Below are 274329 nucleotides of genomic sequence, written 5' to 3'. Positions count from 1 at the left end.
CATACCACTGCACTCCAGCTTGGGTGACAGAGCTAGACTCTGGTTTTGTTTTGTTTTTTTTTAAAAAAAAAAAAAAAAAAAAGAGGACCTTCAAAATTGCTTCCATCAACAATTACCTTTGCAAACTTCCCATCAGCAGCAATGCTCCTAGCAAGAGCATCTTTTGCAACAATGCTTTTAACATATTTCATTTTGCAACATAGAAACAAATGCAGTTAGGAACAGCATCCTTAACAACAACTTTCTTTACAACAATATTAACACAAGAGTCTTGCAACACCCTTAACAACAAGTTTCCTTTGCAACAGGGCCATAACATCAACACTCTTGGTAATTGCATTGGTACCAAAACTTATTTGTGACAATATCCTGAACATTAATGCCTTTAAGAGAAATGCCCTTAAAAATACCTTTAGCAAGCATTTCCTTAGCAAACACGCTCCTAGCAACAGAGAGTAAGTTTTGTAAGGGCATGTGAATATGAAGGCAGAGACTGGAGTGATGCCAAGAAATGTGAAAGATTTCCAGGAACCATCAGAAGCGAGGAAAAACGCATGGAAAAGATTCGGAGTGCTCAGAAGGAAGCAACCCTACCACCACCTGATCTGGATTTCTAAGCTCCAGAACTGTAAGAGAAATTTCTTTTGTTTTAAGCCACCTCGTTTGTGGTACTTTGATATGGCAGCCCTAGGAAACTAATACAATTCTCTTAACAAAAAGGCAACAATTTCCTTAGCAATAATAAACTTAGAAATAATGCCTTCTCAACAATGACTGCCAACAGTGGCCATAGCAGCCACACCCTCAGCAAAAGCAACTTAGTGCAGATTTCTTAGCAAAGCACGCCAAAACACACTAACAAACATACTAAGAAAACACAAAACACACTGATACTAACAAAGAAAGTGCCTTTCTAAAAACTGCCTAACATCAACAATCTTATCAACACATTTCATAGCAAAAATTTCCTTAGCACCTTTGCCCCTAGCAGTGTTGCCTTTAGCAAGTTTTCGTAGCAGTAGTGACCATCCAACCTTGATTTAGCAAATGCATCCTTAGCAAAAACTTTCTTGCAACACCACCCTTAATACTAACACGTTTAAGAACGATGTCTTTAGCATAAGGGCCCTCCCAACAATATCATTAGCAAAAACTTGGCAAAATGTGCTTAGCAACCGCACTCTTTGAAAAAGTTCCATTAATAGCAACATACTTAATAACAATGTCTTTAGCAACGGTGGTCATAGGAATTGCTCCTTCTGCAAGAGTGGCTACTGTAATTGTGACCAGAGCAATAATGGCCACATCAGCCATGCATTTAGCTACAGTGGCAGTAAGTAACTATGTCCTTGGTGGCAGTATGTGTGGGGAACATTTCTTAGCAACAACACCCTTATCTAAGAGGCCCTAGGAGCAAAATCCATTGCAACACTATATGCAGCAACAATGTCCTTAATTATTAGGTTGATGCAAAGGTAATTGCGATTTTTGCCATTTCAGTGGCAAAAACCGCAATCAACCTTTGTACCAACCTAATACAATTCCCTAGGCGACAATCTTCTTAGGAACAACACCCTTGGCAACAAAGCTCTTAGCAATATCCTTAGAAACATTGTCTTTAGCAACATTTCTTAGCAATGGTGCCCATAGCAACAGTTCCCTAGTAACAGCAACCTTAGGAGAAACTCCCTTTGCAAGAGCACATTTAACATCACTGCCTTTAATGAAAAACACTTAATAAAGAAGTCCTGGCTGGGCGCGCTGGCTCACGCCTGTAATCCCAGCACTTTGGGAGGCCGAGGTGGGCAGATCACGAGGTCAGGAGATCAAGACCATCCTGGCTAACATGGTGAAACCCCGTATCCACTAAAAATACAAAAAATTACCTGGGCGTGGTGGCAGGCGCCTGTAGTCCCAGTACTCGGGAAGCTGAGGCAGGAGAACGGCGTGAACCCGGGAGGCGGAGCTTGCAGTGAGCGGAGATCGCGCCACTGCCCTCCAGCCTGGGCGACAGAGCGAGACTCCATCGATGGCCTGATGGCCTGCAGGTGTCTGTTGGCCTGCTCTTCCGCCAGTGTGCTTTCGATGACCAGCTGCTTGTGTCTTCTTCTGCTGATGTGTTCCTTATGATGTCCAGCTGCTTGCGTCCCTGCCTTGCTAAGGTCTCTGGATTTTATAGGCCCATGATGGGGGCATGGCAGGCCAGGGTGGTCTTGGAAAATGCTACATTTCGGCATGAAAGCAGAAGTGCCTGTCCTCACCTAGGTCCGTGGGGGTGGAGCCCTAGTCAGGGACCACGCCCTCCTCTACCCAGCACTTCCCTTCTCCCCTTCCCTATCATTTAAAGGGACCACGCTCTTCCCTTCCCAGCACTTCCATATCAGTTTGGTACACAAGTAAACTTGTGTCATGGAGGTTTGTTGTACAGATTACTTCATCACCCAGGTATTAAACCTAATGCCCATTTGTTATTTTTCCCGTTCTTCTCTCTCCTCCTACCCTCCACCCTAATGTTTCCCTCTGTGTGTCCATATGCTCTCATTGTTTAGCTCCCACTATAAGTGAGAACATGCTGTATTTGGTTTTCTGTTCCTGTATTAGTTTGCTAAGGATAATGGCCTCCAGCTCCATTAATGTTTGCGCAAAGGACATGATCTTATTCTTTTTTATAGCTGCGTAGTATTCCATGGTGTATATGTACTACATTTTCTATCCAGTCTATCATTGTTGGGCATTTAGGGTGATTCCATGTCCTTGCTGTTATGAATACTGCTGCAGTGAACATACGTGTGTATGTGGCTTTAGAATAGAATGATTTATGTTCTTTTGGGTATATGCCCAGTGATGGGATTGCTGGGCTGAATGACATTTCTGTCTTTAGGTCTTTGAGGAATCATCACACTGTCTTCCAAAATAGTTGAACTAATTTACACTCCCACCAACATTGTATAACTGTTCCTTTTTCTCCACAACTTCACCAGCATCTGTTTTGTTTTGTTTTTTTTTTTGCTTTTTGCTTTTTAATAGTAGCCATTCTGATGAGAACACATGGACACATAGAGGGTAGCAACACACACTGTGGTATCTCAAAGGGTGGAGGGTGGGAGGAGGGAGAAGGTCAGGAAAGATAACTAATGAGTACTAGGCTTAATACCTGGGTGAGGAAATAATCTGTAGAACAACCCCCCATGTCACAGGTTTACCTGTGTAACAAACCTTCACATGTACCCCTGAACTTAAAAGTTAAAAAAACATTACCAATTAAATGAAGAAATTTCAGGTTTTTAAAAAGAAATTGTAACAGTTCTGCTGAACAATGTTTCAGGATATCATTTTCTTTTAGAAAAACATGTATTCTGCTGTTGTTGGGTGGAGTGTTCTATAAATGTTAGGTATAGTTTATAATTTTTATTATTTTAAAAAATCACCATTCTGACTGGTGTGAGATGGTATCTCACTGTGGTTTTGATTTGCATTTCTCTAATGATCACTGATATTGAGCTTTTTTTCATGTGATTGTTGGCCGCATGTATGTCTTCCTTTGAAAAGTATCTGTTCATGTCCTTTTCCCACTTTAATGGGGTTGGTTTTTTCTTGTAAATTAGTTTAAGTTCCTTATAGATGCTGGGTATTGGACCTTTGTCAGATGCATAGTTTGCAAATATTTTCTTGCATTCTGTAGGTTGTCTGTTTACTCTGTTGATAGTTTCTTTTGCTGTGCAGAAGGTCTTCAGTTTAATTAGATCCCATTTGTCAATGTTTGTTTCTGTTACAATTGCTTTTTGTGTCTTTATCATGAAATCTTTGCCTGTGACTGTTCTGAATGGTATTGCCTAGGTTGCCTTCCAGGATTTCTATAGTTTTGGGTTTTACATTTAAGTCTTTAATCCATCTTGAGCTGATTTTTTTATATGGTGTAAGGAAGAAGTTCAATTTCAATCTTCTGTGTATGGCTAGCCAGTTATCCTAGCACCATTTATTGAATAGGGAATATTTTCCCCATTGCTTGCTTTTGTCAGGTTTGTTGAAGATCAGATAGTTGTAGGTGTGTGGTCTTACTTGTGGGTTCTCTATTCTGTTCCATTGGTTTATGTGTCTGTTTTTGTACCAGTACTATGTTGTTTTGGTTACTGTAGCCCTGTAGTATAGCTCAAAGTCGGGTAGTGTGATGCCTCCAGCTTTGTTGTTTTTGCTTAAGATTGCCTTGGCTATTCGTGCTCTTATTTGGTTCCATATGAATATTAAAAGAGTTTTTTTACAGTTCTGTGAAGAATGTCAGTGATAATTTAACAGGCATAGCATTGAATCTGTAAATTGCATTGGGCAGTATGGCCATTTTAACAATATTGACTCTTTTTTCTCTCTCTCTCTCTTTTGAGACGGAGTCTGGCTCTGTCACCAGGTTGGAGTGCAGTGGCACAATCTTGGCTCACTGCAACCTCCGCCTCCCAGATTCAAGTGATTCTCCTGCCTCAGCCTCCTGAGTAGCTGGGACTACAGGCGCACAACACCATGCCCAGCTAATTTTTGTATTTTTAGTAGAGACGGGGTTTCACCATGTTGGCCAGGATGGTCTCAATCTCTTGACCTCATGATCTGCCCACCTCAGCCTCCCAAAGTGCTAGGATTACAGGTGTGAGCCACTGTGCCTGGCCAACAACATTGATTCTTCTTATCCATGGGCATAGAATGTTTTTCCGTTTGTTTGTGCCTTCTCTGATTTATTCGAGCAGTGGTTTGTAGTTCTCCTTGTAGAGACCTTTCACCTCCCTTGTTAGCTGTATTCTTAGGTATTTTATTCTTTTTGTTGCAGTTGTGAATGGGAGTTTCTTCCTGATTTGGCTCTTGGCTTGACTTTTGTTGGTGTATAGGAATGCTAGTAATTTTTGCACATTGATTTTGTATCCCGAGATTTTCCTGAAGTTGCTTATCAGCTTAATAAGCTTTTGGGTTGAGACTATGGGGTTTTCTAGAAATATGATCATGTCATCTGCAAACAGGGATAGTTGACTTCTTCTCTTACTATTTGAAAGTTCTTTATTTCTTTATCTTGCCTGATTGCCCTGGCCAGAACTTCCAATACGATATTTAATAGGAGTAGTGAGAGAGGGCAACCTTGTCTTGTGCCAGTTTCCAAGGGGAATGCTTCCAGCTTTTGCCCATTAAGTATGATATTAGCTGTGGGTTTATCATATATGGTGCTTATTCTTTTGAGGTATGTTTCTTCAATACCTAGTTTATTGAGAGTTTTTAACATGAATGAATGTTGAATTTTATTGAAAGCCTTTTCTGTATCTTTTGAGATAATCATATGGTTTTGGCCTTTAGTTCTGTTTATGTGATGAATAACATTCATTGGTTTGTGTAGGTTGAACCAACCTTGTATCCTGGGGATGAAGTCTACTTGACCGTGGTGGATACACCTTTTGATCTGCTGCTCAATTCAGTTTGCCAGTATTTTGTTGAGGATTTTTGCATCAACATTCATCAAGAATATTGGCCTGAAGTTTTTTTTTGTTGTTGTTGTTGTATATCTGCCAGATTTTGGTATCTGGATGATGCTGGCCTCATAGAAGGAGTTTGGGAGGAATCCCTCCTCCTCAATTTTTTTGAATAGTTTTGGTATGAGTAATACCAGCTCTTCTTTGTACATCTGGTAGGATTCAGCTCTGCATCTGTCTGGTCCTGGGCCTTTTTTGGTTGACAGGCTACTTATTACTGATTCAAGTTTGGAGCTTATTTTTGGTCTGTTCGGGGACTCAATTTCTTCCTGGTTCAGTCTTGGGAGGGTGTATGTGTCCAGGCATTTATCCATTTCTACTAGATTTTCTAGTTTACATGCATAGAGGTGTTCATAATATTCTCTGATAGTTATTTGTATTTCTGTGGGGTCAGTGGTAATATTGCCCTTGTTGTTTCTGATTGTTTATTTGAATCTTCTTTCTTTTCTTTTTTATTAGTCTAGCTAGTGGTCTATTTTAATTTTTTCAGAAAATCATCTCCTGGATTTGTTGATATTTTGAATGTTTCTTCATGTCTCCATCTCCTTCAGTCTGCCTGTGTGCAGTTCTAGTTTCAGTCTGTTTCAGAGCTCCAGCTTGAATACATAAGAAGAAAGAAGAAGACTGAGAAGAAGGAGAAGGAGGGGTGGAAGAGGAGGAATAAGAGAGGAGAACTAAGAAGGAGAGAGAGAGGGAGGGAGGAAGAAGGGAAAGAGGAAGGATGATGAGAGGGAGGGAAGGAAAGAGGAAGGGAAGGAAGGAGGAAATCAAGTTAGGCAAATCACAGCTAGGTCATCCTTCAGGTCCTGAGCTCCATACCAAGTTCAGGGGTACATGTGTAGCTATTGAAATGGGAAAAGTTCCCTTGTCCCTTTTGCAGGGCATGTGATGGAGGTGTGGCTCGCTTCTTCAGTGCTTCAGTGCCCCGCTGGTCAAACCTCTAGGGGAGCATACAGACAGGCTGTGGGGCTTCAACCCCATGGCAATGTCTAGGGGTGAATGTCTACTACTCTTATCCAACTTTCAGAGTCTTCTGTTAGTAACATTATGCATTTTGACCATGATTATCAGTTTAATCAGTAGATAAGGCAGAATGTGTTTACTCGATCTGAACCAAACTGGAACTCTGCAATTGGGATGTGTGCAACTGTGCACCTTCAAAATGTCCATGTTGAAATTTTAGAGCAACTGATTAATATGACCAAAAGTATTTAAGAGAAAAGTTTCAAAACAGTAATTCTAAGTATACCAGCTCTTGTTCTTTTTTATGTTCATGCTTAATATTTTCTTTCTTTCTTTATTTTATTTATTTTTTTGAGACAGAGTCTTGCTCCACCCAGGCTGGAGTGTAGTGGTGCAATTTCAGCTCACTGCAATCTCTGCCTCCTGGGTTCAAGAAATTCTCTACCTCAGCCTCCTGAGTAGCTGGGATTACAGGTGCCTGCCACCACGCGTAGCTAGTTTTTGTATTTTTAGTAAAGATGGGGTTTAGCCATCTTGGCCAAGCTGGTCTTGAACTCTTGACCTCATAATACACCTGCCTTGGCCTCTCAAAGTGCTGGGATTACAGGCGTGAGCCACCATGCCTAGCCATACTTAATATTTTAATTTCAAATTTTATATATGAATGTATGTATGTGTCAGTATATATATTTTATGTACATATTATGTGTGTGTGTGTATATATACACACAGAGAGAGAGGGAGGGAGGATATAAAAATTATATCAAAGAAGAATGTAGTGCTATTTAAACCAAAGAACACACGCACAGCTCTTACTATTATAATCATAGAAAAAAATGAACTGACATTAAAGGGCATTTTAAATGTTCATATATTTTGTCTCTTTTACTCAGCTACTAAAATACTCAAAATGTGGTAAGATTCTCTAATGTTTATATAGTAGAGGTTTTTTGTCTTTGTTTAACTAGTTGAGTTGGATTGCTTATCATACAATTGAGAGCTTCGAATATCAGAACAGTTAGTTACATGCCAAAATTGTTTATGAATGTTCTGTCATGTCAAAGTTGTTCCATTATCATATAGAAGTAAACTCTGATCTGTATAGATACTACCAGATGGGTGTGGTGGCACATGCCTGTAGTCTCAGTTACATGGGAGGCTGAGGTGTAAGGGTCACCTGAGCCTGGGAGGTTGAGGCTGCAGTGAGCTGCGATCACACCACTGTACTCCAGACTGCATGACAGAGTGAGACCCTGTCTCAAATGAAAAATAAAATGATATTACTAGAATATACTTGTCTAAACTTTTACTTTGAGAAAACAAAAAATCAAAAACATTGTTCTCACAGTGTTAACTTTCAAAGAAATGATCTGTAATTTATCTGGTGGAATTCAATTCAGTTATTTTGTTTATAACATTTTTCAAAAGCTGCGGTTTTCCCTGGGTGTGTGTGGGCACTATGCCATTGCGATAACACTCATCTTTTGCAGAGTGCTGAAAGAGTGAGCCAGGACAGCCTTTCGACATTGAACAAGGTAATTCCCAATCTCTTGGTGGGTGAATGGAGGAAGAGTGATATCCTGATTGATGCCTCTACAATTACTTAAAAATATATGGACACTCTAGAAAATTACTCTTTTTTGGACCATCCCCTCAGGTCCCTTAAATATCTGTGTCCCTTTACTGAGCAGCAATTTGGGTCAGAAAAAATGGGCTCTGAGGATGCTCAGAAACAAAAGTGTTTTGGGGAGAAAGATATGGTTCTCAAGGCCTGGAGAGGCAAACCATGTCCAGAAAAGGTCCCTGATGATAGAACTCCCTGAGTATTCTATCCACCAGGCTTCATTTTTTTTTTTTTTTTTTTTTTTTTTTGAGATGGAGTCTGTCTCTGTCGCCCGCTGGCGTGCAATGGCGCGATCTTGGCTCAATGCAACCTCCACCTCCCAGGTTCACGCTATTCTCCTGCCTCAGCCTCCCAAGTAGCTGGGACTACAGGCGCCTGCCACCATGCCCGGCTAATTTTTTTTGTATTTTTAGTAGAGACGGGGTTTCACCGTGTCAGCCAGGTTGGTCTCGATCTCCTGACCTCGTGATCCACCCGCCTCGGCCTCCCAAAGTGCTGGGATTACATGAGCCACCGCGCCCGGCCCCTTGTTTTTCAATCACAAGATATGAGTCATTGCAGGAAACAAATAAAATGGAACCAACACAGAGAAAGGTGGAGATGGAAGAGGTAAGACTAAATTCTAGAGATGCTGCTTATGCCCTAAGGTCTGTCCTTTAGCATTTTGTAACATGAGTTAAAGTACGTTTGAGTTGTGTCTTTGTCATTTGCATCCAACAGAGCCCTGGCTGTGTTCACTGAATGGATCTAGTCTCTGAAAATTCACCGACATTTTTGGCTGGGCGCTGTGGCTCATGCCTGTAATCCCAGCACTTTGGGAGGTTGAGACGGGAAGATTACGAGGTCAAGAGATTAAGACTATCCTGGGCAACATGATGAAACGCTGTCTCTACTAAAAACACAAAAAATTAGCTGGGTGTGGTGGTGCGAGCCTGTAGTCCCAGCTACTCAGGAGGCTGAAGCAAGAGAATTGCTTGAACCCAGGAGGCGGAGGTTGCTGTGAGCCAAGATGTCGTCACTGCTCTCCAGCCTGGCAACAGAGCGTGACTCCGTCTCAAAAAAAGAAAAAAAAATAATTCAGGGATATTTATGTGGTGACCTGTTATTTAATTTTTCAATAATATAAATCTCAGTTTCAATAAAAAGAAATTTTAAACAAACTCATGATTTTCTTTCTCCTGAAAATTATTCCAGAACTTAAAGAAGAAACAAAACAGAGTAAGTACATTAGCTCTATTCAACATACCATCTTGTCTAGTAGTAAACTACTAAAAACAGTCTCCTGAGTGGAAAAAATGTAATTTTTTGTCTATTAAACAAGTAATAGCATCAGTGTTGTCCTGCGTGTTCTCATTATTTTCTCCAAATTGGCTCAATATACTGCTAAGTATTACCATTTATGTTTACTTTGAAGTTCTATATCTTGTCTTTCCTGTTTCATCTGTAAACAGGCAATTATTGCCTCAGTGTGTATTCTGATGCATTTTCTCTCTAAATCTATTGTCCAACATCTTGCATATAAAATCTGGCTTTTCTCTCATATATCAAAATCACAGGTCACATAGTCTCAGTGCCAAGAGTTATAAGAACAACTGCTTTATTTCACTCCCATCTCTGTGAATACAAAACTTCAATCTCTAAAGTATTTTGTATCTATTTATAACACTATGTTCCTGGCTTATTGTTATATTATTTCATTATTAGTTCTTAAAAACTTAACAAGGTGCTGAATAATTTTGTGAAATATTCCATGGAGAACTACCATTAAAATAGTGATTGTTTTAATTATATTTCATCACCTCATTTCACAAGTCATTACAAAACTTCTTGTTTAAAAATGAATATACTTGGGTGGGGCAAATGAATGTACAGTGGCTCACACCTGTAGTCCCAGCACTTTGGGAGGCCGAGGAGGCCAGATCACCTGAGGTCAGGAGTTTGAGACCAGCCTGGTCAACATGGTGAAACCCCGTCTCTACTCAAATTACAAAAATTAGCCGGGCATGGTGGCACACGCCTGTAATCCCAGCTACTCGGGAGGCTGAGGCAGGAGAATGGCTTGAACCCAGGAGATGGAGGTTGCAGTTAGCCGAGATCATGCCACTCCAGCCTGGCCGACAGAGCAAGACTCTGTCTAACAAAAAAAAAAAAAAAAAAAAAAAAAAGGAATGTACTTATCAGTCCAAGGGAAATAACTATTAAATTAGTTACTGCCCAAGTATACGTCTTTTAGTGAACACAAATTGAGAATTTAGCACTGAATCTCAAAAGATTTAGTTTTTATCTAGGTTTTGAAATTTAATTTTGTTTTGTTTTGTTTTTTGTTTTGAGGCCGTGTCGCTCTGTCGCCCAGGCTGGAGTGCAGCGGCGCAATCTCGGCTCACTGCAGGCTCCGCCCCCCGGGTTCACGCCATTCTCTCGCCTCAGCCTCCCGAGTAGCTGGGACTACAGGCACCCAGCTAATTTTTTGTATTTTTTGTAGAGACGGGGTTTCACCGTGTTAGCCAGGGTTTCACCGTGTTAGCCAGGATGGTCTTGATCTCCTGACCTCGTGATCCGCCTGCCTTGGCCTCCCAAAATGCTGGGATTACAGGCGTGAGCCACCGCGCCCAGCCTGAAATTGTATTCTTAAGTCTCAGAAGGCTGAAGCTTTCAAGACAGGAATTCCCGAGTTGAACAGAGAGTGGGCCGGGCGCGGTGGCTAACGCCTGTAATCCCAGCATTTTGGGAGGCCGAGGCAGGTGGATTCCGAGGTCAGAAGATCAAGACCATCCTGGCTAACACAGTGAAACCCCATCTCTACTAAAAATACAAAAAATTCGCCGGGCGTGGGGGCTCACGCCTGTAATCCCAGCTACTTGGGAGGCTGAGGCAGGAGAATGGCGTGAACCCTGGAGGTGGAGGTTGCAGTGAGCCGAGATCAGGTCACTGCACTCCAGACTGGGCGACAGAGCAAGACTGTGTCTCAAAAAAAAAAAAAAAAAAGGCCAGGCGTGGTGGCTCACGCCCGTAATCGCAGCACTTTGGGAGGCTGAGGCGGGTGGATCACGAGGTCAAGAGATCGAGACCATCCTGGCCAACATGGTAAAACCCCGTCTCTATTAAAAATATAAAAATTAGCTGGGCATGGTGGCAGGCGCCTGTAGTCCCAGCTACTCCGGAGGCTGAGGCAGGAGAATCGCTTGAACCCGGGAAGTGGAGGTTGCAGTGAGCTGAGATCATGCCATTGCACTCCGGCCTGGGCAACAGAGTGAGACACCCTCTCAAAAAAGAAAAAACAAAAACAAAAACAAAACAAAAAGATAGTAAACAAGAAAATACTAATGTAGTTGTTAACTTTGAGAAGGCAGTAATTTAAGACATGGATGTGAATGCAGATAATGGAAGTAAGGAGAGATCAGTGTAGGCCACAGTCCTGTGCTGAGTGCTGTCTTTACCTGTCTTGTAGGGATGGCTCAGACAAAGTCTTAACAAACAGGCAAATGACTGATTTATCTTTTTAGATTCTAAAGTTCATAAGAATAATAATGAGCTTTATAGTTGACAATAGCTAACTAAAATTTGGTCTAAGGGGAAAAGAGCGCTCAATGTTAATCAGTCAGTTTAATCTTTCAGTAAATCCTCTCAAAAAGCAAAATTGAATTAGATCATTGTGGTGCACTGATTCTTTTGGTATGTGTGTCCCACCTATAATAAAGTTCTGGGCCAGGCATGGTGGCTCACACCTGTAACCCCAGCACTTTGGGAGGCCGAGGCGGGCGGATGACAAAGTCAGAAGATCGTGACCATCCTGGCTAATGTGGTGAAACCCCGTCTCTACTTAAGAAATACAAAAATTGGCTGGACGTGGTGGCAGGCGTCTGTAGTCCCAGCTACTCAGGAGGCTGAGGTAGGAGAATGGCGGAGCTTTCAGTGAGCCGAGATCAAACCACTGCACTCCAGCCTGGGCGACAGAGCCAGACTCCATCTCAAAAACATAAATAAATAAAATAATAAATAAATAAAGTTATTGGCCAGGAGCGGTGGCTTACACCTGTAATCCCAGCACTTTGGGTGGCCGAGGTGGGTGGGTCACCTGAGGTCAGGAGTTCAAGACCAGCCTGGCCAACATGGTAGAACTTCCCTCTCTACTAAAAATACAAAAATTAGCCAGGCATGGTGGCGCAAACCTGTAATCCCAGCTACTCAGGAGGCTGAGACAGGAGACTCGCTTGAATCCAGGAGGCAGAGGTTGCAGTGAGCCGAGATTGCACCACTGCACTCCAGCCTGGGTGACAGAGTGAGATGCCATCTCAAAAAAAAAAAAAAAAATTTTATCTGAGGACTGACCCCACAATGGTGAGCCCTGCCTGCCATGTTTGTGTTATGGAATCATGTCCCATACTTGACCCTATTCATTTAAAGGTAGAACAACTGACCCAACCACATTTTCTCTTTAAAATGTAGGAATTGGGATTGAGAGATACTGGTCTTTCCCTATGGGTCATTTCAACTTAGAATATTTAAGTTTGGGATCGTTGGTGCTTCCATATTTAACCAGCAGCTTAGAAAAGCAGACATAGTCGATCTGTGGAAAGAAAAGCTGAAGTGATGTGGAGAGAGAAGTTTTGAAAAGCGATAAGAGCACCTGGGAGAGATTTACTTAGAGTAGCTGGAGCTGCTCCTGGAGCTCTTTCCAGACTTTGGTTCTAGCTCTTGAAGCTACCAGGCTTCCAGCCTTTAGAATAATTCCATTTTAACCTCAGAGATTTTGCGCTGGTTCAACACCAAACAAAAGAACACTGAATCAAAGACAGTAATGTGAGTAGAAAATTCTATGAAATAGAAAAGAAACTTAATGATGCGTCATAGGCCATTGATATTCACTTTCCTCCGTCCCATGTATATAGATCACTTCGCCTCTTCCAAAATTCTTATTTCATAATAAAGAGTAACTAGTTATTTAAAAGTTAACCATAGCCTATTTATTGTTTATTAACGAACGTGTTTAAAAGGATCAGGTGCTAAACCTTGGAAGAATATTAAGGCAAGATGTTATGAGATCACAGAAGCTTAGTGCTGAAGGGTCCATGCCTTCACCTGGGTACAGATTCCTCTCTGAGTGCTCATTCACCCACTGTGGTGTGAACCCTGTGTGAAAACTCTTCAGATGCAGACATGAATAAGACAAGGTGTCTGCTCAAAGTCAACTAGAGGAGACAGTAAGCAAATAATTAGAATGTGGAACATGCCATAATCGAAGTGGATGGGTGTCATGGGAGCAGAGGTCATGGGGTATCTAACTTTGCTTTGGAGGTTAAAGTATAGCAGTCATGAAGACTTCAAAGGGGAGGCGGATTTTTATTGGAACTGTTGAGAATAAACAAGGATATACATATTTTCAACTATGGCCTGAGGGTATATGAGCTTTAAGAGCTGAACTGTTGGGGGCATTCCAGACCAAGAGGAAGTCGTGGGCAGAGGCAGGAAGGTGAAAGGAGTATGCTGTTTTTGGGAGAAGCATAGTTAGTGCAGAGGGGCTATGACTCAGGGCACACAGGGTGGCAGAGTGTGTCCGGGAGATGAAACTGGCTTACAGGCAGGAAGTGAGGAACAAAGGACCTTCTAAACTTCTTATGGCATTTAGACTTCTATAGATAACAGAGAATCACTGTATGAATACACTGTCATACATTCTTTGAGAGAAAACACATTCATTTTTGAGAATCCTCATGCCTGAGTTCTTCTTTTTGTTTGTCTGTGGTACAGCTTCCTGCAGCCCCATCCACCAATTACAGACCTATCTTCTTAGTGTAAGTCTAATGTCTCCTCCATGGGAGGGAGCTGTAGAATTTAAAGTTGACCATCCTGCTCATGCCTGAGTTTTCTCTCTCCTGCAACTAATGCCTTCCTCTCTGTCTGAGACCTGGCATGTCAGGGTAGAAGGCCCTTCACCCTCCTTCTCTTGACAAACTCTGATTTATTGACATCTTACTGAATATCCAATGGCTGGAACTGGGCTCAAGCTCTTCAGTGTGGTCTGAAGCTGGGGGCAGGAGAGAGACCTCACTCCCTTCAAACTCACTAAGATATGAGGTGACCTCATTATACCAGCTTTTGTCAAGGCCACAGGGACATAAACTCAGGTCACTTTTGTTTCACAGGCATTATTCTAATATTTGTGTTTTTTTTTTTTTTTTTTTTTGAGACGGAGTCTCACTCTGTCGCCCAGGCTGGAGTGCAGTGGCACGATCTTGGCTCACTGCAGCCCCGCCTCCTGGGTTCAAGCGAATCTTCTCCCTCAGCCTCCCGAGTAGCTGGGAGCACAGGTGCACACCACCACGCCCAGCTAATTTTTGTATTTTTAGTAGAGACAGAGTTTCACCATATTGGCTGGGATGGTCTCGAACTGCTGACCTCGTGATCTGCCCACCTCGACCTCCCAAAGTGCTGAGATTACAGGTGTGAGCCACCATGCCCGGCCTAAATTTGTGTATTTTTAAACTAAAGTGTCAAACTACATTTATCGCCCTCTTCTTAATTTGGAAAAGTGCTTTGTTTCTGTTAAGATTGTTTTAGGTTTTATCTCTTCACCACACACAGGCTGCTCCTTCCAGTTCAGTGTTAGCTGAGGATTTCATTTCAGTCCTCATACAGAGCAGTGATAACAGCTGAATAAACCAGAGCTGAAAGTGGGCCCATGTCCCTCTTTCCTACCTCTCTTTCACACCTGAGTCTGACTGAGTGCAGTATGCAACTTGGATGAGCGTGTGTATGCAAAGTGCACGTCAGCAATGACCATAGCTAGAACAGGATGGAGCTAGCCACCTCTTTATCATCTCCCTGCTCATTCTTTGATGCAGAAAACTAACCTTGTCTCAAGCATGTGTAAATAATTCATGCAAAGTTACAAGACGTGGTTCAAGTCATGTCCCCTCCAACCACATCAGCACCATGAGCAGTCCTTGAGGGTCTTCAGATAATAACAACACTAAGAGTTAGCGTATGTTGAATGCTGTACTATGTCATTCTAAGGGGAGAAGCTATGTAGAACCAAAAGTAAGCACAGGCAGCTTCAAGCAGCACAGAGAAACACAACACAGGAGGTGGCTTATTTGATTGTCATTGAAGTTGTGAAAAAGTGTTAAAAATAATAAATACAATAGTTTAAAAAAGAAACAAGGAAAATATTATATACCATAACAAAGTGGGATGTATTCCAGAATGCAAGCCTAGTTCAACAGTCAAAGATCAGTCCATTATACCAATGGGTTAAAGAAGAAAAATCATGTAATCTTATCAGTTGATGCATAAAAAGAATTTGACAATATCTAACAATCACTCATGATAAAAACTTTCAGCAGGCTGGGTGTGGTGGCTCATGCCTGTAATCCCAGCACTTTGGGAGGCCAAGGCAGGCAGATCACGAGGTTAGGAAATCGAGACCATCCTGGCTAACACAGTGAAACCTCATCTCTACTAAAAATACAAAAAATAAAAAGAAAAAATTAGCCGGGCATGATAGCGCGCACCTATATCCCAGCTACTCAAGAAGCTGAAACAGGAGAATCGCTTGAACCCAGGAAGCGGAGGTTGCAGTGAGCCGAGGTCACACCACTGCACTCCAGCCTGGAGGACAGAGTGAGACTCTGCCTCAAAAAACAAAACAAACAAACAAAACAAAAACTTTCAGCAAACTAGCAATAGAGAGAAACTTCTTCAAATTGATTTTTTAAATCTAAAAAACCCCTCCACTTAACATGATACTCAAGCCTGAAAAGTGAGATACTTTCCCACTAAGAACAGGAACAAAACAAGGATGTCTCCTCTTATCACTCTTATTTAACTTTGTATGGAAAGTCCTAACTAATGCAATGAGACAGAAAAAATAAATAAAAGGTATACAGATAAGAAAGGAAGTGATAACGGGGTGCAGTGGCTCACGTCTGTAATCCCAGCACTTTGGGATATCGAGGGAGGCGGATCACGAGACCAGGAGATCGAGACCATCCTGGCTAACATGGCGAAACCCCGTCTCTACTAAAAATACAAAAAATTAGCCGGGCGTGGTGGCGGGGCGCCTGTAGTCCCAGCTACTCGGGAGACTGAGGCAGGAGAATGGCGTGAATCTGGGAGGCAGAGCTTGCAGTGAGCCGAGATCGCGCCACTGCACTCCAGCCTGGGTGACAGAGCGAGACTCCGTCTCAAAAAAAAAAAAAAAAAAAAAGAAGAAGAAAGGAAGTGATAAAACTGTCTTTGTTCATATATGCCATGAGTGCCTCTGTAGAAAATCTCAAAGAATAAACAAAAAAGTCCTAGAATGAATTCTATGTATATAATCTTTTATAAGTGGTTACAGCAAGGATGAAGGCTACGAAGTTAATTTACAAAAGTCATTTCTTTTTCTATATGCCATCAATGAACAGTTGAAATTTAAAATTAAAAACTCAGTGCCATTTACATTAGCACCAAAAATGAAATACTTAGGTATAAGTCTAACAAAATACGTATAGTATCTATCTGAGGAAAACTATGAAAATCTGATGAACAAAACCACAGAAGATCTAAAAAATCGACTTACTGCATGTTAATGAATAAGAAAATGCAATATTGTTAAGACATCAGTTCTTTCAACTTGATCTACAGATCAGTATTGGGATCAATGCAGTACTTATCAAAATCCAAGCAAGCTACTTTGTGGATATTGACTAGCTGACTCCAAATCTATAGAAAGTCAAGAGATGCAGAAAAGCCAACATAATATTAAAGAAGAACAAAATTAGAGGACTAATGCTTTAATTAATCAAGAGAGTGTGGTATTGGTAAAGAACAGGCAAATAGATCAATGGAATAGAACAGAGAGTACAGATAGAGACCCTCACAAATATAGTCAATAGATCTTTGACAAATAAGCAAAGGTAATTCAATGGGAAAAAGATACGCTTCTTAACAAATGGTGTTAAAACTACTGGACAACCACATGTAAAAAAATGAATCTAGAGACTGACCTTACACTTCTCACAAAAATTAACTCAAAATGGATCATAGACTTAAATTTAAAGTGCAAAACTATAAAACTTCTAAAAGATAGCAGGAGAAAATACAGGTGACCTTGGGTTTGACTACGAGTTTTTAAATACAACCCTATAGCATGACCTATAGAAGAAAAACTTGCTAAGTGGGACTTTATTATAATTAAAAAAATAAAAAAACTTCTACTGCATGGGTGACACTGTTAAAAGAATTAGAAAACAAGTCACAGGGAGGGAGAACATATCTGATAAAGGGCTAGTATTCAAAATATACAGAGAATACTTGAAACTCTACAATAAGAAAACAAATAATCCAACTTAAAAGTGGGCAAAAGGCCGGGCGTGGTGGCTCACACCTGTTATCCCAGCACTTTGGAAGGCAAAGGTGAGAGGATCACAAGGTCAGGAATTCAAGACCAGCCTGACCAACAAGGTGAAACCTCGTCTCTACTGAAAATACAAAAATTAGCTAGGCCTGCTGGCACGTGCCTGTAATCCCAGCTACTGAGGAGGCTGAGGCAGGAGAATTGCTTGAACCTGGGAGGCGGAGGTTGCAGTGAGCCAAGATCACACCACTGCACTCCAGCCTGTGTGACAGAGCAAGACTGCATCTCAAAAAGAAACAAAAAAAAGTAGTTGGAATCATACAGTATGTATGTTGATATTATTTTTCCAGCTATATTATAAACTCCACATGGGGAACGTGTATTCCCTACCTTATATAATGTATAATATATATAATATGTACCTGGTATAATGTATAATATGTACATATTTAATAAACACTCATTATAAATATTCACAAATAAATATACATAATAAATGTTCTCTAATCAACCACATAGAGTTTTTTAAACACCTTTGAATAATGCAATAGGAACAATCTATTAAAATAAAACAGAAAAATATTCAAATTTAAATGAAACAAAGCAACTGCCAAATTATTAAATCCAAGTTCCTTATATTAGGGGTCAAATGCAAATATTCTTATAGCTTTTATTGCACATACATGTTGGCGGTCATGGTCAAAGAAGATACAACTCTCAACTTCAGTAAAATGTATTTCAATATTCAATAAAATTTCAATATTATAAGAAAACCAAAATGTTGTGTTAGTACCAGGACAGTTGCGTGTGTACCTACTTATGATTTCTTTTTCTTTCTTTCTTTCTTTTTTTTCTGAGATGGAGTCTTGCCTTGTTGCCCAGGCTGGAGTGCAGTGGCGCCATCTCAGCTCACTGCAAGCTCCACCTCCCAGGTTCACGCCATTCTCCTGCCTCAGTTTCCAGAGTAGCTGGGACTACAGGCGCCCGCAACCATGCCCGGCTAATTTTTTGTATTTTTTTTTTTTTAGTAGAGACGGGGTTTCACCGTGTTAGCCAAGATGGTCTCGATCTCCTGACCCCATGATCCACCCGCCTCCCAAAGTGCTGGGATTACAGGCGCGAGCCACTGCGCCCGGCCCATACTTGTGATTTCACGTGCACAGTGAGAGTTTGACTCTTTCATCCTCGCCCAAATACTTTTTCATCCCATGACTGTTGGGCTTTTTTTTCCCCTTTCTTTCTTTCTTTAAGATTGCAACTCTATCAATACTGGGATGTCTATCCAAGCTAGCTAAATATGTTGATTAACTTCTCCACTCCCAGCACCTCCTAGAATCCCACTGCAATAACAACAAATAAGAACAAAGGGGCTGGGCGCAGTGGCTCAAGCCTGTAATCCCAGCAGTTTGGGAGGCCGAGGCGAGTGGATCGCTTGAGGCCAGGAGCTCAAGACCAGCCTGGCCAACACGGCAAAACCCCGTCTCTACTGAAAATATAAAAATTAGCACGGCCTGTTGGTGCGCGCCTGTAATCCCAGCTACTCAGGAAGCTGAGGCAGGAGAAGAGCTTGAACCTGGGAGGCGGAGGTTGCAGTGAGCCCAGATATCGCCAATGCACTCCAGCCTGGGCCACAGAGTGAGACTCTGTCTCAAAAAAATTAAAAAGAACAAAATGAACCCATTTACACAAAGACTACAAGGGTGGAGAGACTTGGATAGCATACAGGATATTCACAAGCGATTTTGGAAGAAGAATGGCAGATGAGTGCATTCTGTTATTAAAATCACAGCTCAGAGTCCTCCCAGGAAATGGCTGTGGTGTGTAGGGAGCTGTCTTTCACAGTGATGAAAAGAACTCTAGGTTCAGAGTGGGCAGGTATCTGGAAGAACATTTCTTCCCCAGCATCCCTTTATTTATTGATACATCGATGAGAATAGTACCACAGCCCAATGACATTTATCATTTCAGTTGGCAGTGTCTCTGAGAGCAAGCTGCAAGATTTCCAAGTCTTCAGAGTCTTCTACTGACATTTAGCTTAATCTTGACAAGTATATCTGACTACTGCAGTGTGTTAATGATCAAGGAGTATGTCAAATTATAACATGTCTGCTGCAGGAAATTATGGGGTAATACAGACAGTGTGCACTGGATCAACCATTATCTATGCCTGGTGTTATGACAAAAATTGATTGATTTTGGCATCAAAATTTAAGTGTTCATCTGGTTCAACTTGTTCTTTGTACACCGTCCTTCATTATGACAAGCACATATAGCAAAAATACTGTCTTCAATATGAACTGTTGATTATTGATTAAACAGATCACATTTGGATGGGCTGCAGTTTCTGCATGTCTAATGGATGGGATCCTTCTGAGAATGCTAGAATAGGGAATCATGACACCGAGCCACTTCAGTCATAAGCCTTATTCTTGCACTTTTTTTTCTTGCTGGTAATTTTACATAGCAGCTTGAGAAAGCTACTCTATGCTAGTATAGACTATACACCAATAATTTTGATAATGAGTTCTAGGATGTATTTTTCTTCTTATATATTTTCCTTCCTACCACGATACTAGTAATTTATAAGGGGTCTGTGTAGTTTGAATGTATTTGAATAACTTTAGCTCTACTGTTTGATTTGACCCAAAGAAGCGAAGAGGACGTAAATATTCCCATTTAGAAGCCCAAAGTCAGTGAGATGAAACCCAACATCAAGAAATTGAAGCAAAGTTACTTGTGGATAAAGAAAGCATTTGGTAAGTTGTCTAGAGCATAATAATTAGATTTTCTGGCTTTCAAAAATTTGGATTGCAGTAAGAGGAAACTTCATGCTATTTTTACAATTTTCAGTGCAAAGGGGTATATATCTAGAAACAATAAAGTTGACATATTTGAGTACCTTTTCAAAAAAAGTTAACCATAACCTATTTTTTTTTTATTAAAAGGACCAGGTGCTAAACCTTGGAAGAATATTAAGGCAAGAGTATTAAGGCATTTTAATTCAGCTTAAGTATCATGTTAAGTGGTGAAATTCAGATGTAATAGAATGCATAAAAGTGTTATTCACCAGTGCTTAAGATGGCCCACAGAGGTTGTTCTACCAGGCATATAGAAATCTTTCTCACTATGCCTGTTTGTGAGCAGGATCAGTGGTTTTGCACTGCAAGCACATATTTAATTTTGTCAAATATTTCTGCAACCTACCCTCTACTTAATAGTTTAATCACTGCATCTATACAGTCAATGAGGGCCCATTTTACTTGTGTCTTCCAGAAATATTTTGCATTACCCCAAATGACATCTTCCAGCAGATCTTCCTTAGATATAAAGTTTCCAAAAAACTGGCAAATAAAATTACTATCTTCAGGACTTTTCTGTATTTAAAAATAACAATAAAAAGCTATGAATTTACATAAAATTCAAACCATTGTGTTTATAGCCACAGTCCTCCACACAATTTTCATGAGACCATTGGTAAAATCATATATAAGCAACATTCCTTTATTCCTAGAAAGTGTTTATATTTCAAAAGCACTTTATTTTTCCCCAGATATTCCCCTGAAGAAATTTGGAAAGAAATTGAAATTGCCTGTGGTTGTAGCCAATTCACCTGTAAAGAATATAAAATTCTACCCATGAACTGGTCATCCCAGTGTCACACTTACAAGTCTGAGAAAAGTGCAAGAGGTTATTAGGAAGTATTCCTTCCTTTTTCAATTTTCTCTTTAATTAGAATAATTGGTAAGAACTAGCAGAATTGGCATCATGTTTTTCTTAAATGTTTGGTAGAATTCTTCACTGACGCCATTTAGACCTAGCATTGGAGTCTTTGTGGAAAGGTTTTAAATTACAGCTTCAATTTCTTTAATAGACACCGGGCTATTCTGTCTGTTTCTTTTTGAGTAAGACTAGCTAATTGTGTCTTCAGAGAAATTTGTCCACTTCATCTAAGTTGTCAAATCTGTTGGCACAATGTTGTTCATAATTACCATTTATTATCTCTTTAGCATCTGTTGAATCTGTTGTTATGTTACTTCTCTTATTCCTGATAGGTTGTTTTTGTTTTCTCTCTTTTTTTCCTGATAAGCCTGAAGAGAAGTTTATCAATACTATGGACCTTCTCAAAGAGACAGAGTTTGGTTTCATTTATTTCCTGTAAATGACTTTTCCTGTTTTCTATTACATTCATTTCTACACTGATGCTTTTTACTTCCTTTCTTCTGCTTACTGTTGGTTTTATTTTCTTTTCTAGTTTCTATTTTTCTTTTTTTTTTTTTTGAGATGGAGTTTTGCTCTTGTAGCCCAGGCTGGAGTGCAATGGCAGGATCTCGGCTCACCGCAACCTCCCCCTCCTGGGTTCAAACAATTTTCCTGCCTCAGCCTCCCGAGTAGCTGGGATTACAGGCATGCATCACCACACCTGGCTAATTTTGTATTTTTAGTAGAGACGGGGTTTCTCCATGTTGGTCAGGCTGGTTGAACTTCTGACCTGAGGTGATCTGCCCACCTCAGCCTCCCAAAGTGTTGAGATTACAGGCATGAGCCACCATGCCCAGCCTCATACCTGATTTTATTGTGCTTTGCTTTACTGCACTTCTCAGATACTGCATTTTTTATAAATTGAAGGTATGTGGCAACCCTGCATTGAGCAAGTCTATCAGCACCATTTTCTCCAATAGCATGTGCTCACTTTGTGTCACTGTATCACATCTGGTAACTCTTACAATATTTTAAATTTGTATTATTATGTCTGTTATGTGATCTGTGATCAGTAATCTTTGATGTTACTATTGTAATTGTTTTGGGGTGCCATGACTGTGCCAATATAAGATGACAAACTTGCCAGTAAATGTGTGTATTCTGACTGCTCCACCGACCATCCCCCATCTCTTTTTTCCTCTCTTCAGGCCTCTGTATTCCCTGAAACAGAACAGTATTGAAATTAGGCCAATTAATAATCCTACAATCGCCTCTAAGTGTTCAAATGAAAGGACGAATCACGTATTTCTCACTTTAAGTCAAAAGCTAGAAATGATTGAGCTGAGTGAGGAAGGCATCCTGGAAACCAAGATAGACGGGAAGCTAGGCCTCTTTCACCAAACAGTTGGCCAAGCTGTGCATGCAAAGAGAACATTCCTGGAGGAAATTAAAAGTGCTACTCCAGTAAACACACAAGTGATGAGAAAGTGAAACAGCCTTATTGCTGATATGGAGAAAGTTTGAGTGCTCTGGACAGAAAATCAAACCAGCCACAACATTCCCTTAAACCAAAGCCTAATCCAGAGGAAGGCCCTAACTCTCTTCAGTTCTGTGAAGGCTGAGAGAGGTGAGGAAGCTGAAGAAGAAAAGTTGGAAGGTAGTAGAGGTTGGTTCGTGAGGTTTAAGGAAAGAAGCCATCTCCGTAAATTAGCTTTTAAAACGTTTTTAAGCAGGCAATCTCTGACTTTGCTTCAGTAACATTTCCTTCTGCTCTTTCTCATTTTCCCATTGCTCATGCTTATACCTGCCCGTCTTCCTCTAGTATTAAAGTTTGGATAAATGTTTGATCTTTGAATAATATTTTATATTGTTATATGCCTCTCATTTTATCCTCTGGACAAACTTGAGAGACACTGCAAAAATTTCTTTATATCTTTATAATATAAAGAATTATGGCAAATTTTAAAAGAAGTACCAGCTTTATTGAGGTATAATTTACATATAATAAACTGCACCCTCTCCACTCCCTGCCCTCACTGTCTACCAAAAAATGTCTGATGATATCCTGGCAATCTGACCCTGCCTGGAAAACGCCATAGAGAAAGACAGCAATGTGCTTCCTCACTCTGGAGTTCTATTGGATTTTAATGGCCATAGATGTAGTATGAGCCACACAAACCAGTACTAAAGTAGAGAATTTTTTCCAGAAAAGGTGTGCTAAAAAAGCATGTAAATGAAAGCTTTTATTTGTTTTATTTTCAGCAACCAAGACATAAAGTTATTAGGTAGGCCGTGATACACAAACGCTAACCACTGTACCATCCTTTGATGCTCCTTGCAATGGATTCAATGTTTGTGCCCCCCACACAAATTCATATGTTGAAATCCTAGCCCCCAAAGTGATGAGATTAGAAGGGAGGATTGCTGAGAAGTGGTTCAGTCACGATGGGCCCTCGGAAATGGGATTAGTGCTCTCATCAAAGAGACTAGGAGCACTGGCTTGCCCCTATCACCGCATGAGGACACAGCGAGAAGGCACCCATCTATGAACCAGAAGGCAGGCCTTCACCAGACACTGAATCTGCCAATGCCCTGATCTTGGACTTCCCAGCCTCCAGAACGATAAGAAACACATTTCTGTGGTTTATAAGTCACCCGGTCTATGGTATTTTGTTGTAGCATCCCAAATGGATGAAGACATAGTTCACTGTCAGTTCAATTGACCATGAAGGATTATGGGGCCTGCGTGTCCCTGGCACTGAGATAGGAACTGGGGAGAACACAGAGGGAAATTAATAATACTTCAGCCTGTATTTTAATAACTTAGAGTTTAGTAGAAATAAACTGAAAGGCATAGCAGGGTGAAAAAAAAACTGTAAGTAATGTACTAATATTTGTTGAGCCCCACCATATGCTAGACTCTATTGTCTTACTTATACCTCTCAGCAAACCTATAAGTTAGGTCCTATTAGCTGATTTATAGATGGCAAAATAGGCTCAGTGAGGTCAAGTAACTTGCCCTATGTTATAGAGTTATCAGTGGGAAGGTTGAAAGTGGTCAAGGGCTATTTATAGTCAGGAGAAATTAAGCGAGTTTAGAGTCATTCCTTTTCTGTAGCATTACATTAGTCGTGAAATAAAGCAAAATGTATCAAATTCATATACCATATATAAATATATATTTTATTTTATTATTATTATTTTAAGACAGAGTTTCAGTCTTGTTGCCCAGGCTGGAGTGCAATGGTATGATCTTGGCTCACTGCAACCTCCGCCTCCTGGGTTCAAGTGATTCTCCTGCCTCAGCTTCCCGAGTAGCTGGGATTATAGGCATGGACCAACACACCCGGCTAATTTTGTATTTTTAGTAGAGACATGTTGGTCAGGCTGGTCTCGAACTCCTGACCTCAGGTGATCCACATGCCTCGGCCTCCCAAAGTACTGGGATTACAGGCGTGAGCCACTGCGCCTGGTCCTGTATTTTAGATAAGAAAGACACTTTATCTCCTTCCCATTGGAATACACTTTTGTTGTTCATTTTTTTTAACTTAATTAAACTTGAAAGCCAACTTTTGTCAAAAGAGAAGAAAATAAAGCAATTTTTAAAAAAAATCCAGTATTTAAAATACTTGTCATTTATAATAATATGCATATAACAGAAAAGTAGAAAATAATTCTGCATTTTAAAAGCTTAGCTTCTACATGGCAAGTGTGGGACATAAAGTTGATACTTGACCATTAACAGGATATATTCTAGATTTTCACATTTAATGATAATGGATGTGTGCGTCTCATGGTCAAACTAAAATGATTTATTTTTTACAAATTATCTTTACCATTAGCAAACAAGTCTTACTTTTATTAGTCAATTATAAGTCCACAGAGATATAGGAGCTCAATTTGTTACAGGGAACTTGAGCATTCCACGGATTATCTGAGCTGAATTTGAAGAATGTACTGTGGAGATCTTCTATGTGACATATATAAAGGACGTAGGTCAACTACTGGTTATTATTTAGAAAATACTTTTGGGAAAAAATTATCTTCTGGGGCCAATAATTGAGTTCTATTAAACTACAGAGGTAGATAATTTTGAAATGAGAAATCAAAATATATTTTGATTTTATATTACTCATATTTTCATTTTATTCATAAAGTCTTTTGGAAAAAGACAACAGAAATTGTACTTTGTTGAGAAGACTCCTAGAGCCAAATAGTCACACACTCAGAACACACAGAGACAAGCAAAGATGGTTCCAGCAAGCTCTAAGGACACAGACATGTGAAAGAGGCGCTGAAGACACAAGAGGGCTGATGCATGGTAGATGTCATCCTGATATGGCTGGGCTTCTGGACTCACTGCCTCCTCCTTCTAGAACCCAGCACCTCCAAGGCTGGGAGAAGAGAAGTTTGGGGTCTATGGGAAATGACCTCTGGAAGTGGCTGTGACTGTTTCCAAAGACAAATACAATCTAGATTCTCGAAACAATGCAAATGAACAAAAAATGTGAGTTTAGCAGTTAGTGAAACATTAAGATGAGAACAGGAGTAAACACATTTTTTTCCATAAAAGTAGTGGATGTTAAATAATGAAATACAGTGGTAAAACAATTACAGCCTGGAGGCTTTAAGATGTAAATCAAAAATGGAGACCAGTGGTGTTAATATCATGTGAGACGATTAAATATGAGCTGCTGGTCCAACTGTGTTCTGCAGGAATTCAGGCAGATGGATGAGAGACAGGCTATGAGTAAAGCATTACCACAGCTGGGGGTGCGGTGTATGGAAGCTCATCCTAGCTAGCACTTGGAGAAGAACTCACACATTGCAAACATATCCGGTTAAAAACTGGCATTTGCTGCAACTAAAAAAGGCAAGTGATGGTCTAGGTGAACTGCCTTTTCTTTCTCTCCTTCCAAAGGACAAAATTAATTTTTTTTTTTTTTGAGACGGAGTCTTGCTCTGTCACCCAGACTGGAGTGCAGTGGTGTGATCTCAGCTCACTGCAAGCTCTGCCTCCCAGAGCTTCACACCATTCTCCTGCCTCAGCCTCCCAAGTAGCTGGGACTACAGGTGCCCACCACCACACCTGGCTAATTTTTAGTATTTTTTAGTAGAGACGGGGTTTCACCATGTTAGCCAGGATGGTCTCAATCTCCTGACTTCATGATCTGCCCGCCTTGGCCTCCCAAAGTGCTGGGATTATAGGTGTGAGCCACTGCACCCGGCCCCACAAAATTAAATTCTTAATTAAGGAAACTGTTTCTTTTACATCTATTTTTTCATCCCAAACTCAAATGCCAAATATTTAGCTATTATACATGTTTTCATTTTCTTAGAATACACTCTATCCAGCTTGACATTTCTTTTAAATTTTCGCATTACATAATTAGATTCTTGATCCTCATTTATGTGATGTTTCCATCATGTGCTGGGTTTTATGCTCCAAATACATGTCCTTTCATAACTTTAATGGACACAAATATGCTTTATAAATATTTTAAAATCCATTTTAAGGTAATTTATTGAGTGAAAATTCTGTGCTCGGTATTTTATTGGGGTCAGTGATGGGGTAGGAGAAGGAAAGGACATGGCTTTTGCCCTCCAAGGAAGTTGCGGGGAAACTGTCTCTGATTTCATTATCAAAGCGAGGCCCCTTTCTATTTCTCCATTTCAATACCTTTTCTACTGACTTCAGATCTATCAGATGTTATAATTATTTCCCACTTGTGTTTGTGTAACTGTGTTCTGACTATCCACACATTAGGTGTGGGCTCTGTGAAAGCAGGGACCATATTGATCCTGTTCAATGTCATACCATATCCCTAGCATAGAACTAGTAGAGGCATAACAAAGATCTGTGAAAAAGTAAACGCATGCATAACTCAGTTGATCAATTAATGTACATCACTTGGCAGAAGAATAAAAGGATCACGAGAGCAGATGAAAGAAGACTTTATATTTTGCAGAAGAAAATCTTCTGTGTCTTCAAATGATCACAAATCTAATTAATAAAGTTGATGAGGCTTTCTTCAGAATGGTGCTTGTAGAAAAAGTGAGAGAAAGGCGCAAAACAAGGGAAATAATATGGATATTTAGCATTCTGGATGTTTGCTAAGTGACAATTTAACCACAAGAATACACTTCACAGGCCGGGAGTGGTGGCTCACACCTGTAATCCCAGCACTTTGGGAAGCTGAGGCAGGCGATCACGAGGTCAGGAGATCAAGACCATCCTGGCTAACACGGTGAAACCCCATCTCTACTAAAAATACAAAAACAAAATTAGCTGGGCGTGATGGTGGGCGCCTGTAGTCCTAGCTACTCAGGAGGCTGAGGCAGGAGAATGGCTTGAACCTGGGAGCTTGCAGTGAGCTGAGATCACGCCACTGCACTCCAGCCTGGGCGACAGAGCGAGACTCCATCTCAAAAAAAAAAAAAAGAGTACATTTCACTCCATTGTCGAGAGAGAGAGAGAGAGAGATAAAATACATATTAAATTATATGTGTGTATATATGTATCTTTTAAGACCAATTTTATTGAGATATAATTTATAGACAGTTAAAGTCACTCATGTTGTGTATAATACAATTAGAATTTTGACAAATGTGTACATACAGTTGTATAATTGGTGCCACAATCAAGATATAAAATATTTCCATTACCCGTAAAAAGTTTCCTTAGTCCCTTTTGTGGCCAATGAATCCCCACCTTCCTGCAACCAATGGTTTTCTTTCAGAGACTATGGTTTTTTGTTTTCAAACTTTCTGTGAATAGAATATTACAGTGTGTATTTGATAATTGTTTTCTTTCAATCAGCATGGTGTTTTTAAATTCATCTATGTTATGTATATTACTTCATCCTCTATTTTTGCTTAGTAGTATTCCTTTTCTAGCTAGAAAGTAGTATCAAGATACTAAAATATATTTGTTCATCACTTGTTGGTAGGCAACTATAAATAAATTTATTGCCATAAGTACGTGTATACAAGCTTTCTGTGAGCATATGTTTTCATTTTTCCTGTATAAATTTCTACAAGTGAGATTTTGGGGTCATATGGTAAATCAGTACCAAAGTGTTTTCCAAAGTAATGTATTATTCTTCATTTTCATCAGCAATATGTGGGAGTTCTAGTTGTTCTACATCTTTACCAATATTTGGAATCATCAATCTTCTTAATTTTAGTCATTCTTTTTTTTTTTTTTTTTTTTTTTGAGATGGAGTCTCGCTTTGTCTCCCAGGCTGGAGTGCAATGCCACAATCTTGGCTCATTGCAACCTCTGCCTCTCAGGTTCAAGTGATTCTTCTGCCTCAGCCTCCCAAGTAGCTGGGATTACAGGCGCCTGCTACCACGCCTGGCTAATTTTTGTATTTTTAGTAGAGACAGGGTTTCACCATATTGGCCAGGCTGGTCTTGAACTCCTGACCTCATGATCCGCCCTCCCTGGCCTTCCAAAGTGCTGGGATTACAGGCGTGAGCCACCGCGCCTGGCCTTGATGACGTCTCTCTTTCACTTTTGTTCCTGACAGTCCAGACTGCACAATTTCGGATGTGGGAGACTGGGTGATTTCTTTGATCTTCCCAACCAAATATGACTTACTTAAGGATTTTACCTGTAAAATACATTATTAAAGGTTAAGAGAAGGGTGACAATGGTGGCTTAACTGAATGGTTATGGTTTTTAGTTGTAGTTGCAATCTTATGCTTGTGTGTTTCTTTGATTAGTGTTTGCTTTCTCTATCCTATACTATTAGCTTCATGAGAATAGGAAAATTATTCCTCTTTGAACTCACCATCGTATTCCCAATTCTAGCACAGTGCCTGGGATTTCCTCTGTATGTGTTTTTGAAATGCACCCAATAGATCCACAGACAGATTTTAAAAATATAAACATAGAAACAAATCCTTCTGGTCTTGAAGCTTGAAACTTACATTTGTTTTATCTGAGTTTCTTCCTCAGGAAATGGACTCTCAGCTCTCTCAAAAAGTATCAAAGAGATGAAATTCATCAGACCACTGTGTCGAGACAATGAGATGCCAGATGCCAGACTCCTTATTTGTCATGATTGCTTCCTTAGCCCTCCCTAGTTCCTGTTTTCCTGCTCAGTTACATTTCTTCCTTGCTATATAATCCCCTAATTTCAGCTGGTTGAGGAGATGGATTTTAGACTGATATCCCATATCCTTAGCTGTAGCATGCAATTAAAGCCTTCTTCCTTGGCAATATTCATTGTCTCAGTGATTGGCTTTCTGTGTGGAAGTAACAGAACCTAGATTGAACTCCTGGTATTTCAGTAACATTTTGTGTGTAAGAAAGAGGGTGGAGGAAGGAGAGTAGGGGGAATAGGAAGAGTGTCTTAATATTTTTGTTGCTATAACAGAATACCACATACTGAGTGATTTATAAAGAAAATAAATGTATTTAGCTCTGAGGCCTAGGAATGCCAAGAGCATGATGCTGGCCTCTGGAGAAGGCCTTCTTGCGGCCTAACAACATGGCAGGGGGCATCACATAGTGAGAGAGCAAGAGCAAAAGGGCTTATGATAAGGAACCCACTACTATGCTAGTGACATTAATCCATTCATGAGGGCAGGACTGACATAAATCTATTCATGAGAGAAGAGGGATTAAGTTTCCAATCTACGAACTTTTGGAGGATACATTCAAACCATAGCAGAAAGACAGACAGAGATAGATATGGAAATAGCGAACAAGCACACATCACACATACAAAAACTGCACAATATTTTTGTAAATGAAATGCCTAGAGCCTCTCTCGTATATTGTATTTGTTGATATTTTCTCAATTTAAACTTATCACTCCATAATTTCTCTTTTTCTTCCCCAAAATGATGTACATGTTTCTTCCTTATAACCGTAAAACACAGTAATTGTTTCCTGGAAAATTTTAAATGTCTCACTACAATTCAAGTATCATACTTACTATATGTTTTTTATCTTCTGTATATTTTGAAAATGTAAGAGCATTATTGTCTTATACAAAATAGGTGCTAGCAGAGTGAAGAGACAACTAAAAATAACTCAATAAGAAATGGACAAATGATCCGAATAGACATTTTTCAAAAGAAGACATACAGGCCAACAGGCATATAAAAAATGCTCAGTATTACTAATCATTAGAGAAAGGCAAATTAAAAACACTTTGAGATATCGCCCCATACGTGTTAGGATGGTTATTATAAAAAGACAAAATATAACAAGTGTTGGAGAAGATTTGAAGGAAAGGCATCATGGAAAATAGCATGGAGGTTCCTTCAAAAATTAAAAATGAACTACCATATGAACCAGCAATCCCACTACTGGGTATATATCCAAAGGAAATGAAATCCGTATGTCAAAGAGATATCTGCAACACCATATACATGAAATCTTATTTATATATTAGCCCAAGATGTGGAAACAATGTTGTGTCCATCAATGGATGAATGAATTTTAAAAAGTAGTATATATACACAATGAAATACTATTCAGCCATAAAAAATAATGAAATCTTGTTATTTGTGACAACATGGATGAACCTGGAGGACATTATGTTAAATGAAACAAGCCAGGCACAGAAAGACCATATGATTTCACTTTTATGCCAAATCTGAAAAAGCTAAACTCATAGAAGTAGAGAGTAGACTGATGGTTACCAGGGGCTGGACTTGGGGTGGGGAGTGGGGATGTTTATCAAAGGATTCAAAATTTCATTTAGGAGAGGGGAAATATTCAAGAAGAGATCTACCGCACAACATGGTCACTATAGTTAATAACAAAATATTGTATTTTTGAAAAAAAATGCAAAGAAAAAATAAGTATTAAATAAAAACTGGTTCTTTGAAGCTTTGGCACTGTAATATATGAAGGCCAGAAGCCACATTTATATAGTTCCGTTTCTTGAGCATCCAAGACAATGGATGAGATGACAGTGTTGAGGAGGACAGGTCACTCACTGGGAACACTAGATTCAGCTTCTCCCCCTGCTGTTTGACTCATTCTGCAGAAGGTGAGAATTTATCTGAAGGAGTTTACATATTTTTATGTGACAATGTATTCCTGAGAAGGTACCAAATTATTTCTTCTACATGAAAAATACAGCATGAAACTGATACGAGAGCATATAAATGATGATTTTTTTTAAGTTTCCAGGAACATCACATGTATCATATTACTGAAAAGAAAAAGAGCATTTTATGCCATGAAAAACTTTGGATATCCTTGAATAATGTTGACTAAAAACAGTGAGTTTATTTAGTATTCATTGTGTCTATATTTGGAGTGTATATTTTTAGTATTTGTCATCTTGCTTATCAAACTCCTGAATCTCACTTAAAAAGTATTTTCCAAAGTTTTTGAAATTTCTCCACAAAAGAAGAAAAAAAAAAACAAAAAAGCAAGTGTTGGAAGTCAAATAGGTTTGAGAAATATTATGACACATGTCCTTCTTGCACATCATAAAGCCTCTAACACTTTTCATAGTAAACCAATAAATGAAACTCAGACTTCTTGCTTTGCTTAATCAAAAAATTAAAGTTTTCCAAACTTCTTTGACTACAGAATCTTTTGACAACACAATATTGATCATTGCACACTTTGAGAGATATTACTCTACAAAAGTCACTGCACAGCACCACTAAAATATGGTGACCGATAAAACGGACAAAGGTCATTCAGTGAAAGTTTCAAAGCAAAGAGAATGAATGAATATATATATATATATTACTTTTTGGATTACAGTTTTCAGATTATGTTTGTTTTAAATAAGCCAGTCTGCTTTCATAATAATTATACTTTTAAGCCATTTTCTGATGAGACACTTGTCATCATGAGAACAATGTAGTAAAAGTTTGTTACACTGGGGATTAAGATATTAGAGTTTCCATTCAAGATTCCCTAATACTGGAAGAGGTTCACTTAAATTCCATGATTCTATGAGAGGAGTCAAATCTGAGGTGCAGGCTCTGCACCTTCCCAGGCCTGCGGGGGCTTTGCACCTTCTTGCGGAACAGTTGCCAGCTGCTATCGCTTCACTCTTAGGTCACTGCCTTCAGTCAAGCCTTTTTTTTTTTTTTTTTTTTTAGACAGAGTTTCGCTCTTGTTGTCCAGGCTTGAGTGCAGTGGTGCAGTCTTGGCTCACTGCAACCTTCACCTCCCGGGTTCAAGCAATTCTCCCGTCTCAGCCACCTGAGTAGCTGGGATTACAGGCACCTGCCACCAAGCCCAGCTCATTCTTTTTGTATTTTTAGTAGAGATGGGGTTTCATCATGTTGGCCAGGCTGGTCTTGAACTCCTGACCTTGGGTTATGCACCCACCTTGGCCTCCTAAAGTGTAGGGATTACAGGCATGAGCCACCGTGCCCGGCCCCAAGTCAAGTCTTTTTCACAGCCTTGGTTCACCATAAAACTAAGGTGGACAATTGTCATGGACAGAATTGTGTTGCCTCAAATTTATGTTGAAGTCCTCACCTCTAGTACCTCAGAATGGGGCTGTATTTGGAAAGAGGACCTATAAAGAGGTAATTGAGGTAAAATTAGGTTATATAGGTGGGCCCTCATCAGTAAGGCTGATTTCCTTGTAAGACAAGGAGATGTGGACAGAGACCACACACAGACCATGGGACAATCATGTGAGGACACAGTAAGAAGGTGGCCATTGGCAAGGGAAGGAGAGAGGCCTCAGAAGAGACCAAATGTGCTGATTCCTTGATCTTGAACTTCCAGCCTCCAAAACTGTGAGAAAAGAACTTTTTTATGGCTGCATAGTATTCCATGGTGTATATGTGCCACATTTTCTTAAAAATGATGAGTTCATGTCCTTTGTAGGGACGTGGATGAAATTGGAAATCGTTATTCTCAGTAAACTATCGCAAGAACAAAAAACCAAACACCGCATATTCTCACTCATAGGTGGGAACTGAACAATGAGAACACATGGACACAGGAAGGGGAACATCACACTCTGGGGACTGTTGTGGGGTGGGGGGAGGGGGGAGGGATAGCACTGGGAGATATACCTAATGCTAGATGACGAGTTAGTGGGTGCAGTGCACCAGCATGGCACAGGTATACATATGTAACTAACCTGCACATTGTGCACATGTACCCTAAAACTTAAAGTATAATAATCATAAAGAAAGAAAGAAAGATAAAAAGAAATTTATGTTACTTAAGCCACTCAGTCTGTGGTATTTTGTTATGGCAGCCCTAGTAAACTAATACAAATATTTTTAGGGACAACAAACCATGGACTTTGTTATTCTAGTAAGATGACTTTAGCACTATTACCTACTTCTACCTTGAAGTGGTAAAAAAAAGGCAGTGAGAAGCATTTCCATGGAGTGTATAAATTGTGTCCCGTGAAACAGAATTAGCTAATAACTTTAACACCTGTCAGCTGTATATGATGCTGCGTCTCCAATCTCCATCCGGACAGCAAAGGGGAAGGCATGGACAGGAGACCTGCCTTCAGAAGAGCAGCTGACAAAGGGGCCCACAGCCTGGGGACAGTGACGGCAGTAGCCCCCCGAGGCCTGGGATCCCACAGCACAATTGTGAAGGGAAAGTCTTACTTGCTGGGCCCAGATGTGTAATTTTCTCCCACCACTGTTTTTTTGTGAAAAATTCTTCTGAATACATAATTTTGCCCCTAAATAAACATGGTGTTGGACATTTTTCTGACTAGGAAGTTAGGATATTTGCTTTTCTAGCATCTTTATTAGATGACTTTTTATGTTTGCAAAGTCACTCAGAAAAAACTTCATCCTCCCAACACCTCCCTGGACCACAGTCCCCACAAATGACACTGAACTCACAACATAAAGGAACTCACCACTAGGTAAATAGGTGCTTGACTGTGATTTAACACCTGAATTACTAAAATTGATTGCAATAATTATCCAAAGAAAAACAGCCAAGTGCAGCAGTAACGACAGCCTCTGAACTCTCTCCACATCTTCTTGTGGACAGCCTTTGAGCTCTCTCCATGTCTTCTCTGGGACAGCCTCTGAAATCTCTGCACGTCTTCTTGCCAACAGCCTCTGAGCTGTTTCCATGTCTTCTCCGGGACAGCCTCTGAACTCTCTCCACGTCTTCTCTGGGACAGCCTCTGAGCTCTCCACGTCTTCTCTGGGACAGCCTCTGAGCTCTCTCCACGTCTCCTCCAGGATAGCCTCTGAGCTCCCTCCACATCTTCTCTGGGTCTCCCATGGAGTCTGATCACCTTTCAGTTAAGGCATCTCCTGTGAGCAGCCCAGTTGGCTACTCTGAGTTCTGGGGGTAGTTGTCCTTGGTTTCTCTGAAGTGCCCAGAAACCAACCTTTCTGTTGCCCATCGTAGTGCCTACGTGGCTTAGCTGGAGCCCTACCCTGCTTTTGTTGCCCAACCAATGCCTATGTGACAGAGCTAAATTCCCATTCAGCTTTAACTGCTTAGTTTTAGAAAACAGGATGTCTGGGGTCAGAAGTTCCTTCTTAGGACTAAACTGGCTGAAGCTGGCAAAATCCGCAATGGCAGCTTGACCTCTGAAAAACCTCGAGCTTCATTATGATCCAATTTCCATGCTAAACGACACTCCCACTGGCACCTTGACAGTTGACAATCACCATGACAATGGCCAGAAGAGACCAAAAACAGGCAGAAAAGAGGTGGCTCTTTGATTCCAAAAAAACCTACCTCCCTTCCCAAGAAAAGCTATGAATATTTCTCCCTTTCCTCTGTATACCCAGCCCCTTCATTAAGAATCCTTAGTTCTCAGGCTCTGAGAAGTTGATTTGCAGGCTATGCTCCCACTTCTGCAATTCCATGGCCATTGAAAAAAGCCCACACTGTTTGATACTCACTCTCGGTTTCGTGTATTGGCTTCACACCAAACAAGAAAGAGCCCCTTTTGGGGTAGTCAGGACCCTGATTATATTCCCACATATAAACTGTTCCCACTCACTACTGGCACAGCAGAACACATAAACTGTCAGATGGCTCCATTTCAATGATTTGACTTGTAATTCTCAATTGTTTCTGTTCCTAAGATTTTAGGACTTTCTATTAACTCATAAACAAAATCTTTAAAAAGGTAAGGCAACCTTCAAATCTAAGATGCTCAGCTTTAAACTAGTAAGTTCTTAAGGATGTTTTTTTTCCTCCAAGGAAACAATTCTCCTCTTTGCTGAGCAATAATACAGGTTTTAATAGTAAATAAGTACACAAAGTAAAAGAAACAGACAAAAATGTCTTCATAGCAAGGCTGTTAACAGATTTCTTTCTTTTTTTTTTATTTATTTTTGAGACGGGGTCTCACTCTGTTGCCCAGGCGGGAGTGCAGTGGCACAATCTCAGCTCACTGCAACCTCTGCCTCCTCAGTTCAGGTGATTCTCTTGCCTCAGCCTCCGAAGTTGCTGAGATCACAGGTGCCTGCCATCACGCCCGGCTAATTTTTTTGTATTTTTAGTAGAGACGGGGTTTTGCCATGTTGGCCAGGCTGGTCTCAAACTGCTGACCTCAGGTGATCCGCCCACCTTGGCCTCCCGAAGTGCTGGGATTACAGGCATGAGCCACCGTGCCTGGCCAGATTTCTAATATACGTAAAGAAAAAAGAAAAATTTTCAAATACTTGTTTAGATAAGTACTGATATTTAAAAAAACAACCAAGCCTAAATCTCTAGATTTACAATTTTTAAAAAATAAGAAAAGCAATGTAATTCACAGAATAAAATCTTTTGGAGTAAAGTAATATAACTAACAAATTGGTAACTCTAGGCAAGAAATGACTTGCCCAAGTAACAGACCTGGTAGGTGGAGAGTTCATCTGACTCCAGAAACCACACTCTACAAAATAAACTTATTGACGTGAAGTATGTATATAATCTGTAACTGGTGTGAAACTGTGGCAGAAATACAAAGAGCCGTGGTCTTGCTCATGATGTTCAAAGGCAATATTTGAACTGAGGGATGGCTGTGTGAATTGAAGTGGTCACTGGAGAAACATGGTTGAGATTGTGAACCATGGGGAACAGGGAGTGGTAATTCTGGATTTTCGGCATAGAGGAGAAAGAAAGAACTGCAAACATTATTACAGTGAAGGAGGGTGAGGCCCTCCGAAAACTGATTGCGTTTCACCAGAAACACTGATCCAGTGGGGGCAGCTGAAGCACAAAAATGATTAGAACCGGAGTGATGTCACCCACGTTTCTTTCTTTCTTTTCTTTTTCTTCTTTTTTTTTGAGACAGAGTCTCACAGTCTCGCTCTGTCTCCTAGGCTGGAGTGCAGTGGCACCATCTCGGCTCACTGCAAGCTCCGCCTCCTGGGGTCACGTCATTCTCCTGCCTCAGGCTCCCGAGTAGCTGGGACCACAGGCGCCCGCACCATGTCTGGCTAATTTTTTGTATTTTTAGTAGAGAGGGGGTTTCACCGTGTTAGCCAGGATGGTCTCGATCTCCTGATCTCGTGATCTGCCCGCCTCGACCTCCCAAGGTGCTGAGATTACAGGTGTGAGCCACCGTGCCTGGCCGATGTCACCCACGTTTCTTAGGAAAGATGTTAGCATCCTCTAAATCCTCACCGACTGTGCCTGGCGCAGCATTATTTTGCAGTTTTGTGGGATTTACAGTTGGCATCATTTGCACAGCGGCAGCGTGACGTGGCTGTGGAGAGCACGGAAGCTCTGTCCCCAGGGAAGTGGGCTCTTCTGGTTGCAACATGGTGGAGGCCAGCCCGGCCGCAGGTGAGGGAAGATGCCACAGCAAACCTCTGAGCAACCAAGATGACAAGCACCTGCTTGGAAAAGGTGACAAGCCACAAGGCCATAGGCCCAGTTATAAGGATGAATTGTGTTACACTAATGGTTATAAACCTGACTGACCTCAGAAGGTATATGGAGGGGGCAATTATCAAGCCCCTTGATGGTCTGTGGCTGGATGCACCATACTTTGCCAACGGTGTGAGCATGGCAGAGAATGTAGGTGTGTATATAGGGAAAAACCTCCAGAAAGTTTTTTCTGTGGGAGTTCTTTGTAAAATAATAGCAATGCAACTGGAATTATATTGCAGTCTATAAAGGGAAATCACTCTTAGGGATCAACATTGTAGAAAGACAACTTGTTTTTTGCTTCTTTGCTCAGTGTTAAGAAGTCATCACATCATTGTCACCCTCCCCACATTCTGTTCTGTAGTGCCCGATTTGTTGAAAGCAGTATGAGGCCTGTTTTAAACATAAATCTATTCTAAATCTAAATTTGTAATACATTCTGAATGTCATTTAGACAGTCTTTTGTCTGGAGATTAAAAATTACTTTATTTCTAGCAAAATGCTCTGACGTAAAATATTTTAACAACAAAGAAGATCTGTGTTTGTTGTTTTCTCCATTATCTAATTATTGATATCCATTTCATCTGGGCACATATAAATGGTAAAAATATTTACAAGCTTTGAATTAGGTGAATCTAATTAAAAATAAAATATAGATGTTAATAGAGCCTGGAAATATTGTCAATATCTTTTTAATAGATTGAGCCCCGTTGATTATTTCTTCTGGGGTAAAGGCTCAAATTTATTCTGTGAAATTAGACACACAAATCATCTGAGGCAATATGTGGCAGATGAACATACACTGATTGATGGAAATATTGCTTTAATGCACATTGTTCATTGCAATTTTGCGTAGATTACTGAACTATGAATTACTATTGAGGAACAGCACATTCAACGTGTCATAGCAATCAACTATTTAGTATGGACATTTTCTATGTTTAGACTTTCTGGCCACTCTGAGCAAATTTAAATCAAATGACTGAAGTATAATCACTTATTTTAACTCTGTTAAAACAGTCAACTTGAAAAGTATATTTTTCTGTATGAATTTTTTTTTCTAATTGACTCTATTTTGTTCTAATAACTAAACTTACTTAAGTTGCACTGTTGAAAAAAACTATAGGCCAAGCGCGGTGGCCCATGCCTGTAATCCCAGCACTTTGGGAGGCCGAGGAGAGTGGATCACATGGTCAAGAGATCCAGACCATCCGGGCTAACACAGTGAAACCCTCTCTCTACTAAAAAAAAAAAATACAAAAAAATTAGCCAGTCATGGTTGCTGGCGCCTGTAGTCCCAGCTATTCAGGAGGCTGAGGCAGGAGAACGGTGTGAACCCAGGAGGCTGAGCTTGCAGTGAGCCAAGATCACGCCACTGCACTCCAGCCTGGGTGACAGAGCAAGACTCTGTCTCAAAAAAAAAAAAAAAACCCAACAAAAACAAAACTATATATATATGTATATGTATAATCTGAAGATCCATGTAGATTCCATTACTTTACGATGCAGTGACATTATAAGGAAGTGGAAAAATTAACTTAAAATTTTTTAATTATGATGAATATAGAAAGGGGATTTCTTGTTGAAACAAATAGGCTAAAAGAGCCTTGATGTCAGCCATGCCTCTCTTAGTGAAAAGACTGTGACCCTGTCATCCCGTTGGATAATCTAGTGATATGCTTTAACAGCTATTGTTAAAATAGATTTTACCAAGGCAAGTACAACAGTTTGCTTATGAGCAATGAGAAGTAAGTAGTCTTACCAGAGTGCACCCTTTGGAAAGTGCTGCGTATATAATTAGTGAGGCCATTCATAATTCATTTTTATTATACAAATGCTGATTAAATGTATACCTTCTTCCACTCAAATGTTAACGTGTCCCTTCCTCAATATATTTTATTAGGCTATGTATACATCTCAAGCATAGATTAATGTGTTTTGTAAGATTTCAAAACATTCCTTTTTTAGCCCTGTAATGAATATAAAATGGATCCCTACTGCCCATCTTAGAGAATGCGTGTTTCATAGAACTGTTTAAAAAATAAATCCTTTTAAATTGCCCATCTGCTTAAGCTATGTTTGTGGAACATTAGGACTAAGTCATGTCTGACAAACATGTGTCATACTACTATTTGAGGGCATTACTGCATTTTAAGGAATAAAATAATATTATTAAGAAGTATAATTTTTCCAAGTGATACAATAAGAATATTGCTAGAGATTTGACCTATTTGTGAAAAATCTTTGCATGATTATTAGCTTGCTAAAAATAAAATGAACTCTGCAAACGTGATCCAAGCTGTTCTGTATGAAATTATGTGCTAGTTGCACAGTCCCCTGGGAGACCAGTGTGAGTCCAGATGCCTCTTTGCTGGTTTGTTTCATTTCTGGGGTTCATTTTCTAGAGGTTTTTATCATATTTTCAAAGTACAGAAGTCAGGCATCTCAAATTCAAGTCTTGTCTCCCCCAAACTTTAAAAAATATATGACATTGATATAATTTGGCTGGATAATAACAAACCGAACAAATAAGATATTTTCTTTCATTGAAGGTTGGTAACATTTTCCTCACTTAAAAATTTTTGGTTGGGCACAGTGGCTCATGCCTATAATCTCAGCACTTTGGGAGGCCGAGGCGGGTGGATCACCTGAGGTCAGGAGTTCGAGTCCAGCTGGCCAACATGGTGAAACCCTGTCTCTACTAAAAATACAAAAATTAGCCGGGCATGGTAGTGCACACCTATAATCCCAGCTACTCAGGAGGCTGAAGCAGGAGAATCTCTTGAACTCCGGAGGAGGAGGTTGCAGTGAGCCAAGATTATCCCACTGGACTCCAGCCTGGGTGACAGAGCAAGACTCCATCTCAAAAAATAATTTAAAAAAATGAATTTTCTAAATTGTGGGTCAGAATTCAAGCTAATGGAAACCTGTGGAAGAAAGAATTTTGCAGGTCTGCCTGTGGAATCCATAATTCTTTTCAGAGGCAGCGATATTACAAAAAAAAAAAAAAAAAGTGTGAGGATGTCCCCAAGCAGAAAACCGCCTTCACTGCAATGCTGACAGTATCTGGGTGTCCCAGGGTTCCTGGGGAGTGCAACTGATATCCCGGCTGTGCTGCTACCGTGCTGAGTGGTTTTATATCCACTGAGAAGGACGTGTCAACAGGTGGCTGCTCAGGACCCTAAAGAATGGATGGATGTGAGGTCTCTGTGAAGCCTCTGGGCCAGATCTCTGAGGAGTATCTGTGAGGGGCATGTCACCTATGGTGAGGACGCTGTGTGGGCGCTGCATGGGAGGCCTCGGTGCCAGGCTCCTGGTGAGAACTCTGAGTGAGGTCTCTGTGGAGCCTCAGTGTGAGGTTTCTGCGTGAGTTCTGTGTGGAAAGTCTCTAAGAAATCCGAGTCAGTTTCTGTACGAGGCCTGTGAGGCCACACGAGGTCTCTGTGGGAGGACTCCATGGGGCAGCGAGAGGGCTCTATTGCCTCTTGTGAGGCCTCTGTATGAGGCCTTTGCAGAAGGTCTGTGTGGGAGGTATCTTCTAGAGGTCTCTGTGGGGTCTCTGTGGGAAGTCCCTGTGTGAAATCTCTGTGCTAGGTCTCTGTGTGAGGGACCATGGGACTATATGAAGTCCCCGTGTGAGGACCCTGTGAAAGCCCTACAGAATCTCTGTGTGGAATGTTTGAGGGAATTCTATGTGAGAGGTTTCTGGGCAATGAGTGTGGAGCGACCTGAGGCCTGTGTGAGGAATCTATACAAGGTCTCTGTGGAGAGTGGGAGGTCTCCAGGCAAGGTCTCTGTGTGAGGAGGACTCTGAGAGAGGTCTCTGTGAGGCAGTGGGGGGTGCCGCGTGCCATTTCTGGGGCTGGAGGCCGGAGGTTGCAGTGAGCTGCATGAGTCTCTGCACGAGGTCCCTGTTTTATGACTCTGTGTGAAGTCTCTGAGGTCTTTGTGGGGTCTCTGTGTGAGATCTCTCTGTGAGAACCATGGAAGGTCTCTGACATTTGCGGGAGGTCTCTGTGGGACTGAGTGAAGTCTCTCAGCGTGGCCTCTGTGGGGTTCTCTGTGTGAAGACTCTGGGAATCTCTGTGCTAGGTCTCTGTGGGGCACCATGAGGACTCTGAGAGCTCCGTGGGGTCTCTGTGGAGGCTGCAGTGTGTCTCTCTCTGTGGCAGTGAGAGGTCCCAGTGTGCTCACTCTGTATGAGATGTCTCTGTGAGGTTCCTGTGGGAGGTCTCCATGGGTCTCTTCATTGCTGGCCTCGCTGCATGTCAGGGGAGACTGAGCCGCAGAAGGGCTAAGGGGTTGTTGCTTCCTGTGTTCTTGCTGGTCTCTCAGCGTTGCCTGTGGCGCTTCTCCTGGCCTGAGCCATGGGCTCCACATCCAGCTCCTCCACATCCCAGAACTCGCCTCTTGGTTTCCTGAGGGAACCCAGCAGCAGCCAGGCATGGCCCATCCTCAGTGGTCAGGGTCCCAGCTCTGTGCCATACTCTCCTGAGCTCCCGGAGGACCGGGGCTGCTCTCTGCTCCAGGTCCCAGCTCCTCCTGCTGATCCTGGCTCCGCTGTCACCGCTGGGCCCACCTTGGAGGCTGCTTCAGTTATCCGGGCCCCAGACAGGACCTGGCCCCAAGAGAAGCCACAGGCTGGGGACTGTGCCCACTGCCCCCTGCACCCCGGTGCCAGCCAGTCCCACATGTTGGGGGCAGGGCCATTTCCATTGTCATCTAGATCAGTGGCACTGCCTGGCACTGGCCTCTCCACCATTGAAATGAGGCCCCCGGAACTGGGCCTCTTGCACGCCTGTATGTGGCACAAGGCAAAGAAAACTCCCTCTAGAGACCTGGCTCCCCCTGTCCCTGATTTGTGGAGACCTCCTGCTTTCCCATATGGACAGGGCACAGAGAGGAGGAAAGCTGTGCTGAAAGCAGAGGGAGACAGCAGGGACGGCTCCTGCCCTGCCCATACCCTGCCCATTCTGGACAGGTCACTTCCAGCTCCCTTGTATGTTCAAATCCTGCCTGCCTGCATCTTCCCTTGCTGGTCTCTGGGGCAAGCAAGGATGTCAGGAGCCAGGGGAGATTTGCTGTGTGACCCCAGCTCAGCTGCTGGGCCCTTGTAAGTCACCACCTTTCCCCAGGGAGCAGTCCTGGGGCTACGTGTATATTAAAGGTCACCAGACTCCGACTCATGCCTGGGGTTCTCTAGTCCTTGCTTTTCCACCTATTGTCAACACATCCTTTAAAAAAATTCAATAGGTAGGCCAGGAGCCATGGCTCATGCCTGTAATCCTAGCTCTTTGGGAGTCTGAGGCCGGTAGATCACCTGAGGCGAGGAGTTCGAGACCAGCCTGGCCAACATAGCAAAACCCCGTCTCTACTAAAAATATAAAAATTAGTCAGGCATGGTGGTGGGTGCCTATCATCTCAGCCACTTGGGAGGCTGAGGCAGAAGAATTGCTTGAACCCGGGGGCCGGAGTTTGCAGTGAGCCAAGATTGCACTACTTCCCTCCAGCCTGGGCAAAACAGTGAAACTCTGTCTCAAAAAAAAAAAAAGTTCAGTAGATTATTATGTGCAAGCTTATCGAAGATGTTAAGAAATTCATCTTCCTTATTCACTTTGCCTTCTCACTAATATGGCCCTCTGTGTTGGGGGTAAATGTGGTTTTTCCAGGGGTCTGTGATCTGGGAGCTGGAGCAGAGACAGACCCTGGGGTGTGGCCAGGATGAGACACTAGGCCCCTCTAGGCCTGTCTAAGGGGTTGGAATGTCAGAGTCTCCTGGCTCACGGCACCACTGATGGCTCCCTCACACACACCACTTTGCCTCCTTTTCAATTCTCTGTCTGCATCCCCTGTAGCTCTACAGAGTCCCACCATCAGAAGCCTCTGCACACACAGGCATACCCTACTCCATTCACCCAGAACTACTTCGCTGAAGCTGAGAGACATATAGGTGAGATAGACAAAGGCCAGTGACCCAGGAGCAGGGTCATTCACTCATCTGGGGCAGGGGAGTTCACAGCCCTCAGCAGCCTCCGTGAAGGCTGCCCCCCGACCCCCCAGCCCCCACCTACACATGCACAGAGCTGGAAGGTCTGTCCCCACCGCCACTCCAGAGTGCGAGAAAGGGAGAGGCAGTGGGATGGGGACTCTCTGCTTCGCATGTTGGCTGAGCTAAGAGGGCCCATCTCCATCCCAGCCTTTGTCAGGGAGAGAAGGGGCTTCCCCGGGGCAGACATTATCTATTCTCCACCAGGATACCCAGGGTCAAGACTTCTCCCACTTCTGAACTCAGGGCCCAGCACTCTCCCACCCAAACTTCCACTATTTTGTGACACATGAAGGTACTCGGCTGTGGCACTTCCTGGAGCCTGCATGGAGGTGTTCAGTTCCGTGACATCTCTGCAAAGCTTCTCCCTACAGCTGCATGAAGTTTGAGGTAGAGTAAGTAGTGGAAAGATGGGTTGAACCTTATTTCAGAGTGGGACCTTCATAGGTTTTTCTCATCTTGTTTTTAGAATTTTTTGTTGTTTGTGTAAAGACGGTATTACGGAAACATAAGGTTCAGTGAAGGAACTCAGGATGAAGGTGGGCTTACAGCACCACTGTCAACATCCCTCCATGTCCTGTCGCTTCTGGAAACCAAGCCCACACCAAGCATGGCACAAATAAAAGCCATCGCCCTCTTATGAATAAAAAACCATATATATTGTGGAATATTAAATGTTCTGCATGTACTAACATGAGAGAAAATATTTTTTCTCTAAACAGAGTTAATTTTTTCTTGGGGACTTGTTTTTCTCCAGGGAAGGCTAAAAAAGAATTTGTGACTGACCAAATCAGATACCTTCCCAAAGAAGACAGTGCCTTGGACAGTGGTGATGGTGCCTAGAGGCACCGGATGTCTTCGGCCAGTGCTGAGGGGGACAGAGTGGGGATACAGCTTTCTTGGGGTGCAAGATTTGGGGATGTCGCAGGCCCCATTGCTCATTGTTGCACCACACACTTTTCAAGGGCTGTTGATTTCTGATTCGCCTGTCTCTGTTGGGACAACCCTGGCTCTTGAGAGTGGCTTGTTGACTGCTGGCTGCATAGCTCAGTATTCTGCCGTGTTCTGAGTAGAAGAGGTGCCTGTGGTTGCAGTGAAACCCACAGACTGGGGCTTGAAACTCCTGTTTGTGCTGATTTACCTTCGAGGCATGGCGCGCATGGCCAAGTGACATTTTCTCCTCCAGCACTTGTCCAACTGCCGTCATGAGACCCTGAGCTTCAGCACTGCTGCTGTACACACATGATCTGTTTTTTACTGTTTTTTGGCTCTCAGCAGTGACTGGTGCTGGCTTGCTTTTTTTCTTTGAAAAAATCCACTGAAAAAATTGCTTGACGTTTTCTCCAAAGTGGCTTACTGAAGGAGGCTGTTTCTTTGATGGCCGTAGCTGGACACCTTCATCCTGATGGGTGTCTTCTGTTTTCCTGACTGGGGTAAGTTGAGGAGTCCTCAATCTTTCAAGCCTTTCTTCATGTTTTTCTAAGTTGGGCCTCCTAGCATTCTCACTCTTGTGACTAGGGGGAAACATTGGTCTTTGGCTCTTGCATGAGCCTTGACAGTTTGGGTTTCTGGGCTCCTTGTGCACCAGGTTGCTCCTTCTGGCTGCCATGAGGTCACGTAGCTCCTGGGAAGCCCGCATGTTCCCAGTAGGCATGCTCTGGAGATGGCCCTGGGGCACTTGAGAAGCCAAATTCTCTGAAGCGTGGGGCACAACAGATGCTTGCCCATCTGGAAGTAGCACAACAGTGGCACATACTTGAGGCTGGGTCTCTGACTTTGTGGCCATTCCAGGCTCAAATTCAGTAACAACCTTCTCCATAAGACACAGCTTTCTTGGATCTTGGGAGACAGACACTCTAGGGTGTAGAGAGCTTTTGCTGGTCCCTGGAGCCTCGAAACCATGCACATCCTCACTTGTGGCTTGGAGGTTTGCCAGCATACAGGTTTCCAAGGGGACTCTGCATTGTGGCACTGCCTCCCTTGTCTCTCCAGCCTTTGAAGATTGGGCTCCTAAGCTCCTGCTCTGCTGGGTGCTGCCTGTGAGGCTGTACGTGAGGGGCTTAGATGGCCACCTGCCCTCCTGTCCAGCTGGAGGAGCCTTCAAGGGCCCATGATCATTCCAAGATGGGATTCCTTGCGGTGCCCTCTGGAACTGCTTACATGCAGGTGAGGAGGCCAGAAGACTCTCTGGCATGTGAACAGATGCTTTGGTCAGCACCTGCTTTCTCAGACTTGCCATTGGTGGCTTTCTAAGGAACGTGGCCACCTCAACTTCTGAGCCAGCCCCAGATTCACAGGTGGCTGAGGAGGGACCAGCAAGCTGTGTAAGGGACAAGGATGAAACCTTTTCCATTTTAAAGCACTGAATGGGCTTGAGGACCCTGAGGGGTAGACCCCACCTGTGTTTGGCCCAAAACTTCACAATATGGGCTCCCAACACCTGCTGAGTACACGGCTCGAGGAAGGAAAGCACCTGGGCTGTGTTCACACAGGCTTTCCCACTTTTCGGGGCTGCTAGATTGCTGGTTTTCATGTGGGTGTTGGACACGGGAAGAGCCTGGTTGACAGCAAGCCAGGATTGACGCACACGCATGGGGATCAAGCCCTCATTGGTCTGGCCCAAGTTCCTGCCCATGTGGGCTTTCAGGATGTTTTCTATATGAGTCCTCTCTGTGCATCTTAATAAATCACTTCCCGAGTCACTCCTCAAGGGCTTCCTCAAGTTCCTTTCCGACTCCTCAGAAGTCACCCCCAGAACCTTCTGTGGGAAGCTTTTCATGTCCCTGGATAGATTTTGTGGGGCCTCACCCAGAATTTGCCCCAGATGTGGGCACGGGTCCTTCTCTAGCTGGAACTTCACCTTCTGTGCCTCCTTGCTGCTTTCACCTGTGGACATGGAGGACTGCCAGGGCCTGGGTTTGCCCTTGGCCTGACTTGTCCCTGGTGATTCATCCTGAAGCTGCATCAGATCCAGAGACTCTTGGATCCTTCCCAGGTTGCCCCAGTGTTGGATGATCCACTTTTTTATGTGCTGCTCCAGTTGTCTCCGGAGTTCAGGACTGACTGGAAAGTTCTCAGGCAGAATGGATGTCAAACTTTCCTGGGGAAGGTTAGGAGTGGAGACACTAAAGACGTCCTGAGATTTTTGGACCCTAGAGGGTAAAGCCAACCTATCTTCTACTTGTTTCCTCAACAAAGGCCATTCAGGGTGCTGAGTTTCAGGTAGAGAGAGAGCTTGCACTTTATTCTGCGATGCAGGGCAAGCTACTCCAGTGTTCTTAATCAGGGATGGAAAAGCAGGAGATAGAACTGGGAAAGAGGATTGAAGATGGGCCTGAGCCTCGGCCTGAGCCATAGGTATGGGCCGGAATTGGGGTGTGGATGAAATAAAGGGTTGGCACTCGGGCTCCAGATGGGACAGGGGCTGGGCCTGGAAAAGCAGTGGGGACATTGTAGTCTCCCTTTGAATTGGGCAGACATTGGACATTTCATTGAACAAGAAAGGAGGAGACTGTAAAGTATAAGACCTGTCAGTTACCCAGGCATTAGCCACCAGGGACTCGCTGTGCAGAGAGGGAAGGCCCCAGAAAAGCTGACTATAATTCTTCCAAAAACTTTCCTGCAAGAGCCTAGGATCTGAGAGCTTCTGAGGTCCGGGCAGCTGTTTTGAGTTCTCTCCCACGTTCCAGAAGGGTTTTGGGGTTGTGGTGTCCTGCTCAGCATCCAATGATTTAACCAAATTCCCCAAAGAATTTAAGTGCTTTTCTGGGGTCATTTGATTTGTAAATGATCCAACATTTTCTTTTTCTTCCCAAATGTTGACCTTGGCTGTTTCTGTTACTTGTATCCCTATGATATTCTGGCCATCAGAGCTGAGCAAAAACGGGCTACCATCTTCCATCTGACAGGTCTCTGGTGGGTGGCGGGAAAGATGATCTCGCTGGACTGATGAGTTAAAGGCGCACCAGGTTCTGGTAGTCTCCAGCCACCAGGAGGAGGCAGAAACATGACTGTTTGAGCCACCAAGGCCTGAGATGGCTGGGACAGAAGCCACCAAATCCTCATGTGGAGACAAGCTTTGAGGGACGGTGTGCAGTGGAAGTGCCACTGAGTCACAGTGAGATGGAGTTATCAGTGTGGAGTCCCGTAGGGGAGGAGCAGTGAAGCCTTTCGGAGGAGGTGGAGAGCAGGCCAGAGGATCAGGGGTGTGTGGTGGGTGAGGGAAAAGTGCAGGTGGCTCAGGTGAGGGGTGTTCTAGGGGAAGGGAAGGTTCTGGTGGCTGGGAGGCACTTAGGGAGGAGACTGAGGTGGTCACTGGGCCTGGTGATGGGGTGGAGGCCAGATCCTGAGGATGCTTGGCTTGAGGATCCGGGGAAGCTAACGGGGAGAGAATGGGAGCAGCATCTTCCATAGGCTCATGAGAGGACCGGGAGGCTTCATCAGGTGCTCTTTCACCCACCTCACCTGGGGGGTCTGGACCGGAGAGCTGACCAAAGCCACCTTTGTCAAGGTGTGGCCCCGGGAGGCTGCAGGAGACAGGAGGCACGAGCTGCAGCCAGGAGCCGGTGGGGCTGGAGGGCAGAGTGGGTGCTCGGGCCACAGCCCCTCCACCACCCCACACCCTGACTGCCCAATTCTCCTGCTACCCCTTACCCCAGGGTTTTACTCCCATCCTCTGTCCCCCTGGTCTCCCCATCCCAGGTCAGCTCCAGGCTGCCTGTGGCCCTGGGGTCACTTCCCAGCCCTGGTAGGAAGGATGCAGGGAAGGGGAAGTGCCTCACCTCTGCAGTTGTGAAAGCAGGTCCCAAATCTCCTCCGGGCCTCTCGGGCACTCTCTACCAGCTGGAAATCAGGAGACTGGGTTAGGGCAGTGAGGGAGGGGCCTGGGATCTCACAGGAGGCTGAGTGGCTGTTTCTTTAGGGAGGACCATGGGGAATTAGACCCTGGAACCCACCCATCTGTGTCCAAAGCCACATGACCCCGACGGTAATAGCAAAGCATGGAGGACAAGGCTTTTTCATTCACAAAGGGCTTCCACACATGGACCCCCCCACCCCCACAGTCCTCACAACTGCCCTGTGGGGAGAAAGGACTGGGGTGGTCTCAAAGAGGAATCAGCCTTAGCAGAGTTGAACAGCTGTTCCCAGGGAGCGGGAGGCCCCCTCACCCCCCTCCGCGTCCAGGCAGGCATTGGTCTCCCCAGGACACACACACTGCCCCCTGCTGGGTAACGCCCAGTCCCTGGCCCACCATGGCTTCATTCCGGCATGGAATCTGAGAAGGACCCGGGGTTCTGATTTCCTTCCTAGGAGCCCCCACCTCACGCTTCTTCAACTGACTTCTTCAGAGTCAGTTCCCTCCGGGACAGATGAGATCAAATTAACTCTAGTGTGCTCTGGCAGAGCCTTACCTCTCAGACTGTGGTTTTTCATCCTGCTTCTGGGCCTTCCCCTCCGCCCTACTGGACACTGGGAGACACGATGACGTAGGGAGACAAGATGACGCGGAGAGACAAGATGACAATGGGAGACAAGAAAGGGTGAGAAGCTAGGACCGGCTCTCCCTCTCTGCCCCAGCCCAGCCACAGCATGCTGCACTCAGGAACCGCATGGCTCTCTCTGTCTTGCTCAGGGAGCTCTGTGTGCTTCCTCCCACTCATGCTTAAATGGATGATAAACTGCTTTTCTTCTTAGAAAAACAGCAAGAGAGGGCCGGGCGCGGTGGCTCATGCCTATAATCCAAGCACTTTGGGAGGCCAAGGTGGGTTGATCACCTGAGGTCAGGAGTTTGAGACCAGCCTGGCCATGGTGAAACCCCGTCTCTACTAAAAATACAAAAATTAGGCAGGCATGGTGGTGGGTGCCTGTAATCCCCAGCTATTCAGGACGCTAAGACAGGAGAATCGCTTGAACTCGGGAAGCAGAGGTTGCAGTGAGCCGATATCGCTCCATTTCACTGCAACCTGCACCACAGAGCGAGACTCCATCTCAAAAAATAATAAAATAAAATAAAATAAAAATAAAATAAAATAAAAATAACACACACACACACACACACACACACACACACACACACACAGAGGGATTTTCAATATGAGGTCCACCACGGACGCCTTCAGTCCCTGTTCCTCTGCTCCAGGAACACCCAAGTTCAGGCCCGCAGGCACTGCTCAGCTGTCAGGTAGGATTCTGCTTCCCAGGAGACCAGAGGAGACACCAGGCGCTGGTGGGAGGCCCTTGGGGGCCCAGCACAGGCCCCAGATCACCCCACACAGGGGAGGCTGGGCCCTGAGCCACCTGCCCCAGAAAGGGTCTGATGAGCCGGGGCTCAGGGCCTGGTCTCGGACAGAGACCTCCCCAGTCTCATGACTGGTACTGGTGCTGAGTCCACTGGTTTGATTTTGCCTTGATGCCTCCTGTGCTCCCCCACAGGTGGACTGAGAGCTTGGGATGGAAATTCCAGTACACTATCTACCCCTACCAACCCCTGGCTGCCCTGCCTCTCCCTGGAAGGATGATGTTCTGGTCTCTTCTGAGACTTCCCATCATAGAAGGCTCTCCACTGGATTTGGAAAAGTGGAACTAATAATAAAAAGAAAGGAGAGAATCAAGCTCTGTGGGTCGAGACTGAGGGTTCCTTACCTTTCTCTTCCCAGGCGATGGTGATGGTCGGTCATCACAACGGAGGTAAGATAAGCAGGGGAGTAATAGGAAGAAGAACCCCAGGGCAAACACCAAGGTGAGGAAGATATCCAACACCCATGGTGTGGAGCTGGGGGCGTTTAGCGATGAGGCACTAAGTAATTTTAAAGGAAAGGGAAGATTCTCCATGTGAATAGGCGTGTTGCTTTCAAGCAACTGAGCTCTGGGCAGCCCTGTGGAGACTAGGGACTGGGGCCCAGGCCTGCGTCACAGAGGTGGGGCCTTGATGTCACAAAGGGCTCCTTTGTTGGGGAGGGGCAGTGGGAGGGGGAGGCGCAGAGGGAGGGGGAGGCGCAGCAGGAGGGGGAGGGGGAGGGAGAGGGGCAGGGGAGGGGGAGACTGAAGCACTGCCCCTCCCCACCTCCCAAGCTGGGGATCCCTCCACCATCCCACCTTCTAGATCCCTCCTTCCCACTAAGTTTTGTCAGTGATAGCCAATTTTCTATTCTTTCTCCCTGGAATATAGATATTACCTGGTTCCTTTTATCTGTTGGAGATGGTGGCTTGAGGTTACCTATTTTATAGCCCTTGAAAATCTGAAGTTCTGAAATTTTGGCTATGTACCAGGGATTTTCATTCTCAGAATCTCGTTCATCCTCAACTCCAGCTTTCCCACACTATGTTTTCGTCTTGTATCAATCCAGGGACAAAATGTAAATTTCTTTTACTCTTATTTAGTTTTGCAAATTTTGAATAGTAAGCTTTCAAAAATTATTTCTATCTCACTTTCAATCAAAGGGAACTACCCACATACAATTAAGATTTTTTTTGTCTTTTAAAATTTTATTTATGTACTTATGTATTTATTTTATTTTAACTTTTGGGATACATGTGCAGGACGTGCAGTTTTCTTACATAGGCAAATATGTACCATGGTGATTTGCTGCACCTATCCACCCATCACTTAGGTATTAAACCCAGCACGCATTAGCTATTTTTCCTGATGCTCTCCCTACCACCGGCCCTCCCTCAACAGGTGCCAGGGTGTGTTGTTCCCCTCCCAGTGTCCATATGTTCTCATTGTTCGGCTCCCACTTGTAAGCGAGAACATGTGGTATTTGGTTTTCTGTTCCCGTGTTAGTTTGCTGAGGATAATGGCTTCCAGCTTCATCCATGTCCCTGCAAAGGACTTGATCTCATTCCTTTTTATGGCTGCATAGTATTCCATGGTGTATATGTACCACATTTTATTTATCCAGTCTATCATTGGTGGGCATTGAGTTGATTCCATGTCTTTGCTATTGGGAACAGTGCTGCAATAAACATACACATGCATGTATCTTTGTAATAGAATGATTTATATTCCTTTGGATATGCAATAATGGTATATCTGTCACAGCCTCTGTGCTGCACTGTGGGGAATTCTGCCCAGCGCAAACCACCCAGTCTCCCTAGCACTGGCGGGGGAAAACCACTGGCTAGACCTGCAGTAATGGCGGTCACCCTTCCCCCCAGGAACTTGGTCTTCTTAGGCAGACTCCAGGTGCTGTACTGGCCAGTGGGGATTCCATGCCAGTGGGTCTTAGCTTGTGGGGTTCTGTGGGAGTGGGTCTGCTTGGCTCCCTGGCTTCAGCCCCCATCTCATGGGAGTTGATGAATCTCCTGCTTCACTGGATTTCTGCGAGCCACCAGAGTATGCAGAAACTCCTACAGCTCAGTACCTGCCCAAGTGGCTGCCAGCTGGAGCCCCTGCTATGGGTCTGCACAACTTTGTGCTTGGGACCCAAGGCCCTGGTGGTGTGGACTCACAAAGGGATTACCTGTTCTGGGGTTTGCAAAAATCTGTGGGTAAAGCACAGTTCCCCGGGTGGGTAGCACAATCCCTCACTGCCTCCCTTGGCTGGAGGAGGGAGGTTCCTTTGCCCTGTGCAGTTCTTGGGTGAACTGTCGCCCAACTCTGCTTTTCCTTGCTCTCCATGGGTCACACCAACTGCCTAGTCAGTCCCAATGAGGGAATCTGGATACCTCAGTTAGAAATGCAGAATTCACTCGCTGTTTATGTTTGTCTCAGTGGGGGCTGCAGAGTAGAGCTGTTTCTACTCAACCATCTTGGCCCCTCCCCCCAATTAAAATAATTAATATTCACAATTTGTAATTCTAATTATGAAACAATTATAAGTAGTTAAACCTTCAAGTGGTATTTCTGTAAATGTATAGCATTTACAGTTCTGGACTTGGTAATGCTTAAAGTGCACGATAACCTACATAGGCATACCTCAGAGATACTGTGGGTTTGGTTTCAGGCCACTGTGGAGATGCGCTCTTTAGGGCAGTGCCCAATGGAAGTGCCATTGAGTCACGTTAAGACGGAGTCAGAATGCAGTCCAGCAGTGGGGGAGCAATGAAGGCTTTTGGAGGAGGTGGAGGGCAGGCCAGATAATGGAGGTGGGTATGATGGGTGAGGGGAAAATGCAGGTGGCTTGGGTGAAGGGCGTTCTAGGGGAAGGGAAGATTCTGGTGGCCAGTTCTGCAATAAAACAAATATGGCAATAAGGCAAATCACACAGAATTTTTGGTTTCTCATTGCATATAAAAGTTAGGTCTATACTATACTGTAGTCTATTAAGTGGGCAATACCATTATGTCTAAAAAAGTCAATGTATATACCTTAGTCAAAAATTATTTTACTGTTTAAAAATGCTATCGATCTCCTGAGCCTTCAACATCATGATCTTTTTGCTGGTCAGTGGCCTTGCCTCACTGTTGTGGCTGCTGACTCATCATGGTGGAAGCTGCTGGAGGTGAGGTGGCTGTGGCAATTTCTTAAAATAAGACAACAATGAAGTTTGCTACATCAATTGACTATTTCTTTCGAGATTCCTCTGTAGCATGCAATGCTGTTTGATAGCATTTTACCCACAGTAGAGCTTCCTTCAAATCGGAGACAATCCTCTCAAACCCTGCCACTGCTTTATCCACTAAGTTTATGCAATTTTCTAAATACTCTGTTGTCATTTCAACAAGGTTCACAGCATCTACACCTGGAGTAGTTTCCATCTCAAGAAACCACTTTCTTTGCTCATCCAAGTTCTCATTTGTTAAAATTTTGTCATAAGATTTCAGCAATTCAGCCACATCTTAAGTTCTCTTCACATCTTTTAATCTTAGTTCTCTTGCTATTTCCACCACATCTGCAGTTACTTCTTGCACTGAAGTCTTGAACCCTCAAGGTCATCCGTGAGGATTGGAATCAACTTCCTTCAAATTTCTTTTAATGTTAATATTTTGACCTCCTCTCATGAATCACAAATGTTCTTAATTTTAACCTCCTCCCATGAATTGCAAATGCTTCTAGAATGGTGAAACCTTTCTAGAAGGTTTTCAACTTACTTTGCCCAGATCTATCGAAGGAACTGCTATACATGGTGGCTACAGCCTTATGAAATGTATTTCTCAGATAATCAGCCTTGAAAGTCTAAATTACTCATGGATCCATGGGCTGCAGAATGGGTGTTGTATTAGCAGGCATGCAAACAGCTTTAATTTTCTTGTAGTTCTCCATCAGAGCTCTTGGGTGACCAGGTAAATTGTCAGTGAACAATAATATTTTGAAAGAGATTTTTTTTTAAAGCAGTAGTTCTCAGGTGTGAGCTTAAAATATTCATGTCGTAAACAGATGTGATGTCATTCAGGCTTTGTCCCATTTATAGAGCACAGGCAGAGTAGATGTAGCATAGTTCTTAAGGGCCCTAGAATTTTCAGAATGGTAGATGAGCTTTGGCTTCAGCTTAAGCCCCTAACAAAAGAGTCATCCTGTTCTTTGAAGCATTGAAGTCAGGCATTTATTTTGCTACCTGGCTGTGAAAGTCCTGGATGACATCCTCTTCCAATATAAGGCTGTTTTATCTGCAGTAAAAACCTTTGTTTAGTGTAGCCACCTTTGTTGCTTCTCTTAGCTGATCTTATGGATGACTTGCTGCAGCTTCTACATCAGCACTTGCTGCTTTTCCTTGCACTTTTATCTTATGGAGAAGACTTCTTTCCTTAAACCTCATGAACCAATCTCTGCTAGCTTCAAACTTCTTTTCTGTGGCTTCCCAACCTCTCTCAGCCTTCAGAGAATTAAGAAGAATTAGGTCCTTGCTCTCGATTAGGGTTTGGCTTAAGGAAATGTTGTGGTTGGTTTGATCTTCTATCCAAACCACTCAAACCTTCTCCATATCAGCGATAAGTCTCTTTCACTTTCATACCACTCATGTGTTCATTGGAGTAATACTTTTAATTTCCTTCAAGAACTTTTTCTTTTCATGCAGTTTGGCTAACTGTTAGGTGCAGGAAGCCTAGTTTTTGGCCTGTCTCAGCTTTTAACATGCCTTCCTCACTCACCTTGATCATTTCTCACTTTTGATTTAAAATAAGAGATGTGTGACTCTTACTTTCCCTTGAACACATAGAGGCCTTTGTAGAGTTATTATTTGGCCTAATTTCAATATTACTGTGTCTCAGAAAACAGGGAGACCTGAGGAGTTGGGGAGATGGAGGAAGGGCAGATCGATGGAACCATTCAAACACACATATGTATCAATTAGGCTCATTGTCTTTTGGAGCATGGTTTGTGATGCCCCAAAACAATGACAATAGTAATATCAATGATCACTGATCACAGATTACCGTAACAGATATAATGATAACAAAACATTTGAAATATTGCAAGAATTACAAAAATGTAACACAGAGATACAAAATAAGCACATGCTACCAGAAAAGTGGCACTGGTAGACTTGCTTGATGCAGGGTTGCCATAAACCTTCAACCTGTAAAAAATGCAATATCCGAGAAGCATAATAAAGTGAAGTGCAATAAAACAAGGTAAGCTTGTATATGTATGCATGCACACACCAGTACACATCCACCTATCCACACACAAATCTTTGTACTAATAAATCCTGTATTTTCAGTTCCAACAATACATCATTTGCACCTTAAAAATATCTGTCATCCTTGTAGTATCCTTTTCTGTCTTTGTTATCAGGGTAATGCTGGCCTCATAAAAATGTTTGTGTTCCCTCCTCTTCAACTTTGGGAAGAGGTTGTGAAGAAATGGTATTAATTCTTCTTTAAACATTTGCTAGACTTCTCCACTAAGCTATCTGGTCTTGGATTTTCCTTTTTCAGGAGCTTTTTGACCACTGACTCAATATTTTTACTCATTATTTGTGTTGATTTTCTATTTCTTCATGTTTCAATCTTAGTGGATGTATGTTTCTAGAAATTTCTCTATTTCTGCTAAGTTAAACAATTTGTTGACACATAGTTGTTTAGACTATTATTATCCTTTGTATTTCTATGGTATCAATTTTAATATCTGCTTTTTTGTTCTAACTTTATTTATTTGAGGCTTCTCTCTTTTTTCTCAGCCTAGTGAAAGGTTGGTCAATTTTTATTATTTTTATTTTATTTTTTTGAGACTCAGTCTCGCTCTGTCTCCCAGGCTGGAGTGCAGTGGCGCAATCTCCGCTCACTGCAAGCTCTGCCTCCTGGGTTCATGCCATTCCCCTGCCTCAGCCTCCCAAGTAGCTGGGACTACAGGCGCACGCCGCCTCGCTCTACTAATTTTTTGTATATTTTTTGCCCGCCTCCCAAAGTGCTGGGATTACAGGCATGAGCCACCACACCCAGCCATTATGTTTTCAAAAAATCAGCTTTTCATTTCATTGATATTTTCTATTGTTTTTCTAGTGTATTTCATTTATTTCTGCTATCATCTTTGTTATTTCCTTCCTTCTTCTAATTTTGGGCTTCATTTTTTTCTTTTCTATTTCTTTGAGGTTTATTTTTTATTTGAGATCTTTTTTCTTCATTTAGCACTTAACCTGTATAAACTTCCCTGTTAGAATTGCTTTTGCTTCATCTCATAAGTTTTAGTATGTTGTGCTTTCATTTTAGTTTGTCTCAAGATATTTTATTTCTTTTTTGATGTTTTCTTTGATCTATTGGTTGTTCAGGAGGGTGTTGGTTGATTTCCACATATTTGTCACTTTTCTAAGTTTTCTCCTGTTTTTAATTTTCAGTTTCATGCCACTGTGGTCAAAAAGAATACTTGATAAGATTTCAATCTTCTTAAATTTGCTAAGACTTGTTTTCTGGCCCAATATATGACCTGTGTGGGAGAATGTACTGTGTATGCTCAAGAAGAGTGTGTATTTTGCTGTTTTGGAAAGTAATGTCCTGTATATGTCTGGTCCATTTGATCTATAGTGTAGTTCAAGTCATCTGTTTCCTTATTGATTATCTGTCTGAGTGATCAATCCATTGTTGAAAGTGGGATATGGAAGTCCCCTACTGTTATTGTATTATTGTTGTCACTTCTCTCTTCAGATTTGTTAATATTTGCTTTATATAATTAGGTGCTCCAATGTTGGGAGAATATATATTTGTAGTAATTATATCCTCTTGATGAATTGACCTTTGTATCATTCTATAATGACTTTCTTTCCCTCTTGTTACAGTTTTTGACTTAAAGTCTATTTTGTTGTAAGAATAGCTACTCTTTCTTTTTTTTTGTTCCCTGTCTTTCCTTTCAGTCTATGTGTGTCTCTAAAGGTGAAGTGAATCTCTTATAGGTGGCATATATTTGGTTATTGTTTTACTGTCCATTCAGCCACTTGTGTCTTTTCTAATTTGGTCCACTGATATTTAAAGTAACTATTGATAGGCATTTTGCAGTTTCTTTGTTCTTATATTTCTCTCTTGCTGTGCATGATTTGATTATTTTGATTATTTTCTGTAGTGGTATACTTTGATTCTTTTCTGTGTCTTTGTATTAATTCTTTTTTAAACATGTGGTAAAATTCTCATTTGTGTAACTATTACATGTTTTGTCTTTGTGATTATCCTGAGGCTTACATAAAACATCGTATGCTCTCATGTGCCACATAAGGATGTTTTGGTCAATGATGGGCCACATATACAACGGTGGCCCCGTAAGGTTATAACATTTTTATTGTATCTTTTATATGTTTAGATACATTTGGATACACAAATGCTTATCATTTTATTACAGTTGCCTATAGCATTCAGTATAGTACAATGCTGTACAGATTTGTAGCCTGGAAGCAATAGGTTATACCATATAGCCTGGGTGTGTAGTAGGTGGTATTATCTAATTTTGTGTAAGTATACTCTATGATATTCACACCATGACAAAATTGCATAATGAGGCATTATTCAGAACATATCCACATTAAGAAATGTATGATTATAGTTATAATGGTCTATTTTAAGTTGATAACAACTTAACTTCAAGCATATACAAAACCCTATACTTTACTCCCCTCCACTTTTTATGTTTTTTTGATGTCAGCGTTTATATCTTTGTTTATTTTGTAGTTATATTTATTTGTAATATTTTTTGTCTTTTAACCTTTTAAAAGTTAAAGTGATTATACTCCATCATTACAGTATTAGGAATATTTTGAATTTGACTGTATAGTTACTTTTACTGGTGACTTTTTATAACTACATATGTTTTCATGATGCTAATTAGTCTTATTGCATTTCAGTTTGAAGAACTCCCTTTAGGATTTCTTATAAAACAGATCTAGTGACAATGGACTCCCTTAGATTATTTTGGGGGATTTCTGAAAAAGTCTGTAAGTCCTAGCCAGAGCAATTAGGTAAGAAAAAGAAATAAAAGGCATCCAAATTGGAAAAGAAGTGAAAGTGTCTCTATTTGAAGAAGACATGATCTCATATAGAGAAAACTCTAAAGGCTCCAATTAAAAACTTAAAATTAAGAAACAAGCAAATTTGCAGAACACATAATTAACATTAAAAAAAAACTGTTATGTTTTTATATACTAACAGTTGAGTATCCCAGAAAGAAATTAACAAAACAATCTTGGGCCGGGCACAGTGGCTCATGCCTGTAATCCCAGCACTTTGGGAGTCTGAGGTGGGCAGATCACAAGGTCAAGAGATCGAGACCATCTTGGCTAACATGGAGAAACCCTGTCTCTACTAAAAATACAAAAAATTAGCCGGGCGTGATGGCGGGCACCTGTACTTGGGAGGCTGAGGCAGGAGATTGGCGTGAACCCGGGAGGCAGAGCTTGCAGTGAGCCAAGATCACACCACTGCACTCCAGCCTGGGTGACAGAGTGAGAGTCCGTCTGAAAGAACACAATCTCATTTACAATAACATCAAAAAATTAACTACTTAGGAAGAAATTTAAATAAGACAGTAAAATTTATATATACCAAAAACTATAAAACACTGATGAAAGAATTTGAAGAAGATACATATCCTTATTACTCAGCGTGATCTATAGATATAATGCAACCCCATCAAAATTTCAATGGCATTTTTCAAAGAAATGGAAAAAAGCAGTTCTAAAATTTGTATGCAACCACAAAAGACCCCAAAGAGTCAAAACATCCTTCAGCAGAAAAAACAAAAGTGGAAGCATCACATTACCTTATTCCAAACTAAATTATAAAGCTATAGTAATCAAAATAGTATGCTACTGGCATAAAAACAGACATGTAGGCCAAGGGAACAGAATAGAGAGCACAGAAAGAAATAAATCCATGACTTTACAATCAATTGATCTCTAGCATTGGTGCCAAGACTACACAATGATAAAAGTTTAGTCTCTTTATTAAATGGTGTTGGGAAAACTGGATATCACATGCAGAAGAATGAAACTGAACCCTTATCTCACCCTACGTACAAAAATTGTCTCAAAATGGATGAAAGACCTCATCATAGGACCAATATTGTAAGACTCTTAGACATAAATATCAGAGAAAAGCTCCTTGATACTGGTATTGGTAATAAATTTTCAGATTTGATACCAAAAGTATAGACAACAAAAGCAAAAATAGACAAATGGGAGTAAATCAAACTAAAAGCTTCAGCACAGCAAAGGAGATAACCAATACAATGAAAAGATAACCTAAAGAATGGGAGAAAATATTTACACACTATACATCTGATAAGGAGTTAATATCCAAATAAATTAGGAACTCAGACAATTCCAAAGGATCTTGTATTAGTCTGTTTTCATGATGCTGATAAAGACATACCTGAGACTGGGTAATTTATAAAGAAAAAGGTTTGGCCAGACACGGTGGCTCACGCCTGTAATCCCAGCACTTTGGGAGGCCAAGGCAGGAGGATCATGAGGTCAGGAGATTGAGATCATCCTGGCTAACATGGTGAAATCCTGTCTCTATTGAAAATACAAAAAATTAGCCAGGTGTGGTGGTGGGTGCCTGTATTCCCAGCTACTCGGGAGGCTGAGGCAGGAGAATGGCGTGAACCTTGGAGGTGGAGCTTGCAGTGAGCCTAGATCGTGCCACTGCACTCCAGCCTGGGTGACAGAGCCAGACTCCATCTCCAAAAAAAAGAGGTTTAATGGATTCACAGTTCCACGTAGCTGGAGAGGCCTCACAATCACAGTGGAAGGTGAAAGGCATGTCTTACATGACAGCCAGCAAGACAGGATGAAAGCCAAGCAAAAGGGGAAACCCCTTATAAAGCAATCAGATCTCATGAGACTTATTTACTACCACGAGAACAGTATGGGAGAAACTGCCCCCATGATTTAATTGTCTTCCACCAGGTCCCTCCCACAACGTGTGGGAATTATGGGAACTACAATTCAAGAGGAGATTTGGGTACGGACACAGCCGAATCATATCATTCTGCTCCAGATCCTCCAAAATTTCATGTCTTCACATTTGAAAACAAATTATGCCTTCCCAACAGTCCCTCAACATCTTAACTCATTTCAGTATTAACTCAAAAGTCCACAGTCCAAAGTCTTATCTGAGACAAGGCAAGTCCCTTCCAGCTATGAACTCATAAAGTTAAAAGCAAGTTAGTTACTTTCCAGATACAATGGAGGTACAGGGAGCAAGTAAATATACCTGTTCCAAATGGGTGAATTTGGCCAAAACAAAGGGGCTACAGGCCCCAAGTCCAAAATCCAGCAGGCCTGTCAAATCTTAAAGCTCCAAAATGAACTCCTTTGACTCCATGTCTCACATCCAGGTCACACTTACGCAAGAGGTGGGCTCCCATGGCCTTGGGCAGCTCCACCCCTGTGGCTTTGCAGGACATAGCCCCCCCTCTTGGTTGCTTTCATGGACTGGCATTGTCTGTAGCCTTCCTGTGTTCATGATCAAGCTTTTGGTGGCTGTAACTTTCTCGGGTCTGGAGGACAGTGGTCTTCTTCTCACAGCTCCATTGGCAGTACCCCAGTGGGGACTCTGTGTGGGGGCTTCAACCCCATATTTCCCTTCTGCACTGTCCTAGCAGAGGTTTTCCATTAGGGCACCACACCTGCAGCAAAATTCTGCCTGGACATCTAGGTGTTTCCATACATCCTCTGAAATCTAGGCAGAGGTTCCCAAACCTCAATTCTTGACTTCTGTGCACCCACAGGCTCAACACCATGTGAAACTGCCAAGGTTTGGGGCTTGCACCCCCTGAATCCACAGTCCAAGCTGTACCTTGGACACTTTTAGCCATGGCTAGAGTAGCTGGGATGCAGGGCATCAAGTCACTAGGTGGCAAACAGCAGGGGGCCCCTGAATCCAGCCCAGGAAACCATTTTTTCCTTTTAGGCCTCTTGGCCTGTAATGGGAGGGACTGCTGCAAAGGTCTCTGACATGTCCTGGAGATATTTTCCCCATTGTCTTGGTGATGAACATTTGGGTCCTTGTTGCTTATGCAAATTTCTGCAGCTGGCTTGAATTTCTCCTCAGAAAATTGGTTTTTCTTTTCTATCACATCATTTGGCTGCAAATTTTCCAAAGTTTTATGCTGTTTCCTTTTAAAGCTGAATGCTTTTAACAGCACCCAAGTCACCTCTTGAGTGCTTTGCTGCTTAGAAATTTATTCTGCCAGGTACCCTAAATCATCTCCCTCAAGTTCAAAGTTCCACAGATCTCTAGGGCAGGGGCAAAATGCCGCCAGTCTCTTTGCTAAAACATAGCAAGATTTTCCTTGACTCCAGTTCCCAACAAGTTCCTCATCTCCATCTGAGACAACCTCAGCCTGAATTGCACTGTCCATATCATTATTAGCATTTTGGTCAAAGCTAGTCAACAAATCTCTAGGGAGTTCCAAACTTTTTCACATTTTTCTGTCTTTTTCTGAGCCCTCCAAACTGTTCCAACCTCTGTCTGTTACCCAGTTCCAAAGTTGGTTACACATTTTTGGATATCTTTACAACAGCACCCCACTCTACCAGTACCGATTTACTGTATTCATCTGTTTGCATACTGCTGATAAAGGCATAGCAAAGACTGTGTGATTAATAAAGAAAAAGAGGTTTAATGGACTCACAGTTCCATGAGGCTGGGGAGGCCTTACTTATGGTGGGAGGCTAAAGGCACATATTACACAGCAGCAGGCAAGACAGAATGAAAGCCAAGTGAAAAAGGAAATCCCTTATAAAACAATCAGATCTTGTGAGGCTTATTTACTACCACAAAAACAGTATGGGGAAACTGCTTCCATGATTCAACTGTCTCCTACTGGGTCCCTCCCATAACACGTGGGAATTATGGGAGCTACAATTCAAGATGAGATTTGGGTGGGAACACAGCCAAAGCGTATCACACCTGAAGAGATACATTTCTAAAAGACATATGATTGACAATAGGTATATACCAAGAAAAAGATGTTTGCCATCACTAATCATCAGGAAAATGCACAATGAGATATCACTTCACATCTATTAGGATGGCTATTATAACAATAAAAAAGTAACAAATGTTGCTGAGGATATTGAGAAAAAGAAACCCTTGTGCTTAGTTGATAGTTGATGGGAATGTAAATTGGTACAGCCATTAGAGACAACAGTATGGAGTTTCCTCAAAAAATTAAAAATGGAACTCCCATATAATCCAGCAATCCCCATCTAGGTATGTATCCAAAGTAAAGAAAATCACTATCTCAAAGAGATATGTATACTTACATGTTCATTGCAGTGTTATGTACACAGCCAAGATATGGAAACTACCTGTGTCCATTGACAGATGAATTGATGTTTTAAATGTATTTTACACACACACACACACACACACACACACACACACACACACACACACACGTAATGGAATATCATTTAGCCTTTAAAAATGAGGAAATACTGCCATTTGTAACAAGATGGATAAATCTGGAGTTTATTATGGTAAGTAAAATAAGCCAGGAACCGATGCAAAAAAATCCTGCATGATTTCACTTATATGCATACTAAGAAAATGTCAAACTCATGGTAACAGAGTAAAATAGTGCTTACTAGGGCCTGGGATTTGGGAGAAAAGAAAAAATGTTTGTCAGAAGGTACAAACTTTCAGTTATAAGATGAATAAGTTCTGGAGATCTAATGTACAGCATAGTGACTAAAGTCAATAATAATGTATACTTGAAATTTGCTGAAAGAGTAGATCTCAAGTGTTCTCCACCACACAAACACAAAGGTAACCAGGTGAGGTGATGAATATGTTAGCTTGACTGTGGTAATCATCACTTCACAATGTATATGTATATCAAAATATCACACTGCATACCTTAACTATATACAATTTTTCTATGTTAATCAATAAAACTGGCAAAAATATCTTTTACATGTTGCCTTGACTCCATTTCTTATTTTGTCAAAATAGATAGTCCTCACTGTTTGCATAAGTTTAGAAACTTGTGCTACATCCAGAAGTCAGGAGTGCAGTAGGGTGAACTAAGTTACTAACTCTTTAGGAACCTTAGGGTGTGAGGTGGGACTGGAGTTCAAGGTCTAGGAGCTCAGTCTGGTCTTGAGCAGCTTCTTTTTTGTTTTGTTTTGTTTTGTTTCGAGACTGGGTCTCACATTCTTGCCCAGGCTGGAGTGCAGTGGCAAAATCTGGGCTCTCTGCAACCTCCGCCTCCCGGGCTCAAGCAATCCTCTCACCTCAGCCTCCCATGTAACGGGAACCACAGGCATGTGCCACTATGGCTAGCGAATTTTTTTGTATTTTTGGTAGAGATGGGGTTTCCTTTGCTGCCCAGGCTGGTCCTGAACTCCTGAGCTCAGGTGATCCACCCACCTTGGCCTCCCATAGTGCTGGGATTACAGGTATGAGCCACCATGCCTGGCCATGAGCAGCCTCTTCTGATATCCCTAGTGTGTTCTGTACACATTTTCTTTGTCTGAATGCGCCTTTCCTTTCTCTCTATTGGTCTACAGATTTTTTCCTTCTTTAGGATATTATTAACTTGAATTCAAATTTTTATCAAAAATTGGACCTAGCTCTTTTTATTCATATTTTCCTGCTATATTTTTTACACTAATTTATTTTCGATAGGTTTTATTGAGTGTTTTTTTGACACTTAAAAATTTTACCTGACAATCTTAACCTTTGATTTGTGTAATTATTGTTCCATTATGACTTATTTCTGTCATCTCATTTTATGATTTTTCATACTTTCTTTACTGTTTATTTTTTCCTATTTGTACCTTTCACTCTATAGATCAAATCTTTTTCCATTTGTTTGAAATCTGGAAATTTTGAACATTGTAATGGTGGTTATGTCATTACTTATGTTAATTTTCTCAATTTCCTCCACGTGTCAAAATTAATATCATCTCAGCAAACCAAATAAGTACTCTAGCCTCCTCTTGCCACCTCTGGTTTGCTTTCTCTGTTACGACAGCACTTTGTCTAAGGGGGTACTTTCTGAAGTTTACTCGGGGTTGTTTTCAATATGTTATGTTTTCATGTATTTTTTAGGGTATGATAAACACCACTACCATTGATTCTGGAACCCGCAATTCTAACACCACGGTGTATTTCTCTTCTTAGTGGAGTATGTCCTCTAAGCATTTTCAAAGGGATTTATTTGAAATAAAACTTTTGAGGCCTTACTTTTTAATGTCTTTTTCTGGGCTTTCATATTTAAAAGATTGTGGCTGCAAATAATTCAAGGATTAAAATTGGTTTCCTTCTAATCCTTGAAAAATATTACTTCTTTTTATTCTTGTCTCCAGCATTGCTGTTGGAAAGGCTGACACCAATCAAAACCAATTTTTCCCTAAAGGATGATCTGTCTTCTCATCATTTTGACAGGATGTAACAAAACAAAGTAGTCTTCAACGTTCTGAGTATAAATCATTTTGCAATTATAAACTTAACATAAATATTAATGCAATACAAAAAGAATTAAAACCTTCTTGAGACATGCAAGTGCACAGGAAAATTAACTATCATGCACTCATTCAGGAAGAAAAGGTGCAAAAGAAATTTAATGAAAGAGATGGTCGTTAGTTGCAAGTGTGGTTGAATGTAGGGATGCGATGCTGACACGTGGCAGCAGGCCTGGCAGGCTGTCTGTCCCAATTCAACTACTTCAGAAAGAGAAGAATATTAACTAGGCTATCTTGGTGATATGCTGAAAAAAGTACTGTGTTTCCTTTTTAATCATTCAAAGCAAAGGTAGTAAAATTCCTGGGAAATAAGAAATAATGCATCATAAATGTATAAAAGTTGAGGAAAATACTATATTTTTATGAATTTAAAATGCCAGCTATTGTAGATTGTTATGTCTTTTCAGAAGTGCTTTAAAATTGATGGCACATAGTGAAAAAATGACATAATTTCAAACAATTAATGGAAAAACATTAATCCATCTTCTTGAGTCTTGGAACCAGGTTTCTTTTGGGAGGCTTCGGTGTATCTGTGTATCATTTCATTGCCTTCACACAAATCAAATCACGCCACCTGCGACTGTGGTTTGAAAAAAAAAAGAAAACATAATAATGATGCTGTCAATTCACTTGAGATTCCATGATCAAAATTAACCTACGAACAAAGCACAGACTTTATTATAATTACAAAATAGGATGTAATTTACATAAAATGTGAAAATGTAAGAATAGAACCATATTTGATACAAGTCGAAAGCTATGACAGGGACTGTTGGAGGGTAGGGAAGTTGTACACTAATCCCCACATCCTACTGAGCCAATCAGTGGTGTTCAAATTGGATGGACCATATATTATTTAAACAGTATATTATTTAAGGAAATAATTAAGCGCTGTAAGTATATTATTTAGAGAAAGCAAATTTTTAAAAAATCCCATAAAATTATATATTAAAGACTAAATTGGAAATATATTTTTAGAAGAAGAAAGTAGGGTAAATGAGCTATATTCTCTACCGTTCATAAAAAGTCAAGGGATATTACTTAAAATTGTTAAAACAAAATTAGGTGATTGTATAATATTATTTACAGTTCAAGAGAATAGCATATAGTAAAAAAAGAAAATGATAAACCTTGCCTAACTCTGAAAAACAGGACTAAGATCTGTGGAAGGAAAAAAAAAAGTTTCTGGTTTTCACTGGTTTTTTGCCCATCAAACTGTTTGAATGATTTTCAATGCACATGTGTTCGTTTAATTTTAAACTGTTCTTACTTACAGATCCCCTTGAATTACATGTAAAATTAGGTTTCCTTTAGTCAATGGTGTATGAAAAGTAATCAACTCATCTAATTGAAGTTAGACATTAATAAATACTAAATTGGGGAGAACATAAATATACCCATTAAAAACAACCAGAACATAGCACTTGGCTCTATGTTCTGCTTATCTAGGAAGTGGAATTCTTAAAATTAAAACAAAATAATAAGGAGCTTCACATTTTCTTTTTCTTCTTCTTTTTTTTTTGTTTTTGAGATGGAGTCTTGCTCTGTTGCCCAGGCTGGAGTGCAGTGGCATGATCTTGGCTCACTGCAACCTTCGCCTCCCAGGTTCAAGCGATTCTCCTGCCTCAGCCTCCTGAGTAGCTGGGACTACATGTGCGCATCACCACGCCCAGCTAATTTTTGTATTTTTAGTAGAGACGGGGTTTCACCAGATTGGACAGGATGGTCTCGATCTCTTGACCTTGTGATCCACCTGCCTCGGCCTCCCAACGAGCTGGGATTACAGGCATGAGCCATTGCGCTTGGTCGGAGTTTCACATTTTCTAAAAAACGTTAGAAATAAAAATGCAAGTGTTTCACTTAGATAAAGCTCTCATAATCACTGGTAGACTAAAGTCAATTTAGATTACCATTTATATTTTCAAATTTATAATATGACCAATATTGCCATCAAAATGTTCAGGCACAGAATGGTTTAAAGTAGCTGTCTTATTATTTCTCAATATTCTCTTTTCTTCTATGATTGGCATCACCAATCATGGTTGGAGCATCTTTTTTTTATTTTATTTTTTATTTTATTTTATTTATTTATTTTGAGACGGAGTCTCACTCTGTTGCCCAGGCTGGAGTGCAGTGGCGTGATCTCGGCTGACTGCAAGCTCCATCTCCCAGGTTCTTGCCATTCTCCTGCCTCAGCCTCCCGAGTAGCTGGCACTACAGATGCACGCCACCGTGCCCAGCTAATTTTTTGTATTTTTTAGTAGAGACAGAATTTCACCGTGTTAGCCAGGATGGTCTCAATCTCCTGACTTCGTGATCCGCCCGCCTCAGCCTCCCAAAGTGTTGGGATTACAGGCATGACCCACCAAGTGCATCTCTATTCTTATGAGACAATTGTGCCGCCATTGATAATACGCCAAACCTCCTTGATTCTTGCATTTACCACCTTGCCTCTTCCTGAATTGCACAGTGGCGATAAACAATGGCTGAATTTTTTTCTTTTGAGGACTTTGGAGTGCAACAACTATATTTATTCTATGAGAAAGAAATTCATTTTTTCTCTTGAACAAAGAGGAGGGACTGTGAACTTCCCTGAAGCAAAAAGGATTTGCCTAAACACTGTGCTAAGAGACTTGACCAAACATTAGCCTGGCTTCCACTTGGAGTAGTTAACCCCAGGCCCTGTGCTGAGTCTTTGCTCAAGAAAATAATACAATGCTGCCGGGCGCGGTGGCTCACGCCTGTAATCCCAGCACTTTGGGAGGCCGAGGCGGGCGGATCACGAGGTCAGGAGATCGAGACCATCCTGGCTAACACGGTGAAACCCCGTCTCTACTAAAAATACAAAAAAAATTAGCCGGGCGTGGTAGTGGGCGCCTGTAGTCCCAGCTACTTGGGAGGCTGAGGCAGGAGAATGGCGTGAACCCGGGAGGTGGAGCTTGCAGTGAGCCGAGATCGCGCCACTGCACTCCAGCCTGGGCGACAAAGCAAGACTCCGTCTCAAAAAAAAAAAAAAAAAAAAAAGAAAATACAATGCTGCCAAACCACATAATGTATATTGTCGTAACCGATGGTGCCAAATCATTTTCAGTAATTCTCTACTTACCCCCCGCCTTTTTTTTTTTTTTTTTTTTTTTTTGAGACGGAGTCTTGCTCTCTCCCCCAGGCTGGCGTGCAGTGGCGCGATCGCGGCTCACTGCAAGCTCCCCTTCCCAGGTTCACGCCATTCTCCTGCCTCAGCCTCCTGAGTAGCTGGGACTACAGGCGCCCGCCACCATGCCCGGCCAACTTTTTGTGTGTTTTTAGTAGAGACGGGGTTTCACCATGTTAGCCAGGATGGTCTCGATCTCCTGACCTTGTGATCCGCCTGCCTCGGCCTCCCGAAGTGCTGGGACTACAGGCGTGAGCCACCACGCCACGCTCTTATCCCCTTTTATAATTTGCATTTTCACGTAGTCCTCAGTCCCTTTTTTAATTCCCCTCTTTTTACTTTTCCGTAGTTTCTTTTTATTTCCCATTTGTTCTCTTTTTAAAAACATCAGCCTCCTTTGTCCTACTTGGAGTTGAGCTTAGTTTATACTGAAGTCTCTCCCTCCTGCTGAAATAGTCTGAATAAAATAGGTCTCATTGCCTTTAGCAAGTATCCAGCACTGCTGTTTTTCTTTGACAATTTCTAGGGTTGCCTTAGACGAAGTGGGGTGAAAGGGCATTAGAAGGCACAGGCCAAAAGATCAGAACTCTGGACTCTCAGTCCCAAATTCTACTAGTAGAGCTCCTTTTTCATATTCTTCATACACTGGGGGCTTTGCTGAGAGTTTGCTGGACTGAATATAGGAAGAACAACAGACTTCTGAAGTTAGTCACATCTGTCCTTGATTCAATTATACCAACATGAGGATTCTCAAAGTTATGATTTTTTTCCTAAAAATACTTTATTTTCAGGAAATATTTATTTAGCGTTGATGACTTGAGTATTAATCTCAAGGCAAGGAAATGAGGGAAATGACCTCCTGATGTCTTTCCCATGAATCTGTAACTCGGTGGTCAGCTTCTTCCCAAGTTATTTTTCTTCTGCCACCTCAGTGATTTTATTACTTTCACTGCAAGTACTCCCAGCAAGGGAAATCAGTGATCCCAAAGGCACCAGGCTGGAGTTTTCCCACATAAAGAGCACTCTTCAAAGCAGCTCCTTCCTAGAAATTTGTTATGTTTACCTTTGCCATTCATCTATGATTAGCATAGTAATTATTGTTTTTCCTATCTTTTATTTTTCATACTCACTGAAGGCTTAACTTATCAACGATTAAGGCATGTGTTTCTGCTTTGATTCAGTGTCTTCTTAGTATGAGCATGGTGGTATAATTCTCTTGAATCAGTGCTGGGATTTATTTGATTATGAAAATTTATTTTTATTCAAGTATTTAAAATGCACTTTTAATATTAAGTACATTTAATATTACATATGATAGTAACTTGAAGTGTAACTAATATGAACAAATTCCAAAGTACATGAAAATAACTTTTAATCCTGTAAGAATGAGTATTTAATTTATTTCTCTTCACAATATGAAAAGCACATGTGAGATTTTGAAAGACTATTAAAGATGGGGACAAAAGGTTGTTTAAATCCATGCTTAGATGCAACTTTTATGGCTTAAACTACAAAGAATTATCCTTTTATATATTGAATGATTGTACAGTTTTTTTAATACTCTTTTTTGATATGAGTGTGAAATTCTTAAAGAAAATGGCAAACATCACTAACAACCATTACAATTCTAATAGCTAACTTTTCTGAGACATTACTTGGAACCATGCACTGTTTAAAATGCCTCACTTGGCCAGGCTCGGTGGCTCATGTCTGTAATCCCAGCACTTTGGTAGGCCGAAGCGGGTGAATCACGAGGTCAGGAGATCGAGACCATCCTGGACAACATGGTGAAACTCCGTCTCTATTAAAAATACAAAAATTAGCTGGGTGTGGTGGCCTGTGCCTATAATCGCAGCTACTCAGAAGGCTGAGTCAGCAGAATCGCATGAACCAGGGAATTGCAGGTTGCAGTGAGCCAAGATTGCGCCACAGCACTCCAACCTGGTGACAGAGCAAGACTCTGTCTCAAAACAAACAAATAAAAAAACAAAAAACAAAAAAAAGCCTCACTCATCTCACTCATGTAATCATGACAATAACGTTAATTGTATTATCCCTATATTACAGATGACAGCTGCCAAAAATATGCAGAGAGGGGTTAATTAAACTGCATAACATTACTCACAGAATGCATTCTTTTTATTCCATATGTTTTTTGTATTACAGTACTACATACACAGAGGCCTTCCATTGGAAATAACTTATAGGAATTATTGTAGGTCTCTTTGCACTTTCTTCAGCTCTTGGTTTAGGTCTCAAATTGTGAGTGATTTCTCTCTTTAGTGAAGTTGTAATGCAATTCATTACCATAGCAGAAAGCACAGAAAATATTACCTATTTATTAACTGGAAATGCACTTACATGTTGTATTAGTCCATTCTCATGCTGCTATGAAGAAATATCCAAGGCTGGGTAATTTATAAAGAGAAGAGGTTTAATTGATTCACAGTTCCACATGGCTAGGGAAGCCTCAGGAAACTTACAATCATGGCAGAAGGTACCTCTTCACATGGTGGCAGCAGAAAGAATGAGTTTTGAGCAAAGGGGAAGCCCCTTATAAAATGATCAGCTCTCATGAGAACTCACCCACCATCATGAGAACAGCATGGGGACAACTACCCCATGATTCAATTATGTCCACCCGATCCTACCCTTTACACTTGGGGATTATGGGAACTGCAATTCAAGATGCGATTTGGGTGGGGACACAGAGCCAAATCATATCATTCTGTCCCTGGCCCCCCTCCAAGTCTCATGTCCTCACATTTCAAAACTCAATCATACCTTTCCAACAGTTCCCCAGAGTCTTAGATCATTATAGCATTAACCCAAATGTCCAAGTCCAGAGTTTCATCTGAGTCAAGTCCCTTCCACCTATGAGCCTGTAAAATCAAAAGCAAGTTAGTTACTTTGTAGATACAATGGAGGCACAGGCATTGGGTAAATACACCCATTCCAAATGGGAGAAATTGGCCAAAACAAAGGGGCTACAGGCCCTATGCAAGTCTGCAATCCAATAGGGCAGTCATTAAACCTTAAAGTTCCAAAATGTTCTCCTTTGATTCCAGGTCTCACATCCAGGTCACACTGATGCAAGAAGTAAGCTCCCATGGCCATGGGCAGCTCCACCCCTGTGGCTTTGCAGGGTACAACCCCCTCCTGGCTGCTTTCATGGGCTGGCATTGAGTGTCTGTGGCTTTTCCAGGGGCACAGTGAAAGTTGTCAGTGGATCTACCATTCTGGGGTCTGGAGGACAGTGACCCTCTTCTCACAGCTCCACTAGGTAGTACCCCAGTGAGGACTCTGTGTGGGGGCTCCAACCCCACATTTCCCTTCTGTACTGTCCTAGCAGAGGTTCTCCATGAGGGCTTTGCCCCTGCAGCAAACCTCTGCCTGGGTATCCAGGCATTTCCATACATCCTCTGAAATCCAGGTGAAGGTTCCCAAACCTCAATTCTTGACTTCTGTGAACCCACAGGCTCAACACCACATGGAAGCCTCCAAGGCTTGGAGCTTGGACCCTCTGAAGCAATGGCCTGAGCTGTACCTTGGCCCCTTTTAACTGTGGCTGGAGCTGAAGCAGCTGGGAGGCAGGGCACCATGTCTCGAAGTTGCACAGAACAGGGGGTCCTGGGCCCATGAAACCATTTTTCCCACCTAGGTTTCCAGGCCTGTGATGGGAGGGGCTGCCAAGAAGGTCTGACTTGCCCTGGAGACATTTCCCTCATTGTCTTGGTAATTAATATTCCACTCCTTGTTATGCAAGTTTCTGCAGCTGGCTTGAATTTCTCCCAAGAAAATGGGTTTTTCTTTTCTATCGCCTTGTCAGTCTGCAAGTTTTCCAAACTTTTATGCTCTGCTTCCTCTTGAACACTTTGCTGCTTAGAAATATCTTCCACGAGATACCCTAAATCATCTCTCTCAAGTTCAAAGTTCCACAGCTCTCCAGGGCAGGGGCAAAGTGTTGCAGTCTCTTTGCTAAAGCGTAGCAAGAATCACCTTTATCCCAGTTCCCAACAAGTTCCTCATCTCCATCTGAGACCACCTCAGCCTGGACTTCATTTTCCATGTCACTATCAGCATTTTGGTAGAAGCCATTCAAGTCTCTAGGAAGTCCCAAACTTTCCCACATCTTCCTGTCTTCCAAGTCCTCCAAGTCTCTAGGAAGTTCCACACTTTCCCACATTCTTCCGTCTTTTTTTGTTGTTGTTGTTGTTGAGATGGAGTTTCGCTCTTGTTGCCCAGGCTGGAATGCAGTGGTGCAATCTCTGCTCACTGCAACCTCCACTTCCCATGTTCAAGCCATTCTCCTGCCTCAGCCTCCCAAGTAGCTGGGATTACAGGCATGCACCATGATGCCCAGCTAATTTTATATTTTTAGTAGAGATGGGGTTTCACCATGTTGGCCAGGCTGGTCTCAAACTCCTGACCTCAGGTCATCCACCTGCCTCGGTCTCCCAAAGTCCTGGGATTACAGGGATGAGCCACCACACCCAGTCTTTACTGTCTTCTTCTGAACCCTCCAAACTATTCCAACCTCTGCCTGTTGCCCAGTTCCAAAGTCACTTCCACATTTTAGGGTATCCTTATAACAGCACCCTATGTCTGTGGTACCAATTTACTGTATTAGTCTGTTTTCATGCTGTTATGAAGAACTACTCAAGACTGGGTAATTTATAAAGAAAAGAAGTTTAATTGACTCATAGTTTCACATGGCTGGGGATGCCTCAGGAAACTTACAATCATGGCCGAAGGCACCTCTTCACAGGGTGGCAGCAAAAACAATGAGTTTTGAGTGAAGGAAGAAGCCCCTTATAAAACCATCAGATCTTGTGAGAACTCACTATCACGAGAACAGCATGGAGAAAACCACCCCAGTGATTCAATTATGTCCATCTGGTCCCGCCCTTGACACATGAGGATTATGGGAATTACAAGATTACACATTAATCTTAAATTACACATTAATAATGTGTAATGAAACATCCCCTTTTTTAATTTGAGTTCATTTCAATAGATATGGAAATAATAGAAAACGCATCTGACATCAAATTCCTGGGAAGTACAAGCAAAAAAAAAAAACCATATCTTTAAAGGTATTTGAATAAGTAAATGTTGCAGCCAAACCATATCACTTGTTAAAAATGCACGTTAACCATTGAATCGAAGCCATATGTAAGCTTAGATAATTCAATTTCAACCAGATTATTCCTTTTATTCTTTAAATGATGGAGAACATTATAGCCATAGGCTCATGGTGACAATTTTTCCCTTAAATGAATGAAAAGATGAATTTATTTTTCTCAAAGAATTCTGTACCATTATAGGAATAAAAGATCAGCAATTGTAACAGGGAACAGCCAAAAAGCCTGAAATAACATTGCTGTTAAGAATTAGCTGTTACAAAATCGCCCCAAGAAATCTCAGTGCTCCACACACTTCCCATGGTTGAAGGTCATAATTATTATAAAAGTTGAACTATGTTAATTCGGAGATCACTGTCATTATTACTCTCAAGTATCCAAGAGCCATGCATAATCCCAGAACATTGCGTACCTAATCAGGAATGGAGAATTAATGTCCTTTTGAATTTTATACCTCTGGGGCTGCCCATAAAAATCTTAGGATTTTGAGCTCTTTGAGGGTCATGATTTTTACCTCTATTCTCTTTGTGTCCACAAACATCTAAGATATCAGTAATGTTATTCACTAATTTGTTGACAAAAAGGAAATTGAATAAAATTTAAATATATTTACTCTGAAAGTAATAAAATTTAAATATATTTACTCTGAATATATGATCTTTAGACTAAACTAATTTTTCAGTGGTTCGTTCTGCACAATTTTAAATCTTTTTCATAGTAACCTCAGTTTGCGTGACTTTAAATGGGAAAACTCACATTTTAAATGTATAATGAAACATCCTCATTTTTGATTTGAGTTCATTTCAATAGATATGGCAATAATAGAAAATGTCCCTCATGTCAAATTCCTGGGAAGTAGAAGCAAAAAAATACCAGATCTTTAAAGGTATTTGAATAACTAAATGTTGCAGTCTGTACTTTATTAGTTAGCTATGATACAAAAAACAGTGAATGGCAGTTGCTTGTCAATTTTGTGATTTATTCAGAAACATACATCTCTGAATACACTTACAGTTTTATACAGCAGTGCAAAATGTCAAAAGCACTGATGTTGCTCAAAGGAAATGTTAAAGAGCTAACTAAGGCTCACTCCAAATTCCTTCACAAACCTGTCCAATCCTGTGTCGAGTGGGCTTCACATCGCAGCCTGCATCCTGACAGGCCCTGTGAGACCCATCCCGCTTCATGGAACGTGAGTCAGCAGCTCAGAGAAGGACAAGGACATCTACATAACTGGCTTGAAATATTCAACTTTTCAAAATTTTATATTTTTATACATATAAATATATATTCTTAAAATGCATTTTTGTTTTTCTATCCAAACAGAAGTGCAATAATTCTTTAAAAATATTTCTAAACAGACCGGGGCAGTGGCTCACACCTGTAATCCCAGCACTTTGGGAGGCCGAGGCAGGCAGATCACGAGGTCAGGAGATTGAGACCATCCTGGCTAACACGGTGAAACCCCGTCTCTACTAAAAATACAAAAAATTAGCCAGGCATTGTGGTGGGCACCTGTAGTCCCAGCCACTCCGGAGGCTGAGGCAGAAGAATGGCGTGAACCTGGGAGGCGGAGCTTTCAGTGAGCTGAGATCTCGCCACTGCACGCCAGCCTGGGTGACAGAGCGAGACTCTGTCTCAAAAAAGAAAAAAAAAATTTGTAAACAAATGATGATGAAAATAAGAAACTGAATACAATTACGAACAATGAATTTAATCATTAGTTTCTTCTGCTTTATACTATATGTGAATTTGGTCTAGAAAATACAACATAAAAGGAAATAAGTAAAAACCAAACGTTGAGCATTACTAAGGTAAAAATGTTGAATGGAATACTTTATTATTTATTTATGTATTTATGTATTTATTTGTTTGTTTATTGAGACATGGTTTTACCCTGTTGCCCAGGCTGGAGTGCAGTGGCATGACCATGGCTCACTACCGTCTTGAACTTTCATGCTCAAGCTATCCTCTGACCTTAGCCTCCTGAGTAGGTGGAGCTACAGGTGCGTGCCACCATGCCTGGCTAATTAAAAATAATTTTTTTTTTTTTGTAGAAACAGGCTCTCATTCTATAGCCAGGGCTGGTCTCAAACTCCTGGGCTTAAGGGAGCCTCCTATCTTCATCTCCCAAATTACTGGGATTATAGATGTGAGTCATCAGGTGTCACCTGAATGATAAATTTTAATGATGTACCTAGCACATGAGTTTCAAAGTTTTCACTCTCCAAGAATTTTCATAAGGTCAGTTGAATTATTAATAGCATGTTTTACAGTTATAGAATTAATGCATAAATGCAGTAAAACAAAACAAAACAAAATGTGAAACTATAGAATTGTATGAAATAAAAAATAAGAATATTTCTTCTTCTGTCTCTATACATTTTCCATCTTTACCATGTTCAACATATCTTTATTACTATTATGAAAAATTTAAAGAATATACAAAAGGAAATAAATAGCATAATGAATGAACAGTATAAGTAACTCATTGACCTAATACCCAGCTTCAGTTTTAGACAGTCCTGATTCCTCTGATCCCACTTCCCTGACATAGATTAATTGAAGAGCATTTCTGGCATCCTATCATTTCATCCATGAATATTTTAGTATCCACCTCCAAAGGGTAAGGATCCCCTTTTTAAAATAATACATCTAAAAAATTAGCCAGAATTACTTACTTTTAACCAAAATCCAGTCGCTGTTCCAATTTCCCTGATTGTCTTACTTTTTTTTTTTTTTTTTTGAGATAGAGTCTCACCCTGTCACCCAGGCTGGAGTGCAGTGGCAAGATCTCGGCTCACTGCAACCCCCGCCTCCTGGGTTCAAGCGATTCTTCTGCCTCAGCTTCCCAATTAGCTGGGATTACAGGTGCCCACCACCATGCCTGGTTAATTTTTTGTATTTTTAGTAGAGACGGGGTTTCACCATATTGGCATGTTGGTCAGGCTTGTCGCCCAGGATTGATCTCCTGACCTCAAGTGATCCACCCACCTCGGCCTCCCAAAGTGTTGGGATTACAGGTGTGAGCCACGCTGCCTGGCCAGTCTTACATATTTTTTCACACCATTTTTCTTTTTTTAAAAGAGCAGAATCCTTGTACGGATATTACGATGAATTGCAGAGTCTCTAAAGCATTCTTCATTCTTATTCTTCCCCTTCCATCTTTTTTTTCCATGCAATTCATTAAAGAAACTAGGACGGAGTCCACAGTGTAGATTTTTATCATTGTGTCGTCACTGTGGTGTCATTTAACACACTACTCTGACCTCAGTATTTTCTGTGAAACCCACATGTCAGGGGTGTTGGGCAGATTTGTTTGCTTCTGGGTTTGTGTTTCCAACACTCAGGCTCAGGACCTGGTAACAATCCCCTATAGCAGTTCGTAACCATTTGCTTGATTTTGACTGAACACCAGAGGGCAGTGCAGGTGGACACCAAGAGCATTGCTGTCAACACACAGAGGCCTGTGGGCACAGGGGTCCTGCACTGCGAGGCCAAAGCTCCCTTCTCTGCTCCCAAGGAATCCCTTTCCCTCCTCTGAAGGACAGCCACATACTCTAGGTCCTAACCTCTGGAGTGCACTAATGACCAAGAGGTGCATGAGCACCAAATGTGAGAGGACAGGAGTCTGAAACCCAGCACAGGAGTCTTCTCAGAACCTTAGGACATTCCTACTGTTGTGAGGGTAGGAGAAGAATGCCTAGCTAAGGAAACAAGTGTTTAGTGTCCAATGTGAGTAAGTGCCATGGGGAAGAATAAAGCAGGGAAGGGCAAGAAGATGCCCAGGGTGGACAAAGAAGCTCTCACTGATAAAGAGACATTAGAACACACATCTGAAGGTGGCAAGATAGTCAGCCTTTCAGATATCTGGAGCAAACTTGTTGCACTAAGAGGAAAAAGCAGGTGCAAAGGCCCTGGGGCAGGAACATGCTAGTTGTGTTTGAGGGGGGCAGCAAGCTGTTGTAACTGGAACAGAGAGAGAAGGGGGAAGATGGTAGTGAATGAAATCTGAAAAGGAACGGATTATGTACGATTTTTAGGCCATTATAAGGACTTTGGCTTTTACTCCTGTGAATCAGAAAGCTACGTGACTGGGGTGGGGTAGTGCTTTACTCAGAGGAGTGGCGCTCTCTGATAATTTTTAAAGGATCACTCTGGTTGCTGAGTTACAAATACATAGAATGTGTCAGCTGGGAGATCAATGGGGAGGTGATTGCAATCATCTAGGGTGGCTGCTACAATCTATGTTAGAAACTTGCATGGTTCATGCCTTTTATTCTAGGTAAGTTCATCAGCATTTGCTTTTCAGATACTTAATGAATCTTTCAGTCTATTTAGAGAATAAGGCATGTGTTGAAATGATCAGTACACAGTATTAGAAAATGGAAAGCCATGAGTATAATAACAGAGACGCCTTTAGGGGCAAAGTGAGGTCAGGAGAGGAAGGAACTGCAGCCAGCTTGGCAGGTGAGCATGGCATAGGACAGGACTTTCTTGAGATGGTCACAAATACAGTTTTATCAGTTTTCCTTGTGATGGTCACAAATACAGTCTTATCAGTTTTCACAAATAAAACCTTACAAATGTTCACTAATAAAACGCTACAACATATCGTATACCATATGCCAATTTAAGATAGGTTTTACTCCAATGAGTTAGGTTATCTGTAAATAACACATGGTCAAATCCCATATGTGTGTGTAGCAAATACTTTCTCAGTGTCCTGTTGTTTTTAATCCAGCATGTTCCACCAGCCTGGCCTAGGCTAGGGCTGGCACCTAGATAGTCATTAGGGTAAGTGTGTGTTTGTTTTGGGGTGTGTGTGTGTGTCTGTGTGTGTAAGACTCATTGGCTCTACTCCCAGCCCCCTCTATCAAAATTTCTGGAGGTGGGAATCAAGTGTGATACTGATTTGGAAACCACCAATTCAGTTCACAGTCTTCTAGTCCAGTCTATAACAGCTGCCTTCATGACAAACTGAATGTTGAAAGCTGTGGAAGGTGCTGGTAAATAAAAATAGAGGTGGAGGGAAAGCCATTTCAGACAAGGGATAGAGCACTAAAAAACATAGGAGTCAGACCGGATTGGTTTTGCAGTGACTTCTGATGGCCTTTGCAAGTGTTCAATGACTGGATTTGCCTGGAATGTGGGGTTCAGGGTCCTTGGAAGAGAGTAGGTAGAAATAAGGTTTTGGAGCGTGTGAAATTAGATTGTGGAGGGCCTCACATGTTGAGCAAAGGACACTAAAGTTTATTTTCTAGGTAATAGGGAGCCAATCAAAATTTTTAAAATGAATGATGACACCACAGAACTATGGTTCAAGAACCCCACACATCTGACAGTCGTGTGTAATAATAACTGTTGTGTTATGAGTCCAGAGATGAGAAAGCTTTCTGCATTCATTCAGGAGAGAGGGGGTTGGGTGCTTAAATAGGAATAGGCCACTGGGATGTGTAGGTTGGAATGAATGTGAGAGACGGAAGACATGAACAGCAGAAGAGAAAGGACAAGGTCAAAGGTGGCACTGGGGTTTTAAATACAGGAAATTGGGAGGATGAGCCAGCAGCCTTAGCAAGATACAGAAGAAAAGAGATTTAGGAAAAATGTAGTATGGGTCAGCCAGATTTGGGGATGCCGATGCCATAACCAACTATAACCAATGGAAGATGATTTAACACAGTTGTAAGTATCTTGAAGCCAACGGTCTGTTTAGATGGGAAACAGTCTTTCATTTTCAAATTTAAAAGTTTATTCTTTTTTTTTTTTTTTTTTTTTTTTTGAGACGGAGTCTCGCTCTGTCGCCCAGGCTGGAGTGCAGTGGTGCGATCTCGGCTCACTGCAAGCTCCGCCTCCCGGGTTCACGCCATTCTCCTGCCTCAGCCTCCCGAGTAGCTGGGACTACAGGCGCCCGCCACTGCGCCCGGCTAATTTTTTGTATTTTTAGTAGAGATGGGGTTTCACCGTGGTCTCGATCTCCTGACCTCGTGATCCGCCCACCTCGGCCTCCCAAAGTGCTGGGATTACAGGCGTGAGCCACCGTGCCCGGCCTAAAACTTTATTCTTAAAATGTGTACATTTAATCCAGAATAATCTATGGCTATGTATTGAATAAACGTGTTCATTTTTAAATTTATATTTGATTTGTAGTGTCCCATTTCACTATAGTTTTCTGAAGAAATCTCAGTTCTTTATGCAAACTATCATAATAGTCAAGAATTTAAGATTACTTTCGTGTTCGAGGTCCTATCTCCAATTACCCTCTTGTTTAACGTGATTGCCTTTTGACCTACTTTCCATCTTAACATTAACATTATATTTTTTAATTATCCTGAATCAAATTTGGTAAGAAACTCCAAAAATAACAAAAATTGGAAACAGCCTATAACATTTTAGGAAATCAAGACATATATTTACTTGTAACACCCAGTTTCATACTCCACAAGAGAAAAATAAAGCAAAGCCTGATCAAGACGTTCCTTTAACACAACTCAATCACCTTTGAGCCTTCATTCTTTACCAGTCTCTCTATTCTCTGTGCCTATTTTCTACTCTCCCTGAGCAGAAATTTAAGTGTCACATTTTGCCAAGGCCTCCATTACATGAGTAATGAGTGCTTACATATATTGATATCCCCTGATTTTCTATTGGTGAAGTTTCCAGGAACATTCATTCTTTTGGGAGGAGTAGAGACTCACGTAAAGGTCATGTTATGTCTCTTCATTTTCCATCCTTCAGAGATTACTGGTGGCCAGAACACCTATGTGGGAGAGTGGGTATGGGAAGTGGGGTGTGTGGATAACGAAACTCTGTTCGGGAGAGGCTCCCAGGGATCTGTGAGTCAGAGGAGTCACCTATCTTTAGGGTTGCACAAATATAGCACCTTCTATGAAAACTGCCTTCACCCAGAATGTGAAAAGAAAAAAGGGATGGCTGAGAACTTTTAAAATTCAGCAACAGACACCTGCCCACAAATCAAAGAAGCTCAGAGAACACCAGATCCTACTTTCCTACTGTCATAAATTAGGTAGTTATTTTATTAAAATAAAAAGACAGGGCCGGGCGCGGTGGCTCACGCCTGTAATCCCAGCACTTTGGGAGGCCGAGGCAGGTGGATCACAAGGTCAGGAGATTGAGACCATCCTGGCTAACACGGTGAAACCCTGTCTCTACTAAAAATACCAAAAAATTAGCCAGGTGTGGCGGCGGGCGACTGTAGTCCCAGCTGCTGGGGAGGCTGAGGCAGGAGAATGGCGTGAACCCGGGAGGCGGAGCTTGCAGTGAGCCGAGATCGCGCCACTGCACTCCAGCCTGGGTGACAGAGTGAGACTCCGCCTCAAAAAAAAAAAAAAAAAGATAGAAAATAACATTCAACTTGAAGGACGCTTTACGCCAAATGGACCTAATAGATACATACAGAAACTTCACCCAACAGCAGGAGAATACACATTCTTCTCAGGGACACATAAACATTCTGCAGGATAGACAACAGGTTAGACCACAAGACGAATCTTTGCAAATTTAATATTAGAATCATATCAAGTACCTTTTCGGACAACAATGATATGACACTAGAAACCAACAATAGAAGGAATTCCAGAAAATGTACGAATACGTGGAAACTAAGCAACATGGTGGTGAACCACCAATAGGTCAATGAAGAAATGAAAATTAAAAGAATTAAGCAACATGCTCTTGAACAACCAATAGGTCAATGAAGAAATTAAACAAGAAATGTAAAAATATCTTGAGAAAAACAAAAATGGAAACACAACATACCAAAACTTATGAGATACAGCAAAAGCATTTCTAAGAGGAAAGTTTATAGCAATAAACATCAACAGCAAAAAGAAGAAAGATCTCAAATAAACAACTTAGTATTATGCCTCAAGGAAATAGAAAAAGGATATCAAATTCTTCCAATGTTAGCAGAAGGAAATAAAATAATAAAGATCAGAGCAAAAATAAGTGAAATGAAAACTAGAAAATGACACAAAAGATGAACAAAACTAAGTTTCTTAAAAATATAAAACCAATAATCTTTTAGCTAGACTAAGAAAAAAGGAGAGAAGACTCAAATAAAATTAGAAATGAAAAAGGAGACATTATAACTGATACCACAAAAATACAAAGGATCATAAGAGACTGTTACAATTACATGCCTTTACAAAAATCATTTTTTCATTGGCAACAACATTGGAAAATGTTATGCTAAAAGAAATAAGCCAAGCCAAAAAAGACAAAAACTGCATGTTCTCACTTATATGTGGAATCTAAAACAATCAAACTGAAAGAAGCAGAGAGCAGAATGGTCATTAGCAGAGGCTGGAGGTGTGGGGTGGAACGGATAGATATTGGTCAAAAGGTACAAAGACTCATTTACACAAAAAGAATAATAAGGTTTTTCTTTCTTTGAGATATATTGCTAAACTTGGTGAAAATAGTACATAGTAAAGAATTCTACATTTTAAAAATCACTAAGAGAGTAAATTTCAAATGCATTCCCCATTAAAAATGACAAGTACTTGAGGTGGTGGATGTTAATTAGCTTGATATAATTATTCCAAATTGTATTCATAAATTATATCATCATTTTGTACTCCATAAATATACACAACTATGATTTGTCAATTTACAATTTAAAAATAAAAATTAAAGCACAAACAAAACAAGAAAACACAATACATATGTGTGTACCTATGCATGTGTGCGTCCATACAAGTGCACACACACACCCCCTTCACCTCCATTACTTTCCAAAGTGGACAAATGTGTAATTATTTTGACTTAGGCTCCAAATATCTAATCTAATTCTAATATTTCCTTGCAGAATTATCAGTGGCCACTTGAGAAAGGAAGAGCTAGCTGGCAGACTACATCAGCTCAGGATTTTTTAAAAATGACTTTTTAATTTTTGTGTGTGTGTGTTTTTGTTGTTGTTAATGAGAGCTGGAGGTAATGTTCATCAGCCATGGAAATGAACTCTGGCGGTCAATGCTTCCACATTGTCTAAAACCTGCAGCTGAAAATAATGGGCGTTATTCAACTGTAAACTATGTTTATATCGTCTTTACATCCATAATTCTCTATATCTTGTGCTGTCTGATATAAGAGAATTCAGAAGAAATTCTCATAAAGCAAGTTGCCTCTTTAAGAGTTATCAGTCATGTTTCACTAGAAAAGTATAAAACACAAAGTTACAATAAAATGACATTATGGAGAAATAAATTCAACAGCTAGAGCTGATATATATGAGGTTGTAAACAAAAGGAAAGACAGGGTTTTAGCATGAATTTGTTCTGTTAGTGTAAAGAAAGAAAGAAATAAAAAAGTAAATCAAATTCTACTTTGTTGTTTATTTGGAAAGGATTTATCTTATCTTAAAAGGTACTACAGTGGGAATTTTGGTGACTTCTAGGCTCATTACTTTCTGAAGAGCTCATGATAGTTCTTATTCATTTAGTGTATTCAAATACAACACTTTATCTCACAATTGTTGAGGGGGTACAAATGTAAGTCTTCAAAGAATGATATAATCATTAGAAATACATCAAGGAACAAGTACAATAAGGCAAGTAAATTTACTGATATCCCATCAGAGATAAGTGGGACATTGCAAATTAACAACAATGGAGGAACAAACCACAGTTTATTTTCTTACTTTATGAGACATCCTTTTTGAATTTTTAAAAATTATAGAGAAGTATCTTTAATTTGGTGTAGATGCTTAGTTATTCAAAAGGGAACTTAGAAAAATTAGAAGCAGACCACTTCATTATTTTTCACAATAATAACCAATATGAAACTTTTCCTGGAAGACTAAAATCTTACCACAAAGAAATTAAGCAAAAACATTGGGCACTTCTTATATAAATACAGCCTATTTTGAAATGGTATGTTTTTTAATTTTTACAAACATTTTCACTTTCAGATAATTTTGCATGTGCATAAAAGTTGAAAAAATACGCAAAGAACTCCCATATACCTACCCTTCACCCAGGTTTATCAATTGTTAACATTTCGTCACACTTGTTTATTCTAGATAGGTATTGATATAGATATACACACACATTTTTCTGAATTATCTAAGAGCAAGATGCAGACAGTATGCCCCTTTATTTCTACACACTAGTGTAGATTTCCTAGGAACAAAGTCATTCCTTAAAGGAGGAAATTCAGTGAGGCTTTCTGCAGTAAATGACATTCTGAGCCAGCTGATTTGGCCTTGTGACCAATATGAGGGACTATTTAACTTTGTATTTTTTTATCTCCTTCTTTCTTTACACCCAGTTATATTGTTTTCCATTTCGTTTACTCGCATAAATGTCAGATTTGTCCATGTGATTTATCAAGTTTATCAGAATATCAACTTGAATCTTTTCTTTTCTCTAACATTTATCTAAATATCTCAGGAGACTCTCATCCTTCCTTCTCTCCTTTATTCCATTTGCAAAGTTAAAAAAAAAGCCTCAATTATGGCATTTCAGTATTCATAGTAGTACAGATAATACATTTATATCAAGGAAAAGAAACGCATTTTAGGCCAGGCATGGTGGCTCACGCCTTTAATCCCAGCACTTTGGGAGGCCAAGGCGAGCGGATCAAGAGGTCAGGAGATGGAGACCATCCTGGCCAACATGGTGAAACCCCGTCTCTACTAAAAATACAAAAATTAGCTGGATGTGGTGGCGCGTTCCAGTAGTCCCAGCTACTCCGGAGGCTGAGGCAGGAGAATTGCTTGAACCCCGGAGGCGGAAGTTGCCGTGAGCCGAGATCGTGCCACCACACTCCAGCCTGGCGACAGAGCGAGATTGTGTCTCAAAAAAAAAAAAAAAAAAGCATTTTAAAGGTAAAGAGACATAATATAGAATTTGTACACCAGATTCTGAACTTATGACTATTTTTAAAGGATAATTTGAAAGTTATACCAGAATATGCTGCTTCTTGATTTGGTCTTATTTTGCTCTTTTTATTTCTTGTTTTTGTTTGTTGTTTGAGGTAGGAATTTAGTTGGTTGAGGACTTTATCACTTCTAATATAAACATTTAGTGATAAAACTTTTCCTCTCACCTCTGCTTCAGCTGCATCTTACATATTTTCATATACCTTATTTTTATTTTAAATCAGTTGTATGCACTTTAGTATATTGTCAACAAGATAATATTTCTAAAATAAAAACCAAGACATCAAGGGTTTACCTTCTGAACATTTCTTAACATGAAATCAGCACAGCATCTTCCCAGATCTTTTCGTTTTTGGATGGCTCCATACTTTATTCCCTACCCACTTCCTCTTTCCTTTAAAGAATGATTAACAGATTCCATAGACAATATCAAATAAAACCCGAAATATAACAAAAGTAATTGGAAGTAAAAGAGAAGGAAGGGTAAGATAGTTAGCATAAACATGAACCAGTTTATACACTTTTTAATAATGTTTTTCTTTTACTTAAAAAATAAGTAGAGTGTAAAGGTAGTCCTTTGTTTAATCACTGAATCTCAAACTGTTTACTATAGAATAAAACAAGTAAAATAATCATCATCCATTATAAGCTTAATCAAGATGAGCACTGCTTAATCCTGATTAATTTATAACTACTTTTCTGCTGCTGGTACACTTTTTAAAAACAGCTTTGTTTAGCCATAATTTAAATTTTGTGTAATTTACTCACTTAAAATGTTTCATACATATTAATATATTCATTCAGTTGTTCAATCATCACTAAAGTTTAATTTTATAACATTTTTGGTACCCTCAAAGAGTCCCAGTACCCTTAGCAGTCACTTCCCATTCCTCCTCCACCTTACATCATTAGGCAACCACTGTCTAAACTTGCCTGTTTGGGAGATTTTATATAAACGGAATAATACAAAATGCACTCTTTGGTTCTGGTTTCTTTTACGCAGCATGATATTTACAAGAATATAATATTTTCACCCAGGTTGCAGCATGTGTCAGTACTTCATTCCTTTTGTTGGTCAATAACATGATATCATATATACGATATATGATACACCATATTGTATTTATCCATTCATCAGTTAATTAACATTGGGGTTGTTTTTACTTTTTGGCTATTATAAGTAATACTGTAATAAATATTAAAATTTTTTTAAGAGCTTGTGAAGAATGGCACTAATTCTTCTTTAAATGATTGGTAGATATTATTCTAGAAATGATATCATTTTGTCAACATTATCTAATTTGTTGACATTCTTTTTTTCATAGTACCTTTTATAGTTCTTTTTATTTCTATAAGGTCAATAGTAATGTCCCTCTTTCATTCTTAATTTTAGTAAGTTGAATCTTTCTTTCTCCCTGTAAGTGTAGCTAAAGTTTGTTAATTTTGTTAATCTTTTTAAAGACCCAACTCTTGGTTTTGTTGATTTGCTCTACCATTTTTTCTATTTCTTTAATTTCTATTTCAATTTTTATTATATCCTTTCTTCTGCTTATTTTTTATCATGATCTCATCTCTGACTCATTGGTTATTTAGAAGTATGTAGCTAATTTTTATAAGTTCTGCTTTTCCCAAAGTTCTTTCTGTTTTTAATTTCTAATTTAATTCCATTTTGATCAAAGAACAATCATTTTCTACTTTTTGAGATTTGGTTATTGGCCTAGCATGTGATCTATTTTAGGAACTGTTCCATGTGCACTTGAGAGTAATGTTCTGCTTTTGGGTGTACTGTACTGTCAGTTCTGTTACATCTAGCTAGTTTATACTGTTACTCAAATCCTCCATATTCTTGCTAGCATCTATTTAGCTTTTCTGATTATCGAAAGTGAGATACTGATGTCTGCTACGATTACCATCTCCAACTATTATTGTTGAATTCCACCTTTAATTCACCTTTAATTCTACCTTTAATTTTTGCTTTGTAGATTTTGGAAAAATTTCCTTCAGTGCACACAGGTTTATAATTTTTATACCTTCTTGATATATTGTCTCTTTAACATTACAGCATGTCCTTCTTTATCTCTGATGTATCAGTCTGTTCTCACAGTGCTAATAAAGACATACTTGTGACTGGCTAATTTATAAACGAAAGAGGTTTGACCTGGCTAGGGAGGCCTCACAATCACGGTGTAAGGCAAGGAGGAGCAAAGTCACATCTTACAATCATGGCGGCACGCAAGAAAGCATGCTTTATAAAAGCATCACATAACTGGTATGAGATAGTATCTCATTGTGGTTTTGATTTGCCTTTCTCTAATGACCAGCGATGATGAGCTTTTCTTCATATGTTTGTTGACTGCATAAATGTCCTCTTTTGAGAAGTGTCTGTTCATATCCTTTGCCCACATTTTGATGGGGTTGTTTGTCTCTTGTAAATTTGTTTAAGTTCTTTGTAGATTCTAGATATTCGCCTTTTGTCAGATGGATAGATTGTAAAAATTTTCTCCCATTCCGTAGGTTGCCTGCTCACTCTGATGATAGTTTCTTTAGCTGTGCAGAAGCTCTTTAGTTTAACCAGATCCCATTCGTCTATTTTGGCTTTTGTTGCCATTGCTTTTGGTGTTTTAGTCATAAAGTCTTTGCCCATGCCTGTGTCCTGGATGGTATTGCCTAGATTTTCTTCTAGGGTTTTTATGGTTTTAGGTCTTGTGTTTAATCCATCTTGAGTTAAATTTTGTATAAGGTGTAAGGAAGGGGTCCAGTTTCAGTTTTCTGCGTATGGCCAGCCAGTTATCCCAATACCATTTATTAAATAGGCAATTCTTTCCTCATTGCTTGTTTTTGTTAAGTTTCTCAAAGATCAGATGGTTGTAAATGTGTGGTGTTATTTCTGAGGCCTCTGTTCTGTTCCATTGGTCTATAACTCTGTTTTGGTACCAGTACCATGCTGTTTTGGTTACTGTAGCCTTATAGTATACTTTGAAGTCAGGTAGCATGATGTCTCTAGCTTTGTTCTTTTTACTTTTGCATCTTTTAAAGAAGCTGAGGAAGAAAGGAGGGCAAGTATACATTTGTAAAGTTTGTGATATTAATCTTCTTATCTGCCATTTCTGGTTCTCTTTATTTTTGTACACCTGAAAAACCATCTGGTGTCAACTTCTTGGTTGGTCCAATATAGATTTGCTTCTGCTCATATCCTTTGTGCCATTATTGTCAAATATATTACATTTCCATAGGTTACGAATCCAACAATCTGTGTATATACATATCATTTAATGCAATTGCATTTTAAATCATTTAAGGAAAGAAGACAAAATATCCAATTATACTCTCTTTAACAATTATCTACATAATTCAATTTACCAGCCTCTTTGTTTTCTCATATGGGGTTGAACACCTATCAGGAATCAGCTTGGAAATCTTTTGTTAGTGTTAATAAATATCAAGATAAATCTTCCAGCAACACATTTTCTCAATTTTTGTTTGTATGAAAATGTCTATTTTTTTTTTTTTCGAGACAGAGTCTTGGTCTGTTGCCCAGGCTGGAGTGCAGTGGTGCGATCTTGGCTCACTTCAAGCTCTGCCTCCCAGGTTCACACCATTCTCCTGCCTCAGCCTCCCGAGTAGCTGGGACTACAGGCGCCCGCCACCACGCCTGGCTAATTTTTTCTATTTTTAGTAGAGACGGGGTTTCACCATGTTAGCTAGGATGGTCTCGATCTCCTGACCTTGTGATCCACCCGCCTCTGCCTCCCAAAGTGCTGGGATTACAGGAGTGAGCCACCACGCCTAGCCAGAAAATGTCTATTTAATCTTTAGTCTTAGCATATAGTTTTGCTAGATATAAGATTCTTGGTCTCTTATTTTCTTTAATCACTTTTAATATGTCATTCCACTTTCTTCTGCCTTCTATTACTTATGATGAGCAATTAGTTTTTAATCTTATTGGAGTTTCCTTTATGTGATAAATCTATATATGAATATCAATTGGATCCTGTTGGTGAACTGTGTAGTTCATATTTTTCTGTATCTATGCTAATTTTCTGACTAGTAATTCTGTCAGCTAGTGAGAAGGTTGGAATCCCCAACTATAATTGTAGATTTGTCTATTTCTTCTTTCAGTATTCTCTGCTTTTGCTCCATGTATTTTAAAATTCTGTTGGTTTATATACATTTAGGATCATTGTGTCTTCATAGTAGCTTGGCTTTTAAAAATATGTAATATCTTTCTCTGTCTTTAGTAATTTTCCTTACTCTGTAGTCTCTCCATCAGATATTAATATAGCCATTCCTGCATTATTTTGTTAATATTTGCATATTATGTCTTTTTCGTGCATTTAATTTCAATTTACCTATTTTATTAAATGTAAAGTAGGTTTCTTATAAACAGCTTATGATTAGGATATTTTAAAATCTACTTTGCTAATCTCTCACTTTTTATTAATGTATTTAGATAATTTTAAAAAACAAGATGCTTCATTTTTTACTAAGTTTTAGGTTTACAGAAAAAAAGATGAAAGAAAAAAACAGTTCCCGTATACCTCCCTGCAGTTTCTCCTATTTTTAGCATCTTACATGAGTGTGGCACATTTGTTAGAATCCATGACCCAGTATTGATACACCATTAGTTACTAAAGCCCATAGTTTATATTAGGCTTCACTCTTTGTGTTTGACGTTCCATGGGTTTGGACAAATATATAATGCATGTATCTAAAATTACTGTGTCATACATAACAGTGTTACTATTCTGAAAACCTCTTGTGTTCCATTTACCCCTAGTCCACTTTCCCTCAAACTCCTGGCAATCACTGAGCTATTTACGGTGCCTGTAATTTTTCATTTTCCAGAATGTCATGTAGTTGGAATCATACAGAAATTAGTTTGTTAGACCTCGAACTTCGTTCTTCTCCTTCAATATTATGTTGGCTGTTGTGGATCTTTTGTCATTTCATATAAACTTTTGAACCAGTTTGTGGATATCCACTTAATAATTTGCTGGAATTTTGATTGGGGTTCCATTAAATCTACAGATCAAATTTTGAAGAAATGACATTATGACAATATTGAGTCTTCTTATCCATGTACATAGAATATCTCTCCATTTATTTAGATCTTCTTTGATTTCTTTCATCAGTTTGTAGTTTTTTCTCACATAAACTTTGTACATATTTTATTCTATTTATACTCCATTTATTTAGATCTTTGATTTCTTTCACCAGAGTTTGTAGTTTTCTCATATAAACCTGGTACATATTTTATTCAATTTATGCCTAAACATTTCTCTTTTCAATGCTAAAGTAAATGCTATTATGCTTTTAATTTCAAATTCCAATTGCCCATTGCTGGTATGTCGGAAATCTATTGACTTTTGTACATTAACATTATATTCTACAACCTTACTATAACCACATGTTAGTTCCACAAATGTTTTGGTTGATTTTGGGGGGAATTTTACATAAACAGTCATGCCATCTGTGAGCAGAGTCTTATTTCTTTCTTCCAAATCTGTTTAACTTTTATGTGTGTTTCATGTTTTATTGCATTAGCTAGGACCCTCAGTATGATGTTGAGTAAGAGAGATGAGAGCAGGCATTCTTGCCTTGATTTTCGTCTTACCAGGAAAGCATCTAACTTCTTACCAGGGAATATGATGTTAGCTGTAGGTTTCCTATAGACATTGTCACTTTGAGGAAGTTTCCCTCTATTCCTAATTTGCCGAGAGTTATCATTAATGGATGTTGGATTTTGTCAAATGGTTTTCTGCATCTGGTGATGTGATCTTGTTTTTTTTCTTTTTCTTGTTAATGTGATGAAATATATCAGTTTATTTTCAATTGTTGAAATAGTCTTTCATAATTAGGATAAGGTCCTCTTCATCATCTTTTTACACATTATTGGATCCAATTTGCTAATACTTTGTTCAGGATTTTTGCTTAATGAAGGATAGTGCTCTTTGTTTTTTTCTTTCTTGTAATGTCTTTGGTTTTGGTGTATGGTAATAATGACCTCATAGAATAACTAGGGAAGCATTCTGTATGCTTCTATTTTTTGGAAAAGATTCTGGAGAATTGTTATAATTTTTCTTTTAAGTGTTAGAATTTACCAGAGAACTCTCTGGGGCTTGGTACTTTCTATTTTATCAGCTTATTAATTATTGATTCAGTTCCTTTGATAGATATAGGACAACTCAGATTGTCTTTTTCTCCTGGTGTGAATTTTAGTAGACTGTATATTTCAAAGAAGTGTTGCATTTTATGCTGGTTATCAAACTTATGAAATTGTTAATAATATTTCTTTATTTTTTTAAATGTTTTAATGTCCATAGTATCTATAGAGGTGGTTCTTCTTTAAATGTTGATATTAATAATTTGTATTCTTTTTCTCTCTTACTCTGGATAGAGATTTACCAATTTTATTTATCTTTTCAAAGAATCAGATTTTTATTTTGTTGATTTTTTTCTATCGATTTTTCTGTGTTCAATTTTATTGATTTTTATATTTTTCTTCTCCTTATTTTGAGTCTAATTTGTTCTTCCTTTACTAGCTTCCTAAGGTGAAAAGTTAGATTATTAATTTTAGACCCTCCTTGGGATGCAACATGTACATTCAATGCTATAATTTTGGTCTAAGCATTGTTTTACTGCATTTCACACACTTCCGTGAGATGTAAGCGAAAATGAAAAGCTATGACCACCCTCTATAACTTACCGCGGTAGCTTTTCCATCCCCTTAATTTTTATCTCTGTGGGTCTTCAAATTTAAAGTTGTATTTTCATTTTCATTTAGTTCTAAATATTTTACAATTCCTCTTGAGACTTTCTTTTCTTTTCTTTTTTTTTTTTTAACAGGTACTGATTGTTTTTATTTTTTGCATTTTTTGAATCCTCTTTAAACAACAAACCACTAAGGGTCTCAGGTTATACCATTATGCAAAATGGACTGCATATGTCTCTGAGGATCAGCCCTTCCTTTTCTGTGGACACATTCCAACAGTCACTTTTAAGATCAGAAGGACCATTGTACTCCCATGACTTACTCTGAGTAAATGATTGGCTCTTAAGCTCAACAGCCTGTGCCTGAGAGAACAGAATTGAGCCTGAACCTACAAGTTCTTTCAAGACACACCATTAGAAAAGTCTATCAAGATCTGCCTAAGCCCTCAGAAAGCAAAACTGTGTTAGTGTCTGTGGGATATAAATCACATCCTTGCATATATAACAAAGTTATTCATCCTTAAACTTCAAGTAATTAGAGGAGCAATGCTGGCTTCTCTGTGAGTCCTGAACATAAACATTTTCAGCACATCTGTGAAACTACCATAAGAATTTCCTTGGTATGAAAATGTTTGCATTTCATGTGACAGCCTGTCAAGATAGAAGTTTTCACAGTTTTCCAGAAACACATTTATAAGAAAGTGCTATCATAACAAATAGCTTTAGCCAGTAATCATGCCTCATAAAAAATCGCAGAAAGGCATATTGACACAGCTCTCCTGCTTCACACTAAGTGTCTTTGAATTCATTTGTTTACATCTCTTTATCATATCTTAGACTCCTTTTCTCTTAAATGGGTACATTACATAAGTCAACATATGGACTTTTTTTTCCTTTTTTCCTTAAAAAATACATTTATAGAAATGTTTCTGTTTATAAAAATAATACACAGTCATTGTATGTAATTTAAAACTATACAAAAGAAAAAACTTTGAATCACTCTTAATCCTGCCATCATGATATTACCACTGGAGCCAATTTGATATATATCACACCAGTCTCTTTTTCCTAGATATACGCACTTTTTTTTTTTTACAAAAATGAAGTCATAATGCAGGTATGGTTTTATACCTATATTTATCTTAAACTATTATAAATATTTAATGTTATTGGATATTCATCTACATCATCTAAAAATAGTAGTTATATAATATTACACTGATAATGGTATAATTTAAATAGACCCTGACTATAAATTTACATTGTTTCAATTTTCCATATTATAGACAATTTTTCAATAAGCATTTCTATATACATTCATGATTCTTTCCCTAGAAATTCTTAGAAGTTAGGAGACTGAATATACAAATGGACAATAGGCAGAAACTATTCATAAACGTAGAACGCTGACCAATAATCTGCAGCAACCAGGTGAGAAAATCAACCCATTATCCAGAGTAACCAGCCCAGGAAGCCAATATACTATACACAAGTCAGGCTTGTAGGAAGTCAGACCACTATTTCTGGCAAACAATCCAGGAACCCAAACAATAACCCCCATAATAATTAGCCCGAAATGGCCAGGACTTGATTCATAACTGACAGCTTCCCTAATGTCTGTCCCTGCTTCCAACTTAGGACCACCCAAAGAAAACCAAACCAAGCCAAGCACATAGGATGCCTCACTCCTAGTCCAGCCACCTCCAGCTTCCTGATGCCCATAACCTCCAATCAGGGCACATCCGAAGCCTTTCCTTTTTTTCCACTATAAAGCTTTCTCATTCAAGTTGCCTTTAAGTCTCTGCTGAACCCAAGCAATGACCGCTGACTCCCTTGCTATAAGCAAGCTCTGAATAAATAGACTTTGCTTGTTCTCATGTGGGCGGTCCTCATTTATTTCCACAAAGTAAAATAAAGTTGTGTCAAACAAAAAAGCAAACAAACATGGTTTAAAGGCTTTTCAAAAGTGTGTGGTTTTCCATAGCCTTGAATTCTAGGATATTTCTGAGACCTGAGAATAATCCTAAGGCGCTTTGTGAAGAGAACCTGGGCTGGAAATAAGAGTACATTAGAGAGAACTGGAGAATTGTGTGTCTTTTTCTAGTCAGATCCAAGTTCAAGCACTGTCCTACTAATGAGCAGGAAAAAGATTAGAGAACATTTCCTAAGCTGCTAATATCATTAAACACCATCATGTTGTTTTATAAACACACTCAAAAACTGGGTTTTCAGATTACAATAACAAATACTTTAGTGAAAGAAGAGTAAGAGGATATTACCAGTCTCAAAGATACATGGCATCACTGAAAAACCATCTAATTTGCCACCTTTGATGTTGATGGCCTTCTAAGAGCTAAAAGATTCACTGTCTCTTTCTTCCTTCAATTAAAATCCTCTGTCCTTTCCTAAAAGAAGCATGGAATTCATTCCAACTCCTCCCTTCCTGCTGTACCTTCAAGTTCTTGATAACTAAGCCTATCTCTTCCCATGGAATACCTCATATCTCCCTGCACACAACCTCAATTTCCAATTTAACCCTTCTGATTGAATGTGGCTGGCTGAAAAAATTAAGAAGAGCAAAAACTCAAGTAGGCAAACCAAATAAACTTTACATACAGCCTGAGGGGAAAACAAAAATAAAAGACTAAAATTGATCTAATAGCACAATTTTTCACGTATTTTCCTAAGTGAATCCTCACAATAAATCTATAACATATTATGATTCCCGCTCTGTAGAAGAAACTCCAACACAGATGGATTTGATCAATTGTCCAAGCTCAACCAGCTGGTGTTACTGAACCAAAATCTGGCCTTGGGCTATCTGGTTCCAAAGTCAGTGCTCTATCCACTGGACACACTGCTTCTGGGAAGGCCTTCATGTGCTCTGGGTTATCACTGGCTAATACAGTAGCCAATAGCCACATGGCTACTTAAATGAATTAAAATCTAATGAAATTAAAAATGCCAGTTCTCATCTGCACAACCCCCTTTTAAAGTATTAAATAGCTACATGTGACCATTGGCTACCATATTGGACTGCAGATATGGAATATTTCTATCACTGCAGAAAATTTTATTGGACAGTGCTAGCCTAGAGGTATGAATCTTTATATCAGATAGATGATAAACACCCAAATCTTTAAATACAAAAGTTTTTATCTCAGGTTACTCCTGCTTTATATACCGCCCTGTCTGTTAAGAAGTTTAACTGAATCAGAGAAAATTGCTCAGAGCAACCAGTATGGAGCCAGAGGAGCTCCTGGCTGTCCAGAGAGCAGAGGAAAAATCCCAGCACTAAGAAACGTTACTACCTACAGCACAGAAAATGAGCTACCAGATGCAAACACAACTTTCAGTCAGCATTCCTACCATACAGATGCTATCTCAGTACAGATCTATGTAGAAATGATATGCTCAGAAATCACAGCAGTAACAGAACTTAAAGCTAAAAGACCTTATAAAAGCTCTAGTCCAGTAACATCATTTTACCCATGAGGAAACTGAGGCCCAGAGACATTAAGTGACCTGAAAATAAATGTACCTTATCTTCATATAGGAAATATCATTTAATTTTTATGAGCAAGGACTGTGGAACAAGACTGCCTGGAATCAAATCTCAGTTCCAGCACCTCCTGAACTTACTAGATACTTGGGAAGGCAAGTGAAAATTTCTGAGACTCATCCGAAGAACAGGAAGGATGATGGTATATCCATAACGTAAAGTTATATAAGGAGTAAGTGAGTTAATATGAGGGTAACTGTATAATTTATCATCTAAACTGGGGACTCTTTTGAGAGAGAAAGTCAGTGCTCTTAATAATTATGTTGGCAAAACATGTGTAAATGAGGACCCTTCCAGGCAAACCACAAGGTACAGTCACCCTCGTTAATACATGCAAAGTGCTTAGAACACTGCCTGGCATAAATTAAGAGCGGCAGAAGTGTTTGTTATTATTATGTGTACAACATGGGATAATTAGCGGATTCTGTATTTTATAATAGAACTCAGCAGGAAAAGTAGATTCACTTCACAGAAATTTGTCTTAGAATCAACTTTCCCAGAAGGCATCTATTCCATAAAGTAAGAAATATCTATTGCGAGTACTTGCCACAGTAGTAAAACATAATTGCTTATTTCTCTGGGGGTAAATAGTCTTGCCTTCTATAGGGAAGCAAAAAAATTATGACAATGCCTTAAGTGTCTTGGTAGAGTAGGACAATATATGTATACATGTTCATCACAGAGCTTAGTATCGGTACATTCAGCAAATATTGATGAGACAGCCAAGCAACAAACAATTGCCCAAGAGTTGTCTCACTATTTGCAAAATCAAATTACACAAGGCAAATGGCAAAAAGGTGTATTGCCCTCTATGTCATCATCAGAACGGAACTGACGTGGAATCGCACCTCGGAGAAGCCCACTTTCTTCATTCTGCTCAGCTGAGCCATTCAGTTGATTGGATGCTGTCATCTTGGAAGTATTAATGGATTCTAACAGGGAGACAAATTCCAGGAAGTTGGACTCATTTGGCATTTGTCCTTCCTTAGCCTCTAGGTCAGATTTGGAAGTTGGCATTGTTTTCTCTGTATCGTTAACAATTTCTGCAGAACTTTTACTCAAGAAGACATCTGTCCCACTGTCCACACTGAGCACCCGGGCATGCCTCTTTTCATGGCTGGACTTACAAGACGATGGGTCAAGGTTAGTCTGGCCTTCCTTCCCCACCTTAGACTCGGAGGCTGTATCAGGTGTAAGCCGGGACACCGATTCCCAGGGTTCCCGTGATGAAGAACTGTGATCCTTGATGGCATTTCCCCCCTCCCCAGATCCATAGCCAGAACACTGATTGGTGGATACCCTCGTCTTCAGTCTCTCTGGAGTCCTTTCACTTCCATTGCCTTCGGGACAGGGAACACCTCCTCCCCCACCCTCAGGCAGGTCCAGGGTGATTACAGGAATTGAGATCTGCTCGGCATTTGGAGAACCGGCCGCCCCTGGGTTAGTGGGCTCAGTGTCAGACTTTACACTGGTCTTCTCTGTGCCAACCACCCTCAGGTGGAGGGAGCTTTCCAAATCTGTCATGGAGTTTGGGGTACTGCTCATCGTGATAACAATTTTTATGGGCTCATGTAGACTCAGTGGGTCTCCGGGTTGAGAAGTATCGATGAGAGTAACAGCTACCTCACTGCCTGAGGAGTCCACTTCCTGGTGCAAGGGCAGGTCCACCTGGCAGGAGGTATCTACCTGACAGGATGTGTCTGCTGGCTCCTCCACAGGCTTGGCCACGATGGTGTCACATTGAGGGCAGCTGCTGCTCAGGCTGTCCTGAGGTGACTTGCTTTGTACCCGTTCCCTTATGGAGCCCTGGGGATAACTGACAGGTTCTGGAATCAGGACTGAATTCTCACTCCCCCACGGCTGGAAAGAAACGTCTGTTTATAGTAAGTCATACTGAGACAAAGACAGGTGGGGCAACTTCTTCAAGGGTCCCTTATCCACTAAGCCACCCTCAGATCTGTGGCGCAAAGGAGGCTGCCCCTTGCCTCCTCTTTCCTTTCCTTTACCACTGATGAGAGTTTCTGTGGCAAATGGTTTTACGGGTATTACTGACTTGGGCGTGGTTTCCAGCATGTGTGCTTGAGACGCAGGTAAGCTTTCCATTTTGATACCAGGTTAGGTAGATGACACTGGTGCTATGGCATGGTCTTCTAATAGAATGACACCTTTGAGATCTTCTACGGTTTCCTGTGCTGACAACTCCTTGGATTTTTGTGATTAGTTATGTGTTCACCTTTGGCCTCCTTGTCTTTATTTGGCTTTTCTTCCTTTCTGGAGGGCTTTTGCTGAATTACTTCTCCTTTGTCAAACATGAGGTGTAGGCGATAACTGACCAGTTTGATTATTGTGAAGAATATAGTCACTGCACTGCAGTAGAAAAATACAATGATCGCATTTGGAGGAAAAGCCAGGTGCAGGGCCAGGGGCAGCAGCAGGAGGAACAGCCACAGGTAGAGGTGGCAGCTGTTGGTGAACTTGCTCTGCTCCGGGTCGTGGTACCAGCCCCCGGTGAGCGCGGCCCACACGCCCTGCCGGAGCAGCTGCAGCACCTGGGACACCATGCCGGCTGCGCCCCGGGGCTGGTGAGCGCCCCGTTGCACCCTGCGCGCCCCGGCCGGATCTCCAGGCTCCCTCAGGTCTATCACCCGGGCCCGCGGGCCGCGCCCCCGCCGTCGCCGCCGCCGTCGCCGCCGCCGTCGCCCCCGCCGCCGCCCCCGCCGCCTCCTTCCACCCCACGTTTGAAGCTGGAGCTGCTCTTCCGCCCGGACCCGCGAACCGCGGCGCCGGAGCCGGCTGCTGCCGCCGGGCAGGTGAGCGCCATGTCCGAGGGAGGAAAGAGACTTTCTTGATCCATTTTTTATTTAGAAGTGTGATGTTACGCCTGCATGTATTTTAATGTTTTCCAGTCATTTTTCTGAAGTTGATTTCTAGCTTAATTTCACTGTCGTCATAGAGCATAATTTGCATGACTTACATGCTTTTAAATAAGTTGCTTTTTAATGGCCTAGATAGTGATGTGTCTTTGTGAACATTCCATGGGAGCTTCAGAAGCATGTGTATTCTGCTGTTGGGTGAATTATTCTACACATGTCAATCGGATGCAGTTGATTAATGTCACTGCTGACTTGAATTATAATATGTCTTCCCTAATTTTTTGCCTGCTTAATCTGCTAATTACTAGTAGAGAGATGTTAAAGTCTCAAAGTACAGTAGTAAATTCATCTATTTTTCCTTGAAGTTCTATTAGTTTTTGCCTAACATATAGTGATGCTCTGTTTTTAGGAGTGTAAACACTAAGGATTGTTATGTCTTCTTGGAGAACTGACCGCATTTCTATTATGTAATTACTCTCTTTATTTCTGATAATTCTTCTTGTTCTGAAGTGGGATGTGTCATTAATAGAGCTACTCCTGCTTTCTTTGGATTACTGTTAGCATGCTATTGTTGCCAGTGGGCTGTTTCAGGTTCTTGACTTTGCTGCACAAAAGAATTTGAGAACGAGTCCAAAGTAACAGTAAGCAAAAGAGTTTATTGCAAAGCAAAAGTACACTCTGACAGCTGATCAGAGCAGGCTGCTCAAAGGTGAGACAGCCCTGTCTGATGCAGGGGGATCGCCCTTTATGGGAGATTTACATGATTATTCATGGAGGGGTGGGAAGGGGTGTTCTGATGAGTATGTTATGGGTAGTCCCCTGGCTGCATAGGTGCTGTGGTTGTACATGCTAGGACTTACATTGCATGTATCATTAGCATCTTAAATCTCCACCCAGGGGTGTTTTTCTTTTACTATTATAGTGAATATAGGTCAGTCCAAGGACACTAATCATGGGTTTCTGTGCTTGTGTGAATTTGGGAATTCTCCCTTCTATTTTTCTACCTCCTTGCTGCAGGATGTTCTAACCCTGAGCCCATGATGTGGTTTGTGCACTGTCGGGTAGTTTATTCTCTCCATCTATTTAGCAAGTTTGTTCTCCTTTAAGGGAGGCTATGACCACCCTTTATAATTTACCTCAGTATCTTTTCCATCCCCTTAATTTTTATCTCTATGAGTCTTCAAATTTAAAATGAGCTTCTTGTAGACAGCTGGGTCTTGTTTTTTGATTTACTATGACAGTCTCTGTATTTTAATTGGTGTGTTTTAGACCATTGACAGTTAAGATGATTATTGATATAGCAATTAATATGTACCATCTTTGTTAATGATTTTTCTTTGCCGTCCTTGCTCTTAGTTCTTATTTTTGTCACGCATAGTTTTCTACTTTTTGTGTTTTAATTGAGCACTTTATATAATTTCATTTTCTCTCCTTCCTTAGCATATCAATTATACTTTTTTAAAGTTTTAAAACATTAGTCCTAGAGTTCGCAATATATTTTTACAACTAATCCAAGTACACTTTCAAATGACACTATACCACTTCACAGGTAGAAGATATATTAATAACACAATATTCCTAATTCTTCCTTCCTTTCCCTTTTATCATTGCTATCATTGTATCACATTGTATCATGTATACAAAAGTATACAAAAGCATATATATATATGCATACATAACCATATATTGTTGCTATTATTATTTTGAACAAACTATTATGTCTTTGATCAATTAACAACAAAAAAAGAATGTTTTACTTTACTTTTACTTATTAATTCATTGACTCTCTTCTTTTATTTATGTAGATTGGAGTGTCTGACCTATATCATTTTCTTTCTGAACTTCTGTTAACATTTCTTGCAAGGTAGGTCTACCAGTAATAATGCCTTCAGGTTTTGTTTGTCTGAGAAGAACTTTAGTTCTTATTACTTTTGAAGGATAATTTTACAGGGTGCAGAAATCTAGGCTGGTGGTTTTTCTCTCAACCTCACTCTTCTTGCTTGCATGGTTTCTAAGAAAATTTAAGAAGTAATTCTTATTTTTGCTCCTTTATGTGTAAGGTATTTTTCCTCTCTGGCTTCTTTCAAGACTTTTTTTCTTATTTTTGATTTTCTGAAGTTGAATATGAAATGCCTAGGTGTAATTTTTCTTTTCATGTATCCTGTTTGGTGTACTCTGAGCTTTCTTGATCTTTGGTTTGGTGTCTGACACTAGTTTGGAAGAAATTTTCAGTCATTATTGTTTCAAATATTGCTTCCATTTTTTTCTCTCTTTCCTGTCCTTTTAAAATTCCCAATATATATATTAACTCCTTTTCGTAGTTTTGTTACAGTTCTTTGATATACTATTCTGTTTTTACTGAGTATTTTTTTCCTTGCTCTTTAGTTTTGGAAATTTCTATTGTCATATCATCAAACTCAGATTCTTTTTTGGCTATGTCCAGTCTATTCATGAGCCCATCAAAGCCCTTCTTTATGTCTATTACAATGTCTTTGATCTCTAGCACTTCTTTTTTGATTTTTTTCTTTGTATCCCCATCTGTCTGTTTACATAATTCATCTGTTCTTGCATGTTGTCTATTTACTAGAGTCCTTAGCACATTAATCACAATTATTTAAAATATCTGCTTTGATAATTCCAACATTCCTGCCATACTTGACTCTGCTTATGATGCTTGTTCATACTTTTCAAACTGTTTTTTTTTTTTTTTGCATTTCAGTCTATCTTGGAATTTTTTTTGTTGAAAAGTGAACACAATGTACTAAGTAAAAGCAGCTATAGTAAATAGGCCTTTAGTAATGTAGTGATAGAGTGTAAGGGGAAGGGGAGCATTCTATAGTCCTATGATTAGGGCTCAGTCTTTTGGTGAGACTGTGCCCCTTGACTGTGAACTTCATCAGTGCTTCTCAGTTCCTCCCCGACTTTAGATGAGACATAATGGCTGAAGGGAGGACGAAGTTGTATGTTTCCCTTTTTCCATGTGGAAATCTAAAAGGGATTGTAGTTGAGTGTTTCTCTTCCCCCACATGAAAGGCCAGAAGGAGATGGAGTTATTTATTCCCTTTTGTGCATGTGGAAGGCTACAGCCAGTTGAGTATTTTCCTTCTGTCACATATAGTAGGCTCTGATAAAACCCCAGCAGATTAGGCTCTAGTAAAATAGTTTCTCCTGGTGCAGGTCTTGTGAAAAATAACTGAATACTCCAGCATGTTTCCAAATGGTTCCTTTCCCCTTCCTCCTGCCAGAAGCATGAGGACATTTTTTCCAACATTCACTGAGAACCTAGTAGAGTTTCTGGAGGCATAATTCACAAAAGTATGGAGACCTTCAATGAGTGTACCCACTTGAAGTTTTTAACTTTTAGAGTTGTTCACATTGAGCTCCAGCAATTTGTTAATTACAGTTTCAGGTTTTTCTACTTCAGCACTGGTGATTTTTTTTTTTGTTTTTTTGTTTTTTGTTTTTTCTTTGGTGGAGTTTTGCTCTGTTGCACAAGCTGGAGTACAATGACATGATCTTGCCTCACTGCAATCTCCACCTCCCGGCTTTAAGCAATTCTCCTGCCTCAGCTTCTTGAATAGCTGGGATTACAGGTTCCCGCCAACATGCCCAGCTAATTTTGGTATTTTTAGTAGTGATGGGGTTTCACCGTGTTGGCCAGGCTGGTCTTGAACTCCTGACCTCAGGTGATCTGCCCACCTCGGCCTCCCAAAGTGCTGGGATTACAGGCGTGAGCCACTATGCCCAACCCAGCACTGGGTCTTATGGAGATTTCTGCTCATCATTTCTGCATGCGTTAAGTTTTGCTTCTATGTATCTGCCTGTCTGTCTCTCCAATTTGGGGGGCCTTGGTTTGCTCTCTGATCTCATTTCCATGACAGATCTGAGAAGAGGTGTTGAGTTTTTTGTTTGTTCAACTTTTTACTAGTTGTTAGGATAAAGTATGACTATCAAGCTCCTTACATACTGGTTTAGAACCAGAAGGTTTTCCTTTCATGTTTGAAGGACAGTTTTGCTAATTATAAAATTTTCAGTTAACAACTTTGTTCCTCTGCCTACACTCCTTTTGTTTTATCATACTTGGAGTTCATTGAGATTCTTGGATTTGCATATACATGTCTTAAAAATTTGGGAAATTTTTGATCCTTATTTTACCAGAAAGGAGTCCCGATACAGACCCCAAGAGAGGGTTCTTAGAGCTTACACAATAAAGAATTCAGGGCGAGTCCACAGTGCAAACTAAAAGCAAGCGGTGAAAGAACAGCTACTCCATAGACAGAGTAGGACATTCCTGAAAGTGAGAGGAAGAACACATCCATCCTAGGTACAATGGTTGTATATATGGGGAGATGTGCTCTCCTACAAGAGTTTTTGATAAAGGATTAATTTTCTTAATTACCATATTTTGCAAGAATCAATATTATTATCTTTAATGCAAAATTAGGAATGCCCTTATTCTCCAGATATTGAGATATCTGGACACTCCCAAGTCTGGGTCTGTTTTAGTAAGCATCATTAATTTGTTCACTGACTCATAAACATCTAGAAGCTAGGAAAATGCCTAATTTTCTGAGAATGCAGTCCAGCAAGTCTCTGCCTCATTTTCCTAGCCCTCACTCAAAATGGAGTCGCTCTGGTTTGAACGCCTCTGACACTTATGTTGTCATATAAATCACTGCCTCCTTCTTTCTCTCTTCTGTTTCTGGAACTTCTGTAATGAATAATTGGTCTACTCAATGGTGACTCTTAAATACCTTAGACTCTATTCACTTCTTTTTTTTTTTTTTTTCCTTTTTGGTCCTTAGACTCACTACTTTTAAATAATCTTTCTTTTTGTTTGCTGCTTCTTTCCACTGCCTGCTAAAGTCTTCTGTTAAAGCTGTCTCATAAATTTTTCAATTCACTTACCGTAATTTTCATCTCCAGAATTTCTTGTTGGTTCTTTTAAAATAATTTCTGTCTCTTTGTTGATATTCTCCTTTTGTTCATATATTATTTTCTTCACTTTTTAGTTATTTGTCTATGTTTTTCTTTAGCTCCTTGAGCATAAGATAGTTGTTTAAAAGTCTTTGTCTAGTATTTCAAATGTCAGTGTTTCTTCAGGGACAGTTTCTGCAGCTGTATTTTCTTCTTTGATTGGGCCATGGCTTTCTTGTCTCTTTGAACACCTTGTAATTTGTTATTGTTATTGTTATTGTTATTGTGGAAAATGGGGCATTTAGAAAACAAGGCATTTCCTCTCCCAATGTTTGCAGACTGAGTCTGTGTAGGAAAAGCTCTTCAATAATTAGAAGGGCATGTTCTTTGACTTGAGATCAGCCTGGACTGAAGGCTTTCATCTTCTGTGGTCTTTTATCAGACTTCATTTTCTCTGGGCCTGTGTGTGCTTTTATTTATTTTTTCCTTGTGTATACAGCCTTTTAGAAAATGTCTTAATTTTCCTAGGGGTCATAGCCCTGCTTCTTCTCAGAGTCAAGAATATTTATTTTATTCCTCTATCTGTAATCTCGTGCTCCAGGCATTTGCAGGTCTATCATGCATCTCACAGCAACATTCACGAGCTATGTCTGTTGTCTCTCATTGGTTTTCATAGCCTGAGATCTGAGCTGTTCTGATCTTTGCTGTCTGACCTATGAGTTAGAAACAACAGAGACTAATCCAACATGGAGCCCCTAGACAGGTTAGAACATTTCAAATAAAGTCTGGTTTACCCTTCCAGTTCCAGGGAAGGAATTGGAAGCTCAGCCATCACTTTCCTAAGACCATTCTGTGCAGTTCCAGGGATGGGATGTGGCAAAGCCAAGTAAAAATGCCACACAATTTTCTACTGCTTTGGATGTGGCTCTGTTTTGTTTGGATGTTCATGTGTTTTCTGTAAACCTTGAGCTGTTTTCCTTAGTTCCTAAATGTCAGTTTAACCAATTTGTAGTTTTTTCTTTAATGTCTCCGTGGGGGACAAAGTTCTAAAGTTTTCTAGTCTGCCATTTTTCTGACATCACTGAGATTAATTTTATGCCCCAGCATATGTTTTTTTCTAGGTAAATATTCTGTGTACATTTAAAAAAAATGTGTATCCAACAGTTGGTATTTGAAATTTTCTATACATGTCAATTAGGTCAAGTGGTAATGTTGGTCAAATCTTTTACACTCTTACTGAATTTTTGTCTTCTTGCTGTATCAGTTTCTGATATACGGGTATAAAAATATCTGACTAGGCCAGGCATGGTGGCTCACGCCTGTAATCCCAGCACTTTGGGTGGCTGAGGTAGGTGGATCACCTGAGGTTGGGAGTTCAAGACCAGCCCGGCCAACATAGTGAAACCCCATCTCTACCAAAAATACAAAAAATTAGCTGGGCGTGGTGGTGGGTACCTGTAATCTCAGCTACTCAGGAGGCTGAGGCAAAAGAATCTCTTGAACCTGGGAGGCGGAGGTTGCAGTGAGCCGAGATCACACCATTGCACTCCAGCCTGGGGAACAAGAGTGAAACTCGGTCTCAAAACAAACAAAAAAAAATCTAACTGTAATTGTGGAACGAAAAATGTTTATTTTTCTTATAATCTTTATATTTTGCTTCATGTATATTGAATGTACATGATTTGTTATATAAACATTTAGGTTTTTTATTTCTCTTGACAAACTGACCCTTTCGTTATTTTGAAATGACTTTATCTCTAGTAATACCCATTCAACTGAAATTTGCTTTGTGTGATACTACTATAGTCACTCCAGATTTCTTTGAGGTAGTGTTTATTATATATTTTTTCATCTTTTTACTTGTGTTTTTGCATTTAAAGTATGTTATTTTGGAGGCAGAATACTGTTAGCTTTTGCTTTCTTTGAATCTAATCTGTCAATATTAAAGTTTTTGGGCAATTGATACTAATGTGATTATTGATATGGTTAGATTTAAGTTTATTTTCTTAAAATGGTTTTTCATTTGTTACCTCTGTGCTTTGTTACTTATTCTCTTTTTTAGCCCTTTTTAAAGGATAATTGAGAATTTCTTTAAGAATTTCATCTTATCTCTTTGATTGGCTTATCAGCCTTTACTCTTTGTTGGCATATTTTAGTGGTTGATTTAGGGTATGTAGCATATATTTTTAACTTTTCACAGTGTATATTCAAGTTATATTATATTACTTCACATATAAAATTTTTCAAAAGCATACTTCCATTTTTCTCCTCATAGGCATTGTGCCATCACTGCCATAAATTTGACTTCTACATGTGTTATAAACCTCATGTTATATTGTTATTACTGTTACTTAAACAATTATATTTTAAAAATACTTGAATAATAAGAAAAACCTTCCAGAATTTTATTCATGTTGTTACCATGTCCAGTGTTTCACAGTCCTTTGTATGCATTTATATTTCCATCTAGTATCAGTTTTTCAATTTTCTTCTGCCTAAAAACTTTAACATTTATTGTAAAGTGGCTATGTTGGAGATGAATTATTTCAGGTTTTCTAAGTCTGAAAAAGTCTTTATTTTCATTTTTAATGTTATTTTCACTGCATCTAGAATTTTAAGTAGAAATATTCTTACTTTAAGTACTTAAATAAAATTTCTAGTTATATCATACAATGATTAGATTTTTAAAAAATATTTCTTCACATGTACTTTGAAGTTTTTAATTTCTGTTCATACAATGCTGCCATTATAATGGCACTTAAATATCACTACAACCCAAGCATTTTTCTGAGTGTCCAGTACGTATCCATTCACTTAATGTTCACAGGAAGATTTGGAGGCATGCCCTGTTATTATCCCCACTTAAGAGGCCAAGAGAGTACTTGCCCAGAGTTGCTCAGTTAGTAAACCATGTTCCATAGGTGAATAAAACTTTGCCTTTGCAAACTTTAAATGTTGAAAGATAGGTTTAAAGGGTGATTATTGTTATTATTTTTTAACTTTTATTTTAGGTTCAGGGGTACATGTGCTGATTTGTTAGGTAAATTACACATCATGGGGGTTTGGTGTACACATTATTTTGCCACCCAGGTAATAAGCACAGTACTAGATAGGTAGTTTCTCAGTTGTCACCGTCTTCCCTCCCTTTACCCTCAAGTAGGCCCCAGTGCCTGTTGTTCCCTTCTTTGTGTCCATATGTACTCAGTGTTTTGCTCCCACTCATAAGTGAGAACATGCGGCATTTGGTTTCCTATTCCTGTGTTTGTTTGCTTCGTATAATGGCCTCCAGCTCCATCCATGTTGCTGCAAAGGACATGATCCCGTTCTTTTTTATGGTTGTGTAGGATATTCTGTGGTGTATATGCACCACATTTTCTTTCTTTCTTTCTTTTTTTCGAGCGGGAGTCTTGCTCTGTCACCCGGGCTGGAGTGCAGTGGTGCGATCTCGGCTCACTGCAAACTCCGCCTCTGGGGTTCACGCCCTTCTCCTGCCTCAGCCTTCCGAGTAGCTGGGACTACAGGCGCCCACCACCACGCCCGGCTAATTTTTTGTATTTTAAATTGAGACAGGGTTTCACCGTGTTAGCCAGGATGGTCCCCATCTCCTGACCTCGTGATCCACCGGCCTCCACCTCCCAGAGTGCTGGGATTACAGGCGTGAGCCACCGCGCCTGGCCTATGCACCACATTTTCTTTATTCAGTCTACCATTGATGGGCATTTAGGTTGATCCCATGTCTTTGCTATTGTGAATAGTGCTGCAATGAACATACACATGCCTAGGTCTACCATTCTCATTACTGGGTAGAATAGTAATTCTGTTTTGAGTTCTTTGAGAAATCACCAAACTGCTTTTGACACTGGCTGAACTAATTTACATGTCCACCAGTAGTGTCTAAGCATTCAAAATGGTGACTTTTTGTTTGTTTGTTTTTGAGAAAGTCTCACTCTGCTGCCCAGGCTGGAGTGCAGTGGTGCGATCTCGGCTCACTGCAACCCCTGCTTCCTGGGTTCAAGTGATTCTCATGCCCTAGCCTCCCAAGGAGCTGGGATTACAGGCATGCACCACCACGCCTGGCTAATTTTTGTATTTTTTGTGGAGAAGGGGTTTCACCATGTTGGCCAGTCAGGTCTCGAACTCCTAACCTCAAGTGATCCGCCCGCCTTGGCTTCCCAAAATGCCAGCATTACAGGCATGAGCCACCGCACGCAGCCCCAAAAGTGTGATTTTTTAAAGAGCAAATAAAATACATCAAAATTAACTTATATCTGAAAAAAAGAAACTTAATAGACCGGTACTTTGATATGTGATTCAACTAGAGCTTTCATAAAAAAACTTTAGGCTCCCTAAAATGGCTCTTTATTGGATTAGTACAATTGGCTGAATTTTTGTTTAAGGGTAAAATTTGCCCAAGAATGTAGGGCTTTAAAATTTATTTGCCAGCGGGGTGTGGAGGCTCACGCCTATAATCCCAACACTTTGGGAGGCCGAGGTGGGCGGATCACGAGGTCAGGAGATCGAGAGCATCCTGGCTACGGTGAAACCCCGTCTCTACTAAAAATACAAAAAATTGGCCGGGCGCGGTGGTGGGCGCCTGTAGTCCCAGCTACTCCGGACGCTGAGGCAGGAGAATGGCGTGAACCCGGGAGGCGGAGCTTGCAGTGAGCTGAGATCGCACCACTGCACTCCAGCTTGGGCGACAGAGCGAGACTCCGTCTCAAAAAAAAAAAAAATACACACACACAGACACACACACACACACACAGCCGGGCGTGGTGGCGGGCGCCTGTAGTCCCAGCTAGGCTCCGTCTCAAAAAAAAAAAAAAAATACACACACACACACACACACACTCTTAGCCGGGCGTGGTGGCGGGCGCCTGTAGTCCCAGCTACTCGGCAGGCTGAGGCAGGAGAATGGCCTGAACCCGGGAGGCGGAGCTTGCAATGAGCCCAGATGGCGCCACTGCACTCCAGCCTGGGCAACAAAGCAAGCCTCCTTCTCAAAAAAAAAAAAAAAAAAAAGAACAAATCATATGAAACAAAAAATAGCAGTTCTAACATGAATGTGAATCTGTATTTAATGGCAACTACACTTAGGTGTTTATGAGAGAATATTAAAATTTCATAAATTTACATTGAACGCTTAAGAAAAGAAACATATTGGCACAAAACTCTTTGAACCATGAAGAGTCCACTTTATTCAGTATTTATGTGGAAATTATTCTGGCATAACTTCATTCTACACTGCTACAACAGGAAACTATAGGAACATAAGGACAAAATGCCAACATTTAACTGCAGCCTTTCCTGGGAAACATGTTTAAATAGCCTTTAGAGACAAAGAAGAGTCTATTTAATTTATGGAATGAAAAGAAATGTGACAACAAAGCATTTTGTAGTCATGGTTATCAGTCTTTGAAAAAGTTCTTAATAGGATTTGGGTTTATTTTAATTAATGAAAATCAAATATGAATAATTTATTGAACTCAGTATATTATAGCAGTGGGAACTTCTCATAAATTATTCTCAAATAATTTTCACAAGCTAATCAAAAAAGACGTAATTCTGTTTATTATGAAAAATGGGATCCAAGGTTTCGAGAGAACTTTCGTGTCTTGCTATTGTTTCTAAAGTCTCCCTCCAGACCATCTCATTTCTGAGTCACAGACTTGCCTAAATAACAAGTGCAGCCGAATATGTTATCACTTCAGGGTCATGTATTAGCATTAATGTTCCTTATCAAATATGCAATCAGGGGCTCTCTATAGAATCAATTTCAATAAAACAGTTAAGCAATTTTTTAATGGAGTAGGCATTGATTATAATTTTCTCCTCTTCTGACTTTTCAATTCTTCCCAATTAGCCAGTGATAAAAAACTTTATGAAAATTTCAACTTGTTTACCATTCACTTGTTTTTTTTAACCTACTGTAGTTTGGAAGGATTAAATTTTAGGCTAGCTGATTCATTTCACAAAAAAATTTATAAAATTTATAATTCATTTCACAAAAAAAAGTTTTAATAAAAAATATTTCCCTTTGTATTTGAGCTCAACTTAATTCCCAATTGGCCCTGAAATGTGATAATTGTTTTCCTAAAATATTGATGGATGTCAGAAGGCCACAAGAAGTGAGACCTCATCTTTTTTGCTCTATGAGAACATCAATCTTTCTATTTCTGTGAAAAATAAGGAAAGGTAGGTGGACTCTGGTGATTTCCTGATGTTGAAGTTAATAAAAAGCTCCATTCAAAACTACGATATTCGGCACAATTAATCTTCCCTGTTAATATAAACAGAAGAAAGAGTAAACTATTTGACCTCAAAGCTCTGGTTTAATTTCTAGCAAGTATGATTACTTCAGTTCAGAATTTAAAAAATAAAAGCTTTAGATTTCTATTCCAAGCCATTACTTTATAAATCATTCATTAAAGAACATGAATGCACAAAACAAAAATAACCTTTTTTTTTTTTAATTTGATAAGTGTCAGTGTTCTAGGATGTGCTGGCCATTCTTTGTGGAGGTCCTCAGAACCACCCTCTACCCTTCCAGCCCCATTGTCACCCTTCCTGCCCGAGTGTCACCCTGCTCCCCTCCCAGCTGACTTCCAGTTGGTTTTGGCTAATGAGAGACACCCACAGAAACAGTAAGGTTTCAGAAGTCAGAGCTCAAAAAGTTTCTTCCCTACTCACTCCTGTTTCCAGGTTCTGACAACAAATTCTTTTACTTCTATGACTGTGGCTCCTGCCAGACCTTTGTGTTCCCTGGCTGCTGCCTTCTGGGCATCTGGCAGCAACCGTTCCTCCCTCCGCGCCTCTGCTGTAGGTGGTAAAGGCTTTCTGCTAGTGCTTGTCTTTGGTTGCCACAACGTCACCTGGTGGGTCCCTTCACTTTTCTTTACAGCCTGTTCCTTTAAACTATCTGAGCAAATCATGCTTTCTTTCTGGGCCTTGACTAATGCAGTAGTGCATTTTAAAAATCTGATTAATATCACATTGCATTGCTTAGAAAAATATCATAAGAAAAATAATTCTTTGAGAAGTAGCATATTTGTGAAAGTAGATCTATTTAGGAATTAAAATGCTATTAGATTGGCAGGCAAATGTTATATTTTTGTATTCTCACTCTATTTTCTAGAACTGAAAACTAAGTTCTAGCTTAGACTGGAATGCACACGGTATACTACAAAGAGAGACGATAAAATTGCAGGATGAGAGTATAAAGTACAAGTAAAACCTTATCGAAACAAAATAAGCACAACTCTATGTACAGGTTGTATGTGTTTATATATAAGAGCCAAGGCCGGGTGTGATGGCTCACGCCTGTAATCTCAAGACTTTGGGAGGCCAAGGCGGGTGGATCACTTGAGCTCAGGAAGTTCGAGACCAGCCTGGGCAACATGGAAAAACCTTATCCCTACCAAAAATACAAAAACTTAGCCGGGTGTGGTGGCACTCACTTGTTGTCCCAGCTTCTCAGAAGGCTGAGGCACAAGAATTGCTTGAACCTGGGAGGCAGAGGTTGCAGTGAGCGAAGATCACACCACTACTGCACTCCAGTCTAGGCGACAGAGTGAGACTCTGTCTCAAAAAAAAAAAAAGAAGAAGAAGAAGAGCCAAAACAAGGATACATAAGGATACATACCAGCCTGTCAGCCTGTTATGTATCATTGGTTACCTCAGTGGGGTTGGGGTGATGGTAGTGGCAATTATTAACATTTTCTTTATAAAATTCTTTTAAAAATGTTCCTTTTGTAATTCAAAATATTCAAGAACAAATTTCAAAAGTCTATCCTAACAAACATTTACATTCTTATAATCCAGAAGCTAGTCATCAAACACACCTCAGTATCATCATTTGTTCCAATATAAATATACTCACTTCCTAAATATGTGCTACTACAAAGTAGATCTTATTCCTTTCTTATTCTAGTTGAATCATGCAACCATTATCCAGATTGAAATAAAAAATATAATTGTATTTATTATCCATGTTAAGGTTAAATAGAAGGTTAAGTAAGAAGTTTCAAAGTTTAAATTGCATTATCATGGAAAGTAGGGAAGAAAGGAAATAAAGCAGCAACACATAAAACATTTATATTTGTGATATTCAATATTTTTTCTAGGACATCCAGTGTTCTAGTTACATCAGCCATCTCGAATTCATGCCTTCATTTGTTTAGTAAGTGTGTAGTGTGTGATGATTGTGACGGATGCTTCTCTACTAGGCAAAGTAATTTTTAGAGCCTCACTACTCTTAGTCTGCAAAGTTCATTGCCAGCATTATCACCACAGCAAGTGTCTATGCTGATTTAAATAATAACCATATAGCAGCAATTATAGCCACATAAAATGCATTTCAAGACACACATTTATGTCTAAGGACTTCAAGTCCCCAACCAAACAACTTAAGTAGAATAAACCTAAATAAGTTTTAAGTCAAAAGCAGGGGAATCAAAACAATTACAAGCTTCCTGTCTTAGAAGAAAATGCTGATGCTTATTGGCTTAACCATATAAAATAGTGTATATACGTTTACTAGACATGAACAATTTGGAACAAATTTTGAGTGTACCTATAACTGTGTAAAATGTATATTTTATGTATTGAGAATAATATTCATAAATATATTCCTCCAATGTTGTAAAAGATGCATTCACCCTCACTACGCTAGTGATTTTACAGTTTAATGAAGCCATTTTTTTTAAATTGCAAATGTCTACCACCGTAGAACTTTCTTGGCCTTTCTCCATTAAGCCTAACAGTTTGAACACCCAAGTTCACTTTTTTTTTTGTCTTGAGACGGAGTCTGGCTCTGTCGCCAAGCTGGAGTGCAGGGCGCAATGTCGGCTTGCTGCAACCTCTGCCTCCCAGGTTCAAGCGATTCTCCTGCCTCAGCCTCCCGAGTAGCTGGGACTACAGGCAGGCACCACCACGCCCGGCTAATTTTTTGTATTTTAATAGAGATGGGGTTTCACCATGTTGGCCAGGATGGGCTCCATCTCCTGACCTCTTGGCCTCCTCGGCCTCCCAAAGTGCTGAGATTACAGGCATGAGCCACCGCACCCGGCCACGTTCACATTTTTAAAGACTCCATCTGATGCCTGACAAATTGGTATAATAATAGATTGACATTTGTTGTTTTACTCTAGGTCCAATTTAGAAAATGATTTCCATTTTCTCTCTTTCTGTCTCACTGAAGGCAACTGATCTGTCAATCAAAACTGTAGATTTATAATTTTTTCTGTAATAAAAGACGTGCTATTTACAGAGTTCTTGTGCAAAAGTAGTTTAAGTGAACCCAATTAATAATTCAAGAATGACTTTGTAAGATTCTTCACCTATTAGTATTACATTTGAATTCATTTTAATGAAAAAGCCTTTCAAAGTTGTCTTTCCAAAGGGAAGATTAATAAACTATTTCTTAGAGATACCATCTGAAAAAGTATCTTTCTTTCTTTTTTCTTTTTTGGAACCTCGCGGTGGTGGAAATGTGAGTGAGTTTGTCAATCTTTGCCCCTACTGTGAATTTGAGAAGCAGAGGAAGAGAAAAAGAGAAAGACCCCCCCCCCCCCGCTTCCCGCCTCCGCCCCTCCCTCTAGCACACAGCAGGCGTGCAAGGAGTGCAGTGTTAGCTGCTGCTGGACTGAGCTCCTCATCCTACACTTGCAGGGGTTGCTCTTTTAGACAGAAAGCTGGAATAAAACGTAAATTTTAGACTTCCACCAAGACCAGGACTAGGGTGAAGGGACTAACGCACTAGTCTCAGGAGCAACTGTTAAGTAACGCTAATCCTGAATGAATGAAATAGTTTTAAAATTGAATGTAATCGCAAAGAAAAAAAAACCCATGATAGACAAAATATTAAAACTTTAAATAAAGGCTTGCACTCGCACAACCCAGGCTCACCGGCCTCTCCCTGCTACTGGCCCAGTTTCCCAGCTTGGTTCTCCACAACTCAGAATTCCTAGCAAAATCAAAGTGTGCGCGCGTCTGCCCGAGTACACGCCGCAGAGTTATTTCTGCCCCATCTTCCCTATTTGAACTCAAACAGGACAGGATTTTCCTGCGTGCACCCCCTGCGCTGGGTGAACAGCGGAGTGATAAAGCCTGGCGTTCTCCACCTGCAGGCGGAGGCTGACGGCGCGGTCTTTGGCGCGAGTCCGTGCACCGCGGCCTCCCCGCCCCGGTGGGAGGGAGGGACGGACGGAGGAAGCTGCCGGTATAACGGGAGGAGAGCGCCAGGCGGACCTGGGGCGTCCCTCCCACTCGCTTCTTGACTCGCGTTGCTGCCGGCCGCCTCCCGCGCCTAGTGTCCGGGACGCGCCTGAACCTGCCGCCTCCGTGCCTGGGGCGGCGCCGCGCGGTCCCGAGCGCTCCAGAAAGCTGCGGCGCGAGTCCGCGGGGCCGACCTCGGAGACGCAGCTGGGGCCGGGCGCGGCTTGGCGGGAGGGTCTGCAGCGCTGAGGGAGGCTGCCAGTGCGTGAGGAAGAGAGCGAGAGACTGGACAGGGGAGACAGAGCAGCGTCGGAGCCGCGCAGGGGACGGGAGTGAGAGCAGGAGCGACGCAGAGCGGCCGTCGCCGTGCCCGGGTCTCAGGGCGCCTGGCTGAAGTGAGCATGGCTTCAGTGGCCTGGGCCGTCCTCAAGGTGCTGCTGCTTCTCCCCACTCAGACTTGGAGCCCCGTAGGAGCAGGAAATCCACGTAAGTACAGCAAATGGTTTAAAACTTGCGCTAGGCTGTCTGGAAAACTTTGTATTTTTTTATTATCGGTAATATTTGGAAGTGGAATTGAAGAACATGCTCCTGAACATGAAGAACCTTAAAAAAATATTTGGAATTGCAATCCGAAAAAAGATGATTTTGTTTACAATAGACTTTCCTCTTGTCGGGGAGTCTAAGATATACCATGCATGTTTTGACTTTTTAATCGATGTACTTGAATATTCATTGAGAAAGTGGACGTTTCTGTAAAACCTGAAAAGAGCATCTTAATAAGAGATTAGCCTGCAAATGCTGTCATTTATTCCTTTTTAGGATTGTAATATTTTGTAGGAATTAAGTCTAACAGGGAAAAAACTGGCAGACATTACATCATACTGCATCAACTTAGATGTTACCAGCTTACAGTTTTGCTGACCATGGCAGCTTCAGAGTTAAAATGCTAATTAACTTCCATGCAGTATAGGGACAGAGCGCCTGTAGGGGAAACTAAATTAATAACCTGCCCTAACTACTAAGGGAATAACACTTGAACACCCCTGTCAGGGGCTTCGTTTCTCATAGTAGAAAGTTCTTGCTTAAAGACAAAACTCAGCCAGTCATTTAGGTGATCCTGAAAATGATTCCTCTCTGGATGCTAATATTTTACATTATTTAATTTGCCATCGGGTTCCCTGTTTTTTATTTTCCTTAATTTGGTAAACACCTAGGAAGCCTTTATTTCTAGAATGGGCTATGATTCTAATATAATGATGATATTCCAGACAGATGAGCAAAACATAATGTACTCATTTTATCACACATAAAAATGTTTACACAACATTGCACATTTTTTTTTCGGCTTGGAGTAAATCTCTATCAGAGAGTTGTCTTTCTTTCTTGATTAATCAAACCATGAGATTAGAATTTTTAAAATGTCTTCCTCCTTCTCAAATCACTTTTTTTTTTCTTTCAGTGGCATCTCCCCGCTGTCAGCCTCAGCCTTCTCCTACCAAAATCTCTTTCGAAATAAGTTCCAATAAATGCTAGTGGCCATGTTTGGAAATTTAGATTATTGCAGGATAACCAAGGGTAGCTTTCAGCAGTTCTCCTAAGCTGTCATGAAAAGTTTGCCGTAGCTCAGTGCTGTTCTGCCCGCGGGCTCAAGGGTGGGTTGGTTCTTCACACACAGGGCACGCACATGGGTTCATGCACTCACTGTGCATCATGATTCAGTTGCGTCTCAGTTAATCCTACACTTGGTGTGCCCTTCCAAAAAACAAGCTCCGGATTCCTTTGGTCAGATGCTGTACCGTGTTTCAGATTCAACTTTAATCTGCTTTTGTGAGAAAGCTTTGTGAATAAAACGTTGTTACTTAAATCAAAATCCTTGGGTCTTGTAATGGAAACTGCCGTTTGGCTTAAATAAACACATAAATGAGTTACTTATAGAAAGGCATGCTAGAGTAATTGACCAATCAACTGGCAAAATACAACAAAATAAGTCACTAGAGGTCCCTCTTACTATTGAATAAACAGGGCTTCAAAAAGACCTTCCTGGAGAAAAGCAAAGCAATGAAATCTGAGTGAGACCCTGCCACCACCTTTCCTGTTTTTGTTGCATAGTTGTGATTACTTTTTATTCTCAGGATTAGTTGTATTGATAGTTATTTTGCTTGGAATCCAGTGGAAGGATTACAAAGCCTATAGAAATTAAGCTCTTCTCGTTTACAGTGAACATTCTTTTTGGAGGAGGGGAGGGCAGGGACAGATATTCCAAATGGACTCAGCACCAGACGGGACTCTCGCGAGTTGCTGAGTGACACGTAAAATTTCAGTACTACTACTGTGGGTGTTTTCAGTCTTCTTTCGTTGATGAAACTTAGTATCCTGATATCTAATAAATTTTACTAATTTTAAATTACCTTTTAGATCAAGTAATTCTTCCAGATAAAACTATGTAACTGTAATAATTATACCACCTTCAATACCAAGAAGAAAGTCAATAAGGACATCTAAAAGTTTCCTTCTGATGTAGACACCATGAGTTGCTCACGTTATTCACAGCTGGTTTTCCAGAAGCACATTGGCCACCCACGAAGGCAGCCTGTTGATGATGGCATGAAATGGCTCTTCATGGGAAGAGCTCTATAGGCCGGGCACAGTGGCTCGCGTCTGTAATCCCAGCACTTTGGGAGGCCGAGGTGGGTGGATCACCTGAGGTCAGGAGTTCGAGACCAGCTTGGCCACCATGGTGAAACCCTGTCTCTACTGAAAATACAAAAATTAGCCGGGCGTGGTGGCAGGCATCTGTAATCCCAGCTGCTCGGGAGGCTGAGGCAGGAGAATCGCTTGAACCTGGGAGATGGAGGTTGCAGTGAGCTGAGATCCCACCATAGCACTCCAGCCTGGGCAACAAGAGCAAAACGCAAAACTCCGTCTCAAAAAAAAAAAAAAGCTCTCTAAACATTTGGCATTTTGGGGATTATGTGCAGTTTATCTGAATGTTATTTGACCTGACAAATACATGGGAAAGCTTTGTTAGGAAGATTCTGCATGAAGGGAAATATTTTCCTAACTTCAGTGCCCATAGACTTGCAGTGAGTGAAAGGTCACTTAGTGCTCTCATTGAGTCCCTGAAAACAGCAGGAAGCATCAAGAGAAAGATTGAACTCTGGGCACTGATCCCAGGGATACACAAACAAATGGCTGGGCAGATTTTGCAGAAATTCCTGTAATTGGTAAAATGCTGAGTAATAGCCTTTGATGTAAATTTTCAGTGGGTTAATTTATTTATTACTTAGCCTAAAACACTTTTAATTTTAATTGCCTCAATTTTTTCCCCTAAATGGTTATGTTTTGCAAGTTCGCCAGCCAGCCTGGGGAAAGAAGGGTAAGCCTACTATAGAGTGCGTGTGTGGGTTAGATAGGAAACTCACTTAGATGTGAAATGTGTCAGGAAAGAGATCTCACAGAGTGTAGGAATAATTATTTTTACAGATGTTTCATTTTGGACCTTTTAGTAATACCATTTAAAGAGAGATTCTGCAGATGAGTAACAGACTCTTAATTTTAGCGTCAAATGGTACTCTATAAAAAATGGAGCTCAGGCCGGGCGCGGTGGCTCACACCTGTAATCCCAGCACTTTGGGAGGGTGAGGTGGGTGGATCACTTGAGGTCGGGAGTTCGAAACCAGCCTGGACAACACAATGAAACCCCGTCTCTACTAAAAATATGAAAAAATTTCAGGGCATGGTGGCAGGTGCCTGTGAGAAGGCAGTGAGCTGAGATCGTGCCACTGCACTCCAGCCTGGGTGGCAGAGTGAGACTCTGTCTCAAAAAAACAAAACAAAACAAAAAAACCCCAAAAAATATAGTTCAGTTGCCTTTATTCATTTTCACCAAACTCTATACAAACAGTACGGAGCGTAAATAGCCCATGGAAATAATAATCAATTCCAAGACATTGGTTTGATCATGAAAAAAGAAAAATCAAATTACTTGGCATTCTTCTTCCTCTTCCTCTCCCCTTCTCTTTTTGAACGATTCAGTCCAAGGTCATTCAGTTCAGCTTAGGCATCCATGCTGGGCAGTGGGGAGGCCCAGGACCATGGCAGAGCATTCAGAAACCAGCAGGGTAAGGAAAGCATCCACAGTGTAGCAAGGGTGGGGACCTGGAGAGACAGGAGACAGCACTGGTGGTGACCTATAGCAAGTTGTCAGAGGTTGAGTGGAGTGAGGAAGGAGGCATTCCAGATTGACAGAGGCTAAGAAAACAAGGCAACTAAATACTATTCTGCATTAAATGCTTATGTTATGAAGGACATGACTGGGAATTGGTGAAACTTGAACAAGATTGGGGATTAAATATTGGAACTTTATCCATGATGACTGTGATGATCATATTATGGTTATATAGGAGAATATCTTTGTTGTAGGAAATGTACATTGAAGTATTCAGGGGTGATGCAGCATATTAGCATAGTTCTTCCATGTTTTCTGTAAATTTGTTTCAAAATCAAATGGTTACTTTAAAAAACCATTCAAAATTGTGTTTAAAGGAAACATGGACCAATAGAAAAACTCAGAATAAGTAAATGTAGTTAAATTGATGCATTTTACCTAAGAGGTGTAGATTAAAAATAAAGAGGCTGAAAAAAAACAATTATGAGAAATAACAGTTCATTTATGTATGTCTCTAAATCAAATTAGCCTGGATTTCTGAATGTCAAAGATGTAATTGGCACTGGGATTGTTCCCCATTCTTTTTGGGAAGTTTATTGCCTAGGACATCTGTATCAGTCTTCGAAGTACTTTTTAAAGCTTGAATATCTGAATGAACCCGTCAGACTGACTGTTATCTGGTCTTCTGTAATGGGCTTCCGCACCTTTGATGAGACTCTTAGCTGAAAGGTTGCTTGTCCCTAGGCCCGGTTGCTCCACGTTGTAAGAACATTTGCAAACGCTTGGTTGTACATGATTGTGCACATGTCAAGTCTGCTCTGTCACTGTAGAAAAAATATTCCTTTTCCACTTGACGTATAAAGCATGGAATTGTTTGTTTTAAATGTCTTTTGTCAAGGATTTCGTGTATCTGCTTGATGTGTTGTGGTACTGTATAAAAGACAAGTGTGAAATTCATTACTTACTATGATAGCCTTAACAGGACTGCAGTAAATCTAGTTTTCTAAAAAGCGGAGTATATGCTTAGCTTGGTTAAAATTTTATAATGAAATGACTACTCTGGTAATAAAAATTCAAAAATATCATAAAGTGGGGGCTAAAAAATGATACTCCGTGTGTTCCAGTTAATGAACATTTTTGTTATAATAATACGAAGAGTGATTGAAATCTAAAAACGTTTGAGATTTTAAAATAGTTTTAACCTTATAACTACAGGATTGTAATTTAAGTAGCATACCTACTTAATAAGGCAGCAATTAAAATTATTGCTAAGAATTAAATTACCAAGAAGACATGGTCTAATATGTATTGCCTGGGCTGTGGTTTGAATTACTTTTGATTAAGTATAATCACATTTTTTGAGAGTATAAAAACAGAGGATATTACTTGCTTCTGATTCACAGATGTGTTTATGAACCATTGGCAATTAAAGCATTTGCAATTGAGGCCTTAAGAAAATTTTAGGTTAAAATCAACATGTTGAGTTATGCCTTATAACTCAGTATATGCTTATACTTTATATGCTTTACGGACTTTTCAATATATAATATATATGTATAATAGTATATTTTTCCAGGAAATATATAACTTGTAGTTCCTTGACTTATTTTTTAACTAAATCCCATGGAAAAAGTTTATTGAATGTCATTGTTTCTTAGGCAAAGGTAGAGTTAGGAAAATGATATATATACATATTGGGAATCTTTTAGGAGGCTTGGACTTGGTAGCTCAAATCTTCTACAACCTTGAGCTTCAACTTTCTGGCTGGTTCAAGAGATCTCTTCACTGTCCTTTTCATGTAAAGTCAATGTTTATGGAACACTAGACCAAAATGGAAGGATTTCTTTGGAAACTGAACAAACAGTTGAATTAGTCTTTGACTTAATGGACTGATTTGATCTAAAATATTACCTATCAGTTTTAGATATCTGTTCAATCAGAGCTGCCTCCATATTCGCAAATGTTAATTTGTCTTGGATTTTTAGATATCTTAGCCCTCAGACAAGCTAATAGAGTTTAAATTGAACCTGGTGTTTTAGGGACATTTGAATTGTTGGGGTGCCCAGGAAAACAGTCACATTTTTCTATAAGTATGTGTTTATTTGGCTGGAAGGTGGGTGAGGAAGAAGTTATATGTGAATTAAAAGAAACACTGTCTCAATGTCACATGTTAAATTAAATTAAATTACAGGCAGAATTAAGCGAGTTTATGATTGCTGCCGCTGGGAGCAGAGACTATTTTCAGCTTACATTTATAACAGAAGGAGGGATTTAAAATATAGTATTATGCCTACCCTGATACAGCTAACCTCCTCCACCCACCCCTCCACACACATACAGCTACATGCTTACCCTCAAACTATGAAAGAAGGGTGTCTCTCAGACATCCTATATTTAACCCAGCTTTGGACAGGTCTTTTTGAACACAGCAGTGAATATAAGGAATGGGGAGGGGGCTTTGATTTCAAGACCACTAGATATAGTAGATTCCTAATTTAATTTCAAAGACAAATCAATTATTAACACAAATACAAAGAGAACAGTATTTTAAGCAAAGCTTCTGTTGTGGCAGATAACCTTTTAAGGTGTCTCCCAGTTGGGTTTCTATTTTAGATGACTTTTTGAAGAATGTATCTCTGTAATAGAAATATGTTTGATGATTCTCATCTTCAAGAACTTCACATTTGCTATAATTAAGATAATTATGAATTTATTGTAAGAAGATTGGTAGAAAAAGTAATGCAACATCAAATGGGAAAATATATAATATTATATAGCTGTTCAAATATAGGGTTTATGATTCTTGTGCTAATTTGAACTGCTGTACAACACCAGGAGAAAAGTCCACAGCTGTGTTAAGAAAGCTCTTATAAGCTTATGAAATTTTATAGCACAGGCTGTCACAGAACCTACAATTTACAAACATTTGTAAAAGTTAGGAAAGTTTTGGGTTCCTCAATAGAAAATGATGTTGCTTAGCTTTAAGAAAGTAACTGATTTATCTCTTTTTATTCTTGTCAACTAACAAAGGAACCCAAATGGTCTTTTAAAATTATAATAAAACTAAGCTAGTAAAATATCACATAGATTTTGAGATACTGTGAATAACCATAGAAAATAACAATTTGTTATTCTTCATGTATAAAAATAAGCTTTAACACGCTTATCAATACATCTTGAACTATAAGAGATTTATTTCAGCAGTGTTGCCAAAGGGCAAGCAATGCCTGCTGCCCATAGAAAACTTTGAATTCCCTAAGCTCAGGGCTCCTCACTTGTCATGTAACCCACTGCGTGTGCACACATCCATCTGTGCCCATCCATATTCCCCCAGAGGACTTGGAGGCAAGGAAATTGATGCAAATATGCTGATGCTCATATTGTTTGCTATGCTGTAAGTAATACAGTCCTTTGCTTTGACCCAGGAGTCTTCTGCCGCAACCGTGAAACAAACTGGCAGACTCATTTGTTAGCTTGCAAGTAGGGTAAAATCTCTCCTCACGGTTCTTCACAGTGTACTTGTCTGTGCAATGGTCATCTTCTTCATGAATATAATTATAACATGATATAAGAAATAGTGAGATCTTACCTATAGATAAACATTGCAATATAAAAATAGCATATGTCATTTCATAAATCACAGTTGACACATTCTAGAGAAGAGATTGGGCAGCCTTCCTTTTTTGGATGTCACAGTTGATTCTACTGTCCTCATTTCTTCTTCTCTTTTCTGGGATATGAGGAAGAATTGCTGTGACAGAGCTCATCTCCTGGGTGGCCAGGGTTGATTGTCAATTTGTTTTGTTTTTGGCAGGCTAGGCAGATGTCCTCTACCTCCTTCTTTATGCCATGTGACATTCATCCCTTTGATTTTCCTATTGCATTTTATTTAGTATTTTAGAATACCGCCCACATTCCATTCTGGGAAGTCCACTGTCCCAGCCAGAGTTTTCTTAGAAAGCTGAGCCTGTGATGGGCGTTTGTGCAGGTAGCCTCTTTTAGAACGTGAGCTCATAAAAGAGGGAAGAATGGAATAGAGAAGAAAAACCCACCAAAAGGGGGTGTCATTGAGCTGGTCACTTCTGTGAGCAACTGGGGCGTGAACTCCCTGGGAAGCTCTCAGGAAGCCGGCAGAATGTGTTTCACAGCTGTGCCTCTGAGAGACAGCAGGGGGAATGCATTTATCCCGAGTCCTGTCCAGGGATTCAGCACTGCCCTTGGGGTGCTAACTCCTGGCTCTAAGGAGAGGAATATGAATAAATGGGTTGCAACTGGGTTTCTGCAGGCATCGCAGAGGCCAAGAGACAAAGAGAGAACTCGAACACTGAACTTTTCAATTTTTTATTATTTTATTATTATTATACTTTAAGTTATAGGGTACATGTGCACAACGTGCAGGTTTGTTACATATGTATACATGTGCCATGTTGGTGTGCTGCACCCATTAACTCATCATTTAGCATTAGGTATATCTCCTAATGCTATCCCTCCCCCCTCCCCCACCCCATGACAGTCCCTGTTGTGTAATGTTCCCCTTCCTGTGTCCATGTGTTCTCATTGTTCGGTTCCCACCTATGAGTGAGAACATGCGGTGTTTGGCTTTTTGTCCTTGCGATAGTTTGCTGAGAATGATGGTTTCCAGCTTCATCCATGTCCCTACAAAGGACATGAACTCATCATTTTTTATGGCTGCATAGTATTCCATGGTGTATATGTGCCACATTTTCTTAATCCAGTCTATCATTGATTGACATTTGGGTTGGTTCCAAGTCTTGCTATTGTGAATAGTGCCACAATAAACATACATGTGCGTGTGTCTTTATAGCAGCATGATTTATAATCCTTTGGGTATATACCCAGTAATGGGATGGCTGGGTCAAATGGTATTTCTAGTTCTAGATCCCTGAGGAATCGCCACACCGACTTCCACAATGGTTGAACTAGTTTACAATCCCACCAACAGTGTAAAAGTGTTCCTATTTCTCCACATCCTCTCCAGCACCTGTTGTTTCCTGACTTTTTAATGATCGTCATTCTAACTGGTGTGAGATGGTATCTCATTGTGGTTTTTGATTTGCATTTGATTGCCAGTGGTGATGAGCATTTTTTCATGTGTTTTTTGGCTGCATAAATGTCTTCTTTTGAGAAGTGTCTGTTCATATCCTTTGCCCACTTTTTGTTGGAGTTGTTTGTTTTTTTCTTGTAAATTTGTTTGAGTTCATTGTAGATTCTGGATATTAGCCCTTTGTCAGATGAGTAGGTTGCAAAAATTTCCTCCCATTCTGTAGGTTGCCTGTTTACTCTGATGGTAGTTTCTTTTGCTCTGCAGAAGCTCTTTAGTTTAATTAGATCCCATTTGTCAATTTCGGCTTTTGTTGCCATGGCTTTTGGTGTTTTAGACATAAAGTCCTTGCCCATGGCTGTGTCCTGAATGGTAATGCCTGGGTTTTCTTCTAGGGTTTTTATGGTTTTAGGTCTAACATTTAAGTCTTTAATCCATCTTGAATTAATTTTTATATAAGGTGTAAGGAAGGGATCCAGTTTCAGCTTTCTACTTATGGCTAGCCAGTTTTCCCAGCACCATTTATTAAATAGGGAATCCTTTCCCCATTGCTTGTTTTTGTCAGGTTTCTCAAAGATCAGATAGTTGTAGATATGCGGCATTATTTCTGAGAGCTCTGTTCTGTTCCGTTGTTCTATATCTCTGTTTTGGTACCAGTACCATGCTGTTTTGGTTACTGTAGCCTTGTAGTATAGTTTGAAGTCAGGTAGCATGATGCCTCCAGCTTTGTTCTTTTGGCTTAGGATTGACTTGGCAATGCAGGCTCTTTTTTGGTTCCATATTAACTTTAAAGTAGTTTTTTCCAATTCTGTGAAGAAAGTCATTGGTAGCTTGATGGGGATGGCATTGAATCTATAAATTACCTTGGGCAGTATGGCCATTTTCATGATACTGATTCTTCTTACCCATGAGCATGGAATGTTCTTTCATTTGTATCCTCTTTTATTTCATTGAGCAGTGGTTTGTAGTTCTCCTTGAAGAGGTCCTTCACATCCCTTGTAAGTTGGATTCCTAGGTATTTTATCCTCTTTGAAGCAATTGTGAATGGGAGTTCACTCATGATTTGGCTCTCTGTTTGTCTGTTATTGGTGTATAAGAATGCTTGTGATTTTTGCACATTGATTTTGTATCAAATCAAGATACAAAATCTTGATTTTGAGACTTTGCTGAAGTTGCTTATCAGCTTAAGGAGATTTTGGGCTGAGACAATGGGGTTTTCTAGATATACAATCATGTCATCTGCAAACAGGGACAATTTGACTTCCTATTTTCCTAATTGAATGCCCTTTATTTCCTTCTCCTGCCTGATTGCCCTGGCCAGAACTTCCAACACTATGTTGAATAGGAGTGGTGAGAGAGGGCATCCTGTCTTGTGCCAGTTTTCAAAGGGAATGCTTCCAGTTTTTGTCTATTCAGTGTGATATTGGCTGTGGGTTTGTCATAGATAGCTCTTATTATTTTGAGATAGGTGCCATCAATACCTAATTTATTGTGAGTTTTTAGCATGAAGCATCTCTGAATTTTGTCAAAGGCCTTTTCTGCATCTATTGAGATAATCATGAGGTTTTTGTCTTTAGTTCTGCTTATATGCTGGATTACATTTATTTATTTTCATGTATTGAACCAGCCTTGTGTCCCAGGGCTGAAGCCCACTTGATCATGGTGGATATAAGCTTTTTGATGTGTTGCTGGATTCAGTTTGCCAGTATTTTATTGAGGATTTTTGCATCAATGTTCATCAAAGATATTGGTCTAAAATTATCTTTTTTGGTTGTGTCTCTGCCAGGCTTTGGTATCAGGATGATGCTGGCGTCATAAAATGAGTTAGGGAGGATTCCCTCTTTTTCTATTGATTGGAATAGTTTCAGAAGGAATGGTACCAGTTCCTCCTTGTACCTCTGGTAGAATTGGGCTGTGAATCCATCTGGTCCTGGACTTTTTTTGGTTGGTAAGCTATTACTTATTGCCTCAATTTCAGAGCCTGTTATTGGTCTATTCAGAGATTCAACTTCTTCCTGGTTTAGTCTGGGGAGGATGTATGTGTCGAGGAATTTATCCATTTCTTCTAGATTTTCTAGTTTATTTGCATAGAGGTGTTTATAGTATTCTCTGATGGTAGTTTGTATTTCTGTGGGATCGGTGGTGATATCCCCTTTGTCATTTTTTATTGTGTCTATTTGATTCTTCTCTCTTTTCTTCTTTATTAGTCTTGCTAGCGGTCTATCAATTTTGTTGATCTTTTCAAAAAACCAGCTCCTGGATTCATTGATTTTTTGAAGGGTTTTTTTGTGTCTCTATTTCCTTCAGTTCTGCTCCGATCTTAGTTATTTCTTGCCTTCTGCTAGCTTTTGAATGTGTTTGCTCTTGCTTCTTTTTTTTTTTTTTTTTTTTTTTGAGACGGAGTCTCGCTCTGTCGCCCAGGCTGGAGTGCAGTGGCGTGATCTCGGCTCACTGCAAGCTCCGCCTCCCGGGTTCACGCCATTCTCCTGCCTCAGCCTCCCACGTAGCTGGGACTACAGGCACCCGCCACCACGCCCGGCTAATTTTTTGTATTTTTTAGTAGAGACGGGGTTTCACTGTGTTAGCCAGGATGGTCTCGATCTCCTGACCTCGTGATCCGCCCGCCTCGGCCTCCCAAAGTGCTGGGATTACAGGCGTGAGCCACCGCGCCCGGCCTGCTCTTGCTTCTCTGGTTCTTTTAATTGTGATGTTAGGGTGTCAACTTTAGATCTTTCCTGCTTTCTCTTGTGGGCATTTAGTGCTATAAATTTCCCTCTACACACTGCTTTAAATGTGTCCCAGAGATTCTGGTATGTTGTGTGTTTGTTCTCGTTGGTTTCAAAGAACATCTTTATTTCTGCCTTCATTTTGTTATGTACCCAGAAGTCATTCAGAAACAGGTTGTTCAGTTTCCATGTAGTTGAGCAGTTTTGAGTGAGTTTCTTAATCCTGAGTTCTAGTTTGATTGCACTGTGGTCTGAGAGACAGTTTGTTATAATTTCTGTTCTTTTACATTTGCCAAGGAGTGCTTTACTTCCAACTATGTGGTCAATTTTGGAGTAAGTGTGATGTGGTGCTGAGAAGAATATATATTCTGTTGATTTGGGGTGGAGAGTTCTGTAGATGTCTATTAGGTCTGCTTGGTGCAGAGCTGAGTTCAATTCCTGGATATCCTTTTTAACTTGTCTCGTTGATCTGTCTAATGTTGACAGTGGTGTGTTAAAGTCTCCCATTATTATTGTGTGGAAGTCTAAGTCTGTTTGTACATCTCTAAGGACTTGCTTTATGAGTCTGGGTGCTCCTGTACTGGGTGCATATATATTTAGGATATTTAACTCTTCTTGTTGAATTGATCCCTTTACCATTATGTAATGGTCTTCTTTGTCTCTTTTGATCTTTGTTGGTTTAAAGTCTGTTTTATCAGAGCCTAGGAGTGCAACCCCTGCTTTTTTTTTGTTTTCCATTTGCTTGGTAGACCTTCCTCCATACCTTTATTGTGAGCCTATGTGTGTCTCTGCACGTGAGCGGGGTCTGCTGAATACAGCACACTGATGAGTCTTGACTCTTTATCCAATTTGGCAGTCTGTGTCTTTTAATTGGAGGATTTAGCCCATTTACATTTAAGGTTAATATTGTTATGTGTGAATTTGATCCTGTCATTATCATGTTAGCTGGTTAGTTTGCTCATTAGTTGATGCAGTTTCTTCCTAGCCTCGATGGTCTTTACAATTTGGCATGTTTTTGCAGTGGCTGGTACTGGTTGTTCCTTTCCATGTTTAGTGCTTCCTTCAGGAGCTCTTGTAAAGGAGGCCTGGTGGTGACAAAATCTCTCAGCATTTGCTTGTCTGTAAAGGATTTTATTTCTCCTTCACTTATGAAGCTTAGTTTGGCTGGATATGAAATTCTCTGGGTTGAAAATTCTTTTCTTTAAGAATGTTGAATATTGGCCCCCACTCTCTTCTGGCTTGTAGAGTTTCTGCCAAGAGATCTGCTGTTAGTCTGATGGGCTTCCCTTTGTGGGTAACCCGACCTTTCTCTCTGGCTGCCCTTAACATTTTTTTCTTCATTTCAACTTTGGTGAATCTGACAATTACATGTCTTGGAGTTGCTTTTCTCGGAGAGTATCTTTGTGGCATTCTCAGTATTTCCTGAATTTGAATGTTGGCCTGCCTTGCTAGGTTGGGGAAGTTCTCCTGGATAATATCCTGCAGAGTGTTTTCCAACTTGGTTCCATTCTCCCTGTTACTTTCAGGTACACCAATCAGACGTAGATTTGGTCTTTTCACAGTCACATATTTCTTGGAGGCTTTGTTCGTTTCTTTTTACTCTTTTTTCTCTAAACTTCTTTTCTCGCTTCATTTCATTCATTTGATCTTCAATCACTGATACCCTTTCTTCCAGTTGATCGAATTGGCTACTGAAGCTTGTGCATGCGTCATGTAGTTCTTGTGCCATAGTTTTCAGCTCCATCAGGTCATTTAAGGTCTTCTCTACGCTGTTTATTCTAGTCAGCCATTCGTCTAATCCTTTTTCAAGGTTTTTAGCTTCTTTGCGACGGGTTCGAACATCCTCCTTTAGCTAGGAGAAGTTCGTTATTACCGATCATCTGCAACCTTCTTCTCTCAACTCGTCAAAATCATTCTCCATTCAGCTTTGTTCCGTTGCTGGCGAGGAGTTGCGTTCCTTTGGAGGAGAAGAGGCACTCTGATTTTTAGAATTTTCAGCTTTTCTGCTCTGGTTTCGCCCCATCTTTGTGGTTTTATCTACCTTTGTTCTTTGATGGTGGTGATGCACAGATTGGGTTTTGTGTGGTTGTCCTTTCTGTTTGTTAGTTTTCCTTCTAAGAGTCAGGACCCTCAGCTGTAGGTCTGTTGGAGTTTGCTGGAGGTCCAGTCCAGACCCTGTTTGCCTGGGTATCATCAGCGGAGGCTGCAGAACAGCAAATATTGTGGAATGGCAAATGTTGCTGTCTGATCCTTCCTCTGGAAGCTTTGTCTCAGAGGGGCACCTGGCTGTATGCGGTGTCAGTCAGCCCCTACTGGGAGGTGTCTCCCAGTTAGGCTACTCAGGGGTCAGGGACCCATTTAAGGAGGCAGTCTTTCCATTCTCAGATCTCAGACTCCATGCTGGGAGAACCACTACTGTCACCAAAGCTCAGTCGGAAATTCAGAAATCACCTGTCTTCTGCGTCGTTCATGCTGGGAGCTGTAGACTGGAGCTGTTCCTATTCGACCGTCTTGGAACTGGACCTGTCTATTTTCTTAGCCTTATGAGCTTTGTCAAAATAGTGCAGCTTCTTCTGGTTTTTCTTATGAGTATACAAAAAATCTCTTTGATTGCGTTTAGCAATATTTGAAAGTCTTAATTTGTTCTGGGCTTTAACTAACTTTGCTTTATTTTGCCTCCTTTTAATGTTCCTTTTCATTGTAAGTATTCCTTTTTTTTTTTTTTCTGATATGGAGTCTTGCTCTGTCACCTAGGCTGGAGAGGAGTGGAACAATCTTGGCTCACTGCAACCTCCGCCTCCCAGGTTCCAGTGATTCTCCTGCCTCAGCCTCCCGAGTAGCTGGGATTGCAAGTGCCCACTACCATGCCCAGCTAATTTTTGTATTTTTACTAGAGATGGAGTTTCATCATGTTGGCCAGGCTGGTCTCAAACTCCTGACCTCGTGATCCGCCCATCTTGGCCACTGCGCCCAGCCTCACTGTAAATATTATTTCCTTGGTTACTTTGCCCATTTCTCTCTTCTTCAGTGGAACATTTTTTTTCTGGATTTCATTTGGGTAGCTTTTCACATTTGATGAACGATGTTGTCCTCAATCATAACAACAGTGTCTCTTTGTATAGTGGTTGCTCGGAGGTCTACAAGGTAGTATTATGTAACATTTCCCATTGTGTTCTGAATACTCTTATCTTTTTAAGTTAAAAAATTGAAGTTAAAGCTGCCTCTAAAGTCACACACATAGCTTGAAATAATAGAGTTGAAATTCAGACATAAAACATATTGCCATGGGATAATGCCTGCTGTTTTCCTAAAGTTTTAAAATTATCTTTTTTGATGTCTCAAATAAACATTTGTCTATTGACAGGGCTCCTTCCTTGGGCACAATAAATTCTAAGATGTTCTGGTTATTATTTTCTCAAGGATTCTGACACTGCCACCTTACTAATCATATTAGAGCCAAGTACGGAGTAGTGAACAAGTTCTGATAATTTGCAGGTTTATTACTTTGGGCTGAAAAAAATCTAGCTGATGTCATTGGTCTTGCTGGGATCTGTCTTCAGAATGCAATTGGAGTGCATCTCTTAACCCTTACATCAGTATCACTGAAGTTCTCTTTCTTCAGTTCCCAGATGCTCCGTAGCCTGCTCTGGCCTGTGAGGTCATGAGGTCCCTTTAAGACGTTATAAGTTGAACGCAGTCTTCTTTCCATCCCTCTGTAACATGTCTTGGGAAGAAGCCATATCCTTCTCATACCTTATATTCTCATTCAGACCCTAATTCTGTCAACTCTTAGAGATGCATAGAAAGAATTATTATTTTTAATTTTTTTAGTTTTTAATTTTGTGGTTACGTAGTAGGTGTATATATTGATGGGCTACATGAGATGTTTTGATACAGGCATGCAATGTGAAATAAGTGCATCTAGAAAAATGGAGTATCCATCCCCTCAAGCAATTATCCTTTGAGTTGCAAACAATCCAATTACACTCTTTAAGTTATTTAAAAATGTACAATTAAGTAATTATTGACTATAGTCACCTCTTGTGTTGTCAAATACTGGGTCTTATTCATTTTTTCTATTTTTTTTGTACCTGCGGAAAGATCATTTATTGCTCTTTATTAACAGCTCATCTTTATCACTTATATTCCCACAGCTGTGGATACATTCGTAATAACAATTATTAGTGATGACATCTCCACATGATTTTCTTTTTAAATTATGTGCACCTGTGTTGTTGTATTTTTTCTGTGTCGTGTCTGATGTCTTTCTGCAGGACTTAATTTTGTTATTTGGTTTCCTCTCTTTGTACTTAGCAGTAAGTCTCAAAAAAATAGGTTCGTCTTATTCTCATATTATATACTTTAGCCAAAAATCTATAGTTTAAAAATAGGTATTGAATTTATCACAGAAGTATAATTTAACTACATAGCAAGAAATTTAGAAATAAAAGGAAAGAGAACAAGATCATCTATCCAGCTTCCTCAGGGAAAAGGAGCTGATCTATGTTGAATCCCTTCTGTGTTTCCAGAGCTGTGTTTGTTGGATTTAACACCCATTATCTCATCTCAATCCAGCAGATCTCTTTGTCCATTATCTTCTCATATGCAGATTTTCCCATCCCATCTCCTTCATCTCTCCACATGTTTAAATCATTCTTATATTTATTGTTGTAATGACCGTAGAGTAGATCATCAAATTAAGATGCTTAAATTTATGTAAACTTGACCGGGCATGGTGGCTCATGCCTGTAATCCCAGCACTTTGGGAGGCTGAGGCAGGTGGATCATGAGGTCAGGAGATCGATACCATCCTGGCTAACATGGTGAAACCCCGTGTCTACTAAAAATACAAAAAAAAAAATTAGCCTGGACGACAGGGCGAGGCTCCATCTCAAAAAAAAAAAAAAAAAAAAAAAAAAAACTATGTAAACTTTCCTCTAGGTCTTCATTTGTGTTGTGTCTTTTGTAGTTCTCATAGAATAAAGTCCTTGGTCCTGGTATGTTAAAATTGGTATGCTGTTGTTATAACTTTATATTCGTAGTGCCGTAAGTCCTTTGAAAACACCAATGTCAGGAGGTATTCAATGTTCCTATGCTAGGTTTTCTTTAACAAGTCAAAATGTCATCTGGAAGGAGAGACAACTTGTAACCCCTATCTCCTACCCCCTGTAAATTCTAATTTATAGAATTTAAACCTGTTTCTATGTGTCTTCTTCCAAGCCTCATCTGTTCCCACAGGTAGACTGTAGGAATTGTCTGTCATGTCCCGGGAACCAGACACTCATCAGCTGGTCATGCCAGTCTCTTCCTCACCCCAGAATCATCAGTCAGCAGGCAAGGCTCCTTTCTCGGGAGTGAGGTTCTCCTGTTCCCTCTCATCCCCGTCTGCCGCCGCACATGGCTGCTGTGTGGCTCCCCGTGAGTGAGGTGCTGCTCCTTCTCCAGAGGTGTAATTCATTTTCCTTGAGACAGACCTCAGTATTTCAGAAGAGTAAGCCTTACTGGGGCCTTCACACATGTGAGAAGACTTCAGAGCAGAGACAAAACTTGAGTTGAGCCTTGAAGATAATAAGTGATGGGAACTCGCAGACAGGAGGGGCTGCAGTGTCATCGGGTGAGCGGTCAAGGAGCGTTGGTGCATGCATCCCGCATTCAGGAAACAGTGAGAAGACCACTCCGATTAAAGGAGGAAGCGCATCTGAGAAATGTGTAGGGGATTCGGCTGTAGTGCAGAGAGTGACAGGAAACAGGTGATGGAAGGAATTGAATGCCAGGACCTGAAATTTGAATTTCAGGACAGGTGCAGTGGGGATCCATTGGAGCTGGTTGATATGGCTGTTTGTGTGACTTGCACTCAGCAATAGTTTAAAACCATTTCTGCCCTGGTGATATGTAAGGTGTGTGTGTGGCTGGGGACAGTCAATAAGTAAACATTGGCTGTAAGGATTAGTTAGGTCGTTAACATGAGGACCTACAGTGAGATGATGATCATGATAATGGAAAAGCTGCCATATACACACAAAAAGTACATAATCCTTGGCAATTTATTGGCTGTAGAGGGAAGATAAGGGTGGGGGCTCAGGACAGTATACTTATTGAGCATTTTTCAGTTTCAGGTGACCAAAATCTAAGATCAAATAGGCTTGAACAATAAAGGGAACCAAAGTGTCTTGATTGAAGCCAGGCTGAATTTAGGCAATCAGATTCTTTCATCAGCAGTCTGCCTCTTTCCTTCTTGCAGTTTTATTTTCATCTACAACTGGCCTCATTCTTGGGCAGCTCTGTCTATGCCGTAGCTTCAGGCATACCGTTTACCAGCTTTGAAGCGTGACTGTTTTCCTTTATTTCTGTTCTTAGCAATGTTGAGTTCTACAGATATTATGCCTTTATTTGTTTATTCTACTCAGTAGGATAAGCTTCACAGGAGCAGAGACTTTTTCTGTTGTTTACGGTTATATCCCGAGAACATAGGGGCACACCTGGCACAGTATAGATTTTCAACAAATATTTGTTGAATGAATGAATGGGTATTTCTCCCGAGTTCAAGCCGAAAGACCCAGGTTCTGCTGTTATTCATTCAAAAGTCCCAGGTTCTGTTCCCATTCATTCAGCGTGGGCTTCCTGACCATCCTGGAACTAGTCCTTTCCAGTAGGACAGGCATGGCGTTCAGTTGCCAGGCCTGAGTCGTGTCCCCGTGCTGGCCCCAGGTGGTAGGGTGAGCCCCCTTCAGACCCCATGGAGCGAGATGTAGGGAAGACAGTGACTGAAGATAATCGAATGGAGATCAAGACCATGTAAAACAGAAGTTTTTATGTGGAAAAAAGTAGATTTTTACATTGACCATCACTGCTTATGTTCACTGTGAGTAAAATGTGCTTTTTCCAAAGCATTCCCTCTAGATAGCAATGCACAGATCAATTCAGATTCATAACTAGATGAACTTTCGGTACCTTCTAAATAAAAGCTTTATTTAACCTCTCATTAAGATAATGTTAAGATACATTAAGAACTGAAAAGACAGGTGATGAAATGGGAAGAATGGAATAGCGCCGTATCCAGATGAACATCCAGACGTGGCCTGAAGAAGGTATGGGCACCCCCTTCCCTGTTTGTGATTCGATTCCCGAGGCCGTGCTCCCTACTGACTCAATATGTGGGACCAGAGAGAAGCCTACTGTGGAGTTAGTGAATTTGACCTAATCGAGACAGTCTGAGAAAGGACAGGAATCTTTTTTTTTCTTTTTTTTTTTTTAAGAACAAAGAGGTTTTCTATACATCTGTGATAACACAGTAACCATCTGTTGAACTCCTTAATAGTAGGCTTTGTGTTTTTCTGATAATTTGAAGCTGGTTAAGGTGCCGTCCCCTCATATTAGCAGTTCGGTGGCCCCTTCCCCTCTCCTTCCATCCTTAGGTTCCGCCGACACAGTGGTTAGCTCCTTTCACAGTGAGGAGCAAGTGCAGCCGCAAGCATGGGGAGAGCCACAGCCTGGCAGAGTGGCTTAGCATCACGAAGCCCTTCTCAGAAGGAATTGAGTATCTGTGCGATTCAAAGGGATGTTAATCGTATTTTCAGTGGAACTCTCCTGCATTTCCCCTAAAATATCCAATATGTAATTCCATATAAACAGTGTGTTCATTTCCTATGGCCCTTGTGAGAAATGACCATAAACTGGCTGACTTAAAGCAAAAGAATTTATTCTGTCATAGTCTGGAGACCAGAAGTTCCGCATCAGTATCCCTAGTCCAAAATCAAGATGGGCCACACTCCCTACGGAGGCTCTAGGGGTACATCCATTCTTCGTTTCTTCTGGCTTCCTGTGGTTGCCCGTGTGCCTCACCTTGTGGGTGCCTCACTCCATTTTCACACCCTCTTCTCTTTTGTGTGGGGCTCTGTTCATCCTCACCTTTATCTCTCTTACAAGGGCAGTTCTGATGGTATTTAAGACCCAGCCAGATAATTCAAGATAATTTCCTCATCTCAGGGTCTTTGATCACATCTGGAGAACCTCACCTTCTGAAGTAACCTTCACAGGGTCCCGGGATTGGGGCATAGACATATCTTTGGGAGCCACTGTCAGCCTGTCCTAACACATGTAAGATTCATCTCTGATAAAGGCATTCAACCACAAGTGCAGTGTGGTTTGCTCTTTTAATAAAATCCTTTAAGTAATACTGTAATGAATTCAGAGCTCCATCCGGAGATGCCAGGAGGTGTCCTCATTTGAATGTAAAGCTCCTCCCCATAGGATCAGTTGTCGCCCCCCTTTTGGCTTTTCCCATTTCCTCTGCAGATACGGACAAAATCTGTCCATGTATTATCCATGCATTCTTTTTTTTTTCATTCTTATTATCAGATCCCAGAATAATGAATTGCTTTTTGAAAATGTATGGTTTATGTTTATCTTTTCCAGAAGCACTTTTATACGCATCTCTCCCTAGTAGTGTTTGCTCTTTCAGAGGCTGGTTTTGTTCCTAAGCAATTAAGATGCTTCCCTGTGTTTTGGAATAAATAGTAGTATCTAAATATTTTGCTCTTCTGTTTATTTCCTATAACAGATATTTACACATCTCCCTCCCATGTTAGATTCTGGACTTCTTGAACCTAGAACCATGTCTCTCTTTATGCCCCATAATGCTTTGCACATGGTAGGTGCTCAATACACTTTTATTAAATAAGTACAAGAATTAACATACTCAAATGAAATGCTGTTTTGAAAAGTATATCATCTCTGTCTTAGGTAAGGGCAATTCCTCAAATTGATTTTTTAATCATTTCATATTCATGTGGTAAAAATTGTCATAAACTAGCACATCTGTGAATGCAATGTTGATTTGTATACAGGAAGCCCTTAGGCTAATTTTAATCTTCTGCTGTCTTTCGTGAACATAATACTAAGAAATGGTTTCTGTCCCAAACCCTTCATAGGCACCATGCTGGGAACCACAAAGCATGCTGGGAATACTTGTCAAGGAGAAGTGGGAAGCTAAGAGTGATGCCAGGCAGGGGTCAGGGGACAAATCAAGACCATAGAGTGGGGAGAGAGGAACCTAGGCAGAGCTAATCGCCGAGACTAAATCAACAAGCCTAGGGAAGTGCAGCAAGCCAAAAATCCTCTGGTCTAGCGTGCATCTTTAAAGTTGTCACTTGAGGTGGCTGCATGGAAGGTGGCAGGTGGGATCCCCTATGGGTTTATCTCTACTTCTCTCTCAACCATTGTTGAGCCTTCAGCTAAGTCACCAACCCAAACTGTGTTTATTCTCTGCATTTTCCGAATACTTCTCTTCTTCAAACCTGCAAGTTTTGATATGAATCCAGCTGTTACCCAGTTCAGCACAGGTGATTTTTAAGGAAGTCCACCATTTTTGAACAGATATAAAATAACCCTGAATAAAACATTTTATATCATTTTCAACCATGATCTTCTAGGAGAACAATAATATAAAATACACCTATGTAGCAATGAATCTCTGCCTTTAGATGGTGAGAATAAATATGAAATAATCAATACTTGTAACATTAAGACCCTAGAACCCTCTGTATTGAGCCAAGCACATGGAAATATAGTGACTCTTAACCAGATTTCCAAATAAGCTGAGGAAGATGGAGATCCAGCCCCTGTAACACTTGTGGGGTGCCCACTGTATTTTCCCCTCTGACTCAGTAGTGTACAGTTCTTTCTAGAAAGAAAGTGTTCACAGAATTCAAAATGATAGGGAAAAAACAATAAACTTAGGTACCAGATATGTTCTTATGTTCTTGTATTTTATAAAATTTAGTGCCTTTCTTTCTTTCTTTTTTTTTTTAAGATGGAGTCTTTCTCTGTCGCCCAGCCTGGAGTGTACTGGCACCATCTGGGCTCACTGCAACCTCCACCTCTCAGGTTCAAGCGATTCTCCTGCTTCAGCCTCCTGGGTAGCTGGGACTACAGGCACGTGCCACCATGCCCAGCTAATTTTTTGTATTTTTAGTAGAGACGGGGTTTCACCGTATTAGCCAGGATGGTCTCGATCTCCTGACCTCGTGATCCACCTGCCTTGGTCACCCAAAGTGTTGGGATTACAGGTGTGAGCCACCGCGCCCGAATTTATTGCCTTTCTGAAGGGCAAGATTTATTCAAGCCTGTGCCAGAAATTTTCTTCATTACAAGGTGACTCTTTGGCAGACAGATGCTATTGACTCTTGAATTTTCCAAAGGCGAAATGGAAAATTTCAGCAATTTTGTTTCCAGCTGTCTTTACAGATTTATATTTGGACCTTAATCCTATTGGAAATCATCTGAAACTCGTGAAACACACAATTGGAAAGTTAATTAGGGAGAAACCAAGGGAAAGAATAACAATATTATCTATTACACCTATTTAGAATCTTCTCTTGAGATCTGGTTATTATTTTTATTAGAGATGTGAATCTGATACCTCTAGGCCTCTTGTGTTTGAACTTTAATAAATTGTACTCTGCTAACTTAGGAAGACTAAGTTTAATTAAATGTATTGGTTAATGATAATTCTCTTTTACGTATTTAGTAAATATTCAGTTGAAGTTTATTGAGCATGTGCTATCTTTCAGATTCTGCGCTAGGTATAGAGCACACGAAGTTGGGAAGGACTTTTATTGTGCCTTCAGGAGCTCATGATTCCACAGAGAGAGTTAGACATGTCAGCCAGGAATCCCAGGGACACGTGAAACGCCCAGTGCTGTTTCATGTATTGCATGATACTGCAGGACAGAGGCATCATGAGAACAGCTATCATGCTTTTCTAATGTAGGAAGAGATTTTATCCAAAAAATGTCAATGCTACTTTAGATGTCCTTGGATTTGTTTTATTCTTTCCCAGAAAATAGAGAGAAAATAACATCAGGCAGACAGGCTTAGGAGGCACTATTCCCTGGATGATGTCCTTCCTTCTTGGATCCTGCTGTGACCACTCGTGGGCCATGTGGGACTTGTCTATAGATGGAGCAGAGCCTTAGTTGCCTTCTTGTACTTTAGCTTCACAGTTTTAAAATGCCTTTTTAGAAAATGTAAGTAAAGTTCGTAGCCAGTTGGATTCGTATTTATCTATTTTTCTTAGCCCACTCTGTAGCATATTTGCTGACATCTGAGAATCCTGACTGCACAGTGTTATCCAGAGAGCCTGTGTGCTGGGGAAATCAAGAAAGCCTGTCTTGTGGCATAAACATTGAGGGGGACATTTAAGGAAAGTGTAGAGAAAGCAAACCTTTCTTAACAGCTCTGCACATTTCAATGGCTTCTTGCTGTGTAAAAATATTGGGTGCTCTTCATGCTAAAGATGTTAAATGCAATTTCTTAGCTAGATTATGCTGCTCTTTGTATGTAAAAAATCACAAATTCCAGTGTCTGACTCACCTGTGTAAATGTGACATTGTCACTTATGGGGAATATATAGAAAAATGTTCCTATATCAAATACTCTGAATGTTTTACCAAGCAATGAGATACTGTTCTCCCTATTGTAGAATAGATGCTTCCCAATGAGTTACTGAGTTTTTCTTTTGTCATGTCTTAAAGACATGTCGCTGTCTTAATGGCAATGCATGCTTTTAGAAAAGCAGATATAATTCCACTATTTCTTTATGAAATGATATTCACTCAGGCAAATTATGTGCACTGAATTTTCTTTCTGTTGTTGCAGTATCACGTACTCAACCAAACAAATCAGGAGAGACCCTGAATTACCTCTTATCTATCTCACTGAACATAGTTGACATTTTGCTAAGTCGTAGCAATCTAGTTAATTCTGGTTGCCTTCTTTCTGTGACTTAACAAGTTGCTCACAAAGAAAAAAAGTGTGTACAAAATATGCAGTTCAGAATCATCTAATGATATATTCAAGGTGTAACATTTCTCTTTCACAGAAATACCTTAATGTGTGACAGAAAACTTATGTCTAACATTATTAGATCAATAACCATGCTGGAAGAGGTACCCTTTTTATGAGAAAATATATGACATGCCTGAAAGTACAGTGATTACAGGATTGGACTGCGGGACTCAGAGGTAACCTCTGGGTTGCTTCTGTTACCCATGGCTACGCATAGGAAAAGAGCTACCCAAGGTGGGAATGGTCCCAGGGGCTCCTCAAGTTTGACGGTGGAGAACACCAGGAGCAAGAAGGCTCTGAGGGTCCTTATGGTCTTAGGACAAATTAGATGATCTGGGTCAAACACTACTTAACCCCCAGCGATTCTTTTAGACCAGAGCTGAAGCAATAGAGAGTCACCCTGAGGTGAGGGTGACATGCAGGGGTCCGTGGGTTGGAAAGGCAGAGCAAGTTCCTGCAATGCTCAAGTTATCAGGCAAAAAGGAGGAGCCTCCATCTCCTGTAGGCAAGTAGCCCGCAGTGATTCCCTCTGGAGGGGTCTACAGAGTGGGCTTTTTCCAGTTCATCACTACAGGTGTTGCCTTTCATGGGTCCTGGCTTCACGCAGGTAACTCTGACCTGAACACCTGGTGCATTTCACTTTTCCCATCCCCCACAGGTTCTGTGCTGGGGCACTGTGAGAATTTCTAGTCGCTATTGAGGTTTGGGCACAGAATTCACACTACCTCTGTGTGTGTGTACCTAAAGAACCTAAGCATCAAATTGAGTTTAAAATAGTGTTGGATGGGTGATGTACCCAGACATCTTGCAGAATTGAGAAAATGTGGGACATTAGGGAACTTTGAGGGCTAATGGACCTGTTTTATGTCTTCATTATGGTGGAGGTTACAAGGCTGAATGCATTTGTCAAAATGAATAGAGCTGTACACTTTAAAAACATCAAATAAATTCTCTGGAATTTTACTCTGTAAATTATACTGTAATGTAAATTTTAAAAATTGTAAAGAATTAAAAAAGGAGTGATGATTGCCATACATCCTAGAATATATTCATATATATTTTTGGACTATTATTTCTCCCAAGCTGCAATCTGAGTGTTAACCATATCACGGTATTTTTCCCGGCAGCTGACTGTGATGCCCCACTGGCCTCTGCCTTGCCTAGGTCATCCTTCAGCAGCTCCTCAGAGCTGTCCAGCAGCCACGGCCCGGGGTTTTCAAGGCTTAATCGAAGAGATGGTGAGTCTGCCTTTTTCCTTGTATTGCTCCTTGGTGACTCTCATTGGATTTTCATTTAACAAAATAATTATAATTGATTAATACTTTGCAGAAGGAAGTAAAATTTAGAATAAGCATATTTGTTCACATTTGAAACTCCAAGAATGTATTTGACAGGAATAAGTTGATCACTTTGGCTTTCTGGTCCTGCTGGGTTTCCCTTGGTACGATCTTTGTGTGCCTTGAACAAGTCACACCTGACTTTGACAGTGTTTGAACTCTTTGTATACCCCTTGCAATATCTGAGTATTATTTATCGAAGACCTTAGATTCTGCCATGTCCTTTTTTTTTACCTTGGATTCTTTTGTTCTGCCACAGTATACATTTTGTTGTCCCAGATTATTTAATTATCCCTATTTGGATGAGAAAATTGGCAAAGTAAAGAAGCATCTAAAAAGATTTTTATTATGTTTTAACCACAACTCTTAGTTTATTTCTTATTATGGCGGACTTGATTCTCTCTTTAGCATCCACTGTAGAGAAATAACCATGTAATGGTTTATTCATGCTCCACTGTGACTATTCCATTTATATTTGTAAACATATCTCATGAGGAGTGTGTTTCTTTTACATGTGCTTAAGCAGAAGTGTAGAAAATTGAATGTTGTCTTGCTGTGTAAATTAGAGGGAACTTTAAACACCAAATACATTGCGGTAAGGAATCATCCTGGCATTTTCTGAGCACAAACTCAGTTAGAACTTCTTTGAATAAATTCTCAGAGGAAATTAAATTTACACTATTAATAAAATGTATTTGTAGGCATATATTAAAAAGATTCAAAAGTGTCTACTCTATTTTATGTAATTATGCTTTCCTATTTTCTTATTGCCCTTGTTCTTTTTTTCTCTTTTTTTTTTTGAGATGGAGTCTCACTCTGTCACCCAGGCTGGAGTGCGGTGGTGCAATCTCAGCTCACTGCAAGCTCTGCCTCCTGGGTTCATGCCATTCTCCTGCCTCAGCCTCCCAAGTAGCTGGGACTACAGGCACCTGCCACCAGGCCTGACTAATTTTTTGTATTTTTTTTTTTTTTTAGTAGAGACGGGGTTTCACCATGTTAGCCAAGGTGGTCTGGATCTCCTCACCTCCTGATCCACCCACCTCGGCCTCCTGAAGTGATAGGATTATAGGCATGAGCCTGTAACCGCGCCCAGCCTTTTTTTTTTTTTTAACTCCCTGTTGCATTTCTTGGTGTTTCCTGTGTTTGAGCACATTTAATGCATTGCACATTGGACCAAATAAATATGTTCTGGCATTTGTTATAGGCAGTATGGCTATGAAACATGAACAACTTAAGTTTTTGTTTTTCTGTTTATTTTTCTTAAGTCTGTGATTTCATTTGTTGCAGAGATATGGGCTCTGTTTTGTTACTTTAGATTCTATTGCTGCAGAGCCTCAGTGGATGGTCATTATCACTGAAACAGTGACTAAGCCTGGGCACAGGGGGTAAAGGAAAACAAGAGCAATCTCAAGCCATAGCTCTTCTTGATGTCAAATCATATTTTGTACTAAAGTACATGATTATGAGGATTCTTTATCATAGGGATCATTTTTATTCTTAGTTCATGTTCCTGTAACTCATCGTGCAAAAAAGCATGATATCAATCTTAATAAAATTTATTTTCATGTTAATGAAGTTAGAAAAACAGGCTTACTTTAGTTAGCTATCAACTGAGTTTATTACAAATTCATTGTTGTTGCTTTTTTTAATTGGTTTTGACTTTTTTCTTCTCCCTCATGGTAGCCTGGAGTATTCATCAAAGGAGTTCCAAATTGGGAGTGATTTATTGAAGGCTATAGATTATCTCTAGTGTTTTAATATCCTTTATTAGATTCAGAATGGTCTATGGAAGAGAGACTGAACAAATGTTCTGAACATAAATAATTAAACTAACAAATAATGACCCCCTGTCTCAGACATTAAAGCCTTTCTCCAGTGGAGTGTAAAGATCTCAGAGCTAAAAATTAACAGGCAGAAAACAAGTAGTTTCCCTGTTGTGCAGCTCAGTGCCTTGTACCCATGTGATGGGAAGATGCCATGGAAACAGCTGCGATAGTTACTCAAGCCTTAGCCTGAGGGGTGAGAGGGGAACAAGGTAGCTATGCATTCCATCTGTCCCAGTGTAAAGAATCAAAATGGACTTTTTGGAGGTGTCTTTCTTCATGCCTCTTGGATACCACAAGTAAACTAGTTCTTCCATGCCACTTAATGATGAACCCATGGGCCAAACAAGTTAATGCACTTTTATAAGCAACTTATTTAATTCCCTTTAATGGGGAAGACTAAATTTTTCCACCAAAGGTTTCATAAGTTATGAAGCATAATCCAGAATTACTTTCAACTTGTAAAAATGTATTATCATGAATATTGCACAGATTGGATTATAACTAACTAAATATGTTTTTGCTTTCTACATCTTCATAGTTAGAATTTCAGTATAACCTCTAACATGGTATTGGCTAATTTGAGGATAAAGTGACCTGTTGTAAATTTATTTATTTATTTATTTATTTATTTATTTATTTATTTATCGAGATGGAGTCTTGCTGTGTTGCCAGGCTGGAGTGCAGTGGTGCAATCTTGGCTCACTGCAAGCTCCATCTCCTGGGCTCAAGTGATTCACCTGCCTCAGCCTCCCGAGTAGCTGGGACTGCAGGTGCCTGCCACCACACCAGGCTAATTTTTGTATTTTTAGTAGAGAAGGGGTTTCACCATGCTGGCCCGGATGGTCTCAATCTCCTGACCTCGTGGTCTGCCCGCCTCGGCCTCCCAAAGGCGTGAGCCACCGCGCCTGGCCGACCTGTTGTAAATTTAAGAGGCTAAGGGTCAGTGTGCATTTCTACACCTTTCACATTGCATCACTTGAAGCTAAGAAGAATTCTGTGGTATATTACATGTAAAAATAAGACTGAAATAAGCTGACAAAGACTTAGGGCAAAAAAATAAGGTTTTGAGTAGAATTGAAGAAAACATTTTGATAATAATATCAAAGAAATTCAGAGATGCCATTGAAACCATTTAATTATTTAAACATGTTTGTTATTCCTTTTTCTGTAACTTCTTCTGACACTAATTGAAAATTTCAGAAAATTAACCTATAGTTTAAAATGTTTAAAATATGAGAATTCAAATGATACACTGGCACATAGTAAATTCTTAACATTTCAAAATAAATAATGAATGATCTATATTAGGAAATGAAATCTTTATATGATACACACATACAGTTGTAAAACTTGGTTTTCTCCATAATCAATAATTGGCTTTCAGAGGCAATTTAATTATGCAATGGTTGTCCTTAGTTTTATTATACTTTATAATAAATGGATCGATGCTTTGTTTAGTTGAGAAATACAGACATAGGTGAATTAGTTTTACCTTTTTCCTTAGGCCTGTCTTCTCATGTGCTTATAGCTGTGTCTGTGTCAAATGAATTTGTGAAAATATAATCTCTTATTTTAGACAATTTCAACAATTAATAAACACTGTGAAGTTGTTATTCTATGACTGTTTGAGATGGAAAACCATCCGTTTTGGGTATCATTCACATACTGGCTAAAGACATACATTTATTTGTGCATTTGCTGCCCTGTGTCTCCTCTGCATTTATTATATTAGTAGTTTCAGTTTAAAGTTTATTTTTCTGTAATTCAGATTCCTTGCTTCTTATGCTGGTTGTCATATGAATATGCCTTTCTAAGATTAGGATAAAACACTCTTCTTGGTGTTTTCTTTCAGTCCTATCTTGAGTTATTTTTAATCAAAATGCTAGGCTGAGATCAACTGATTGTAATTTGTTTATAAGGAAAAAATGGAAGGTGACCTGAAGAATTTTCTCTCCTCCCTTTACCCAAAAATATTTATTCTTATTTTGAAATGAGAAATTCCTTCAGAATTTCCCAAGATCAAAGAGGGCTATCTCACTGACAGCTAAGACCCTGTTGTCTTCATCTGTAACTTGGCTAGTCTTGTGCAAAAGAGGCCTCTTCTGGGTTGGAATTGCATTTAGTTTTAAATAAACAATTATGCAGAAAGTGCTTCTTCCATCTTATTAAAATTTCAGAGTTAGAAGAAAAGGCATCTGAAGTTTCCAAGTAGAACTATAACAGAGCTAGTGTTTTTAGTATCCCCATAAGTAAGCATTCTAGCATAAGGGAGGGTTTGCTGGTTGCTCATTGAATGTTGTCTTGGCTGCCCACAGACCAACACATGATGAGTGTAAGATAAACTCTTTGGTCTAAAGAGAGAAAACATAAGAGTCTGCAGCTGTAGCATGTCTGCTGACCCAAGCTGGAATGTTTTAGTGTATTGTGTCACCTAGTGAGTTTTAGGATTTCCCTCCCCACTTATGAGTTTTCCACCTCAGGTTAAAGGAATGTGGGATATTAAGGAGAATTATTAAGAGAGAAAGGGCAAGTATTTGGAAATGCAAAACCTAGACAAGGTGGAGATGATTTACTGGAGTCAGAAAGGAATTAATAGCGTATTAATATCAACATCATTATGGCCCACATGTGTCTGTCATGCTCTCTAGTATTGTGTCCAAGGTCCATAGATGGTCGCTGTCTTATTATATCCCTGATCATACTAGCTTCACCAGACTTCCAGGTCACCCAGGGGCTACATCTCTTAGACAGCAGAATATTAAGATAATGGAAAACAATAATAAGTTATGACAGTGTGTGAAAAACATGAAAAAGATTTTATATTCTCTCATGATAGATGTAATTCAAGATGCTACTGCAATAAATTAAAAAATATATATGCTTTTTTGCAAGGATAACCCATGTGTTTTCATGGTCTAACAAAGTTAGACAGCATTGTTATTTGTGGCTTGACACCTCTGCAATTGCTCCTTTTTAAAGTCGCAAAATGAATGTACAATAACTAACCATGCGTTAGACCGAAGGAGAATTTGAGAATTTTTTCAAGGGGCCTTCACTAATGAAGCAAGCTGTCTTATTTGGGGATCTGTAAGCAGCAAAGATAAACATTGCCTAAGACATTTCTGTTGAAATGGCGTAAAACACATGGATTACTTACTTCTTCAGGGATTTTAAATACTTGGAAACAATGCAGTGAACACAGATATTACTGTGAAGAACATTTCAGCAAATGAGTTTACAAAATGGATGAAACCGAAGAAGTGTCTTATGTTTATAGCTTCTCACCTGAAGAGATTAACTATATGGGTGGACCTCATCAACATTCGAAACTTTCTTTCCAAGAGGTTTTTCCTGTAGAATTTTAGGACTTTCTGGGAAGATGCATGACAGATGCATGCCATTGTTGATGGTGTGGGTCACTGTGGAAACTGCCCTAATGAGGCCATTATGCTGCCTATTTGTGATATTTGGTTATGAGTTGATGACAATATTGTAGAGAAAATAAGACACTCAAGCTGTTGAAAAATTTTACAGGTTGACATCAATTATCACTTAGAACTTTTTTCTCAGTTTTCTGAGTGAATGAGGATTGTGTCTAAAAAGATACTTTCTGCCTCATTTCTTCTCCAGTTATTTTGAAAAAGCTCAGGTACTGATTTCTTAGGAAAAGAGGAAAGCAGGGAAACTAGAGGTGGGAATTTGTGCTGCACGCAACCTAGCCACGACTCTGGGTGCACCAGCCCTTCGGATCTGGGCAGGTAAGCATTTGCCCAGGTATCAGGCACCTGTGTGTGGCTCCACAGAACAAAGATGGGGAAGCAGAGGCATGAGCTTCTCTTATAGCACAGCACACAGCCTTCCAGGAGTGGATACACACTTTCTTTCTATTATTAGCACAAATAATTATCTCAACTCAATAGAAAAAATGGCAATCTGTGCCTGATTGTCCTGAAAATGTTTCATTAATTTACTTGTATTCAGTGAATATAAAACCATAGTTGGTGGTTTTTCAGTAAGTACAGAAAACATATTTGGTGGGTTGTTTTCCATGCAGAGTGTAAATATTGTAGGGCCAAAAAGTCTTAGTTATCTGTTTTTTTTTGCTGTTGGTTTTTTTTTGTTTTTTTTTTTTGAGACGGAGTCTCGCTCTGTCACCCAGGCTGGAGTGTAGTGGCGCGATCTCTGCTCACTGCAAGCTCCACCTCCCAGGTTCACGCCATTCTCCTGCCTCAGCCTCCCAAGTAGCTGGGACTACAGGCACCCACCACCACACCCGGCTAATTTTTTTTTTTTTTTTTTTTTGTATTTTTAGTAGAGACGGGGTTTCACAATGTTAGCCAGGATGGTCTCAATCTCCTGACCTCGTGATCCACCTTTCTCGGCCTCCCAGAGTGCTGGGATTACAGGCGTGAGCCACCACGCCCAGCCTAGTTATCTTTTTGATGGAATAAAACTACAGAGGGTAGATTCCAGTGTCAGTAAGACAAAGAGTTTCTGCTTCTCTGAGGAAGTAAGTTTGCTATGTAGACACACACACAGAGAAAATGGTCAAAAGTTGCTTTTATAAACTCCAATAATCAATTTTTTTACATTAGCACCTTACTCCATGAAGATCACAGTATATGAATACAAAATAATATGTATGAATGTTGATTTGTGGAAAAAAATCTTAGAGTTATCACTCCCTCCTTTTTCCAAATTCTGTGTATTGTCTGTTGAAACAGTTCATGCTTATGATTCTAATACATCATTTCCATGGATCTCCCCCTCAGCTTAGTCTCTTCATGTCTCACTTGGATTATTTTGAAAGTCCCATGATTGAACTTCAACTTTTGAAGCTTTCCCTAATTAAATAAATGCTTAGCAAAGTCCTCAGTTAATGTTCCTTAAAGTGCTATTCTCTTCTTGTTCCATGCTCAGTTGATGAATCGCAGACACTAACCCCATAGAGCAGTTCTCAAATTCACAAGCCACCTAATGCCCACTGCCATACGTAAGAAGGTGGTCTAGTAAATTTTGGAGTAAAGGCAATATATATTTCACAAAATCAAAATGTAAGATCAATTGCAATTCAGCTAATATTTAATTAGGATATAAGGCATCTCAGTGAATGCATTTTTAGTTTTTGAAGTATTTTTTTTTTTTTAGATTTGTACTTAGCTATTCTTACTAAATTTTGGAAAGTTCCTGCTTTATGGAAATGAATCAGTGACTCTAAATGGTTCTTTGAGGTATAAAAACAAAGATAGTAACAAATACAAATTTCACAATCTGGACTAGAAAACATTACTAGTGACCACAACTCAAATACAAATATAAAAAGCATCTTTATTAACCTGGGGTAAAAGCTTCTCTGCGTGGGGCAATTTTACCCAGGCAACTGAACAGGCGGTGCGGGATGAATGTTTGAAAATTGGAACTAATTTGGACGCATTCATCCCCATTTTCCATGCCTGCTGTGCACTCCTGCCAGATGGGAACATGATGTCATATTTTCAGTCAGTTTTCAAACAAAACGGGGATAATCTAATATTTTCTGGAATAACCATAGAATAATGTTTTCCAATGTGAACTTGGTGAATTTTATGAATGAAAGAGAAGCAGATATTGGATCCACACAGCCATCATTGAAGGTGGCACACCTAACATCAAAAACTTCTGTGCGGGACCGGGCACGGTGGTTCACGCCTGTAATCCCAGCACTTTGGGAGGCTGAGGCGGTTGGATCACCTTGAGCCCAGGAGTTGGAGACCAGCCTGGGCAACATCCAAACCCTGTCTCTATTAAAAAAAAAAAAGAAAAAGAAAAAAAGTTTCATGCCACTGTTACGGACTAGGAATGTCTAAAATCCATCACAAAGTTAGTATTTTGCTTGGAGGGGCAAGTAGAATGAGCTTTTGGAAAGTTTCTTTAACAATTCTTTGATCTAGTAATTCCTGAAAACCTTTGAGGCTGGTGAAAATACTTTTTCATGTAGGGATGAATCATTCTGTGAGTCCTGGCGTAAGTCAGCCAGAAACTCATGGTGGGAGCTTTTGATGAGGGGATATGAGGTTTAAAAATGGAAATAAAAACTTTCTTCACGACACTGATAATTCCTATAAAGGCCATTTCTGTGTGGGATGACATGTACAATTAACATAAATGACCCTGCTTCCAAGCTCACTGAAATTTTTCGCCAGTGCCCTCAGACCTCCGTCTTTGCTCCTAACTCAGATTGTCTTGAGTCTTCTGTATAGAGAAAAGGGGATCATTGCAGAGACTGTGAACCAAGGCATTAATCTTCACTTCTGAAGTCCAGAAGTATCTTTTGGTCTGAGGTAGAAAAAGTTTGAAAGGGAATTGAGCAGGCTAAAGGTGTTTTAATTTTTCTGCTATCTCGCAGACTAGGAACCCTCAGCAGGACTGCACGATAGGATGCATAGAGAGGTGGGGACTGCCCTGAAGCTCTGCTCTCAAGCAGAGCCTTGCCGGTGGTGGCTTAATGGAAGTCTTCACTGAAGCTCAGGGATCTGAGTGTGCACTCTCAAGTGTGTAGTGGAAAAGAGAACGCCAGTCTCCAAGAGCAGCCTGCACGGCATCCTCATTGTGTTGCGGCACATTCAGTGACAGGACTGGACGCCCTGCGGCAGCTCTGGTGGCCAGTGACAGCCCCAGTGATCTAAGGACACCCTGAGGTACCAAAGGCAGGTGAGCAAGACCATGTTCCTGCCTGAGGTCTGGCAGAGGGAGGAGAAAGGGTCACCAAAACGTTGTGGAGAGCACTGCCCCAGCCTGGGATGGGAGGACTTGGTTCCATCGGCAGCAGGTTGCCATCCCTGAGGACAGTGCAGTGCTGACCTCTACTTGGGGCTTGAACACACTCCCCTCCCCGCTTTACCAAGGCAATTAGCAAAGCCAGAAGAGACCAGAGTTAACTCTGGGGATGAAGGGGAAGTAAAAGAACCCCTGAAGGAATTTTCAAGGGTCTGCGACCAATACAGACACGAACTGACAGGCTTATCCCTTAACTGGACAGAGACACCTGCTGTGACTACTTCCAGTCTCTGTATCAGCCAGAATTCCAGCTCCTACTAGAAAGCTTTCTGGGTTATGGAGAAATGAAGTTACATTTTCCCTCATGAGTTTGTGATTTAAAAATTTATACCTGCAGAATGATGCTGACGGATTTGCTCAAGTGGCTTTTGTCAGGGTTATAGTCAGTATCTTCTCTAGCCTCAAATTAATGTGATGTTGTTGAGGATGACTTAAAATTTTCTTTGAAAGTCTGAAACATGATGCAGAATGCTTGCACCAGAAGAGTTTTACATTTTCCCCACGCTTGTACTTACTAGAGCCAAGTACATCAAAGGTGTGGGTTAAAACCCATGATGCAGGGAACTCTGACACTTGTGATAACATGGATGAACCTGGAGGACATTATGTTAAGTGAAATAAACCAGGCACAGAGAGACAAATACCATATAGTCTCACTTACATGTGGAATTTAAAGACAGTGCTCACAGAAGTAGAGGGTAGAATGGTGGTTACCAGAGGCTAGAGGAGAGGGTGGATAGGGAAGGGGGAGATGTTGGTCAGTAGGTACATAGTTTTGGGTAGATAGGAATAATAATTTCTGTTGTTCTTTTGCACAGCATAGTGAATATAGTTAATAATAAGTGTTGTCTGTTTTGAAATATATGAGAGGATTTTAACTATTCTCACCGCTAAACGAATGATACATATTTGAGGTGACTGATATGCTGATTAGCCTGATTTGATCATTGTACAGTGTATGCATGTATCCAAACATCACATTGCACCTCATAAAAATGTACAATTATTATTCATCAATTAAAAATAAAATTTAAACACGGGAGTTAGCAAACTTTTGCTGTAAAGAGACAGATGGAAAATGATTTTGGTATTGTGGACCATGTAAGGTCTCTGTTACATTTCTTTTTTTTCTTTTTTCTTTCTCTGTCTTCCCTCCCTCCCTCCCTCCCTTCCTCCTCCTTCTCCTTCCTTCCTTGCTTTTTTCCTTCCCTCTTTTTTTCTTTTCCCCTCTTCTCTCATTCTCTTTCTTTTTTTGAAACACAGTCTTGCTCTGTTGCCCAGGTTTGGAGTACAGTGGCAAGATCACAGCTTAGTGTAGCCTCAACCTCCGTGGGCTCAGGTGATCCTCCCACCTCAGCCTCCCGAGTAGCTGGGACCACAGTCACATGTCATAACACCCAGCGAACATTTATATTTTTTGTAAAGATGGGATCTCATTATGTTGCTCAGGCTGGTCTTGAATTCCTGGGCTCAAGCAGTCCAGCCACCTCAGCGTCCCAAAATGTTGGGATTACAGCCCTGAGCCACCATACCCAGCCCCCGCCCTCTTTTTTTTTTTTTTAAACGCAACGCTTTACAAATGTAAAACCATTCTTAGTTCTCTGGCTGTATAAAGCAGGTCATAATCTAGATTTTGGCTGCCAGACCTAATCTAGATTTTTACTAAGACTGCATGCTAAATATGTCTGGCACTTTCCCTTAAAAAGCTTTCAGCATTTATCACATGCCAGTGTGCTTACTAGGTGTTTGTATACTTTTACGCTTTGTGCAATTCTAACTTCCTTGAAGGAAGTGTGCTGTCTTATCCTTAGTGGTTAGGGATAAGCTTGGAATCATCCAGGCTCTACCCCTTACTAGCTGCGTGACTTTGGACAAATTCCTTTATCTCCCTGAGTTTTTGTTTCCTCAGTTATAAAATGGGATTAGTAAAGTACCTATCATGAAATAGTTAACTTGAGTAAAATAGGTTGTGAAGATTAAATGAATTAATACACATAAAATAATTAGGTTATGTTACACCAATGTTCAGAGCAGGTGTATCCACAAGAGCCAAAAGAGAAACAACCCAAATTTCCATTGATGTACAAACGGAGAAGCCTAGTGCAGTGTAGGAAGAAAATTCTGGCCCGTACTGTAACATAGATGAACTTTCAAGACATTATGCTAAGGAAAATAAGCTAGACACAAAAGGACAACTACTACGTTATTCATTTATATGAGGTACCTAGAGTAGTGAATTTCATAGAGACAAGAAATAGAATAGTTGTTGCCAGGGGCTGGTAATGGAGGTTATTGTTAGTGGGTTCAGAGTTTTCATTTGGGAAGGTGAAAGAGCTCTAGAGATGGATGGTAGTGATGGTTGCACAACGTGAATGTACTTAATGCTACTGAACTTTACATATAAAACAGTTCAAATGGTAAATTTCATGCGATGTGTATTACCATAATTAAAAAATTAGTATATGATCTGATCCAAAGTAGCTAAAATCTACTGAGTGCTGCTGAAGCAAAAATTATAATTAGTAGATTTTTTTTTATTTGTTTTGTTTTGTTTTGGTTTTTGAGATGGAGCCTCACCCTGTCACCCAGGCTGGAGTGCAGTGACGTGATCTCGGCTGACTGCAACCTCCGCTTCCTGGGTTCAAGCGATTCTCCTGCCTCAGCCTTCTGAGTAACTGGGATTACAGGTGCGTGCCACCACGCCTGGCTAATTTTTTGTATTTTTAGTAGAGACGGGGTTTCACCATGTTGGCCAGGCTCAACTCCTGACCTCGTGATCCGCCTCGGCCACCTTGGCCTCCCAAAGTGCTGGGATTACAGGCGTGAGCCACCGCACCCGGCAATTAATAGTATCAACAGTGGGAGTAAAAGTGGCAGTTAAGAACATTGTTTCACAACATCTAGCTCAGAGCCATGACAAAGCAAACATTAAATAATATGTATAGATGGAATTAAACTTAAGCTTCTGTAGTAGAATAATTCAGAATAAAACATGAAATAATGCCAGGTAATGTCAGTTGTTACCAAAGAAATGTCCAAACTCTGAAAGAGCTTGTTAAATTAGGTTATGGCAGCCCACGGTGCAGGGGAGGGGACCGTCAGGTGATGTTTAAGTAGTTTACATGGACTGAATGAATCCCATATGGTTCCATTTAAATTGGCCACCGCACTGCCAGGCATATGACATTGGCAACTTAAACTCGACAGAGAAACCTCTAAGAAGAAGATTAATGCATTTCTCATTCTCTGTGTCACAATTATTCAATTTAAAAAAACAGGAAAATATCAAAAATCTTTTTATGAAATGGCTGTACCAGTTTTACCTTCTATAGTGTAAATGCAGTATGGCTTTTGGTGCATTTAAATTAATTTTATGAGGAGTCCCAATCAGCTGATGAGTAGTTTTAGAATTGTTCCTATAATTGTCAACCTGGAGAGCTCTTCACTATTTTATTCATACTTCACTGAAAATTAAAGTTCAATTTTATGCCTAATTTTATACATAACGTGTTGTAAAACATCACCATTTGGGTGATGTGTGTATATGTGTATTTTCCTTCCAATAGGATATATATGTGTATTTTCTATTTATAACTAGCTGACACAGGACCATTCTCATAATCCCATTTGATTTTTGTATTTGTCAGTAGATATAACAATCTCCCTTTGGTTCAGATTGAAAAAACGGAAAATGATGATGATGATGATGATGATGATTGTTGACTGTGCTGATAATTCTTTGTATACCATTATTTTAGCTTTAAACTATTTTAAGTGTGGTCCAGTACAAAAGCTGCTGAAGTCAGATACCCCAGTCTCTATGCTGTGATTATTATGTATTACATGCCTGTATCAAAATATCTCATGTACCCTATAAATACATACAACTACTACATACCCACAAAAATTAAAAATTAAAAAGGAAAATAAACCAGAAAAAAGTCAGATTTTTAAAAAAATTTACATTTCATTATATTTAGAAAACTTAGCTTTATGGGGTTTTAGAGAACATGGTTTTTCTTCCATGTACCTTCCTGTTTATTTTTTATGATGCTCAAAGTTGCTAAGTTTCCACATATTTTAGTAAGAATTAGCAATGCCCTGAATTCCATAGCTTTCATAAAGAATTGCCTGTGTACCATCTCATCACCACCTCTTTCCTATTACAGGAAAGCAATAAGAAGATATTCTGTAGTTAATTTAGATTGCTTGCCAAAATAGTTTTAAACTGATTTGTAATTTTTCCTAAACCAGAATGAGGAATTGTATAAAGTATTAATATATCTGAAATTGTCACACTATGTTTCAGATGCTTAGGAAATGTAGAGAAATTATTGTAAAATACAGTTTAGAAAAGATGTTGTAACAAGACGAGGACAGAAGTCTGTGAAGTGTTGTGAGGAGGGCCCAGGGAAGCAGGAGGGAGGTGGGGAGACCACAGGATGACCTGGAGCCAAAGAAGAAGGGCCCAGGTCCCAGGGTCTCTACAGCACTGCCAGCCTTCCAGCCATAGTTTTTCTCAATCTTCCTGTCATATCCCTCAAGGAAGTAAGTGGACATTGTAAAGAGCGAGTAATTATAGCACAGCAAAAATCAAAAGTCATGATTCTGGAAAGCATTATCAGTAAAAAATGGAGAAATAGTTGACATCTCTTCATGTTTCCTCTAGAAATTTCTGATTATGTATGTATACTCTTCCACTCTAATATCCAAACAACTATCTTACCTCTTTATGCAAAGAAACATGAAAGAATGAAAAGGTTAATCACAAGTGTATGATTAATTTTGTATATATAATTTTGCAAATTAATAGATTTTAATGTGTTCAATAAATGTATGTAAATACACAACATGTATGTATATATGTGTGTATGTGTGTGTATGTACTATGTACTAAATATATACTATATGTATGTGTGTATGTGTGTGTGTGTGTGTATATATATATATATATAATTTAGAGAGAGTCAGTGTGTACTTAATAGTCAAATCCAAATTTCAAGAACTTTATATTTTATATAATGGCACCAGTTTTCCTGAAGCTGAATGTGTGTGTGTGTGTGTGTGTATTCAGTTGCAGGAATATATACATATATACGGTCAGTGTGAGTGTGTGTATATATGTATAATACACACACATATATGTCAGTACATATGTGGTCAGTGTGTGTGCATATAAACACATATATGTCAGTACATATACACATATACGTATATGTCAGTATATACTGACTATATAACTATACTGACTATATATAGTCAGTCATATATACTGACTATAGTCATAGTCATATACTGACTATATATGTCAGTATATACATACATATATATACTGAAATATATATGTATGTATACTGACTTATATAGGTATAGTCAGATTGTGTATATTCAGCTGCAGGAAAAATGGTGCCATTATATAAAATATGAAATTCTTGAAATTTGGATTTGACTATTAAACCTGACTTTGTTGTCATTAAGTTTACATTGATATTTCCTGGAATTGCACATTGCTAAATTTTTCTGCAGAACCAAGATTTCTAAAATATGATGGGGCATTTGATACAAGAAAAGGCAAATAAAGAAAAAGTAGAGCTCCATTTGTCATTCTTTTTAAGTGTCTCCTTAAGAAAACTATGTGATCCAAAGTTATTTAGACAAAAGCTTAAGAAATAAAACACTTAGTAACTCATGCTAGTACTTGATTATTCTTTTGCTTATCAAGTTTTCTTCTTTTTATGATTATTATACCTTTAATTGCAAGCATTCGTTGGATTGGCTCAGTAGCATTTTATGTAAGACAACTTTCCGTTTTAATAAGTACATACTCTCCTTCGTTAATGTGAAATAGAAGTGCAGGAATAGGGATGAAATGGATAATTTTGCTAGAAGCAAATTGAAACTGGCTAGGCAAAAGCATGTATGTATTTTGCCCTCTTTTTCTGTTTCTAGAAAGCGCTTGCATTAACTCTCATTCTCAGCCAGAAGCGTTAGTTTATTAATGATTCAGAAGGGCTTTCTTTATATATTGAAAACCATGAACTCTCATGTGCAGAGTACAATCAGTGAGCAAGCCCATGGGTTTGAATGGAAATTAACATTGGTGTATGGGAATGAATTTCATAGACAAGGATAATTTAGAAACCTATGTGATAAACTGCAAACACAGAGCAAATGGAAACATACTGGATCTTTTCCCTCCACTCCTCGAATTACTCCACTATTCAGATGTCCTTCCATGTGAGCATGCTTTCTTGGCACACTGACTAGGTTCAGTGATTAAGAGGCAGAGAAAATAAGTACTGAATATTTTTAATACAAAATGAATAGCTCAGGATATTTGTAAGGGCTTTTCAATATCAAGATATTTATTTCCCACATTAGAAAGTATAACTCCTAATGAAAACTTAGCACCATAGTTTAAAATCATGTTAATAAATAAAAGCAAAATTCTTACATTGGGGAAATGACCCACAAATGGTTTGTTATAGTATGCGATCTTTAACTACTTGAAATTTCCACTATTCTGCACAGTGCAATATCCCAAAACAGAATAGGATGTGAGATTTCATTGTTTTGTATGAGGAATCTAGAGGAAAGAAATTGATAAAAATGTATGCAATAATTTAAAAATATAAAGAGTATCAATCTCTGATAGAATAATGTAAATGTAGCAAATATTTAAGATAACTAATCTAATAAGAATTAAATTCCCCTACATTTTTCTTCTCCCCTCCCCTCCCCTCCCTTTTCCCCTTCTTTCCCCTTCTTTCTCCTTTCCCCCTTTCACCCTTTTTCCCTTTTCCCCTTTTTCCCTTTTTCCCTTTCCCTGAATAGCTGGGATTACCCTTGTCCCAAGTAGCTGAGATTACAAGCACCCACCACCAGGCCCGGCTGATTTTTATATCTTCTGGTAGGAATGGGGTTTCACCATGTTTACCAGGCTGGTCTCCAGCTGCTGGCCTCAGGGTATTCGCCCACCTTGGCCTTCCAAAGTGCTGGGATTACAGGTGTGAGCCACCCCGCCTGGTCCCCATTTTTCATAAAATCAAAATTCTTGCATATTCCCCTCCTTAGTTTATAGGTCAGAAGCTACACTAAGCTTCCCAATGTGCCTAGGTGTTAGATGTGCCAAGTTACATATACAACAAAGGGCCTGAAAAGTAGAACATTAATACAACAGAAAATATTTTGCCTGAGGATATTGTTTACTAAATTTTTTATCTGTGCCTTTTAATAGTTCTTAGAACTAGTAAGTCCAATGGCATTCTATTTTTATGCTTTTTTTCCTCAGATTTGTAGCATATGACAATGTGAATATGTTACAAATGTTGAATGATTCAGCTGACTACAGGCCAAACAAAATAGCATCAAGTTATCTATAGCAAAATGTGTTTCGGTTGAAGAAATATGTAGATTTTAAAGAAATTAATCTTATTTACTTACGCAAAGAGTATGCTTCAGCAGCATATGTAACTTTAATTAAAATTCATCTAAAATAGGTTGTTAGTACTATGACAGGAAGTGGCATTCAAACAAACAAAATATTCATAAGGATGTTAATATAGATTAGACATGAGAACAAGAAATATTTGGCTGGTCTGATTCTCTTGGGTCACTTTAAAAATTATTTTTAAAATTTTTGAAATTGAGGCATAACTTAAAATACAATTAAATGCAAAAAGTCTGCCATTTGGTTAATATTTACAGATGTATATGCCTGTATTACCAGAGCCCAGATCAAGTTACAGATCATTTCATCACCCCCTTACCATTTGTTAATACTTTTTATTGATTAGGCACCTCCTACCTATCACTGTTCTACTTTCTGTCATATTATTTAGGTTGGCTTGTGCTTTTGAACTTACAAAAAGTCATACAGTACCAGAATCATACAGAAGCTTTTGTATCCAGCTCCCTTTAGTGAGCATAAGGTTTCTGAGATCCATCCATGTCGTTGCGTGGATTTGTGGCACATTTCCTTCTATTGCTGAGTAGATTTCATTTGTGCTGTTTGTTTATCCATTCTTTTTAAAATGGACACTTGTGGCTTGTTTCCAGTATGGATCTATTATGAATAAATTTCTACAAACATTCTTTTACGTCACTTTTGGGAGTGGAATTTCAGTATGTGAAACTCTAAAGAAACTGTCAAACTATTTTCAAAAGCCCTCGAACATGTGATACTCCCATTGGCAATGTGTGTCAATTCCAGTTGCTTCTTATCCTGGTCAACATTTGGTATTAAAATCATTAACCATTGGAGAAATATAAGTTAATATCATAGAGAGATAGTATGTTCTCTAGGATGGCTAAAATTAAAGAATGACAGCACCTGTGAACTATATTACTCATGGCACCACAAACAACAACATGAGTTTCAGCATATTTGTATCTGTCTCCTTTGCCCCTGAGGCCCACAGGGGCAATGCAATAGGGCACGTATGAATATTACACTCATAGCAGACTTGTATTGCAGCTGAGAAATAATGAGCTTGGGGAATCTACTGCAGTTATAGCAAGTAGTAAGTGAGAAAGCTCTTTGTGTGGAAGAAAATGTAACCTCACCTCTCAAGCTTACCAGCTGCATAAACAACCATGAAAAAAGGGTCCATAAAAGAGCTTTTAGGCCTTTGTAGTCTTAGCACACCCAACAAAACATGTAGGAGTGCAAGCTGCTTAAAGTGGACTGTCTCTCCATACATTATTGTGTATGGATAACATGATCCTATATGGAGATCTTCTAAGTAATCTAGAAATCTAAAAGACACCAACTAATAAGTGAATTTTAGCAAGTTAACAGGATACAAGGTTAATATACAAAAATCAGTTCTTTTTTTATGTAGTAGTAACAATCTCATTATCAAATTAAGAAAAGAATTTCATTCACAATAGCATTAAAAAATAAAATACTTAAATGTAGATCTTACAAAAGGTGTGCAGGACCTGTTCATGGAACACTATAAAACATAGCTATTAGAAAATAAAGAAGACTCAAATAAATTGAGAGACACACTATGTTTATAGATTGGAAGAAACTGGAATTGTCCTAATTGTAATAATCCTAATTGTCATACTTTGTTGGTGGGAATGTAAATGGTGCCACCACCTTGGAGAATAGTTTGGCAGTTTCTTAAAGAGTAAAAGCATGTACTTACCATATAACCCAGCAATTCCACTCCAAAAAATATATGTCCACTCTAAGACTTAAATGTTCATAGCAGCTGCGCACAGCGGCTCACACCTGTGATGCCGCCAGTTTGAGAGGGCGAGGTGGGTGGATTACTTGAGGTCAGGAGTTCGAGACCAGCCTGGCCAACATGGCGAAACCCCATGTCCACTAAAAATACAAAAATTAGCTGGACGTGGTGGTGCATGCCAGGAATCCCAGCTACTCGGGTAGCTGAGGCAGGAGAATCGCTTGAACCTGGGAGGTGGAGGTTGCAGTGAGCTGAGATTGCATTGAATCTTGACCTGGGCAACAGAGCGAGACTCCGCCTGTTGTAAAATGTAAAAAAAAAATGTAAATGCAAAAATGTAAAAAATGTAAAAAAAAATTTATATATATATATATTCATAGCAACATTATTCGTAGTAGATGATATGGTTTGGCTGTGTCCCCACTCAGATCTCATCTTGAATTGTAGCTCTCATAATTCCCAGGTGTTGTGGGAGGGACCCAGTGGGAGATAACTGAATCATGGGGGTGGTTTCCCCCATACTGTTCTCGTAGTTGAGAATCAATCTCACAAGGTCTGATGGTTTTAAAAGGGGGAACCCCTTTTGCTTGATAGTCATTCTCTCTTGTTTGCTGCCATGTAAAATATGCTTTTCACCTTCTGCCATGATTGTGAGGCCTCCTCAGCCACATGGAAATGTGAATCCATTAAACCTTTTTTCTTTATGAATTACCCAGTCTCAGATATGTCTTCATCAGCAGTGTGAAAATGGGCTAATACAGTAGACAAAAACTGCAAACAACTCAAATGTCCATCAGCCTCTGAATGGATAACCACAATGTGGCATATTCATTGAACTGGTTGCTATTTAGTAATAAAATTAAAGCTACTGATAGGCCATGATTTCTTTATGTACTTAATTGTTCCTTAATGTTACCAATTACTCTTAATGAGGAATGCCGTCCCACTCCTTTCTAGGATTTTCCCATCACACTCTCTTTTTGCATTCTTCCTTCTAAAAATGTTGTCCTTTCACTTTTTTCCTGTTCAAAAAAATCCAGTGATACATGTGACAGCTCAGCTGTCATGCAATTCTTGGCAAGAAAGGTGAGGTTGAATAGGAAACTTCCTGTTTACCAGAGGCAACTGGAATCACTCAAGAATAAAGGGACACTGTATTCACCATCATATTGCCAGCTTCTGCTCCGGAGAGATGAAGTACATGTCTTTAATATATTCTTCCTGATAAGTACATTTTAAAAGGCACTTTATATATAAAATAAACATAAGAATGAAAAAATGTAGGGAAGACAGACCATCTAGGAACCTGAGGAATTGAGGAAATTATAGAGATAGAAAACAAATTAGTGGTTGCTATGTATAACTGTAAAGGGTACAAATGAGGAGGATTGTTGTGGTAGTGAAGTCATTCTCTTTCTTGGTTGTGGTGCGGGTTACGGACCCTAAACGTGTCATACAACTGGATAGACACATCATTTCCTGGTTTTGATATTGTACTGTAATTTTATAAGATGTAACCATTGGTAGAAACTAGGTGAAGAGTACACATCACTTCTCTGTACTATCTTTGCCAATTCATGTGAAGCTGTATTTCAAAATAATTTTTTTCTTAAATAACATTTAAATTCTGACTGGCAGTTTAATTTGTGCTTCAAAACTGATTCAAAAGGACTATGACCAATGATGAAAATGGTAAATTACAACAGTTGGTCCTATAACCAACTCTCCTACATTAGTTATTAAAGTCAGTGTTAAGGGAGGCATTCCAGAACTTCTGTAGGACGTGGTGCAGATTCACATATTTTCTTTCACATTAATTTTTGCCAACTGGATTTTTTTAGGTTGTCATATTTTTTCCAAAGAATTCAGTGGGACAAACGTTAGCAGAATTCTGATGCCCCACATTGTCCCTGATGTGTGCTTGCCTCTAAAAAAAATTCCTCTGTTAATAGCAACTTAAAATAAACATTATTGTAATGTTTAGAGGACATTCCTTTTGCATCATATTTTGATAGTGTCCTATTACATGCAATAATAAATGCATGTCTCTTTTCATACGAGGCTTTCAACAGCAATTTCATAAACTATAATTAGTTTAACTACATAATATCCTTAGGAAAAATGTAAATATTACCATCTCTTTTTTTTAGGGGGTGGGCTAGGGGATTTTGGTTGACTGAGCAATCAATCACATACAGATGGATAATTTGGTATTCACTAAAATATTCACTTCTCAGCATTTCACTCTAGTGTTTCCTTGCATGATATCAATTGTCATTTAATAAGAAAGACAAATACACGTGTTTAATCACTCCCTGAAGAAAGTAAACACACTATCTGTGGGAAATGGAACACAATGAGAGGCGTGCAGTCAGCCTCAGGGTGCCCTGACTCCATTCCAGCCCTCTCCTCATATGCCCCATTTGCACGTCACCCATCACTTTTGCCTAATTGTTTCTACTCACCAAGTGAAGATAATGGCTTCTTTGCCTGCTCAAGTGATAATTTGAGATTATATGTCTCATCAGATAATTTATTGGATGTATGAAAAAATGCACAATGATGGTTTTATTGAATTATGCAGTTAGTTACCAAGATGAATGGAACTACACCTACCCAAAAATCAAGATGTGGTGGAGAGAACGGAGGTTATAGGCTGAGTCATTTAACCTTTAGGGCTCTTTCTGATATTTTCTGTGAGGGCCAAATAGAGTTCTCAGTGGAGTGCATGTGAGTTTCTGCCAATGGCCAGTGGAGCAAGTGCCTGCAAGAGGGAACACTCCCCCAACTTCTGGGGCGATGAAGGATTTCTCCCTGTCCCACCAGCCTGCACAGTAGGTTTCACCATTTTGTTAACTATTCCAGCTGAACTTTTCTTACTGACCTCTGGTTTCATCTATCTAAGGTGAGCTCCTGCTCACATCTCTCCCTGCGAGGTTCATATCTCTTTAGATTTTAGGCCAGGTGGTGGTTCTGCAAGCTCAATTCTCCAATGCATTTGTAAAAGATCATGAACTTGAAGTTTGTTGTAAGGGTGGAAATGAGGCTCCTTATAGCTTTCTACTTCCTGGGGCAGAAGCCAGAAGTTCCAGCCCATAGATTTTGATAAGTTGCATTTTCATTTTCATTCAGCTTGAAATACTTGCTAATTTCCCTTTTAGTTTCTTCTTTGATTCATTGATTATGAAGTATGTGTTATTAGTTTCCTAATATTCCTGGATTTTTCAGAGAAGTTGCTATTGTTGGTTTCTTATTTTAATCTATTGTATATCACAAAGATATACTTTACATGACTTAAATGATTTTAACTTTGTTGAAACTTGTTTAATGACTCATTTAATGGTCTATTTTGGTAAAAGTTCCAAATGAACTTGAAAAAGAATACATGTTCTTCTGTTAGGTGAAACATTCCATAAATATCAATGAATCATACAGGTTGATAGTGATAATTAATACTTCTGAATCCCTATTTTCTGTCTTCCTGTGCAATCAGTTACCGAGACGGGGTGCTAGAATCTCCTACTGTCATTGTGGATTTATCTATTTCATTCAATTTTATTAGGTTTCATTTCATGTATTTTGAAGCTCTGTTATTAAGTGTTTGCATGTTTAGGATTATGTCCTCTGATGAAAGAACATCTTAATCATTACGAAATAATTTTCTTTACCTTTTATAATAATTTTTGCACTGAAATCTACTTTGTTTAATATAGCCAATCCAGCTTTTTAAAAAACTATTATTAGCATAATATATATTTTTCCATGTGTTTACACTTAGGCTATTTGAGCCTTTTTTATTTAAAGTGTGTTTCTTGTAGGCAACATATAGTTGGATCTTTCTTTCTCATCTAATCTGACCATCATTGCCATTTAATAGGAGTGTTTGTACTACTTGCCTTTAATATGATTGTTTATATGATTAATTTTAAGTCTAACATCTACTATTTGTTTTTTGTTTATTCTTTGTCCATTTTCAAAGCTACTAGGGAGTGTAGATGCATTTTGTAAGAGAATACATTTTATAAATTGTTATATACACTCTGAGATTTTAACCATAATTGCAGTACTTTTTTTATGAACAGATTTTTAGTAGGCTGAATATTCTTTCTGCTTCAACCTGCTAAGATTGAAGGAAATACTGCTGAAATAGAACATGTACACAAAGACAGATTCTGAGGGAGGGTTTCTGTATTTTTTACTTTAAAACAGCATAGTTGAAAAAGACTGTAGTACCTGATTCTATATCTGTGTAGTTAGCCCTTTTTTTCTAAATGAAATTAGATCTTAGGTAAATGTTTAAATTCCCCTCAGCAAAAAGGCAGACCTACTGACAAAAAGCATGGCTGTTTAAAGCCTATAAATCTCAGAAGTGGAGTGAGGGAGTTTATTTAAAGCCAGCTTCACTCCTTTTCCCTATAAATTACATATAATCACACTGGAGTGTAGGAGCTGTGACAGTCCCTACCTCACATCTCACTTCCCACCTCCTGCTCACCCCAGGTAATACCTGAAATTTTTAATGTGAATTAAAATGCAATTAGATGAGGAAAGAAACAAACAAATATATCTGGATAAAATCACATTTGAAACAATTTGTTATCTTAGTGGGAAGTGTCTCGTGGGGACAAGGTTGACTTAACTGTGTGTTTGCTTGGTATATAGAAGTCCCTAATACTGGCTGGCTTTGAACATTTACTTTGTTTACTTATATTTTGTGCCCTCAACATCAAATTTAGTTAAGGAAGGTATAAGATTATGGTGATATGATGATAATCGTAATGATGATGATGATGATTTACCTGTGCATTATTTCCCCTGTAAGCAAAGTCAATACATACTCTGTGACAGTGCTGTCACTTATGACTAGATACTATAGTCATGGGAAGTTTTATTGTTGTTAGAAACAATTAAGGCTCCAGCTGTAGGGTTTCTACTTTTCTTTCACAGAGCCGCCTGCCCCAGATAGTGAAATGTAACTTTGACCTGATGTAAATGCAGAATTATAACAAACAGATATAACTGTACAAAATAGAGACATAATCATGCCAGATTATTTATAACCAAAAAGTACTAAGTGATTGACAAATCATGTGACTATATTCATGGACAGGGATAAAAATGAAACATAAGCTGATTTTAAAAATAATATCTTTCCATGTGTTTTAATTAGTGATTTTATTTTCTCATCTGTAAGGTAGATACGATAAAGACAACCCACTGAATGCTTTTAGAAATAAAAAATGATAATATGCTTGAAAATATCTGGTCGAATTCTCAGCATACAATATATGCTTCACAGTTTCTCACTTCCCCCTTTTCCCTTGTTTTCCATTACAAAATAAGTGGCAAAACTTTAATAATTTCCTCAGAACTTGAAAACTTAAAAGTGGATAAAACGGTACATAAGATAAATCCTATGTTGTGTGAACATTTAGGGACAAAACAGTTTGCGCAGCTCAGCATCTTCACTGTGGTACCAATATCAGCCTTTATAAAAACGAATTACCCTTTAAAAAATAACATCTGCTGTTCCTCAAGCCATATAAAGTGTAAGAGAAAGTTTCAGTTGCTCAGCATATTTTAATCTCATTCCAGTAATGGAACATGTGTGTCAGAACCTATATTATGAATGGAGGGGATGAGTTTTCATAATTCATAGGATCTGTGGGGTAGAATTGTGACACTTTATTTAACTCAGGTGCAATGTCTTGTCAGAGGCAGGGAAAGGAGGAGGGTGAAGTGGAGAAGAAACATTTGTTATGGGGGAGAGGCTGAGCTTAGAGGACATAACTGCTTCCCCTGTTTTGTGTACAAAGTTTTGTTGACCATAGACTAGAAGGGACTATGAAAAGACACTTCCAGGTTGAAAAGTAGTCAGCACATGTATAATCTTGACTTAACAAATAGAAGACTTTCATTTGTTTTAATTCAAAGACAACAAAAATTGAGTATAACATCACATTTGAATAATAATTTAGTTACAAAGTGCTGTAGTTTCAGTTATCCCATCGTCTTCCTTGCAGTCTTGTGAGGTGATTTATATGACTGTTAATCCCCCCACTCCCAACTTTATGCTTTTCTTTTTTAAACAAAGGACATTTTTGTCTCAGAGAGGCTGAGTGACTGGACAATTACCACACTCTAGTTGGGGGTGGAGTCAGCCCACCTCCTTTCTCTTTCTGTTACCCGTAGTGGCCTTCTATACCAACCATCAAAGCTGCCTTTAACAAAGGCACACAGACTAGTGCTATCCAGCAGTGCACAGGTCAGTCACGCTGTGTTTCCCACCATTTCCACTCAGCGTTTAATTAAATTGTGTGCACAGCAGCTTACCCTTAAAACGCATCTGGGATTGCAGATTTCCTGAGGCTACAACATCCTGATGAAATTCTTTGGTAATGCCAGAATTTCATTACTTTATCAGTAATGGCTGAAAATACAGCTTATTTGCATTTGAGTACTACTTCATCAAAGGTAAAATCACGTTACTGAAATGTGTCATCTGTTAGCAGGAGTGCAACCATGAACACCAACAAACTAACAAACTGTGAGGGATGCCGAGAAGAGGGATGGCCAGCGGCTCCCGCTTCATCTAATGAAAACACACCATCCAGGGTAGCACACCAGAACCGTGTCGACTCATTTTCCTCCTTGTGCTTCTCCACATGTGTTCTCATAGTAATTAACTTTTCTAAACCTGGAATGAGAGGGAGTGAAAACACCAAAGAAAGGTTATGAAATACAAGCTGAAGAGGATGCCCTTCATGCTGACTAACCAAGATGAGGGGAAGAACCAAAAATATTGAATAGTTCCTCAGAAGTTTCAGCTCTGTGTATAAAATTCCCAATGTGCAACATCCAGCCTAAGATGATGGGTTGGCTGTTAGCATCTCCTTCACCTTCTGCCAACTCTTTTAAAACAACCATAAAATAGGCTGGGCCCAGTGGCTCATGCCTGTAATCCCAGCACTTTGGGAGGCCGAGGTGGGCAAATCACGAGGTCAGGAGACCGAGACCATCCTGGCCAACATGGTGAAACCCCGTCTCTACTAAAAACACAAAAATTAGCTGGGCGTGGTGGCACGTACCTGTAATCCCGGCTACTTGGGTGGCTGAGGCAGGAGAATTGCTTGAACCAGGGAGTTGGAGGTTGCAGTGAGCAGAGATCTCGCCACTGCACTCCAGGCTGGTGACAGAGTGAGACTGCATCTCAGAAAAAAAAAAAAAAAAACATAAAATAGTAATAAGAAAAACTGAAAAGGATACACAGTTTCAGTAGTGTTGTGCCTAGGACTATTGGTTGCTAGTTAGACCAACCCCAAAAGGATCTCCCACCAATTAAAGTTTACATAGGCTTAGGAGAGAAGAGTAGATCTGGTAGAGTTGACAGGAAGGGCCGGTAGAGAAAACCCCATTGGCACTGCACCCTCAGCTTTCCGAAACCCAGGCCTTGCCTGACCAGGAGTAGGAGAGGTTGCCCTGCTGCATGGGGGCTGCTGCCTTAGGTAGCCAGACCTGCTCACTCCCAAACGTCTTTACATCTTTGTTACATTTATTGGAGAAACACCACATCCCACGATTATCATCAAAATAATATAATAGAAATATTTAGTTGCACAGGTTCTGGATCCAAAGCTTGTGGGCCCCTTGCTAGATGCATAAACATAGGTGAGCTGCCCTCCATCCATATGGAGGGTAGTAATGAGGCCTTGTCTTTTAAAGGTATGTTAGGAATTAAATGCAAAATTTATTTAAAGGGAACTCTTTGCCTGACCTAGAGTTCTCAAATGCTCGATAAGTGTTCATTGTTAAATTGAGTGATTATGGAAGTGGGTAGGTGGAATTCTGTTACATCCTGAAAAGTTAAGTTGGAAGGAGGAATGAGCAGAGAGAAGAAACTGTGGAAGTAGTTCCTACTGAGGGCTAAAGAAATCTGTGCACTGTCTCTGGCAGGGGCTCACATAAATATTGCTGTAAATCATCCAAGAATAAATCTTGCCCGATCTAGGAAACCACGTTGCATGAGTGGAGGATGCCCCTGGTCTATAGCAGAACATTTAACTTTGAACAAGAGCTGTGTCCACCTCCTAGCTGTCTGGATTAAGAAAATATATGGAGTATTTTAGTGTCAATCAGATGCACAGTGTTGGTTATCAGTAATTTTCCATCTTGTCTACTAGATCAAATTCCTGACTCTTCAATTCAAAACATGGAACAATAAAAAGCAAAACAAACAAATTTTATCTATATATATATGTCTGTGTACATACTATATATATAATATAAACTTTAGAGGTGCTTATCGTACATTCAGAAAAGGAGACTGTCGGGTATTGAAGAAGATGCGTGCAGAGCAGAAAATTTTCCTTGTCCAATTGATTGTCCTTGTCCAAGGTGGATGAGCGCTGTGTGAGGCTTGCCCCAGTTTCCCTGCAGTACTGCCAGAGAGAGCAGAGTGCACCAGAACCTGCTTAGGACTCACCTTGACCATTTGCTACTCCGTACCTTTTGGTATTTTTTTACCGGTATCTCCTCCACACCCCAGTTCCTCGTAACCATCACTCTCCTCTGTACTTCTGTGAATTCAACTTTTTAAAATTGCACATGTAAGTGGGATTGCCTCACAAAGCACTCTATGTTTTAACTCTTCTTTTACATCCATTTCTCCTATGAGACTGTAAGCACTTTGAGTGCAAGGTCAATATATTAACTGTCTTTGTTTTATCAATGCTTAATGCTGTACTTGCTACTACTGGAATTTAGTCTCTTATGTTGGCAAAGGGCAAATCTTGCACAAGGGCTATGAAATAACGCTAGTTCCAAAAGTTGACAGGAATGCTCTAGTGGCCATCTGCATTAAACAAACATTTTCTGCAGTCAGTAGGACACCTGCCTTCTAGAATGTCAGGGGTCATCTAGCTAAATGTGAACACAATTTAGGGTTCATCCAGTCACATGTAATTCTTCTATTTTTTCTATTGTAAATTGATTTTCTTAATATATATTCATAATTTTATAGTTTTCTAATCTAGTAACAGCTATGTTAAATAACTTCCTCCTCTACCATTTTTATACTTTTTCTGTTTCAAAAAAGGAGCTGGTGGCTAGACCCCACTTGTGTCAAATAAATACCAATGGCTGCAAATTGACCTTGGAGAGAGAATGGAGGTCACTGCTGTCGCCACCCAAGAAGGATATGGGAGCTCTGACTGGGTGACCAGCTACCTCCTGATGTTCAGTGATGGTGGGAGAAACTGGAAGCAGTATCGCCGAGAAGAAAGCATCTGGGTATGTTTCTAATAATAATAATTGCTACCTATTGCTGCAAACGTATTAGAAAAACAGAATTTTAAGAATTACTTTGAAAAAAATGTTCTAAGTGAAAGTAAGATACCGATTTCATTGAAAGCATTGAAAGACAATCTTATCTTATACCATTAAATAGTGTGGAAGTTAAAAAATAATACAAATCATATATAACTTATTTTTTCTTGGTTTGCTTAATAAAGTAATTTAACATTGCCTCTGCAGTATTTTAGAGTGGTAGATTGAATTCATTTATTTTCTCTGATTTGATCTGATATTTTTGAAAGACACTGAAATTTCAAAATGTAATAAATGAGCAGTTTCTGTATGTATGACAAGTATAGGAACACAGACTTTGAACTTGAAGAATCGTGTGTCCTTTGTTAAGCGGCCAGATTTAGTTTTTCTTTTCTTTTTTTTTTTTTTGAGACAGAGTTTCGCTGTTATTGCCCAGGCTAGAGTGCAGTGTCATGATCTTGACTCACTGCAGCCTCTGCCTCCCAGGTTCAAGCAATTCTTCTGCGTCAGCCTCCTGAGTAGCTGGGACTACAGGTGTGCGCCACCACACTTGGCTAATTTTTTTTTTTTTGTATTTTTAGTAGAGACAGGGTTTCGCCATTTTGGCCAGGCTGGTCTCGAACTCCTCACCTCAGGTCATCCACCCATCTTGGCCTCCCAAAGTGCTGGGATTACAGGAGTGAGCCACCACGCCTGGCCAGATTTAGTTTTTCATAGACTACAGATCTCTGTGAGATTCTCTGAATCTGTAAATATCCTCCTAAAAGTGACATTATTTCTGTTTCTGATTATATGTCAGTGCCTCTTTGCGGGGGTAATCACTTTTTGTTTAACTTTTGCAGCTGCTTGGGAGGCTGAGGTAGGAGAATCGCTTGAACCCAGGAGGCAGAGGTTGCAGTGAGCGGAGATCGCACCATTGCACTCCAGCCTGGGCAAAAAAGAGAGAAACTCTGTCTCAAAAATAATAATAATAATAATAATAATAATAATAATAAATGTTTATTACATAGTGTTTGAAAGTAACCTGTATCTGTTTAAAATCTTGCTCTGCATTGATTAATAATGTTTAAAATGTTGTGGACAGTTTCCCTATAAAAGAGATGCTGTAAGAGAAGACTCATATAGAGTCTGCATTGTATTTGTAATTTGGCTCTTTCTTCCTCCTAAAAAAAAATACATCAATGACAGAGGTACCGTCAGCATTTTTGTTATCAAGTTAAGCAGTTCAGAGGGAAGCCATAGCCAAGGCAACGCCATTTGTCAATTTTGCTTACTCTGAAAGGTTACTAGCCTGAGGGGAAAGAGCGTAAAGGTTAAGGTTCTTACTAATCCAGAACACTTAAAATGACAGATGTCAACTCTCATGATCTTACCTTGTGTAAGAACGTGTTGAGCTTCACTGGAACAAGTGATTTACTTTCCTGGTGCCCCCTCACAGTGTGAGCTTCCTTTCAAAGTCACTGTGCCTGCCTTTCATCCCTGCATCTCTATTCTGGGTTGACTTGTGGTTTCCCAAAAACATATGTTGGAATCCTAACCCCCAATACCTCAGAATGTGACCTTAATTGGATATAAGGTTTTTACTGAGGTAATCAAGTTAAAATGTAGTCAGGAGGGTTGACCCTAATCTAATATGACTGGTGTCCTCATCAAGAAGGACCTTTGGACCCAGAGACAGATGTACACACAGGGAACACAGTGCAAGGACACACAGGGAAGCAGCCCTGTGAGGAGGGAGGATTGGAATAATGCATGGACAAGCCACAGAACACCGGAGGCACCAGCAGCTAGATGGGCATGGAACAGATCCCTCCCTAGAGCCTCCGGAGGCAGCATGGCCGGCAGACACCTTGATCTTGGACGTGTGGCCTCCATCACTTTAGCTACCTAGTTTGTGGCACTTTGTTACCGCAGTTCTGGAAAACTAACTCAGCCTCTAAAGCCTAACTGTGCCTAGCAGGACTAGGATGTCAGGAAATGTTTCCTGAATGAATAAGGGAAATTCATCCTCTCCCAGGATGCCTTTTTTGAACAACCACACTGAAAATGATCCTTCTTGACTCTGCACATCTCTAGGACTTGTTTTGGACTAAAGCAATGAAATGTAGTGCTATGAGGGTTCAGGACTCAGCCTTCCACCGTTTTGAGCTAAAAGGTTTTTGGGGATAGGGCTTTATCATTGCATCTCCTTCATCCTCCATCACTGTGACTGGCAAATTGTAACCATTTAATAGCTTCATTTCCTACTCTGTGACCAACTATACAGAATTTGCATGGTGAAAAAAATGTTAATGCTACTGAAGAGAGAACCCACAAAACAAACCAGAGATGGTTCTTGTGAGTGTTCAGTTCACAGACCCGAAGAGACTTGAGAATGACAGGCCTTAGAGAAAGCGTTACCTCGTGGGTTGTTGGAAAATAATTCAGGAGGATATTTCAGAAAGCAAAAGTAATGCAAACAAAACCATGGATAATGGATGAGATACACAAAAAACAGTGAGATGTAAGATGTGAAATGGCTGTTCAGACTGAGATGGAGAGAATATGGGGAATTTGCTGAAAGTTGTAAAATTGCAAAGAGAGAGGCTGTCAAGTTTGGATTATAAAATACCTATGTAGATATTTGAGTTTCTTTTTTTTACAAAAAACTTTTACTTTTTGTGGGTGCATAGCAGGTGTACACATTTATGGGATTCATGAGATACTTTGATACAGGCATGCAGTGCATAATAATCACATCATATAAAATGGGATATCCATCCCAAGTGTTTATCCTTTGTGTTACAGACAATCCAATTATACACTTTTAGTTATTTTAAAATGTACAATTAAATTATTATTGACTATAGTCACCTTGTTGTGCTATCAAATACTAGGTCTTATTCATTCTTACTATTTTTTTGTGCCCAATAACTATCCCCACCTCCTCCCCAGCCCCCCACGCCCCTTCCCTGCCACTGGTAACCATCTTGATTCGCGTTTTTTGAACTGCTACATCAACATCTCAGGGACATATTCTTCATTTGTTTATTCATTAATCCATTCTTTTAGTAAATAAGCAAATAATTATGGTAGAGGTTAGTGATATACTCTTGGGAAATGTGAGCTGAGTCATAGTTATCATATTCTTCACTAGGCATGTCCCTTGTGTCTAGTATTTTTCCTATCAAAGCTACTTCTGTAGAAATAAAGTTCACTGACTGTCTCCTATTTATCATTTTCTTAAAAAGATGGGCTGATATTGGCTGTCCTCCAGTCTTATCATTGCTGCCTTAACAATAAATTACATCTCTTATTAGAGTTTCTGCCCTTTACCAAGGCATTAATTTTAGATATGAATGGATGATATTAAAATAACTTAAGATTTTTGATACCTAAAATATTAACACTCTTGATTAATGAAAATTATGTTTTTATAGGCTTATTATCTTTCCCAGCACATTATTATCTTTATTATTATTATCTTTTCCTGACCACAGCTACATCCCCTGCCCTCAGGGTCATCGTATTAACCTTCCTGTACCAGGAGAACAGAATGCATTTCCAGCTCTCTCCTAGGGATCCTGCTGCCTTTACTTTTATGTTAAGGACACATTAAAAATGCATTCTCCAGTCTTATATATTTCTTGTATGCTCTCCCTCTGTCTTTTTATGGCTTTGTTTTTTTTGGTCTGGTTTTACCCATTACCTATGCTAATGTTTTCTATTATTAAAGATCCACAGTTGCTTATCTGCAATTTTTAATTCTAAAAGCAAAATTATTAAAATGGTAAACCCTAAGCAGACCCAAATTTATTTAGCAGCAAAATCTGAATGTACTGACTTGGGGGCTATTTGCATTTTTTAGTTACTCTGCTTAATGTGAATATTCATATGTTTTATTGCAAAAATAGTAACATATGTGATTACCACCTAGTCACTCATATTTGGTGTATACACAGTATGACCTTTCTAATATATGAAATGAATCTGAATCTAAAGCAAATCTGATACCAAGGCTTTAGATAAGAGATTTTACAGCTGTCATATCAATCACTGACATTTGATTATCTGAATGGATTAATATATCAATCCACATTCTTACTAATTACATGCTTCACATTGACGCTTCAAGGGCTAGACTGAGTTTGTGTTGAGAAATACCCAAGAAAACTAGATGTAACTGCCAGATTTATGGAATCTTCAGAGTAGTAAAAGCTCTGTTCAAAAGAGAGAATCCCTGTTACTTACAACAGGAATACGTGAATCTTTTCTGAGTAACAGAACAAGCTTCATTATGTATTATACTTTGAGTTAACAAAATGTGTTTCAGGACACAGACTCACTTGAGGTGAATAATCTCTTCATCTGCTACATCATTTTAAAAGGTGCCATTACTCAAACAAGGTCAAAAGAATAAACAACAGAAGAGGGAAGATAAAAGATAATTTTCTGGGAGAACCATATGTGTGTGTGTGTGTGTGTGTGTGTGTGTGTGTGTATATATACATATATATATGTAGTAGTAATAGGAATGGCCTTAAAAAACCACCTGGCCTGGTAAGAACAAATGTTCTGAATCAGAAAGAGAGAAAAGATATTTAGAAATCCACCTAACCATGTCCTGGAATCATGCTGAGAGATTATACCATAACATTCTATTAACCATAGTCCCAGATTAGCAATCACTGACAAGCCATTTTCCCTCATGTCTATTTTTCACTTATTTCTGAAAGAATAAAGAATTAAATCTGTAAGGAAATATAGAACTTTTTAATTCATTGTGAAGTTTTCTTCTGGTTGGGATTAGATATATTCAGGTTATTATCCATCCCTGACATAGGTTTCAAGTTCCCCTCTGAGCACCAGACTCCATTTCCTTTCGGATGTCAAACAGTCACGTCCAAAACTAAGTTTATTATCTCCATATCCTTCCCATCACCAAACCTATTACCCCTGGGCTTCCACCTCTCAGTAAATATCACAGCATTTACCAATTGTTGGCTTGAGCCAGTATGCGTGGAGTTACCAATGACCTCCATTCCTTCACACTCCACGATCAATCCATAGGCATATCCTGTCAACTCAGTCGTTAGACAGATCATGTCAGTCACAGCTTCAGAGTATATGTGGAGTCTGACAACTTTTCCTCACCTCTGTTATTACCATGACAGCCCAGTTGCCCACCATCTCTTACCTGGACCATTGCCACAGCTTCACATCCCATCTTGCTTCTGCCTTTGCAACTGGCTTCCAATTTAAATCTATAGAATTTTATTTTCTTTAATTCTTGCTGTAAATTGCCACATATTTTATGCACCATATGAATGTAGTCATTTTCAATAAAGAACTGACCTTATTTAGATAAAAAGAAATAAGCAACTTCGACCGTATTCTCTGCTTATCTGTGGCTTCAAATATTTTGTGCTATGTTGTTCTTCTAGCTGCTCTTTAAAAATGTCAAGCAAGATCCATCCTTTGTACTAGCTATTCAGTATCTCTGAAATTTTCCCCTATAGTACAGCTTCCCTTTATCCAACACGAAGTCAGGCAGATTGTCCTTGTAAGGCAAACTAAACATTAGCAGAGGCAAGTACACACACACAACACTCAGGAAGTTAGAGAACATTCTTTAGTCACTTGAAGCAAAAGGGCTTTTCCTGGCTAGGAAGCAAAAAGAAAACATTGTTTCTAAACTTGAAGCTAATGCCATCTACCACTTATGAAGAGCTCTTTGTGCACAAGGCTGTGTGCTCTGGGTTTCCAGCACTCCCACATTTAATTCTTGCACAATTCCTGTAAGGGTTACAGTTTCCAAGAAGGTAAAGAAACAGTCTCTGGCTGTGAAAGGGCTCTTTTTCACCTTGTTTCCTAACTCCATTTCTACAATAGCAAAGGAATGAAAGACTTAGTGGTGTATTTGTCCTTATGAAACATTCTCACTTAATTCTTATATATATATATATACACACACACATACACACACATAAATGATCCTCCTGCAAAGCAAAATATATATATGTATACACATAATATAGATAAAGATATATAGATATAAAATCCATCGAAAAGCAAAGTGTAGAGAAAAAAGAAGAACACAAAATCCTGCTAGGATGTGGTGCCAATTGAATAGGAGACATTTCTTCATGTGGATTTAGAGTTGAGCAGAGTAGCCCAAGCTTTAGAAGTTTGTTTGAGATGGATCTGTGCTAGCAAGGAATGTCACATCAAGTGACACCTCTACAAACGGATCTTTCTAATACTTGTGGGCCTTCTTCACAAATTAAGGGTCAGCATGGTGTGTTGCCAACTTCACAAATTATTCAGAAGGTTTGAGTTTCAGCTGTAGGATGAAATGAGTTCAGGGGCTGGATGCAGGTGGTGGTTGAACAACAATGTGAATATATTTAATGCCACTGAACTGTACACTTAAAATGGTTAAAATGGTAGATTTTACGGGATATATATTTTACCACAATAAAAATTATTTTAAAAGGCATCCTATGAGTTAAATAGTCAATGGGCCATATTAGTAGTGCATGAGCTACACAGCCTTGTGTTACTTTTTTCCTCTCTGATTTTAATTGGGTCTGATTATTGGTAATATTGGTAATATTTGGTAATATTTGAGCAACTTGCTTTTAACCGTAGGCTTTTGAAAAAAACCATTTTTTGTGGATTCTTAAATATTGTAGTAAATGGAAATGCCCTTTTTATGGGAGCCTGTGCTGGGGCTTCACAGTCACACAGAGTTGCCTTTGAGAACAAGAATCAGTTATAAACTATGTAAAGTTGGGTGATTTAACTTCTCAAAGTTCTAGCCTTCTCATTTATAAAATGAGCATAATTGTGTGAGGAAAAATAAGATTATCCACTTAATGAGCTTAACTCTGCGCTTGGCAGATAATAAGCTCCCAGAAGACCTTTGTTGTTATATTTTTCTTCTTATCTCTGTTGCAGCACTTTTCTATTATTTAAAACTTTTTCTATCAAGCAGTATGGTCTGTTATTCTTTCATATAGTTTTGTTCACTCATACCATACTATGTCAATTTTCATAAACAAGATGGTATCTATGGATACATGTAATAGAACATGAATATGTGTATCAAACACTATAAAATTTGAATTTATATATAAGGATGCTTATAAAGTGACTCATATTGACTATATTCAAATTGATGAGTTTCTAGAAGGCAAAATAAAAATAACTAGTAGGGAAAGCAAATAGAAAATTTTGTTTGGCTCCGTCTTAGGAGTTCAAGGAGAGAGGCCTGACTAAAATTTCTATTCAGAGATACAAAAATGTTTTAATACTTACACATCACAGTATATTATCAATGCAACACCTCATAATCTCCTTTCCTGTTTCCCTCTTAATGGTGCTATGATATTCTCAAATTCTATGTATGACTTTTTTATAATTTGGTCTCAGAGAGGCTGAGTTTGGAGTTTCCTTTATTTTGTGGCAATAAAGATTTATTTATTCCTTCATTCCTGTAACCCTGAAAAAGAATTTTAGGCCCTTCTCACTAGGGTCTATCCTTATTTTCCTATGATACAAAGAGTATTTCAATTAGAGAAGAGACTAAACAAAAGGCATAAAAAATAGGAACCAAGTAAAAATTATTATTATTTGATCCTTAAGAAAATCACCTGGGCCAGCATGGTGGCTCATGCCTGTAATCCCAGCACTTTGGGAGGTTGATCACCTGATGTCAGGAGTTTGAGACCACCCTGGCCAACATGCTGAAACCCCATCTCTACTAAAAATAGAAAAAAATTAGCCAGACGTGGTGGCGGGCGCCTGTAATCTCAGCTACTCGGAAGGCTGAGTCAGGAGAATCACTTGAACCCGGGAGGCAGAGGTTGTGGTGAGCTGAGATCATGCCACTGCTCTCAGCCTGGGCAACAAGAGTGAAACTCTTGTCTCAAAAAAAAAAAAAAAAAGGATTCAACAGCTCACATTTTTTAATACTTTTTTTGGAAATTAATTTAATAATCAGAAATACCTCTCTTTGTATAAGTTATCAGTTAAAATGAAAAGAAGCAAATACTGTTTATAATAGATTTAGAAGGCATAAAATACCACTGGCAGGCAGGAGAGGGGTAAGAAATGTACAAGCTACATGGGAAAAGAAAAGGTTAAAACATTACTATGAGGTATATAAAGAGATCTGCGTAAATTCTCATTTATGGATATGAAGACTCAGTAATGTAAAGATGTTAATCCTCTCTAACTCATAATAAAATGATGTAATTCAAAATTTTACTTTGAAGAATGTTCATTCAAGAATAAACAAGGCAAGTGTACAGATGCCAGCAAGATGGTGAAATAGGACATTCGTCTGCAGAATCATCAATTTGAACCACTGTTGACATCTGAAAATACCACCGAAAGATTTCGCTAAGTGAACTTAAAGAAAATAGAAAAATAATTCAAAATAGCCAAAGCAATCCAAAGCAAAAAGAACAAAGCCAGAGGTATCAGAGGTATCACATTACCCAACTTCAAACTAAAAGGTTACAGTAACCTCAACAGTCTGGTACTGGTATTAAAACAGACACATAGAACAATGGAACAGAATAGAGAACCCAGAAATAAAGCTGCATACCTACAGCCATCTAATCTTTGACAAAGTCAACAAACATAAGCAATGGGGAAAGGACTATCTATTCAATAAATAGTGTTAAGATCACTGGTGAGCCATATGCAGAATAATGAAGCTAGAACCCTACATTTTACCATATATGAAACTGAACTCAAGGTGGATCAAATATTTAAATGTAAGACCTCAAACTGTAAGAATCCTAGAAGAAAACCTATGGAACACCATTCTGGACATTGGCCTTGGGAAAGGATTTATAAGTCCTAAAAGCAATTGCAACAAAAACAAAAATTGACAAGTGGGATCCGGTTAGACTAAAGAGCTTCTGCACAGCAAAAGAAACTATCAACAAAGTAAACAGACAACGTACAGAAAGGGAGAAAATATTTGCAAACTATGCATCCAACAAAGGTTTAATATTCAAAATTTATGAGGAACTTAAGCAATTAGGCAAGCAAAAAGCAAACAACCCCACTTAAAAATGTACAAAATATATGAACAAACATTTCTCAAAAGAAGGCATAAACATGGCCAATAAACATATGCAAAAGTGTTCCACATCACTTATCATCAGGTAAATGCAAATTAAACGCACAGTAAGATACCATCTCATACCAGTCAGAATGGCTATTACTAAAAAGTCAAAAAACAACAAATGCTGGTGAGGCTGTGGAGAAAAGGGAACACTTACATACTGTTGGTGGGAATGTAAATTAGTTCAGCAACTGTGGAAAAAAATTTGGAGATTTCTCAAAGAACTTAAAAGAGAACTACCATTCAACCTAGCAATCCCATTACTGGGTAGATATCCAAAAGAAATCTAATCATTCTACCAAAAAGACACATGTGCTTGTGTGTTCATCATGGCAGTATTCACAATAGCAAAGACATGGAATCAACCTTGGTGCTTATCAGTAGTGGATTGAATAAAGAAAATATGGTATATATATATATATATATATATATACCATGGAATACTATGCAGCCATAAAAAATAATGAAATCATGTCCTTTGTAGCACCATGGATGCAGTTGGAGGCCATTATCCCAAGTGAATTAACACAGGAACAGAAAATCAAATACTGCATGTTTGCACTTGTAAGTAGAAGCCAAACATTGATAACTCATGGATACAAGGATGGCAACAATAGACACTAGAGACTGCTGGAGGGGAAAAGGAGGGAGTGGGACAGTGGTTGAAAAACTAACTGTTTAGTTAGTACCTGGGTACTAACTAAAGTACCCAGGTGAAGGGATCATTCATACCCCAAACCTCAGCATTACACAATATACCGAGGTAACAAACCTGCGTATGTACCTCCTGAGTCTAAAATAAATGTTGGAAAAAACTAGAGATCTGGAACTGGGACTACTCTGGTTTGAATGTGTCCCTCAAAATTTATGTTATGAGGGAGTGGGTTTCTTATAAAAGGACCCTACTTTTGTCTCTCTGTCACCCATGTGATGCCTTCTGCCTTGTTATGACACAGCAATAAGGCCTTCACAGATGCCACCACCTTGATCTTGAGCATCCCAGTCTCCAGAACTGTTACAAATAAATTTCTGTTTATCTAAAAAAGGAAAAATAATTCAAAAATTAGTAAGTCATTAAATGAATAAAATGAGAAAATTAAAGATTGAATTTATACAAAAAACTAACAAATTCTGGAGCTGAGAAATGCATGAATGAAATGAAAATTGCAATAGAGAATGTCAACAGCAGAATCAATGAAGCAGAAGAAAGGCTCTGAACTCAAAGACAGTTTAGTGAAATTATACAATTGGAGAAAAAAGAATATAAAGTAATGAAGAACGCTTATGGAACTTACAGGAAAGCATCAAAAGAACAAAACTTAAAAGTATGGACACTGAAAAAGGAGAATAGAGGGACAAAGGTCTAGAAAGTTTAGTTAAAGAATCAATAGGCTGGGTGTCGTGGCTCATACCTATAATGTCAGCGCTTTGGGAGGCCGAGGTGGGAGAGTCGCTTGAGCCCAGGAGTTTGAGGTTGCAGTGAGCTATGATCATGCTATTGCACTCCAGCTTGGCTAATAGAGCAAGTTTTTATTGTAAAGAAAGAGATAGAGAGAGAGAGAGGGGAAACAGTAGCAGAAACAAGGAAGGAGGGAGGGAGCAAAGAAGAAAGGAAGACAGGAAGGAAAGAAAAAAGGCAGGCAGGAAGTCAGGCAGAAAAAGTTTTATCAATCTGGGGGAAAATTTACATTTTCATACACAGGAAGGTCAAAGGTCTCTAATCAGATTGAATCCAAGCAAGACTACACCAAGACATATTATTATCAAACTTTGAAAATTCAAGGACAAAAAGAGTATTCTGCAGCAAAAGAGCATCAAGACAAAAGAAGCATGTCACATATAAGGGAATTCCATTAATACTAGAAGCAGATATCACAGCAGAAACCTTACAGGCCAGGGGAGAGCGGGATGATATATTCAAGTGCTGAAAGAAAAAAAACAAAACATAACAAAAACTGTCAACCAAGAATACACAGCAAAGCTCTTCTACAGAAGGAAAAGAGAAAAGGACTTTTGCAGAGACACACACACACACAAAGTCAAGAGTTCATTACTCTCAGAAGTGTCTTACAAGAAATGCTAAAGGAAGTTCTTCGAGCTGAAAGAAAAGGATGTTAATTAGTAACACAGAAATATAAGAAAGTTTGAAACTCACTAGTAAAAGTAAGTACAAAAAGTTTAAGTCAAAAGTAAGTACAAAAGTAAGTCAAATTTTAAAACTGTGGTGGTAGTGTTTAAGTAACATTTATTACAGTGGTTAAAACAAACTATTAAAAATAGTTAAAGCTGCAATAATTCATTAAGGATTACACAATATAAAAAGCCTCAAAAACAAAGTGTGGGTGGGTAAAAATGTTGAATTTTTGTGTGTGATCACGGTTAAGTTGTATTCAAGTTAAAAAATCTTGCTGCAACTATAAGATATTTTATGTCAGCCTCCTGGTAACCACAAAGCAAAAACCTGTACTAGATATACAGAAGATACAAAGTAAGGAATCAAAGCATGCCACTATAGAAAATTGCCTAATCACAAAGGAAGACGGAAAGAGAAGGAAGGAACAAAGGAAAACAAAGCTAGAAAGAATGAACTAAAGGGCTGTAGTCAGGAAACAAAGCCAGAAAAGAATGAACTAAATGGCTGTAGTCAGTTTTTACCTGGCAACAATTACCTTAAATGTAAATAAATTAAACTATTCAATCAGAAGACATAGTGTGACTTAATGGATTATAAAAACCAGACCCAGCTCTGTGCTACACACAGGGACCTCACTTCACTTATAAGGACACACATAGACTGAAAGCAAAGGGATGGAAAAAAGATACTCCATGCAAAGGAAACCAATAAAGAGCAGAAGTAGCTGTACTTGTACAAGATAAAATAGATTTTAAGTCCAAAACTGCCATAAGAGACAAAGTCAGTATGTAATGCTAAAGGGGGCTGGGCGCAGTGGCTCACACCTGTAATCCCAGCACTTTGAGAGGCCGAGGTGGGTGGATCATGAGGTCAGGAGTTCAAGACCAGCCTGACCAACATGGTGAAACCCCATCTCTACTAAAAAAATACAAAAAAATTAGTTGGGCATGGTGGCACGCACCTGTAATCCCAGCTACTCAGGAGGCTGAGTCAAGAGAATCACTTGAACCCAGGAGGTGGAGGTTGCAGTGAGCTGAGATTGCACCACTGCACTCCAGCCTGGGCCACAGAGCAAGAGTCCGTCTCAAAAAAAAAAAAAAAAAAAAAAAAGAAGAAAGATAACGGGGTCAGTTAACCCAGAGAATGTAACAGTTGTAAATATGTGTGCACCAAGTGATGGAATATCTGAATATATAAGGCAAATACTAACAGATCTGAAGGGAGGGGGACTTAATAGGAGGGAAATTCTATATCCTATTTTCAGCAATAGATAGCTCATCCAGACAGAAAATCAGTAAGGAAAAATTAGACTTAAACTATATGTTAGACCAAATGGACCTACCAGACATAAACTGAACATTGCATCCAACAGCAGTAGAAGACACCTTTTTCAAAAGCACACAGAGAACATTCTCCAGCATAGATCTTATGTTAGGCCACAAAACAAGTCTTAATAAATTTAAGGAGATTGAAATTGTATCAGTTATACTTTCTGACCACAATGGTATGATTCTAGAAATCAGTAACTGAAGGAATTTCAGAAAATTTGGCTGGGCGCGGTGGCTCACGCCTGTAATCCCAGCACTTTGGGAGGCCAAGGTGGGCAGATCACGAGATCAGGAGATCGAGACCATTCTGGACAACATGATGAAACCCCATCTCTTCTAAAATACAAAAATTAGCTGGGCGTGGTGCACGCCTGCAGTCCCAGCTACTTGGGAGGCTGAGGTAGGGGAATTGCTTGAGCCCAGGAGGTAGAGGTTGCAGTGAGCCAAGCTCGTGCCACTGCACTGCAGCCTGGTGACAGAGCGAGACTGTCTCAAAAAAAAAAAAAAAATTCAGAAATACATGGAAATGAAACAACATGCTCCTGAACAACCAGTGGGTCAAAGAAGAAATTTAAAGGGAAATTTTAAAATGTCTTTAGACAAACAAAAATTGACCCATGCCGTATCAAGACACATGGGATACAGCAAAAGCAATTCTAAGTTTTTAGCAATAATGGCCTACATCAGCAAGGAAGAATGATATCAAATAAACAACCAAACATTACACCCCAAGGAACTAGAATAACAAGAACAAACTAAGCTCAAAGTTAAAGAAGGAAAGAAATAATAAAGATCAGAGCAGAAACAAATAAAATACAGACTAGAAAAACAATTAAAAAATCCATAAAACTAAAAGTTAGGTTTTAAAAAATATATAAATATATATATAAATGTAACATATAAACAAAATAGACAAATCTTTAAGAAAAAAGAAGTCTCAAAATCAGAAATGAAAGAGGCAGCATTACAACCAATATTACAGAAATACAAAGGATCTTAACAGACTACTATGAGTAAGTATACATCAACAAATTGGACAACCTAGAAGTGGATAAATTTCTGGACATATACAACCTGCCAAAACTGAACCATAAAAAAAAGAAAATCTGAGCAAACCAATAATAAACAATAAAATTGAATCAGTAGTAAAAAGCTCTAATTAAATAAAGACCTAGGCCCTGATGGCTTCACTGCTGAATTTTACCAGGCATTTAAAGAACTAATACTAATTATTCTCAAACACTTCCAAAAAATGGAAGAGAAGGGAATACTTTCAAACTCATTTTATAAAACCAGCATTACCCTGATACCAAACTCAGAAAGTACACTATAAAAAAAGACAATTATAGGCCAATATCCTCATGAGCATAAATGCAAAAACTATGAAATTTTAGCAAACCAAATTCAACAGCATATTAGAAAGATCATTCATGATAATCAAGTGAGATTATCTGTGGGATGAGTTGATGGTCCAATATAGGCAAATCTATAAATGTAACGTATCATGTTAATAGAACAAAGGTCAAAAAACATATGATTATCTCAATGGACACAGCAGAAGCATTTGACAAAATCTCTAACAACCTTTTATTCTAAAATCTCTCAACATATTGGGTGTAAAGAGGACAATATAGCTCGACAAAATAAAGGTCACATATGACAAACCCTCAGCTAACATCTTATTCAGTGGTGAAAAGTTGAAAACTCTTCCTCTGAGATCCAAACAAGACAAGGATGCCCACTGTCACCACTTCTTTCAACACAGTACTGAAAGTTCTATCCAGAGCAATTAGACAAGAAAAAGAAGGAAAAAACATCCAAATTTGAAGAAAACAGAATTTAAATTGTTCCTCTTTGCAGGTGACATGATCTTATATATAGAAAGCCCTAAAGACTTCAACAAAAAATTATTAGAACTAATGAATAAATTTCAGGCCAGGCATGATGGCTTATGCTTGTAATCTCAGCACTTTGGGAGGCCAAAGTAGGAAGATCACTTGACTCCAGTGGTTTGAGACCTGGACAACATGGCAAGACCCCCATTTCTACAAAAAAATAAACAACGAGCTGGGCATGGTGGCATGTGCCTGTGGTCCCAGATACTCAGGAGGCTGAGGTGGGAGGATCACTTGAGCCCAGGAGGTTCAGGCGGCAGTGAGCTGTGATAGTGCCACTGCACTACAACCTGGATGACAGAACAAGACTCTCAAAAGAAAATAACCCCAAATAACTAATAAATAAATTCAATAAAGTTACAGTACAACATCAGAAAAATCAGTTATGTGGTCTATATACTAATAATGAAGTGTCTGAAAAAGAAATCAAGAAAATAATCCAATAAGATACTTATGAATAAATTTAACCAAGGTGGTGAAAGAGTTGTACACTGAGGTTTACAGAATTTTATAGTAGACTATAAAATATTGATGAAAGAACTTAAAGATGACGGGAATCGAAAGATATCCCCATGTTCATGGATTGGAAGAATTAATATTAAAATATTCATAATACCTAAGGTGATCTACAGATTCAGTGCATTACCTATGAAAATTCTAATGACATTTTCCACATAAATAGAGAAAATGATCCTAAAATTTGTGTGTAACCACAAAGGACCTCCAATAACCAAAGCAATCTTGAGCGTAAAGAACAAAGCTGGAGGTATCACACTATCTGACATCAAAATATACTACAAAGCTGTAGCAATCAAAATAGCATGGTACTGACATAAAAACAGACACATACATAGACCAATGGAACACAATAGAGAGCCCAGAACTAAATCCAGGCATTTATTGTCCGTTGATTTTTGACAGAGGTGCTAAGAATACACAATGAAGAAAGTTTAGTTTCTTCAGTAAATGGTATTGGGTAAATGGGATATACATGCACAACAGAATGAAATTAGACCCTTATCTCACACTATATGCAAAAATCAACACAAAATGGATTAAAGAGTTAAACTTATGACCCATAACTGTGAAACTACTAAGAGAAAACACAGGGGAAAAGCTCCATGATATTGGTCTAGGAAATCATTTTCTGGATACAACCCCAAAAGCATTGGCAGTAAAAGCAAAATTAGACAGATTAGGTTATTTCAAACTAATTTTCTGCACCACATAGGAAACAATCAGCAGAGTAAAAAGACAACCTGTGGGATCGGAGGAAATATTTTCAAACAATACATCTGATAAGGGGTTAATATTTAAAATACATAGGCAACTCAAACGTCTCAATAGCAAGAAAACAAATAACTGTGTTTTTTAAAAATGGGCAAAAGACCTGAAAAGACATTTCTCAAGAAAGATATATGCGTGGCCAACAGGTATATGAAAAAATGCTCAATATCACAAATCATCAGGGAAATGCAAGTTACAACCACAATGAGATATCACCTCGTACTTGTTAGAATGGTTATTATCAAAAAGACAAAAGATAACAAGTGTTGATGAAGATGTGAAGAAAAGAGGATCCCTGTATACTGTTGGTGGCAACATAAATTTGTATATCCATTATGGAAAGCAGTAGGGAGGTTCCTCAAAAAATCAAAAATAGAATTACCAAATGATTTAGCAATCCCACTATTGTGTATGTATCCAAAGGAAATTAAATCAGTATGTCTTTTAGATATCTGTACAACCATATTCATTGCAGTATTATTCATAATAGCCAAGATTTGGAATCAACTGAAGTGTCCATCTGTGGATGAATGGATAAAGAAAATGTGGTGTACATACACAATGGAATGCTATTTGGCCATAAAATAAAAGAAATCCTATTTATTTGTGAGAACATAGATGAACCTGGAGGACATTATGTTCAGTGTAATAAGTCAGGCACAGACCAGTACTACAGGATCCAGCTTATATGTGGAGTCTAAAAATGTTGAGCCCATAGAAGCAGAAGGTGGAATAGTTGTTACCAGGGACTAGCGAGTTTGGGAGTTGGGGAGATGTTGGTCAAAGGATACAAAATTTCAGTTATGTAGGAGGAATAAGTTCAAGAAATCTATCGGACAAAATGGTGACTATAGTTAATAACAAAGTACTGTGTTCTTGAAAATTGCTGAGAATAGATTTTTAGTTTTCTCACCACAAAAATAAGTATGTGAGGTAATGCATATTTAATTAGCTTGATGTACTCATTCAATTATGTATGCATGTTTCAAAACATCAAGTTGTACATAATGCATACATATTTTATTCGTCAAATTAAAAAAAATTAATTTTCGTAAAAGGATAAGCAGTACAATTGGCAACAAGAAATTGAAAAAGGAGTTAGTCTTACGAATTAGAAAAATACCTAGAGGCTGGACGCGGTGGCTCACGCCTGTAATTCCAGCACTTTGAGAGGCTGAGTTAGGCAGATCACCTGAGGTCAGGAGTTCGAGAGCAGCCTAGCTAACGTGGTGAAACCCTGTCTCTACTAAAAATACAGAAATTAGCTGGGTGTGGTGGCGTGCTCCTGTAATTCCAGCTACTTGGTATGCTGAGGCAGGAGAATCTCTTGAACCCTGGAGGTGGAGGTTGCAGTGAGACAAGATTGTGCCACTGCACTCTAGCCTGAGTGACAGAGTGAGTGAGACTCTGTCTCAAAAAAAAAAAAGTACATAATAAAGGTTGATTCTATATTTTAGTATGCTTGATATTAATAGCAGTGGAAAAAATAGTATTCACTAACAAATTCAAATATATATGCTGATAAAAGATGTGGCATTTTAAATTAGTAAGAAAAAAATTAATAAATGGTACTGGGGAAACTAGGTATCCCTCAGGAAAAAATTAATAAAACTGGACCATTACCCTATTCCTTGCATCAAAGTAGATTGTAGATGAATTAAAGATTTTAAAGTAGCCACAGAAACAGTTCTAGAAGATTCTGGGAGAGGTTTGCATATATAATGTCGGAGCGGGCATGTATTTCTATGCAAGATGTAAAACCAAGACCACAGTAAAGAGACTAATAAATGAAATTATTTGAAACTTACCAGAAGATATCAATTTATGAATGGGAAATAATATTTTAATATACATGACACAGTTTTTTTATAAAGTGCTCTTATACATCATGGATGAAGATTAAAAAAAGCAATGTAAAATTGAGAAGGATTGATAAGCATTCCACATGAAGAAAGAATAGTTTATAAATTTATGAGATAATGCTTGGCGCTGTGGCTCACACCTGTAATCCCAGCACTTTGGAAGGCCGAGGTGGGCAGATCACGAGGTCAGGAGATCGAGACCATCCTGGCTAACCTGGTGAAACCCCATCTCTACTAAAAATACAAAAAATTAGCCAGGTGTGGTGGCGGGCGCCTGTAGTCCCAGCTACTCAGGAGGCTGAGACAGGAGAATGCTGTGAACCCGGGAGGTGGAGCTTGCAGTGAGCCGAGATTGTGCCACTGCACTCCAGCCTGGGCGACAGAGCAAGACTCCGTCTCAAATAATAATAATAATAATAGTAATAATAATAATAATAATAATAAATTCATGAGATAATATTCAACCTTGTTTATAAGTTAAAGAAATGCAAATTAAAACAGCAGTGAGGTACTACTCAATTGATTAGAACAACTAAAACATTTACTGAGGCTGTGTTGCTTAGGACATTACTTTCAACTATACTTTCATAGTTAATGCATTAAATTTAAAGTCTCTTAAAATAAAATCTAAATAGTATGCAAACATGCAATATTATGGATATTATTGCTCAGCATAAGGCTCAGGTTAAAAATAATCAGTTTTAAGAACAAATTTAAGTATGAAGACCTTATGTATCTTGAGTGCTTACAGTGCACCAAACATGATTCTTTGTGCTTTGTACATATTAAAATCCTCGCAGAACTCTATGAGCTAGATACTAATATTCTTCCCAGATGAAAACAAGGAAAGCAAAAAGACAGGCTTTATTTATTTGCCCCAATTATAGAGCTAGTTAGTGGTAGCACAATAATTTGAACCCAAGTGGCCTGGCTGCAGAATCTTTACTCACAACCCCTCACCACATCTGGGAATGTTTTAGGTCTGTTTCATGTGTGCACATGAAAAGGTAAAACTCAGATGATTCAATTTCAGGAACTGGTGCCTTTTTATGAATATGATTTCTTGAAGAACCATTTGGCACTATCTATAAAATTAAAGTTCCAAAAAATGATCAACTTGCAGTGTAGTGAATGGAGGTAATGCAAAAAGAGTGATGCTTTCAGTTTCTCTCAATGTATAGTTTACGTTAAGCAGCAATGGTACTTCTAGGAATTTATCCCACAGTCATAGTGTAATATATGCATATGTGCATGAAGAGATTAACTAACATTTTATGAATATAATGGTAAATATGTTAGTACAGTTCTCTTTCAGTGGTCATGGTACATTTATACTCTGGAATAGCATGCAGCCTTGAGAAATAATGAGGTAAACATACTTACTGTGAATGAACTTCAAGATATTTTTCTAAAATCAAAGAATAAGGTAAGATATTCTCCCATTTGAAATTCCCACAGTGAAAATATATACATATATACATATATATATATATATATATATATACACTCATGTAAATATGAAATATTTCTAGAAGGACACATAAGAAAAATCATAGCATTTTTTCCCTCTGGGTAATGGGAATGGGATAAAAATATAAAATGGATGCAGATGTGGTTTGAACTATGTGAATCGTATGGCTTTTCAATTAAAAACAAATTGAAATAAATGTAAAAAATAATAATAAGTAGTGATTTTAATGCAGTTCTTTTTCCCATTGAAATTTCTCCAGGATGAAAGCCAATCGCTAAAGCTCAGTATACTGATATAAAACCTGAAAGTGAACATCAAGACCTTATCTTGATGTGAGAGTGAAGGGCAGTGGCTGGGATGTGTGGGCATCAGTGTACTGGTAAGACGAAAGACTTTCATGGGCTTTCAAATGCAAAGGAACAGCCTGGGTGTCAGGAGGAGTCCCAGCTAGGGAGGTCACTTGGTATAGCACAGAAGGAGCTTATTAGATTAAAAAACAACAACGGCTACAAAACTGTATCTCAAGTTAAATGTCATCCTAACTTTGTAACATTTATTAGTGGATATAACCCAATGGAAAGAAATAGGAGCCTTCAAATTCTAGTTGTAATATTTATTTTAGTGGTGTTTTTTAAATTAATGAGTCTTTTTTCCCGTGTTTAATGTTGAATGAATGATACTTATTCATGTCCTGGGTCATCAGTCCTTGACCATCACGTGATGTGGTGCAGACAGCACCCGGCTAAGAGTAACTAACTGAGTGCTGTTTCTAAAATAGCCCCTAAAAAACACCTGGCCAAGTACAAGGTGCTCAACACCTGTGAGCTTCCTCCCCTTCAATTACAAAATGCAGGGTGGATGTGGAATCCAGTCACGCACTATAAGGCTGAACCTTGTGAATGTGCTGATATCTAAGTATCTTGACCTACAAAAACAGCAATTTCATATGATCAAGCTAATAAATATACTTTGACTTTCAGGTTTAGAATCACCCATTTCTGCAGCAAAACTGTAAAGGGAGGGCAACACCAGTTTTCCACAGGGGCAGCTGCAGTTGAGACTAACAAGTTCCTATCTAAGCTCTCCTCATTTTTAAATTCACATGGTGTAACTATTTCTCATGCTAAGATTTCATGAGTGTGTGCAAACACACACACACACACGCACAGAAGTGCTGCAACAAGCTACAATGAAGAAATCCCAAATTAGACTGAACAATGGGTAATCTACAATAAGGAAGCAGAATGATGTAAAGCTTAATATTTTATTGTGCTCTAAAGTAGTATTGAAGTTCAAAGTAAGTTAGCTTTGCTCAGTCCTCCACTTTCTCATCAACCTTTGTGTGGATAGACTCCCAGAGTTCTCACAGGGGATCCATTTGGAAGGGGAAAATGGATCAATACAAGTCTGCCATGGTTTGGGTGGGTGTGCTGGGTAAACCTTGTGAAGAAAGGCAGCGCATCGCTGTCTCAAAATATATGGCTTTGCTGTTGGAGCAGCCCGCTCTGTCTGCGACTTTAACCCGGCTTTCTTCTAGGATGGCTTCCTTTTGCATTTCAGCTGCTGACTCGGTTTCTAAGTTGCTGCTACTAGTCAGTCACTAGAGTTTTGCATCTTTACTCTCATGACCGTTTCTCCAGTTCTTGCTTTCCTTTGGTGTCAGGTATCACCCCAAAACGTTTGTCATCTCATCACCTCTGAATTAGGTCCTTTGACCAAGAGTAAAGCCATGTGTTTGCCAACTGGTCTCCACCTCAGAAATATTTACTAATTTCTCTTCTGTCATGTAAACGACTTCCGAGATGGCTCCATTTTCAGATGCCTTTCTGAATTACCATGAGCTACAATGGCTTGCCTACTCTTTGCCTGCCAGTATTTGAAACTCAGTTATTTTCCATTCTATCTTACAATTATTCTATGCTGGCCTTTCCCCCAAATTATACGTATGACATCAATTCATGACAAATCTAATTTTATATGCCACTGGCTAAAACATGTCATTTAGGCTATCTTTACATTCAGAATATTATTGCTCATTTCAGATTGTGAATTCCTAATATATGAGTCCCTTTATCAGAAGCATTTGAACCATCTTGCATAAGGGCTGGGAACACTGAGGCTGAGACCTGTTGGGCTCCATTCCTAGGAGATTAAGGTATTCTTAGTCACAGGATGAGACAGGAGGTCGGCACAAGATACAGGTCACAAATACCTTGCTGATAAAACAGGATACGGTAAAGAAGCTGGCCAAATCCCACCAAAACCAAGAAGGCTATGAGAGTGACCTCTGGTCATCCTTATTGCTCAGTATAAGTTAATTATAATTCATTAGCGTGCAAAAAGACACTTCTACCAGCGCCATGACAGTTTACAAATGCCATGGCAACGTCCAGAAGTTACGCTATGTGGTCTAAAGTGGGGAGGAACCCTCAGTTCTGGGAATTGCCTGCCCCTTTCTTGGAACACTCATGAATAATCCACCCCTTGTTTAGCATATAATAAAGAAATAACAATATTTATTTGAGCAGCCCATGCTGCTGCTCTGCCTCTGGAGTAGCCATTCTTTCATTCCTTTACTTTCTTAATAAACTTGCTTTCACTTTCTGGACTTGTCCCAATTTGTTTCTTGCACAAGGTCCAAGAACCCTTTTTTGGGGTCTGGATCGGGACCCCTTTCAGGTAACACTTTGTTTTATTTCCTCATATGGATAGATTCTTAAATCATCTCCACAATGAATATTTTCCTAATACTTTAAAAAATAATACGGATAAGAACAAATATTAATAATGCTATATTCTTAATGACTCTTTTTGATTAAAACGTAATATTATACCTCGTTCCGTCACTGCTGGATTACCTTACAGAGGTTTCTGCTTATAAAGAGACATGCGTTTCTCAAGGAAAACTCTCCCTCATAAATAGCAGGGCCTGAACAACATGGCTTCTCTCCCATCCACGTTTCCATTTCCTGTCTAAATAGGCTTTGCATAAAATCCTTTTTTTATTGCCTTAGAAACATATTCTTCCTTTCGCAGATGTCCTTGTGGAATAACGTTTGGTGCCGTGGAAAAGATTCAAGTGTCAAGACACTAGTTCTGAAGTAGCCGATTGGTGTCAAGCATGAGAATAAAAGGTGGGCATTAAAAACATTAGCACTTAACCTCAGTCAGGATTTTGTCTGTGAAACAGAAAAAATAGAAGAGAAGTCAGATTTGATCTGCATTCTGAAAATGAGAATTTTTTTATATTTAAACTCCTCTTATTTTGTATTCCTTAATGTCCTTATTAATGATTCATATCAAATGGCTTGTCTTTCTTTCAGAGCCTTGAACATTTTAAAGACACCATGTCATTCTTTTTATGAGAGAGAAAAAATTACGCAGTTGAAAGAGTTCCCAAGGGAGCTATTGTGCTACACTCTGGCAAAAGTTTTATTAGCTAAACTTCTGACTGAAAGGAAAAATAAATTCAGGTTTAGGAATGGCTTCTATTTATTGTAAGGAAGTTTGCAAAAATTACTGAAAAATATCCCAAGAACACAATGTGAATTTACTCTGGTGGTATTTTTTCCATCCTTGCTTCTCCAAAATAATAAAAAAAGTTAAACGGCCAATAAATTTACATTAACAGTCAATTGTCTACCCTTGAATCAGAATGAATTCATTACTTCGGTAATTAATTAAGCAAGCTCAAATGAAAACTAGGTTCTCCTGAAGAGCTTGCATGTCAGTATTGTCAAGTCACAGTTAAAACATCTCTAAACAGAGAAATTAGCCCTATCACATCTCATTAATTTGTACTATGGGTTTCTTTTATTGTTCTATTTAGAATCTTAATACTAAGATTTTTTTTTCTTCATCTGAGCTAAATTCCTTAAGCTGTGACACAAAATCTTTTGCAAAAATTATTTCTGAAAGGAAACTGCATTTGTGTGCTGTGACCAGGCAGAGTAAGCTGTAGCTACCTCTGAGTTCAGGTTCAGGAATATGCATTTCTTATCCTTCCCAAATCTTTTTTCATGTTACCTGCTTTGGGCATTGTTTGGAGCTTCTGGTTGCCAGAGGTCCTGTAGGATCACATCTTAGATCAAGGCAGGCCTACCTTCCAGAGCTGCAGAACACTGGGTACTGAGCTGGTCATCCTCACCCTTTCTCTCTCTTCTCTTCTCTTCTTTCCTTTCCTCTCCTTCCTCTCATCTCCTCTATCCCTTCCCCTCTGTGGATCCTTACCCTCCAGCTCCTTGGGTTGTGGCACCAAAAACGTGGCTGGATCTGGTACCCAAGCTAATGTGGTAGAGGAAAATAATTAGTGAAAACCATCAGCACACTCCCTCTGTTCTGGCTTCTTTGTGCATTTTAACAGTGGAGTCTGGAAATAATAGTCCCACTTCAGCTATTTAACCCAAGACTGACTTGAATGCTAGGAATGTCAAATCAGGTAGGGCAGAGTTTTGTCATCAGAGCAAGCAAATGTCAGGTGAACTGGAAGACAAAGCAGGACGTAGGTAAGAATGCAGATTCTGAGTCAAATCAGTTGGGTTCAAATACTGGGTTCACTATTTGCTAGCTGTATGAACTTGGACTAGCTTATTAACCACTTTGTACCTTGTTTCTTCATCTATATAGTAGGTGTTATTATAGAACATACGTTATAGGATTATTGTGAAAATGAAAACAAAATAATCTGTATAAATTAGTGATAGATCCGAGGTCATCAGTAAATTGATGAATGGATAAGAGTAGATGCCTGATTGCAGAGGACTGAGGAGACGAAATGAGTTAATGAAAAGGAGAGAGCAAATGATGAATACTTTCTGTAGAAGTCGGGATGCTTAGAAAAAGAGAGTGGGACAGCAGTAGCAAGAGGGACATACGTGGGCAGGAGACAGTGTGAAGTGGAAGCTAGAGCGACTAGAACCTGGTCACTGCCAGGGATGCTGGTGGAACTCCCATGCCCATCAACAGCTTGGAGACAGAAGAAACTCACAGAGTAGCTGAGGGGCAACGTCCCAGAGGGATGGCAGGGAAAAGGATCCAGAACACAGAAGACACTGAAAAACAGTGATGTTTTCTGAAACAGGAGGAAAATAGCTAATTATATACGCTTTATTTTAAATTTCTGAAAGGGAGTTTATGGCTGTTCTTATCTACTTGATGTTCAGAAGATTCGAGCTCTGTGACATGAGTGATGAAGGATCAGGTGCTGTGGCTCATACCTGTAATCCCAACACTTTGGTAGGCTGAGGCAGGCAGATCCCTTGAGTGCGGGAGTCTGAGACCAGCCTGGGCAACACAGTGAGACCCCTGTCTCTACAAAAAAATACAAAAATTACCTAGTTGTAGTGGTGTGTGCCTATAGTCCCAACTACTCAGAAAACTAAGGAAGATTGCTTGAGTCTGGAAGATCGAGGCTGCAATGAGCTGTGATCGAGCCAGTGCACTCCAGGCTGGGTGACAAAGCAAGAGCCTGTCTCAAAAACAAACAAACAAACAAACAAAAAAGTGATAAGGGAAAAGTGGAATTAAGGTAGGAAATGTTTATGTGTGTGTAGTAGAGGATGTGGAATGGAAAAAGATTTTGACAGGGAACAACAAGAGTCCCTAGTAATAGTACATTTCTACACTGGAAACACCTGCCCAGACCACTTAAATCCGAACCTCAAGAGAGTAGGAACTAAGCAGTATGTTAAAGAATCCACCTGATGATTCCCATATTCATTCAAGGTTAAGGACCATTGTCCTCGTAGCATAGAGACCCCAGGATGGAGACCATGAATAGGGATCCCACCCGCACAGCTAGGGGGTTTTCCCCAGCAATAGTCAGCTGTTTGCAGAACCTGAGAAGGCAACTGAGAATTGTATGCTGAAGGCTAATTTTCTACCTTCATTCAAAGTCTGAACCCTGCAGTGATGCCAAATAATACAGAGAAGTCTGATTGTCCTTTATAAAAACAGCAAAATTTTATAAGTTAAATCACATTCACCTTGAAAGAAATCATGTGCTCAATAAACCCTGAGAACTGCGGCCCCAGGGACTCACCGTGCCCACATTTTAGTTGTACTTTCACATGCAGATTAATGAATGTGACTAACATCTCATAACTCGTAGTTTAAAATGTAATACAGTATTTAATGTACATTGCACAATAAAATATCAAGAAGACTGAACCGTGGCTTACGTTGATGAGTACTGTGAGAAACAAATTCTACATTGGGGTGAAAATGAATAAAATTAGAAGTAGGGACTGAGAAGGACTGCAAGCTGCTGTGAGCAAGTGAACAGGAAACTGACCCTCTGCAGACTTGAGTAGGACCAGACACAACTCTTCTAGAAAGACAGTAGGAAAGCATCTTGCGTTTTCAAAGTGTATGTAGATAGAGCCCCCTACCCAATGCGTTTTCTTCCATTATTACCTATTTTTTAATATTCTATTTTTCAATCTAATTTCCCTTTTCCAGAGTGGGAAAACAACATTTAACTCTGGGAGAGTTTTAGTGTAATTTTGAAATCTGTTAAGCTTGCTGAAGGTTAAAAAGAAGGGAACATATTTTAAAATTTACGTTTTGCTCTGTGGTTTCTGTGGTATGTGTAGGCCTGTTGGCTATGAAACATCCAGCTGCTATCACCTTTCAAACTCCTTTGTGAATTTATTAGAGCAAGACCCAAGAAACAAAAACAAAACCTTGTCTTCCTTATTTTCTTTCAACCTTGCTTCATCCCAAAGTGTACTTGAAGTGGAAATCATTTGAATTTTCCATAGTGCATTATGTTTACTGATATCTATACATCTTCCCTCAGGTAAGATCCTAGGAGTAATCACCATTACCTCCATTTTGCAAATGAAGATGGGAAATTCAAGGGGGATCAATGATTTACATCATACTTGGAATTGTGACAGGTCTTGAACTCTGGTTTATTTAGATCTTCCAAGTTAAAAACCATTCCCCCCAACCCTGCCTCACCACAAAATCCAGCACTGCCTCCCTCAGTTTATAAGTAGGTGACATGTGGACAGAAAGATTCTGGAAAGTCCTGGTTTCTCAGGGTGGCAGCATTTTCTGCTGGAAGTTTCTCACAGGCTGGTCCTTGTGTGGTTTGCGAAGTGAGCCCACAGCACTGACTGTGGGGAGGAAGACGGGGACAACAGCTCTGTGGGAAATGAAAGCAGCAGAGAATTCTGACTGTCCTCCATCTACCCCATGGCTGTCCTGCAGCTGCAGGACTCTGTTGGACAGTTCCAGTGGCCCCTGTTGTTCTCCCAGTTGCTCCAACTTGGAAGACGGAATCCCAGAGGACAGGTTGTTATTGGGCCTCTAAGCTCCTCACAGCACTGAGGACATACAGAAAGTTCAGTGACAGGAAAGTCTGAGCCCCACCAAGATGATATTAAAGATGCAGATTGCTATTCTGTGTTTAACTGAATCTTCAAGGTGTGAATGTCAAGCTGAAAATGACATGCCAATATGAAGACATTAGACCAACTCAGTTTGTGATTTTAAAAATTATGCCATATTTTGTTTATCCATTCCACCCATCAGTGGACATTTGGGTTATTTCCACATCTTGGCTGTTGTGGATAATGCTGCAGTGAACATAGGAGAGCCAATATTTATTTAACATCTTCATTTTATATTGGGGGGTGTATATGCCCCAAAGTAAGATTGCTGGATCATATGATAGTTCTATTTTTAATCTTTTGAGGATTTGCCATAATGTGTTCCATTGCAGCTGCACCATTTACATTCCCACCAATGGTGCAAAAGGGGTTCCTTTTTTTCACATCCTTGCCAACACTTGCTATCTCTTTCGGCATAAATTTCAGTTAAGCAAGTTCTAGCGATCTGCTGTACAAAACTGTGCGTATAGTTAATGGTACTGTATTGTTTAAGATGATAGATTTCATGTTAAGTTTCTTACCACAATAAAAATAATTATGCCATAAAATATGCATAAGACTTTTTCAATGAATGTAATACTCAAAATCTGCAATGGAAATGCTTCTTAGCAACAAGGGGCCAATAGGAGGATTATATCCTTTCATTCTTCAGCTATACTTAAAGTGGGTATTTAGAGTTGAAAAATAATCAGTGTATTTTCACTGTTTTTATTTGGAGTCACTACACAAACAGCTATAAAATTTTGAAGAAAAACAGGCTTATGCAGAAGTATAGAGAGGAAAGATTACATACACCCACAGACCTGACTCCTAGCAAGCGCAACTTGTAAAGTATGAAACAGCTTATATGTTACGAGTGTAATTATAAATTGGCAAAATGTCCCTTTTATCACACTCCAGTACATTTTTATTGCTTTCAGCTTGCTCAAGGTTTTTTATTGCTCAGGATTTTTCTCTGAAATGTACTTGGAGGAGAGAGCTATACATTGTAAAGCCATACACTATCTTAGAAACCCTTACCTCCTGAACCACTTCTTCTGGCACAGGCTTTATCCTTTTCCTTTTCTTGTTAAGTCCACAGAACCATCTCAGGGCAAAATGGTGAAGTGGGCCGACGTAGTCTTTTCTAGTTCTCTGTGTGGTTCACCCGTTCACCGATCTGAATTTCTTCGGACCCCATCTGAGTCGGTTGTCCTCAGGAGTTGTGTAAACTCTCTGGGCCCCAGCCTGTGCGCTCCTTGTTTCCTAGTCCAGGGAGTGCCGGTGTTCTGGTTTAATAAACATCCTGGACAAATGAATGAAAAAGGCACTAACTGATAAGAATCCCCATAAAAGGCTATTTAAACTTTAATAATGAACTTTAAAAGGCTTGTAGGCGCAAAACAATGAGTATTTTGATGGTGACAACTCAGATGTGAGAAATGGAGGTGACACTTTGAGAGAAAGTGACTGCAGTAGTCCCCAAATCCCTGGTGGATGCCAGAAACTGCAAACAGTGCTGAACCCTATATGTACTGTGTTTTTTCTTATACATACACACCTGTGATGAAGTTGCTTTTATAAATGAGGCACAGAGATTAACAACAAGAACCACTAATAAAATAGAAAATTGTAGCAATATGCCAGCATCACTACTTGTGCACTTTGGAGCCGTTATTGATTGAAATAAGAGTGATTTGAACACAAGCACTGTGATACCACGACAACCCACCTGATAACCCAGAGGGCTACTTAAGTGACTAATAGGTGGGTAGCTTATAGGGCATGGATATGCTGGACAAAGGGATGATTCACGTCCCATGCAGGACAGAGCAGGGTGACATGCATTTTCATCACATTACTCAGGATAGTGAGCAATTTAAAACTTATGAATTGCTTATTTCTGAAATTTTCTATTTAATATTTTCAGGCTGTGATTAACCATGGGTAATTGAAACTATGGAAAGCGAGCGAAACTGCAGATAAAGGGGGACGACTGTATTTCTGATGTACTTCAAATTAAACTTTAAAATTTGTCTATAGAAAATTGTTTGTTTATTCTTACAGACCTGTGGAACCAATTTTAAAATCTCCTAGGCAGGCTAAAATAATTGCTTTTGCTATCTCATTTTTTATAAACATTTGCTTGTGAGATAAATCTTTACTTTTATCTTACAAATAAAAAAGATAAAGAGATAAAGAATATAATAAAATATATTTGCACTTCTAAAATTTGTATTGTTAAGCTTTAAATAAAATACAGGAAAATAGTTCTACTATACTAAAGTAAGGAATTTTCTTCTAAAGCCTCTAATCTAAAAATCTATAAAATAATCTAAAAGAAAAGTAATGAAAATCAGGGCCAGGTGCAATGGCTCACGCCTGTAATCGCAGCACTTTGGGAGGCCGAGGTGGGTGGATCATCTGAATTTAGTAGTTCCAGACCAGCCTGGCCAACATGGTGAAACCACGTCTCTACTAAAAATACAAAAATTAGCTGGGCGTGGTGGCAGGCATCTGTAATCCCAGCTACTCGGGAGGCTAAGGCATGAGAATCTCTTGAACCCAGGAGGCGGAGGTTGCACTGAGCTGAGATCCCACCACTGCACTCCAACCTGGGCAAAGAGCGAGACTGTCTCAAAAAAAAAAAAGAAAGAAAGAAAAAATCAATATTTCTATATAAACCTAGGAATCAGTCTTGCATTTCAGACAAATTTGGGTGAAGGTGATTATGGTTGTCATGACAATGAAATACTGACCATCTCTGAGCAAAGGGCTTAAGGAAGTATGTGGGAAGTGCTCAAAAACATAAGCTGTGATGATGATGATCATGATGATGATGACGATGATTTGAATTTGAGAATATAATCCCATTTCCTTTGGGCTATTCAAAAACTAGCAAAAAGTCAATTAGTTAAAAAAATTTCATTTCAGAAATTAGTTTCTGTGGCCTAGAGTAAAAATACACTGTGTATTCTCATCAATCACTGATTTGAATGGACACTTAAAATACACCTCCATGTGCAGGTAAAAAGAAGTTACTCAATGGTGAGCAACCTTGTGGACTAGAAATACACTCATCCCTGGATATCTGTGGGAGATTCATTCCAGGAGCCCCCCACCCCCAAAGATACCAACATTCGTGGATGCGCAAGTCCCTTATATAAAATGGTGTAGTTTTGTATGTAACCTTTGTACAGCCTCCTGTATACTTAAATCATCTCCAGATTACTAACAATACTTAATACGATGCAAATGCTGTAAAAATAGTTGTTATACTATATTGTTTAAAGAATAATGACAAGAAAAAAATGGTTGTGCATGTTCAACAAAGTCACAGCCATCCATTTTTTCCCCACTATTTTTAATCACAGTTGGATTCATGAGTGCAGAACCCATGGATATGGAGGGCTGCTGAGTGTACTATATCCCTAGAAAGTTATTCTGAAATAGAGATAAATAAGCGTAAATCTTACTCATATTTACTGGGTTGCAGCATTGTTTATAAGAGTGAAAATTGACAACTCTCTAATATCTAGAGGTTTATCTATCTAGAACGGAAAGATCATGTTAAATATATACCATCCAAAACTATGCAGATCTTTTTTTTTTATATACTTTAAGTTCTAGGGTACATGTGTACAATGTGCAGGTTTGTTACATATGTGTACATGTGCCATGTTGGTGTGCTGCACCCATTAACTCATCATTTACATTAGGTATATCTCCTAATGCTATCCCTCCCCCTCCCCCCACCCCACGACAGGCCCCGGTGTGTGATGTTCCCCATCCTGTGTCCAAGTGTACTCATTTTTCAATTCACACCTATGAGTGAGAACATGCAGTGTTTGGTTTTTTGTCCTTGCGATAGTTTGCTCAGAATGATGGTTTCCAGCTTCATCCGTGTCCCTACAAAGGACATGAACTCATCCTTTTTATGGCTGCATAGTATTCCGTGGTGTATATGTGCCACATTTTCTTAATCCATTCTGTCATTGATGGGCATTTGGGTTGGTTCCAAGTCTTTGCGATTGCGAATAGTGCCGCAATAAACATACATGTGCATGTGTCTTTATAGCAGCATGATTTATAATCCTCTGGGTATATACCCAGTAATGGGATGACTGGGTCAAATGGTATTTCTGGTTCTAGATCCTTGACGAATCGCCACACTGACTTCCACAATGGTTGAACTAGTTTACAGTCCCACCAACAGTGTAAAAGTGTTCCTATTTCTCCACATCCTCTCCAGCGCCTGTTGTTCCCTTTTTAATGATCACCATTCTAACTGGTGTGAGATGGTATCTCATTGTAGTTTTGATTTGCATTTCTCTGATGGCCAGTGATGATGAACATTTTTTCATGTGTCTGTTGGCTGCATAAATGTCTTCTTTTGAGAAGTGTCTGTTCATATCCTTTGCCCACTTTTTGATCGGGTTGTTTGATTCTTTCTTGTAAATTTGTTTAAGTTCTTTGTGGATTCTGGATATTAGCCCTTTGTCAGATGGGTAGATTGCAAAAATTTTCTCCCATTCTGTAGGTTGCCTGTTCACTCTGATGGTAGTTTCTTTTACTGTGCAGAAGCTCTTTAGTTTAATTAGATCCCATTTATCAATTTTGGCTTTAGTTGCCATTGCTTTTGGTGTTTTAGACATGAAGCCCTTGCCCATGCCTATGTCCTGAGTGGTATTGCCTAGGTTTTCTTCTAGGGTTTTTATGGTTTTAGGTCTAACATTTAAGTCTTTAATCCATCTTGAATTAATTTTTATATAAGATGTAAGGAAGGGATCCAGTTTCAGCTTTCTACATATGGCTAGCAGTTTTCCCAGCACCATTTATTAAATAGGGAATCCTTTCCCCATTTCTTGTTTTTGTCAGGTATGTCAAAGATCAGATGGTTGTAGATGTGTGGTATTATTTCTGAGGGCTCTGTTCTGTTCCATTGGTCTATATCTCTGTTTTGGTACCAGTACCATGCTGTTTTAGTTACTGTAGCCTTATAGTATAGTTTGAAGTCAGGTAGCGTGATGCCTCCAGCTTTGTTCTTTTGACTTAGTATTGTTTTATCAATGCGGACTCTTTTTTGGTCCCAAATGAACTTTAAAGAAGTTTTTTCCAATTCTGTGAAGAAAGTCATTGGTAGCTTGATGGGGATGGCATTGAATCTATAAATTACCTTGGGCAGTATGGCCATTTTCATGATATTGATTCTTCTTATTCATGAGCATAGAATGTTCTTCCATTTGTTTGTGTCCTCTTTTATTTGGTTGAGCAGTGGTAGTTCTCCTTGAAGAGGTCCTTCACATCCCTTGTAAGTTGGATTCCTAGGTATTTTATCCTCTTTGAAGCAATTGTGAACGGGAGTTCACTCATGATTTGGCTCTCTGTCTGTTATTGGTGTATAAGAATGCTTGTGATTTTTGCACATTGATTTTGTATCCTGAGACTTTGCTGAAGTTGTTTATCAGCTTAAGGAGATTTTGGGCTGAGACAATGGGGTTTTCTAAATATACAATCATGTCATCTGCAAACAGGGGCAATTTGACTTCCTCTTTTCCTAACTGAATACTCTTTATTTCCTTCTCCTGCCTGATTGCCCTGGCCAGAACTTCCAACACTATGTTGAATAGGAGTGGTGAGAGAGGGCATCCCTGTCTTGTGCCAGTTTTCAAAGGGAATGCTTCCAGTTTTTGCCCATTCAGTATGATATTGGCTGTGTGTTTGTCATAAATAGCTCTTATTATTTTGAGATAGGTCTCATCAATACCTAATTTATTGAGAGTTTTTAGCATGAAGGGCTGTTGAATTTTGTCCAAGGCCTTTTCTGCATCTATTGAGATAATCATGAGGTTTTTGTCTTTGGTTCTGTTTATATGCTGGATTACGTTTATTGATTTTTGTATGTTGAACCAGTCTTGCATCCCAGGGATGAAGCCCACTTGATCATGGTGGATAAGCTTTTTGATGTGTTGCTGGATTCAGTTTGCCAGTATTTTATTGAGGATATTTGCATCGATGTTCCTCACGGATATTGGTCTAAAATTCTCTTTTTTTATTGTGTCTCTGCCAGACTTTGGTATCAGAATGATGCTGGCCTCATAAAATGAGTTAGGGAGGATTCCCTCTTTTTCTATTGATTGGAATAGTTTCAGAAGGAATGGTACCAGTTCCTCCTTGTACCTCTGGAAGAATTCAGCTGTGAATCCATCTGGTCCTGGACTTGTTTTGGTTGGTAAGCTATTAATTGCCTCAATTTTAGAGCCTGTTATTGGTCTATTCAGGGATTCAACTTCTTCCTGGTTTAGTCTTGGGAGGATGCATGTGTCGAGGAATTTATCCATTTCTTCTAGATTTTCTAGTTTATTTGCATAGAGGTGTTTATAGTATTCTCTGATGGTAGTTTGTATCTCTGTGGGATTGGTGGTGATACCCCCTTTATCATTTTTATTGCATCTATTTGATTCTTCTCTCTTTTCTTCTTTATTAGTTTTGCTAGTGGTCTGTCAATTTTGTTGATCTTTTCAGAAAACCAGCTCTTGGATTCATTGATTTTTTGAAGAATTTTTTGTGTCTCCATCTCCTTCAGTTCTGCTCTGATCTTAGTTATTTCTTGCCTTCTGCTGGCTTTTGAATGTGTTTGCTCTTGCTTCTCTGGTTGTTTCAATTGTGATGTTAGAGTATCAATTTTAGATCTTTCCTGCTTTCTCTTGTGGGCATTTAGTGCTATAAATTTCCCTCTACACACTGCTTTAAATTTGTCCCAGAAAGTATGGTGTTTTTTGTCTTTGTTCTCATTCGTGTCAAAGAACATCTTTATTTCTGCCTTCATTTCTCAATGTACCCAGTAGTCATTCAGGAGCAGGTTGTTCAGTTTCCATGTAGTTGAGCGGTTTTGAGTGAGTTTCTTAATCCTGAGTTCTAGTTTGATTTCACTGTGGTCTGAGAGACAGTTTGTTATAATTTCTGTTCTTTTACATTTGCTGAGGAGTACTTTACTTCAAACTATCTGGTCTGTTTTGGAATAAGTGTGATGTGGTGCTGAGAACAATGTATATTCTATTGATTTGGGGTGGAGAGTTCTGTCTATTAGGTCTGCTTGGTGCAGAGCTGAGTTCAATTCCGGATATCCTTGTTAACATTCTGTCTCGTTGATCTGTGTAATGTTGACAGTGGTGTGTTAGAGTCTCCCATTATTATTGTGTAGGAGTCTAAGTCTCTGTAAGTCTCTAAGGACTTGCTTTATGAATCTGGGTGCTCCTGTATTGGGTGCATATATATTTAGGATAGTTAGCTCTTCTTGTTGAATTGATCCCTTTACCATTATGTAATGGCCTTCTTTGTCTCTTTTGATCTTTGTTGATTTAAAGTCTGTTTTATCAGAGCCTAGGAGTGCAACCCCTGCTTTTTTTTGCTTTCCATTTGCTTGGCAGATCTTCCTCCATCCCTTTATTTTGAGCCTATATGTGTGTCTGCACGTGAGATGAGTTTCCTGTATACAGCACACTGATAGGTCTTGACTGTTTATCCAATTTGGCAGTCTGTGTCTTTTAGTTGGAGCATTTAGCCCATTTACATTTAAGGTTAATATGGTTAAGTGTGAATTCGATCCTATCATTATGATGTTAGCTGGTTATTTTGTTCATTAGTTGATGCAGTTTCTTCCTAGCATCAAAGGTCTTAAAAATTTGGCATATTTTTGCAGTGGCTGGTGCCAGTTGTTCCTTTCCATGTTTAGTGCTTCCTTCAGGAGCTCTTGTAAGGCAGGTCTGGTGGTGACAAAATCTCTCAGCATTTGCTTGTCTGTAAAGGATTTTATTTCTCCCTCACTTATGAAGCTTTGTTTGGCTTGTTATGAAATTCTGGGTTGAAAATTCTTTTCTTTAAGAATATTGACTATTGGCCCCCACTCTCTTCTGGCTCGTAGAATTTCTGCTGAGAGATCCACTGTTAGTCTGATGGGCTTCCCTTTGTGGGTAACCTGACCTTTCTCTCTGGCTTCCCTTCACATTTTTTCCTTCATTTCAACTTTGGTGCATCTGACAATTATGTGTCTTGCAGTTGCTCTTCTCGAGGAGTATCTTTGTGGTGTTCTCTGTATTTCCTGAATTTGAATGTTGGCCTGCCTTTCTAGGTTGGGGAAGTTCTCCTGGATAATATCCTACAGAGTGTTTTCCAACTTGGTTCCTTTCTCCCCGTCACTTTCAGGTACACCAATCAGACATAGATTTGGTCTTTTCACATAGTCCCATATTTCTTGGAGGCTTTGTTTGTTTCTTTTTACTCTTTTTTCTCTAAACTTCTCTTCTCGCTTCATTTCATTCATTTGATCTTCAGTCACTGATACCCTTTCTTCCAGTTGATCAAATCAGCTACTGAAGCTCGTACATGAGTCACATAGTTCTTGTGCCATGGTTTCAGCTCCATCAGGTCATTTAAGGTCTTCTCTACGCTGGTTATTCTAGTTAGCCATTCGTGTAATCTTTTTTCAAGGTTTTTAGCTTCTTTGCCGTGGGTTCGAACATCCTCCTTTAGCTCAGAGAAGTTTGTTATTATCGATCGTCTGAAGCCTTCTTTTTTCTTTTTTTTTTTTTTTTACTATACTTTAAGTTTTAGGGTACATGTGCACAGATCGTCTGAAGCCTTCTTCTCTCAACTCATCAAAGTCATTCTCTGTCCCGCTTTGTTCCGTTGCTGGCGAGGAGCTGCATTCCTTTGAAGGAGAAGAGGTGCTCTGATTTTTAGAATTTTCAGCTTTTCTGCTCTGGTTTCTCCCCATCTTTGTGGTTTTATCTACCTTTGGTCTTTGATGATGGTGACGTACAGATGGGGTTTTGGTGTGGATGTCTTTTCTGTTTGTTAGTTTTTCTTCTAACAGTCAGGACCCTCAGCTGCAGGTCTGTTGGAGTTTGCTGGAGGTCCAGTCCAGACCCTGTTTGCCTGGGTATCACCAGCAGAGGCTGCACAACAGCAAATATTGCAGAACAGCAAATGTTGCTGCCTGATCGTTCCTATGGGAAGCTTCATCTCAGAGGGGCACCCTGCTGTATGAGGCATCAGTCTGCCCCTACTTGGAGGTACCTCCCAGTTAGGCTACTCGGGGGTCAGGGACCCACTTGAGGAGGCAGTCTGTCCATTCTCAGATCTCAAATTCTGTGCTGGGAGAACCACTACTCTCTTCAAAGCTGTCAGACAGGGACGTTTAAGTCTGTAGAAGTTGCTGCTGCCTTTTGTTCAGCTATGCCCTGCCCCCAGAGGTGGAGTCTACAGAGGCAGGCAGGCCTCCTTGAGCTGTGGTGAGCTCTACCCAGTTTGAGCTTCCTGGCCGCTTTGTTTACCTACTCAAGCCTCAGCAATGGTGGGCGCTCCTCCCCTAGTCTCGCTGCTGCCTTGCAGTTCGATCTTAAAAAGTATTAGTGAGACCCAAATTCATAGAAAGATTTCCATGACATATATCATTTAAGTGAAAAAAGAAGTTGGAGAAAACATGTGCACTGTGCAAAAATAAAATACATGTGAATATAATGTTAGAGAACTCAAAGTGCATTCACTGATCTGGTTATTCTAGGGAGGAGAACAGATTGGCAAAAGATGACTTACTCATTTTATTCCACATATTTAGATATTTGAATTTTTACAAGGACACATTCATGTACATAAATACATGGGCTGTCAGGATTGCTCATACCTGTAGTCCCATGCTTTCAGAAACCAAAATGGGAGGACTGCTTGAGGTCAGGAGTTTCATTTGTTTTGTTTTTTGAGACGGAGTTTCCCTTTGATGCCCAGGCTGGAGTGCAGTGGTGCGATCATGGCTCACCGCAACCTCTGCCTCCCGGGTTCAAGCAATTCTCCTGCCTCAGCCTCCCGAGTAGCTGGGACTACAGCCATGCACCACCATGCCCAGCTAATTTTTGTATTTTTAGTAGAGATGTGGTTTCACCATATTGGCCAGGCTGGTCTCGAACTCCGAGGTCAGGAGTTTTAGACCAACCAGGGCAACATAGCAAGACCTCATCTCAAGAACAACAACAAAAAATTAAAATTAGCTGGGCATAGTGGCACGCACCTGTAGTCCCAGCTGCTCAGGAGGCTAATGCGGGAGGATAGCTTAAGCCCAGGAGTTCAAAGCTGCACTGAGGTATGATTGTGTTGCTGCATTCCAGCCTGGGTGATAGAATGAAACCCTGTCTCTAAAACAATAAAAAATATGTAAGTAATTAAAAATGATGATAATAAACACTTTGTGTGTACTATGTGTCAGGCACTGTTCCTCACACTGTCACTCTGAAATACATACTATTTTCATAATTTTATGGATGAGGAAACTGAGGCACTGAAGGATTTTTGTCCAAAGCCCCACCTTTAGTGAGTGGCTCCAGAGTCTTTATTATTAACCCCCAAGATCTTCTGAGTGATTTTATCTTAAAATAGTTAGGAACCTGAGGTTAGGCAGATCTGGGTGAGAATCCAGCTCTGTCATTGACAGGCTGCTCAACTCTGAGCAGGCCATACTGAAAGGTGGCATCTGATCTGAAAATTGAATCATAGGAGAAGTCAGCCTGGTGGAACCTTGGTGAGCTCACTTGCTAATCTGTAAAATGGTAAAGAATAACTGCCTTATGGGATTACTGTGGTGGGAGGAGCTAGCCCGGAGGAGCCTTGGGTAAAGAGGTCCCAAGTACGCTTTGATTCCAAAATCCCAGAATTCCGATTTTTACGTCTATTTAGAAACTCAAAAATGTACTCCAGAGTTACAAATAGGACCATGTAAGCATTCTGAGGTATAGGGGAGAAATGTTTAGAAGAGTAAGTTCTGAATCATCCACACACCATCTAGAATTCCAGTTAGATATTCACTGGGTTTACTAAGTAAGCACATCTGGGAGACGAAGGTGGAAGATAGCAGCTACAATTTTACGAACCTTAGTTTAATCATATCTTGTAACCCACAAGGTACCAGGCATTGTGCTAGGCACTGGGGCTTCAGAGCATACCGTGAGAGAAGATAATGGTGAGAGATGATCCATAAACAACTATTCAACAATTGCAACAGAAATTATAAAAGGAGTCATGATGTAGAGTGAATGGATGGGGGCTTGAAGGGACAGTAATCCTAGGGGGACGGAACAGAGAAGGTCAAACTGGAGAAGTGATACTCAGTCTGAAAAGTGAGTGGTAGAAGGAGCCAAACAGAGAAGATCTGCGGGAGGAACATTATGACACAAGAGACAGGAAGAGGAAAGCCTTGGAAACAGGGACCAGCTTGAGAGATTTAGGGGAATAAAAAGGTTCATTGTGACTGGAAATCAGCAAACACGTGGGAAGGGTGTGGGAGATGGAACCAGAGAGGGAGTGCTCGGAGTTTTGGGGGTCTTGTAAACCAAGGGCAGTGGAAGCTGAGAACTGAGGAAAAGGGGTCAGGCTTGTTGGAGTGATATTGGTGATCACTGCAACATCAGTGTCAGAATTGTGAGGAAAAAAGTCAAATCGGAAAAGGTTTAAAGTTAGTGAGTATGGGAAAAGCAGAAGCAGTGGCTTTATATTTCTCTTTCCTGGAGAGAGGTGCCGAAGGCATTCAGGAGTAGAGGAAAGAAGGGTTGGAAGTTCCACATGGTTCACTCTAAGAAGGAGAGTTATTATGTATAGGTGAGAGATAGATAGATAGATAAATACATATATACATACATACATATAGATAAATAGGTAGATTATGTACACATAGAAAGATAGACGATATATAGAAATAGAAGAAAAAATGCAGGCCAGCTGTTTATGGTTACGTTTCTAACAAATAATAAGATCAGTAGAAATAATCAGCCTGCACCATTTTCTGACATGTGTTAGAAAGTCGATATGTGGTGTCACATAACTGAGACCGGCACTGTAGCCAGTTCTTTGGCATTTCATTAAAAACATTATCTCTACCAGGTATCATTGTATATTGGTATTTTTCCATGTATCTATAATTTTTTAAACTACCCCAAAGTAGAGCCAGCATCATTTTAGAAGTAAATTTAAAACCTCTTTGCTAGGCATGCTGCTTGGAAAATCGAACATGGTAGGTTAGTCAGCTATGCCGTGGCTGTGATTCAGGCAGCCTGATCATATTTGCAGTGCTGCTTAAACAAGCAGCGCTCTCATCCTTCATTTCATGGTGATTCAGGCTAAAATTACTCACAACTTATGAGGATCATTGTTAAATGGCTACTGAAGATTCTGATATTTGAAAATAATATCAACTAAAAGATAATATTTCTCAGAACAATTTGGAATTCTTGGTGTAGACTTGAGGATTTAGTAGGTTTTTTCCTAATTTTGATGAGAAGTACATCATAGTGTATACAAATATAAAACACAATTAGCCTCTGTGAAAGTCATGATTGGAGTGAAAATACAGAGTCATGATAGACATGTAATACATATATATTTTTTTCTGGCACATATGTACCAGTAAAATACATAGGTACCACTTTGATCAGCAAGAGACAGTTTATATTACTTTTCAATTTGTATAAGCTAAATTAGCTTTTCACTTATATTTATTTGCTTCTAGTTTATTGCTCAAAGATGGATGAGATTTTATCTCAAAATTGCCTTCAGTAAGTCAAATTGGGTAAGATTAGTTTTCAAGAGTATTAACCAACAGTAATGACCATTATTAATGGGAAAGTGATTCTTTTGTAAAGCCTAACTTTAGAAAGTTTGCACTGAGAAACAGATTTTGATATTTGTTTTTATAGGCACAGTACTTAATTTTTGTCTTTTTTGATATTTTTCTCAGAAAAGTCATTCACATGGAGTGCTGTATGGACAGAGTTCTGTTCCCCCAGAATTTATATGTTGAAGCCTTAACCCTGAATGTGACTATATCTGAAGACAGGGCCTTTCAGGAGGTAATTAAGATTAAATAAGGTCATAAGAGTGGGGCCCTAATCCTGTAGGATGGTGGTCTTATAGGAAGAGAGGGGGAGAGAGAGAGAGAGAGCACTGCCATGTGAGGACACAGAGAGAAGATGGTCGTCCACAAGCCAGGAAGAAAGCCCTCATCTGGCACCCTGGTCTTGGCCTTCCCAGCCTCCAGAGCTGTGCGAGAATAAGTGTCTATTATTTAAACCTCCCAGTCTGCAGTATTTTGTTATGGCAGCCTCAACAGACTAAGGCAGGGTGCCTGACACCTAGCCAGACAAGTCCACTGCTTTCCACGTTCTTTTGTGCCGTATTAATGATTAATAAGCCTCAACACATAACTTCAAAATAAATATTTGCAGAAAATAGATTCCTTTTGAAATTAATCCGCATATGTACCCGTAAATTGTTCTCTGAACAAAATTTGCTACATTATCTGTATAAACGATTCACCCAAATGCTTCTCTTTGTCTACCATTATCCCCTCCATGTGAGGCCATTTGTTTCTAAACAGTAATATTTCATGTACCTCAGCCATTATCATGGGGAGCTACATTCTCTCTGTGAATTTTAAGTGAAGATGGAACAGAATGCAATCATTAGCTTTTAGAAGGAGCCAGTGTAGGCCATGGGTTTCAGTCTTAGACCTGCGAGTTCAAAGCTTAAGATAGTGAAATAACATATATTTTGGATAAGTGATACAAATAATTATTTTAAAGCTATAGTGTTAAATGGCAGAAAGGTAACTGTGAAGGCCATAAAATCCCTTTGGAAAGGTGTGTAAGGGGGAATAAATCTACTAAGAGATTTGTAACCAAAAAAAAAGGCATCATGCAGGCGGGGCTCCTGGGAGATACTAATAAAGGCAGAGCGTCTGGGCAGTCCCCGTTCGCACAAACTCACCATCCATCCAACATGGCCGCCTCCGCCTGCTCTCAGACAAGCTTCAGATCCACCTGCAGCTTCAAGACATGATTCTATTGCTTTACCTAAAATGGCAAAGGAAAATTTTTCTTCAAATTGTATTTGAGTTCAGTGACATTATAGCTCCAAGTCCCATTTTCTGAAAATAATCTTCATCCAGCCAGACTTGGAATGGAAAGAGAATTCACACAGAAAAGGAGAAAAAAGAGAGGAAACATAATGAGTAAATGCTTACATGTGAAGCACTGTCTGAAATGTTTTACATTTATCACATTTTATTTTCATGAAGACATATGGGAAAATGGAGGCATAGCAGGCAACGTGTGTAAACGTCACTGTTTACTCATACTGACATGGGCTAAATAAAGATAGAATTAATGCCTCTGAGAGTTATTTATGTATATATAAGAGCTAATTACGTATTTTATCCCAAACATAGAGCAGCCAGCCACACATTTTGGACTCTGTGGAAGTTACAATTTTAAAAATTCAGTGCTGTCTTGTTCCATATTTTCATCTTATCATCAAACCCTCTGTCTCAAATTTAGAACAGTAAATTTGGACACAGCTCCTGGCCAAACCTTCTTTTGGCATCTGTGAATGAAAGTGCAGTTATACAGCAAATATCACCATCAGTGAGAGATCCAGAATTAATGTGGCTTGAAGCTGAGTCGAGACGCAGTGGCTTTAATTCAGAACTGCTGCTAATCCAGTGTCCACGGACACTCTCATAGAGAAAAGAATGCAAAGTACGGGGTGCAGGAGATGATATTAAACAGTCTCCGAATGTAGGTAAGTGCAAGTAAACAAGGTGGAGGCAGTTTATAGAAGTGACTTAAAAGTTTTCATATAGTAGAAGCACATCCTGAGCCAATCAGGAAGAGTTGGTTTAAAAAAAATCATGAAAAGGGTATTTTGGTGATTCTGTACTGAAAGGGGAGAAGATGAGAGAAAAATCAATCAGAAGATTCAAACCTAGAGATAAAGAGACTCAAACCTGGAGAGAATTACTTCGTTTTGCTAGAGATGTCTAGCAAAACCAAGTAATTTAGCAAATGAAAGATTGAAGGTAGAGTGAAGAAGTGTCTTCTGAGGGATCCTTGGGCCTTGAAAGAGGCTGAGAAACCTATGTGGTCCCCTTGGTCAGTCCTAATACAGAACCTAAATCATAGTCTCTCTCTCTCTCTCTCTCTCTCCCTCCCCCCTCCTTCTCTCTCCCCTCTCTCTCTCTCCCCTCTCTCTCTCTCTCCCCCTTCTCTCTCCCTGCTTCTCTCTCCCCCCTTCCCTCTTCCCCCCTTCCCTCTCCCCCCTTCTCCGGGCAGGAGAGACAGCTGCAGGTGGGGGAAGGGTGGTGTCCAGTGAGGGGCCCAGGCCAGCTTTCTCAGGGATTGCACTGGGCTGGTGAGGATCTTTGCAGCCTGAGGGCACCAACACCGGATGCGATAAGGGCAGACCAGATGGAAGGAACCTGGCACAAGCCATTTAATTAAATGCCTCTGCCCCTCACCCTTAAGTTGGAGAGAACCAGTCTGCAAGCTTCAGATTCCAGAGTAGGAACCCAGGTAAGGAGGGAGGAAGTGCCAGGAGCACACACAGACCCAGAGCCAAGGGGGAAGGTCTGTACAAAGCTGCCCCCATCCTCGGCATCGCTGGTGTGCCTGAGTATCATGGGAGACAGCGACCACCCAACACCCTTGGGGAAATGGGTGAGAGAGCAACACAGCGTGGCTAAAGATGAGCAGGCTATTCTAAAGGAAAATACGGACTAAGAAAAGATGATCACAATTTTCATCTTTTCTTCAAGAGTGGTTACTTTTGGGGTTCAGTGAAAGAGTGGCTATCATTTTTTAGCTTAACTTTTATTTCAGTCTCCTTTCTTTTTCTTTTTTTTTTGAGACAGAGTCTCGCTCTGTCGCCCAGGCTGGAGTGCAGTGGCGCAATCTTAGCTCACTGCAAGCTCCGCCTCTGGGGTTCACGCCATTCTCCTGTCTCAGCCTCCGCAGTAGCTGGGGCTACAGGCGCCCGCCACCACACCCGGCTGATTTTTTGTATTTTTTTAGTAGAGATGGGGTTTCACTGTGTTAGCCAGGATGGTCTTGATCTCCTGACCTCGTGATCCACCTGCCTCAGCCTCCCAAAGTGCTGGGATTACAGGCGTGAGCCACTGCACCTGGCCTTATTTCAATTTTCTAACCAAGAATGTTTATGTGCCTGGTGCGGTGGCTCACACCTGTAATCCCAGCACTTTGGGAGGCCAAGGTGGGCAGATCACGAGGTCAGGAGTTCAAGACCAGCCTGGCCAACATGGTGAAACCGTGTCTCTACTAAAAATACAATAATTAGCTGGGCATAGTGGCACGTGCCTGTAGTCCTAGCTACTCAGGAGGCTGAGGCAGGAGAATCTCTTGAACCCAGGAGGCAGAGGTTGTGGTGAGCCGAGATTGCACCACTGCACTCCAGCCTGGGCACCAGAGCAAGACTCCATCTGAAAAAAAAAAAAAAAGAATGTGTATGTGATCATACTGTGTTGGTTTATTAATACATTTATTTTGTATGTCAACAAGGGTTATCTGACTGGTAAGACTGTGAACCATATTTTGTTTTTTCTTTGTTATTCTCTGCTAAAAACAAACAATAAAAGGAAATAAACAGAAGGTCCTCAAAATGTGGACTTATAGTTGTGCACTGATGATCAGAAACAAATGAAAAAGCAACATATTTATCTCCGTATAATAAAACACAAACTGACATATTAAAAAATGGGAACTTTTTTGTTTAATTACTTAGTCGGGTACATTTTATTTCTATCCCTTTGGGAGTCAGCTGAGCATCTTTCAGGGAATTGACCTCCTGCAGAAAATTAGTCACCCTGGGGTCTCAGCTTTCTGGATTCCTGAGGATGTGCCCTACACCTGACAGGGCAGAAACAAGGACAGAATGCCTCATGCTTACTTCAGTTTGCTTTTCAGGTATATATATTTATTTTTCTTTTCTCTCCAGCTCAACATTTAACTTTTCATGCATAGTAAGCATTCGTCTTGAATTTATTGTTAATTACGTAGCTCTCGTCATTTTGGTTTAGCAATATTGCCGACTCATTTAAATGCCAAAAAAAAATTTTAATTTATTTACTAAAACTTCTAAAAAAGCTTGAAAACACAATTTGGTGGAGGTTAGCCATTTGATTTCAACAAATTTCAGATGTATATGGCTGGATTCTATTTAAATTAATTTTTTTCTGAATGCAAAATTGATATTTCTTATAAATGCTAAGCATTATTTTATAAAAAAATGCCAAACTTCTGTGATAATCAACATATTTCCCTGATTAACATAGTCTAAAATATATTTTAAAATTCTAATTTGATGAGAAAATTTTGAATGGGGATGGTTATCATTCACTCTTTCTGGATTGTTTCTCAACATTGAAATGGACAGTCATCCTCTTAGGAAAAACCCAAACTGAAGTTCTCAAAACTAGGTTTGGGGAGAATTATAACTGATTTGAGATTTGGTTGATAAATGCATCATTCCTGATTGGGAAATGATTAAATTTTCAGCAATTGGCATTTGGGCCAAGTTAAAGTGATTCGAGATAGATTGTAACTGCAGTAATATTACTGGGGAAATGGAGTATTTGCTCAAGACAGGTCTTGTTCTTTTAACCAATTTTCCTTTTTTCTTGTGATCTGAACTTATTTCAAATTAGTTAGATGAGACATGGCATATGCTATTCAACCAAAATTTAATGGTCAGTGAAGATGTTAACACATTTCCTCGTTCACATTTTAAGCACATATTAATATTCTCAATCTCAAAAACGTTTACAGTCATCTCCCTGCAAGGGATTGGTTCCAGGACCCCCTCGGGTACCAGAATCTGCTCATACTTAAGTCCCACAGTGAGCCTTGTAGAGACTTCCGATACAGAGGGCCAACCATATTTATTGAAAAAAAAGGTGACACATTGATTATAATGCAAAAGTGTAAATAATGAAGGAAACCGTCTTCCTTTAGTACAAAAGGCATATTTGTGCCAGGTGAAATGACTGAATATAAGAACAATATTTAAAATAAGTTCTGTAGAACTCGCATATTACCTAACCTCGTTAAATATGGCTTATTTGCCTCTGGTGTTTCTATTTTTTAGTCCAAGGCATTTTCCCTTTTTTTCTCTCTGATTACTTATCTTTCTTATTTGTCATCAATATTCACAGTATTGAAGCATCCCTTTAATTTCTTAGTCTATTTGATTTCCTCTAAAATGTCATTAGCATACTCTTTACATACTCAGACACACGGTACTAATTGGTTAAATAGATTCCAAGAAAGACATAAAATTAAGCAAATTATTACATTCAGAACGAATGAGAGACATTTAAAGTCAAAAACCCCCACCAAACTTAAAATTTTCAGCAAATAGAAGCTCTGTATGAATATGATTTTAATTAACAGTCACTTCATTTTAAATAATCACATCACTTACAGAGGTATGATGTTAAGAGGCTTGGTTTTTGCATAATCGCTGTGGGAAGGTGAGCGCTCACATGAAAAGCACACCCAGCTGAACCCGGAGGATTCATGCAGTGGGGAAACTGAACTTGCATTCAATGTAGCCTTGCTGAGGAATATTGAAAAACGTGACCAATCATAGGTACTAATGCCCTATTGGGACAACCATAGATCCTGATAAAGAATTCTGAGGAACTTAACACCAGAGCAAGCCTGATACAGAAGTATGTAAAACAGAACATCAGAGTAAGCTCACTGTAATTACTGGTGCAAATTGAACATCTGCTGACTATTTTCTAAAGATAGGATGATGTGTAACAACTGCAACATTAATTTCATATAAATGGAGCTGAATATTCATTACAGCTTTGTAGCCACTTGCTGCCTGTCCACATACATTCAGGTTATTTGTTTTGCCCAATAATAAAATCAACTAATTCTGTATTTGTGAATTGGCATGTTTCTTTGGGTGTTGATTTTCTCCCCAACAATTTGGTGATGAGGATGGGACTTCTTGAGTGAGTGCTTCTATTGGTTAATTTGTGGGAAGATTTGTGTCCACCTTCTTAAAAAGTCATTTTATTGTGATAAAACACACAACATAAAATGTGGCCTCTTGGATTAGGTAAGAGACGCCGACTGTTTGCTTAAAAGTCTCCCATTATCTACTTTGGCTCAGCAGGATTGGGTTCCTGGGGAAAATTTCAAACCCTTACTACAAATTTGGAGTTATTATTGAGCAAAATGTGTAATACAGGCTCACAGGTCCTATATGATTCAGCACAGGTTTTAACGGCAGAAAAACATGGGAAGTCCAGAATGTTGCTGGCAGGTGTTTCTCTTAGAAGGGTTATTTCACTCTATTATGTTTAGAATGGGTAAACTTCTGAAAATTCTGCTTTGCAATGGCCAGAGAAAGGCTTTTTTCCTTTTCTTTTCTTTTTTTTTTTTTCTGAGACAGAGGCTCACTCTGTCGCCCAGGCTGGAGTGCCGTGCCGTGGAGCCATCTGGGCTCACTGCAAGCTCCGCCTCCCGGCTTCATGCCATTCTCCTGCCTCGGCCTCCTGAGTAGCTGGGACTGCAGGCGCCTGCCACCATGCCCTGCTAATTTTTATGTACTTTTAGTAGAGACAGGGTTTCACCGTGTTAGCCAGGATGGTCTCGATCGTGATCTACCCGCCTCTGCCTCCCAAAGTGCTGGGATTACAGGCATGAGCCACTGTGCCTGGCCGAGAAAGGCTCTTTTGAGGTAGACAAATTAGTGTATGCACGGAGATTTTAAGGAAAAAAAAATCCCAAATAAACAGATAATTTATATTCCTGAGATGAAGTAGTCAGGAATAAACAAAAGAAAAACCAAAAAGAATGACTTAAGAAATTGGAAGAATAGAGTAAGAATCTGAAAGCTCTTTTTTTCCTCCAGCTTCTGATTTCATCTCTGCTGTAATTCCTTTTGTTTCCTCAGCTTCTCTTCACCCTTCTTTGCTCAATCTGGGATCTCGGAGGAGGGAGGTAATGGTCTCTTGGATGAGTTGGAAACCTGGGATGAATTCCCTTTAGAAGGAGCAAATTGTTAGCTTTATTAGAATATCCTGATATTGGATGCCCTAGTTCTGATCCCATCTCTGTGATTCCCTCTAAACTGAATATGCAAAACACAACTAAACATCTATAAATTACTCAGAAGAAAGATCAAAGAGTCAGTGAGAATTTGGGTAAGAGATTGTATCCTAGAATAAAGGTTTTGGGTTGCTGAATGGTTGATTGCCTTAACAACTTAGAAGAAATAGAGGGAGTCAAATTACTATGGCATAACAGGGACTGAAACTACAGTGCCATACAAACCAACTTATTTTTCATTTCATGATGAAAATCAGCCCTATCCCTTTGCAACTGCAGTGACACAAATGCCAGAATCCATATTGCCTTCCCCCAAGTTGATATACTTCTCTTAAGAGATTTTTTTCTATTGCTCTGGGAAGATTCACACAAATTTGCAGAAGTGCTCTGCAGCATTTTTTCAACATATAGGTACACACGTGAGGATATAAACTGGCTGCTGTGTGATGTGTTGCCTCTGGCTGACTTGCTCAACTAGTGGAACAGGTGTGATAGAGGCCAAATTATAACCCCCTCATCAGGGAGTGCCATGGCCTCAGGAAACCAGCCGTCCACCTCTTTCCATAATTCAGTGTGAGGGATGGCTGATGGCAGTCCTTGGAGCCTCTCTGCATATGGTGACCTCTAGCAGTGCTACAATAACGCACTCAAGAGGCAGGTGTGTCCCTGTTGCTTTTCATCAGCAGTGCACTGAAGCAGTTTATAAATTTTTGGGGCTCAATCCAAGGGAAGATCAGAATATATCCTTGGTCCTCTACCTTTTAAGCAGGCTTTTTGCCAGGAATTTCCCTGCCAGCAACTGTCAGGAGAAAAAATAGTTCAATGGCAAGGGCGGACAGTTGGTGCCAGCAATCCATTTTGGGAAAATGTGGGGAAGAACTTAAGACTGCAGTGTTAGCTGCCCAGTTAGAATTATTCGCAGATGGCACAGACTTTATTGTGAGCCAACAACAAATAAAAAGGAATGCTCTAATGGAAAGTTGATACATCACTGTTGTAAGAAACCAGGATATTCAGAAAGGGGATGCTGAAGAAATTAAGGAAGACGCAAAGGATTCAACCTGAGTCTGAAGCTTTATTATCTTCTCTAGGAGATTTTTCTCCTGAGAAACTGGATGAGAAATAATTGGCAAATGGTGCAAACTGGTGTGCAAAATTGACATAATGAGGCAACCTTTGAGTTGGGAAGCAGAGAGCTTTATATGTCTGTTTCTTTTCCTCATCTTAATCTTTTCATGTTTTTTTTTTTTTTTTTTGTGAGCCCTGGAGCCATGTATTCTGTAATTTCTTCTGACCTTTTTTTTGTTTTAATGTTTTGGATATCTCCGGACAACCTTCTGTCTGTTCTTGCTGCTCTGAAATTATTCTGCAAATAGATCTTTTGTAAAAGAAACATGCTTTTATCTAGTCTCCTGATGCACCTAGCTATTTGTTGGAAAGGGACTCGCTGTGTAAACTAATGCCTCCCACCCATTCTGTATTCTGGGTGAAATGATTTTGGAGCCCTGGGAGGCAAGGCACCTGATGATAAGGTAAAGATGTGCCTTGTGAAACCAATGGGGGCAGTGGTGAGTGGCAATCTCACCTTGCACTGGAATAGATCAATTGACAAGAAGTAGATCCATTTTTCTGAATCCCAGGAACAAATATTTTAGTAAAATGTATCAATCCTATAATTATAGCTTACAACATGGAATAGCTCAATTATAAGAAATATAATCTATACATTTTTTAATTAGGAAAATGAGCTGTAATAAAGGGCATTCAGTTTGTAATACTTCTACATTACCTGTGAAAAAGGAAGGAAAATATGACAGGGAAGGTGGACCTGTTTATAGATTTGTACAAGATCTTATAGAAATAAGTATGTTTGTGATTCTTCTGGTACCTGTGCTTGTGCTACCTGACCTGGCTACTATTTTAATTACAATACCTATGCCAACTAAGTATTTTTCTGCATTAGACTTTTGTTCAGGTTTTTTTCTGTACTTTTACATGAGAAATCAAGGTTCATTCTTACATCTACCTATGGCAGCTTTCAATATTTGTGGCAACGGATTCCTCAGGATTTAGAGATTCACCTACAATATTCTCTAGACATTTACTGCTCAAGAGAACTTAAAGTCATTTTCCTCACCTTAGAGTTTCATGCTGATTCAGTATGCAGATGAATCATTGATAGCTGCTGACACCTTACATGTGATAAGAAGAAAATGTAACTTTCTACAAATTTTTAGCTTCCTAAGCATATAAAACATCCCTGGATAAATAGCAATAGTGTCAAACTGAACTCAAGTATTTGGGACATTTGTGACTGGCCAATAAAAAATAGTCGCATCCTAGAGTCAGCCTATTTTACAAATTAAGCTTGCTTAATTAAAAAAAATCAAGTTTGCCAGTTTTGGGGATTGGTTGGGAATTGCAGTCAGGGGATCCCTGCCTGTTCTGAAAAGGCGAAGCCTCTCACTGAGCTGTTAAATCAAATGTCACCAGCACCTTTACTGGGGTCATGTCAGCAGTGGAAGATCTGTACAGGTCTGCAGCAACCTCAGTTCTTGCTACGTCAGAAGAAGGGATTCAACCGAGGAGCTTAAGGCAGAGGAAGAGACTGAGGCAGAGACTCGGAGCAGGAGTGAATGTTTATTAAAAAGTTTTAGAGCAGGAACCAAAGGAAGTGAAGTACATTTGGAAGAGGGGCAAGCTGGCAGCCTGAGAGATTCAAGTGCATGGTTTGACCTGTAACTTGGGGTTTTATACATTGGCATTCCACATACACAGTGGCCTGTCAGCACTTGGGAGGGGTCATAGGCATAATGTGTTCACTGGAGTTGTATGCATGTTCCTAGAAGAAGGTCATGTACCAGTTAAACTCCATCATTTTGCCTCTTAGTGTGCATGCTTGAGGCCACTCACCCAGCTCCTGAGATCATATTGGGAAGCTTCTGATCACCAGTTACAGGTGTTTCTATCTATTGTGAGACTGCCTTTCCCTGGCACTGGCTACAACCAATTATTATTTTAGAGAGACAGTGTAAAAACTGCCTGACCATCACCTGATGGTTGCCTGACATTCCTGGGGTCGGGGGGTCCTCTCCTGTTCTGCTTATGTCTGACTGACTACTATCACAGTCAGAAGAAGCTGAAAAGCCTTTCAAACCCTTTAAGGACCTATTGTCTCCCCACGTGTATTCATAACTCTGGTAAACTATTCTACTTTTTCCATCTGGAGAATAAAGGAGTTGCTAGTGGTGTGCTTACTCAGAACCTAGGCCCTGACTATAGACCTATTGGTTACTTTCCTGTCTTGTTGGATTCTGTTGTTCTGGGTATGCCAGGCTTTCTACAAGCCACAGTAGCTCTTCTGATTGTGTCACTGCCCGATGGGTTCTTCCTGCTCGCTGCAAAAAAACAAAACAAAAAACAAAAAAACATGGTATTTGCTGTAAAGAGTTTAAATTAACTCAAGGTCGGCCACACCACATTAGAGATGAAGTTATTGTTCAAGTCAGTCTCAGCGAAGGCTCATAGGTTAGGGATTTTTCAAAGGTAGTTTAGGGGAAGGGCTGGGAGTGGCTAGGCAATGGGTGCTTGCCGCTGATTGGTTGGGGGTGTAATCATAGGGGTGTGGGGAATGATTCTTCTGCATGCTGAGTTACTTATGGGTGGAGCTGCGGGAGCTGTTGGCAGGTCCAGTGGAGCCATCGGTAGTCAAACATGCAAAAAACCTGGATATCTCAAAAGGCTAATCTTAGATTCTACAATACTGATGTTACCTGCTGGAATTCATGAGGAAGTTGTATATCTCGTGACTTCTGGACAAATGGCTAGCAATCATTTATGTCTGTATTTTAGCAGAATTTAGGCTCCTCTATTCTAGCCTGGTGGTCTCTCATTAGCTTTAGTTTTGGGGAAGGGCTATTATAATGTAAACTATAAACTAGATGTCTCTCACGGTTGGCTTGCCTAAGCCCAGGAATGATTAAGGGCAACTTGAAGGTCAAGGGCAAGAAGGGGGTTAACTAGATCAGGTCTCCCCATTGCCATAATTTTGTCACTGTTAGAATTTGTGCAAAGGCGGTTTCAGAGCTCAGCTTTGACCCTAGGACATTGAACTTCCATGTGCCTCAAGTTGTTGCTGCTGTTTTCCAAATTCATAGACAGAAAATTTCTAGCACACTGCCGGATAAGCCACGAGCAAGTCTTATTATCTCATACTAATATTATTCTAGGCAGGTGGCACCTTTTGAGTCTAGTTACTCTGTTTGTAGATCCTAACCAAATAGGAGGGTGTGACTGCCTCATAGTCACAGAAAATACTCAACCTAGGCCTGATTCATTCAGTATTCTTATTCCCAATGCTGGCAATATTGTTCATTGATGGATCTGTGTGAGAGACACACAGGAATATACAATTGCATCTTATGCAGTATTTTATAGGTAGAGATGGCTTTTTCTTAGAATGTATTATACATGATTATAAGTAAAAATATGGTGAAATAATTTTGTTTGCTTTTCAAATGATTTTTGTTGCTAAAAACTAAAATTAAAAATAGGGAACAAGTATCCTAAATGTTTTTGAAACTATTATCATAGCAATTCTCAGACTATCAAGACTATGAGCTATTTTCCTTGATAGCACACTAATCATAACAATCATAACCATTTGTATGTGCATATCCAATATCTAATATTCAGGGATAAGGTCATATGGATCACCCAGTTTAATGCTCACAGATCCTTATGTGAAAAAATATATATTTGGTCATAGTTAAAATGGACAAAATAAGTGAATCTATCTGATGGTCAGATAGTAAATATGTCAAACAAACAAATGATTACAATTTTCAGTTAGAATAACAAAAGCACTTAGATCACTGATTTAATAATAGTGATTCCCTAGCTAATTTTTTCATCTGTGCAGGTTGATTATCAGGGATGAAAAAGTGTGAAAACATTCCAATTAAGTAAATTGCTCTGCAGTTGGTGGGAAGTACTAAGTAATTACTTGTGGTGAGTCCGGAGATGAAGATGGAGTAGGCATCTCTGAGTCATCCAGGCAGAGGAAGACAGGTGCTGCTCCTCACAGCAGAACAAGGAGCTGGGTTTAGAGAGACTGGATAGAATATAGCATTAGGAAGATTATCTCTAACAATCAAGTCAATGCACCAGCATTTGCCTGGGACCAACTGTGTGTTAAACACTGGTAAATACTGGGCGGGTTAAAGGTGCAGATCTTGGGGAACCTAGCATAAAATTCAACACAGCAGACATTTATTCTCCTTGAAGAATTCCTGATTTTGCAACAATGCCTATCATGTCCCAGAACGAGACTGGTTGTTGAAAGTCTCTGAGAAACCAGAGATGGCACCAGCATAATACCCTGAAGTTTTATAAAGCACAAAGGTTTATAATTATAATAAGGAAATCTGAGAGCAAGAAGACATGCTGATCGATCTCACACAGGAAATTTGTCCCAGATCCAAGTCAAATGACAAGTTAGATGAATTGCCTGCTTTCTAAAAAGGTATTTTAACATTTAACTAATGTGATCATTTAAAGTCAATAGCAATATCTCAGAAAGAATGCCTGTTAAGTTGTGATATATTTAGTTATATGCACTATATACAGAGAGCTAAGTGGCTAGTTCTGCTCTCTTCATTATGTGAATTATTTTAAAAATTACATTTACGTTAATCTTGATTCATATTTTGGATTGCTTTATGTTTCTGAATGATCATTTCCTCAAAGTTATCAGTAGTGAGCAAACACAAGGAAACATTTATTTTTCTTTTTTAAACATGCATTACACTTTGTTTTTCTCTTTTTGACTTATTCAAATATGGTAAATTAATTCATTTTTATTTAAAAAAATGATAGGATGCTGAAGTATCAAACATACAAATGTATTTGCAGTGTTTCATTTTTCAATGATTATGTATATTTAATTAATTAAAGATATGCATAAGTGCATATACACATACATTTTTTTCAATAAGGTACTCTTGCTGTCATTGATTATTCATTTATTTTCTAACATTTCTTTCTTTCTTGACCCGAATATAAACTAACTATTTCAGGCCATGCTCTTTTAGTGTTAGAGAAAACTTTAGATTCCATAGTACTTTTTTTTTTTTTTTGAGATAGAGTCTCGCTCTGTCACCAAGGCTGGAGTGCAGTGGTGCAATCTCGGCTCACTGCAACTTCCACCTCCCAGGTTCAAGTGATTCTCCTGCCTCAGCCTCCTGAGTAGCTGGGACTACAGGGGCACCCCACCATGCTAGGCTAATTTTTGTTTTTTTGTTTTTTTGAAGTAGAGATGGGGTTTCACCATATTGGTCAGGCTGGTCTCAAATTCCTGACCTCAGGTGATCCACCTGCCTCAGCCTCCCAAAGTGCTGAGATTACAGGTGTGAGCCACTGTGCCTGGCCCCGTAGTACTTTGTAGCATGCTTCCCAGCTAAACTGAAGCCTCAGGTGACATACCATGGCTCTCACGGCTAATTAATGAAAAAGCTGGAACCATCACCCACATTTCTTAATTCCTACTTCAGTTCATTTAATAATGCTAGAATAAGGCAAAGTCACACTTTTCTCATTTTGTGTTGATAAACATTGTATTCTAATGGTTAGTAAAATATTAATAATGCATTCATGAGCACTTTAAAATAATTAAGTAGAACTGTTCACATAGGCAGTTATTGATACTAATTTAAATAAGAAACAGTTTTGCATGTTACACCATTATCTGTAATCTTCTGAAAATAACAGGGACAAAAGCAGTATCATCCTTGCCTAATGTCATCTGCTAGTGAGGGGATGCAGACCTAAGTGATTAAGTTGATTCTGGCTGAGAATCAAAGGAAAAGGTCTTTAGATTCATCCTTGCTTTCAAAGAGTAGCATTGTGAGAATGAGTAAGAGGAAATATCACTTAGTATTAACAGATAATAATAAGCAGTGTTTCCTGCTAATTGATTATTTACCGTATGCTAGTCCTATGCTAAGAGCTTTAGAGATACGTGAGAGTCTTGTGAGTCTGGATCATCATTCTCCCCAGTGTTCAGAGGAGAAGGCTCTGCGTGGTTGAGTGTCTTGCCCATAGTCACAGAACCAGTATATGTTGGGACTTGGCCTCAGACCCAGGTCTCTCCAGCTTTGCAGCCTGTGTTCATCATATGATGTATCACTTACAGGAAACTCCAAAACTGAGCTGAAGTCTTTGACAGTCACAGGAGCCAGCATCCTGCTGGAGCCGTGGCCTCACAGTCCTGTCTGTGTCCTTGGGAGGGCTCTGTGGCAGCCCCAGGTCCCACTTGCCAGGAGTCCCTTCTTCACCCATGGGCATCCTGAGAACAGAGGAGGTTGAGGGGGCAGCAGCAGAGGGTTAACAGCTCTTCAGCAGGCACTGGGTCCACATGCTGGAGCCCTTTTTTGTTTATTTATTGTGTTTAGACATCAGATGCCAAGGTTTCCATGAGTCACCTTCCTCAGTGAGGAATCATGAATGATCAGTCTGGTCCGCATAAGGCCCATACTCTTGCCTTGGTGTTCATTCATTCATTAATCATATTTTTTTATACATGATTCATATTTCCCCAGTCCAATACATTTTATTTGTACATATTCTTTTAAAAATCATAATTCTTTTGTTCACACATATTTACACTTACATATAATATTGTTTTATATCTTTCATTTTGCTTTTTACTGATTAACTCTGCATAAATATAATTGTACTAGTCATACTAAGGTGATAAAGATAATATGCTAATTTTTGATAATCTATAGAAACATTTTAATTGCTTCATAAAATCATCAAGGTATATGTCATGGTAATTATATTATTAATGCTATATACTTAGAATTAATACAATTTCTTCATATAACACTTATAATTAACAAAGTGTCTTAATCAAATAATCTTGTTAACAGGCATTACAGGGAGCAGCTTAACAATATCTTTCATTTGTATAGTTCCTTAGAATTTTCAAGTCACCTACAGAAACATCTTCCAACAAGCTATAATTGGGCAGAGCAGTTAGTATTATTCCCATGTTACTCATAAAGAAGCTGAGATTACAAGCACTAAAATTTGTATCCAATATCAGCATAGTCTGGCAATTAAGGAAACAGAATTAGAGCTCAAGGACTCATGGGCACTTTCTTACCCCACACACAGACAGCTTAAAATAATAACAGCATATTAAAATAAGAATCTCTCGTAGTACATTTGAGTGTTTGGGAAACTAACAATAAACTGAAGCTGCTGAAGAATCTATTTCTTTTAGACAAGCTTTTCTAACATCTTTGTGAGGACTAACTGAATTGATGTGTGAAATTGCATAGGACAGTGGTGGCCCTATGCATAGTAGAGATTTAATGCTTATTTTAAAATTCAGAGACTCATTTCAGTATCTCGTAATTTAAAATAAAGATTTGATGATAAAAACCCACTAAAACAGAAATGACAAAATGACAAATTTGGAAAAATAACAAATTTCTAACAGTCTTCTTAAAAATAGTTGTTGATGAGTCTTACCTTGACAGATTTTTTTCTGCTTATGGCTGTCAATCTGGGTATTTCATCATACTCAACCACAACTATCCATGTGCTTAACATTTTGCAGACCAGGATATCACATGAGCACCATCACTGACTGTGACTGTTAGATTTAACTAATGTGACCGCTAAAAATCAAAGTAGAGTGTTGGAAATTTTTCAGTAATGTCATTAATTCCTAAATTATTTATGAAACATATTTCCAGCATGTGAGTGGACTCCAAGCCGCAGATTTCACTCACTTTCATGTATACCTAAGGAACATGTTATGGAAACTGATCATTTTATCTGAAAATACTCATTTTTGATTACTTAATATAATACTTAGCTAGAATGCCCTCAAAGACAGAGAATCCACATCAAACTTAAGTGACTGTCTTTCAATAAGATGGAGCTTTTATACATGAACACACCACACACACAAATTGCAGAGGAATGCTGTAAAAAATAAATGATTTATAATCTTACAAATACATTATATATATTAACTAGTTTAATTCTTACCAAGATTGCCAGATAGGTATAATTTTTCTACTTTACAAAGAAAGATGATGATTTCTCCCAAGGTCACATGCCTGCTAAGACAGAAAAGAATTTGAAGGACTATGGCTTCCGAAAACTATTCTGTATACCCTCACTCTCCACAGAGCTGTAGCTTTTGCTATTTATGTCTAAAATGAAGACGTAAGCCTCTGCAGAATTGTTGAAGGCTGCATATTTCTATAAAAGCTGGCTTATCCTTCTAGAAGGTTCGTTTTTCCACCTTAATAAAACAAAGCAGGAATAGGTCTTTGTGTTCGCCATTCTTTCTGTCCGTAGTGGTCATGTGCTCACATATGAACTCATGTCTGCTCTGCAAGCTCTCGAAGCGAACTTTGAATATAATGAATAAGAGACTACACTGCATATTTTTAAGGCACACATTATTTTACTGTTATAGATAAGGTTATTTCAATAATAAGCCCTGAATGTTATGACAGTGAAATGCTAGTATAAATCTTTCCTGCCCAAAATGTATTCTCTTTAATTTCTATATCTTTAAAGAACAATGGTTCATTTGGTTGGTATCCCATGAAGCTGGTTATAATTCTATATAAGACAATAATGTGATTTCTGAAATCTCAAATGAATTAATGTGATTATATATATAAACTTTTAAATATATTTTAGTCATATGTAATAAATGTTTGATTTTTTATTGATATCTCTGAAGTTGCAAAGAGTATGTTTCTCATCTGCCTTATTCACAAACTATTAGGTAATGTCTATTTAAAGTTTCTTAAATGTTAATCTATTTAATTAAGCAAAAATTGACATTAAATTTTATTTTGCTACATGATCCTGTTATCACATCACTCAGAAGTATATTTTCCAGAGTTTATACTTTGAAACAAATTGAGAAAGAAGTAACATTTGTCAGATAAAGGTGAAAAAATTCTGTTTTGGTAGGGTTCCTTTGAAAGGTTTTTATTGTATTGTTTTTACTGAGGTTTACAAAGTTTATTCAGCTACAGAAAAATATGATTTTAATTCTGCGACTGAATTTTAACATTGGAGTCAAAATGCTCATAGGATCTGATATTCCTGTATTAGCTTGGCTGTATGTCTTAGATATTAAACCCAAATTAGAGCCAAAATAAAAGGATGGATCAACCATCTCTACCAACCATGCCAACAATGACCAACCTGGGTCACAATCACAGCAGCCACCTCCACACAGGTGGTGGGCTGATTGATTTCCAGGTGTTATCTCAATTAGTACTCTGGCCCTTCAAGATCAGTTTTACAGATGAAGAAACTGCAGCTTGCAGCAGAGAGTAGCAGGGTTTGAGGTGGTGGAGCTGGGATATGGCTTCTTTTATATAGGTCAGCCTGGGCTGTCCAGACAGAAGGTTGTGAGTGCAGAGGTTGTGCACATATTTACCTGAAGTTGGTATAGCGATTGTTAACTCAAAAAATGTCGATGTACATGACCCTTTAGTTGGAACAAGAGTGAAATGATTATCTCTGGCTGGGCATGGTGGCTTAATGACTGTAATCCTAGCATTTTGGGAGGCCCAGGTGGGCAAATTATTTGAGGCTGGGAGTTTGAAACCAGACTGGCCAACATGGCAAAACCCCGTTTCTACTAAAAATACAAAAATTAGCCAGGTGTGGTGGCATGCTCCTGGAATGCCAGCTACTGGGCAGGCTGAGGCAGGAGAATTGCTTAAATCTGAGAGGCAGAGGTTGCAGTGAGTCTAGATCGCACCACTGCATTCCAGCCTGGAAGACAAAGTGAGACCCTGTCTCAGAAAAAAAAAAAAAAAAAAAAAAAGGGTGAAATGATTATCTTGGAATTGGCACGAATTAGCAATAGACGAACTGTTACCAAGTCTGAGCATCAACACTAGCATTTAAAATTGACCACATTCACTAAGGCATTTCCTATATTTTTATTTTCATGTGTTTATACCCAGGGACACCCATTGGTGGTTGGATACGAGGCAGGCTGATCTTTATTCTCTTTGTTTTGTTGTTAAGCCTGGTACATTCTTTTTTTTTTTTTTTTTTTTTTTTGTGATGGAGTCTACCTCTTTTGCCCAGGCTGGAGTGCAGTGGCACGATCTCGGCTCACTGCAAGCTCCACCTCCCGGGTTCACACCATTCTCCTGCCTCAGCCTCCTGAGTAGCTGGGACTACAGGGGCCCACAACCATGCCTGGCTAATTTTTTTGTATTTTTAGTAGAGACGGGGTTTCACCGTGTTAGCCAGGATGATCTCGATCTCCTGACCTCGTGATCTGTCCGACTTGGCCTCCCAAAGTGCTGGGATTACAGGCGTGAGCCAACGCGCTGGCCCTAAGCCTGGTACATTCTTTAGTAAAGCAAAATAATTAGGCAGGAAACATTCTTCATTCTTGGTTAAACTAACTGCTGGCCTGTTCCATACATAGATATTAACTATGTGCCCCAGTCATGTTAGGTGATAGCACTTCTAGTGCAAAAGAGCATTAACCCTTTCCTTGTTCTCACACATGCCATATTCTTAAAAATCTGAAAACAATGAAAAAATATCTAAAACAACTTTGTTTGCTTTGCACTCTGATCCTTCCCAATGTTCAGATAGCAAGATGGAGTGAAGAGTGAAAGCCCCTTTGCCCTGGAGCAGATAGTGGCAGTGTGCTCCTCTTGACACCCCCAGGAAGCAGGCCACAGGTGCATGGAGCTGTGTTCACTGTGAAGTGGATTCAGCCTGATAACATGGAATCCATGATGCCATTGAAATAAAAGCCAGATGTAATCCTGCCCACACTCTATGATAGCTGTCCTACCTCCAGAGTGTCCTTTCTTCTTCCTAGACTGTAGTTTCTCGTTTATAAATTAAGGGTGTGGGGCTGGAATCATGTCTAGGTCCCTTCCAACTCTCTCATTGCAGATTCCAGGATTCTCACTGCAGATCCTTTGCATGTTACCGTGGTGCTTGATTGCCCTGCCATGTGATGTGGTTTTTTTGTGAGCATCTTTACCACTTGATTAAGGAGGAATCTGTGGGATAGCATTTTAGAAAAGTGAACTTCATAGAGGTTGCCATGTTTATAGTCATTTTAATGATGTGGATGAAATTTAAACTACCTTGTAAATAAAGAAAACGTAGACAATGGTGACGAATTCAGGGACTGGAGAGGTTGTCACATCCTTGTTAACCATTAGCAGTGTTTCCTTTAAAACAGCAGCTTTTTGCATATTAGCAAAGCGAGCATACATTGCTCATTGCCATGAGAGGTGACGACATGAAGGTGGTGCGTCCTGCACATACATTGATCCCTTTCTCTGTTTTCTCCTAGGGTTTTCCAGGAAACACAAACGCAGACAGTGTGGTGCACTACAGACTCCAGCCTCCCTTTGAAGCCAGGTTCCTGTGCTTTCTCCCTTTAGCCTGGAATCCCAGGGGCAGGATTGGGATGCGGATCAAAGTGTACAGATGTGCATATAGTAAGTGGCCTTTATTCCCTGTGTGAAATCAAGGTCAGCGTGAGATTCTGTCAAAGCCAAACTGTAAAAGCCAATGTCGGCATGAAATGTTGAACTTGACTTTTTCTGTCTTTTTATATAGCTGGGCAAGCAGAACTGGTTTTTATGGAAACACTCTAGTGTCTCCCCATGACAATATGGACTTTAGTTACTGTCTTTTATAGTTGAATTTAGTGGTGGACCTGAACTGAAACTTACCTGTCTTTAGATTCCCAGAGTTTAGCAAAGTACTTGCAATATGGTAGGCATCTGATGGAACAAATACAATTCAAACTAACAACAGATGATGCTGTTTTTCTGAAGCTGAGATGACATGCTGTCTGGGAAAACAGGAGCGGTACTGGGGGCAGGGTGTGATTTCTCGCAATCTCTTGGTTCTCTGTGTTTTTCTCTGCTAACGTCCTCTTTTGCACACCGTGCTGTCGCTTCACTTAATCTTCACTTGGTGGGAACTTGTGTTTAGTCAGCCTTTTTCTCACCTATTCTTTGTTATAAAAGTGGAAAGGATGGGGCTGACATGAATATAACACAAACAAAAAGCTGGCCGTTAAATTATTTGGTGGTACACAGTGACACAGTTGCCACTTGATGATCTAGAACATACTTGTATTCTTTCTTTACATTATCATAAAAATGTTTTAAATTATTGTCAAAATGGAATAAAATTTAAAAATACTCCTGTATAAAACTGGAGAACAAGTCAAAGAGCAGCCTGGATGGAAATGTCTTAAGTGGCTTCAATTTGTGTCCGGCCGGATGTTCATATCACACTATTTACACACAGTCACTCCCATTCTCTGCCTACTCACAGCTTTAGCCTTGCAGAATATTAATTTTCTAAAGCATGATAACAACGTCTGTCATTCATGCAGCATTTAATGTCTCAGATACTATTATTTCCATTTTATTACTTAACCCCTGTACAACCCAGTTCATTTCCTAACTCTGCTTGTTTTTTAGTGTTTACATTTCTACAGAGTTAAATATAATGATGTTGCTTTACCAACAGTCTTTTTTCTTCCTGTTATTGTTCATCTCCTTCCATCGCTGTGTTTTCTGGGACCTATAACTGTGCTCTCTGTTTCAATGGCTAAGATGTCTGATATTTAGAATCTCTCTTTGATGCTGTGAAGTTACCTTCTCCTCTCATTACTCTGAAACAACTTCAGGTTTACTGACTTCAAAGTGGAACATGCTCTTTGATGGTGATTTGCCATTAGCTTGATGTTCCTTCATGAAGAGATATTACTCCAGTTCCTTGGGCTGGAGGTTGGTACCAGGAAGATCAAAGCCCCGTGCCTGATTCCAGGAAGGGCCGGTGGGCGGTCCAGCTGCCATGCAATCTGCTGGCACCGTTAACTTCTGTAAACACATGCTGTTGGCTGTAAGGGACTACTAGTAAAAAAACCCAAACATGCAGACAGATAATATGTGGCCACTGCTAACTAGCTAAAAGTAATTCTTTAGATCAAGTGGACATCTACATTGTCTTTTTTTCGTTAGAAGAATAATTGTTCAAGTATGCTGATTTTATTTTTGTTGTTGACAGTAATACAATCCTTTATGACTTATGTTAATAATGGTAGTTTCAGTATTTTCCTTTGTATTTCCACTGCCCTGCTTGTTTTCTAGAACGTTGCTTATAATGACTTATAATATCCCTGCCATGCAGCATCTCTTCCCATTTATTTATTTATGTATTTATCAATTTATCTTTTTTTTTTTAAGAGGCAAGTTCTCATTAGTTTGCCCAGGCTGGAGTGCAGTGGCTATAGGCACAATCCCACTGCTGATCAGCACGGGAGTCTTGACCTGCTTCATTTGGGAGCTGGGCTAGTTCACTCTTCCTTAAGCAACCTGCTGGTCCTCCGCTCGGAGAGATCACCATTTGATGCTAAAATTTGTTCAGACACCTGATCATCATAGTGCACCCCTGGGCTCCATCGATCCTCTACCTCAGCCTCCTGAGTAGCTGGGACTGCCCAGCCCTAGTGTTATTAGCTTTTCTACACTTCATTTACAGTAATAGATTCATTATTCCTTTAAACTGTGTGTGTTTTCACAGACTCCTGGCTTACTCTATGCATTTATTTCTATTTCCACTTCTAGCCTGGGGATAGGTTGTAGGTTCTCCCAGAGTTGCTGCTCAACTGCAGAATAAAGCCATGAGCACAGATGGCCTCGGGCCCTTCTTGACAGCTGTATTCTCCTGGTTTTCCATGCACCTTTGCATGCTACTCTTCTTGCCACTCCTTAAAGGCTAACATTATCCACAGATTGGTTCTAGGTCTTTTATCCTGCTCCCAAGCTCTCTCTGAGCCTCTTATCCACTTCCATGAGTTTTCAGTAGCATTTACACACTGTGGCTGATAACTTCCAAATACGTATCCGCAACCTACTCTGAGGAGTTCCAACCTTTGGTACCAACCTCTCTTCACTGGCCCTGTGAGCACTTAAAACTCAGTTGTCTATCTGCTCATTTTCCTTTGTTTTCCATCTTATAAAAACGATACCAACAGCCACCTATTGACTGAAACCTGATTCTATCTCCTAAATGTTTTGAATTTCTTTCTCTCCCTCCAGTTTAGCCTAAATGAGCACCAGCCTCCTAAATCAGCTATTTGTCTCTGGACTTGATCTTTCCAGTTTTTAGTCCACACAATAATCAGGATGATTCCTGGAAAAACATGCACATTCGATTGTTCAAACTCGATTGTTGAAACATGCTTAAAGCCACACCCAAGACACTAGGATTGTTTCCCAGAGGCCTTAGACAGAAAAATAAATTCCCTATGCTCTACTGCCTGTCCAGGCCTTTGAGGGCATCTCTCAAGAACAAAGGGGAACTCCCAGAATCTTAGGCCAGAACCCTATGAGTCCTTGACGCATCTATCTCTCTTGCCCTCCATGTCCAGTGAGTCACGAAATTCTGTATTCTTCCCTCCAAATTACACCTTGCATGATTTCAGCTCTCTTTAGCTCTACTACCGACTTAATCTAAACTTGGTGTCCCACAGATTATGGAAATTGCCTTCCAAGTTTAGGTCATTCTGTCTCTGTTCATAGCTGACTACATTATATTCTCCACACTGCAACTCAAGTTACCTTTTAAAAATGCAGAACTGATACAATTAAGTCCTGTTTAATACCATCAGTGGCTTTCCATTGTTCCTAAAATAACATCCAGACTCCCAGCAAGGCCTGAAGGAGCTTGTCCCTGAATAACTCTCCAGTGCCACCTCTTGCTGCTGTCACCTGCTACCTGTCCACTGTCAATTGTGTCCAGCTTTTTACTGACTCAAAGCCTTTACGCCTGCGGTCTCCCCTGCTTGAAATGCTCCTTCCCCATGTTCTCAACTGGCTATTTACTCTTCCTCTTTTGGATCTTAGTTTAAATGATGCTTCCTAGGCCCTCACTCTACATTTGTTTCCTCATTATAAGTTCCCAGGAAGCCTGTAGTATGACTTCACGTGCTATAGTCAGTTTTTATAATGTATCTGTATCTGTCTTATTAGAGGCCTAATTTCCTTTTTCCTCATTAGACTTCAGGCTACACTAGGGTAAGGTACATTCATTGCTGTAACATCAGCACCTAATACAGAGCCAGGAACATACTAAGTGCACCATAGCTTTGCATTGAGTGAATGAATGAATGAAGCAATTCAGAAAAAAAGTCTGACAGATGATAATAAAATCTGAATAATGAATCTAAATTTCAGATTATTTCTCTCTTATACTAGCCATCCAGGTAAGGCAGGTATCTTGGAGATTATATTGTTATAAAGTATAGTATTAAAAATTGTAATAACTAGTAAAAATAGCAAATATAAGATTTTACAGTTATGTTTCCATTCTTCCATCTGATATTTGATGCATCTTTATGTAGTAGAAAGGCAGTTATTAACACCCAGATGTTCCAAGTGAGCAATCTGAGAAGCCACACCAAGGGCCGGCAGTGCAGGAGCTACAAATAGTCACCAGAGACAGGGAGAGGACTCCAGTCCTCTGACTACCAATTCCATGTTCTTGATGGATAATAACTGCTGAGGTTTCATAAAGGATCATTATATTGATACTTGTTTTGATATATTGCTATATTGATTGATGGCAGCAGCTTCTTTTCTACTTTCAGAGAGACAGCATCAAGCTGCATGGTATTGTATATAAACATTTAGTTTTTGATTCTGTGCCTTCCTCCTTTTTATCATGCCAGCTTTAATTATCCTCAATTTCAGAGTTCTTTAAATCACTCCACTTTCTTTGATATTAATGCAAAAAGTAGAACAGTCCTCTTCTTGTTGTTTTCTCAAGTGGTTAGTATCCTTTCCATCTCTTTAATTCCCAGTCCACTAGTGCAGATTTTAAGGGCTTACATTCCACTCCATGCTAGTGTTTTAGTATTTTCATTAGATAACACTCAAACATGGCTTTTGTCTGATTCATGTTTCTGTTAGACAGAGATTGGGCTTCTATTCCTTTGTAAGTCACGGGCAACAATTCATGAAGGAAAAAGAAAATGGTTAGTATTCAAGGTTGACTTCGTAAATAACCAAGAAGAGCTTGGTTTGCCACTTTTTTGGTCCCTTAATGGTGGAAAATTTGGTGGGGAAGGGGGTCTGGGAGTGGTGGATTCTTTTTTAAAATTTTAATACTTGGAGCACAGCCCAGATAATTAACAGAATTCTAAAATGTTCTTTTCACGAAGATTTCTTTTATAATGTCCCAAGTGAAAATCATTTTTTATTACTCACAGGTAATTCTTTATTCATGCATTTTCTGTTACATTTTCTTATAACTTAGTCTTCAAATAGTTTTATATGTCATTCAGACTCTGTCTTACATAGCTATGCTATTACCAATCAGTCTTTTTCTCATTCATCATTCTAGCTTCACTTATAATTGGTTGAACCATATATTTGCCAGTTTTGTAGATCAAATACAGTTGAATATTAGCAGCTTCATCTGGATTAACTGAGTGCTGTACTGTTTTCTGTAGGAACAACAGACGGCAAGTGGAGGTTTCTGGTAAAACAAAACAAATAGAGCAAATAGTGACTGGACAAAAGCAAATTTTATTTTCTCCCTTCCAAAATTTTACCTGTCCTTGATTAGAATTTGAGACATGGGAAATTTTCATAACTCCTGAGATGGTCCAAGTTTGTATTTCTTCATTGGTGTTCTAATGAAGTTAGAACTACCTACCTCTGTAAAGTTCCTTTAATTGTTTTATCACTTATATATATATACTCGCTGTGCTAGTTTGCATCACTGGCACCAATTCTGCACCTGTTCCTTGCCAGTGCCTGTGAGTGGCGTATGCTTCCCTGTCCCCTGATTTTTGAGCCAGCCAGTGACTTCCTTTGGCTAATGGTAGGCAGAGTCAACTCTACAGTGTACCAACTGTCCTCCTTTGTGTCTACCATTAATAAGCATGCCTGAACTGTGAATTCCAGTAAAATGAAAAGAGATACATGCTTTACATATTTTGAAGCTGTTTCGTTAAATGCATATAGATTGGGAATTGTTTTATCTTCCTTAAAGTTGATTTTTTATAATTATGAAATATCCTTGTTTATTTCTAATAATGCCTCCTGCCTGTAAGTCTGCATTCTCTGATGATAGTACTGTGTAGCTATGCCGGATTTCTTCTGGTTAGTGTTTTCATGGAATAACTTTTTCCATTCTTTACTTTCAAACTTTTTGTCTTCATATGTAAGGACTCTTTCTTTATTATTTAAACCGAATCTGGAAATCATTGAGTTTGAGTTGGTATATTTAGTCCACTTATATTAAATGTAATTACTGACATATGTGAAATTGTAGCTGACATGTTACTCTCTGTTTTATATTTGGTTCACTTGTTTTATACTCCTTTTTCTCTCCTGTTCTTTTGGGTAAATCAAGTTTAATTTTTCCAGTTTTTCCACTATTGTTTGCTGTTCTAATTTTGTTCTCCTGGGTACTTGAGCTACTACTTTTATCACATTCCAAACAATACTAGGATTTAAGTACAACTTATGTTAGTTTAGTTAAACTCCTCCCACCATGTGTGCTATGTTGACACATTTTAGTTTCATACATACATGTGTATATGTGTACACATATTTTTAATCACAAAATTTAATATAATTTTTTTTGCAGTCAGTATTCACTTGAATTTACTTACATATTTACTTTCTCTGCATTTTCATGCTCTTTCTGAATCAAATTCTTTCAGCTAGAAAGACTCCTTTTAATATTTGTCTTAGCCCAGTTCTACTGGTAATAAATTGTCATATAGCTTTTGTTTGCTTGAAAATTGTCTTTATTTTATATGAACTTCTGAAGGCTGTTTCAGCTTGCTGGAGAATACAGTCTGTAGTTATTTTCTTTCGGCCTTTTAAAGATGGCATTCTATTGTTTTCATGATGTTTATTAAGAAATCAATAGGTAATTGATTTTTATCCTATGAGGGAAATGTGTATTTTTCTTCTGGTTACTTTTGAGAATTTATTCTTTGTCTTTGATTTTCAGCAGTTTTGCCTTGATGTGGCTATTTTAGTTTTCATTGAATTTGTCCTCTTCGGATTGCACTAAATTTCTTTTTTCTATGCATTGATTATTAGATTGGGTAATTCTTCACTGTTACTTCTTCAAAATATTGCCTCTGTCTCGCATTTCCTTTCCTCCTTTCTGAGACTCCAATTACATCTGTCTGAGATGTCTGTATCTTGTTTTCTTTCTTTGTCTCTCTCTTTCTCCCTCCTCCTGCTTCTCTCTCTCCCTCTCCTCTTTCATCTTTTCTTTCTATTTATGCTGCAGTCTAGACATTGTGTACTGCTTTATCTTCTATACTACTAATCAGATCTTCTGCTGTGACCAATCTGTAGTTGAATATGCCAGTGAGCTATTAATTTTAGTTATTGCGATTTTCAGTTTGGGAATTTCTGTTCATGTATCCTAGTGAAACTCCTTATCTTGCTCTCTGTTTTCCTGGAAATATTAATTACAGTTATTTTAAAGATTTTTCGTTAACTTCAGTATCTGGATTATCTCTTTGATCTTTTCCATTGTCTGGTTTTTGTTTCCGTTTTGATGTCTGATAATTTTGGCTGAATTCTGGACATGTTGGACAGAAATTTGTAGAGGCTAGAGAAGACAAAGTGATCCCCCAGTGAATCCCCACCACAGCCTCTGATAGGCTTCTAGATTAGGCACAGATGTTAATTCAAATCAGCATTTAACTGACTCAGTGCAGCGTCTCAGTCCCCATGAGGCCTAGTTGATATCTTATATCCAGAGTACAATGCTTCACTAGTCCCAACTGAGATTTGAAGGCCTTTGCCAAAACATTTTTTTGAAAATCTCTGAATTCTGCCATCTGACTCCTAATTATGATGAGTCTACAGAGACCCCTGCTTCGTGACCCAGCCTCATAGCTGTCCTGTCACTTTCTGCTTGGCCAGCTTGTCTCTTGCCCATTGCTCCTTGGGAGTTGACCAGTGCTTCAAGGGTAAAAGCAGAAAGAGTGTTCTGAGCTTGTCTTCTAAGATCTTTACATTCTTGAGTCCTGGCAGTCGTAGTAGATCTTTAAAACTTTCAAGAAGATTATTTAAACTTTACTTGGTACACATTTGCTACTTGTCCTTGGTAGGAAGTGTAGTCTTCTGAATGTTTGCTTGTCATAATTGAAAATATAACTAACTGCATTTCTTTTAATGCCATGGGAAATGTGTTGAAGAAAACAAAGTGTATATAATTTTTTCATATAATAATGTGTTTATAATACAATCTACTTAATATTTTGGAAAATTATTTTTCTTTAAAACACTGAAGTGCTAATTAAATTTCAACAAATATTTTTTAAAAATAAATAAAGCTGGTCACAGTGGCTCATGCCTGTAATCCCAGGACTTTAGGATGTCAAGGCAGGCAGATTACTTGATTGCCCAGCCTGGGCAACACAGCAAAACTCCATCTCTACAAAAAATACAAAAATTATCTGGACATGGTGGTGTGTGCCTGTAGTCCCAGCTACTCAGTAGGCTGAGGTGTGAGGATCACTTGATCCCAGTGAGGTCAAGGCTGCAGTGAGCCAAGATCATGCCACTGCACTCCAGCCTGAGTGGCAGAGTGAGACCCTGTCTCAAAAAAAATAAAAATTTGTAATAAAAAAGTAAAATAAATAGAAACTCAAAATAAGATGAAAAAGTAAATCCATGTCCATCAGAAATAAGTAAGTTGAAGAACTGGAATGTGAACCTACTCACAGAGGATTCCAGACTCTGTGCAATCAACTATCTTTACCAGGAAATGGGAGAAGGAGAAAAGAGAGAGGAAAGAAAAGAAATAGAGAGGAAAGATCATGCATGAAAATTAAAGAGAGAGATCAAGGCCTTTACTGAGAATGCAGAACCAAGGCCTGTTTTCCCTAAGTTCCTCTTATTATGCCCAGAAGGAAAGAAAATATGTGAGTGAATAAAGGCAAATATTTCCTAGGAAAGCTTTGTGTATTCATCGATTGCAGGATTCAATATTCTTATCATCCTCCCCGAATTGATCTACAGAATCCCAATACATCTATTCTAACTTATTATTATATTAAAATGAATCGTCACTAGTCTTTAGAGAAATAAAATCACAATGAGAAACCACTATACACCTAGCAGAAAAGCTAAAGTTAAAAAGGGTGGAAACACCAAGTGTTTGGCAAAGATGTGGAATTCTCATACATTGCTGGTGGGAAATGTGAAAACGATACTATCACTTTGGAAAACAATTTGGCATTCTTCTAAGCTAAATATACACTTAATATATAGCTCAGCAATTCCACTCCCATGTATTTACCCAGCAGAAATGAATGCATATGTCAACATAAAGATGTATGTGTGAATGTTCCTAGCAGCTTTATTTATAAGAGTTTAAACCTGGAAACAGTTCAAATGTCTATCAGCAGGTAAATGGATAAACAAGTTGTCAAACAGTTGAATACCCCAAGCAATAAGAAAGAACAGACTGTTGACATATGCAACAGCATGCGTGTATCTCAAAAACGTTACACTTAGCAAGGAACGCAGACACAAAAGAACACATACACGATACAATTTTATGAAATTTTGGAACTGACAAAACTAATCTGTAGTTATGGAATGTAGATCATTGGTTTCCTGGGTCTGGGTCTGGGTGACAGTGTTGGGGGTTTGATGCAAATGGCAATTAGTGAGTTGATATGAAATTGCCTACACCTTGATATTTTGGCAATAACGTAGGTATATATATTTGTTAAAACTCATTGAACTATAACCTTAAATTTATTGAATATAAATTATAACTCTATGAAAATGATATTCATGTTTCCATATTGGAATTGTGGGTTTTGTTGTTGTTTTTTTTGAGAGAGAGTCTCTCTCTGTTGCCCAGGCTGGAGTGCAGTGGAGCAATCCTGGCTCACTGCAACCTCTGCCTCCTGGGTTCAAGCTATTCTCCCACCTCAGCCTCCTGAGTAGCTGAGATCACAGGCATGCACCACTACACCCAGCTGATTTTTTTGTATTTTTAGTAGAAATTTTACCATGTTGCCCAGGCTGGTCTTGAACTCCTGACCTCAAATGATCCGCCTGCCTTTGCCTGCTAAAGTGCTAGGATTACAGTGTGAGCCACTGTGCCTCACCCCATATTGGAATTAATATTCAATTTATTTAGAGAGTAAACCTCTGTAATTTGCCCATTATCCCTGATAAATCATCCTGAAGCCTTCGTGTCATCACAGCTACCTAGTTAGCTTATTAAATATGCAAACCCCTGGGTCTCAACCACAGAAATCCTGATTCCTCGTCTGGTTGAGGCTCATGTTCTAAAGTCTCCAAGTGATCACTCCTAGTCAATCTGAGTGAAGGTGGTTGATAGAACACTTTAAGAAAATTTCTGTGGAATCGTGTGTTTTTTTTTCTTTTGTAAGACATCAGTGTTTGCACCCTATGGAATCTTGCTGTTTTCAAGCAATGTTGATGTTTCCCCTGAAAAGGCAGTACAAGGTAGGATGGGGATGAGACATGCCTATGCTTAGAATGACAGTGAGAAGCAGAAAAGTAGTAATGAGAAACCAGAGTTAAGAGTACATTCTGGGTGTGAAAAATGTGAAAGTAGGCCAGGCGGGGTGGCTTATGCCTGTAATCCCAGCACTTTGTGAAGCTGAGGCGGGCAGATTGCTTAAGCCCAGGAATTCAAGATCAGCCTTGGCATCATAGTGAGACCCCCCATCTCTAGAAAAAAAGTAAAAAATTAGCCAGGCATTGTAGTGCATGCCTATAATCCCAGCTATTTGGGAGGCTGAGGCTGGAGGATCACTCTAGCCCAGGAGTTCAAGGCTGCAGTGAGCTATGAAGGTACCACTGCACTACAGCATGGGCAACGGAGTGAGTCTCTGTTTCTAATAAAAGTAAAATGTGAAGGTAAAATATGGCGTAAGGAAATAAAGGAAATAGCAACTCAAAATTACTTATGTCTTAGCTTTTCAGAGACGTCATACTTTGCGGGAGTCTAAAGAAGGTAGACTCCTTCCTTATCCTTTCTTAGGAGTCATTCTGGACCAGATGCCTGTTTACAGAAGCATCACTGTGAATGTGGAAGAAACAATCATATTTCAGGATTATATGACCTCTTTTCCATACTGTGGGATCCTTAAAAGTAATTCATTGTCTTCTGCATTTTTATCTTTCACCTAGCATATGGAAGGCTTTCAGTGAATATTAGCTATATGAATGAGGACATAACGCATTTTAGCAAAATTACTTCTGACACAGTTCTTCCTTGTATGACAAAGTTCTTTATCTACAAGATTTCGTATTTGGGAACTTTGTGAACACATCTGTCCTTAGCTTTTCCGGTATTCTTTGAGGAAGTGTGACAAAAACATTATAATTGCACCAATAATCTTCAAGTATCATTTAAAAACTCTCGTGGTCCTCTTAACACAAGAAAATGAGATAGATATATTAATACTTCTGAGTAAGATTTAGGTTACCAGTGATTGAAGTGAGTCAGCCCAGGAACAAGCTGGCTGGCAGAGAAGGAGCTGTGTAAGTGTGGATGAATGGTTGTAAATCTCTTTTTCCTGGTGGAAACTGAAGATTTCCTAGGTCCTTCAAAAATTAAATCTGCTATCATTTTAAGCTGTCTGCTTTCCTATATATCCCCTATGTGCTATTTTAAACTCATTTCCACCTCTTTTTCTGCCCAGTGCCCTGACAATAATAATGAAGCAGTCGTTCACTGAAGGTACCCCATGTGCCCAGCACTGTTGTAAAAGTACAAATACTAACTCATTTAACCCTCGCAACGACCTTGTGAGAGAGGAGTGTATGTGTTCTCACTTCACTTATGAGTAGACTGAGGCAGAGAGAGGCTGTGTAACTTATCCAGGATGGAGTCAGGATTCAAGCCCACGCAGTATATACTCTAGTGTACTAGAAAATGTAGCTCCTGATCTAATGGTGACAGACTAACGTGTCAGGGGTCCACATTGCTAATACTGATCGAGATTCAGCAATCAAAACTATAATCTTAATTAATAAAGCTAATAATTATAAACCAAATTCATATAAAATTAGAAAAGCACTTCCTGCTTTAAACCACAAGCTAAGTTTTCTTTATTCATTTTGGATAGCAAGGCTTTCATTCTGAAAACTTTGAGGAACGTTGGATTTTATCGTAAACATAATAAGTGACATTAATTTTCCAGTATCCCACTACATTTCCTATTTATATAATTGAATTTCATACAAAGGATTTTTTCCAACAGGTTTCTGAGAAAAGATTATATTAAATGTGTTACTGGAATTATTTTATTTTAGTGTATTATTCAAATATATATTGTAGGGGAATATTTGCATTGATTATGGCTAGGTAGAACTGTTTTTTTCTTGAAATGGGGTCTTGCTGTGTTGCCCAGGCTGGGGTGCAGTGACACAAGCACTGCTCACTGCAGCCTCCACCTCCCGAGCTCAAGCGATCCTCCCACCTCCCCCTTCCAAGTAGCTGGGAATATAAGCAAGTGCGACCAGTCTTGCCATGCTGCCCAGCCTGGTCTCGAACTCTTGGGCCCAAGTGATCTGCCCGCATCAACTTCCCAAAGGGCTGGGATTACAAGCATGAGCCACTGCACCTGACCAGCTGGGAGAACTTTTCTTTGCTCTTGCAAGTGTTTTAAAATGCTAAAAGTATGACTTTTGTGGACAAGTGGGAAGAGAGTTTACCTTTTAGCATTACTTCTAAAGACCAAGACTTGAAATTTCGCTTCTCCAGTGGGAGGATCTTATTCAAGAGGGACTACATGGAAGTTGTCCCTCTCCAGTGCTGATCTTGATGGGCTCATTACTGTTGACTTATTGAACTCAATGCTTTCCATCCCAAACATCATTTTTTGTTTCATATTTTTATGTATTGACTTCATAAATCATAGAATGTTTTATGATTTTTAGAAAGTTTGGATTTGCAATTCATTAATCTGATTTTATTTTAAAATGTGCATAATGAGCTATAAGTATATTCTTAAATTTCTAGATACAAGCACTAGCGATTACAATAAAGAAAAAATCAAGGTATTAGCTAAAGAACAAAAGAGTTTCAAGGTCATTGCTTTATGTCTCTTTTACTTGATAAGTTTTTTACTATTCTATTTGCCTGAGGGAAACATTCCAGGAACTGTACTTCACATGCCTTAGAAGATCAATACTGCTGTTGGAGAGTAATAGTAAACATAGAATGAGAAAAAGAAATGTATAGGTTGCAATAATCCAGAAAAAATCTTTTCGGGAAGAAAACTTTTTTTGTTAGTCAACTAAAAAAGATAGCTCAAATATTAGCATTTTCTTTAAGCAACAAATAAAGACATGATTATAAGTATTAGGGCAGTGCTAAAAATGTGAAAGTCTGTAGTCAATCTTTTTCAAGTTTCCCTTAGTTCATGGCCAGAGAATAATAATCTTAGATGTCTTCATTTACATTTGACAGAGAGTTTTGTTTTTATCATGAACATATAATAAGTTATGTAACAAGGAATAATTGTTGAATTTACACATATTTTACTCAGAATGTGTTTATTCATCATGCACTTGATACATTAATTCCTTGTAAGTACATTAACCCAATGTGAGAAAATCAAACTTCTAAATTTTAAAATGATACATAAAATGGAGAACTTTTGAAGTGCAGTTTATTATATGTATTTCAGATAATGTGAATGAAATGGATAGCCATGCAAAAAGTACTAGTAATATTTTTGTGAAATTAAATATAATTAAACAATGCCATCTTATTGGCTTGAATGACATCAGCTAGTCAGCTTCAAATAGTTTCATATTTCACTAGGTTTTCATGCATCTTCATTTATTAAATAAATATATTTTTCAAAGGACAATTGCTTATTTTTCTTTTTACTTTTAAAAAGGAGATTTTCTGGGTAATATTAATTTCTTCATGTGATTTTGACAAATATTATCAAATATTATTTTATATTACTGATAAAATGAAACAACTTGTTTTTTGATGAGCTGAACATATGTGACATTTATAGTGGATTTATAAGACCCTGACAGAGTGCTGAGAGAGTGTGGCAGCATTGGAGTTCTGACAAGCTACAGCAGGAAGAACCAAAACAGAGGTGTTAAGGCCATGCTCTCTCAACAAAGCATCCAAGAAAACAAAACCTCTGTGCCTTTGTCAGTCAGGGCTCTCCGGAGAAACAGAACCAATAGGATGTCTGTGTGCCTGTGTGTGTGTGTGTGTGTGTGTGTGTGTGTGTGTAGAGAGAGAGAGAGAGAGAGTTTTAAGGAATTGGCTTACCTGATTGTAAGGACTGGCAAGTCCTAGGTAAGAGGTGATATTGCAGCTGGAGTCCAGAGGTTGTCTGGAGGCAAAATTCCTTCTTTCCAAGAGAACTTCAGTTTTCTTTCTTTCTCTTACAGCCTTCAACTGATTGGATGAGGCCCACCCACGTTACAGAGTTTAACCTGCTTTACTCAATGTTTACTGATTTAATATTGATTACCTCTAAAAAATACCTGCACTGCAACATCAAGACTAGTGTTTGACCAAAAGCTGTTTACCATGGCCTAGCCAAGTTGACACATTGCAGTTCCCATTAGCAGTACCATTAGCGGAGGGTTGAGAAAAATATTACATGTCAGCTCATTTAAAATACATTTATTACATGTCTAAAGCAGTATTTAATAAGTATGATATGTGTTTCTGTATCTTTACAGACAAAATCTTTAGTAAAGTAGGTACATGTGTAAGAATCAAGAGAAGCCAAAGCTACTGGGAATGAACAAAGGTATTTAAATTGAGTGACACTGATATTTAATATAAGAATGACCTTAAAATAAATAATTTATGTAGTGAAATACAACTTCTTTCCTGATTGTTTTTAATCAAACAGAATGAGAAGAAATGGGCTGCTCTAAAGATAAGAGCCATTGGGAGTAGATTAATAAAAGCATTTCTAGATGATGAAGTTTGAGAAAATGTTAGAAAAATCTAACAGTGGGTGTTACATATATCAACTCATGATGACAACAGAAAATATATTATTGTCAGTTGTTTCCTTCAATGAATGGCTTAGAAATACAACGTGTGTCTATGTGTGTGTAATGTGGCATATTGATGCACACATTTTCAATGTGCTACTGTATGGCATATTTAGATTTAGAATTGCTTTTTAATATCTTCTTTCCTAGAATCTGAGATGGTTTATTTTGATGGACAAAGTGCTCTGCTGTATAGACTTGATAAAAAACCTTTAAAACCAATAAGAGACGTTATTTCTTTGAAATTTAAAGCCATGCAGAGCAATGGAATTCTACTTCACAGAGAAGGACAACATGGAAATCACATTACTCTGGAATTAATTAAAGGAAAGCTTGTCTTTTTTCTTAATTCAGGTAAAAAAAATACTTGAACTTTTATACCAGTAGTTAAAAAAAATCTGTTTACATTTGTTGGTACTCAGTCTTTTCACAGTTAGATAAAATGACCATATAATTCATCATCTAAACCAGAACACCTTTAAGAAATAAAAAATACACAAGTGATAGTTACTCTGGGACAGTAAGTGCAAAGTAGAACTGCAATGAACAAATGTAAATGAAAGTTTAAGAGCATTACTACCAGATGCATGCAATACATACATATCCTAAGTATGATTTCTGTAAACAGCATATATTTTGACAAACTGTGCAAGATCACCATATGTGTGTATAATATATATGTAATATATGATTATCCATGTCATAAAGACAAGAATACATCATTATAAAATTATGAGATAATGCTGAAAATGAGGTTCTAAGAAAGAAAATATTTGCAATGTAAATACGAATGTCATGAGTAATAGAAAAAATACTAAGAAAAATTTCAACAAAGTGTAGAATTGAACTTAAAAATAAAAACAGGGTAAGGTTATTGTGTTCAAGATAGGGAGAAAGTGAGAAAACAACTCTGTAAGATGGAAAGTTGGATGCAAACTGTGATGCTCAACTAAAAAAGGGAAGCCGTGATTTTGAACAGAAGTAACTGTTTTTTTCCTTCTCCTTTAAGGCAATGCTAAGCTGCCTTCCACTATTGCCCCTGTGACCCTCACCCTGGGCAGCCTGCTGGACGACCAGCACTGGCATTCCGTCCTCATCGAGCTCCTCGACACGCAGGTCAACTTCACCGTGGACAAACACACTCATCATTTCCAAGCAAAGGGAGATTCCAGTTACTTGGATCTTAATTTTGAGGTTATTATAGATATATAGTTTAAATTAAATATAACCTGAAAAATAAGGTAGCTGCATAGAGAAATGCCATTTTATAGTAATTCATAACTAAGTTGACTAATAGGAATAGGTATGTCTGTCCCGGTACTATGAAACTGTTTATGCCTTCTAATAGGTCAGTTTATTATAATAAATCATCTTTTCCACCTTGAAAAGAAGTAAACAGTCAGTGTTAGGTTTAGGAAATCCACAAATGCAGAAATACCAAGGTAGCAAGCATTGTTATTAAATGTACTCATTTGAATATATTTCATTTGAAATTTCATCTGGTATATTACAGTTGTTGTTTGACTATGCAGATTCCTGGGGGATTTTTTTTCTTGTCTTGGTGCAATCCTAACCAACATAGCATTATTTAGGATCACTTTGAGACGTTAACAAGATATACACCAATAGATTTATTAAATAACAGGAAAGTCAGATGCTCACACATAAATAATATCCTGATATTTTTTAAGTCATTAATGCTTTTTGCAACCCATTGCCCATATGTATCTAAGCTACACTGTTAAATAGCATCTATTCTTCCAGTCCTTCACAGGACACCTTAAAGTGTATGAAGGATCAGAACAAACCAGAAAAACTGTGATATTTACTGGCCTAAGTGGCTTTGGCATATAATATTAAACTGAAGATCCTAGTCCTATACCGGATTATTCAGTTTTATTACTTTAATTTAACCATGTAATAGCAAAAGATAATATCTAATGCAGAGGTTGGCAAACTATGGGCATCAGGCCAAGTTTGGACATTTTTTAATTAAAAAAGTACAAAGCCTGTTTTTGTTCAAAAGAGAAGGTTTTATTGGAACATGTTCTCTTTCTTTATGTATTGTCCGTGGCCACGTTGGTACTTCGTGTCAGAGTTGAGTGCTGCAAAAGAGATCATATGACCCACAAAGGGTAAATTTACTACATGGCTGAAAATTTCAACGTGGCAGAAAATGTGTGTTGACTTCTTCCTTTTAAGTTTGTTCAAAACTGTGTGGTGCCAGAAATAAAGGTATTAACAGCTGCCATTATGATAGAACACTTCATTTGGAATAAGCAAGCATGCAAATATAAGATAATGGGAATGGATTTGTGACAATTAGTACTAGAACTATTAATTATAAATGCTTTAAACACGTACCATCAGAATAATCACTAAACAATGTTATTTATGTCATTTTTCTTTCTAAGATCAGCTTTGGGGGAATTCCGACACCCGGAAGATCACGGGCATTCACACGTAAAAGCTTTCATGGGTGTTTAGAAAATCTTTATTATAATGGAGTGGATGTTACCGAATTAGCCAAGAAACACAAACCACAGATCCTCATGATGGTAAGGAAGCCTAATGGGAAGGAAAGAAAAAAGGATATTTTATTTTTTGCATTTAAAAATTATTCATGTGAAGTCTCCATTTCATCTAATATTTTAAGAATCAGTTCTTACTTTAACAGCTGCCCATGTAATATAGTAATTTAGTTTTATTTATTTATTTATTTTTGAGACAGAGTCTCCCTCTTGTCTCCCAGGTTGGAGTGCAGCGGCGCAATCTCAGCTCACTGCAGCTTACGCCTCCCAGGTTCAAGCAATTCTCCTGCCTCAGCCTCCTGAGTAGCTGGGATTACAGGTGCCCGCCACCATGCCCAGCTAATTTTTGTACTTTTAGTAGAGACGGGGTTTCGCCATGTTGGCCAGGCTAGTCTCGAATTCCTGACCTCAGGTGATCTGCCTGCCTCGGCCTCCCAAAGTGCTGGGATTACAGGTGTGAGCCACCGGGCCTGGCCAATTTTTTTTTTTTTTTTTTTTTTTTTGAGATGGAGTCTCACTCTGTCGCCCAGACTGGAGTGCAGTGGCACGATCTTGGCTCACTGCAAGCTCTGCCTCCTGGGTTCACGCCATTCTCCCGCCTCAGCCTCCCGAGTACCTGGGACTACAGGCGCCCACCACCATGCCCGGCTAATTTTTTTTATTTTTAGTAGGGACGGGGTTTCACCATGTTAGCCAGGATGGTCTCGATCTCCCAACCTCGTGATCTGCCCGCCTCGGCCTCCCAAAGTGCTAGGACCACAGGCGCACTTTTTTTGTTTTTGTTTTTGTTCTTGTTTTTGTTTTGAGATGCAGTCTTGCTCTGTTGCCCAGGCTGGAGTGCAGCGGTACAGTCTTGGCTCACTGCAACCTCTGCTTCCTGGGTTCAAGCCATTCTCCTGCCTCAGCCTCCCGAGTAGCTGGGACTACAGGTGTGTGCCACCACACCCGGCTAATTTTTTTTAGTACAGACAGGGTTTTGCCACATTGGCCAGGCTGGTCTCAAACTCCTGACCTCAGACGATACACTCGCCTCGGCCTCCCAAAATGCTGGGATTACAGGCATGAGCCACCTTACCCAGCCTAATATAGTAATTTTTATTATGCATAAAAAGTTATAAAGTAAATATGCCTCATGGGACATCGTTGTTTCATTTTTATATGAAATAAAATAACTTTCTATTTTTACATGGAAATCAGAATTCATATGTCTCACGTGTTTTTGGTGTTGTTATCCACAGGAGACCAATCATTTTGCAATGGCAATCCCTAATGATCTATTCCCTAATCAACTGGAAATACTTCCAAATCAGTTAATAAACTTCTTTCAATGTTTAAAGTTTGAAATATCTAAGTTGGGGTTAAAGGGAAAGCTCATGTTTAGTTGTCAGTGTATCTCAGCAGCACATCATGGGAATATTTATTTGTATTGTTGGAAACATGTTTTCTTTCCTGTTATGTGCTGGAGGAGTTGGCTCATGGGTTGCAGGACAAAAACCTGAAAATATCTCTGACTGTGTGTCACCAGACCACACAATCTATACATCACTTAGATTAGCATGAGAAAAGGGGAAAAACAGCTGTGAAGCCCATGAACTTTCCAAGAAGGTAAAGGAGAAAAAAAAAAAAAAAGATGGGTTTGAAGTCTAAGTTTTACTATGAACAGCACCCTGCTGAGATCATAAAAATGAAAAATTACCATCAAGATACATGAAAAAGGAAACACCAAAAAGGGAAGAGTGATAACAAGGCTCCACAGAGCGCAGTTTCCTTTGACAGGATGAAAAAGAAATGAAAAGAGGGAGGAGATAAATGGAACAGCCCTCTACCTAAAGTTTCTGTCCATGGAGAAACTGACATTTAAGTGCTGCTCAACAGGAAAAAGAAAAAAGACCTGGTTATTGAAGTTGGCTTTGTTGGAGATGCGTTACTCAGATACAGATACAAAGATGGGTTTGGCCAATGGGCATCCGTGTCAAGAAGCCTGACCTAACATGTTCTGAATATTAAGCTACCTTTTATCTGCCAGTCCTTGGTGTTCAGAAGAATCCCTCCTCTTCACCCTAACTTCTATGGGGCTATTTCCAAAGACACTGTCATTGAAGTGAGGAAGAGTGAGTTGGGCCTTATGACACAAAGAGACAAGACTATTTGAGGACAATAGACACAGGTTTTCATATACATTCCATGTTATTCTGAATTACTGATGGGTTCACTGATGGAATTGTTGAGTATAGCCAATAAGGAGAACCACAATTAAGCTGGTATCTCTGGGTTCTGGATATCATCCTCAAGAAAACTATTTACTAATTACACTGAATGAGGTTATTAAAATGTGTAAGTTTCACACAAAAACAAAAAGACAATTCATTCCAAATTGTGCATATGGATATATAATATTAATTATGGGAATTCCATTTTAAGAATTACTACAATTCTATGTGTTCTGTATAAAAACAGGAAAATAGTTGTTCCAGTATATAAAAGGAAAACATTTAAAAATGTATTTTGTTGGGAAAATCAGTTGCGAGAATTCATTCAGTCAACTAACAAGCACTCCTCTGTGGCAAGAAGCCCTGCCTCTCTGTTGTAGCAGGCAGCTACCCACCTAAATGATGAGGTCAAGAAATATACAGCTGATAAAAAGATAAAAAATATGTAGTAGTCCAGTGATTACATGTGTACTACGGATCAGCGCCAATTACTTGTAAGTTTTTGGTATTTAGTTCGTTACAGCAAATGTTTTCTTTTTTAAATTTTCTTCTGCAAATGTTTTCTTGTCATGAAAACTGTTTCCCATTTAGCAGAATTACAAAAACAGTCAAGAAGAAATGTTCTGATTGATGTATACAGTTAGAATGTGTATTAAAGATTATTATAAAATGATAACTGAATTATATCCATTTCTAAAGTATGTTGGGACAGAATTTTTTAAAAATATGATTCTGTTTTGAAAATTGTTTTACCACTGGATCAGTGTGGTTCTTAAACTTGGCTTTATCTTGGAGTCACCAGAGGAGATTCAAAAGATACCATCACCTGGCTCCACCTCCAGAGATCGGGAGTTTAATTGGTCTGTATCTGGATTTTAAGAGCCCTTCTGGTGATTCCACTGTTTAGCTAGGTTTGAGAGCCACTACCCTAGATTGTCTGTCCTGCTCCAGTAACATTCTTCTTCTAAAATCATTTATAGTATATTAGAAATAAATCCATGGAAATTCCAAGTAAAATCAGAATTAATGGGGTTTTTCTCTGGAACTGAAATTCCTATGTGTGAATAATGCCCAAGAATTGCTTATTCCTTTCACCAGCCAAACAAAGCAAAACAAACAAACAAACAAAAACCATTTAAAAACCTAGTAAGATGTTTACTTACCAGATATTAAAGCATACTAAAAGCTTCTATACTAGAATCAGTATGGTAGTGGTTAGGAACAGAGAAGTCAGTAGAACAGTCAAGATTTCAGAAAGATCCCAGTTTATGTGCAGAGTTGTTAGTAACAAAAAATGTGGCTCAATTCAGTGGAACAGGGATGAATTATTTCTGAAATTCTGCCAGAACTAACAAATGTCCATAAGTCAGAAAATAAGCATGATCACTATCTTATACACACTAAGAATATGTAAATTAAAGAGGATGAGAAACAAACAACAATCTTAAAGAAAATCTATGAGATTGTATGTAGGACCTAGGGTAGTATGAAACTTTCTTAACAAAGATTGGAAACTCAGAAGCTGTAAAATACAATATAGACATAATTGACTATATAAAAACATCAACGTTTTCATGCTAAAAATACTATATGCAAACATTGTATATAACTATTAGATCTGAAAACCATTTGAAACCTGTCAAATATAACTTTCCAACAGCTAAAAATATGACCCATACAAATATCAAATAAGCATGTGTCAAAGATTTAGTCAATTGATTAATGAGGGAACCAGTAAAATAGTAAGCTGGTTCAAAAGAGATTTTGAGGATTGTGTAGAGAAGACCAAATGTTGCTCAGGAGAAAGACTGAGTATGAAAATGTCCTGTTATTTGCTGTATCCTCAGGGCTAGCACAGGGCCTGGAAAATAGCTGGCATAGATTAAACTCCTGTTGAACTAAAATTATATTGAGACTCCTTTACTAATGCTGAGAAGTAGAGAAGTGGAGAATTTCTCACACACACACAGAAAGCCACATGGATGTCTGCCCAATTATAATAATACTTATGTTGAAAGAGAAGATAAATGTCATAGATTTCAGCTTTAGCAGGCAGACTAATCCTGGATTGATAAAAAGCCTTGTACGTCTTCGTAAAATCTGGCTTTAATTAGATAGAAGCACCACCTGTAAGGCTGCTCAATGTGCTCTTTTGTTTTATTTATAGGGAAATGTGTCCTTCTCATGTCCACAGCCGCAGACTGTCCCTGTGACTTTTCTGAGCTCCAGGAGTTATCTGGCTCTGCCAGGCAACTCTGGGGAGGACAAAGTGTCTGTCACTTTTCAATTTCGAACGTGGAACAGAGCAGGACATTTGCTTTTCGGCGAACTTCGACGTGGTTCAGGGAGTTTCGTCCTCTTTCTTAAGGATGGCAAGCTCAAACTGAGTCTCTTCCAGCTGGGACAGTCACCAAGGAATGTCACAGCAGGTAACAGTTGTATTCCCATAAACCTGACATATCCACACGGAAATCATTTGGCAATTAGTGAGTGAGTGAGGCAGTGAGATGCTCCATGCCCCCACTAGGGGAACAGATTGCTGTTTCCATTTAGACTGTCCTGTGTGGTACACCCCGCTGCCACTAAAGTGTTCTTTTGACCAAAATGACTATATATGAGAAATATGAAATGCATATTTCTGCAGACATACCTTCCCATATACAAGGAATACCCTTGAGTTCCATTTCCTGACAAACATATACCAGCCTCCATCCCAAAGAACTAGGGTCAGGACCTCATGGAACAGACAATACCTAGAGGCACATTCCTCTCCTGTCCTCCTCCTCCTTTCCCTTCTCCGCCCTGCTGCTCAGGGTTGTGCAAAAATATTCTATACACAGTAGGCAGTTGATAACTATCACTTTACAGGGAAATATGCCCGGCAAATACCAAGAGTTCTTATTCTTTCGTTGATGGCTGATTCGTTTTCTGGGATAGCTGGGCACCCTGGAAGAATCTCAGCTCCTCCACTTACTGCCGTTCTGAAATGTAAATCACGAAGCCTCCTAAGCCTCAGCTGTTTTCACTTGTGAAGTGGTAAACCTCAGATCTCCTTTGCAGGGAGAACAATAGGAAGTCTGATTTTATTAGCACAATGCCCACCCCACACACAGGCCCTCTCATCCCCGCTCCCCATCAGGGCCTGTTTTTGTTGGGCAAATGCTAGGTTAGGGTCTCAAATCCCATGAAGCCAGACTGAGTTACAATAGATGGGAACTAATCTCACATGCAGTCAGATGTGGGCAAGTTTGTTAACTACAGAGCTGCTGGATTTTGATGATTGGATTTGCAGATGGGAGGAGCACTGGGTCCTAAATTGACATTGTGCCTAAATTGGCATCAGAACTAAATGGGGGCTTTAAAAAAAAAAGCGTAATCTGAAAAAGAAAAAGGCACAGACGAAGAGGCTGACTTCTGCTTGAGACCAGGGGGTTATCATACTCAAAAAAAGATTCCTTTTGGCTGTAAGAGGCACACGTGACTATACTGCTATTAAATGTTGTGGTATGAAAGCACGATTTCAAGACCCGTGAAGAAATTCGGAGGGCGGGGCGTTATCTCAGTACTTCTGGAACAATCAGGCAAGTCCTGGGTGTTAGAATCTGTGTCCACCTCACACAGGTGTTTCAGGGGCGATAAAACAGATATTCAGAGGGGACGTGTATTTTTTATCTTTTAGAAATGCAAACCTAGTTTCCATTTCCTCACGAATAAGATTTTTTCCAAGAAAGGTTAAAATCGTGACCTACACACAGATACAGAATGCACACATGTAAGAGATTTTCTTTAACTCATTGATGAGAGAACCAGTGTTAGGGAAATAAGTAAAGATAAAATTGCCCACCAACATAGTGAATCAGTTTCACAAGGTAGAAATGAAATAGTCTTATTATGGAATAAGTATTAAGCCAGACTGTGATGTACATTTCAGGCAATCGCTAATGTGATTGCAAAGATAAAGAAATTTCATCCATTTATATAGCCAGGCAGATACAACCCATTACATACATGTTCTAAAGATAAAGGACAACTTGTCCTCAAGTAAGAGGACTTGACAGCGCCGTTTGCTACACAGCCCATCTTACATTCACCTGGTGATTGGGGAGGCACACTCCTTTATGCAAAGGAAAACTAAACTCCATGTCTCTTTGACAAGTGGGTAGTTGCAACTTGGAGCCAGGCACCTACGTTAAACTCCCACGGAGACAAGGAGATAGGAGCACTGCCTTTCTTGATGTTTACATTTCAAAGAAATGTCTCCAAGGTCCTCAAGAAAAACACTCCTGGAAACAAGAAAGAGGCTAAATAAGATTTTGTTTGTTTGTTTGTTTTAAGATTTTAAAGATGTACAATTACAAGTTTTCTGAAAGAAATGCTTTAAGGAAAAAGGTGAATGAAGGTGTGTATCCCTTTTAGCACTAAGAAAGCTTTTGTTTGTTTTGGTTTGTGTTTACCCTTACACCAGTAAGGCCTGTTTAAAGAAGTACCACACATTTATAGTCAGAAAAGGGTTGCTGACTAGCTAAACTTGTCAGTATCCAAAGGGAAAGGCAAATCCCTTCCCTGTACACACTTTGCATCTCTATGTACAAGCATTATTTGCATTATTATCAATGTTCTGCAAGTTAACTTCTGTCACTACACAGCTGTAAAGTAACCTAGTCCAAGATGATGGTTTACAATCCCGTAATATCAGCTAATCTTTCCATTGAAAAGATATCCGGTAATCTCCTTTGCCCATTTCAAGGACTGCCCTCAATTTTTTTCCTACAGTAGTTGGTTCAGTTTTACTGCTGATGAGTTGCATATATTCTGGATTCAATGAAGTGCTGAACAAGCACTTCATCCAGTTCTGGGCTGCACAATAACTAGAATTAAATATAATTAAAGTTCTTAAATCTCATCAGGATTTTGCTTTAGCTCCTGGCTTTGTGAGTGTGATATTTTGCCTCTGCAGTTAAAATGTTGTAGTTGTTAACAAGAGATCATCTTCATATCAAATGTGTTTAAAATAACATCTATGTTGTGGGCAATTAATTTAGTAACTTCTCATTGAAATATTTATAGATTCTACTGTATCTGATTTTCTTGTGCATAAACTATGGCCAAAGGCCAAATACAACCTAATAGAAAACAAAAAGAAAACAAATGTGGATGATAGACATGAAAACAGTTATACAAAGATCTGCTTTTATTTGTCAAAAGATATTCTTAAAGAGGGCACTTTTTGCAGTTATAAAAAGAACATGTCAAAGATTTTGTTTAACTCATTAGTTTATGAGGGAATCAGTAAGATGTTACTGCTGCAATGATTTTGTGTATAATGTAAAACTGGCTTATTCCATGGGATGGGGTAGAGGAACCAGGAAGAAGTTCAATTGTATTTCTGCCAGACAAAATTCATTTGCATGTCTATGGACGATAATCATTTGCCTGCTTTCAATTTTCTGCAATTCACAGGGTGGTAAAAGAATTCAAAGAAGGGGCCAGGTGTGGTGGCTCACACCTGTAATCCCAGCAATTTGGGAGGCCAAGACATGCAGATCACGAGGTCAGGAGATTGAGACCATCCTGGCTAACACGGTGAAACCCCATCTCTACTAAAAATACAAAAAAATTAGCCAGGCGTGGTGGCGGGTGCCTGTAGTCCTAGCTACTCAGGAAGCTGAGGCAGGAGAATGGCTTGAACCTGGAAGGCGGAGCTTGCAGTGAACCGAGATGGCACCACTGCACTCCAGCCTGGGTGACAGAGCGAGACTCCATCTCAAAAAAAAAAAAAATCAAAGAAGGTAAAAGGCACAGAAACCTGCAGAATCATATAATACTCCAGATTGTGTTTAGACAATGCCTAGTTTTACATTGAAGACATCCAGAATCTTAGTTGATTTTAAAGAATAATTTATTTCCTTACACTTTATTACTACTTCTGTTTCTGTTTCATATATCACTGAAGGTTAAAAGGGAAAGCTAAAATATTAATGTTAATGTTTAATTTTTAAGAAGTACTACATTTGAAATGCTAATAGTATACTAACTTCACATAAATGCATGTTAGGAAGAAAAATAAATGAAGCATAGAGTCATTTTAATAATTTACAGGTTTCCCAAGACTATCAAGTAAAATGTTAACTTTATAGGAAAATTTCTATTAGTCTAAAGTTTATTATGATATATGTAACTTCTGAAATAGTTTCAACCTTGGCCTAATTTTAAACTTCAGTGCAAAGTTAATTTAATAGGCCTCATGAAGCTAATCTTATTTTTAGCCCATTTATTGGCATGTATCTTTGACATATTATCAGGTAAAAGAAAGCACGGAATACCTCTAGTGATTTTAAATACCTTAACATTTAACTTTACCATCAAAGACAATTCATTTTGTTACCAAATTATTTGACAGGATTAATTTCATAATTACTACTAAGAATCATAAAATAATGTGGATGTGAGTGTAAATATATAAAAATATTGCACATAAAGTACAACTCCAGTTCTTTCCTAAGCATTTTTATCAAATATTAAATAATAGCTTTTATTTTATTTTATTTTATCTTTTTGAGACAGCGTCTCACTCTGTCACCCACACTGGAGTACAGTGGTGTGATCTCAGCACACTGCAACCTCCACCTCCCAGGTTCAAGTGATTCTTGTGCCTCAGCCTCCGAAGTGACTGGGACTATAGGCTAGTGCCACCATGCCCAGCTAATTTTTTGTTTTTTAGTAGAAATGTGGTTTCACCATGTTAGCCAGGCTGGTCTCGAACTCCCGACCTCAGGTGATCTGCCCGCCTCAGCATCCCAAACTGCTGGGATTACAGGCATGAGCCACCATGCCCAGCGAATAATAACTTTTAAAAGACAGTATAATTATATCTATAATCATAATTTGTTAATTCAGAAACACACGAATATATGTTAAAGATTTTAACTAATCTCTGAAGAAACCAGTAAGATGTTACAATCAGTTCGGAGGATAATTCAAAGTACTACACATACAGGCAGATAAGAAATGCCAAAATGAATTACAGACAGATATGAAATGGTTCAGTAAGCAACTGCACCTCGCCAGGCACAAGTCATTTGTATTTCTATGGGTACAAGTCATTTTGCATTACTATCAGTTTTCTGCAATTTACAGGGCTGTAAAATAGCTCAGACAGTGAAAGCAGGGTTTACCTTAATTAATAGGTGCAGTAAGCCAGACATCCAGTGATCTTCCATTTCAAATCCTGTCACACCCCATAAGTATGTGCAATTATGTGTCAACTTTTTCTAAAAAAAAACTTTTCACAATCATTCTTGACATATTTTTTATCAACTCACTTTCTTGATTCTCGTAAAATGTTTTTGTTAGATTCAGTAAAGCAAGTAAGTTTTGCATTTGAAGATTAAACCAAACTGTGTTGTTTTTATCCCATTGTAAAGGCTCCTACTGTATATATTTGATAATTAAATTCTAGTTATTTTAAGCAAATTACCAGAATTTGTTACAGTGATTCTTCAGAAAGAGTAATATTTTTATTCATGTGTTATTTTCGTAATAAATGAAATTTTTAAATTAAAGATAGGTGGTTAATTTTTTTTTCAGTGATACATGAACATGTAAATACCACTCTTCTCTGACTTATTCAGTGATCTGAATCAAATTGTTTTCAAGTGTTTACAGAGCTCATAATTTAGAGTTGTCTCTGACTGATTGTATTTCCTCCAGGTGCTGGATTAAACGATGGGCAGTGGCGCTCTGTGTCCTTCTCTGCCAAGTGGAGCCATATGAATGTGGTGGTGGACGATGACACAGCTGTTCAGCCCCTGGTGGCTGTGCTCATTGATTCAGGTGACACCTATTATTTTGGAGGTAAGAGAAGGCAACTGAATGACACTGGCAGTTTAACCACTTTTTATCTTTATTGCTTTGCATTTTGAGTCTCTAGTCAAATTTAAACCAAGTTGATACTAAGAAATAATTTATCTCTAGCCATGAAACTAATACCTTTTGAGTTTATAAAAAACATGAAACATTTAATCAGTTTTTCTTCCCAATACAAAAATAAGTATCTGCAGAAAGTTTACTTGCTGTTTAAATAACTTCATATTTTCATTTAACATTAAAAGAAAAATATATTTGAGCTACATGTAGTAAATAAGTGGAAACTTTCAAACAATATCATAATCATATCTCTACAACAGATAAATCCATTTATACTTCTAACAGTTAGCTCGTAAAAACGAAACAAATCGTACTGTCTGAAGTCATTGGCTTACATAAAATATTACTTATATATTTAAGTCTACATCTAAATCTATACTATTGAATCATTATTAGTACACAGCTCAGTTTATAGAGAGATGGATAAATATTTTTTTACATGGAGAAGGCGTAATAGGAAATATCATACTGATTATGAAGTACTTTCAAAACATTGACAATGTAAACAAATATTAATTAATAGGAGACAAGCATATTAAATGAATCCAGTATAATTGGTGTTACACTGGTGCAAAGTATTGAATGTTTGCCTCCCCCCCCCAGATTCATATGTTGAAATCCTGACCCCAAAGTCATGGTGTCAGGAGGCTTTGGAGGGTAATTAAGTCAGGAGGGTGGAACCCTAATGAATGGAATCAGTGCCCTTATAAAAGAGGCCCAAGAGAACTCCCTTGCCTTTCCTGCCATGTGAAGTTATAAGGCAAAGACTGGTCTGTGAAGCAGATACTGCATCTGCTTTGCCTCAAACTCAGACTTAGACTTTCCAGCATCCAGACTGAGAGAAATAACTGTTTGTTGTGTAAGCCACTCTGTTCATGGGATTCTGTTAATAGCAGCCCGAACTGACTATGAGAACCCATACAGCTAAAGAAATGGAAACAGCAAAACCCTGCTATGTATTCTAGAATGCTCTTGTGAATCCAAAGATTAAGCTTTTATATCTGGAAACCACAGTTAAGAGAAACAATCATGTGAGAAAACTTATCACATGGGGGCATGGATGCCTGTACATTACAGCATTCTGTTATCATCCCATATCACCACATATATGATAAGAAAACTCACTCTCAAGTAAGAAAGTTTTCAACTAGGTACGAAATTCCATGCTGGACACAGATACAGAGAGCCACTTGCACTGTACCTAAACACTGAAGTGTTACTGAGGTAACTTAATTACTTGTAATTCTTACTGGAAAGGTAAGTATATTCAGCCTTTCTTAGTAATAAAAATTGTATGTAAACAGAAATATAGATCTAGTAATAGAAGACTTGTTATATACATGCAGTCCTATACACTGCATTTTACCTCATCAGTATTTGTGGTATTTCGCAAAGAATATATACTTTTCCAAATATACAGCCACAGACATTCAGAGACTTCACTGAGCTGTCCTCTGGCACACAGGTGTATTAAAATTGTTAAAGAAAATTAAAATGGCCTGAGGTATCTCTGACCAGACAAAGCCTTGTAAGTGGCCTTAACTTTGCTTGATTTACCAATATAAGCAAAACTTAACTTGAGCTATTTCTTGTAAATGGCTTTAAAAATAAAAAAAGTCAAACTTAAGGCTAACCAATCAGAAGCCAATTAACTTATATAACTAGAGATTTCCCAGCAGGATCAACCAAATAAGGCAATTGTATAACTACAACCAGTGAAAAATTTGCTACTATATTTACCTTATAGAAGCTGTCTCTTTTTGTTCCCTTGAAAGGGTCCCTGAACCAGTTCCCATTTGAAGCTGCTTCAACAGTGATTCATGAATCACTGTTAGCTCAAATAAACTTTTGTGCCTCCATTTACCTTTTATTAGTGGATACATTTATATCTGTAGTTGGATGCTTTTTTCCTCTAAGCAGACACAAAGTAAACCTGAAGAGCTTAAGATTTTTATTTATTTATTTATTTTTATTTTTTGAGGCGGAGTCTCGCTGTGTCCCCCAGGCTGGAGTGCAGTGGCGCGATCTCAGCTCACTGCAAGCTCTGCCCCCCAGGTTCACGCCATTCTCCTGCCTCAGCCTCCTGAGTAGCTGGGACTACAGGCACCCACCATCACATCTGGCTAATTTTTTGTATTTTTAGTAGAGACGGGGTTTTCACCATGTTAGCCAGGATGGTCTCGATCTCCTGACCTTGTGATTCGACTGCCTCGGCCTCCCAAAGTTCTGGGATTACAGGCATGAGCCACTGTGCCAGGCCAAGATTTTTAAAATTAGTTAATGCCTTGGTGTATCTTGAGTGGATGATAACATAGGAGTCCTCAGAAAAATGCAGCCATGCCCGCCAACCTTTACAGAAGAGCAAAGTTGGCTTAAGGAATAATCATCGGTCCAAGATTGTTAGTGATCTGAGAAATTTCATGTGCTGAGGATGATGCCAAATTAAGGGTTTCCAAGTATGAGTACCAGGATACCTCCTATACCTGCTCTCAGCCATATGTGATATTGTCAATTGCCTCTAACAAAATTTTTCCAAACCAAGTAGAAAAAAACAGTGAACGGAACAGAGATTTTTTTTTTATTAGGATGGGACTGAAATCTGTCCCTCCTTCAGGATGAGGGATGTAATCTGTGTGACAGAAACAGATGACAGAGTTTGATCCACACTACTTTGTTTTCAGAACTGCTAGCCCAGATGGAATAGGTACAGAAAGAAACTAATGATATAAGCAATAGAAAATCTCAAACATTATAATCTTTGACAATGTATATTCATATATAATTCCCATTTCCTTCAGAAAATACGTGATGCTTCTCATTTTTTTCTAAACTTATTTTAGGTTCAGAGGTATACATGTGCAGGTTTGTTATATAGGTAAATTGCATGTAATGGGGGCTTGGGGTACAGATTATTCCATCACCCAGGTAACGAGCATAGTACCTAGTAGGTAGTTTTTCGATCTTCACCCTCCTCCCACACTCCACCCTCAAGTAGGCTGTTGTGTCTATTGTTCCCTTCTTTGTGTCCATGGGTACTCAATACTAAGCTCCCACTCATAAGTCAGAATACATGGTATTTGGTTTTCTGTTCCTGTGTTAGTTCACTTTGGATAATGGCCTCCAGCTCCATCCATGTTGCTACAAAGGACATTATCTCATCTTTTTTTATGGCTACATAGTATTCCATGGTATATATGTACATTTTCTTTACGCTACCGTTGATGGGTATTTAGGTTGATTCTATGTCTTTGCTATTGTGAATGAACATGCACGTCTGTGTGTCTTTATGGTAGAAGGATTATTATTCCTTTGGGTGTGTACTCAATGGGGTTGCTGGGTCGAGTGGCAGCTCTGCTTTAAGTTCTTTGAGAAATCACGAAACTGCTTGCTGCAATGGCTGAACTAATGTATAATTCCCCCAGCAGTGTATAAGCACTCCCTTTTCTCCACAGCTTTACCAGCACCTGTTATTTTTCGCCTTTTGAATAATAGCAATTCTGACTGGTGTGAGATGGTATCTCATTGTGGTTTTGATTTGCATTTATCTCATGACTAGTGATGCTGAGGAGTTTTTCATATGCTTGTTGGCCACATGTGTGTCTTCTTTTGAAAAGTGTCTGTTCACGTCCTTTGCCCGTTTTTTAATGGGGTAGGTTTTTTTTTCTTTCTTGTTAAGTTCCTTATAGATTCCAGATATTAGACCTTTGTCAGATGCATAATTTGTGAATATTTTCTTCCAGTAGGTTGTCTGTTTACTCTGTGCATAGTTTCTTTTGCTGTGCAGAAACCCTTTAGTTTAATTAGGTCCCATTTGTCAACTTTTGTTTTTGTTGCAATTGCTTTCGGTGTCTTTGTCATGAAATTTTTGCCATGTCCTGTGTCCAAAATGGCATTTCCTATATTTCCTAGGTTATCTTCCAGGATTTTTGTAGTTATAGGCTTTACTTTTTTTTTTTTTTTTGAGACTTTAGAGTCATTCTCACCTGTTGCCCAGGCTGGAGTGCAATGACACGATACAGCCTCAACCTCCCAGGCTTAAGAGGTTCCCCCGCCTCAGCCTCCTGATTAGCCTGGACTACAGGCACGTGCCACCACATTCAACTAATTTATTATTATTATTAGTAGTAGTAGTATTATTATTATTATGATTGTTTGTAGAGACGAGGTCTCGCTATGTTGCCCAGGCTTGCCTCAAACTCCGAGGCTCAAGCTGTCCTTCCACCTCACCCTCCCAAAGTGTTGGGATTATAGGCGTGAGCCACTGCACCTGACAAGTTTTACATTTTATTCTTTAATCCATCTTGAGTTGATTTTTATATATGGTGTAAGGAAGGGGTCTAGGAACTGCTTATGGTTAGCCAGTTATCCCAGCACCACTCCCTACTGCATGTTTTTGTCGACTTTGTTGAAGATCAAATGGTTGTAAGTGTGTGGCATTATTTCTGGACGCTCTATTCTGTTCCATTGGTCTGTGTGTCTGTTTTTGTACCAGTTCTGTGCTATTTTGGTTACTATAGCCTTGTAGTAGAGGTTGAAGTTGGCTAACAAAATGCCTCCAGATTTGTTCTTTTTGCCTTGGATTCCCTTGGCTATTCAGGCTCTTTTTTGGTTCTATATTAATTTTAAAATAGTTTTTACTGGTTATTTGAAGAATGCCATTGGTGATTTGATAGGAATAGCATTGAATCTATAAATTGCTTTGGGCAGTATGGCCCAATATGGTTAAAAACCATATTTATTATTCCTATCCATGATTATGGAATGTTTTTCCATTTGTATGTCATCTATGATTTCTTTGAGCAGTGTTTTATAATTCTTCTTGCAGAGATCATTCATCTCCCTGGTTAGCTGTATTCCTAGGTAGTTTATTCTTTTTGTGGTCATTGCAAATAGGATTGCATTCTTGATTTGGCTCTCAGCTTGCATGTTGTTGGTATATAGGAATGCTACTAATTTTTGTACATTAATTTTGTATCCTGAAACTTTGTTGAGATTATCAGATCGAGAAGCTTTTGGGCAGAGACGATGGGGTTTTGTAGGTACGGAATCATATCATCTGCAAACAGAGACAGTTTGACCTCTTTTTCTCCTATTTAGATGCCTTTTATTTCTCTCTCTTGCCTGATTGCTCTGGTGAGGACATCCAGTACTATGTTGGGTAGGAATAATGAGAGAGGGTATCCCTGTCTTGTCCCAGTTTTCAAGGGGAATGCTTCACATCTTTTGCCCATTCAGTATGATGCTGGCTGTGGGTTTGTCATAGGTGGCTCTTACTATGTTGAAGTATGTTCCTCCAATGCCTCATTTGTTGAGGGTTTTTAACATGAAGGGATGTTGAGAAAATACCTGATGCTTCTCTAGAGACAAATATGTGAAAGCAAACAACATTTCATGAAGGAATGAGGAATATTTTGTGGCAGCAAGAATGAGAATGACTCTGCAAGATGCCCTGGAAACTGAATATGTTACATCACATAAGAGATTTTGCAGATGTAATTAAGGTTGCAGACCTTAGGAGACAATCGTGATTCATGCAGTGGGCTCCATGTAATCACATGAGCACTTAAGAGATTTAACTCTGGATGGAGGCAGAAGAGACACAGAAGAGAGGCATGGGTGAGGGGAAGCCAGAGAAACTAGAAGCAGGAGAATGTCTCTCTGCACCATTGCTGGTTTAGAAAATGAACTGGGCACTATGAAGAGCAATGCAGGCAGCCTGACATTGCTGAGAGGCCCCAACTACCAGCCAGTGATGAATTGGGACCTCACTCCTACAACTACAAGAAGTTGAATTCTGCTCTAACCTGTATGTGCTTGGACACACATTCTGCCCTAGGGCCTTCATAAGGAGCCCAAGAGCACCTTGATTTTGTCCTTGTAAGACTATAAGCAGAGTCATCAGTCCAGCCCTCCCACACTTCTAAAGTGAGAGATAATAAAGAGAATGTTTTAGTGATTTGTTACAGTGATGATTAAAAGCTGATACACATTCCAGCCTCCATCAGGTCCATTTACAGACATTCCCATTCAGTTCTAAACCCTTGGACAATGGCCAAAAAAAAAAAAAAAAAGGTTTCCTCAAACACACCCTGAGAATATACTGAAAAAGATTACGTATATATATCCAGGCGTGGTGGCCCACGCCTGTAATCCCAGCACTCTGGGAGGCTGAGGCCGGCGGATCACCTGAGATCAGGAGTTGAAGACGAGCCTGGCTAACATGGTGAAACCCTGTATCTACAAAAATACACACACCCAAAAAATTTAGCCAGGCATGATGGCAGGTGCCTGTAATCCCAGCTACCTGGGAGGCTGAGGCAGGATAATCACTTGAAAAAAAAAAATATATATATATATATATACACACATATATATAATATTTTTAAAATATATATATGACCAAAGAGAATAGTTTCAACAGAAAGTCAAAATAGCCAACACAGTTTCTGTGTTTTGTTTTGTTTGGATTGTGTATGGCCTTCGAGTGAAGTAACATACATGATCATGAACCATATAGGGACACAGTGACAGAAATGGGAAGGCTGATCCATGATCATACATGCATACATAGATACACTATGGATTCCAAAGTCCCCTTTGACCTGAAAGTGTGAGAAGAGCCCATAACCCATTTGAAACAGATACGCAGCAACCACAACCCAAATTGTATATGCATAAGTAAAGTTGTCCTTATTTCAGAGATGATATTATGGATTGAATTGTTTTCCCTCAAATTCGTATGAACCCCAGAATGTGACCTTGTTTGGAGATAAGATCTTTGCAGAGGTAATGAAGTTAAAATGAGGTCATTAAGGTGAGCTCCAATCCAATATGACCTGCAATATTTTTGGTAATAGGGATTGATTACATATATGTGACACTACTGCGTTTGAAAAGTTTATTATCGGCCAGGCACGGTGGCTCACGCCTGTAATCCCAGCACTTTGGGAGGCCGAGGCGGACGGATCATGAGGTCAGGAGATCGAGACCATCCTAGCTAACACGGTGAAACCCCGTCTCTACTAAAAATGCAAAAAGTTAGCCGGGCGCGGTGGCGGGCGCCTGTAGTCCAGGTACTCAGGAGCCTGAGGCAGGAGAATGGCGTGAACCTGGGAGGCGGAGCTTGCAGTGAGCGGAGATCGCGCCACTGCACTCCAGACTGGGCAACAGAGCAAGACTCCGTCTCAGAAAAAAAAAGAAAAGTATATTATCATAAAAGTATTTGAAAACAATTTCATTAAAATGTACCCATTTCATTGTACTAACAATAACATGTAATGATCTATGATGATGCAAACACTCTATACTTGTAAAATGATTTAAAATTTCCCACTTGTTAACTGAAGGATGTACGCAGTCTTGGAGACATGTATGTCTCTATTCTTTTAAATCTGAAAGCATTATCTAAAACCCAATCATCATATATCTGTAGGGAAAAAGCCTAACACAGCCATATCCAAAAGTCATAGTCCGTCAGAAGTATGTTAAATGTTATAAAATTACTTGACCTCAGCATTTCTGAGTTTTGGTGTTTTCAATTTATAATATAATAGGTGGTTGGTTTATTTTAACCAAACTTAAAAAGCAATGATGTCTGCAAAGCCTCTGATTGGACCAAAAGTCACCATTTATACTCTGACATTGAGGCCAGGCACGGTAACTGACACCTGTAATCCCAACAATTTGGGAGGCCAAGGTGAGAGGATCACTTTAGCCCAGGAGTTCGAGACCAGCCTGGGCAACATAGCAACACCCCATCTCTACAAAGAATAATTGTAAAAAGAAAAAAAAAAAATAAGCTGAACGGTGGAGTGGGCCTATAGTCTCAGCTACTTGGGAGGGTCAAGGCTACAGTTAGCTGTGATCATGCCACTGCACTCCAGCGTGGGTGACAGAGTGAGACCCTCTCTCTAAAAAGAAAAAAGAAAAAAAATTATGATGTTTTATTCTTTTCTCTCCCTAGGTGTGATAGCAGTGGTGATATTTATTTTGCTTTGCATCACTGCCATAGCCATACGCATCTATCAACAGAGAAAGTTACGCAAAGAAAATGAGTCAAAAGTCTCAAAAAAAGAAGAGTGCTAGGACAGCTCTAAACAGTGAGCTCGATGTGCAAAACGCAGTCCATGAAAACCAGAAAGAGCGAGTCTTCTGATTGGCAGCTGTGGCTGTCTCTATCACCGTGACTGTGGACTTCCCTGCTGTTGCCATCAGGGTGCACACAGCAGGTGCAGTGCTGTCACCTGGCTGAAGACCTGCAGCCTCGGAGCCTCTGGGAGGTCCCTTTCTCCCTCGGTGAAACACAGTTCTCCACATCAATTTCCAAACAATGAATTAGGTATGGCCATTCATCACTGTTCAGTAGTTTCCCCGTCCAAAGGCTCTCTTCCAAAACTGCAGTTTGATCTGTGTTAATAGTTGTGGGGTTTTAGATGAGAAAATGACTATAAAGCTGTGGCCCTACTTTATTTTTTAAAAATGACAGAACTTTTGTCCAGATGTAAAAGACAAAATTGCACTTTAATGTTTTTTGTTACTTGAAAACATATCTGGGATCCCTTTTTTTGGTCCTCTGCTGATAGTTATAAAACAGGAAATGCTTCTTAGACTACCTTCACTGGCATTTCCATAGTCCTGGAATCCAGAGCCAAGTGGCCTATCTAAAATTCACAGCCCTTTTATTCTCCTGTGTGGTGGTTAATACAATGCAGTTGAAGCCTGGAAATACTACCATTATTTTTGGTGTATTGCTTTTTCTAATTGACTGTTTTTAATGATTTTGATACATTTTAATGTTGAAATTAATATTGAATGTTAGCTATGAAATTTTAGTATTGAATTTTATAATGGAACAGAACATTGGTAGGTAACAAGATGCAAGAGGATGTCAATACAAGATTGCCTGCCTGTTTTTCTTTGTAATTTGTAATTACAGTTTTTGTAACCTGTGATTATGTTTTTAACTAAATTTACAACCAGATACAAACAATACTTCTTACACAGAGTTATCCTTTATTTATATCATTAATACGTGAATGAAACATCATCCTAACTTACTTCCCCAAGATATTGAGAGGTCATATCTGTTTTTCTTTATCATTCATTTCTTTTTCTAAAAGTTGTTACTGATATGCTTTTGATTTCCTATGACTCTATTATGTTGTACAGAACATCTTTTCAATTTATTAAAAAAATAGCTTAACTGAAGATCACTAATTCCTTTTCTAAATTTTGAACTGCTCTAGGCATAAATATCATTGTGTATTATCCTTTCATCTAATCACTTTTGGAATGTAAACTGAAGGCTGTTCACTCCAAGTTCAGTTAGCATTTACATGATGTTTATTAAATCTGCCAGTCTGATCACAGGTTTATGACCATGGGGCCAAATTCCCATAGATTACCCAAAATTGAATATGTGCTGTTAACTGGAACATGTCTCATTAAGGTTTACATACACACTAAGACAGCAAAGGATTGGAATTAACTTTACGGAGACAGTTCCAGGGACTAATACTGAAGTGTGGTTATTTGATAATGCGTGGAACCACCATTTGGATTCAATAAACCAATTATATAAAAGCAATGATGCTACACTCTTCATATTCCAGATACCAACTGCCTACCAAGGGCTAATGAGATGGTATATTTCTTCCACATCAGGGCAAGCTGAAAATATATTGATTCAGCGTTACTGTTACATAAATGAATTTCCATCTTCTCATATGTGTTATTTTTGAAAGAATGAATACACTCTCTGTCTTAAATCCGCTCTTAACAAATGATCTCTTCTCAGAATACTACATCTGTATTGAGAGTACAGACAGCCCATTGGTCACTGCACCTTTTGCAAGACAGCGAAATGGATGCATCAAATTGCATTGATACATCATCACCATCAATCTTTTGCACTGATTTTTAGACTTAATCTTCTTATTTGAAAATAAACTCATTTTTAAATGAAATAAAAAATATTTTAGGGAAAGCTCTATAAAATTAAAATTACAGAATTATATGCTTTTTAAAATTTATGCAAAAATGTGCAGACAAATGTATTCTGTATTGGTTTATGTACTACTTTGCCCTTGTATATTTTGAGATTATTAAGATTTGTTGACTTTTTTGGTTTGATATTTATCATCTGTTAAATTTTTCCTTTTAAATTATTAAATGCAAAGTGCAAGAAAAAGAGATAAATATTTACTGATTGCTAGATGTAAAAATATCTATGAATATATATATTTAAACTTCTGCCAGAGAGCAACCGTGTAACAGTCAACTTACTAAAATCTAAATTGAGTACTTTTTACTGTTGCAGAGAATTAAGTCACTAAACGTTATTTAGATATATAGATGCTAGTTGCAAGTAACACCCTTTTGTAATATAAAAGTAAAAGCATAATAATTTCCCAACTTTTGTCTTCAAATTAAAAAAGAAAATAGCATATAATTACCATTCTTCATTTGAGAAAGCTGAAGATTCTGATGCTTAAAAACTTCAGAATTCTAATATTAAAAATAGAGTGGTTCATGTGACATTGAAGGCTTATCTCTGTAAAATAGTGACACTGGTGCGTGGTATTATCTCAATATTTTTGCCCAAATTCACCTTAGGAAATCACTGTAAATCTTCATTGTTTCCTAAAAGTCATTATTACGGCATAAACTTAACATACTTTGATAGTAGTTAGTACTGATATGTGACATATTCTACCCCGTGTCTCTATTACTCTGTCTCTATTACTGTGAAAAGTCACAGTAAATTTAACATTTTCTTCCAGACTGTGTATGATCTTTCATTGTAATAGAGACATGGAGTAGGATAAGTCATGTATTAACATATAAGATTTTTTTAACCTGACCCCTCAGTTTTATAGATGAGACAAAGATAAGGTTGTAAGAGCTAATCTCTTCAAGTAGGCAGTACTAGTAAGTTGTCATGCGTGGACTGAACTCCTGACACTTCTGTCTCTTAACTTCAATCCATAGAGAAGCCCACCTTCCTGCCTTCCCAGTATTATTTAGCAGAGGAGAAAATCACATTGGGCTGTTTGATACTCTGTTTGCCTAGACTGACCAGTCATTCTGGATCTTTGTTCACATCTTCTCTGAAAGAATATTTGATGGGAAATCTTTTTTATTTTTTAATTTTTGTGTACATACTAGGTGTATATATTTATGGAGTACATGAAATGTTTTGATACAGGCATGCACTGTGAAATAAGCACATCATGGAGAATGGGGTATCCATCCCCTCAACATTTATCCTTTGTGTTACAAGCAACCTAATTACACTCTGTATTTTAAAATATGCAGTTAAGTTTTTATTGATTATAGTCACCCTATTGTGCTATCATATAGTAAGTTTTACTCATTCTTTCTACCTTTTTTGTACCCATTAACCTATCCCCACCTCTGCCCCACCATTATCTCAGCTGTCTACTACTTTTTTCAGCCTTTACTAACCATCCTTCTACTCTATATCCATGAGTTCTGTTGTTTTGATTTTTAGATCCCATAAATAAATGAGAACATGCAATGTTTGTCTTTCTATGCCTGGCCTATTTCACTTAACATAATGACCTCCAGTTCCATCCATGCTGTCGCAAGTGACAGGATCTCATGCTCTTTTATGGCTGAAGAGTACTCCATTTTGTATGTGAACCACATTTTTTTCATTCATCTGTTGATGAACACTTAGGGTGTTTCCAAATCTTAGCTGTTATAAACAGTATTGCAACAAATAAAAGAGTGCAGATGGAAAATTGATTTTGATGGCTTTTTTCTTTAATAAAACATTAATTTCTTCATGTATAACTGGAAGGCAAACAAATGATCCATTTGCTTAGTTTATTCTTGAATCCATAATATAAGTGACAGAAATGGATTATTAAAATATACTTGAAGTTGGGGAAGAATGATATGGACACATTTTAAATCAAAACATGATGAATTGGCTGTTTAACCTACTACCTCATTGGCCAATCTGGGGCAAGATGAAAGTATTTGTAAACACTGTTTTGGCAATTATGTGTAAAGAGAGAACCAATTTTTTAATTAAAAAATTGAATTATAAGAATTTTAGAGCTTTTCTATTGGTAAAGACATTAAATATCATAGAGTCCAACGCTTTTCTCTTCCTTCACATCACTCCCAATGGATGTAGCTCAGGCTAAGTTCATTGCTGATGCGTTGTCAGAACAGCCACTAACGGTTTAAGTGGGTATACTTAAGTGCAAATGTGAATAATGTTTTAAGAAGGTTACATAAAGTTGCCATTACTAGGAGTAGTAGCAGAATTTATTATGGATTAATCATGTCGTCGGGAAAATGTACTGAAGCACTACTTCCTGTGGTATTTTTTTCACAAAATGATAACATAGTTTATTGCCTATAGGTTGATTATGACCTAAAATTATATTTTTGCATTTTATTATGCCATTATATATTTTAAAATGTGAGGTTCACATTGTTGCATTTGCTCTGTGAATAAAAATGTCTAAAATCATAAGATGAACTTTTAGATTTTGCGATATGAAAATTTCTAACTTACCTAGCTTGTGATGGTACCTAAAAATTTAAGAAAGCCCTTAAAATAGAACCTCTGTGACTGCATGAGCACTTTGTATGACTCATATCACATTTTAACTCCTTAAGCAAGCCAATGAGGTAAAACATATAATTATCCCCATTTTTGCAAAATTCACAAAGGCCTTCACTGCTTTGAGAAAATGTTACACAGATAATTACTGACAAAAATGGGTTAGAATGCAGGTCCTGAGATGTCTAGTTCCTGACCAGTTCTACAGGTTGCCTTGCTCCCATAATATGCTCCAATCTACAATGTTCATCTTAATCTGCAGTGAGTAAACATATAATTGATAGCTAAATTTACTTCTTGTTCCAAATCTTTAGGATATGATTCATGTGTGTTATATACATACATATATACATATGTGTATGTGTGTTTATACTTACATATATTTTTTTTTCTTATTTTACTTCTGGCTAAGATGGAGTAATAGGGAGCATATTTACCCTCTAACCCTCCTGCATGAAACAACCTCAAACCAGACAAAATATATGAAACAATGGTTTTCAGTACACTGGACATGAGGCACGGAATGTAATCCCTGAAAGATAGGAAACATAAGATGTGTGCTGTGAGTATCCCAGCTTACGACTTGAGAGAATTTGAGACAGCAGTGCGACAATGGAGATAGATAGCCTAAGGAAGCCTAGCAAGTCTCTGAATGGAGTAGCTGTTGCTGAGAGTTCAGGTACACGAAGGTGGCTAGAGATTGCAGGATAGAGTACCAGCGAGGAAAGAGCTGCATTGGAGAAAGCTTTGCAAATCTGGAGAGGGTCGCCCTTCAGTGTGTAACAAAGTGCATGAAACTACCTGAGGCAAGGGAAAGAAACACTCAAAATAATTACAGCAGCATTTATCAACCTTTAAAAAATTATTATTGACCTCAAGGAATCTTTTTAAACATCTTTTCTAGTCATCTATCTATGAATTTTTTTATTTTTATTTTTTTATTTTATTTTATTTTTTTTGAGACGGAGTCTCGCTCTGTCGCTCAGGCTGGAGTGCAGTGGCACGATCCTGGCTCACTGCAAGCTCCGCCTCCAGGGTTCATGCCATTCTCCTGCCTCAGCCTCCCGAGTAGCTGGGACTACAGGCACAAGCCAACACGCCCAGCTAATTTTTTTTTTTTTTTTTTTTTTTGTATTTTTAGTGGAGGCAAGGTTTCACCGTGTTAGCCAGGATGGTCTCGATCTCTGGATCTCATGATCTGCCCACCTCAGCCTCCTAAAGCGCTGGTATTACAGGCGTAAGCCACTGCACCCAGCCTGAAATTTTAATATCGCACATGCACTGCGTATCTCTTTAGTACTATGTGTATATCTGGGCTTTACACAAAAAGAATATTTTTCTTCTCTTCACTTCTCCCATCCCCCCCAAAAAAACTAATTTCTGTCGTTTTGGGGACAATATCACTCTCACTGAGAGTGCATGTTCACACACAACCATGAATAGAGGTGGTTGCCATGGGCTATACCAGAAATCCCCGTAATTAATAGAGCATTAAGTAGAATATTCATAGGGGTCTTGCCTCAGTCCTGGCAAGTCCTAGACCATGTATTACTATGGCGGCCCCACTAAACAAATCTTCAAAGATTTGGAAAAAAAGATCAAACAGTTTCCAATAACTAATTGGCATCTCTGAGCAAAGTTCACATGTACTTCCAGTAACATAAAACTATCCAACACCAGGCCGGGCACGGTGGCTCATGCCTGTAATCCCAGCACTTTGGGAGGTCGAGGCAGGCAGATCACGAGGTCGGGAGTTGGAAACCATCCTGCTAACAAGGTGAAACCCCGTCTCTACTAAACATACAAAAATTAGCCGGGCGTGGTGGTGGGCGCCTGAAGTCCCAGCTACTCGGGAGGCTGAGGCAGGAGAATGGCGTGAACCCAGGAGGCGGAGTTTGCAGTGGGCCGAGATCGTGCCATTGCACTCCAGCCTGGGCAACAGAGCCAGACTCCATCAAAAAAAAAAAAAAAATCCAACACCCAACGAGGTAAAATCACAATATCTGGTCTAGAATAAAAAATTACCAAGTGTGTGAAGAGGCAGAAAAATAGGACCTATAATAAGGATAAAAATCAATCTAAAATGACCCAGCACATACACAGATGTTAGAATTACTAATGAAAAATATTATGACTATATTCTGTATTTTCAAAGATTAGGATGTGACAAGAAAAGGCTTAAATTAAACTTCGAGAGATGACAATGCTAATGTATGAGATTAAAAAATACAATGGATGTAATTAATGGCAGATGAGAGTTTTCAGAAGAAAATATTAATAAACTTGAATATATATAGCAGTAGAAAGCATCCAAAATGAAACAGAGACAGAAAAAAACAAAGAATAATCAGAGTATCGGTGATCTGTGGGACAACTGCAGTTGCCTAATCTGTGTGTATTTGGAGTTCTCAAAAGAGAAAAGAGAGTGGATGGATAGAAAAAAATATTTTTAAAAATTAATAGGTAAGCATTTTCCACATTTGATGCAAACTATAAACCCACAGACCCAGGAAGCTCAACATCCCCAAGTAGGGGTCCTATTAAGAAAACCACATCACAACACATCATAAGCAAATGGATCAAAACTCAGTGTGATAAAGAGAAAAAGACAAGTCTTACACAGAGAAGAAAAACAAGGATGATACCAGACTTCTTTTTGGAAGCAATGCAAGGGGAAGGGCAGTGGAGCAATATCTTTCATGCTTCCAGTGAAACATCTTCCAACCAAAAGCAGAAAACTGTCTCTCCTAGGTTTCTATACCCAGCAAAACCGTCTTTCAAGAAAGGATGAAACAAAGATATTTTTCAGACATAGAAAAGTTAAAAGTAATATATTATCAGCAAACCTGGACTATGAGAACAGTGTAAAAGCCTTTCAGGAAGAAGGAAAATAAAGAATAATATCTTTGTGCAGATAGAAACATGGATCCACACAAAGAAATTAAGAGCACTGGCAATAGTAACACCATAAGTAAATATACAATACCTGCCCTTATTACTTAAATATCTTTTAAAGATAATTGGCTGTTTAGAAATAATAGCAGTGTCATGTGAGTTCTGCAGCATGAGTAAAAGTAAAATATATGACAACAATAACCTAGAGAGACTAAATGGAAATATAGTTTGTAAGGTTCTTAGACTGTGTGTAAAGTTGTATAATGTCTATTAAAAGTTGGCTATTACAAGTTATCTTTAAGTTAAAACATCTGTATGGTATAATCCCTAAAGCAAGTGCTAGAGTAACAAAAACAGTGATAACTAATATTACAATGCAGCGATGAAATAGAATAAATTTTTAAATGCTTGAAGGTAGACAAAAAAGATGAGAAAGAGGACAGAGAACAAGTGGGACAAATAGAAAGCAAATAGCAAGATATAATGTAAAAATCTGATAAATTTGACCTTAAAATTAACAACTCTCCTTTTAAAATACATTGTTAAGAGAATAAGAGTCAAGCTACAGACTGGGAGAAAATATTTACAACACTTTATTTGAATGCTGTAAATTTTTTTCAGAATATAGTTCATAAAGAACTCTTAACAGCTCAATAATTAGCAAAAATAAAATGAAAATAATGAATATAAGAAAAAATGATGAAAAGTGCTACGCCAGTGGACAAAAAGCACACAAAAATGTTCAATATCGTTTTGTCATTAAGGAAATGCAAATTAAAACCACAGTGAGTTATTCTTCCCACTAAAATGGTTATGATTAAAAATATTGTCAGTACCACGTGTTGTTGAGAATATGGAGCAATTTTAATTCTCATACATTATTGTTGGAATGTAAAATGCTACAACCACTTAGGAAAAATTGTTTAACATTGTTTTATATAATTAAGCATACATGAAACCTATGACCCAACAATTCCAATCCTAGGTTGAAAAGAAATGAAAACTTATGCCCATTATAAGACTTACACAAGAACGTTTACAGCGTCTTTACTTATAATATCCCCAAACTGTAAACTGCCTAAAAGACCTTCAACAAGAAAATGGACAAACAATTTGTGTTGTATTAATAATGAAATACTCTTCAGCTATAAAATGGACAAAACTACTGGTAACTGCAACAAACATGGCTGAATCTAAAAAACCTTGTGTCGAATGAATAAATCTAGACACTATAGTAGGGTACATTCTGAAGTCCTAGAACAAGCGAAACTAAGATATAGCAGTAGAAATCGTATCAGTAGTTACCTGGGTTGAGGTGGGATGGGAGGTGACTGCAGAGAAACACAAGGGAAGTTTCTGGAGTGATGGAAATGTTCTATGTCTTGATTGACTATGGTTACATTGGTGTGGACATCTGTCAAAACTCTTTGAATTTCATATTTGGAATTTGTATATTTTGTATATAAATTATACTTCAATAAATATGTACATGTATATATATGTGTATATATAATACATTTTGATATGTCATGATGTCTATCACTTCACAGCATATTATATTTCTATCATACCATATTTACATAATGGAAAAAAGATGAAAACGATGCTGTATTTTGGGGAAATCACAAGAGATTATCACCTTTATTTTTTATGCAAATACATATAAATCTTTCACAGTACAATACAAATGTGAAAATGTGGTATTTTCATTGCTCTATAAATTCTTATATGTTCTATGTAAGTAATAAATGTTAAAAACAGTGTTTATATGTTGTATATGTTTATTTGTTCTATGTGTTTATATGTTCACTGTTCTATAAATTCTCATATATTGTATACTATACAATCAGGTGATGAGCTGCTCAGTAAGTAAGTGCTGAACACTCTGCACCCCTCATCACGTCAAGCATTTCACATCCCTTTTCCTGTAGGCTTCCACAGTAGACATTTGACTTGCCAATTACATTTTCATCCATCATGCTGGAGAAGCCTGGAGAAACAGCTAGACACAGGGGACATACTCCTATACCTTGCTCATTGTGCCTTGGAATTATACATATTGAAATATTGTAAAGATTTGCTTCATTTGTATCAACATGGCTGTGAAATTAGATGTCAACTCTACCTCACTTCCAACTTTTAGGAGGAATCCAGATAGTTTATTAGAAAATAGAAGTGCAAAAATGTTTGCTGCTTGATTCTCAGACCATAGCCTGAGATTAGCAATATTAAAAAAAAAAAAATAGCAGACAGAAGAGGCCCAAGTCTCTCCCAGCCCCTGGGATGCATGGAAGCAATGGGCTGTGATGTTCTACTGAGGTAAAAGAAGTAGTGTTTGTTATAGTCCCATGAGCAGAAGCAGTAAGAACTTGAGGTAGGGTGCACCTAAAACTGAGAACAAGGGAAAGCTGAAGTAGGAAGTGTCACCAGGGAGGGACTATGGGTCCTTACTATGCGAAGAGAGAAAAGGATTTAATTAGGTCCAACAGAATATAATGCCATTTCAAAAACATTTTCTGTTAGGACAGTTTCCAGAGACTCTAAGTGGTTGTTTTTTGTGTGATGATTTTTGAGCTTGGTAGAATTTTTCTAGTCTGACTGGATCAGTTCTAGAAAGCTGCTCAGATGAATATGCAATGAATGCTTTCTCTCTTCACATACTTCTCAGTTAGAAGGAGAATATTTCAGGCCAAAAGGATGCAAGACCTTAGTTATTTATGCCACAATCAGATCAGTGATTTTAATTTGCCCACCCTAAAGAAATATGAGTATATACCATTCTAAAGAAATCTGTCTTTCTAACATGTCTATCACTTTCTTCAATGATTCCATAGCAAACAGTTAATGAAAAACAACAATAGCACATGTATTAATCTTCACCACTTGTAATTTTCCAAGGAATTTAGACAGATCTATTGCAAAAAAATTCATCAATTCTTATGTTCTTTCCAAATAGTTTTTGCACTAAATCATATTATTCAACATTTCTCCATGTCTACCTGTACCTTCAGACCCTCACTAAATCCAATTAACCAAAACCCAAATTGGTTAGTGATGTTAAGCATTTTATGTCATATAAGACATGCTTATATGTCTTCTTTTGAGAAACATCTGTTCATGTCCTTTGCCCAGTTTTTAATGGGATTTTTTTCTTACTGAGTTGTTTGAGTTCTTTATTAAAAAAATGCTCAGTATCACGAATCATCGGCGAAATGCAAATCAAAACCAAAATGAGATATATTACACCAGTCAAGATGGCTATTACTAAAAAGTCATAAACAACAGATGTTGGCAAGGATGTGGAGACAAAGGAACTCTTATACACTGTTGGTGGAACTATAAATTAGTAAAAACTCTTAAGGAAAACAGTATGGAGATTTCTCTAAGAACTAAAAATGGAACTACCATTCGACCCAGCAGTCCCACTACTGGGCATCTACCCAAAGGAAAAGAAATCATTATATTAAAAAGACGCCCACACTTGTATGTTTATTGCGGCACCATTCACAATAGCAAAGTCATGGAATCAATCTAAGTGTTGCTTGGATAAAGAAAACGTGGTAAATATACACTATGGAATACTATGCAGCCATAAAAAGAATAAAATCATGTCCTTTTCAACAACATGGGTGGAGCTGAAAGCCATTATTCTAAGTGAAGTAACTCAGAAAATTAAATACTGCATGTTCCCACTTACAAGTGGGACCTAAACAAAGAATACACATGGACATAAAGATGGAAATAACAGACATAAAATAGGCCTTTTTCAGCCCGGCGCAGTGGCTCAAGCTTGTAATCCCACCACTTTGAGAGGCCGAGGCGGGTGGATCACGAGGTCAGGATATCGAGACCATCCTGGCTAACACGGTGAAACCCTGTCTCTACTAAAAATACAAAAAAAAAAAAAAAAAATCAGCCATGTGTGGTGGCGGGCGCCTGTAGTCCCAGCTACTCGGGAGGCTGAGGCAGGAGAATGGCGTGAACCCTGGAGGCGGAGCTTGCAGTGAGCCGAGATCGCGCCACTGCAGTCCAGCCTGGGCGACAGAGTGAGACTCCGTCTCAAAAAAAAAAAAAAGGCCTTTTTCTTTAACCAATACAACATCACTATTTCTACTGCAAGTGTTTCAAAAACATCTGTGCTATTTTGAAATATACCAAGTTTAAAATTGTCACAAGAAAAATGTCTTTGCGGCCGGGCGTGGTGGGTCACACCTGTAATCCCAGCACTTTGGGAGGCCGAGGCGAGCGGATCACGAGGTCAGGAGATAGACACCTTCCTGGCTAACACGGTGAAACCCCGTCTCTACTAAAAATACAAAAAAAAAAAAAAAAAAATTAGCCGGGCGGGGTGATGGGCGCCTGTAGTCCCAGCTACTCGGGAGGCTGAGGCAGAAGAATGGCAGGAACCCTGGAGGCGGAGTTTGCAGTGAGCCAGGATCACGCCACTGCACTCCAGCCTGGGCAACAGAGCGAGACTCCGTCTCAAAAAAAAAAAAAAAAAAAAAAAAGAAAGATAAATGTCTTTGCTATCTTTCCCAGGACTCCAGCTGCCGCCACACTGGCGTAAGAAACACTGGAGGAAAAATGACCACCTCACAGTAGTTTAAGCTGTTCTTTTGCCCATAGATGTACACATTTAAACTTGCTCCTAGCTCTCCAAGATTGCTTATTCGCTGATATGTTGCAATGACAACACAATACAACTTCTGTTTGATTAAAAATAAAAGCAAGTAAAACATGTTTTCCCTCACTGGGTTCTGAGTTGATTAAATCCAGCTTATCATTGATGTTTTAAAATTGAGGTTATATTATATAGTTTAATTTTCAAAAGAGACTTTGATATATGGAAAATGTAAGCCAAGGAAAATAAAAATATGAAAATTCAGAAATACCATTGCTAGCTCATCACATATGTTTATTTAAATTTGGTTAGTATGCTGGAGAGAATTTGGGATTGAATTCAATTCTTTGTGCTATATACAAAATAAATTTACTAGCAGTTAGATGGAGTTGGCTTAAAAACCTAATCCTATATGTAAATATTATAAAAATGTTTAATTCCAAAGTAGTTCAATAAAAAGAACTGGGCTTTGAAATCAACATGCTGGATAAATAGACAACTACTGTAGTTAATTCTAAATAAGCATCCTTACAGCAAAGAGATACACATTTTTACAAGGCTCCTTCTCTCAACTTTGTAAATAACAAGTATCTTTAAATTGCCATTGTCAGTATCTCTTCAGTAGATGCCCCTTGGCAGGGTGTGCTCTGCACTTCTCCGCTGTGATTATGTCTAGAGGAATTGCATCAGGATGGACAAGAATGGTTGTGTGGAAAAAGAATTTAGATTTGCTGTGAAAAATGGACTCCACAATGGATTTTCTGGGTTGATTAGTTAGGCAATTGAAACACGAAACCCGGCCGGGCGCGGTGGCTCACGCCTGTAATCCCAGCACTTTGGGAGGCCGAGGCGGGCAGATCATGAGGTCAGGAGATCGAGACCATCCTGGCTAACACAGTGAAACCCCGTCTCTACTAAAAAATACAAAAAATTAGCCGGGCGTGGTGGCGGGCGCCTGTAGTCCCAGCTACTCGGGAGGCTGAGGCAGGAGAATGGCGTGAACCCAGGAGGCGGAGCTTGCAGTGAGCCGAGATCGCGCCACTGCACTCCAGCCTGGGCGACAGAGCGAGACTCCTATTCAAAAAAAAAAAAAAAGAAAAGAAACACGAAACCCAGTGATTTGAAATAACAAAACAAATTGCCTAATTTAGAAATATAATCAAAACACATATATTATTCAAAGACATGTTGCAACAATAGATGGCTAGCTGATGACTAGTTTTTAGTATTTGTAATATAGGGTGTATGTAATTTTCTTTTTGAATTTAGCAAAATCCCAGCTTTTTTATATGGTATGTGAGTAAGGAAGATAAACATCTTTTTTTTTTTGAAATGGAGTCTCGCTCTGTCACCCAGGCTGGAGTGCAGTGGCGTGATCTTGGCTCACTGCAACCTCCACCTCCCAGGTTCAAGCAACTCTCCTGCCTCAGCCTCCCAAGTAGCTGGGATAACAGGCATGTGCCACCACGCCCAGCTAACCATTTTTTTGTTTTTATATATATTCTTAGGAGAGACGAGGGTCTCTCTGTATTGGCCAGGCTGGTCTCTCAAACTCCTGACCTCATGATCCACCCACCTCAGCCTCCCAAAGTGCTGGGACCACAGGCGTGAGCCACTGTGCCCGGCCAACATCTTTTTATAGTTTCTGATTTCCAATGTACAATTAAACTCTTGGCTATTAGGAGCATCTATACACCCCCCAACTCAGAGTAACCACTTTAGCTATTCTTAGCCAATGAAGCCGAAGAACATGGAAGACTGTGCTCCTGTTCTAGTTCTTTTATGTACCTTGTTTTAAGTCTTCCTTGTTCCCGGCTCCCTCTCACCATAAGGACGTGGCTCTGCTGACTTTTCTCTTTAAAACTCTCTATCCTACCCTGCTCCATTCACCTCTTTTATACTAATTAAAGCCTCCTCTTCCTTCTGATCTCAGCTTAAGAGACACTGTCTTGAGGCACCTTTCCTTAGCCTTCCAAATCTGGCTCTTTCGTAAAACCATCCTACAGATCACTGTTCTTTTTCATCAGCATGGTTGTCTCAATTTGATGACTGATGTGATGATGTGACCGGTGCATGTCTGCAGTGAACTGCTGGAAAGCAGAGCTCGTGTGCACTGGAGAGTGTATTCCTGTGAGTGTATTCCTGTTCCCTTCCGGGTGCCTGCGGATGACCCAGCAGCCAGGTCCAGCACTGGCCTAGGGCTCCAAACTTCTACAGTTAGAAAATTGGCAAAGATACTGATTTAACTTTGGCGCGTTTGTTAGGCTTCTTCTTCTTCTTCTCTCTCTCTCTTTTTTTTTTTTTTTTTGGATAACACTTTAAATAACATATGATAGAAAATGAGAAGAGTTTAAGGAAAATAATTTTATTAGTGTTCGTGGCCCTTAATGACTTAAGCCCTAAGTAGGGACTTCATAATTTCAAACTTTCAAAAATGTCTTGTAACATGCAGTAAAATGTGTCTTATTCATGAGAGTCATGTCTATTCTAGGCAACTGTTCTCAGTTTCCATGGACAGAGGAAAAATTAGACGTACATATGTTTTACGGGGAGGAATTTGGACTAAACATAAGAAAGAATTACCTGGCCAGGAAGTTGTTGTTCACTATTACATTAACTCATTTTACAGGAATAAAGGAAATAACATGATTTAGGACGAATGTAACCCAGAAAGAGATAATGAATCAGAAGCCCTCCAAATTTCCTTTGAGATTTGTTGAGCATATGATTATGAGATTTGGTGAAAGTATGTCACTCCCAGTAAGTAGGTGTAATTTAAAATATGTAAGAAGTTCTACATATGTGCTTGGTAATTTTAAGGGTTATTATATATAATCATTACTGAGATCACTACATAGCTATGTCCTGCCAGTAATCCAAAAAGAAAAATCATTCTAGTTGTCATCAATTATGTAAGATAATAAAAATAAACTTAAAGTCTTAGGCAATATTTTAGATATTGCTCAGAAGTACATTTCTTTGTGTTATAATTAATGACCCTCTATGTGTGATTATTCAGATTATTGAAAGTCTTAGTATTAATCATTCATAACAATTAATTTTAAATATTTGAGTAGTCAGTTCTAAAATAATTGAAATCATTAAAACCTGAATGTTATGCAATCAAAATGACTTAGAAATAAAATAATATTATTAAAATAAGGAATTAAAGACTATAAATTTAGACAATGGGGAAATTAACAGAACCACTTCATGTCTTTGCCTTTATTTGGTAAAGGATAGACTCTTTCATCCAATAACTTTTTTAATTGCCATAATTTTGAAAATGTGGGACTTTTTCTTACATCTTACACAGTATATTGCTTGTCTGGCAAATTGAACACGTGGAGAAAAGAAATATCTTTGTCAAAATGAGCGCTTTATGTAGGACACTTTACATTATATTATAAAAATACATTAATAAATAGGTCCATAGTCTGTATAATATATAATAAATATCCTGAATTAGTTCTTAAGACTAATGAACTTCTTTTGTCCTAATTTTTTTTTTTTTTTGAGACGGAGTCTCGTTCTGTCACCCAGGCTGGAGTGCAGTGGCCTGATCTTGGCTCACTGCAAGCTCTGCCTCCCGGGTTCATGCCATTCTCCTGCCTCAGCCTCCCAAGTAGCTGGGACTACAGGTGCCCGCTGCCATGCCCAGCTAATTTTTTGTATTTATAGTAGAGATGGGATTTCACCGTGTTAGCCAGGATGGTCTCGATCTCCTGACCTCGTGATCCACCAGCCTTGGCCTCCCAAAGTGCTGGGATTACAGGCATAAGCCAACGTGCCCGGCCTTGTCCTAATATTTTTATCTGGCAGATGCTATACTTAACACAGCATTGGATTCTTAATGCCATTTGCAATGTAAAATAATAACACCAAACCCCAGTTCTGAGGTGAAATTAGTATAAATGAAGGCACATGGAATATTTGAAATATAACTGCTAATTTCAGCTTATTATTAATTATATACAGTTATTTTAAAGAAGAGCTGAGACTAATAATTTATCATCTCAACTAAGAATGAAGGATGTTTTAAATTCTGCTATCACCAAAGTAAAGTTTTCTGATTTGCCATCTTCGACTAGGCTCCTCCTTGTCTTCAAATTATACCCATTATGATAGTCCCCTCATCATAATCCAGTGGAAAGGGACTGGATTTTACTTTCTCTAAATTGCTAACATCTAGACAGTGGTGTACCACATTTAAATAGCATTCAGTAAATAGATAAATGCATGCATTAATAAAACATTCATATGTCCCCGTTTTTGGCAAATATCTAATAGAAATGTGGAAGGTAAGAGGAAGAAATCTACCCTTTGGAACAAATATAATTGGAAATAATAGTCTTTGGATATATTTATATGGTAATCAT

General features: G+C 39.1%; 2 protein-coding genes across 5 annotated transcripts; one reads left to right on the top strand and one right to left on the bottom strand.

Moving 5' to 3' along the window:
* Positions 1 to 43615: 43615 nt before the first annotated feature.
* Positions 43616 to 49871, bottom strand: LOC101144253 (spermatogenesis-associated protein 31A6). Of its 2 annotated transcripts, none has more exons than XM_004048061.5 (4): positions 49621 to 49871; positions 48390 to 48447; positions 47760 to 47820; positions 43616 to 47504 (listed from the first exon to the last, which is right to left on the bottom strand). In XM_004048061.5, the coding sequence occupies exons 1-4, from the start codon at positions 49807 to 49809 to the stop codon at positions 43769 to 43771; spliced, it is 4044 nt and encodes a 1347-aa protein (XP_004048109.5). In that variant the 5' UTR covers positions 49810 to 49871; the 3' UTR covers positions 43616 to 43768. The 2 variants fall into 2 exon arrangements, with proteins under 2 accessions (XP_004048109.5, XP_063551598.1); XM_063695528.1 differs by having other exon boundaries at positions 48390 to 48484; positions 49622 to 49822.
* Positions 49872 to 111205: 61334 nt separating this feature from the next.
* On the top strand, positions 111206 to 263241 carry CNTNAP3C (contactin associated protein family member 3C). Of its 3 annotated transcripts, XM_063695525.1 has the most exons (11): positions 111206 to 111777; positions 136222 to 136332; positions 147639 to 147760; positions 163365 to 163558; positions 222415 to 222562; positions 237317 to 237520; positions 238176 to 238360; positions 239581 to 239724; positions 244075 to 244336; positions 249618 to 249761; positions 257797 to 263241. In XM_063695525.1, the coding sequence occupies exons 4-11, from the start codon at positions 163433 to 163435 to the stop codon at positions 257916 to 257918; spliced, it is 1335 nt and encodes a 444-aa protein (XP_063551595.1). In that variant the 5' UTR covers positions 111206 to 111777; positions 136222 to 136332; positions 147639 to 147760; positions 163365 to 163432; the 3' UTR covers positions 257919 to 263241. The 3 variants fall into 3 exon arrangements, with proteins under 3 accessions (XP_063551595.1, XP_063551597.1, XP_063551596.1); XM_063695527.1 differs by lacking the exon at positions 237317 to 237520; XM_063695526.1 differs by lacking the exons at positions 147639 to 147760; positions 237317 to 237520.
* Positions 263242 to 274329: the final 11088 nt, after the last annotated feature.

This window comes from Gorilla gorilla, chromosome 12 (genome assembly GCF_029281585.2).
Source record: "Gorilla gorilla gorilla isolate KB3781 chromosome 12, NHGRI_mGorGor1-v2.1_pri, whole genome shotgun sequence".
Lineage (NCBI taxonomy): Eukaryota > Metazoa > Chordata > Mammalia > Primates > Hominidae > Gorilla > Gorilla gorilla.
This window is presented reverse-complemented; position numbering and strand designations above follow the sequence as displayed.

What these genes read in the sequence shown, in the direction of transcription:
- LOC101144253 (XM_063695528.1), bottom strand. Translation starts at nt 49,809, where the DNA reads ATGGAGAATCTTCCCTTTCCTTTAAAATTACTTAGTGCCTCATCGCTA. An exon ending in CCATCGCCTGGGAAGAGAAA is followed by an intron (nt 48,485 to 49,621) that starts GGTAAGGAACCC and finishes TCTTGTCTCTCC; the next exon opens with GCGTCATCTTGTCTCCCTAC. An exon ending in GAAAAACCACAGTCTGAGAG is followed by an intron (nt 47,821 to 48,389) that starts GTAAGGCTCTGC and finishes CCTGATTTCCAG; the next exon opens with CTGGTAGAGAGTGCCCGAGA.
- CNTNAP3C (XM_063695525.1), top strand. Translation starts at nt 163,433, where the DNA reads ATGGAGGTCACTGCTGTCGCCACCCAAGAAGGATATGGGAGCTCTGAC. An exon ending in TGTCTTTTTTCTTAATTCAG is followed by an intron (nt 237,521 to 238,175) that starts GTAAAAAAAATA and finishes TTCTCCTTTAAG; the next exon opens with GCAATGCTAAGCTGCCTTCC. An exon ending in ACCAAGGAATGTCACAGCAG is followed by an intron (nt 244,337 to 249,617) that starts GTAACAGTTGTA and finishes TATTTCCTCCAG; the next exon opens with GTGCTGGATTAAACGATGGG.